General features: G+C 34.0%; 1 protein-coding gene and 1 non-coding gene across 2 annotated transcripts; both read left to right on the top strand.

Moving 5' to 3' along the window:
* The first annotated feature begins 94,337 nt into the window (after positions 1 to 94,337).
* On the top strand, positions 94,338 to 211,291 carry LOC149411738 (protein Skeletor, isoforms B/C-like). The gene is made up of 14 exons (XM_089646728.1): positions 94,338 to 94,433; positions 165,076 to 165,313; positions 172,467 to 172,578; positions 195,040 to 195,258; positions 196,478 to 196,678; positions 199,441 to 199,461; positions 201,459 to 201,554; positions 201,886 to 202,129; positions 203,003 to 203,211; positions 204,497 to 204,638; positions 204,775 to 204,898; positions 207,289 to 207,419; positions 209,555 to 209,718; positions 211,094 to 211,291. Exons 1-14 carry the CDS (start codon positions 94,370 to 94,372, stop codon positions 211,289 to 211,291), a joined length of 2,163 nt encoding a protein of 720 aa, XP_089502854.1. The 5' UTR covers positions 94,338 to 94,369.
* On the top strand, positions 102,489 to 102,561 carry TRNAR-ACG (transfer RNA arginine (anticodon ACG)). Its single transcript has one exon. It is a non-coding gene; the product is annotated as a tRNA-Arg (tRNA).
* Positions 211,292 to 219,965: the final 8,674 nt, after the last annotated feature.

Raw genomic sequence — 219,965 nt, 5'->3', positions numbered from 1 at the left:
AGAAATAAGATTTTATTCAGTAAATACAGACAAATTATCTTAATGCTAGAAAAAAATATATACTTGCAATTGAAAAGTTAATACACTATGTAGGTATGAAGTAAAGTATAAGAATAATTTTTTTTTCACAGCCCTCCTCACTAGGCTTTCCTGTTCTGAGGCGGCCTGTAGTTTTTAAAATTTTGTATTTAGTTTCAAGTTGTCTTTACATCGTCTTCATAATGTTTGTATGTTGAATTTCACTTTGTTCTCTCAGCCATGTGTTTACTTTTGTTTTAAATATATTGATTTCCGTTATTTTTTGTTGTTTAATTTGGTAGAGGATTGTATAATTTTGATTATTTCCCGAATTATTTCGATTGTTTCCCGAAGATTAAACAAGTCTAGGTGCATTGGTTATAGGTTATAAAAACCTTGTAAAATTATGTTTTAAGTAACCTTTTTACTAAGATTTTCAGAAGAAAACAACGGTACCTCAGTAAATTATCTTTATTAGTTTAAAATAATCATTTTTTAATTTTTACAAATGAGAATAAACTAAAATTATATTTCCTTTGGGATCAAATATTGAAAATTATTTCGATTCTTTAAGCCTGAACCAAAGAGAAAATTACTGAATAATAAAAAAGCTTTCAATAGAATGTCGTTTAATTTTAGAGGTAAAGGAACCTCTAGGGAAATTGTGGGGAATTTGAATATCTACTGTGGGTATTTTAGAACACTTGCATTGGTAACCCTTATTGCGCCGTGGCCGTATGAGTTGTGTGTTGTGTTTGAGTGTTGGAGCTTGGAGCGTACCGTACAGGCAGTATTGGGTGTTATATTTGTGAGTGTTGGAATGAGTAGGGTTATCACAAGTGAGGTAACTAACCGGATTTGATGGGTAGAATATTACTAACAAAATAGTCAGAATGTTGTTTGGTCATGTTATTAGTTATTTTTGTCAATTTAGAATAATTTTTATTATTTTTTTTTAGCTACCACATAAAATTACAATACATCATACATGCAAAATATTACGCTGAATTTAAGTATGGTGATCTTGTTTCATAGTACTCCTCATTAGGAAGTCTTGTGCTGAGGCGACATAAAGTTATTTATTTCGATTTTTTGTCTTCTATTTTTAGAAGAGTTTCTTCATTGTCCTAGATTTTATTTTTATTACTAAGATGATTTTATGTATTTCACTAATATAAATATAAATATAAACTACTAAATAATCTCAATGACATGAGTTATACTAATTTTGTTCAGACATATCATTACATTCATTACACTAGCAGATTTCAAAGCATTTTTTAGTAAACATGCAAGTAGGTAGGTACTCAGTACACTTGATAGTTATGGTATATTATTGTGTATAATATTTTAAACTATTTAATATAGTCCGTCGTACAATGGATGAGTCATTTTTAAAGGTAATACTATTAGTAACGTACTTTGAATATTTAAAAAATATAATATGACATATTTGAGAATAATTATTTACCTTGTAACACCAAGCGTGCTGTGTAGTTGTAACAGTGAAATTTACTTTCTTAAATGCTGTAGTGTACCTCTAGCATACGTGTACGAACACAAAGAACGCGTGTTTCGGCTTTCAGATTACCAGCGCTCAGTGCCTGAGTCCGCCGGAGAAGACTGGCACCGAGTTGTGGACACATAGAACGCCGGTAAAATCCGCGCCATTTGCGCGGTAGCCTGATAGCAGCTGTCAGTTTTAACAAAATATCAAGCTCTTCGGAAGAAGATTTTTTACTTTTGGAGAATTCTTTCTTGAAATTAAGAAACAAAACAATTGGTATTCTTCCAATTAATAGTAGTAGAAAAAGCCATGGTGAATATCATTACTTGTTTAGTGAGCTTAAGGCTGACGAAGAAAGATTTTTTAAATATACCTTATTTCACTCGTGACATTTGTGGTTATTATAAAATTTTCTCAGTTCGTACTTTTATTCGTACCATTTTCATTCATATGCTTACTGATTTCTTTCCAGCGCTTGTCGACAACATTTCTGTTGCTATGTAAACTGTTTATTTTATCCCAGATCGGCGATTTGTTAAAAACAGCAGCAATTAGTAAGTCGCTCATTTTGACAGGACTCGTTTATTTATGTTTTGACACTAGCTTCCAAAACAAGCTTCACTAACCGGCCGCACCGGCGAGTAGGAATTAAGAATTCATTCCGGTAAAGCTTCTCGGCGCGCCAGCGCGTGGACACAAATCTGAAACTGCCTTTACTATGTGCGTTCTCACACGTTTAGATACAAACATTCTTGTCGCCGCGCCTGCGCCAGTCGGCCGCTTACTCGCCGGCTAATCTGAAAGCCGAAACACGCGTTTTTGTGTTCGTACACTACGACTGTACATAGGTTCCTACAATACACGGGGTGTGGACTTTCATAGTACTTACAAGCGAGAAACTGGTGAAAATTTGTAAACGATTTTATGATATCCACGGTGTCCGGAAACTGTAGTCAGAAGTTGATTTTTTTCTATCAAATTCTTATAAATTATTACTGAAGAACAAAGTACCCAACTAATTAAAACCATTTAAAAGTAAAACAAATAAAGAAACCCGGATTTAAAGCATTATTTTGAAATCACCCTTCATTTAATCCGGTGTAATCATAAAATATTTCTGCTCTGCAGGGTTAAAACATCTGTTGTTCTAAAATTCATACCTATCTCTGACATATATGATTTAAGATTTTCACGGCCAAAAGAATTTTTGTTATTTGTTTTTGGGGTGTTATGCCGTGTTGCGCTAACTCCTTCTTTAGCCAACGTTTCGGACAACATTGCAGTGTCCATCATCAGGGCAGATGTGTTATTTGAGGTTGTGTAAAAATGTGAGCTTATGTATGAGGTTGTGATACCGTGTTGCCAGCTCCAACCCTCTGAGCTAACATTAACGTATCATTTTTTATTTTTTTTTTTATTTAAAGTGGTTTTCTTCGTTTAGCTCTGGTGTATAGGTCAATTACCGGATACCAAGAACTATTGAGCTTAGCTCCATCGTCTCTATTAATGTTTACGAGATTTTTATGAATTTCAATGGCTTCCGTAATCAGCCGTGCTCTATAAGTTTTGGGTCTCCCCAGGATTTCAGGAACAAATCCAAAGTAATGCCCGGTGTCAATCAAATGCTCGGCAATTGCCGATTTGTCAGGGTGGCCGAGTTTACAAGCTCTGAAGTGTTCTGAAATCTTTTTGGAGATAGTCCGCTCTGTCTGGCCTACATAGACCTTGTCACATCCGGAACAGCTGAGTTTATACACTCCATCTGTTTCCAGAGGAAACTTAGTCTTTGCAGACCTCAGTAAGTCCTGTATCTTTGTTGTTGTTCCGAAGACAGTTTTGATACTTTCCTTTCTCAAAAGCCTGGCAATTCTGTCTGTTACATTGTGCACATAAGGCAGGAAGGCACAGCCTTTCGACTCTTGTTCAATTCTGTCTTCGTTTGGTGCAGATTTGGCTCTTATGATTTGCCTTGTCTGACTTGCTGGGTAACCGTTACGCTCCAGTGCATCGGTCAGTTTCGTAAGTTCCGCTCCGATTTTATGTTCTTCACATATTCTGGTCGCTCGGGTCACCAATGTATGGATAAGTCCTCTCTTCTGCGCTGGGTGGTGGTGCGAATCAGCGTGTAAGTACCGATTTGTATGGGTCGGTTTCCTATATACAGTATGTCCTAGGCTACCATCGTGTTTTCGCATCACCTCCACATCTAGAAAAGGCAGGATTTTATCTTCGTTTTCCAGTTCCATTGTGAATTTTATTTTGCTATTCCAGACGCAACTTCTGTGCTGGCAAAGGAGATGAACTTTGCAGTGGCCCCCAAAAAGATACCTGTGGAATCCATCGTATGTGGCGTAGAGACTGCACTACATACAATGATGAAGTACACAAAATGTCAGAGGTGCAAGCAGAGGACATCCGGCAAGAGACTTGCCATATTTTGAAAAGGGCTGAAATACCCCGCCCCAATATCACGAAAGGAGAGTTTGCGGCCCTAAAAGAATTACGCGCCAATGAGGATATCTTGGTTCTGCCAGCCGATAAAGGAAATGCCACTGTCGTGATTAATACTGTAGACTACACAAAGAAGATGGAAGACCTCTTGTGCGATTCCGGCACCTATAAAAAGATTAAAAACAACCCCACCAACAAGATTGACATAAAGACAAGGGAACTAGTGAAAGCTTCTAGCATCAGGAAAGAGGATTGGTCTAAGCTTTTTGTAAAAGCCTCTAGAACTCCTGCCCTGTACGGTCTCCCAAAAATACATAAAAAGGAAATCCCAATGAGACCGATTGTCAGCGCTATTGGTGCTCCTACATACAAACTTTCCCAATACCTCTCGAGATTACTGCAGATGCAAACTGGAAAAACCGAATCGTGGATTAAGGATTCAACAGATCTGATTAGTAAGCTCAAGAAAGTTAAGACTGAGGAAGGAGATATTCTGGTCAGCTTTGACGTCGTGTCTCTTTTCACAAATGTGCCTCTTGAAGACTCCATGACAATGCTCAGGGAGATATATGAGGAAGACATTTGCAAACTTTTTGAACACTGCCTCAAAACGGGATACTTTGCGTTTCAGGGTGAACTGTTTGAGCAATTGGAGGGAGTTGCGATGAGCAGTCCGCTGTCGCCAGTACTAGCCAACTTTTTTATGGAGAAGTTTGAAGAAGTGGCACTCGACACAGCTTCGGCTGTCCCCAAAGTATGGTGGCGCTACGTCGACGATGTCTTCGCCATTTGGCCTCATGGAACGGAGAAACTAAACGAATTCCTAGACCATCTTAATTCTATCCACAGCAAAATAAAATTCACAATGGAACTGGAAAACGAAGATAAAATCCTGCCTTTTCTAGATGTGGAGGTGATGCGAAAACACGATGGTAGCCTAGGACATACTGTATATAGGAAACCGACCCATACAAATCGGTACTTACACGCTGATTCGCACCACCACCCAGCGCAGAAGAGAGGACTTATCCATACATTGGTGACCCGAGCGATCAGAATATGTGAAGAACATAAAATCGGAGCGGAACTTACGAAACTGACCGATGCACTGGAGCGTAACGGTTACCCAGCAAGTCAGACAAGGCAAATCATAAGAGCCAAATCTGCACCAAACGAAGACAGAATTGAACAAGAGTCGAAAGGCTGTGCCTTCCTGCCTTATGTGCACAATGTAACAGATAGAATTGCCAGGCTTTTGAGAAAGGAAAGTATCAAAACTGTCTTCGGAACAACAACAAAGATACAGGACTTACTGAGGTCTGCAAAGACTAAGTTTCCTCTGGAAACAGATGGAGTGTATAAACTCAGCTGTTCCGGATGTGACAAGGTCTATGTAGGTCAGACAGAGCGGACTATCTCCAAAAGGATTTCAGAACACTTCAGAGCTTGTAAACTCGGCCACCCTGACAAATCGGCAATTGCCGAGCATTTGATTTACACCGGGCATTACTTTGGATTTGTTCCTGAAATCCTGGGGAGACCCAAAACTTATAGAGCACGGCTGATTACGGAAGCCATTGAAATTCATAAAAATCCCGTAAACATTAATAGAGACGATGGAGCTAAGCTCAATAGTTCTTGGTATCCGGTAATTGACGGATACACCAGAGCTAAACGAAGAAAACCACTTTAAATAAAAAAAATAAAAAAAAAAAATGATACGTTAATGTTAGCTCAGAGGGTTGGAGCTGGCAACACGGTATCACAACCTCATACATAAGCTCACATTTTTACACAACCTCAAATAACACATCTGCCCTGATGATGGACACTGCAATGTTGTCCGAAACGTTGGCTAAAGAAGGAGTTAGCGCAACACGGCATAACACCCCAAAAACAAATAACAAAAATATCTCTGACATATTCGCAAAATATAGCTTTCCCTAGTATGCTGGGTTCAACGAACATATGAAGGAAAAAGACGCACAATAAGCAGATTTCACATTTCTGTTAAATCGTAAATAGATCAGTTTTGGTATATGGGTCGCCGCAGCTGGCCGTATTTATGTAATTGCTTACATTGCATTTTGTTTTAAGAAGTTTTCTCGTTAATTTAAACATAAAAGCGAATTGTGGGCGAAATTTGTGTGTTTTAAAACGCGTTATTATTGTTTTGATATTGATACTTGAAGATATATCATCGATGCCTTCGACGTGTTTGAAAACAGTTGTAAGTTTTTAATGTTTTGATTTTGAGACTTATATTCGATGCCTTCGACGAGGTAAAAATTAACTCCGACATGATTCCAATAGTGCAATAATCAATCATCAGACGGACCCAACTGTGCTTGGAAGTTAACGGTGAACATTTAAAATAATTTATGTGACGTTTTTGTGTTTTGAATTGAAGATCGGAACATCGCTACATATTGTGAGTACCTACCTATGTTAATAATAATTCCTATCCGTTGCGTCGGCGTCTCAGATCGAATGACGAAATAATTTTAACCCTGAAATAGCCGAAAAATATATTTTTTGGTTTTTTTTTTGGTGAAAATGCTCAAATCAAAAAACTTTATGTTTTATTTGGGTTCGCCGTGTGGTGTAGATTCTCCAGTTTCCCGCTTGTACTACGAGTTTCCGGACACCGTGTATATTTTTTTTGATTTGCGCTTTAGTTTTCGAGTAAATAGAGTTCGTAGCTGCAATTCTTAAGATCAAATTTTAAAAATAGGTTTCTTAGGGGTTATATCAACTGTTGCAATTCGTAGAAGAATGGACCCAGCTCCAAAAAACCTTTATTTGTCGGAAAAAAAGTTTTCTCTATGTAATAATGACCAATTTCCCGCTTGCACCAACCGTTCGCGAACACCAGGTACATTCAAAATATCATCAAAAAGATTTACTTTAATGATTTTAAACTTCACATCCGAAGGTGACAACCCTGTTGCAAGCGCAACGGAGAAACATGTATGTATCTACGCATGAAAATAGATCTATATAAACTCAATCTTAGCGTAATACAACATACTGACTCAAATAAAAATAAATTATAGTTTTATTCCTCGAAGGGCAGCGGGGATTACTCATACCCATAATCGTAATAATTAATCACAATATTATAAATTCACGACGACAATATTCACAATATTGGAAAGAGTAACCGATCTTTATTATAATAAATGCATTATAAATAAACTGTGCCTCCTGCTTAATGTTCGTAATGCACAAAATACTTGTTTTATTTAAATAAGTTGCACAATAATAAGTATTTTATTTATGATGAAAGTTCAATTATTTGTTCGTTGTACTTTTTTCTCTCTCTTTCCTATGACAAGGTTCCTATTTTTATTTAAAAAAACATATATAAATACATATTGTTTGGGGGATAGTTATTTTATAGGGACAATTGTATCACTTTGTTTTCAGACATTTTTTTTCTTAATTTTCTTGAGATTAAACAAGATTAAACGATATTAACATGTATTTGTTTTGTCATTTTCGTGATAACACTTTAACTGACGAATTTTATACGAGTTTTCTTGAGGCCAGATAAATTATATATTATGTTAAATATCATTGAAATTTATGATGGTAATTTTAGAAACTAATAAAATAACTATTTTTCCTTTCAGAAATTATTAAAATTGTACAACTTTATGCCTACATTTTATATTATAATCAAAATTTCGTTACTGGTACAACTGACCTTGGTGTCAGATTAAGAAAAATATTATTATAATAATTTTGTAGACAACTAAATTATCTGTCGTTGAGTATGAGTATTTTTTTCATAAACCTTATACATAAGACGTAGAAAATGGTTAAAGTCAAAATGGTACAACTGTCCCCGGTCTCCACTACCTTTGAAATCAATGTCGGTACTATCCAATTAGAATTTGGCTTAGGTGTTAGCGTTGTTGGCACAGTCCTTAGGGAAGAGGGTTCAATCCTCAGTCGAACCCATTTTAATAAAAAGCCTAAAAAGATATTTTAAAAGTTCACAGAGAAAGATTCAATCCTCAGTTTAAAAAAACATTTATAATAGAAAAAAATTACGCGTTGATTTTAAAAGAAACACAGATAATAAAACCAAAGAGATATTGGAAGGGTGCCGACTGTCACCGAACTACGACCAAACTGCACGAACTACCATAACGGAAATTCAATGTAAGTTATGCTATATCTTTTGTATTTAGTTAGAAGAAAATCAGTTGTCCGCAGATGCGATTTGCAAAATAGTACGGGAAACATTTTCTGGGCGTGTAGTATCATTTTAATAATGGTTCACAGCCTATCTCAGTTGTTTCTATTATCTATGATAGATACATCCCTATTTCCTCCAAACTGATTTAATTCAAAGATTCAAAGAATGAATAATGGTAAACGCAGCAAAATGAATAGAGGATGTGATATGCAAATAATGGTAGCTCTAATGGCGGCCGTTCATTGTCTTGAACTAATCAATGGCGGTATTGTGCGTCGATCAATTATTATTATTGTAATTTTTTAATAATTAGACGGATGTCTCTCATTCTTAGAATTCACAAGTCAGTTCAATTTCTCTCTTCATTTATTTCAAAGACAGCAAATCAAAAAATATCAATATTAAATCGTTTTGAGAGACATTGTTATTAAGTAGGTACAAAAAAGATTTTTGTATGAAACAGCAAGAACAGACTAACGTTCAGTTCAGGGTCTAGCACAGTGAAATCAATAATTTTACAATATCCGATTGATAGGCGTAACTACCGATGATTTTATCTGATTTCCCGAGCACGGTCGCGCTGTTGATATCATGACCGATATTGATAATATGTAAATGACATTCCCAAAAATTGACAATGTCGAATTGAAATAATAATTTTAATATACAGGGTTTTCCAATAAGAGGTGTTATTTTGATATTTAATCGTAAAAGATCAATAGTTTCGTTGCTTGTGTGGCACGTAGCGCCGTCTTGTTGAAAGTAAACGTTGTCCAGATCAATACCATCCAATTCCGGCCATAAAAAAATCATTAATCATCTCTCGATAACGCAATCCATTCACCGTAACTGTTGCTCCAGCCTCATTTTCGAAAAAGTAAGGTCCAATGACTCCGACGGACCATAAACCGCACCAAACAGTCACACGTTGAGGATAGAGAGGCTTTTCAACAATAACTCTTCGGTTTTCCGAGCCCTATATGTGACAATTTTGCTTGTTGACGAAGCCACCGAGGTGGAAATGAGCCTCATCATTCAATATGATTTGCATTTGATTCACTCAAGTGAATTTTAATAATTTCAATGCGTTGTTGAAGCATGTATCGTTCCATTTTTATTAATGGCGTAGTTTCTACTTGTCAAATGTCAAAAAATGACAGCTTCAAAAGTAACATCTACCGAAATAGTAGGCTATTTAAAATAACACCTCTTATTGGAAAACCCTGTACATTGGCAGTCCGAATGTACTTTTTGACACAAAAAACGGAGTTAATTAGTTTGCGAGGTCATTGGTCATATAACTAACAACTAACTTTTCTTTCTCAATGCTGGAACGGAATCAATTGATCGCGTCTTAGATTTTTTTTTTTTTTTTTTTTTTTAAAAAGAAAGACAAACATTCCCAGGTTACGAATATAACCCAACAATGTTTGAAAATCTCCTACTATCACCACAGAAAGCCTAAAATGTTGCTTGTGTTGTGGTGGAGGACTTAGCCAGCCGAGGAATCGAACACGCGACGCTCGGGTGAGACCCAAGCGCTATGCCCACTCAACCACTGACCGATGATGAATTAATAAATTCTACGGATCGTGTATACGATTTTTTTTCAGTTCTAAGAGCTTAGTTAGTTCATCTATAAGCCAGTTATTTTGCATAACGAACGACATTATTCAAAAAGTTGTGCATATTGACAGCTTATCCAAGACCTTGGAGGTCACGCTAAAAGCAGAGGATTTTAACTACCGATTGTAGGAATCATATTCTGACCGTGTTCGCAAATATCGCTATCTAACCATAGATGACGGTAGAAATACAGGTTTTTTTTAAATTTGGTTTCTATTTTGTTTCGAATTTATAGGTCGACTACGTATTCCCAGATCTGGTGAAAGTGCCTTAAAAATCTTAATCATACCCAGTACCTATATAGGACTGTCTGTTTTTTAGGTATCTTAGGGGAAGATTTTAATCATAACTCCATTGTTGCCGGTGGTCAAAGTTTACACTTCGTGTTTCCTTCATACTCCTTTTTACTAATCTAAATTTTTCAAGACCCAAGTTCACTCCATTCGACCTATATCAGAAATGACATACCTAACCTGGGCCCTGAGGTTTCTATCTTGTAAACGCCAAAGAGTTTATCCCTTTAAACTGGTTTGTGAAAAATAACCGATTTCACCGCTATTTGGGGCTGCAGTTTGCATGTCTTCACCTGTTTCCGCGTAGGCTAAGGCGATGCCATACGTAGTAATGCAAAATCATGTGTTTTTGGTTTGAAAATTTGGTCGCCTAGAAATGTTTCAGATGCTCTCATTAAATACTGCGAGTAGAATACATCATGACCTTTGAAATAATCGAGTATTTTTTAGATAAGTCTTTTTATAAGCCCAGAAAAAAATAATGTAAAGGCCTATGAAAACTGCTTTAAAGTTAAAAATCTTCTACTTACGAACCCATTTTCGGTTATGATTTTTATTGTATAATGTGGCAAATTAAATTATTTATAACGTGATCGGAGAAAAATTAAATATTTATGCCTGAACATCCACAAAATAAAATAAAAGGCACTTTTTGGCCATGTTTTTTTCTTGCATACATCAAAACAGGCGGATGGTGTTAAGCGGGAATTTAAACCTTATCGCCATCTACGTAAGGGTTGTTATTGATAGCGGCTCAATTTAAAATATTACACGACGTAGTGCATCGCCTTAAACCGGTTTGTGAAAAATAACTGATTTCACCGCTATTTTGGGATGCTGTTTGCATGTCTTCACCTGTTTCCGCGTTGGCTACATTGACGTGGTTCGGAGTTCGGATTGGATAATACCTTTCTGTGATTTGCCAATCTGTGCGTACTTTATCGAAACAAGTTTAAAGCTAGCAAATTATGATTTAAACGGATGATGAAAATTGATGATTCATTGCAATTTCTTGCACGTTTTTCACGGTATTGCAACTGACGGACAAAATCATAATATTGACTTATTATTACATCCAGTCATACGAGTTTTTTGCCGTTAAGACAAAACAGCATCGTCAATTGGAATTCACTAGTATTTCTGAGACGAAATGTTTTCAAAACCCCAAAAATATGAATAAATCGTAGAGCTATACAATTATACAATCAGAGGCGCTATTGCGTGCTAATATCTATGCGGATACGATGGTTTTAGTTGAGCCTTGATAACTTTGGAGGTCAATTGGAGTTAAAACAGTGAAACCTATTTTTCGCTTCATGTCTCATCTAAATATAAATACATCGATGGAGTAAATGAGAAAGCAGCATTCACAATTGATTATATTTCAACCTGTATTCAAATTACTTCATCCGTGCACTACATTGCATTTGAATTGAACAGCTTAATATAATGCCCTTTTTCCAGACCGATACCCACAAATGTAAGTTATTTATATTTAAGATTAATAAAGACAGTACCTTTCTGTAAAATTAACGGTAAGCATCAGCTTTTATTATATTATAAACCTCGCGAAAGATTAATTTTCTGGGCCAGGTAGGGCAAATTAGACCGTGGGTCCGTCCAATATACCGGGCCGAGCGCCGGACAATTTGTATAGCGCCGCTTTGGTGAGATATCACCTCAGGGGCGCTTTACAGTTGATAAATAAAGTGAAGTTAAATTAAGCAAAATGAAGTACAGGAGCAGTTGATATGAAGATAGAAGATGGAGAATCTGCAGCAAGGATCCTAGGTGGTGAAGAAACTGGACCAGCTGCTGCAGCGAAAGAGTCCACCGTGTCCACCAACAGTGTCAGCACGAGGTTCGTCATCCATCCAGGTATGTGTCTGATGCTAATAAAGCGCTGACACAATATCCTCACATAGATAACAGACCTTGTCAGCACCGCTGTGACGTTTGACTTTTGACGTTCGTAACCTTAATTCCTGTTCCATATTATCGATCCCCGTTCCTTTGGGAATGCAATGTCTTATACGCGCCTGAAAACTTTAGCCATAGTCCTCATCACGACTTCTCAAGATACCACACGACAGAACTAAACGGCAGATGTTCTAGCACAGCATAGCACGACAAGAGGAATGGTGGTATTGATTGAGATTCTGAAACAGGTAATTACTTAATAATCTTCTCAAAAGTTAAAATTAAAAATAGAGTATTTACTTAAGGCGATGCCATACGTAGTAATGCAAAATCATGTGTTTTTGGTTTGAAAATTTGGTCGTCTAGAAATGTTTCAGAAGCTTTAATTAAATACTGAGAGTAGAATACATTTTGGCCTTTGAAATAATCGAGTATTTTTTAGATAAGTCTTTTTATAAGCCCAAAAAAAAATTATGTATAAGGCCTATGAAAACTGCTTTAAAGTTCAAAATCTCCTACTTATGAACCAATTTTCGGTTACGATTTAATTGTATAATGTGGAAAATTAAGTTATTTATAAAATGATCGAAAAAAAATTAAATATTTATGCCTGAACATCGACAAAATAATATAAAAAGCACTTTTTTGCCATGTTTTTTTTTGCATAAATCAAAACAGGCGTATGGAGTTAAGCAGGATTTTAAACCTTATCGCCATCTACGTAAGGGTTGTTATTGATAGCGGCTCAATTTAAAATATTACACGACGTAGTGCATCGCCTTGTAAAATTCAGCCTGCAGAATGTTTGTGCTCGCAAAACTCGAAAAGTAGTCCACCGATATCGATGAAAATTTTAAAGTTTGTTCTTATTAGTGTCAGGAGTGTTAAGAGAGTGGTTTGAATGGTAGAATAAGTCGGGGACGCCCGAGGAATACGGAATGAGTTACGGAGTCGAAGTAGTGTAGTTTTTAAACAGTTATAATATTGTGGTATACAAAAGTGAATGGTGCAGGAAGTCGGTCCAAGTACACGATAGTACAAGTTAAATAGATGCAAAATTATTTTTTTAAATCAACGTTTTAAGGTAGTTTTTAGGTTAAAAAGTTGAATTGTTTATATGGGAAAATAAATATTCTTCTATTGAAAAATAATCATTGGAATTTAGAATTTTTTCATCTTTTTTACTTATACCATCATGTAGAATCACCTCCCAAAGTTAGTGCAATTTACCCCCGGAAACCATATAAACATTAATTTCATTCAATGAAATGGAAAATAATCTGTAACACAATCTGTAACAATAATCTGTAATTAATTTGTGAAATTAAAATATCTCTAGCGCAAAGAAAATTGCATAAGTTTAAATTGCAGCAAAGATTTGTGGGCAAACGTGCGCGTCGCGTTGTATGAACCAATCAATAAATTATAAGGCTGCACGTTGTTTTCATTGTTACATTACACAAAAACTATGGAAAATAAATAACTAGTTAGTGGTTGAAGAAAAACCGGGAAACAAACCAAGGCAATTGATTTTCGTAAAAACTTGAATTCTTCAACAGGTAAGTTTCTTCAAGATAATATAACATGAATAATTTCTAGATTATATTAAAACCAGCTGACGTGCTCCCGGAGTTGCTAGGGGTTATCTTTATGAGATAGACATATACTACATTGTAATTTTCTCTAGGCCTTTTTACGATATACAATTCTGTAGTAGGTCATTTTGATATTTCTCCTAAGGTTTAGCCAAAGTTAGCAATTGAAGCGCCCGAAAAAAATTTTTTTTACGGCTTGATTATAAAACATCGACTTTTCTCTTCTTTCTATTTATATAACATACATATTTTATATATGTAAACCTTCTCAAAAAAATTCTCTAAATGATAGTGAAAATTTTATGAAAATCCGTTGCGTTGTTTAGAAGAACTAAGCGCGCAAACAGACAGATACGGATACCGACTATATTTTGCACTATTTAGAGATATTAAATTATGAGTACCTCGATAACTCATGAAAATTCAACACACCTTTAAAAAGCGATATAAAAAGTCATGAAAAGTGATGAAGCAAAAACTAGTTCAATTGGTTACATACGTTTTGTTTATTTTTCATCATTTTTAATGAATTTATATGACTTTTTTAAATGTGGCTTGATTTGTTATTGTGTTAGATAAACAGTTTTTCCAATTAGTTTTGATGAATAATCTATTTATTTAGAAGTAGCTGTACCCGAAATTGCCCTGTCTCTTGTCTCACTGCTACGCATATGATCAGCAAGTTTATTTTTACTTCGCCCCAAACGAAATCAATAGTCTCAAGATCCGAATAACTGAATGTCTAGAAGCAATAACTCGTTGGATGTCTTCAAACAAGCTGAAGCTCAATCCATCTAAGACTGAGTTTCTCTGGGCAGCCACAAACAAACGTCAACATTTCATAGACGATTCACATATTTCTATTTCCGGCAGCGATATCATCCCAAAAACAACAGTCAAACTTCTCGGTGTCAATTTAGATTCTTTTCGTTTAAAAGTCAAATAAATAGGACTGTAAGCACCGGTTTTTTTCACCTAAGACAACTCAAATCTGTCCGAAGAAACCTTCCTTCAAAAGCAACAAAACTACTTATCAACTCTTACGTAGTCTCACGTCTCGATTACTGCAACGGCATTTATGCCAACCTTCCAAGATATCAAATTGATAAACTTCAATCAGTGTTTAATGCAGCAGCACGGCTTATAGCCGGGGTTTAAAAATATTCGCACATTTCAGAACACCTTCGTAACCTCCACTGGCTCAAGTGCCCTGAAAGAATCCAGTACAAAGTGTGCTGGAGGGTGTTTAAATCCATCAATAAAATGGCCCCACCCTACATCTCTGAACTATGCGTCCCGGAAAACACTGGTCTGAGGCAGTCAACTCTTAGATCAGCAACATCATCAGCTGTAGGCAGACTGATAGAACCTAAGCGCAAGCCAAATACCAAGTTTGGTGATCGCGCTTTCGGAGCATCTGGGCCGAAGGCTTGGAATAACCTCCCTCCGGAACTAAGATCCACAACAAGTCCAACAGAATTCAGGTCTAAAATAAAAACTTTCCTTCTTAAGCTGTCATACCCTTAAATTAAATATACCATTCCTGAGAGAAAGTCCAGTTATTTTCAATTTTTCAAAGTGTTAATCTCTAGTGACCTACCAGGTAAATATTATACTGTATATTATCTCTATATATAATTAGTAATAACATAGATCATTGCAGAAATGTATTATATATTTGTACAGCGCCCTTGAGGTGATTTTGCACAAAAACGGCGCTATACAAATCATCCAAATATTATTATTTATTACCCTGCCATGCGTTGCTGTGGTCAGACTTTCTGTGCAGAGAGAGAAACAATAGCGCGGGTTGCTTTTACGTCCAACAGATGGCGCTGTTTCTAAAAAAAAACATGTTTTTACCTGTCACAGGTGACATCTATATTATAGAAATATATTTATAAAAACACTCTTGTATTGGAATGCAATGTTGTGTCAAAATTTCAAAGCAATCGGTGAAGAATTTTCGGAGACTTATGATTTTTAACAAACGAGAATTTTTATTTATATATATGTTGGTTATTTTCATAGTACAATATAGAAAGAGAAAGGAAAGAAACATTACAAGATTATAACATAATAATAATAAGTATAAATTTAGTGTAAGAAATGAAGAAGAAACAAAAACAAATAAACTGTTTTGCTGAGACCTCGTTCAAATATGCACTGCTGAAATGTAGACATATTAAAAACATCAGCTAACATAACATACGAGTTATCAATGGTGTATTGGTGTGCATGTGTGTAATCTATTTATAACAGAATCGCAGCCTGAAACCGTATGCGAATAATTAAAATTTAGCCATAACTAAATAAAACAACATTTATTTTTATTTTAAGTCTAAGGATATCGAAATAAAATTTGAAAAAAGTTTTTGCAAACTGGCAAGTTTGGTATTGTTAACAAACTTTACAAGGGAGGCTTATAAAGAAATAAAAAAATCTTCGTCAATGGTTTACCCCCTAGAGGGGTAATTCCATCACTTTAAGGCATTGATGTCGTATTTAGTCTATGCTTTAAGGCGATGCTATACGTAGTAATGCAAAATCATGTGTTTTTGGTTTGAAAATTTGGTTGCCTAGAAATGTTTCAGATGCTTTAATTAAATACTGCGAGTAGAATACATCTTGGCCTTTGAAACAATCGAGTGGTTTTTAGATAAGTCTTTTTATAAGCCCAGAATAAAATAATGTAAAGGCCTATGAAAAATGCTTTAAAGTTAAAAATCTCCTACTTACAAACCCATTTTCGGTTATGATTTTATTGTATAATGTGGCAAATTAAGTTAATTATAAAATGATCGAAAAAAATTAAATATTTATACCTGAACATTCACAAAATAAAATAAAAGGCACTTTTTGGCCATGTTTTTTTCTTGCATAAATCAAAACAGGCGGATGGTGTTAAGCGGGAATTTAAACCTTATCGCCATCTACGTAAGAGTTGTTATTGATAGCGGATCAATTTAAAATATTACACGACGTAGTGCATCGCCTTAATTTGGCCGAACTCTGCAAATCTTCATTTCCACTGCCAATAAGAAAAACCAGTACATTTTCAGAAATGCGTCGATTTTGTGCATTTTGGTACTATTTATCTGTACTTATTCTGTGGCATTGGAAAGATTGCAAACTGAACTAAGACTATCTGTAATGGCCTCCGTAGTCGAGGGGTAAGGCTCTCGACTAGCAACCCGGAGGTAGCGGGTTTGCAAAATAAATTTGATTTGTGTTATTTCACATCTTAAATTGATATAAAGTCTATTTGTGGCACGATCCAGAGTGAAAGACACTCACAAGATCGCCATGACGTAAGACCACCATTCTAAATTGAAAAATTGCTTGAAATGGCTTTAGCCATGGTTGGTGACCAGATCTGAATAGTCTGGTTTTTGTTCTATATTTTAAAAGAAAGGCAAACATTGCCAGGCTAATATAACCTAACGAAATTTGAATTCCTCATACTTCTATAAATTAATGCGGAAAATGTTAATTGTGCAATGATGGAAGACTGAACGTACTGAACTTAATAAGGATAAGACATAATATCAAAACATAAAAAATTGTGCTAGTTCGAGCTACGTGGCACAGATGACTCTAGTGTTAATAGTTCTTGAAATGGCTTTAACCGTGTTTGGTGACCAGATCTGAATAGCCAGGTACTTCCCCACCTTCCTCTTCCCCATCGTATTGCCCTTCACACTATCTTCAGTCTCACAACATACCCAGTTGGGGATGCCATAGTCTCACTGGCTTCTGACGGTTGGGAGCAGTTGAGACTGTTGTGCGGTATTCAAATAAAAAAGGTAGAATTAACATGTTTTAATAGGATTGTTATGAAGCCAACTGAGCCACGTAAAATGGGTTTGAATGTGAATGTAAGTGACGTCAGGCGATATTAACAATGGACCATTGTCATGTATTAAATATTCACAGAATTAAAGAGATGTTATTTCCGCTAGTCATGATACGAAGTTAAATAGAAAGGTGCGTCCCAATTATAAAAAAAATACATAACGTATATTTTGAAAGACCACCATGCATAATCGAAGCTCTGGCGTTGCTTGAAATCACTTTTTCTGTGTTTAATGACCCGTTATGAAAAGCATACTTCCTCGTCTATGCGTCCTTCTGTTCCCAACTCCGTTCAGTCTCACAAAATGCCCCAATAAGTAATGCAATAGTCCCACTGCAACCGGTTGGGACTCTTGTGTTGTGTTCACAAAAACACAGTTTTATTTCTCACATTAATTCCACATATTAGTCATTTTTGCGATGCTGTATGGAAAGTCTGTTAAGGCGATGCCATACGTAGTAATGCAAAATCATTTGTTTTTGGTTTGAAAATTTGGTCGCCTAGAAATGTTTCAGATGCTTTAATTAAATACTGCGAGTAGAATAAATCTTGGCCTTTGAAATGATCGAGTATTTTTTAGATAAGTCTTTTTATAAGCCCAGAAAAAAATAATGTATAAGGTCTATGAAAACTGCTTTAAAGTTCAAAATCTCCTACTTACGAACCCATTTTCGGTTATGATTTTATTGTATAATGTGGCAAATTAAGTTATTTATAAAATGATCGAAAAAAATTAATATTTATGCCTGAACATCCACAAAATAAAATAAAAGGCACTTTTTGGCCATGTTTTTTTTTTGCATAAATCAAAACAGGCGGATGGTGTTAAGCGGGAATTTAAACCTTATCGCCATTTACGTAAGGGTTGTTTTTGATAGCGGCTCAATTTAAAATATTACATGACGTAGTGCATCGCCTTAAGGAGAGAACTAAGTTTACGCGGTCTTGAAGAGACCCATGTTGTAGGAGGGAGTAAACACAAATCATCCGGCAAATCGTTCCACAGCCGAGCTGTTTAACTCAAGAACGAGTCGTAGAAACTAACCGTTCCATGTGAAAAATGCATTCCTTGGAAAAAATTTGGTTTCATGAAAACTCGACACATTGACAATTCAACACCTTTAAAAAGTGATGAATTCATCATTTATTATATTCTATTCATGACTTTATATCACTTGTTAAAGGTGTGTGGAATTTTTACTGTGTTGAGTTGTCCGGTTACCCAAATTTTGCTAGTTCCTCAGAGCGCGTTCATATGCGTTTTATCTGTTAGGTAAATAAAAAATGTATTTGTATAGTCTAATCAGAATCTAAGTTTTCTATTCAATTCAATTCGAAATTCGATTCACTCTTGATAAAATAATGATTTTATTTCCGTTACGTAAGTCAACGATATAACTCCTTACCAGTGGCAGTTGTCTCTAAAATTCGTTTGTGCGAATAATGAAATACCATAAAAAATGACACTTGTATTATAATTACAAGCCATTAAACTATTATCGTATCTCTAGTATGAAGTCTAATTGAATATAACTCAGTAGTTTGGTCTCCATCTTACAAAATTCACATTAACAACATTGAGCGAATACAAAAAAAAATTCTACGTTTTATAAATTTTAAATTAAATATCCCTGTCGAAGACTTAAAATAAAATTTCTTATTAAATACTCTAAAAATACATACATTAGAAGTTAGACGTAAAATAAACGATTTAACGTTCTTATTCAAAATAATTAACTCTAAATTCGACTGTTGTGAACTCCTCCAACTTATAAACATACATACACCCACAGTAACAACACGACAAAATACAATATTCTACAGCAGCACACATAAGCGTAACTACATTGCCCACTCTCCGATACAACGACTTCACACCATGGGAAATCATTACTTGGGTGATGTTGACATATTCAATATCAACTTGGCAAGTTTTGTGGATCATTTAAAACATTTATTTCAACAATACTCCTAAACACATCATGTAAACCTACAAATAGCTGTAATTTTCTGTTTTCGTTTCTTGTGTTTGTATGACTTGTTGCATAGCTTTTATCAAATGTAATTTTATTCTTATTTTTTATGTTTCAAAGTATCTGTCAAATTAAAATTATACTACCAACCATGTAAAAGCCCTCTGGGCGTTAAATAAATAAATAATGTTACCACACTTGCCCCTGTATACCCAATTTCTAACAATTTATAACAACTCTTAAGTTTTTAAGTTCCAAAAAAATATATGTTATTTTGGAAGATAATATCTATACATTTGTTATGCCGAAACGTTAATTATATGAAGTTCCCTCGATAGAAAAAAATCACTAAGTATGCTCCGAAAATTATTACAAATACGTATTGTTCTGTTATTTGATATGTTATAGGCATGAAAAAATTCACAGTGTATCTTTAAATAAAACTAAAGCATGTTGCATTGCATTGTCGAGGGATTTTTGCTCTATTTTAAAGGAGTCGTGCTTAGCCAAATATTTTCACCATTTTGGATTAATTATTATCGTTTTTTTAATATTAGCGCGCCCCCTGTAACAAATGAATGTTTACTGCGGGGCTTTAAATCATCTTTTAATAAGATACAATATTATATTCATTTGCTACAAATGTCGAGATTCGTCTAATTAGATGTATATTGTTAGTGGAATGATATTTTAATGGAATTCCTTTAGACTACCAAGGGAAAAATAAGTCGAAACTCATGGTATTTGTAAGATAGAATACGAAAACACTGTACCTATAAATGTTGTAAATGATGATTGCTTGGAGCAAGTGAATGAGTTTGTGTATTTAGGAAGTATGTTTACGAGAGATGGGAAGGCTGACAGAGATATTGAAACAAGGGTAAATGCAGGTAATTCCGTTAATGGAGGACTGAACGCAGTTGGCACTGACAAAAAAAGTTCAAAGAAGCGAAGTTAGCAGTCCAGAATGGAGTGGTGGTACCTATCCTGATTTATGGCAGGGAGGTATTGAACTGGCAGAGGAAGGACGAAAGCAGATTAAATGCTGTAGAAGCGAGATCCTTGAGGCGTATGTGTCTATTAAAACCACGAATGTTCATATGAGAAATGTGGACATCTGCAAAGAAAGATACAACTTTCGATTTTACACGAAAAAGAAGCACTCCAAGAAGTAACTCCATTAATGGGGGACTGAACGCAGTTGGCGCTAACAAAAAATTGTCCAAAGAAGCGAAGTTAGCAGTCCACAATGGAGTGCTGGTACCTACCCTGATGTATGGAAGTGATGCATGGAACTTGCAAAGAAAGGATGAAAGTAGATTGAATGCTGTTGAAATGAGATCCCTGAGGCGTATGTGTGGTAAAACCATGTTTGATCGTGTGAGGAATGTGGAGATCCGCAAAGAGTGCAACGCTGATGTAAGCGTAATGAGTGAGATAAGGAAAGGGAAGCTTAGATGGTTTGGGCATGTAGAGCGAATGAATGAAGAGAGGAGTGTAAGGAGAATATAGGACGCGTATGTGAATGGTAGAAGAAGTGGGGGACGCCCGAGGAAGACAAGGCACGATCTAGTTAACCAGATACTTGAGTCGGGCCATGCCAAGAGTAGGAATAACAGAATAGTATGTAGGTAAGTGAATGTGCCAAGACCGATTTGTTTAGCGGTCCTTTCTCTCTGCCTACCCTTAACCTAACCTACCCTAAGCTTGACCCATCCTAAATTATTATAAGCATTAATTACTCGGCTGAAATATCCAAACAAATTGTACTCGGGAGATATTTTCAATTTGTATAGATATTTCAGATGAGGAATTATTGCTTATAATAATTTGTTATCCTTTGTGCTACGCATGAAAACTTTGTCTTATTAACATTAGTTTATCATTAAAAAAACAAAAAAATTGACATGTCAAAATATTTCACCAACAAATGTAGATTTATTTTTTTATTTTATTGATTTATTGTGAAAAACAGTATAATCCATTTACATTTCACAAATAACAGTTTATAAATTACAGTTTATAATAAGTAAGTACATACATTTATTTGCATGGGTAAGTACATCAATACTATCTGATTAACCAGATTTGTTAAATAGTATGCTTATTTCCGTCTCAAATTCTCTTTGGTTCAAATTGAAAATGTCAATCACCGAAGAAATGTGATTTAACAAAGTAGTTATTCTCCCCAAAGGCATTATCATTGGTAGGTTGGTCCTGCCCCTTGGAAAAATAAATAATCTGTGCTGTCTAGCTCTGATGAAATTATCAGGGACATAAAAAGAAATTCGTTCCAGAATATCTGGATTGCAAATGTGCCCATTTAGCAGCTTGTGCGCCACTAACACCATTGCAATATTTCTCCTAACGTCTAGACGTTCTATCCCCAGCATTCCGGCAAGAAAATCAGAGGGATACAATAAAGGGTAATATCCGAACTCTCGCATGTAGAGGTATCGCATAAACTTTTTTTGCACCTTTTCTACATCATTTGAGTAAAGGGCATCTTCGGGTCCTCATATTATCGATCCACTCTCAAGAATGCTGCGAACCAGAGTAAAATAAAGCATTTTTATGACTGCCGTATTCGTAAAAGATTTCGAATTACATATAACAAAACCCAGCATTCGCATTGCAGAGTTGCACACCGAATCGATATGAGTTCGAAAAGTCAGACGCGTGTCAAAAGTGATTCCTAAATCCTTCGTTATCGAAATATGTTTTAGAGAGGTACCAGACATTTTATAGTTAAAATATAAAGTACGCTTTGCCCTTGTAATGCACATAATTGTACACTTACTACTGTTAAAATGAAGTTTATTTTGATGACTCCACTCTACTATACCGTCGATATCGATTTGTAGACGAATGGAGTCTTCATTTGTCGTTATACAGGTGTATAGTTTAATGTCATCCGCAAATAATAAAAATTTTACAAATCTTATAAACATCCCTATGTCATTAATAAACAATAAAAATAATAGTGGTCCTAAATTAGACCCTTGAGGGACCCCAGAATTTGTGGCGTAGAGTTTCGATGTGAACTGCCCGTAAACAACGTATTGTTTTCTGTTAGACAAATAATTATGAAAGAACAAAAGCAGCATGTATGAGAAGCCGAAGTTTTCAAGTTTATTCAGTAATATGAGGTGATTCACTTTGTCAAAAGCTTTCCCAAAATCATTATATGAGACATCTACTTGTTCGTTATTGTCCAATATATTTGAGACGTAATCCGTAAATACCATTAAGTTGGTCGTTGTAGACCTGCCCTCTCTAAACCCATGCTGCTGGTTTATGAGAAATGGTTCTACTTTATAGTATATACGTTTTTGTATTACGAGTTCAAATAATTTGGCCGGTGCCGAAAGCATTGCCACAGGTCTGTAATTAGATACACATGATTTATCGCCGTTTTTGTGTAAGGGCGTGACTTTTGAGATTTTCCAGCGGTCGGGGAACTTACCGGAGTTAAGTGAAATATTAAAGATATGTAAAAGCGGTACCATTAACGGATCTGCATATCCCTTCAGGACAATAATTGTGTTAATAAAATCTGGTCCAACAGATTTTTTTGGTTTTAGTTTTTTAATTGCAGCTAGGTAATCATTTTTATTTACACTTAAAATTTCAACATTTTGAGCTAGTGAACCCGCCTGGGGTGTATGAGTCAAATTCTGCACTATGTTCGCTATAGACTGACTTAAAGTAATTCGCAAATGCTTCCGGAATATCGGGCCCAGTATGAGTACTTCCATTCCATGACACTGAGTTTAGAAACCCACCGTCTTTCCTCTTTTCGGATACAAATTTCCAGAAGGATTTCGGATCACTCTTGACGTTTTTTTCGATATTATTTATGTAATCCTTATACGCAATATTTATACTACATTTAATATGTCTCGACACCATCTAGTGGAAAATTCAGCACATACAAAGCCTTTCCTACAAAAAAATTGGTTGTTTACAGGTGAAAAAATGTAATAAGTAGTAATTGTCGATTGAAGTAGGTACTTGAATTGTTTGGCGGATTGGGAATAAGCCAGAGCACCTGACCGGACATCAGAAGGTGCGGGTTCAATTGCTGGTTAGTTATTTAGTTATTGAATATACCGACAAGGATTTACAGATGACATTATTTTTTTCTCCCTTTTTTAAAATATCCGGTTAAACTACCAATGCGATAGTCCACGAACCGCCATTGATTTGACTGCCAGTATTATATCAACGATAGAAATCTTATCGTAAGCCGATAATCATAATTTCATTACAATAGATAAGAAGTCATACTAAGTCCATATTTGATAGTATTATTTTTAGAAAATCGCTACATTTTCTACAAACCTCTCAATGAGTCAAAAGAAATTGAATTAATTCGTCAATTTTATCCGATGATTCCGAAAATTGTAATCACGTACCTAAAAATGAAATTACTTATGTATATACGTATTCATATACACATATGTATATATGTGTGTATTTCCTAGTATTTACGAGGTATGTACCTGTAGATATTACCAGGAAATACACTTGTATATGTAGTACCTACGTAGATTCAAATATAATTTTCCGAATCATCGGAAAAAATGATGAATTAATTAAATTTCTTTCGATTCATTGCCAAGTTTGTAGAAAATGTAGCGATTTTCTCAGAATCGATCAGAATGAGCATTAAATTAGAAATTCTATTATGATAAGTCACATAAACAGAAAAAAATATATGACAGGTAAATGACAACGACAAAAACGTCAGAATTTTTTAATGTTAATTCCACAAATCAGTCCCAATTATTGTGGAACGTTGTAAGGCTTAATGTAGTGGGGATGAGAAGTAGATGGGAAGACGAAGTACCTGGTTATTCAGATCTGGTCACAAAACACGGTTAAAGCCATTTCAGGCAACTTTTGGATTCTGAATACCGGAAGCATATCTAGCACCAAAATATGAAAGATATTAGTAAACTTATTTATTTATTTATTAACGCTTTGGAGGCTTTTAAATGTATACATTGCTGTAGGTAAGTTATCCAGGAGTACAATAATAAGTGTATAGTACATGAATAGATTGCTATAGGTAAGTTGTCTAGGAGTACAATAATAATGTTTAGTACATGTATAGATTGCTATCGGTAAGTTGTTCAGGAGTACAATAATAAGTGTATAGTACATGAATACATTGCTGTAGGTAAGTTGTCCAGGAGTACAATAATAAGTGTATAGTACATGAATACATTGCTGTAGGTAAGTTGTCCAGGAGTACAATAATAAGTGTATAGTACATGAATACATTGCTGTAGGTAAGTTGTCCAGGAGTACAATAATAAGTGTATAGTACATGAATAGATCGCTATAGGTAAGTTGTCTAGGAGTACAATAATAAGTGTATAGTACATGAATACATTGCTGTAGGTAAGTTGTCCAGGAGTACAATAATAAGTGTATAGTACATGAATACATTGCTGTAGGTAAGTTGTCCAGGAGTACAATAATAAGTGTATAGTACATGAATACATTGCTGTAGGTAAGTTGTCCAGGAGTACAATAATAAGTGTATAGTACATGAATACATTGCTGTAGGTAAGTTGTCCAGGAGTACAATAATAAGTGTATAGTACATGAATACATTGCTGTAGGTAAGTTGTCCAGGAGTACAATAATAAGTGTATAGTACATGAATACATTGCTGTAGGTAAGTTGTCCAGGAGTACAATAATAAGTGTATAGTACATGAATACATTGCTGTAGGTAAGTTGTCCAGGAGTACAATAATAAGTGTATAGTACATGAATACATTGCTGTAGGTAAGTTGTCCAGGAGTACAATAATAAGTGTATAGTACATGAATACATTGCTGTAGGTAAGTTGTCCAGGAGTACAATAATAAGTGTATAGTACATGAATACATTGCTGTAGGTAAGTTGTCCAGGAGTACAATAATAAGTGTATAGTACATGAATACATTGCTGTAGGTAAGTTGTCCAGGAGTACAATAATAAGTGTATAGTACATGAATACATTGCTGTAGGTAAGTTGTCCAGGAGTACAATAATAAGTGTATAGTACATGAATAGATCGCTATAGGTAAGTTGTCTAGGAGTACAATAATAAGTGTATAGTACATGAATACATTGCTGTAGGTAAGTTGTCCAGGAGTACAATAATAAGTGTATAGTACATGAATACATTGCTGTAGGTAAGTTGTCCAGGAGTACAATAATAAGTGTATAGTACATGAATAGATTGCTATAGGTAAGATGTCTAGGAGTACAATAATAAGTGTATAGTACATGAATAGATTGCTATAGGTAAGTTGTCTAGGAGTACAATAATAAGTGTATAGTACATGAATACATTGCTGTAGGTAAGTTGTCCAGGAGTACAATAATAAGTGTATAGTACATGAATAGATTGCTATAGGTAAGTTGTCTAGGAGTACAATAATAAGTGTATAGTACATGAATACATTGCTGTAGGTAAGTTGTCCAGGAGTACAATAATAAGTGTATAGTACATGAATAGATTGCTATAGGTAAGTTTTCTAGGAGTACAATAATAAGTGTATAGTACATGAATAGATTGCTATAGGCAAGTTGTCTAGGAGTACAATAATAAGTGTATAGTACATGAATACATTGCTGTAGGTAAGTTGTCCAGGAGTACAATAATAAGTGTATAGTACATGAATAGATTGCTATAGGTAAGATGTCTAGGAGTACAATAATAAGTGTATAGTACATGTATAGATTGCTATAGGTTAGTTGTCAAGGAGTACAATAATAAGTGTATAGTACATGAATAGATTGCTATAGTTAAGTTGTCTAGGAGTGCAATAATAATGTTTAGTACATGTATAGATTGCTATCGGTAAGTTGTTCAGGAGTACAATAATAAGTGTATAGTACATGAATACATTGCTGTAGGTAAGTTGTCCAGGAGTACAATAATAAGTGTATAGTACATGAATACATTGCTGTAGGTAAGTTGTCCAGGAGTACAATAATAAGTGTATAGTACATGAATACATTGCTGTAGGTAAGTTGTCCAGGAGTACAATAATAAGTGTATAGTACATGAATACATTGCTGTAGGTAAGTTGTCCAGGAGTACAATAATAAGTGTATAGTACATGAATAGATTGCTATAGGTAAGTTGTCTAGGAGTACAATAATAAGTGTATAGTACATGAATACATTGCTGTAGGTAAGTTGTCCAGGAGTACAATAATAAGTGTATAGTACATGAATAGATTGCTATAGGTAAGTTGTCTAGGAGTACAATAATAAGTGTATAGTACATGAATAGATTGCTATAGGCAAGTTGTCTAGGAGTACAATAATAAGTGTATAGTACATGAATACATTGCTGTAGGTAAGTTGTCCAGGAGTACAATAATAAGTGTATAGTACATGAATAGATTGCTATAGGTAAGATGTCTAGGAGTACAATAATAAGTATATAGTACATGTATAGATTGCTATAGGTAAGTTGTCAAGGAGTACAATAATAAGTGTATAGTACATTAATAGATTGCTATAGTTAAGTTGTCTAGGAGTGCAATAATAATGTTTAGTACATGTATAGATTGCTATAGGTAAGTTGTTCAGGAGTACAATAATAAGTGTATAGTATATTTATAAATTGCTTTAGGTAAGTTTTCCGGGAGTACAATAATAATTGTATAGTATAGAACATCATACACTGAGGATGAACTATATAAGCAGGTACAATACAAGTTGTGATAGAGAGTTCTGTTGTACAAATGATTTCAATAATTGTATATGTATATTAACAGGAGCACAAAATTAGTACTTAAGGTACTATGAAAGTAGTTACAGAGGACCGTGTAGTAACTTGATAGTTGACATTTATAAAAATAAACATGAACAGTGTGTCGTAAAGCATGATAGTATTTAGCAAACCTTTATTACGCCAGATTGGGTGTGTTACAGAACATAGCTAAATTAATACAGAGATAAAAGGTGCACATGAAGAAGAATGAAAGATATTTATTTATTAATTAACGCCCTTTTTCGGGGCTTTTACAAGAGAATATTAAGAAATATACATGATTTATTGTACATAACTGAATTGCTTCATTAACAACATTTTATATTTGTTTAAAGATAAATTGAAGATGTCCACTGACTTGGTATAATTGTTTCCCTCCATTAGTATTCTGGGCAAAGAGGAATACATATGGTAGTTAGTCCCAGAATTTCTGCACTGAAATAAATCCTGACTTCTAGTATTACATTGTGGAATCCGGAAGCTTATTAATTCTAGTAATACCAGACTATCAACTAAATCATTTAGAATTTTATATAGAAATACCAAGTCAGTGAAAATTCTTCTGTCTGACAATTTGAGCATATTCATATAATTTTACAGGGTGTTGTAGTTCAACATAATTGCTGGAATATCCATTTTAAAATTTATAAAACGTTAGAATTTGTTTTGTATTCTTTCAACATCTTGTACATGTATATTATAATGTGGGTTCCAGACAGGAGAATTGTACTCAAGTTGACTTATTACATAGGTAAAATATAACAATTTAATACACTTTATATTGTTAAAATTTGTGGTTAGTAATAAAATGATATATCGAAAATTTTACGATGTAAAGTTGTTCAACTTATGTAATATTATTGGCATTTATCTCTTTGCAGACATTGGTCATTCTGGTCACGTAGTCGATTGCTTCCGTTTGATAAATTGTTATCGGAAATGTATGCAAAATCATTTTCTGATCATACCTTTATCAAAATAAATGGCACTGGGTTTATTTGTGACGAACTCTGAAGCATTTCGATAAGAGATTTTTTTCGTATTCTAGAGTGTTCAATTTCAAAGGAATTTTATTTTGTGTAATCTGATGACAAGTATATATCATGCTGTATGCTAGCAATACATGTATGAGAGTATTGATTCATGACAACACGACAATTAAAAACGGAATTCAATAATATTATCAATACCTGCAACGGCAATAACATACATACGAAAACGCGTATTATAATGATAATAACATGAACCACGATGAAATTAAATTTTATTGAATATTAGCACAGATCCGTGAAAAATCACGGGATATTATAATTGTTGGATTTGTAAAGCTGAAAGCCAAAAAATTAAACTAAAAAAAGTTTTTTTTTTAAATTACACGGCTGAGAATGGACTGCTTGGAATTCAACTATCCTGATCATTAGGATTAATTACTGTAAGAACGGCATCATAAATTCAATATATCTATCTACTGAAAATAATTTATGATGTATGTATGCTACGTAGGTACATCACATCCGAAATTATTTTGTTTATGTAATTAAAAATAATAGAATTATAGACAGCCCTGATTTATTGGGCCTGGAGCTTCAACCTACCAACTAGATTTACTCGATTGAAAATTCGATAGTTGCAATGACAATATCAGGATTTAGTCATTTAGATAGTAGCTTGTACCTAGATTGCATGCAGTTAGCAATACTCTCGCAGAAATAGTAGATGTGTTCAACTGCATGGAATATAGTTACAATAAGGATATAATAACTTTCCTCAATAATTATAATAATTAAGGTTAGCATAATACTGTTCTTCTGAATTGGTTTTATATATATGATTACAATTATTACTGTTCCACTGAATTATTTTATGATATAACTTGTTTGTAAAAGCCAGTATGGGTGGGCGTATATTATTAATACTAACTAACTAACCAGTTTCCCCGCAGGGGTAGGCAGAGAGGATGGACCGCCAAACAACTCGGTCTTGGCACACACTTCTTGCTTCATTCACATTCATACATCGTCTCATACATACTCTTCTATTATTCTAACTGTTGACATGGCCCGACTCGAGTATCTGATTCACTTGTTCGTGTCATGTCTTCCTTGGGTGTCCCCAACTTTTGTTACCATTCGCATTCGCGTCATATACTCTCCTTTCTTCGCTCGGTTTTGCATAAACCTAACCTAACCTAACCTGTTAGATTATTATTGAAAGAAACTTGGTGGGATTGAAGCAGACGAAAAAATATACGATTTTGGGATTTTGAAATCTATTTATTACAATTAACTAGCCTACTAACTGTCACACCGTTTTCCGCAGGGGTAGGCAGAGAAGACAGACCGCCAGATAACTCAGTCTGGACACACTCCTTGCCTCATTCACATTCATACATACTCTCCTACTATTCTGACATTGTCCGACTAAAGTGTGTGATACACTTAATCGTGCCATGTCTTTATCAAGCGTCCCCGACTTTTTCTACTATTCACATTTGCGTCATATATTCTCCTTTCACTCCTTTCTTCGCTTATTCGCTCTAAGTGCCCAAACCAGCTAAGCGTCCCTTTACATCAGCCTTGCACTCTTTGCGGATCTCCACATTTCTCACACGATCATACATGGTTTTACCACACACACGCCTCAGGGATCTCATTTCTACATCATTTAGTCTACTTACATCCTTTCTTGGAAATGGGGAAATTGTTGAAACCATGGTTTTGAAGGGATGGTCCTTTGTATTGAGGCAAAGAAGTGCAAATGTGCCAATATTCTGACAAAACATTGCGGGATCTATCTCTGAGAATTGAAAAATATTGCAGGTATGTGGTTTGCGAGGGTAACAATAGGGTTGGATGTTCCTTGTTTTGCCAAGGAATCCGCAAATAATTACCCAAAATGCCAACATGTCCACGAATAGGAATCTCAGTTACGGCAATTTTGTGGTTTGGCATTATGCTTTGACATTGTGGTTTGACATTATAAATTAAATAAATCAAAGCTAATTATACAGGATTTTCCAATAAGAGGTGTTATTTTGAATAGCCCGCTCTTTCGGTAGATGTTACTTTTGAAGCTGTCATTTTTTGACATTTGACAAGTAGAAACTACGCCATTAATAAAAATGGAACGATACACGCTTCAACAACGCATTGAAATTATTAAAATTCACTTGAGTGAATCAAATGCAAATCACCTTGAGTGATGAGGCCAATTTCCACCTCGGTGGCTTTATCAACAAGCAAAATTGTCGCATCTGGGGGTCGGAAAATCCAAGAGTTATTGTTGAAAAGCCTCTCTATCCTTAACGTGTGACTGTTTGGTGCAGTTTATGGTCTGGCGGAGTCATTGGACCTTACTTTTTCGAAAATGAGGCTGGATCAACAGTTACGGTGAATGGATTGCGCTATCGAGAGATGATTAATGATTTTTTATGTACCACATTAGATGGTATTGATCTGAACAACGTTTACATTCAACAAGATGGCGCTACGTGCCACACAAGCAACGAAACTATTGATGTTTTACGATTGAATATAAAATAACACCTCTTATTGGAAAACCCTGTATAAGTAATTCAGAATTGGAAAAGGAATGAGTTCCCTTTGACGTCAATGCGTGTAAAGAAAAACCTGTGGGTAACAAATAATGTTCAATTAAAATTGCGGTTTTTATAAATAATTATTTTTATTTTTGGAATAACTTAGTGAGTAAAACCTCAAATTGTAATATTTAATCATTGAAGATAATATTAGCGATTCTCAAACGATAATTTGAAACAGAAAAATCATAAAATGATATAGTCGCGTCTAGGAAATGAATTCAGAACCTTAGCCTTGCCGCGGTGCTGCTCTACCACTGAGCTAATCCGACCCTATTTCCTTCGGTCATATTTAACTGTATCCATAGACTAAATACATCAATGACTGTATCATATTCCGAGTAAGAATTTTTAAAATGTATCCTTTTTTGAATAGGAATTTTAAAAATGTATCTTACAATAAGAATTTTTAAAACGTATCTTACTTTGAGTAAGAGTTTTCAAAATATATCTTACTTTGAAACGGAATTTTTAAAATGTATCTTATTTTAAATTAGTTTTTTTTTTTAAATGTATCTCACTTTGAATCGGAATTATTAAAATGTATCGTACTTTAAATAGGAATTTTTTAAATGTATCTTACTTTGAATCGGAATTATTAAAATGTATCGTACTTTAAATAGGAATTTTTTAAATGTATCTTACTTTGAATCGGAATTATTAAAATGTATCGTACTTTAAATAGGAATTTTTTAAATGTATCTTACTTTGAATCGGAATTATTAAAATGTATCTTACTTTAAATAAGAATTTTTAAAATGTATTTTACTTTGAATAAGAATTTCAGATTTTTTCGTTTGAGAATCTCTAATATTGTCTTCAATGATTAAATATTACAATTTGAGGTTTTACTCATTAGGTTAATAAAAAAATAAAAATATTCATGCTAGACTTAATTATTTCTAGATAAAGTAGAGAAAGACAGCAATTCATGACTTCGAAACTTAAGTACCTCCAGAATGAATGACTAACATTCAGAATAGAACGTTGCTTGTGTTGGCTTTAGATGTATTTGGTGACCAGATTTGAATAGCAAAATGCTTTCCAACCTTCCACTTTCCCATATAGTATCGGAGGTTGGCTATCATCGGGGTAATCTTCCCCTGCAGGCTGTAGAACGTAACAAAACAGCGGAACTTCACTCATACCAGTCACGATTCAAAGTCATAAATTGCTGTCTTACTATGTCTAGAAATAATTCAGGGAATCTCGGAATGTGAAGAAAGCCCCTCTGCAAATGGAGAATTTTATCGATCTTGAAATTTTGGCAGAGTGAGTCACTCGCTTTATAGTGGGGAGACAAACGTTGGATTTTGAGCGAGCTTTTAAAACTTTCTATATGTAAGATATCTGCACTCTTTATTGATATACGGTGTACTCAAAGTAAAAAGTATACGAACTCGACAATGAAGGACCTTGGAATGATGTTTGATAGTAGGCTGACATTTCATGCTCATATTGAGACGGCATGTAGCACTTCACTGAGAATTCTGGGCTTTGTTCTACGCACTGCAAGGAATTTTAGAGATAACCGGGTGCTTATAGTTTTATTTAATTCCTTAGCAAAGAGTAGACTTGAAAGTGGGTCGGTGATTTGAAGTCCACACCAGGTAAAGTATTCTCTCATGTTGGAGAGAGTTCAGAAGAAATTCTTGAGATTTCTACATGAGGGAGTATGGCTACTACCCGTGGCTCTATTCTACTGATTGTCAGGAGGGATGTGCGCATTGCTACACACTTCTTTAGACTGATTCGTGGATGGTTTGAAACTCGGTCATCATGGAGAGCATTCATTTCTATGTTCCCGATGGTTATCTACGTCACCGACAACATAGACTATTCTATCTCCCAGCCTACAGAAATAACTTGCCAATGGTCATGCCTGTGGGGAGAGCAATCTTGCTGTTGAAAAGAATCAATTCGGATCAATGAAGCTGCCTTTGAAAGGCAGGCTCTATTATTACTGGTATAGTTGATATACACTCTGTTTATATTAATGTAAGAATTCTTATGACCTAGTGTATTTTTAAAACGCATTAAAATGATCAATTTTGTAATGTTTTTAAAATGAATAAACTGAATTGAATTGAATTGAACGTTTTTCAACAATCGTATGTAGCCATTGAGACTATAGCAACCCCTATTATGGTATGTTGTGAGGCTGAAGAAAGTGAGGTTTGTCTAGGGCTTGGTGACGTTTGCCTTTTACCTTAGTAGACTGATTGATGGACAGACTGGTTGATGGAGACATTTTGACCACTCCAGCCGAACTCTCTCTCGATCAGAGAGATGGATTCATACGTCCGTCACTCCAGACCCCCAGAATCCTTCCTTTCCATAAAATACCCTCCACACAGCATCAACAAGATGACATAGGCCTTGAGGGATTTTTTTTCTGAAGGGCCTGATGAGCTATGTAAAAAATCACTTTGCAAAAAATTTAAATACCTACTTATGACAATTTCCAAAGGTTGCCGATCCGCTAGACCCGTATGGATGCATTTTTAATGTAAACGCTTGGCAACATTATTACATTAGGCGGTCAATGTGCGTTGCCAAGCAATTCCTTTACAGAACGAGGGACTTACATTTGCGAAAATGAGATTTTCAAAGGTCGCAAACGGATTTTCTCCACGCTCATTCCGGCTGCTGACCCGACAGTTGATCCCTCGACAGTTGAACTCCCGGGGACAATTGATCCCTTGGAGCAGTTGATCCCCTAAACGATTATTTCTTCTGTACGTCTTCATTGGTAAAGTAAGTAGGTAGAGAGGGTATACGGCCATACAACAAAGGCCATACTTATACTCGTATCGTATAGTGGAAATCCGTTATACAAATATCATTACAAACAATTATTCCATAAGAAAAGTCGATATATGTACCTTTATATGCAGGTGTCTTGAGTGGAATATCGACTATCAGAAATATATCAACTTTTGTTATACGGCCATATATCTTCTCTGCATACTTACTTTACCGTTACGGACATACAGAAGAAATAATCCTTTAGGGGATCAACTGTCATGAGATCAGGTAAGTTTTTAGATTCTCACGGCCAAAAGCATTTTTGTTGTTTGTTTTTGGGGTGTTATGCCGTGTTGCGCTAACTCCTTCTTTAGCCGACGTTTCGGACAGCGTTGCAGTGTCCATCATCAGGGCAGATCCGGTAGATCCGAAGATGTGGACACATGACACATTTTCGGATCTACCGGATCTGCCCTGATGATGGACACTGCAACGCTGTCCGAAACGTCGGCTAAAGAAGGAGTTAGCGCAACACGGCATAACACCCCAAAAACAAACAACAAAAATGTCATGAGATCAATTTTCCGGGGGATCAACTGTCTGGGGGGTCAACTGTCGGGGGGACGGGGGCAACTTTCGGGGGAACAACCGTGGAATCATCACAAACAAAATCATCACAAACAAAATCATCACGTCAAATAAAATCTGATAGTATTAATACCCTTGTAATTCATTATTTTCTCATCGCAGTCAACAAATTTGCTTCTCCTTTTGCAAGTAGGCAAAAGTATTTATTATTTTATCAATTTATTTATCAGCAGCAAATCTGACTGCTTGGCTTAGCTCGATTCTCAAACCTCTTTTACGAAATCTAATTTTGAAATAATTGTTTTTCTTTACATTTCAAACAAACCACGAAATATTTAAAATTTCCATGGATCACGACGGAAAATACGTTGCTAGCTGAAAACAGTGGTCTGTATTAACTTCATAAAGTCAGACTTTCAGATTTTTCTTTGATTTATTATGAAAAATCCGTTAAAAATATACTGCTACTTCAATTGAATTGAACTCAATTGGAATACCAAAAGGAAATTATATTTTATCACAGCTATTTCTAGTTATTCAAAAAAAATTACAGTAGAACTTTAGTTTCGGTAAACCTTTGGTTTGCAAGGCCTTAAGGAAAATCTTTATAATATTATGCTGGAATGCTGTAAACTTCTTTCAATGCCTTGTTTTTTTTTTAAAATGTAAATTGCACATCATGGCAACTAAAAAGCGCACTCAGAGGAAAACATTTTAATATAAATAGATATTACTGACATCTGTGATAATATTTGTAAACTAAAATTTGTTACTAAAGCCAATAAAACAGGTTTCTTCTCGCAGCTGATTTTAGTGTAACAATTATTTACATAGATGTCACTAGTCGCAAATTTTCGTGTAAAATTTATTATTTTATCAAATAATAATCTTACAAAATAAAATTAACTTAAATAACATTCTTGATTATAAATTGACTAATAACTATAATAAAATTAATAATTTTTAAAATAAAAAGCAATATAATTTACTCTCGTATGAATCGCATTGGATTCCAGCTTGAAAAATTGAATAAATCTTTTCTTTGCACAGATATTTATTTGAATAACTAGCTGTACCCTGCCACGCTTGCTATGGTTCAGTCTGTCTGTTGAGGGGTTCATTTATGCTGTCTGTGCAGTTAGAAAAACAAAAGCGTGTGTTACTTTTGCGTCCAAGAGAGACGCTGTTTTTTTTTTTAAAAAAGATGTTTGTCCAACAGAATACTTCTTTCAAAAAGCATGTTTTTGCCTGTCACAGGTGACATCTATATCATATAGGTACCTATATAAAAATACACGCGTATTCGAATGCAACTTTGTGTCAAAAATTCAAAGCGATCGGTGAAGAATTTTCGGAGATTTAAGATTTTGAACAAACGAACATTAACATTTTTATTTTTATAGATAGATAATACATTATTTTCAATGGTTATGAATGTATGAACATTGGACAATGTTGTAACTGACATTTTTTTTTCAAAAATGACCTTTGAATGCTAAATCTTTCCTGTTTCCCATTTCTATAATCTAAACAACTTTCAGAGCCATCTCGTGTTGTATTTCCGTAAATACTTGAATGATGAAGTTCTAAGATAAATTTTTAAACGTTTTTTACAAGGTTTTAACAATGCTTTGAACCTTTTGCAAGTGCTATTTTGTTTGTATCCGACAGTTAGTTAGTTCTTCAATTTAGCTGGATAGGGTTTCAACTTCGCCTTATCATAGACGGTTTCTCATAATCTATTTAACATTTTCTAATTTTGAGGTTCAATTTTGTATGAATTATTTAAACGGTATAATATTTTAAACGAATATATTTAATGAGAACTTGGCCCAATCTATCATGGAATGGCATCAGGGAAGTGAAGATAGAAACTTATACGATAATTTTTATGCCCTAGCTCGTTGCATAAGGGTCTATATACTCGTTTAGGTGTGTTGTAAAATGGTAAGTATAAATCCTATTCAAATATTTTCCTTTCAAATATGTTGAACTAAAATACTTTAAACAGGATTCAACCCCAAAATCAGAATCAGTTAAAAAATCATGAGAAAACGTGTTTGCAAACTTTGTCATGTCGTATCTCAGAACAAGGTAAATTGAAGTTAGAACCCTGTCCAACTGAGGTGACGGTAAAGAATAGTGCGTAAGGCCTCTAAATCTTACAACTCAGAAATGTTTTGCCAAAACAAAATACAATAACAAACAATCTATCTATCTATATATTGTGTATAAACGCTTAAAAAAATGGTAATACGTGTCATTAACAAGCGACCGACAAGATACCCCTCCACTCGACTCCTTATAGAGTATAACATACGACAACAAGGAGCTGAACAATAAAGGAGCTGAATATTTTGACGGTGAAGCAAACTGTGTATTTGAATGTACTTATTTTTATACATAAAATTAACATAGGGATGATGTCTAAGGAACTGAAAAGAAAAATAAATTACAATAACGAGATACACGGACACGGGACGAGAAATTCTAAGCAAATTAGATTGCCAACAAGAAAAAAAACAAGCACCCAAAAATCTCTGATGTACCAGGCCGTTCAACTCTATAACAAAATCCCGAAGGAAATTGCTGTGATAGAAAATATTAATAAGTTCAAAAATGAATTAAGAAAATATGTCTATCTCAATTATTAATGTTTCTTTTTTTGTGACTTTATTGAAATATTTAAAGAAAGATTATGTTTGCCAAACAATGTACATGTTTATATGTTTATAAAACTATTAGCACACACGAAGATGTGAGCTAACTTAAGATTAATAAATAAAATAAAATAAATATCACATAAAATTTTCGCTAATACATTTCCTATTCAAATATAAAAATAAAACTCTCTTACAACACAACTACACCACCAGAACAATAACCAACGGTCACTAAAAAGTACCTTCACTACATACCACGTCAGCTCAAAGACAATTTTTCTTCCTAGCTCCTAAAATCTTTAACCTTATCCCTGAAAACCTAAAAACCGTGAGTCAACCCCATTCCTTTAAAAAACAAATTACGAAATGGATCCTTACACACGGAATACATTACAACTACAATACCCATTCATTCTACACTCTATCAATTTAATCACCTTTCAGACAAAACATAATAAATCCTTATTCCCTAACTTAGCGGTATAGTATGTACATAATTAATTAGTGTGATCTATTTACTAATAATTTCTCAAATTTTTCATCTTCTTATAATTCTCTAACTTCTCCATCCTCTTCTCGCAACCCAAACTAGCTATACATCATTTTTCTTATTTCTCTATTTTATATTATAGTAATGTATAGATTTTATGTCCGCAAATTGTAAAATGCACCCGCCATAACACAGGGTCATCCCTAGCATGGAGGGTGAAATATCACAAAAAACCACATGTACACATGTAATCATGTATCAATAAAATAAATAAATATAAATGTTCGTTTGTTCAAAATCATAAATCTCCGAAAATTCTTCACCGATTGCTTTGATATTTTGACACAACTTTGCATTCGAATACGCGTGTGTTTTTATATACCTATATTATAAAGATGTTACCTGTGCTAGATAAAAAAAATGAGTCACAGCAACAACACATATAAATCACGTTACTTACAAATCATCGATCAATGTATTTCTCGTACAAAATTCAGTTTATCCTAATCTGAAGCCGAACTAATCAGTATTGTCCGTCACAAAATAGTCAAGGTTGTTTGATTCTCTATTAGTTTTACCCACAGACATAGGAATTAATAGACGAGAAGATAATGGCGAGGGGTAAAATCAACTGTTGAAGAACGAAGGGGGTGAAGCTGACTGTGATTCGTCAATAAATCAATCTGACAGTAAATAGGCATCTCGCACTATAATATCACCATTTACTTCTTAAAAGTAAAATCTGCTTTTGAATGAATAGACATTTTTACATGGGAGCGCAAATTACTCGCCACGTTATGAACTAATTTGCGAAGTCCAAATTCGGCAAAGTAAATTTCTTCTGTTTGCAGAGTCGTAGTTAGTTTCAGAGTATTTAGTTAAGACACTTTTACAAATGTTTCATAATTTACTTACCCCAGTAAACAACGATGAGCACACTTGAGAATCGCTACATTGCGATGTGATAGTATATGTTTCTAAAACTGATCCATATAATACGGTGTGAATAAGCTTAAAATAGAGTAAAATAATGCTTACTTATGGAATGTAATACGACAATTGGGTTTATTCTCTTTTTCACATCTATTTTTACAAGTTTTCATATCACAAGTCAACATTTTGCCGTGTTATTTCGTAAAATGAACCGATGATGCCTCGACCATAGTTCGCACAAGAATGATGACGTCACGTTTTCAAATTTCACTTGAGGCCATACGCGAGCCCAGCCGGCTCCAATGGAACCGGTATGGGGAGTGGGGATAATACGCTTTTAATCACTTAGGGCAGGTCTAGTAATATTCATATGTCTATGGTTTTACCGCTCTACGATAAAAAACAATGGCTGAATCTGCTAAAAGGATTAAAACAAAGTAGGACGCAAGACGCAAGACGCCATTATTGAGGAAATAAGCTACCTTCACAGCCCATTAGTTTTGTTAGCAATCGATTATGTCGTGATTGCCAGATTTCCGATAAATAATTAAAATACAATACTGTACTAATTGAGAAAGGAAGCAATAAGCTACACATCTCGGTAATTAAACAGTGGTCAATTCTTTTTCCTTCTTTTAATATTTCTGTTTTCTCACTCATATCGGAGGTTATGTTAGGTTATGTTATCATCTGTATAATCTTCATTCTGCGGGGAACAACTTATATTCATTAACGAACTGTGATAATTCAATATCCGACCACAATATTCTACTCCTTGATGTACTAAAAACACATCTATAAAGTCGTCCCAAAAATATACACATATTGATTTTGATAATCTAAAGAATGATATCATCTAAAATCTCTTTCATCTTAATATGAATGACGACTAGGTATTAAACTATGACAATCTTGTGAACTACCTCACAAATAAAATTAATTATAAAAGCTTCACTAAAATTAACACAAAAAACATAAATAACCCAGACTGGATAACCAAAGACCTTATAAAATTAACCAACAAATGAAACAAATTACACCTGAATCTAAAAAAAACAACCAAACAACACGTTATTGAAAACAGAATTCCTAGTAGTAAGAAATAATATTACTAAGAAAAAAACGAAACTTTAAACAAACACACTTCAGTGATCTTTTTAAAAAATGCGAGAATAACAGTAAAAAACTTGGAAGTTAATTAACAACATCATACAAAACAAATCGAATACTTTGAATACTTTTTGTAATAAATTAATCATTAACAACGAAATAATCACAAACAACGTAGAGATATGCGACCATTTTAACAATTTCTTTTGTAACATTGGCTCCTCCTTAGCTGATATTATACATAACAAAATCACACATAATCTAGCCAATGAAATAACATTAGTGTATGATAGTATGGAATCATTATATCTTCAATCTACCACGGAATTAGAAATACATAAAATAATAAAATCCTTAAAACTAAATGCAAGTGCTGGTTATGATACACTCAAAGGTAAGACAGTTCTAAGTCTCTCCACAGAATTGGTTCATATTTTATCAAAGTTAATTAATCAGTGTCTTAAAGAGGGAACTTTTCCAGATAGTTGTAAAATTGGTAAGGTAATACCATAGACATATGAATATTAGTAGACCTGCCCTAAGTGATTAAAAGCGTATTATCCCCACTCCCCATACCGGTTCCATTGAGCCGGCTGGGCTCGCATATGGCCTCAAGTGAAATTTGAAAACGTGACGTCATCATTCTTGTGCGAACTATGGTCGAGGCATCATCGGTTCATTTTACGAAATAAAACGGCAAAATGTTGACTTGTGATATGAAAACTTGTAAAAATAGATGTGAAAAAGAGAATAAACCCAATTGTCGTATTACATTCCATAAGTAAGCATTATTTTACTTTATTTTAAGCTTATTCACACCGTATTATATGGATCAGTTTTAGAAACATATACTATCACATCTCAATGTAGCGATTCTCAAGTGTGCTCATCGTTGTTTACTGGGGTAAGTAAATTATGAGACATTTGTAAAAGTGTCTTAACTAAATACTCTGAAACTAACTACGACTCTGAAAATAGAAGCTGCCTTACTTTGCCGAATTTGGACTTCGCAAATTAGTTCATAACGTGGCGAGTAATTTGCGCTCCCATGTAGAAATGTCTATTCATTCAAAAGCAGATTTTACTTTTAAGAACTAAATGGTGATATTATAATGCGAGATGCCTATTTACTGTCAGATTGATTTATTGACGAATCACAGTCAGCCTTACTCCCTTCGTTCTTCAACAGTTGATTTTACCCCTCGCCATTAGCTTCTCGTCTATTAATTCCTATGTCTGTGGGTAATACCAATTCACAAAGGTGGGTCCAAAATGAATACCTCAAATTACAGACCCATTTCTATCTTACCGAACTTATCTAAAATCTTTGAACGTGTAATCTACGAAAGATTAAACAACTTTCTATCAAAAAAATCGTTCTTATATAAAAAAAACAATATGGCTTTAGGGAAAAATCAAACACACTTGCGGCAATAAATGACTTAATCAGTAAACTTAGAAGCAGCATTGATGGTGGAAATAATATTTTATCTATACTAATTGGCCTTCAAAAAGCCTTCGATACAGTAAGCCATGACATACTTCTCAAGAAACTCGAGAAAATTGGTGTAGTTGGTCCTGCTCTTAATCTATTCAAATCATATCTTAGCAACAGAAAGCAATTCGTTAGCATCAATAATCAAAATAACAGAGTTCCGCAGGGATGCATAATAGGACCACTACCGTTCCAAATTTATATAAATGATATCTCCCAATTAGATTTAAACGGTGAAATTTTTTTATATGCAGATGATACTGCAATTTTCTACTGGGGTAAAGATTTAAACATCTTACTATAAAACACACGAGACTTAAAAAAGAAAAATCTCCATTGTTTCTATTATCTATGATTCTTATAGTTTGTAATCGCACAAACTCATTCAGTCTTGGAGCAGAAGGTGCAGAAGGGGGTAGCGGAGGGGCATTGCAGAGAAAGGGGGAGGTATGGGAAAGGGTTGCGTGCGCCGGGTGTAGGGGAAGGCGGTGGGGGGTGGGGGGGTTGCTTCCCTAATAGGGATTACACGCCGGGACTATGACAACTATTATGTTAATAGACGCGGTAGTTAGGGTGGATTTTAGTGGGGTGACTATCATTTGGGATGAAAAATAAATTACATTTAGGGTTTTCCAATAAGAGGTGTTATTTTGAATAGCCCGCTATTTCGGTAGATGTTACTTTTGGAGCTGTCATTTTTTGACATTTGACAAGTAGAAGCTACGCCATTAAGTAAATCAAATGCAAATCATCTTGAGTGATGAGGCCCATTTCCACCTCGGTGGCTTCGTCAACAAGCAAAATTGTCGCATCTGGGGCTCGGAAAACCCAAGAGTTATTATTGAAAAGCCTCCCTTTCCTCAACGTGTGACTGTTTGGTGCGGTTTATGGTCCGGCGGAGTCATTGGACCTTACTTTTTCGAAAATGAGGCTGGAGCAACAGTTACGGTGAATGGATTGCGCTATCGGGAGATGATTGATGATTTTTTATGGTCGGAATTGGATGGTATTGATCTGGACAACGTTTACTTTCAACAAGACGGCGCTACGTGCCACACAAGCAATGAAACCATTGATCTTTCACGATTGAATATCAAAATAACACCTCTTATTGGAAAACCCTGTATTTATCACTAGCTGACGTGGACCTGGCGTTGCTCCAATTTTCTCTACTTTTAATAAATATAATATCTAAAAATTCTCTAAATAATAGTTAAAACCAAACTCCGCTGCATAGTTTAAAAGAACTAAGCGCACACTAAGCAACAGACAGAAGAGGTTAGTGACTTTGTTTCATACTATTTAATTTAATAAATTGATAATAAAGATACCAATGTATTGTCACAATTACAAATTTACTAAAAGTTTTTATGGAAACGGCCTGCTATCCCGTTTTTAATTCGTTATGTTACGTATCGTTATTGTACGATATCTTCTTACGAGTAGAATACTGGGCCCTTTATCTCCAGTATTCTATGAGGAAAGGATCTGGTATAAACACTGAATACACGTAAGTACCTACTTAGCACACGGAAGCTGGTTTATTTGGAATATAATACTATAACAATGCAAGTAAGATGTTGCCCAAAGGCCGTCTAGCGAATGAATCGTACTCTCTTGCTTGGCGAACACGACAATATAACAGGTGACGGTAGGTCGCGTTCGGTTAAGTTCGGTAAAACCCGAACTTACCCGAACCTTTTAATAACCAAATACTACAATTATGATCTGGGATATTCCGGGATGTTCCCGAACATTCTAGAATGTTTCGGGATGTTCTGGAATGTTGTGGAATGCTCTCAAATACTCACGATTTTTCTAGAGGGCGAAACTTCCAGCCCTTATATCTTCAAAAGCACGCCCTTCAGGTAAAAACGGGAACTTTCTTCATGGATGGGGGATAGAGGACTGACACAACATATAACTCTCTTGATCGAACCTGGACTCGTTTCTGAGTTTTAGCGGCACGCACATTGTACACATACTTTTAAAATAAATATTGATTATACTGACTGTCTCCGTGGTCGAGGGGTCAGGCTCTTGACTACGAATCCAGCGTGGAAAATACTCTCAGTATCGTCCTGTTGTAAGACCACAATTCAAGAAATGGCACTAGCCGTGTTTGTTGACCAGATCTGAATAGGTACCCTTTTTATTTCCTATTTCCCATCTCCTCCTCCCCTACTACCTTCAGCCTCACAACATACCCCAATTCTGGATGCCATAGTCTCACTGGCTCCACTCCACACAATTTTCAATAAAAATACTTTTATTATATAAACGTATGGTTAGAAAAAAATACCTTTATATTTTTTAGATGGCATAAAATTGATTATGCAGTGATGTATTATATTTAGATAAGACGTGAAGCGAAAAAAGAGGTTCCACTTTTTTACTTCCAACTCCTTCTTGAGACCTCCAACATTCTAACTAGAACTACCAAATCGGGACTACTTGCACCGCTTATCGCGTTTTAATAATGGGATACGTTTCGAAGAGATGTATATGTTGGCATACCGGGTTTACACAAAAAATTGGTAATTTTGATTCTAAATGACCTCCCCTGTCACCCCACTTCGTTTGATCGATAGCTTACGGGACACCCTATACAACCTAGTACCTATATTCATGGTAAGTTTCAAATATACCTGTAATAAATTGTTTCTGAATAAATAAACATTTACCGATACACTCCACCACTCAGTTTGGAACCTTATTGAACTCTCTCATTGTGCAAAACATTCTAGAGCATCCGAGAACCTTCATGAACTTTCTGGAATCTTCCAGACTCACCGATACAGTCTTCGGGTCCATGTTGAAATAAGCTGAAGCATTCGCGGCCTTCCCATAACAAAGCACATTTTAGTCACCCACTCCCACCTACGCTCAGCCACCCCCACCAAACTCTCTTACTTTCGATGTGACACCAAAGGTTATCTACTACCATAACCACCGGTGGGTGGCAGTGGCTGGTCGGAAAGAAAATTAGGCGGGTAAGGAAACAATGGTTTCTTTTATTATATATATATATATATTAGATTTGGGCACACATCAAGCAGATGCCTACAAAAGGTAACAAATAAAATGTCGTGTATGCACTGTGCAGGAGACCACTCCTACAAGGACTGTGAAAATAAGGAAACTTCTCCAAAATGTAAAAATTGTGCCACAACAAATGAAAGATTCAATCTAAAAATACCAACAAATCACCTAGCAAATAATAAAGCTTGCCCATATTATCAAAGAATGCTTAAAATAGCTTTGGAAAAAATAGAATTCTGACTATATCATAAAACTAATTTACTAGTTAGATTGTATTATAAAAACTATAATATACCTTCAGTACTTTATATAAAATTCTGTATATTAATTCCCAATAACTTACATATCAATTTATTTCCAATTACGAAAAACTCTCATTGTATACTACAAATTATAATGTCGTTTAAATTCTTCAAAACTTTAAATGTGTTTAAAGAAAACATTTCACAACCGTTTAAAAACTATATACAATACGATTACCAATATCATAATATTTTTAAAATATATTCCTTCGCTTCACTGAACAAAAATGCATCAAACGCTTATATATTATTTAATCCTTTTGCTAAAACTAGAAATGGATGACTACATTATTCAACATCTGGAAAAAAAATTTTACGTAAAAAATGTAATTTGTGACAACTCTAATGACTGTAACACAATACTTCAAACGACTCCAGATTCATTTACCGTAATGCATCTAAACATACGATCTATAAAGAAAAATTTTGATCATTTTCTAGTAAACCTAAATTTATTAAACAAATATCCTGACATAATCATACTGACTGAAGCACATTTAAACACCAACTCAATAATCCCAACTCTCCCCAATTACAACTACTTTCAGAGCTCACATTATATTAACAAAAATAGTGGTATTGTTATATACACGAAGACGATATTTAAAGACGTACTCTTTACTGAAACGAATATGACTAATGCAAACTGTATTATTATAAGACTGAGCATTAATAATAAACTACCTATACAAATAATATCAATATACAGGACACACTCTGCTGTTATATCCAGTTTTATTGGAGAATTGAATAATATTATTTTAAATAATAAATGTACAAATAATTTTCTAATTGGCGATATTAATATTAACATTGCTGAAAATAATCACACTATTGAAAAGGACAATTATATTAACATGATGACCGCTTTAAATTTTAAACCCTGTATTAATAAATAAACTAGAGAATTTAATAATCAAATACCATCATGTATTGATCACATATGGTGTAATTCCAACTACATTGATAATCTTCAAACAATAATATGGAGAAACAACATAACGGACCATCATACATGTATTCTTAACCTTAACATAGAAAAACAAAACATTAATAATAGTAATAAATCTAACATGCCTAAAATATCGATAAACCAACAAATACTTCATGAAAAACTGTCTCACGAAACATGGGAATCTATACTCTGCACAGAAGATGTAAATAATAGTGCTTTAAAATTTCATGACACCTTACAAAAGCATATAAAAGATTCAAGCTGTGAAATACACAAAAAAATATATAAAAAAAAATTCAAAAAAATTAAACCATGGATTACCCATGGTCTAGTGGTTTCCATTAGAGAAAAAGAAAAATTATTTAAACTTACAAAAAAATTCCCACTAAATAATTCGATTATTTTACACTTTAAAAAATACAGAAATAAACTAACGGCACTAATTAAAATGACCAAAGAAGAATTCTACAAACAAAAGATGTTAAATTCAGGTAACAGTGGTAAAAAAATTTGGAAAACAATAAATGAAATAATTGATAAAAAAAGAAAGAAAAGTGACATTTTAAAGCTGCACATTAACAATAATATGATGCAAGTTTCTGATAACCCAAAACTATGTGCGAATGCTTTCAATAATTTTTTTTCAAATGTCGGAAAAAATCTCGCAAACGAAATAACTAACAACATAGATAATACCACCACATCAGGAATTCCAGTAGCTTCATTAAATAAAACGGTAAAAACATTCGAAACGATAACCGAACAAGAAACTGTTGTTATAATACAAAACCTAAAAACTGAGTCCGCACCAGGTTTTGATGGGATAACCGTTGAAATTCTGAAAAAAAATCTTAACTTTTTGAAAAAACCTATTACACATATCATAAATAATAGTCTTAAAAAAGGAATCTTTCCATCTATTTACAAAAAAACTATTATTTCACCGATTTTTAAATCAGGTGATACTAAAGAAATTAATAACTACCGACCTATATCAGTATTATCAAATATCTCAAAAATTTTTGAAAAGGTAGCAAAAAAGCAACTGCTAAAATTTATTGAAACTAATAATATATTGAGTGACCAACAATTTGGATTTCGCGAAAAAATAAGCACACAGGACGCAATCATAGATTTAACAACAAAAATACATCAAGCACTAGACAAAGGCAAAAAATCTCTTGCAATATTCATAGACCTAAAGAAAGCCTTCGACAGCATAAGTCACAAAAAATTACTCTACAAGCTTAACAAAATAGGAATTATAGATAATGCCAAAATGTGGATAGAAAGTTTCCTGAACTCTAGAAGTCAATATGTAAAAATAAATAACACTCTCAGTGAACCGAACACAAGTGACTTTGGAATACCACAAGGCACCATATTGGGCCCTCTTCTATTCATATTATATGTTAATAATATCTTTAAATTACCATTAACAGGAAAACTCATTTCATATGCAGATGATACTGCAATTATATTTCAAGCGAATTCATTGAATGAACTTGAAATAATTGCTAACAATGATATCAATACGTTAAAAGAATGGTTTGATAAAAACTTATTAACATTAAATATTGAAAAAACATATTATATAATTTTTAGTATAAACAAAATAAACCCTTTTATTACATTAAATATTAAAATACATTCAAAAAAATGCATATCAAAAAAATCTACTTGCCAAAATAATGACTGTTTATCCATAGGAAATAAAAATGAAATTAAATATTTAGGTGTAATAATAGATAGTCAACTTAAGTGGAAAACTCACATAAACAATATCATAAATAGATTAAGAAAACTCATTTACATATTTATTAGTCTAAGAAATATACTTAACTTAAAAATTCTTAAAAATATTTACTACGCTCTAGCCCATTCAATAATACAGTATGGTATCGTTGCGTGGGGGGGAGCTTACAAATCATCACTTTTACCGCTGGAAATCACTCAAAGGCTGTTAATAAAAATTTTAATAAAAAAACCATCAGACTACCCAACCTTACAACTTTTCCAAGATTTTCAAGTCCCATCACTAAAAAATACATATACGAAAAATACGCTACTTCAAATCCACAAAGATCTGTATAAGAAGTCACACCATGCCATGGTTCGTGTCGAGAGCAATAGGCAAAATACAATGGGTCGCTTATGGACTCCATTAATGCATACCAGTTTTGCACAACACTATTACACGTACACTGGAGTGGTATGGTTTAATAAATTAACGACTGAGATGAGATTAGAACCGGACTTTAATAAATTTAAAAATAAAATTAACTTCACTACAATAAATAATTTAACGAATTAGAATGACGATGATATCTCACTATATTATTTTATAAATTATTGTATAAAAAAACTAAAATCTCTTCACTTTACATGTTTTTATGATTCTTTTTTTCTTCTATTTACATATGTATGTTAAGTTTTTATTATTTTCCCTTTACACACGAGTTTTAGACTCTTGTAAAGGTAAACATGTTAATTTTTATTGAAATATCTTCTTACTATGTAAATTTAAACATTATACTGTATTTTATAAAATAAATAAAAATATTAAAAAAAAAAATAAAAAAAAATTAGATTAGATCTGGCCACGCAGGTTGTGGGCAAATGCATCCGCCGCCAAGACCGAGACAAACCTCACCCCATGAACCCGGGAACCCCTGCTAAGTCACAAAACGCGGCGTGCCAGGGTTACCTATGGCAGGGGTGTTGGGTATCCAATAAATGTTTCTCGGGGCGGCGGTACTCGTACCCGTCTTCCAAATTGTGAATGATTGGGGTGTTTGCTGGAATTGGGTGATATGAGATGATCAATCACTTACAACTGTATCGAAGGAGCACACAACACAATCACAATACCTATAGTGAGTTCCACCGCGGTACCTCGAGGTAATTAATACAATACAACAAAACGAATGAGTGCTTAAACGAAACCACACACTTTCAAGATGTCATTTTTTTTCTTTTTTACTTTTCAATGAGATTATGTACACGAAAAAAGCCAACAGCTTGCTTCCAAGTTAGTACCAATTCATCTTATTGCCTTTTCTGTTTTCAAAACAAACGCACTCGAATTTGCACTATGTTCTTGCCATCGCCATCGTTCCAAATTTAAAACACTTTTAAAGCAAGGAGATCGTTAGGTATAGGTATATACTAAATAAAAGACATCTTGGTAGGAACTAAGTATATTTTCATTTCAAAACCAAACGCACGCATTAAAATAATAGTCACCCTAAAATCCTAAAACACCCTTTTTTTGAATTTAGAACGTGGGGCGGCCTTTTTGTATGAGTTTTATCAAGCCATAGACTGTATTATGTCGTCTCGTATCTACTTTAATTATTGCTAATGGCACAGGGCTAATGTGTATCGGCTCTCATTACCGACTGAGCCGAGGATTAGCACACAATGGGGAAATCACACAGTCAAATCTGCCTTACCGACTCGGCTATTAGAAGGAAGTTTTGCGGAATATGGATTGAATGGATTTTTGCTTCTTGTTTTGTGGAAGTTGCAAAGAAATAAATGTAGTTATAAGAAAATAGTATTTTATTATTTACTAATCTTCTTCTTCTAATATATAAAGTTGATTGTCTGTTTGTGGCGGGCGAGAGGCGTGGATTTAATTTGTATACAAATTTATATTTTTATTCTGTGGTTGATGACATTTTAAATCGATTCTCTTTTTTTTTAAAATTTTTTAAATATTACCTTTTTCAACTACCATACTAGGCTAATGCCCGTGTTATGGTAGGATTTAATACCGATTTTACTCGAGCACGGTGGCACTGCTGATAGCCAAACCGATATTGATAATTAAAACCGATATTTCTCATCCCTGAATGTAAACATCATAAAAGCATTCTTGTTGACATTAACATATCTCTGGAAACTCCTATGGTGGACAACAAACGAACAATCAATCTTTTTAGGAAAGCTAACTATGAAACAATAAATAACGTCCTTAGTAGTATTGATTGGGATGCAGAATTTTTAAACCTATCAACCAATACTGCTATTGACCGCTTTTATACAATTTTATATGAAATCATTCGATTAAACGTCCCGTCAAAGGAAGTTCATATTAATAATTCTTATCCCTATTGGTTTAGTCCAGCCCTAATAAAACTGACTAAGGAAAAATATAAAGTGTTTAAAATGTGGAAAAGGTGGTCCAATCCTTTAGACTACCATGAATTCTGTATCCTTAGATCAAGGCAAAAGAAATTGTCTAGAGAATGTCTTAAACAATTTATAACAAACGCTGAACTTAATATATCTCGTGACCCTAAAAACTTTTGGTCTTATGTTAAAGGACAAAGAAATAATTCTGGTTTGCCTCATGTTATGAAACTGGGCGAAGTGACTGCTGAAAATCCTTTCGCAATATGTAACCTGTTCTCACAGCATTTCGTCTCCACCTTTAATTACAACACTATTTCCGATGTACACTCTACCAACTATCATTTTGACAATCAAGTTAATATCTCCTCGGTATCAGTTTCAAAACAAAAAATAGAAAAAATAATCGATACTATTTCTAGCTCACTGGGTGCGGGTAGTGATAAAATTCCGGCTTTCTTTATCAAAATGTGTAGCAAGGTAATCTCGAAGCCCCTATTATTGCTCTTTCAATCCTCATTGAAAGAAGGTATCTTTCCTGATCGTTGGAAGAGTGCTCTCATCACACCTGTTTTTAAGTCTGGGGCTAAAAATGATGTCCAGAACTATCGACCGATATCTAAATTACCAATCTTTAGTAAAATGTTTGAAAAAATTGTTCATGAACAACTATATAACTGCATCGAGTCTGTAATACTCGTGAACCAACATGGCTTTATGAAAAAAAGATCGGTTGTATCTAATCTTGCCATTTTCATTGAAAATATTACTAAATCAATGGATGATCAAATCCAAGTTGACGTAATCTATACAGACTTCTCAAAAGCGTTTGATAAAATTGACCAAAGTCTTCTTTTGTCCAAATTACTAGCTTTGGGAATTCATGGGGATTTATATAGATGGTTAGTCTCCTATCTTAATGGGCGCACTCAGGGAGTAACAATAAATGGCTTCATCTCTGAGATTGTAAATATACCCTCAGGTGTGCCCCAAGGATCTCACCTGGGACCGTTACTGTTTACAATTTTCATCAACGACATTATAAAATGCTTTAATTGTGCAAATGTTCTACTTTTCGCTGATGATATGAAAATATTCCTGCCTATTAATTCTATAATTGACTGCTTTAAACTACAAGAAGATCTGTATAGGCTTAATGATTATTGTATCCGCAATCGTCTCAACATGAACACTTCTAAATGTTATGTAATTACCTTCACTAGAAATAAAATTAAGTTTGACCATAGTTATCATATAGCTGGCCAACTACTCAAAAAAGTTACACAAATTCGTGATCTAGGTGTTATACTTGACAGTAAACTTACATTTGAGGCTCATATTGATATGATTGTTAAGAAAGCCCTTAGAATGCTAGGATTCTTATTCCGTATTGGAAAAGAATTTAATAATATCATAACACTTAAAATATTGTATTTTTCTTATGTTCGCAGTCATCTTGAATTCGCTTCTCCCATATGGAATCCTCAATATAATATTTACATAAATCGCATTGAAGCCATCCAAAGAAAATTTGTCCATCATTTAAATTTCAAACTTTTTTTTTTTTTTTATATTTACTCCACACAGGAGGCCCTGAAGAAAATAATTTCCCTCAGGGCCTATGTCATCTTTGGGGATGCTGTGTGGAGGGTCTTTTTGTGGAGAGGAAGGAGTGAACATGGGTCTTGAAGAGTCCCATGTTGTAGGAGGGAGGAAACACAGAGGCCGGCAGTTCGTTCCACAGCCGAGCTGTTGAACTTAAGAACGAATCATAGAAGCGACCCGTTCTCATGTGACAAGTGTCAACTGTGTACAAATGTTGGGCGCGCGTTTGGCGTGTATCCCGACTACGCACCGGTGCCGAAGGGATCAATGACGCTAGTTCCTCAGAGCATCTTCCATTGTAATACCGATAGAACAAGGACAGCATACCTACCTGACGCCTGTGCTCTAAAGATTGCAGTCCGTTTGTTAAGATTGGGGAATCTATCAAACGGACCGCCCGTTTCTGCACAGAGTCAAGGGTTTTTTTCAGGTATTTTGGGGCTCCAGACCAGAGATGGCTGCCAAATTCGACAGTAGGGCGCACTTGCGATTTGTACAGGGTGAGCAGTTGTGTACTATTAAAGTATCTGCGGGCCCTGTACAGTACGCCCAGCTTCTGAGAGGCCAACTTTACTCTAGCTTCGATGGAGCCCCCGTACCTGAGCTGGTCACTTATAGTTACACCAAGCATATCAATGGAAGGCCTATTCGGAAGATTGCTTCCGTTGAAGGAGACTAGATTATCATTTGGATCCCTTTTAGACGTAATCAGACAGGATTGGGTCTTTGAAACATTAAATTCGACGAGATTATTTTTACCCCAGGAGGAAATACTCTCGAGATAACCGTCCATTCTCTGCTTCAAAGCCCTCCGAGCCGTTGGAGTTTGTGTGCCCTTTGGGGGCTTGTCAAACAAAAAGCTATCATGAACTGTACTGTCATCCGCGTAACAATGAATCGGTGCACATGTCAAAAGGTCATTGATGTGCAACAAAAACAAAGTCGGAGACAGAACCGATCCCTGTGGGACGCCAGCATTTATGGAGTGCGAGGAAGAGGTGAAACCGTCAGCAACCGCCTGAATCGACCTATCTCTTAAAAAGTCAGCAATCCACGTACACAGGGATGCGGGAAGTCCGTAAGAATGCAATTTGTTGACAAGTCCTCGGTGCCAGACCCGGTCAAAGGCCTTGGATATGTCTAGTGCGACCGTTTGGGTCTCACCGTGACGTTCCAGGCACCGCCCCCAAACATGCGTCACATACGCGAGAAGATCACCGCACGAGCGGTTCCGCCGGAATCCGTATTGACGGTCGTTGATAATTTTGTTCTTCTCGAGGTATGTGAGCAGTTTGTCGTTGATCACACGTTCCATCACTTTGGACAGAACTGATGTGATCGCTATGGGGCGGTAGTTGGCCGGGTTGGAGCGGTCACCTTTCTTGGGAATAGGGTGAATTACCGCTTTAAACTAAATTCAAACCTTGACGTAAACAGCTCGATGGACCTTTATGGACCTAAGCCATTAAAAACTAGAAGAGACTCCGCAGATATAATATATCTCCATAAAATTATCAATGGCTTTATTGATTGTTCTCCCCTTCTGTCTGAAATTAATTTTAGAGTTCCGAGCGTTAGAACTAGAGAAAAATCACTTTTTCATCTCCATAAATGTTCTACTAATATAAGACAAAATGCGTTTATATTCAGAGCCTGTAGTATATTTAATAAGAATTTTAATGATATGGACATATTCTCAAGTAATTTAGGAACCTTTAAAAGATATGTAATAACTAACATTAAATAATTTTAAATATTCTACTTGAAGTTATCATGTTATTGCTTTGAATCCTTTCCAGTTACTTACCTTCCAATTTATACTCATGTGTTCAATTTAGTTGTAGGTATACATTTATTATATTGTTATTATTGCTATTGTGTAGTGTTATTGATTGCTGCTGTGTTGAAATTTTACAATACATTTTGTTTTGAATTTTAGTTGGTTATTAGTATATCAGTTAAATTTAAATTTTTGAAATTTAGCTGGTTATTAGTATATTATTTGTGTTCCTAGATCTGTTATTATTTTTTATTTATTATTTACAATTTTATATTTTTTGTAAATTTCTCAGGCCACGGGTACAGAACCCTTAGTTTCTTGTTTTAATATTTTTTATTATATTATAATTTTAAGTGAAAATCTGTTATTGGATTTTATCTTTATTATTTAGTTTATTCTTATATATGTAAATAATCTGTTGATTTTCCCAAATAAATAAAATAAAATAAAAATAAAAATAAGATAATGCAATGATGCAATGACATGAATGTGTTTGATGTTCGGCAGCTATATGCAAAAACTATCCTAACTCATCTATACTCAAATATACATAATTACTACGAAAAAAGTTCAAATACACGATGTAGGTACTCGTAGCAATAACAAAAACTTACTACAAATACCGATAACACATACTACATTTGGTCAACGAAACTTTAAATACTTTGCGACAAGACTCTACAACATTATTCCAGACAGCATAAAACAATGTGATTCACAAAAAAATTTCAAAGATAATGTAAAAATTTGGAACAAAAATAAGAATAGGGCCTTTACCGGTGCATTCACCCAAATTGGCAGTTATTGAAGTCACCACATTATAGAGCGAATACATCTTAATACAAGTATAGGTATGTTCAAAGTATTAGGAACTAACTTGAAAAATTCTGCCTCAACACAGGCTAGCCTAGTGAGGCGGTATTTGAGAAACCTCAACTGTACTTTTATTTTCTTTTTACCTTCACAATATTATGTTTGTATTTTTCTGTTAATTTTATAACCTTAAATATAAAAGTTACAAATCAATGTACACCATAATATGCATGTATAGTTGTAATGTGTAAACTTTCCTAAATAAATATATTATTATTAATAAATAAGAAATCGATATACGCTGGCAACACTGTCTATGAATTGACGAATTGACATTCCTAATCGTCAAACGGCTACGTAAAGGTAAAAAAAGATTAATAAATTGACAGTGTTGAATTGAAATATTAACGTTAATACACATTAGCAGTCCGCATGTACTTTTTGACACTAAAAAGCGAGTTAATTAATTTCTCAGGTCTTTAATCTAAGTCACAACTCATAACTCATAACTCACAGTCACAACTCATAACTCATAAAGTTTGTGCTCAGAAAATTTTCATTTCTGAGCACAAACTGCCTCCTGTTTTATATTATGTTTTAGTTTTAATATTCGTGTTTTGTCCTGTCCTGCTGTTATTGTTATTCTAAGTTTTGTCATCACTTTGTATAAACAGTGTATTTAATGTTATAATCACAGACATAAGAATATATAGACTAGAAATTAAAGGTGAGGGGTAAAATCAACTGTTGAAGAACGAAGGGGGTAAAGCTGACTGTGATTCGTCAATAAATCAATCTGACAGTATATATGCATCTCGCATTTCAATATCACCATTTAGTGCTTAAAAGTAAAATCTGCTTTTGAATGAATAGACATTTTTACATGGGAGCGCAAATTACTCGCCACGTTATGAACAAATTTGCGAAGTCCAAATTCGGCAAAAAAAAATTCTATTTTCAGAGTCGAATATTTTGTTTACGTATTTAGTTAAGACACTTTTATAAGTGTTCATAATTTACTTCCCAGTAACAACGATGCGCACACTTGAGAATCGCTACATTCGACCAGATGTATCTCGATGTAATAGTATATGTTTCTACAACTGATTCATATTATAGGATGTGAATAAGCTTAAAATGATGCTTACATATGGAATTTAATAAGACAATTGGGTTTATTCTCTTTTTCACATCTATTTTTACAAGTTTTCATATCACAAGCCACTATTTTGCCGTGTTATTTCATAAAACGCCTCGACCATAGCTCGACGCTAGTTCGAACAAGAATGATGACGTCACGTTTTCTAAATTCACTTGAGGCCATACGCGAGCACAGCCGGCTCCAATGGAACCGGTATGGGGAGTGGGGATAATACGCTTTTAATCACTTAGGGCAGGTCTACTAATATTCATATGTCTATGATTATAATATTAGATCTGTATTTGGGTAAGGCACACTGTAGGAATAATTTTAAGAACATAACCACTAATACTGAATTACCGTTTTTTTAAGTTTGTTATTCGAGTAGTTAAGCGCACTTGAAGTGAAATGACACTAAACTGCGCTATATAAATGCCATGTTATTATTATTACTATAACATAACTAAGAACTTTTGGTTCATTAAGTTGGAGTGGAATCAACTGATTGCGTCTTAAACGAATAAATGAAGTCTATGGATCGTGTATCCGATTTCTTTCATTTCTAAGTGCTTCCTTAGTTCATCTCCATTCATTAACAAGCCAGTTATTTTGCAAAACGAACGATATTGTTAAAAATGTGTATATTGACAGCTTATCCGACACCTCGGAGCGGTTTTTGTCTACCGACTGACGAAATCATATTCTGACCGTGCTCGCAAATATCTCTAACTGACCGTAGATGACGGATTTCTTCAATATCGTATTGACATAGGGTTTTATCGATCTACCGTGCTATACAGGGTGTATCGGCACGTACCCGACAAACTTTAACCAGCTATTGCTTAGCATATTTGGAGTAAAAAATCTTATGTGCACTTTGCTGTCCGGTAACGTTTTTTTTAATAAAAAAATTATTATTCATATTTTCACCACATGTCACCACTGTTTCATCCTTTGTCAAAGTTTGAAAACCCATCTGGCAATATTTTATTCGAATTCCGTTGAATAATGCACGTGTGTACCTATATTGGCGCGCTTTTACAATCACAACGAAATGGCACGGCACCATTCGTCTCATTTTTAACTATTATTATTTAGTGTGTGCGAAAGAGCGAAGACGCTTTTTGACATACTTACTTATAACAGCTGTTGAACACGAAACGCAATGCCAATGACAGTGATGTAGTGTGGAAATTTTATTTTTTTTTGTTTTTAATTGAAAAAAAAAATGCTACCGGACAGCAAAGTGCCCATAACATTTTTTACTCAAAATGTGCTAAGGAATAGCTGGTTAAAGTTTGTCGGGTTAGTGCCGATACACCCTGTATACACTGCACTCCTCTGTGGACTGCCAACTTCGCTTTATTGGACAATATTTTGAGCGCTAACCTCGTTCATAGTTTTCTGCATTTACCCACTGATGTATTATATAATTTACTCTTCAATATTCACATAGATATCTATCCATCTCTCATAAACACACTTAATAATAATAATAATATTTGTATTGCGCCGTTTTTGTGAAAAAATCACCTCAATGGCCGCTGTACAAGTATATAATACGCCTCTACAATGATCTATCTTATTATTAACCATATACAGGATTTTCCAATAAGAGGTGTTATTTTGATATTTAATCGTAAAAGATCAATGATTTCATTGCTTGTGTGGCACGTAGCGCCGTCTTGTTGTAAGTAAACGTTGTCCAGATCAATACCATCCAATGTCGGCCATAAAAAATCATCAATAATCTCTCGATAGCGCAATCCATTCACCTTAACTGTTGCTCCAGCCTCATTTTCAAAAAGTAAGGTGACTCCGCCGGACCATAAACCGCACCACACAGTCACACGTTGAGGATAAAGAGGCTTTTCAACAATAACTCTTGGGTTTTTCGAGCCCCAAATGCGACAATTTTGCTTGTTGACGAAGCCACCGAGGTGGAAATGGGCCTCATCACTCAAGATGATTTGCATTTGATTCAATCAAGTGAATTTTAATAATTTCAATGCGTTGTTGAAGCGTGTATCGTTCCATTTTTATTAATGGCGTAGTTTCTACTTGTCAAATGTCAAAAAATGACAGCTTCAAAAGTAACATCTACCGAAATAGCGGGTTATTTAAAAAAAACACATCTTATTGGAAAACCCTATACCATACTCGTACAAACTATTATCAACTTATAGCTAACAGATTGCATCCACCGCCACCGGTTCGTCAACCACTAATACAATACTATAATATGTACAATGCATTTGATGAATGAACGTGATGCTGCATTAGATTAGAATGTACATGTATTATTATTTAATTATATTCTGTACAGGCAGATAATATACAATATACAGAAATTTACATACAGTTCGCACGCAGAGGACATAGTTGGAACATAGGAGCACCAATATTAATTAGAGTATTTATTTTTTAAAAATCGGGAGTTATTTGCAATTTGTATGGATATTTCAAGCAACTAATTATTGCTTATAATAATTTGTTATCCTTTGTGCTATACATAAAAAAACCTTATCTTATAAACATTAGTTTATCAAAAAAAAATTCACAAGTCAAAATATTTCACTAATAAATGTAGTAGATATAATATGTCTCGACGCCATCTAGTGGGAAATTTAGCACTAACAAAGCCTTTCCTACAAAAATAAAGTTGGTTGTTTACAGGTGAAAAAATATAATAAGCAGTAATTGTTGATTGAAGTGCTAGTACATATTGAATTGGAAATAAGTCGTCGTAGCTAAGTGGTCCAGAGCATCTGACCGGACATCAGAAGGTGCGGGTTCAATTCCCGTCGGCGGCATTTATTTTTACTCGGGAGATATTTTTAATTTGTATGGATATTTCAAATGACTAATTCACTAAGTTTGGTGATTTAGCAGGGGTTCCCAGGTTAATCAATGGGTTCACCAGCTGCGTGGCGTGCCAGATCGGGAGAGGCTGGTTTGGGGTGACCCATTGACCTCTCAAACTGGTCTCTCGACCCATCGCATTGCGCCGCAAGGGAGGGATATATTCGTACGACCGTCAGTCCTGGACACACGGATCCCTAGATTCTTACTCACCTCTCATACCTTTTTTCTTCCCAGAACTTCTTCTCCTTCTTTTCCTTAAAAAGACCCCAATACACCATCCCCAAAGATGACATAGGCTCTGAGGGAAATTATTTTCCTCATGGCCTCCTGGGTTAATGTAAAAAAAACCATCTAGCACAATTGTACTGGATTCTTTCAGTGAAGGTTACGAAGGTGTTCTGAAATGAGCGAATATTTCGAGATCACGGCAGTTTATCATATTTTGATCTCATTGCAGTAATAACCGTAAACAAACTCATCCACCTGCTCCAAGTATTCATCATTAAATGAAACTTTATTACATACAGTATTAAATTCTTACGAATTGAATACAATGGCAAGCCTCCCACCTTCAAGTATATTTCGCACTTCTCAGAAACATATTGAAATCTTACAATCATTTCTCCCTTCCGTTCACTATTCGTTGCCTTCTGTTCAATACAAAGTATATTATGCAAATTGAATGCTGAACACGAGCGGGTAACTATAGAATATTATGTTATGAAGATTCCACAGTTCGTAGCGGGTCTATTTCGGTTCTAGCAAGTTCTGCAGAAGGTTTCTACAGAATTTTCCATTCCCGCCTACGGATTCTGCGGGAAGACAAACTACGTTCTATATCAGGTTGTATATTCGTGTTTTGCATACAACCTATTTGTTGGCAATAACAACGGGCGGAGAACAGTTGGTTTTCGTAACAATAAATTTTATAATAATAATTTTTTTTATAATTTTATTTTAAACACTACCGTGGGCCCGATAAGAAATCAATTGTATGAATTCTTCACAAATAGTTTCAATTTTTGAAAAAGACAAATTTGAAATAATTTTCTGTTCACATATTATATATTATATACGGTAGGGTAAATTATATGGTGTTTACATCTCCCAAAAATAATGACAACATTACTTTTACTCACATTCTTGTGAGCGGCAAATAATTCATTCTCTCTCCAGTGGTCTAGCCGCCGGTTTAGCCCTAAATCTTCTCTAACCTATTCGATCTGTTTTGTTCATAAAATTATTGTTTCGTGAGTTTTGTTAAAATAAAAACTAAATTGAAAATATTCGAATTCTCATTTTGGATTCTACGGATTAGAGAAACACAGAATCATTCAGCTAACAACCCATTTAAATTGGCGATAATCATAATCCTCAAAATTTGGTGACTACCGATGTTTAAAAAATCAATGGTGACAATTGTTAGGTATTTGAAAATTACACTTCATTGAATCAGACTTACGAGGACGTACAGATAACTGAAATTAGTATCATTTATAGAATTTTTGGCTATTATGAAATGTATTACACTGCACCATGCAATACATTTTGACCATTTTTTTAATTGCGTCTTTAACCAAAACTACATTATATCTATTAATCTAATAGTATGTTTGTGTGTCGCTTTAAAAACTTTTTTATAGTCAGTTCTGACTTCGGACACAATTCCAAATGCTAAGCAAGAGCCAGTATAACTATGGCATCCCCAATTTGGGGTATCCTTTGAGGCAGAAGGCAGTGGGAGAGGAACGGAGATAGGGAAGAAGATGATGTGAAACTGATAAATATAACTTTCCTCGTTAGTCTGGAAAGAATCCGAGAACAATTAAATCATTATTGTAGAGTATTTAATCTCAGGTAAATAAATTTCATAGCCTCATTTTAATAGATATTTTGTATGTGTTATTTTCCCATGATCTCAAAATGATAAAAGTGGGACCGTAAACTAAATTATTTTGAAAATTGATGTTTAACTCTCCGATGAGCGATGAGGTCTGGCCAGACCTTTTCGATTTTAAAAGTTGAGTGACTTTTTTTTGAGTTTCTCAAAGTAATTGCGGCGAATGGAACAGAAACAGATCGATTTCGTATATTTTGTAGTGGAAATCTTTTTTTTAAACCGTTTTCGTTTAGAAACACAACAAAGTCTCTGCAGACCTAAAAAAATAGTTTGCAAGTATTTGGTGTGTGTTTTCGTGATTGGATACTTATTAGAACGTGTTTAAGAGGTAGTTATTTTGAAAATTGAATTCAATCTAGTTTGGAAGTTCCAAGTGGAAGACTGACAAGAGAAATTCGTTGGTAGTCGTGCTGGACCGACAGTTGGTAATTTTAAATATGGACGAACGGGCAACGAATCAAAATGTTCGCACATACTCGCATATTAAACAAGCAATGGCTGTTTTAAATGTTCTGGTGAGGATTCAAATATTCACACTTATCTCTCACATTTCGTGATTCTACATGATGATAGAAGAAAAGATAAATAATTTTTTTCGAAATTGCTCTTTTACCTTATAAAAATATTTTTCCGTAGAAGAATATTATTTTCTCGATACAAACAATTCGACTTTTGTACCTGAAAACCTTAAAACGTTGACATTTCGAAAAAGTTGTCAATGCTTTTTTACTTGTACTATCATGTAGAATCACCCTCCGAAATTTGTGAAATTTACCACCGGACACCTGTATATAAGGTCTATACAGACCTTGTTACACCACTTAACGCCTCCTAGATATCGCTCATCAGATGGTTAAAATCAAAAGCGTAAAAAAGGTTGCCGAATTCAGGCTGTATGTGTTTTACTGATTTTACTCCGAACATAATAAAATTCGTGGGAAAACTTCAAAAGCGGTAAGGAATATCTAAATAAAACTGATATCTACGAGAAATAACATTATTCGATTCGAATACACTATTGTATAATATTATCCTTTCTTAACACTAACCACGACAGATATTATATTATATATAGGTACCTGTATCTAATTTTGTAGGCATTATTGACTGAGCTTAGAGATTAGAGTCCATTTTTTTTACCTGAGCTCCACACGGGAGGCCGTGAGGATAATATCTTCTCTCAGGGCCTATGTCATCTTTGAAAATGCTGTGTTGAGGGGTTTTTTTTAATGGAAAGGAAGGAGCGGAGGATCTGAGAAGGAAAAAGATAGGGATGGGTAAGAACTGAGGGTCAGTGTGTCCAGGAGTGACGGAAGTAAGAATCCAGCCCTCCCACTACGGTGTAAGGCGATGTTCCGATAAAGTCAGTTCAGGATAAACCTCACCCTATGAACCCGGGCATCCCTGCTAAGTCACCAAATGTAACGAACCTATTGGGGTGATCTATAGTAGAGTTGTTGACTATCCAAAAAAATAGTTCACAAGGCGGAGGTACCCATACACGCCTACCAAAAGGATATTGATTTTGATTGTATCCTAGAGGGAAGATTCTACAGAATTATTTATAATTTTGAAAAGATATTTGTAATTTGAAATATTCTAAGCGTTTATCATAATCGGTTAGCAGTATGTAAAATCTTGTGCTACAAGTTACTGCTCGAGTTAGTTTCTTGTTGTAAGGACAAGTGTTTAAAAATAAGTGATTAAAGTAAATCTGTTACAAAGAACAGATTCACTACCAAGCCACTGTCAATATAAAGGGGGTTGGCAGGATTTGCACAGGGTGGAAGGGGACGATGGGCGGGGTAGTCCCGGCAGGGGGAAAAGGGGGAAGGAGGCTTCAGAGGGCTTTGGAGTTTATCACGTCAAAGTGAATCCCAACACTCCCCCACGGTATTACATACCAGTGTGTGATCCCGAATATTATCACTTCTTTAGAAGACCTTAAACTGTTTTCTCCTAACAGGTATATGGAAAAAATCTGCTTATTTTAAAAAATTACATGTGAAGATTTTTTTTAAAGATTTGACTGCCCTGAAGCTAAAAATTTGCTGTCGTAACGTTAGATTTATTTATTCACTTACTTACGTGAGAATAATCCAGTTATAAAACTCAGTTAATATACACAAATAGGTACAACAATTACAAAAATTTACTCAGACGTAGGATATATTAATTTTTACATATCTAAATAATGATTAAAATATAAAACAAATAAAAATTCAAAATTTATATGACAGACAAATAGTACAGAAAAGTAAGAGACGATAGAGTCACAAATAAAGAAGCAAATAATATATAATATGAACAATGTAACCTATTTTTAGCAATAGAAGAACATTTTTTCTGAATCCATATAAATTATCGATGAAAATGTCTACTTCAGCACACTCTATTTTATTATGTATTCGAAACATTTGTGTCAGAGGGCTAAACTAGGCTATATTATTTTTTAATGTATTCAGGTGAAACAAGCTATGGCGTTCTTAACAATGGAAATTAGGAACATTTAAATCAATATTGCTAAAAAATAATGCAGTATCAAGATGGCCGTGAATTATTTTGTGTAAATATTAAATATGACAAAGACACTACCAATACCATGCTATAAAAGCATTCAACAGTGTAAAACTTGAAATTAAAATTGAGGAAAATAAAAATAAATTCACACACAAAATTACAAAATGGATTAAAGAACAAAAAAAGACAATATTACCAAAATGTCATAGCATAAACACACAAAACCAATATAAACACACATCACTCACAAACACACAAGATTATATTTTAAATGTAATATTTTCTCTTTAAATGTATTATGTAGATTATATTTTCATATTATAAAATGAAGGCCTCAGCACGGGCAAGCCACCCAGTGAGGCCAACATTACTGGAAAACTTTAAAATGTAAAAAAATATTGTACCAAATAAAAAAGTATATATTAGATCAGTCAGTTGCGTTCTAATTTTAAGTGTATAAAGGCGTACGACGAAAGATATAAGAAGGTTATAATGTAGACCACATTTGAAAGATAATAGTTTTAGCATTTTTTTAAACCGATTCTACAATGTTTTCATATTTACAGTAATGTGAATTCCAAATAATGCTTCTATATTCTAGTTTACTTCTAATTAAAGCACCTAAAGGGTTTTTTTTAATTTATTTTTTACTAACATTGTCGTTATTATACATAGTTATTATAGTTATTATTATAGTTATTATACATCGTTACATTACATAGTCATTGGGTTAACATTGATTGGGGGTCTTTGAAAGGCTTAAATATTCTGTGAATAAATCTCATAATTCATAAAATGTGAATTATATTAGATGGATTATGTATGTTTTTAAATTAAATTATATTTTATTGTTTTTTATTACAAGTAAATTACTCAACATTACAAATGATAAAAATATGCAGACTTATATTTTTTTTCGTTATTATTCTACTACTCCATAAGTTGAGCTCAAGGAGCTCGTGTTTATGGGAGGAGTATTTAGCTTTAGAGTAAAATAATGTTGTAATGATTTTTTTAAGCAATAATCAAAAACTTATGTAATAAATACAAACATAATATTAACATAGGTACACAAATTAGAAATATAGATTTTTAAAGACAATTAAAATAATATTTTTTACAGATTATGTAAGAATAAGAAAATTATGGGTACAATATATAATTATCCAATTTTAGAGACTTAATTAACTATAAAACACGAAGTTTTTTTTCCGCATTTATGTCAGGGTTAAATCTTCCCCACAGGAAAAACTAAACTCTTCCACACACTTTTCCACAAATGATCATCTAGTCAATCCACATTATACAAGTGCATTATATAAGCATAATAAATATAAAACAATAAAAGAACAACACGTCAACTCGCCAGAGATCAAATGGAAAAATAATTCACCGTAAAAAAAACACGAAGTATTTGCTGTGAAATTATTATTATTATTATTTTATTCTCCAAAGAAAAATACATTGATGGTTATAACTTAAATTGAAGGAATGTAATTACAAAATTAATGTTATTAGAAATAATACTAATTATTATAAATGTTCATATGAACATTTGTGTGTGTGAACATATGAAAGTTTTGTAAACCGCACAAAAATATAATTTTTTTTGTAATTTTGTACGATAGAAATATAATGCTTTTAGTTTTCTGATTTTAAATTCTTTAAATAAAAGTTCTGACGCAACATGCATACCAATGCAGTTGATGGAAAAGGCCACTTTACAAAAAGCAAGCACATTAAAATAACCAGGTAATAAGAAACAATCAATATATTTATTTAATATCAACGGTATAAATATACCATAAACAATAAATCATGTACAAAAACATCAGAAACTATAAAATTAATAAAGTTTTAATGTGTCGGTAAAGTTAGTTATTGCATTTAACGACAGGTAGCGCTAGTATTCAGCAAGCAATCCTAATGGTTCTGAGTAGTTCCCGAACATAGCCGATCGTTGGACTCCATTGGGGAACCACTCTCTCCAAAATAACTTATAAAATCATTGAAGTCTCCTACAATTCATATACACGTGATATTTGAATACTAGTGGTAATTAAAAGACATTACAAAAGTAAACTTAGGTTAAATTAATATTGATTAAAAATATCGCCTTCTTGTGCCTGCTTTCTGTGCAGTTAATTAGATCCGCGACTTCTGCGTATCCATTATAAACTTCATGTAATCTAGGTACAAGCAAGTGTTTGAAATGCTCAGTCCTGGTATTGTTACATATAGACATGATTTTGGAACGAGTAGCTCTCGTAGGTACATGAAATTCAATGAGGTTAAGTAAATCCGGGCTGTCTACACTACCTGTTTTGTAATAATCTGATATATTGCATAACACCCTATATTGCGGTGAATGCACTCCCGGTACTGTAATTATATATTAATCAGTCATAACCATAAAATGCAATGGCCGCGTGGCATCATTAAAACTGCCGCCTCATGTTCGATTTCCCGCATTTCCTGGAAAATATGCGACATTACGTATATTATGTCATGCGGCATACATCATACATACATGCTGGCTTAATTGCCCACGTCGCGTCGTTGGTAGGTACTTTTAAAAGGAACGGCTGCGCGGGCTTTTTCATACAAAACTAACCATTCAGGCTGGACCCCACATTATAATAAATATACATGTACAAGTTGTTGAAAGAATACAAAACAAATTTTTACGTTTTATAAATTTTAAAATGGGTATTCTTCACAGACATAGGAATTAATAGACGAGAAGATAATGGCGAGGGGTAAAATCAACTGTTGAAGAACGAAGGGAGTAAGGCTGACTGTGATTCGTCAATAAATCAATCTGACAGTAAATAGGCATCTCGCATTATAATATCACCATTTAGTTCTTAAAAGTAAAATCTGCTTTTGAATGAATAGACATTTCTACATGGGAGCGCAAATTACTCGCCACGTTATGAACTAATTTGCGAAGTCCAAATTCGGCAAAGTAAGGCAGCTTCTATTTTCAGAGTCGTAGTTAGTTTCAGAGTATTTAGTTAAGACACTTTTACAAATGTCTCATAATTTACTTACCCCAGTAAACAACGATGAGCACACTTGAGAATCGCTACATTGTGATGTGATAGTATATGTTTCTAAAACTGATCCATATAATACGGTGTGAATAAGCTTAAAATAAAGTAAAATAATGCTTACTTATGGAATGTAATACGACAATTGGGTTTATTCTCTTTTTCACATCTATTTTTACAAGTTTTCATATCACAAGTCAACATTTTGCCGTGTAATTTCGTAAAATGAACCGATGATGCCTCGACCATAGTTCGCACAAGAATGATGACGTCACGTTTTCAAATTTCACTTGAGGCCATATGCGAGCCCAGCCGGCTCAATGGAACCGGTATGGGGAGTGGGGATAATACGCTTTTAATCACTTAGGGCAGGTCTACTAATATTCATATGTCTATGGTATCCTTGTAATTATGTTGAACTCTTAGAGTAATAGTATATTATTACTCTAAGGTTGAACTACAACACTCTGTTAAATTACATGAATATGCTCAAATTGTCAGACAGAAGAATTTTCACTGACTTGGCGTTTCTATATAAAATTTTAAATGATTTAGTTGATAGTCCGGTATTGCTAGAATTGATAAGCTTTCGGATTCCACAACGTAAAACTAGAAGTCAGGATTTATTTCAGTTCAGAAATTTTGGGATTAACTACCATATGTATTCCTCTTTGCCCAGAATACTAATAGGATGGAAACAATTATACCAAGTCAGTGGAGATCTTCAATTTATCTTTAAACAAATATAAAATGTTGTTAATGAAGCCATTCAGTTATGTACAATAAATAATGTATATTTCTTAATATTCTCATGTAAAAGCCCCGAAAAAGGGCGATAATAAATAAATACATAATTTGTTGCTTCTGGAAACAATTCATATGGTCTCATAGATCGTTATATCTCCCTTACTGTCATGGTGAGAAATACGATCTAAATGGTGTTAGAAAGAGAAAACACCACGCTTTATTAATTATAGAAGTAAACCATAGAATAATAAATAACAAAAGGAAATTTTTTTATGAATATTTTTATATGTAACAACACAAAAATTAGATAAAATTTATATTTAATATTTTTTTAGCTATCATTAATTTTAAAGCAAGATAAGCCATTTTTAATTTATTTGATTTTGTTCTCAAAGTTTTAATATATATATGAAAAGTTATATGTAAAAAATATATATAATAATAAAATTTGAAAGCGCATTTTATCACCTTTCTAAAACAGTTTTCAGTTTTTGGATACGTTCGCAAATATTCCATTCAATTGGATTTTATTGCAAAGCGGAAATACTCCGATCTTCTGTTAAAATATGGCAGAGGCCTGAGAAGTTAAATTTCGATTTGAGGCCGAAATACTTAAGTAAACGGAATTATTATAATTTTAATCAAAATATAAAACAAAATATGTTATACTTTAATTTTGCAAATATTTTGTGAGTAAAATGGTAATTATTAAAAAAATTGTCTTGCCCAACCTATCATGTAAATATAATGATTTATTCAGCAACAAATATTATATATGTTACAAATTTGTGTTCCAACAGGAGGTAAATTGGTAGTTTGTAATTTATGTTTAAGCCCATCAAAATTAGTTTTCAATCTATTTATATAAAAATGTAAATGTTCGTTTGTTCAAAATCTTAAATCTTTGAAATTTCTTCACCGATAGCTTTGAAATTTCTTCACCGATAGCTTTGAAATTTCTTCACCGATAGCTTTGAAATTTCTTCACCGATGGCTTTGAAATTTCTTCACCGATAGCTTTGAAATTTCTTCACCGATAGCTTTGAAATTTCTTCACCGATAGCTTTGAAATTTTGACACAACGTTGCATTCGAATACGCGTGTGTTTTTATATACCTTTATTATGTAGATGTCACCTGTGAGAGGTAAAAACATGCGTTTTTTAAACAGTGCAATCTGTTGGACTTAAAAACAACACGCAATATTGTTTCTCTATCTGCACAGACCAACTATTATCTTTGTCACAGACGGGCTGAGCCATGGCAACGTGTCGCGGGGTACATTTAGTTATTCATATTTTTATTTTATATTTCATAATATTTAAACTGTTTATTTATTAATGTCTATTCTTGAATACACATTTTACAAATGATTACAGTGGTTTATATTGTAGTATAGAGAAAGAAGTACGGAAAACAGGTATAAAAAATAAAGAACACAGGTTGATATAGGTAAAACTGTGTGTGGATGATATTGTATGTTACGTGAACACCTCACTAGGAGAACCTGTGCTGAGGTGTTAACGTGTGACAGGTATTTATGTGTTGTAGTAAAAAGTTAATTTTTTTTCACAGACATATATTGAAACATGAAAACATACATTTATATGTATGTATTTTTGGATAATTCTTGAAGAACGTGTATAATATTTAATTTTACTTATTATATTTTGGTTATGTTTGGTTTGGAATTATAATTTTTTGAATAAAGTGAATATCTTGATTTTTTATCTAGGCTACAATATGTTTTTTGAGAAAGTTTGTAGATGTATTTGTAGTCATTAATTGTTTCAAAGCAATAGGCGTACTGTTAAAAAGTTTGGTTGCGTAGTATTGAAAGTGTCTTTGTCCGTGTGTGGTGTGTAATGTAGTTATGTTATTGTAGTTATGGCAATTTAATAATTATTATTAACTTACAAAGAATTATCTCTAAAATCATGAAAAAATGATAATTAATAGCCTATATTTATAAATAAAGTGTATTTATACCGTATATTTGTTATACATTTTGATAAAAAAAATATTATTCAGTATGGTTTGGTATTTTGGCATCTAATGTTTTGTATGAAAAAGGCCGCGCAGACGTTCCTACTAACCGCCAGTGTTGACAACATTAAAAATATGTCTTTCATGAGCCATTCGTTAGGTCAGTTAGCAATTTTATTTTGAATTGAACGTTTGATGCATGTTATAGGAACAGACATAAAAATATAGCAAAAATCCCACAAAGGCAAAGTCTGTGCGTGGGTATTATGGCATTCGAATTTCCTTGTATCCCTGTTTGCGTAATATAGGAATAGGTAGTTATGTATGCGCAAAGGAAATCTCAATATTAAATCCTGCAATCGTCCTACCTACCCAATGGACACCCCATCCAAAATGTCAACACGACCGGTATAATTGTTACAAGATGTCAATAAATGTGACAGTATGCTCGCTCGTTTGCAGTGTTGCCAACTCAACTACTTTAAAATATGCTAGAGTGATGGGAAAAATATGCCAGAAATATGCTAAATTCCTTTAAAAAATGCCAAAAAAAGCCAACATTAATTTAACTTAGTATTTGTTGAGAAATAGAGTGATGGAAAAAATATGCCAGAAAAATGCTAAATTACTTTAAAAAATGCCAAAAAAAAGCTAACATAAATTTAACTTAGAAATAAAATCAGTGAAATAAAATATCAATATCTTCATCTTCTTCTTCATTAACAGCAGCTGATGTGGAAGGCTGAGAGACGGAGTCGTAACTTTCTTTGGTCCCAATGCATAGCAGGAACAGTGTAAGAATAACAGAACTTTCCTGCTCTCTTTAGGCCAAATCTCACGTACAAAATGGCATTCAGAGTTCTCACCGCCAAACGATTTCGGAGTTTTGTTTTGACCAGACTCATTTGGCTAAATATTTAGCTGTTAAAATAGACATTGCAAACTGACATAAATCACCGAAGGGGTTATTATTAGCTGCATCTTTATATTGCATGACTTCATTCCAAAACTCTACAGTGGAAGTCAAGGATTCCCATTTAATGTGAACTATGTTTCTCCATTGAGACACCAGTTTTTCAATCGATATCATTTTTGTTAGTTAAAAATTGGTTTTTATTATTTTCATGTTTCTGTAAAAATAAGCCAAATAAATATGCTATAAGCTAAAAGCATAATAGTTATGCTAAACATGGAGTATTTATGCCAAAGTTAGCATATAATATGCTAACTTGGCAACACTGCTCGTTTGGAGTTCTGCAGAGCCATGCAGAGCTCAGTGTAAATTGAGGGATTGATGTATAATATAACCACAAACAATTTCAATTAGGGGGGCGGGTTTGGGTACCGCTGCTCCGGGAACCATTTATTGGATAACCAATATCAATGGAAAGTGTTTCGCTACGTTTGGCGATTTAGCAGGGGTGCTCGGGTTCATCAGGTGAGGTGGGTTCAAGATGCGCCTTCCCACCGGCTGTGTGGCATGTCAGATTTGGCTGGTTTGGGGTGACCCTTTGACTTCTTCAACTGGTCTCTCGACCCATTGTCTTGCGCCGCAAAGGAAAGGATATATTCATACTTCCGTTACTCCTGGACATACTGATCCCTAGATTCTTACCCACCCTTCATACCTGTTTCCTTCCCATAACTCCTCTCTTTCTATTCCTTAACCTCTGGAAAACAATTCGTTCGTTCAACAGTTCACCAGTGACAAAAATACTGCTAGCATTGGAATGTCATCCTAGCTGGAATTTTTTGATATGCCATTTAAACCTGTATTTTTTTTAAATTTTTTTTTTTATATTAACTCCACACAGGAGGCCCTGAAGAAAATAATTTCCCTCAGGGCCTATGTCATCTTTGGGGATGCTGTGTGGAGGGTCTTTTTGTGGAGAGGAAGGAGTGGACATGGGTCCTGAAGAGTCCCATGTTGTAGGAGGGAGGAAACACAGAGGCCGGCAGTTCGTTCCACAGCCGAGCTGTTGAATTTAAGAACGAATCGTAGAAGCGACCCGTTCTCATGTGACAAGTATCAACTGTGTACAAATGTTGGCCGCGCGTTTGGCGTGTATCCCGACTACGCACCGGTGCCAAAGGGATCAATGACGCTAGTTCCTCAGAGCATCTTCCATTGTAATACCGATAGAACAAGGACAGCATACCTACCTGACGCCTGTGCTCTAAAAATTGCAGTCCGTTTGTTAAGATTGGGGAATCTATCAAACGGACCGCCCGTTTTTGAATAGAGTCAAGGGTTTTTTTCAGGTATTTTCAGGGCTCCGGACCAGAGATGGCTGCCAAATTCGACAGTAGGGCGCACTTGCGATTTGTACAGGGTCAGCAGTTGTGTATTATTAAAGTATCTGCGGGCCCTGTACAGTACGCCTAGCTTCTGAGAGGCCAACTTTACTCTGGATTCGATGGAGCCCCCGTACCTGAGCTGGTCACTTATAGTTATACCAAGCATATCAATGGAAGGCCTGTTCGGAAGATTGCTTCCATATGCTGTATGCCATGATAAAGTGCATAACAGAATCGCTTGCACTTGAAACACTTTAGAGTTAATTTTAGATTTCCCTCAAAAAGAGTGGTGTTTCAAAGGTTAAAAAAGACGCCTCACACAGCATACCCAAAGATGACATAGGCCCTGAAGGAAATTATTTTCTTCAAGGCCTCCTCTGTGGAGTTGAGAATTTATAATGTAGTATTCATATTTTGAGTGAAGCATCAAAAATCTGGCAGATTTTGTGTAACGGGTGAGTTCCTTTTTCCTGTACTCCAATCTGGGCTTATCTTACGTTCCAGATGTTCAGGTTTAAACATTGGGGAATACTGTCCATAAAGTTTAGCTGGTGCATAAAAATCGATTGTCCCAATAACACAATTGCAATTAGCATAGTTTTGGGACTGATCTAGTGATGGGCAGTATCGAAATATTAATGATTAATCGATTTCATCGGTCGGAGTTCAGCGGGAGGATTAGCTGCGGACAGAACAGGACAGAGGCAGCGTTTTTAGTCTCGGGGAGTGGGGTTGGCAGCACATAGACAATATATAGTACTTTGGTATGGCAACATTTTGATAGGTTCATAACTTCATTTGTAATAGTGGGTAAAACCAATGTTTTCATTCTGGCAATGATTTACAACAAATATATACATAACATTAAAATACATGTCAACCTTAGATTATTAATACAGCTCCTTCGAGGTGCGTTTTCGCAAAAACGGGGCAACAAAAGTGATAAATTTATTATTATTAAAAAACTTTCCAACTTATTGTATATCAGAATGACATTTTTATGCACACTAAATGTACTGGCGTTGTAACTTGTAACCAAACAATGAATGAATTGTTACCATACTCGTAGCTCTTTCGGTTGGTAGATATCTTAAACACCTAATATCTAATACATAACATTCCAACATTCGACAATTATCAATGAATTATTGCGTAATCCCAAATGCATATCAAATCATATTAGTTGGTAGTACGTAACACATTGTACCCACGGGAATGTCTCGTTTGTCAAGCAATCCGAGATATTTTTGACGTATCTCGGATTTGGAATTCGATGAATTCCGACCAATGACGTGACTGCACTTATATCGCTTCTGACCAATGACGTGACGGCTGTGGTTACAGAGTAAATAATCGATGATTCATCGATTGTGCCCATCGCTAGACTGTTCCTTCGTGTGTCTTGTATAGGACTTATTCCAGGAGCCATCTATTATAGTGGAGTCAACAACAACTAACACAAACAATATGGAATATAAGATTATTATTGTTGTTACAAGTCAAAATAAACGAAATTATATAAATGGATTATTTTGTTTCCGTTCTTCAATCCATTCCATCCATTCGCTTTAAACTAACACCTTTTAGACAGGAAATTCTCAAAACAAGGTTGTCACTCGCACTTTCTTCATTTGCGGCCGGAGTTGTGGAAGACTGATGTTTCCTGGGGTATCTACCGGACCCCAAGGCTGTCAATAAACTGGATTTATATATAATCAATAAAGTTGGATTGCTTATTATGGTATTATCATTTCAATGATCTAATAAATTTAAACTTGTTGTAAAATGTATTCTACATTTAACATGTATATTGCTATTAGGTAAACGTAACGTACATTATAATCTAGTCGTTAATTTAATTATTTTATGGAAGTACACGTTTTGCAAGATTTGTTTTAAAATACTAAGATAAATATGAAAAAATATTAAGAGCCCTTGAGGTGGTTTTTCACAAAAACGGCGCGATGCAAATTATCCAATTATTTTTATTATAAGTTATTTTATTTAAGTACAATATTGTATCGACGATTCAATACAATATTGTATTTGTATGCCTTTCTTGATAAAATTGAGTTTTATGCGGACAAAACTATTTATTCATATTCCTTTATTATTTCTATTTTATTTTAATAAATAGTTTATTAAAATAAAATACAGGGTTGGCTTGCGGGTGAAGTTACCAGGGTGAGTGCAGTGGGCGGCGAATTTTAGGGAACAATTTCTTGTAACGTCGAAAACGGATTTTTACTTTTTTTACATTAACCATACACAGGAGGCCATGATGAAAAAGCTTTTCCTCAGGGCCTATGTCATCTTTTGGGATGCTGTGTGGAGGGTATTTTTCGAGGAAAGGAAGGATGAAGGAAGGATATGTTTCAGCGAGCGGTTTATATGATAAGATCGCGTTGGAGCGGTTTATAGACGAGCGGTGAGGGTTATTGAGCGACTGAAATGTACTATTTTAAAAACACATGATTTTGCATTACTACGTATGGAATCGCCTTAAAATGAGAATTTAAATAGAGGTTTTCAAAGACAAGCGTAGGTAAAAAATCTTCTAAGCAAGCAAAACTAATCTGGAGTAATTGTAAATTTAAATGCTCCACTCTGACGTCATAGACACCTCCCGGCATTTGTTTGCGGATGAGATTGACAACTATGTGACGTTATTCAATACTAAATTTAAAAAAAATAAGTATACTATTAGACTAGAACTCGTCATTTTTGAGCATAATAGGCACTTACTTGGTGTTTACACGGATTGTTCCTTCGTGACAAGGTATGAATGTTTTAGTGTGTGTTTTCCTTTGTTCAACAATTCGAGCATTCAAACAGACAAAGTCAATAGAACGCCATTGTTTGAGAAATTTAAGTTCTTACATAGGTTTTACCGCAGATTACAGATTAAAGAACTTCAGAGGAGAAAGTTAACACCCCCGCTAAAAGTAATTCAGTTCTTTCCAATACTTTTCGACAGACTTTTATTTCAACAGCATATTTTGTTGTTGAATATTTGAAAAACAAAATGGTAGCTGATCCTACTTTTTCATGAAGAAATGGACATTTTTAAGCTCTAGAGCTCATTACGCGAAATTTTTATATAATTTTGATGAGATGCTTGAGAGGCCATCAATAAAATACCTAAAGAAACGTTTAATTAGGTACCTACCTGAGAGATTTGAATTCAAGGTTTTAATCGTTTTTAAATGACGATTTATTATTTCTATACACATATAATACAACTTACGTATTAAGAATCAGTGTTTGTTTTCTATATTTACATATTGTTTTTAAAGAGATAATATTTTTCAAGAAAATACAAATTTATATTATAGCATTTCTTGAAATTTTATAAGTTTAACTATGAAGTTAAAATGAAATTTCATGGAAAGCAAATTAATTAAAACTGTACCAAATTAACGGAACCTTTATATGCACACTCTGATTTTAGACACCAAATTCGCAATGTAATAGACAAACAGATCCGAAAAACTGCATCAAAAGTAGTATGGAAAATAAATAAAGACCACACGTAAAAAAACAACACTAAATCTATGCTTATTTCTCGTAGTAAAATGCTTTTGAATAGCTCCTTTTATAAGTTTCCACGTTACTTAAATATTTGTCTCCGGTACTAAATTACATTTTGACGTCTATGGCTTCGGATTGTTAATTTCCCTCTGTTTTGCATTGCGCGTGCGCCAATAGGCGGGCGGAGTGGGAAAACGCCCAGGATCGGAAAAACACGAACGCCGGCGGAAACAACCGAATGGAAATTCCCGAATATATCCGATTGGCGTTCGGGATTAACGAACTTTCCCGAAACCCAGGAGCGAAGAATTTGTTGGAAATTCGCTTTTTGAATTGATTTGTATTGAATTCGCGGAATTTCACATTCATTGTTCAATTACGTAGGTACTTTTTATTACTAAGCAAACACTTTTGATGTATTCATACAAACATATTTTTAATTATAGTTTAGCTTGAAAAATATTTAAAAGCATCTATTTCTGGTGAACTTATTTTTAGTTGACTGAATTAAATATTTTTTCTGAGCCATAAACAGTTTTTTTATTGAATTATCAAAGATATAAGAATTTAGGTACCTTTTTTAACCCTTGAGTTTTTGTTCGCTTTTGTGAACAACTCATATGGTGATGAGAAATATGATTTAAACGGTGTAAGAAAGAAAAAATAACACGCTTTATATTCAAATCTAGAAGTTAACCACAGTAGAATTAAAATGTGCCCTAAAGTTTCCGACCGCAATTTGAAAAAAACTTACTGGACTTTTAGAATTTTTTTAATGAAACTAAAACAAAGTGAGGTGACATTTAAGTTTTTAATACATTTTTCTAATAAAATAAGTGTGTTTTCATATATGTTTTGGTTAGCAGTAATTTTAGTTACAAAAAATGTTAAGTGAACAAATTTTTATTTTTTTATTGTTAGCATTCAAAATTTTTACATTAAAAAGATATATATGTTTACTCAAAATAATAGATTTGGAAAGCGTATTTCATCACCTTTCTAAAATAGTTTTCAATTTTCGGATACGTACAGAAATATTCCATTTATTTGAATTTTATTGTAAAGCGGAAACACTCTGACCTTTGAACAAAATATGCCCAAGGCCTGAGGAGCTAGACGTCTGATTACAGGTTACACTTAGATTGTGTGTATTGGTGCATATTGAGGTGTACACTTCCAACCTACTTTTTGTCTTGTTCATGCCTGTTTGTTGTTCTTAGCGACGAAGGGAATCTAGTGCCTTCTTACCTAGTGATCTATTGCAAACTATACACGAAGTTTTTAAAGAATGAAATGATGTTAAAATATTGAAACAATATTAGTAAAACGTAGCAGAAACATAAATAAAATAGAAACTAGAACAATACTATATTTATATAAGATAAATCACTACAACTACATTACCAGCTCTACTATAATGTGTAGGATACAACAAAGTGCTGGTATAAATTACGCTCAGTTCTATAAATGTTGTCAGTAAATACATATATCAATAGTACCCTCAAACTTGTTGCCCAGATCATGCATCCTATTGTTTAGTGAGTGTGTCTGATAGTTAGTTGTGTACGTATTGCAAAAGAATGTTACATTTTGTCTTGTGTTCCTAGTCGGTACATAGAATTTGATGGCGACGATGGCAGGGCTGTCAATTAAGATGGATGCTATATTATTATTATTAGTAATATATGGCAATAGATTAGTATTTTATTTTATCCAAAGATGGCGTTAGCTGTCGAGAATAATAAGATAATAAATAAGGTGAGAACCTTAAGTTCGGGTTCCAGATTATTTCAACCGACTGCTAATTTTTTCAGTCTTTAGTTGTACAAAATGTGTATGCTAATTTACGTAAATTTTGCCTGTCCTAAAACGGGAATTCTCCTTGTTGGACAGTCAAAACATTTTCCAAATGTATATATCCTGTACTAAATAATACATATTACATAATTAGATATAAAAGCCACCTATCTATCACAATAAAGTCAACGTGTTTTGTTTAAGCCGGAGCTTTATTGAAAAGAGAGTTTGTAAGAAAACCCTGGAGATGTAACAGAACCCATTTATAAAAAAGAACAAATAAAATTTTCACGTTTAAATTATTCAAATATATTGTTTTTATGAATATATGAAAAATATTCAGAAAATATCGTCAATGAAATGTTTTTACAAAACGTTTGTTTCTATCTGAATCCTGTCATAATCAAACTCATTACTGGAAGAAAAATAACACTCTTCCAAAAACAAAACAATACGTTTATAAATAACGCTTAATTTTCTCACTCGGTACTTCATTATGATAATCACTTGAAATTTGAAAACCATAGAAGTAAAAAAATAACAGAATGAATAAAATGCGTCATAACTAGTGATGTACAATATACATTTCGAAATGTTCATTTTCGACTAAAATCTTTTGTAAAATGAAAATCACTATTAATATTGACATAATTCGACATTTCCATTCTGCTTATGATAAAATATTCTGAAATATATAAATACGATATATAGTCGATGTTTTTCATAGACAAAATTATTGAAACCATCCATTTTTTTTTATTTTTTTTTTACCTTACAGCTAATGATATAGTATTATTATTAAACATATAATATATACCGTCCTGGTATTTAAAAAGTTATTATTTTATAAAGCATCCACAATATCACGTTTTCAAATTTCTTTCATTATAATATAACTACTGTTAAAAAATAACCGGTAAAAAGCATTCGATAACATATTCTTCTTATGGTTCCATATCCTATAGCAATCATCAGGGCAACCTTTATCCTGTAAGATGCAGCCCGGAACCACTTAGTGGAACTGTATTCGTACCAGTCATGAATGTTTCATGACGTGAAAACACACCGTCTTATCAAAAACCTAATACGTATATACATAAACAAACTAACATTAAATGCATTTATTTTCCTCGAAATCGAATCTATACTTACATGATTTTGTGAAACAAGCAAAACGCAATCCCACCATTTTTGACATTTTATAAAAAGAAAGGGTTTTTTTGTGTAGGTCGGCAGTGGAATGATGTTTCGTCTTTGTGTTTCCTTCCTCCTACAGTATAGATCTCTTTAAGACCAGACTCATTGCTTTACTTTAAAATACCCCCCACACAGCATATTCAAAAATAACACATCGATATTAGAATTTTTATAAATTAACATATGTTCATTCGATTTAAAAAAGGTTTCGAATTCCACTCCTATACCCATCCCTAGGCGGTCATTTTTTTTAATGAATAGAATGAAAACAAGTGAAAACCGTACAAATTAAATATAAATAGACTGAACAAAAATGAGCGAAAACCATAGAGATTAAACATAAATAGAATGGTAATAACAAGCATAATAAGGCGCGAACAGCAGAACAATCGTCTTTAGGCCGTTTAAAAAAGGAACGCAGTTTGGCGGAGGTAAAGAACACATTCGGCCGTATTATTGTACTTTCTCTTTTTAACCGTGCGACAGTTGTTTATAGAAAGAAAGGCTGTGCGGTTGGCGGAAATGTAGCGGCTGTGATGGACGATGTGGGAATTATATAGAATATTAACAGATATCAGTTTTTGCGACCAAAACTATGGCCTCGTGAATGGCATTAAATTTGTGCAGATTTTACAGTCTGGATTTTCTAGATCATGTTTTCGTTATTTCCATCATGCTGTGGAATACCTTTTATTTTTGTAAAAAAATACGAGAGGACGCCTTTTTATTCGTTCTAAATATGTAAATTTTTTCAAGATAAAATAGTGTTAGAGCACGGAAAAATCCATTCTGTACAAAATGGTTGCTTGTATGTTTACATTTGGCATCACGAAAATAGGGAATACCATTAAAAATTAATCACGAAACAATTAATTTAACAACCGTTTTATTTTATCAGGTTTTCTCCAAAAAAATTTTTGTGGATTTTCGAAATCTTTTAACGCGTATTTAATTTTAAAGATGATGTTCAAACAGTTTTCTGATTTCACTTCATTAAAAAATCTTTAAAAAACATAAATTGATCAAAATAAATATCTAATGGAGACAACTTTTTAAGTCGGGGGTTTAAGTGAACATCCAGGGTTTTATGTTGTAAGTTTGGGTTATTTAACCTTCAAACTTAACTTTGATTGAGAAAAAACTTTAACGTATCTTTTACCATCTCTCCCCACATAAATAGTTATTTCTTGTAGTAATTAAGTTGAAACCAAGTGCTATTTATATTTTTTTTCGTAATCGACATATTCACCACATCCATTTCGTTCCCACTCCGGACTCGAATACGTGGTTATAATTATTTCGTTTTTGGGTAATGTTTTAATTTGCGTAATAATAATAATGACTTTCACATCTTGTGAAAAACGCAACACACAATTCATCTTTACAACTAAGAATCTTAACTGATTCGAAGAAATTCCCTTAAACGAATTATCAGTTTTGATGTGCTGGTAATATTATTGATGGTTTTATAATTTGTGCATAAATTTTTTTCGTCTTTTTTTTAAATGAAAAATATAATATTTTCGATTCACCCGAAGCACCTCTATCAACTCCGCAAACTCGTGAGACGAACAACTTTCTCGCTCACATCGGCTAAACTCGGCAATTTCCGGCGGTCTTCGTTAGCCGGGAGCTCGGGAGGCAGCGTTCAGCGCAGCTCAGTTTTTGCCCGGCGCTCGTGGGAGGAACGTTCCCGCCAAAACGTATTTTCCACCATTTTCACGTGAGAAAATTGCCTTACTAAATTCATCATATCTCACGTTTCATTCACCATATCATGATAAATCTTTGTGGTTTCTTATACTTCATTTATTTTTCTATAAATCTGTGTTTAAAAAATGTTAAGTTATCAACCGATACATTTAAAAAAGAAACAAATTTGAAGGAGAGACGAGGGATTTTTTTTTAGTTATTAAATTCATCATTTCATATGTTTGATTCATCATATATCATGATAAACGTTTGTGAATTCATGTACTTCTTTCATGTATCTATGATTCTGTGATAAAAGGTTGTTCATTGCTGATACGTTTACCAATTGAATTTGAAAGACAGTCGAGAGAAAGAAAATTGCGTTACTAAAGTCATCAAGTCTCACGTTTCATTAACTATGATAAATCTTTGTGAATTTATATATATGATTTTTATATATAATTTATAATATTATATATGTACTTTTTTAAAACCTGTGTTAAATTACTAAAGTTACTAAATTGATTTTTAAAAAGAGCCTATAATGTTTCACAAAAGAAAATTGCGATACTAATATCATAACTTTTCACGTTTATAATATTATTAGATTAGGCCGCACCATAAAATTAATATCTATGCTCAAAATATTATTTTAAATTAAAAATATTTTGAAAATATAACTTTCTTTTCTTTTATACTAATGTAAAAAAAAATAATTTATTTGCTGAAAACATTCAATAATTTAGTCAGAAATTAATCGGTTTATATTTTTTAGTAATATATTTTTGTGGTATTATGCCTTGTTAATGCAACTTAATGTTAATTATTAATTATCACATTTGCCCTGATGATGGACACTCTAATGCTGCCCGAAATGTTGGCCAAAGGAGGTAGCGTAACACGGCATGATAACTCAAAAATAAAGCACTTTAATTAATAACTTTTGGCCGTGAAAATCTTAAATCATATCTATATTTTCTCAAAAAAAAAATGGATATTTGATTTTTTTTAAAAATATTAATATATTTTTTAAAACACATGCAAAATTTATTTCTCTATTAGTTTTAGGTAAAACATATCGAGTAAAAATATTTGATGTAACGTTCATAAATAATAATAGAAAAAAATCTTAATTTTTTCGAAAGAAAATTGCATTTTTTCAATCATTGTTCAAACGTTTTTTTATTTATCCTTTAATTTGTGATTTTTTTTTTGGTTATAATGCGTAACTTTTTGTTGGTAAATAAATTCGTAATTTTTCACGGTTACACTAAACGACAACCACCCGTTTTTAGGAATGCAAAAAAATATTGCTTTAAGGCGATGCCATACGTAGTAATGCAAAATCATGTGTTTTTGGTTTGAAAATTTGGTCACCTAGAAATGTTTCAGATGCTTTAATTAAATACTGCGAGTAGAATACATCTTGACCTTTGAAAAAATCTAGTATTTTTAAGATAAGTCTTTTTATAAGCCCAGAAAAAAATAATGTAAAGGCCTATGAAAACTGCTTTAAAGTTCAAAATCTCCTACTTACTAACCCATTTTCGGTTATAATTTTATTTTTTAATGTGGCAAATTAAGTTATTTATAAAATGATCGAAAAAAAAATTAAATATGTATGCCTGAACATCCACAAAATAAAATAAAAGGCACTTTTTTGCCATGTTTTTTCTTGCATATATCAAAACAGGCGGATGGTGTTAAGCGGGAATTTAAACCTTCGTAAGGGTTTTTTTTGATAGCGGCTCAATTTGAAATATTACACGACGTAGTGCATCGCCTTAATTGTATTACCTTGTCGTGCTTTTAATAATCGTATTTATTATATTTACTAGCTGATGTGTAGCCGGGTTACCTTTATGAGATAGACACATTCAAGGACTTTTCTCTAGACCCTTTTAAGATATACAATTCCTTGGTACATTACATTATGTATCTCATAAGGTTTAGCCAGCGTTAGTAATGTAAGCGCCCGAAAATATTTTTTTACAACTTGATTACAAAACTATAAATATAATATGCATGGATTATATATATAAACCTCCCGGAAGAAAATTTCTAAATGATGATGAAAACTCTATCAAAATCCGTTGCGTAGTTTAGAAGAACTAAGCGTACAAACAGACAGACGCGGATAACTTTACACTTGAGATTTAAATGGTTTTCATACATACCTAATCCTTGAAATAAAATCTAGAGTAAAATTTAGAAAAATTAAAAATGTCTAAAGGACATTATGAAAACTTATCATCGTAATTATAATACTTATCTAGATTTTTGGGTTACTATGCCGTGTTGTGCTTCCTCCTTGAACTTTTCGGACAGCGTTTTCTGCGTCCACCATCAGGGAAGATGTGTAGATTTTGCGTCTTAACGTTTGTAGAAGTCATACCGTGTTGCAAGTGTTGATTCTCTTAATGTGGTTTTCTGCGTTTAGTTTTGTTGTAGCCGTCTAATACCGGATACCAAGAACTACTCTTAATAGTTCTGGCATGATGATGGGCACTATAACGCTGCCAAAGAAAGAGGAAGCGCAACACGGCATAGTAACCTAAATAATAAACAAGATAATTCGTCGAAATCTTGTATATTTTAAAACATTATTTGTACCCCGCCGTTGCTGTGGCTCAGTCTGTCTGTGCAGATAGAGAAACAATAGTGTTGCTTTTACGTCCAACAAATGGCACCGTTTTTTAAGCATGTTTTTACTTGTCACAGATGACATATGTATAATTTATTAAAATCACGTGTCACTGTGGTCGTACACGCTAATCTCCGAAACAGCCCAACCGATTTCAATGAAATTTTGTAAATAATTGGTTACAGCTTGAAATATAGGATAGTTTTGGACCCGATAGGTGGCACTGTTTTCAAAATTGCGTTCATTTTAAAAATTCTATTTTTTTTAAATTTATTTTAACTTCCATAAATAGAAGGCGGTCTGTGGCAGGACAACGTCTTATATTATAAAATGCATTCCAAATGGTTGAGTTAAATTCCAACTGCTTTATAGTTTTGATATACAGGGTGTATCGGCACGTACCAGACAAACTTTAACCAGCTATTCCTTAGCATATTTGGAGTAAAAAATCTTATGTGCACTTTGCTGTCCGGTAACGTTTTTTTTTAATAAAAAATTTACTATTCATATTTTCACCACATGTCACCACTGTTTTATCCTTTGTCAAAGTTTGAAAATCCATCTGGCAATATTTTATTCGAATTCCGTTGAATAATGTAAGTGTGTACCTATATTGGCGCACTTTTACAATCACAACGAAATGGCACGGCACCATTCGTCTCATTTTTAACTATTATTATTTAGTGTGTGCGAAAGAGCGAAGACGCTTTTCGACATACTTGCTTATAACAGCTGTTGAACACGAAAAGCAATGCCAATGACAGTGACGTAGTGTGGAAATTTTTATTTTTTTTTGTTTTTAATTGAAAAAAAATGCTACCGGACAGCAAAGTGCCCATAACATTTTTTACTCCAAATGTGCTAAGGAATAGCTGGTTAAAGTTTGTCGGGTTAGTGCCGATACACCCTGTATATATAAAAATTGAGCCTGCGTATGTTTGTGCTCGCAAAACTGGAAAAGTGGTCCACCGATATAGCTGAAAATTTCTAAGTATGTTCTTGTTAGTGCCAGGAGTGTGTGAAGGAATACTAATATTAGATAGTAGAATTAAAGTTGATGTAATGTAGTTTTTTAACAGCAACATTGTGGTATAAAGTAGTGAATGATGGAAGAAGTCGGAGACGCCCGAGAAAGACATTAACAATAGCGAAACATTGCGAGGTTGTTGCATTTAGTTATTAATAAAATTTAATTAAATAAATAATAGTACAGACCGTAAATCTCAGCCACCGGATGTCTCTTAGCCTCCTGCAATAGCTTCAGGATTTCATTCGGGGTGACTCTGCAATACAACTACTTTCAATGTCTGTTCTACTGGTATTCAAATGAAAAATTCTCATAATACAAATGTTATGGTATTATCATGTACCGACTGCGAAACACTCTAATTTGTAGAATGAGGAAATTTTAACAAATAAAAGAATTATAAATGTCTATTACACCGGTATCCAAATGGAAGACGCTCAGATAATAAGTGTGATGGATTCACGATGTACACAATGCTGTAAACTGTAATATGTAGTTTGAGGAAATTTTAACAAATAAAACCACTGTAAATTTCTGTTCTACCGGTATTCAAATGGAAGATGCTCTGAATATCTAAGTAATGGTATATGATTTGAAATTTGAGATTTTCACTAACGAACGAACTTTCTGAGATTTAAGATTTTTAACAAACGAACATTTACATGAATTTTGATTTTTTTGATAGATTAGTTTTTTTTCATTCGCAAATTATCAATTTATTTAAAAATCATTAATACCTCCATATAATGTACATTTAGTTGATGAGACATTATATTATATTATTAGCTAAAAATTAATTAAATTATCCAGGGGATCATTGAACTCAATGAGAAAACTCAAACAAGGAACTCGTTTTTTTCTTTTCTTCTTAAAAAGCTCGCGGGCATAAAACAAGATTTTGTGAGTACCTACCTAACTACTGAGACGAGATTAATCTATACAAATAATACTTTCTTTCTAGTAGCCCGCTTTATTAATTTTGAGAGTAGTCAAAATAATAATTTCTATTTTATTTAAAGCTGACCCGGCATTGCTCGGGGACTTGGTTTGGAATAATGTTTTGAGATAGTTAATTCTAGAGTACCTAACAACTGAGTGCATTTTTAAGTGTAAGTTATATTATTGTATTGTAATAAGTGATAAGTATTTGTTTCTCTTGATCGTGCCATCACGGATCAAACTTACAAAACTTATATACAGGGTTTTCCAATAAGAGGTGTTATTTTGAATAGCCCGCTATTTCGGTAGATGTCACTTTTGAAGCTGTCATTTTTTAACATTTGACAAGTAGAAACTACGCCATTAATAAAAATGGAACGACACACGCTTCAACAACGCATTGAAATGATTAAAATTCACTTGAGTGAATCAAATGCAAATCATCTTGAGTGATGAGGCCCATTTCCACCTCAGTGGCTTCGTCAACAAGCAAAATTGTCGCATCTGGGGCTTTGAAAACCCAAGAGTTATTGTTGAAAAGCCTCTTTATCTTCAACGTGTGACTGTTTGGTGCGGTTTATGGTCCGCCAGAGTCATTGGACCTTACTTTTCGAAAATGAGGCTGGAGCAACAGTTACGGTGAATGGATTGCGCTATCGAGAGATGATTAATGATTTTTGATGGCAGGAATTAGATGGTATTGATCTTAACAATGTTTACTTTCAACAAGACGGCGCTACGTGCCACACAAGCAACGAAATCATTGATCTTTTACGATTAACACCTCATACAAAATAACACCTCTTATTGGAAAACCCTGTATTTCTTTAAAAATCTAAGAAATGTGGTAAATAAAAATGACATGTAAAAATCTATTACGCTTTATGTCACTCTCGTATTGAATATGGAATTATGGATGGGGATCTGATGCATCTAAGTATATACATAACCTGAACACAATTCAAAAAGTAATCATAAAGACCATACTAAAAAAAACATAAAAACGCCTTCGATTGAAATTTTCAATAGTTTTGATGTACCAAATGTACAAAAAATATATGCTAAAAATATACTATTGAAACCATTAAAAAAATAACTTTTGAATACCGCGTATTCATCAAACAAGGTCAAATCACAATGACATAAAAAATACTCCAGGTCATAAAACCACGTTCGGACAAAGAAATTACATTTATTTTACGACAAAACTAGACAACATCCTTCCCTCTGATATAAAGCGAATAGAAAGTTTAAATGATTACATATCAAGAATAAAATATTTCTGAAAGAGATTAATGAAAAAACTCTGAAAAAAACATTAAAACGACGCGACGTAGAAAACTAATAAAACAGAAATGAATAATTTTAGTTCGTCTTAGCACAGGTCACCCTAGTGAGGAGGACTAAGAAATACAATTTAGTATACATATATTAAATTATCTTTTTTGTACAATTTTAAAAAAATTCCTCGGACGTTCTCGAGTTCTTTAACCATTCACTTCCAAGTAATACATTTTCCTTACACTTCTTTCTTAGTTTATCACTTACGTCTCAATTTACCACAACAAATTATTTGATTCGTGTCTTCCTCGGGCACCCCCGACATATTCTACTATTCACTTCACGTAGTGTCGTGAAATATGCATTGTTACTATTAAAAAAATTAAACTATGTCGACTCCGTATATTATTCCAGTGCAGAGACACTGCGTTAAGTCTTTGTCGAGCATTCTTGGCTTCTTCCCCTGTTAAAACTACTTTCGCAACCCTCCTGGTAATAATAACAACAATCTTTCTCAACACTCCTGGTAATAATAAGAACAATCTTTCTCAACACTCCTGGTAATAATAAGAACAATCTTTCTCAACATTCCTGGTAATAATAATAACAATCTTTCTCAACACTCCTGGTAATAATAAGAACAATCTTTCTCAACATTCCTGGTAATAATAATAACAATCTTTCTCAACACTCCTGGTAATAATAAGAACAATCTTTCTCAACACTCCTGGTAATAATAGTAACGGTATAGGAACGCGTACGGGGCAAAGAAAGAAACATTAATTTATATAGATGTTAATAACATATTTTTTCACTTTGTTTCATTGCACGCCTCCATCTAATTGCGTTCGGGCGAGTCCATTATTCGCGTGTCGTAACGAGGTAGGTACCTACCCTACCCAATCACTGCGGGTAGGTACCTCCCTAGGTAGCTACCACCCCCCTTTAACCCCCCCCCCCCCAGGCCACCCTTAAATCGAGTCCATTAAAGTATGCAGAAGGGGGATTTTATCTAAACGGATACATTTATTTTGTTTACTTATTAAGGGTTATTTTCCTTTTAAGGGACGTTTTTCTTTTTGTCGCTTTGGGGAGGGCTGGGGAATGAGGAGTTTAAGAGGATTATATTATTAATGTCTTTGCTCGTGCTGCTGCTGTTGATTGTTTAACATAATTAAGGACTAAATTACGACTGGAGTAGCGCAGGAGTACCTGCGTAATGTTTTAATTTTGGACTCGTAGACTTTTTTATGTAAAACCGTACAAGAGAGGCAGTGAGACTATGGCATCCCTAATTGGGGTATTTTTTGATGCTAGAGGTAGTGGAGAGGGGAAGAAGATGGGGAAGAGATTGTAAGGAAGTACCTGGCTATTCGTATCTGGTCACCAAACACGGCCAAGGCCATTTCAAGCAACGTTTCAATTCTGAATGATGGTCTTACACCAGGGCGATACTGACAGTATCTACCACTCTGAAACGTGCCGCAAATATACGATATATCATTTCGAATGAGTTAATTTGTGAAATAACACATATTGATCAAATAAGATTTACTTGGGCACGCCAGGATTTTAACCCGCGACCTCCAGCTTGCTAGTCGAGAGCTTTATCCCTTGACCACGGAGGCCGTCAAAATTGGGTATGATTTGAAATTTTCAGAACCAAAAATATTATCGTCATTAATTGTTTGCCTTGTTTAGCCAAAGTTTTGGACAGCAAAACGGTGTCCGTCATCAGGGCAGACGTGTAAATTGTGTTAAAGTGTGTGTTTATGTACGTAGAAGTCATGCCGTGTTGCGCGCGTTAATCTTCTTAGGGCCGGTATTTCAGCATAATAATTAGTGAAAATAATGTGTGCTTTTTGGCGTTTAGTTTTGGTGTAGCCGTCAGTATCAAATACCAAGATATTTATGTTCGACAATGTAACTCTATCAGTAATGTTGGATAAAGAGGGAGGAAGGGAAACACAGCATAACAACCAAAAAATTAAAAACAATAATGCACGTAGAAAACTTAGTAATATGAAATATTGTCAATTTATTAAAAATCGGGTCAAATTATTCGAATTCTTTCACGAATAAATTGACAGATTTCAACACGAAAGTATTATTATTATGTCGAAACACGTGTTCATAAAAAACTACTACTTTCGCAATTCGTCATTAAATTTATCAGAAGAATGCAGCTGCATGAAAACGTGTTCCGATATATTACGAATGTACTAATTAATATTTTATTAGCATATGGCCATAACAGGTTTTTAATAAATCAGGAATACTCATTTTTCTTCACGTGGCAGATCGGGGTTCAATTCAAAAAACAGATGTTTACTCTGAATGTAATTTTTTTAATTCCTCAAGCCAGTACGACAATGAATTCCCCAATCGGAGAATGTTGTGAAGCTGAATATATCTGGGAGGGGAAGGAGATGATGGGTAAGTGAATGGTTGGGTTAGGTTAGGTTAAATTATGCATTTATTTAAAACACTGAAAATGCCATTTAAAGCAACGGTTTCGATTATTAATATACAATTTACCAGGGCGATTCTTATAGCCAGAATCTTAACGACGTAAGTGAAAGAGCCGTGCATAAAAATAAGCGACGCGCGGTCCTGGTATATTGGACAGACCCAAGGTTGAATTTGCCCTATCAAATATCTAAAATAAAGTGGGAAACGACAGAAGTGATGAAGTCATGTAAAAACAATATTCGGCATGATAATTAATGAACAGACCTACGGTCAACTTTGAATTAGCAGGTCTAGAAAATCGATCTTTCCGGGGGTTTATTTTAATTATTTCTGATGAACGTATTACTAAAATCGCAAATTTTTCTAGAAGGATCGCTCGAGAAAATTACAATTCATCGTTTAGAAGAATAAAATCTGATGCTTACCGCTAATTTTATAGTTAAAAACATTTTATATAATTTTCAAACACTTTTACATAAAATATTTTAGTTGAAAGGTTCTGTTTTTATCGATGTTAAATATAAATAACGTACATCCGTAGGAATCCCTCTAGAAACATTTGAGATTTTAGTAATACGTTCATCAGAACTAATTAAAATTTGAGCGTCGAACAAACCCCCGTTGTTAGAGTCTTGTGTCATCTTATTTTTTAATAAACGCGTTGTAATAAGTCGTTCTTTTTCCTTCTATATTCCAACTTACAAAAACGGTAAATTACTAATTGTTTATCCATTTAATTAATTAATTTGATTTGTCCCCGAAACGAATAATTAGTCAAACAACGTTATCAAAGGACTTCATTCATAAAAATTAATACTTAATTATTATTAGAGATATTAATATCTACTGTTCTACATAATTAAGTTTTTCTTAATACCATCCTTTCTTCTCATATAGAGGGATGGTAACTTATGAGATTTATTGACACGTCTAAAAAGGCTTTTACATAAAGGTGATAAACGACATCGTAAATGTACAGTGTACATATAGAAGAATATCTGTTTTCTAAGGGAAATAATAGTAATACAAATGTTTATTTCGCGATCAAAACAATTTTAAAACTATCGAAATCTGACGTTGTACGCGTGACGTCATACGTACCTCGGTTTAATCTGTTGACAGTAAGGTAAACCCCACTCACGTTAGTATAAAATCAAAAAATCCCAATGTGACGTCATTTGTACCTATCCCATTCGGGTTGGTATGAAAACAAAAAAACCCAATTTAAATATTTATCGAAGAAATCATTAATTTTTTTGAAATAATTTGTATGTCAGTGGTAACCGGTGTGCTAGTCACAAACTTGGCACAAAATTTTCTGTGTTCTAATGCATGACCGACCCCGTGTAAGTTCTGTTAGAACCAGCCGACCAATCACAGGGCATTTAACTATCTTATGGTTACAAAAAAAAATTATGATGATTTATTAATTCTACGTTTATTTAAACATAAAGTTATTTACTTTTTTTACTTATACAGGATTTTCCAATAAGAGGTGTTATTTTGATATTCAATCGTAAAAGATCAATGGTTTCGTTGCTTGTGTGGCCCGTAACGCCGTCTTGTTGAAAGTAAACGTTGTCCAGATCAATACTATCCAATTCCGGCCATAAAAAATTATTAATCATCTCTCGATAGCGCAATCCATTCACCGTAACTGTTGCTCCAGCCTCATTTTCGAAAAAGTAAGGTCCAATGACTCCGCCGGACCATAAATCGCATCGAACAGTCACACGTTGAGGATATAGAGGCTTTTCAACCATAACTTTTGGGTTTTCAGAGCCCCAGGACAATTTTGCTTGTTGACGAAGCCACCGAGGTGGAAATGGGCCTCATCACTCAAGATGATTTGCATTTGATTCACTCAAGTGAATTTTAATAATTTCAATGCGTTGTTGAAGCGTGTGTCGTTCCATTTGTATTAATGGCGTAGTTTCTACTTATCAAATGTTAAAAAATAACAGCTTCAAAAGTAACATCTACCGAAATAGCGGGCTATTCAAAATAACACCTCTTATTGGAAAACCCTGTATTTCAAAACAATTTCATTGACAAGTTTGAGGGTTGGAGTAGAAATATCTTATTTTATTTGGCGATACCTGTTGTCTTTCAAATTAGTACAACCAGATCGCACTTCAAGGTAATATCAGTGAGATAATTCATGAGTTGAGATAGACAGCGATAGAATATAAAGGTACTTCCCTCCAATGAATGAATAATTCCAAATTCCACGGACAACATCCTACGCAGTATCAAAATCATTATTATTTAATGTTTAGAGTTTAATATTTCATTAAATATCGCATTTCGTCAACTTTGAATAACATTTAGCTGAGCGTGGGAGGCTGCGAAGTTATCATTCATACGACCGAAGGGTAGTTACTAAATTTCGGGAATATTTTTTTAATGTAGGTACCAATAGAAGATAAAGACAGCAATAAATGATATCATGTCTTCAAATTTTATGCAGGGTGTTCGGATGTAAATTGCGCTAACTTTGGGAGGTGATTCTAAATGACGGTAGAAGTAAAAAAAAAAATATTTTTTTTTTTGATATTTCGTAATATTTGAAATTTTTCCATCAAGCAAGTAAACTTTTGTATCTAAAAACTACATTGCAATATATAAATGTTATTTATCTCTTTTTTATTTGTAATATTATGAAGGATCAGCTTTCGCAGTTAGTGCCCTCGGACAACCTGTGTAAAAAATACATTATTTTTATTATCAACAATAATTATTCGCCTGAAATTTCGATACAAATTGAAAAAATCTCCCGAGCAAAAATAAATGCCGCCGACGGAAATTGAACCCGCACCTTCTAATGTCCGGTCAGGTGCTCTGGACCACTGAGCTACATCAGCTTGCTAAGCCGACGTTATTATGGATATTTCAGTCGACTAATTATTGCTTATAATAATTTGTTTTCATTTGTGCTATGCATAAAAACCTTAGTTAATCATTAAAAAATAACATTATTTTTCTTTTAAAGTAGGTACCTACCTGCCCACTTACTATTTGTTTTTCTAATTTAAAAAAAAACGATAACTGAGTGGTTACAGTCGCAGATACAAAATTTTATTTAATTAATCAGTGTTATTTTACAATTAACTGTTAATAATAATATAATAGTATATTTGCGGCAAATTGCAGAGTGGTAAATATTTAAAGTATCGCTCTGGTGGAAGATCATCATTCAGAATATAAATGTTGCTTGAAATAGCTTTAGTTATACTTGGTGACGAGATATGAATATCCAGGTAATTTCCCGCTAACTCTTCTCCATTTCCTTCCCTTATCTACTACCTTAAGCCACACGACATACCCCAATTAAGAATGCCATAGTATCACTGGCTCTCCAAGAAGAAGAGCAGCTGGGACTTTTCTCACTTAAAAAATATAGATATGGAACAAAAATAACGTGTCTTTTCTGTAAAATCAATCTTGAAATACTTTTTTTAATAAAATTTAACTATTTTACGTCCATAATAGCTTCCAATATAAAACAATGTACCAACAGACTTAGCGGTATAAATATCTAATGAAGAAAGCAGAAACTGAAACCGTAAGTTGTAAGTTGGAGTTGGGTTGTGTCGTCATAAAATTTGAACTCATTTTTTTGACGTAGATTAACGTAACTGTTTTGTTGTAATGGAGATTTGAAATATACCTTTAACTGTCAAAAAATAATACTAAACGTAATTTTTTCCACATTTTTCAACTTTTCAATAAGATGAACATCGGGTAATGTTTGTTATAACTCGGACAGCGAGAAATATCTTGATGACGAATCTTTTGTACATTAGCTCCACACAAGGGGCCCATTAGCTCCACATAATTCCCTTCAGGGCCAGTGTCATCTTTGGCGAAGCTGTGTGGAGGGTCCTTTTAGGAAAGGAAGGGGAGTAAAAAAATATGAGGTGTGTTGAAAGGAGTGACGGACGTATGCATCCATCGTTCCCACTGCGCTGCAAGGCGATGTTTCGAGAGGTCAAAAGGTCTCTCTCAACCAGTCTATCCCGATCCGACCCGCCACGCAGTAGTTGGGCAAACGCATCCGCCGCCATATCCTGTATATGAGGGAATATACATACTATCCATTCCTGTATCCATCCTTGTTCTTAACAGGAATTTCAATACATTAGAAGCCCGTAGAAAAATATTTTTAGGCAAACACTTTTTTAAGTTAATCTCTGGTACAATACACAATCCGCCTATGTTGAAAGAGGTTAACTTTTATGTCCCTAACAATTATACTCGAGGGAGATCCCATGCACTCTTATATACTCCGAAAGCGAGGACTTCTGCCTATCAGAACGCGCCAATAAACAGAGTGACTCAACTGCTTAACGATTCTGCATTAGCCATCGACATTTTCAATGTCACCTACAGACAATTCAGTAACTATCTTTTAACACATGTCACAAAATAGTAAAACTGCCCTTGTTTTTTAATTTGTAATCTTCACAATGATATATTGGTGTATAACCGTTTTATGGAGAACATGAAAAAATAAATAAATAATATCCATCCCCCAGACAAATCTCACCCCAGGAACCCGGGCACCCCTACTAAGTCACCAAAAACATAGCAAACCACTTAGGGTGACCTATGGCAGAGATGTTGGTTAATAAATGATACACAGGACGGCGCGGTAGTTCCCATACCCACCTCCCAAATTAATAAAATAATCAGTCGTCTTAAACAAAAAATTCCCAAAACGTTTGAAGCGCACCTTACCGTAGGAAATTTCCAACAGAAGAATTCTTCCGATATTGTTGAGAATAAAGTGTTAGACATTTCCCGATATAGATTAACCCGATCAATTATTTTTGTCCTATAAATATTAGCGTAACGCCGACGCAAAGCGATGAATTATAATATTAATACATAGATGGATATTAAATCATTATTTTACCCCTAATAAACATCCTTATTATAGTTACCTTCCGTTATTAATATATACTCGTAATATATTACAAGTACGTAATTAATATTTTATCACATTTGAGATAAATCGAGCTAACGTAAATTGGACATTTAAAGACAGTAGACCAAGGCTGCCCAACCTTTTTAACAGATGGGCGAATTCAAAAATTCCGCGCACCCAAAGACATCATATGTTGTGATTCCCCACAACAATTTTTCGAATTCCGTGGGGGGGGGTGGCTACAAGATTCTATTTCGGACGCGAAAATTCAAAAAAACCGGTGTATTTTTGTTTAAAAAGTAAGTTCAACAGGTTAGATTTTTTCGTCGCTAATTCTCGTTCTGAGTAGCCTAAATAGCGATAAATCGCCTTCGTTTGCAACACTGGTGACCGCTCGCAAGCTGCATTGTTTGTTTTACCGCGGGCCCGCGACACTTTTTCAAATTGGCGGGTTTTTTGAAAATGGTTCACGCGGGCCACTTATAATTCGTTCGCGGGCCACAATGTGGCCCGCGGGCCTGGGGTTGGGCAGCCTTGCAGTAGACCATCAAAGTGATTTCCAACACAAAATGGTTTCTGTTTTTATTAAAACTCTGTAGAAAAATAGAAGAAGACGATAGTTTGACAGGGTGATATGTGATTACGAATGTTAAAAAAATACGATTATAAGTAATAAAGCATTACTTCTTTAAAATAGAACAATAATCTGTCAAAAAATAGCATTTGAAGAAATAAACGGAGAAAAATGAGTTTTTTATCAAGATTTTTTTTTAAAATGTGACTACCATCTTTCGTAATAAAATATTAGTCATTCAGAATGGTGACCGGGTAAATCATCACAATCATAATTCACATTTTTAAAAAGTTATATAAAGTCATGGAAAGTGATGAAATAAAAAGTTATATAAAGTCATGGAAAGTGATGAAATAAAAACTTTATTAACTGGGTTAAGTAGGTTAGGTTAGGTTAAATTTTTTTTTTTTTTCATCGTTTCTAATGACTTTATATCACTTTTTAAAAGTGTTTTGAATTGTCACTGTGTCGAGTTATCATGGAACCATTCAGAATATATCTGAACACGCGTTCACGCTGGTGCCCTTGTCCGAATAAACAATTGGACGAGATGCGAAACTATTATTATTTTAAAGAACATGTGTTCCGACTTCCTCATAATACATTCGTGCTTTACTGATAGTTTGTTATGAAATTTGTCAAATTATTCGTTAAAGACCTCCAGTCCCAATTTTAACAGGAAAGCGATTAATTTAAACAGTTTTTTAATAAATTCACAATGTTTCATATCAGCAAGTTTTCTTCGTGAACAAAACTGGTCAAAAATCCAAATTTTATAGATATCGTTGTCTCCCTTGCTGTTGTGGTGAGAATATGATCTGAACGGTGTTAGAAAGAGAAAAAATAAAATCCAAAAGTTAACCACAGAATAATTAAAAAGTATGGTATTTTCCGGCAAGGGAACAATCGTTTTCTATGTGACCATTTATGAGCTGTTCTCAAAAGCGAACAAATTTCCCTGAGAGGTTAAAAATGTTTTTTTGGATGCTTTCAATTAATGTTTTGTTTGTGAGATACTGTTTTAATTTTGGTAGCAATGCTACATAATTATATTCAACAAAGTTCCACTTACATAGGTGTGTGGAGATTGTATCAATTACCTTTGTCCTGTTCGTATTCCACTTTAAAGGTTAAAAGTACATCTAGACATGACTCTTTGTGTGGTGGCCATTTTCTTCACAATGTTCATCATATATATTAGAAGTATTGGGAGTTATGCCATGGAAGCGTGCTGACTGTCGCTATCTGACTATCAAAGCGGCAATGCAATCAAAATTATGCGTTTGGTACACGAAAAGAATGAGTCTAATGTATCAAGAATCCGTTTCCTGATATATTTTTGAAAATTTTTAATATATATCAGTTTTGCAATTTTATATAAATAATTACATTTTACATGTTGCATTAACCAGTGAAGTTTTGACATAAAATTCAAATTACATACATAATAAAAATTACGAATACTTTGAAGAGATTCTAAATAAATTAGCGATACGCATTTTTCTCTGTAGGCAGAAATAAAGGCGGGATTTCACTCTAATATTGTTCATGATCTATCTCATTTTCTTCTTATCTATGAAGCTCACTATTATAATTTGTTTAATAAAATATCTTTTTCTCTTGTTTCAGTTCCTGAGAATATGACCATCATAAAACACGGGAAAAATCAATCAATTTTAGATTATATTTTAAAACGATTAACAAAATAAATTGTCTTTAATTTCAAAAACAGAATTTTTTAGTTGGTGCTATGTAAACGTGCAAACACAATAATAATAACGAATAATCAAACTGTTTTAAAAAAGTCAATTTTGTTACAAAAATGTAAAAAAACGTTGATTATGTTATTTATTAATTTTCCTATAAAAGTCAATAATTTGAGTCTTTGTTGACCCAATAAATAAATAAAATATAAGGAGTCTGTAACGACAATAATAAAATATTTATCATTAAATATACTACAATAATAATAAAAAAAGTGATAAATTATACAAATAATTTAATAAAAATGTGCAAGTGACAATAATGTGAAACAAAAAATAAACTTTACATGTGAAATATTTGATAAAATCTATAAAAATATCAATTATTACTATTTTTAAATTAAAAGAGGGTATTGCGGTACTTATGTACGAGTATATCTAAGAACTGTTGCGTTTTTCGTGAAGTTGTTGTGCATTGAAATAATTAATAGTAATCGCCCATCTGTTGTGTGACGTTTGTCTGTGGTTTAGTTTCCCGCCGCGAGGCTCCGCCCAGCGGAGTTTCCCCCCAGACGGGAAAATGGAACGTTCCGGCGTCGCCATTTTGCTTTTTGCAATCGTTTCCCTGGGACTTGTTCAAAGTGGTGAGAAAATACATACATTTACAAAATTGATAATAATATGTTTTATTTCAGATTTAATACACAACACAACAAAGGCATAGTTAATATATCGTCGTTTTTGTGGAAATCATGAGAACGACACAAATTATTCAATAATTATTTTTATTCTGGAATGGCGTTTTTCTGTAGATCTGCGTTTTGAATTTCGCTATTTCGTTCTTTTTGAAAAATCGAAGAAATTAAAGTCTATTTTATTAGGGGATAGTTTGGATTTCAATCAAAATTCTATATATTTTAATCAATTAATAAATGGACGTATACACTGTCAAGTAGGTAAAACTACGGATAGAAAAATTATTATTATCTTCATTTTATAAACGCACATTTTTGTTGGCTATCTTTATTAATGTGCGACATCTATTAACTTTTCTGCAGGTCTAGGATGAATATTTATTTTTTGGAATAACTTAATAAGTAAAACCTCAAATTATAATATTTAATTATTGAAAACAATATTAGCGATTCTTAAACGAAGATTTGATACTGTCGCATCTAAGACTTGAACCCTGGACCCTCGCTTAGGTTCCCATTAGCTCTAGTTGGATAGAGCAGCGCCCTGGCAAGGCGAGGGTCCTAAGTTCAAGTCGTAGATGCGACCGTATCTTTTCTGATTTTAATTTATACTTCCGATTTTATGTCCGGGTTAAATCTTCCCCGCAGGAAAAACTAAGCCCTTCCACACACTTTTCCAAAAATGATCATCTAGTCAATCAACATTATGCAAGTGCATTATATAAGCAAAATAAATACAAAACAATACAAGAACAACACGTCAACTCACCAGAGATCAAATGGGAAAATAATTCACCGACTCCAGATATTTTTCATATCAGAAGGTTCGGCTCGGTAGAACTTCTAACTGGGCCTATAAATCCTACTGATCCCTGAACATAAATATTTAAAATTATTCATAATATGGTACTACATTACGGCAGTCAATCAAGTTATGTTTAATTACCAAACTTTGGTGAATTATTTTTAAAACTTGATTGTGCCTAAATGTATACTCGGACGGTGCTAATATAGAACATCCCGATATAATATGTTCTATAGTTTCCGGAAAAGCCAAACATTTTCTACACAAATCATCAATTTGATTTGTATTTTTGATTATATGCTTCCTATAATTTTTAGTATTAATGACTCTATCCTGAATGGCAAGCATAAATCCTTCTATTTCTGCGCTCAACTCTCCAATACTCAACCATTTGTTTGACGAAAATTTATCAACATACGTTTGGTTAAGATAATTGAAGTGTTTTGTATGTGTTTATAATTAAATTATAACATTATTACTTACGATACGTTAAAATTACAATAGTATGACGTATGAACGTCGATGAAAGAAAGAGCGTACGCTTCGAGATAATAGTTTGATTTCGCATTCTCTGTACCAACCCTCGCATAAAATTTTCGCTTAAATTTACGCGCATCCATTGTCCATTTCATTTCCTTTAAAAATGGGCGTTATTATTTATGTCCCGATTTGCAGTTAGCGATTGTGTTTCGATTTATGCTTCTAAAGGGTTTTTTGTTACACCGAACTAAAACATTTTTATTCAAAATCTGAGAATTATTTGAATACATAAAGATAAAAAAATACCAGATAAGAAAAATTGAATATTCGTGTTGAGTATAATTTTTTTTTTCTAAATTAGTGTAGAGCCATGAGACTTATTTTCTTGTTTAATGAACATTTGAGGATTTTCGGTGAAAAATATATACGGCGAAACTTTGTAGGTTAAAACCACTGTCGAACTAAAAATTAAGCTCGCTGTGACGTCACACCCGACATGCCATAGATTTTGTGCGTTTTGACAAAACTGTAAAAATTTCATCTTTATAAATTATTTTATTACAACCTATGAACATACTGGAAAAACTAACAGTAACCTATATGATAATTTGGTCTAATTAAATATATTTTTAGTTTCGTATAAAGTTTTAAATACAGTTTAAAAAAAACCATCCGTAAGCGATTTTTAATATTTTTGGTTGCATTTATTGTTACGTTCCTAAAATCATTATCCAAAAGAGTCTTTCGAAAACTATATTTATTTTTGGGATTCTTTCTAAAACTGAGAATCTGTTTGAAATTGAAGGCTAACTGGGAATATAAGTACAAAAGTTCTCGTATATTATACTGCGGAGTCAATGAAACAATTTTCCCATGTCAGCTAACGCGCCTCTGTAAATACTATAGATATATGTTAATATATATATATGTTAATATATGTATATATACATGTATGTACGAATATATATGTATGTTTGGGTCCAAAATTTAAATATTTTTGGGTTGCATATATTATTATTATGTCAGTAAAATCATTATCTGAAAGAGTCTTTCACCTCCTTTCGAAAATAGTGTTTCTTTTTGGGATACTGTCTAAAATCGCGAATCTATTTGAAATTGAAGGCTAACTGGGAATATAAGTACAAAGGTTCTCGTATGATATTATTAAATAAATATACTGCAGAGTCACTGTGAAACAATTTCCCCGTGTCAGCTAACGCGCCTCTGTATATACTGTATGTTGTATATATGCATACATATATACATGTATGTTTGAATATATATGTATGTATGTATGTAGAACTTATTGTGTTGGCTTTCGAGTCACGATCTTCCTAGCTTCGGCAAAACTTTCGTACGAGTAAATTTGGGCGAGGCATCTTGACTTTTGACTAGAGACTATTATAAACTAATGCTGAAGTTGGTACTTACTCGCTTTTCTGCTCGATATACTCTGCTATGTAGGTTAGTACAGGGTTACTCAAAATACTTTTACACTAAATAAATTTAAAAAATTGCAATTATAAACTTTTGTATATATGGACGGAGTACGTGGTTGTTGAATGGTTACGATCCTTGGCTACGATTATTATTATTGGTCGTGGTTTAAAATTAGTCGTAGATACTTTCAGTATTGCCTTAGTGAAATATCACCATTAAAAATCTAAAAGTTAACTGTTAGCCGTGTTTGAAGACTAGATCTGAATAGCTCACCTTCCGCTTTTCAACTCCTTTCCCTACCCACCACCTTTAGCAGCACAACATACCCCAATAATTGGGGATGCCATTGTCTCACTGATACCAGACGGTTGAGAGCAGTAAGTAAAACAAATTTGATTTAAATTCTGGAAACATGTGTGACTAAACAAATTGACACCTTTTTTAAATTTGGCATATTTGTAAACATCGGTTAAAGTGTCCTGTTTACGGCACAACGATCTTTAATATCTAACAAGAACTTTATAAAAAAGATTCAACTTAATAGACCTGCACGTTCCATACTCTCTTCTGTCCTGTTCAAAGTAGATCAATCCAAAACAAACCATAAACCAAATACTGGCTTGAACAGACTGTAATATTACAATATCATAATATCTAAAGTGGACATTTTCAATTGCGAGCTTAACAGGTATAAAAATTCTATAAAAGAGCATTTCTCCGATATTCCATGAGAATGAAACGTTTTTGTTGTTTATATTTATAATTATGTAATGAATTAAATTCGTTTTATGTCCTTCTTGTCTTCTCATGGTTACCAATAAACGACAACCGTAACTAGAGATATGTTCACCTAACCTTGTATTTAATTAATATTCCTGACTTATATTTATTTTAATATGTAGTGTAAGTGTTTATATTTGATAGTGTTACATTTATATTGTCCCTTACTAAAATACTCACTTAAGAGATTATTGATTTCCTTACAGTTATATATGTATATATATTTTTTTCTTTTTGTCTTTTCTTGAACCATAAAAATAAGTGGTTATTCTGACAACAAACAGATAGCTACGCCACTTAAGTCACCTGTAATTTGATAATTACGGTTATTTATGGGTTTGTACAGATTGGCATCAATGGAAAATAATTTATTTTATTTCATTTATATGTCATTTGAACATTTTTTCTCTCTTACATTTGTATTTTTATATTTTCTTACACTTTGTACTTGTAACGTCATACCTATGTTAATGACACATGTTGTGCCGTGTGTTTTTTTTTAAATAAATAAAATGACGACTTCAATTACACCAGAATATACTGCATAAAATAAATAAATTATTTTTCACAAGCAATTATATTGTGTTTTATAATTTTCATACAAATTTAATAATATATATATACAGTCACAAAGAGGAAATCCATAATTGGTTTATTTTTGGCTATACTACATGTTTTCGAAAATTAATCCTTTCCCCTTAATCACATTCTCCCAATGTAATCTTCCCCTAACCCTCTCCCCCCTCTCTGATGCTCTGTCTTTCTCTAATATACTTTTTCTCTCTCCTTATTTTAACCTTATGTTATAATTTAACCCCTTTACTAATAAATGTGTTTTAAATATTACACAAATGATAAACAACGATCTACGATACATTAATAATAAGTTGTGCAAATTTTAAAACATTTTTATTAGTAAGTCCCTTTATGTCTTACTTACTCTAATAATACTGATCTGGAGAAGGTTAGGATATAACCGATACAGTTAACTTAATGTATACATGTATTTGTTTATTTTACAATAAAGCGGTTAAAAACAAAATAACTTTCCGTTTACTTAATAATAAAATGTCGCATGAACTGTCTGAACACCCGGTATCATGACATAGCAAATGAAGAGTGAATACCTTTCTCCCGCTTCTGTGATAATGTACTCTGGCCGCCCGCCGAAATGAAAGCGTAAGTTTATCAATCATCTTTGTACGTGACCGACACAATTACAGCCCATCACGCGTTATATTACTCATACCTACTTACTACGTTTACTACCCGGTTTCAACAGGACTATTAATTAGATTTAACTTGGAAAACAAAAACTTTCGATTTTACACGAAAAATAAGCACTACGAAGTAATGCAAAATCTAATGTTTTAGGATTGAAAATTTAATTGCTTAGAAATATTTCTCATCCTTTAACTAAATACTGCGAGTAGAACATATCTTGGTCCTTTGAAATAATACAGCATTTTTTGATAGGTATTTTTATAAAGCCGGAAAAAATAATGTATAATGCCTATAAAAACTGCTTTAAAGTTCAAAATCTCATGAATTCAAATTTTAAATATTTATGCCTGAGATTAGCAAAAACAAATAAAACACAATTTTTGGCTCTAAGCGGGAATATAAACCTTATCGCCATCTACTTAAGGTTAAACGCAACGCTCGTTGTATTCTACGTGTTCACAGATGGCGTTAATTAATTAATTTTGTTTAAATACGCTTTTGCAAGGTATTGCTTTACAGTATTAAGACAAATTATTTGTTTGCGCCCTCATATACGCAATATGAATATGAATAAATAGTTTTGTCCATATAAAAACTCAATTCTATCGAGAAAGGCATACAAATACAATATTGGATTGAATCATCGGTAAAATGATGAAATGAAATGATTTACCGATGATTCAATCCAATATTGTATTTGTATGCCTTTCTCGATAGAATTGAGTTTTTATATGGACAAAACTATTTATTCATATTCATATTGCGTATATGAGGGCGCAAACAAATAATTTGTCTTAATACTGTAAAGCAATACCTTGCAAAAGCGTATTTAAACAAAATTAATTAATTAACGCCATCTGTGAACACGTAGAATACAACGAGCGTTGCGTTTAACCTTATGAAGTGTTATTGATAGCGGCCCGATTCCAAAAGTCATACGACGTGGTGCTTCGCCTCTACCGGCAATAATTGTAAACAACAATGAGCAAGTTGCATGAAAAATTTAATGATATTTATTTATAATATTAGATACATGTATATAGCAAAAATGAGAAGATAATAATATTGCAATAACTAAGTATATTAAAGATAAGTAAATGTGCGACATCTATTGACTTTTCTACAAGTCTTTAATGATTTTTTTAAATAATTTGATGAGTAAAACCTCAAAGTGTAATATGTTTTAAGGCGAAGCTTAATGCTAAATCACTATTTTGATTAATCTTTATAACGAATTGGTGTACATTGTGAATACCAAAAAAATATGCTTTAGATAAATTAAAGGTTTTCCTATCATTTCGCTTGAGTAGAATACAAATAAAATAATAAATTACTCAATAAAAAATAAAAATGTAAACTACTAAAAAAAAATTTTTTTCAATAGAAATGTATGAACGAAACAACTTTTAAAAAATACAGTATTATAGCTAAGATTATCTGTGACAGTTTCACTTGATTAACTTTTTTGCTTTCTTATCATTTTTTTACAAAATAAATAAAAGCCAGTTTTGTGCTTGAAATCAAACGTTTACAGACTCCGTTTGTCAAGCGATTTTAATGCCTATTACCTACGATATAAGGTATACCAAGAATACACACATTTTTGGCTTGTAGCTTCCTCTTAACAACTTATTTATTTATCGACTGGTTTCGCACAAGCGTTCAGTTTGTGGTTTGACTTAATTATTAAATAAACCAAAGAGTTTGTTTCGTTCAAATACATCATATATCTAACACTCCCTTTATCATAACATATATTTACTATACATAAATAAATAATAATATTCATGCTCCATTGTCTTTTAAGGCGATGCACTACGTCGTGTAATATTTTAAATTGAGCCGCTATCAATAACAACCCTTACGTAGAAGGCGATAAGGTATAAATTCCCGCTTAACACCATCCGCCTGTTTTGATTTATGTTATAAAAAAACATGGCCAAAAAGTGCCTTTTACTTTTTTTTTGTGGATGTTCAGGCATAAATATATTTTTTTTGAGATCATTTTATAAATAACTTAATTTTCTACATTATACAATAAAATCATAACCGAAAATGGGTTAGTAAGTAGGAGATTTTGAACTTTAAAGCAGTTTTCATAGGCCTTTACATTATTTTTTTCTGGGCCTATAAAAAGACTTATCTATAAAATACTCGATTATTTCAAAGGCCAAGATGTATTCTACTCGCAGTATTTAATTAAAGCATCTGAAACATTTCTAGGCGATCAAATTTTCAAACCAAAAACACATGATTTTGCATTGCTACGTAGTGCATCGCCTTAACATATTTGGATCAATAATAAAAAAAACATCTTAAAAAATAATAAATAACTTCCATTAATATCGCAAGATGGCGCGTCACGGTTTAGAGAAGTTTCGTGCGGTAAATGAGATTAACTTTGAGGTTATGTAACCACTTCCCCTACTTTTTAACTATTATTGTACTAATCTACACCATGGCCGACTTTAACGTGCTACAATTTATCTTTTTACTTATAATTTAAGACGAGAATGATGCCATCATGTTTGTTAATGTAGAACGCACGACTTAGCTATGAGATTTCAAAAGCGTAATTAATCCTATGAAAGGGTTATTACAGCATGCTTTAGTTGAAATGTTAAGTGTATATTTAACTACGCATTCATGCATGATGCTTTTAAATAATTATAAAGATGAATTATTTGTTTACGCTTGTACACATATAATATGAATAAGAATGAATAGTTTTGTCCGTAAAAAAATTCTCTCTTTCAAGAAAGGCATACAAATATAATATTGGATTGAATCACCGATACAATATTGTGTTTGTATTCATTTCTTGTTATAATTTAGTTTTTATACCGACAAAACTATTTATTCGTATTCATAAAGCGTGTGACGCAAATAAAAAAGAATTAATATTGTAAAGCGTAACTGGCAAAAAGAGAATTAAAAATATTAATAATAATTAACGCCATCTATGAACGCGAAGAATATAACGATTTATTTATTTATGAAATTAGTATACGGTACTCAAATCTATAAATAGTGGTTATTATATCGGATAAGTTAGCAGAGTTTTTTACCTGTTATGAAAAATTATATCTTAATTTATTTTTCTATTATTTTCCCAAATCGCATTGGTTTTTAATGTGGGACTAATCAGTGCAACCATACCATGAAATAATGTTCATAATAATTTTGTGAACATAGTACTTATCTACCTATCTGTTTAGAGATTAAAATAAACCCGTTTTATCTTTAGTATGTTATTTAGCTCAATCTTCGGCACGGGTCTTGTGGCGCAACGGATAACGCGTCTGACTACGGATCAGAAGATTCCAGGTTCGAATCCTGGCAAGATCGAAATGTATTTTTTTTGGTTTGGAGATTAGAAATATTTATTCAATAACTAGTTCGGACATTCGATGTCTATTCGGAGACCTGTGGAAAACCACGAAATTTAACTTGAGAACTTATTTTAAGTAGAGAATTTAATTCATTTTCTGGTTAAAAATATTAAATTATGGGTAGCTATTTTATCACTTATCTGTATTCTTTTGCAGTCATTTTAAATTTTGAAAATGACACTTAAATTACAAAACTTACTAAGTTGAAACAGTTTAATTTTATTTATTTTTTATTAGTAGGGAAATATATCATCTTTGAGGGATGCTGAGAGGAGGGTCTTTTTGAGGAGAGGAATGAGCATGGTTCTTGAAAAGACTTCTTGGAAAAACAGAAGCCGGTAAATTGTTCCACAGCCGAACTGTTGAACTCAAGAACGGATAAAAAAAACGACTTGTTCTCATATGTAAATGTAAACCGTGTATAAATAATTTTATTGTGTTTCCCGATTGTTCATCATGGTGCCGAAGAGATCAGTGAAACTAGTTCTCGAAGCATCTTCCATCGAAATGCTGGTATAACAAAATCTCTAATATATTATTTAAATATTTAAGATAATATTAGCGATTTAAAAAAAAATTGAAACAGCGCATCTAGGAATTGAACCCAGGACCTTCGCCTTGCCGGGGCGCTGCTCTACCACCTGAGCTAATGGAACCCTATTTCCTTTGGTCATATTTAACTGTATCATATATACATTTTTATTGACTGCTATCTTTATGTATGATCGGTAGTTTCAAATCAAACTAACTGCAATCTAGATAGTATCTTGGAAAAATATATCATCTTTTTCTTTTAATGAGCGACATCTATTGACTTTTGAAAAGTCTGTGATATTACTTTATTACGTAAGTACATATTTATTGCATATATTGCACAGCCCTGACGCTAACCACCCAATATCGGCCACCTTCTATCTGCCGCCCACTATCGGCCACCTACTATCTGCCACCTATCTGCCACCCATCTCCCATCTCCAGTATCGCCGTTCTCCTGTCTCATTAATGTCAGCCGAATAGACGGCAGATAAACACGTCATTGGCAGTCAGGGGAGAACTTGGGAATTGTATTTTATACGCCAGTTAGTTATCGGTTAATGTTATCTGGACTTTCCCACCTTGACCCTTTTATCGAATATATATTGATGGTTTTATGAAGGTTTTGATTCTTAATTTTTCTAGTCGTGTTAGGTTGTTATTATTTATTAATTTACTATTTTTATAGACCCGTGTGGCTTTCACATTGGGCACATGGAAATGTTTTCATTTTTTTACATAAGGATTATAAACAATGCTTACAAAAATAATATCTTACATTACAATGGTTACTTACAATTACTGGATGAAATAAAAATAAAATCTTACATTACAATGGTTACTTACAATTACTGGATGAAATAAAAATAAAATCTTACTTACAGTGGTTTAGAACTGGATGAAATAAAAATAATATCTTACATACATTACAGTGGTTTGTGAATGGTGACATTGAAATAGATTTTTATGCCTAGTGTGTCGATTAGGTACTCTTAAATTGACTAGACAGTTGCGCTACGAATTTAAAATTAATTTGTTGAAAAGAAAATGAGTGAACTTCGTGAAAGTAACCGCACAATAGTCCCAACTGCTCCCAACCAGACGGAGCCGGTGGGATTATGCGGGGTATATTTGTAAGGGTGAAGTTAGCGGGGTTGTGAAGAGGGTGGGTAAGAAGTACGCAAGTACCCGGCGATTCGTATCTGGTTACCAAACTCGACTAAAGCCATTTCAAGCAACGTTTAGAACCTCAATTATAATCTTTCTGCTAACTCAATAATATTAATTAATTTTGTGAAATAATCCATATAAATTCATAAAAATATTGCTTGCCCTCGACTTCTGGGCTCTGAGTCAAGAAGCTTACACCTCTACGAAGGTGGGGTTTGTACCTCTATTAATTCCACTCTAAAGATATATCGAAAAAGTATTAATCTGTTTTACGAGATTCTAGACTATGAACGACATCTTTTGAATAAAATTTGAAGCAGGGCACATAAAAAAATAATAAACTATAATATATATTAAGTAATGGTATAATAATGTGGATGCGGGTTGGTTTGAGTCTTGGCTAAGATTCCTATTTTCAATTTTATGTTATTTTTTAGTTAGTAAAGTTAGTGTCTATACTAAGGTTTATTCATCATGACTTTAAATGTATTTTTTAGATTTGAAAAAAAGGTTATAACTGTGTTTGCTCACATGACAGGAAATATAATTTGGAAAATCTACACACTTCCATTTTTTTTTCTTAAAAATCAAACATAACCACGAAATACATAATTGACAATTTTTATTTGCAAAATATATTCAAGAAGAGTTCTATGGACGGATTATATCACAGAATTTGAACAATTCATGAAAATTCTTAGTCAATTTTCAAGCTCTTTGAAAATACCTACTATTTAAGTTTTGTTACTATCCAAGTACTATGAAATAACCAGCCCATGGTGAAATAATAACAGAACTCGAATAGAACTTTTACAGAACTTGTAAATTTGATGGATTGTCAAATTCTGTGAAAGAACCCGACCTAAAACTCCCATTTAAATTCGTAAAAATCAAAATATTTTTGTAATTGTATTTTTATAATTCTGATTCGTCCGAGGTGCCCCTTGCTATCCACGTGGTTGCCTCCCTATCTCTAGTAGGAGATTTGATGAAGTCCTTATGCACGCGGCTTTGTTGGCACACCCCCACCCCCTCCCCCCCTCCCCCCTAGCAACCCTCGTAACCACCCGGTACTAACCAGCACTACGGATCCAACGGTAATATCGATATTTAAAAACCATAATTTTACGCATTCTTTTGAAGGCTACCACTGGCACCGAGCTTTGACTCGCTTAAGGCCCCGTAGTAAGCGTTCAAAGATGGTTTGAAAGGGACAGGGAGCGCGCTAATATTAAAAAAAAACGATAATAATGAAGTGAAAATGGTGAAAATATTTAATAAATCACGGCTCGTTTGAAATATAACAAAAATCTCTCAAAAAATGCTTTAGTTGCATTTAAAGATACACTGTGAATTTTCGCATACCCATAACATATTAAATAACAGAACAAAACGTCTTTTTAATCATTTTCAGACCTTACTTTGCGATTTTTTTCTATCTATTGAATTTCATATAATTAACGTTTCGGCAAAACAAACGTATAGATATTTTCTTCAAAAATAACACATATTTTTCAGAACTTAAAAACTTAAATAGCTAACGAAAAACTTGTTATAAATCAGTAGAAATTGGGTATGAGGGGGCCCAAGAAGGTAGAATATCATGTTTTAAGAAATAATTTTGTGATTACGATCCTTAGCTAAGAATGCGGAGGTCGCGGGCTCAAATCAAAATCAAAATGTAACTTCATTTGCGACACGTTCCAGTGGTAGATACTTTCATAATCGCCCTAGTGGAAGATCACCATTCAGAATCGAATGTTGCTTGAAATGGCTTTAACTGTGTTTGGTGATTAGATCCAAATGTGCAGGTACTTCCCCACCTTCCTCTTCCCCACCTCTTGCCCATCCCCACTAGATTCAGCCTCAAAATATACGTCAATCGTGGATGCAATAGTCTCACTGGTTCCAACTTACTGATTATATTGTTAATTTATTAAAACTGTGCTCAAATTATTTGTTTTCCTGTTAAAAACGTAACTGCAGTCCTTTAACGAATTGATTTCGTAACAAACTCTCAGTCGGAACACGTGTTCTTAAAAATTATAATGTTTTCGCATATCGTTCATTATATTTTTTAGGACAAGGCCATCTGCGTGAACACGTATTAATATTTTATTAGGAAACTTGCATGCAGTCACTTTTATAACTTATTTTAATAAATCATCCGTACTCATTTTTCTTCTTCAAGACTACTGAGAGCAATTGGGATTCTTAAAAAGAAAAAAAACCGGTCTGATATAAAATAGAGTTATGAAGCTTTGTTATCATAACATTAACACAATTTGCATTACCATGTGATGAGGCTATTGTTTTTCATTTTTACGTTTAATTTGGTTTTAGTATATTAGATTAAAACTATTCTCAATCTTGCAATCAAGAAATGTGCTTCCTGTGCAACGAACTCGCTAATGTCAAAAATATAAAATATTTAGGAGTATCAATAGATATTAATCTTAATTGGAAATCACATATTAATCAGACCACTTCTAAACTAAGATATCTTACCTACATATTTTATAGACTCAACGAAATTTTAAACGCTGAAAAATTGAAAATGATCTACTTCTCCCTGGTGCAATCTGCAATCACTTATGGCATAATAGGATGGGGTGGTGCACCTGATACATTTATTAAGCCCCTACAAATAATTCAATAACACATAATTAAAGTCATATATAACAAAAATAAAACATTCTCGACCGACCTATTATACAAAGAATCTAAATAATTTAACATTCGTAAATTATTTATATTACAAACTATGAAATATTTATTTTAAAACAAATATAATTTCAAAATAAATGAAAACAGAATGAGCAAAAAAACAAATAATATATTTTACACCCCCCAAACAAATACTAAATTAATGCAGACACATAGCAGTTTCATTGGTCCTCGTACATTTAACCTTCTACCACTACAAACTCAAATGATAAATAAAACGATAGAATATGTTAAAGAGGTAAAATTATGGCTGAATGACGCAGATATTGAAACGCTTTTTCTATAAATTTATTGATCCTTTCTACAACTCACCTGCTGAAACTTTATAAACTATTGTACATAATGTTTTCTCTTTACTTTTTAAAATAACTATAAAAAAAAAACTTTTTCTACTTATATATATTATACTTAGGTACTTGAAATATAGTAATGGTTTTATATTACCCACACTCAGGTAGTGCCTTAGTGGGTTTTCATTTCTTGTGTATACTATTTGGCATTATATATTATGTTATTATATAGCCAGGGGTGCTCAAACTTGAACTGCTGGCGATCTACCTCAATATTATTAGATTCGGATCGATCGACTCTGAGAGGCTGCAAGTATATGTGATGCAGGATTATCGTCTATGTAGGTAGGGTGTATCGTGGCGCAGGCATAAGTGTATATATATAGTAGGGTGTATCGATTTTTAACTTTTTTTTTGTTTTCAAATTCCAAGTTGAAATAAAGTTGCTACTAGGTACCACAACTTACCACAATTTTTTTTGGATTTTTAAAAAAATGTGTAGGTCTCCCGCACAAGGCCTAAAGTTTTAATTTTTTTCAAAAAATATCAATTTTTTTTTAAATTTAAAAAAATAAATTCATAACTTTTGTGTTTATTCCAAGTTAAAAAACAGTAATATTAGGGCATAAAAATAAGTAAGAAACGGGTTTTTTTTATAAAATATGATATTTTGGTCTCCCGCACAAGCCCTAAAGTTTGTTAATTTTGATGAAATTTTGTAATTTTGTGTACATATATGAACCATGTTTTTTTAAAGTTTAAGCCACCGGAATTAATTGTACTTTTCTTACAGAAGGCATAAAATGAGACAATATATATATATACATAATTCTTATATACATACACTAAAAATATATAGCACATATATACTATATATATATAATATGTTTTATACCTGAAAAAAGATAGTTGGACGGTGTAAATTGTATGAGAAAGGTGTTGAAAGAAACTGATGTTATTTGCTATTACTGTTGTTTATTACAAAAGTATAAAAGGTTATAACATGTCATAAAATGTAGTATAAAAACTAAGTACAAAATGTTGCTGATTACTTTCCATACGACATAAGTGGCAGTTTTCTTGTTCTACTGCAAATTTACTGACTTGTTTAAGTATTCGTCCTTTCATCTTGGCTTCAAAACCTTAAATCAAAATTATGTATAGTATTTACATAGGCCTAGTGAAAATTTTATAAATGTTATTACAGTTCCCAAATAAAATTTCAATTTAATATGGAAGACAGTATGATAAAGACGTTATTTAGAAACATTATAACTACAAAATAGTCGAAAAAAACTTACTTAAATTCTAATCCTTTGCAGAGGTTTTGTACTGGCTCTTGGTCTCGAACGTAGGTAACTCTTTACGGTCTTCCAGTCTGGCACGGATAAAACTATCTCTTTCGATTAGCCCACATACTCGCTTCAAAGCTTCTGTGACTTCCTTGACAATTCGTTCCACCGCTTGAGTGTGAGAAGGAATTCTAAATTCAACCCTTCCACTTCTGCCAGTTTCCGCAATTGACTCCAACTTTTCAAGGCTCATATCAGTAACAAAAGGGGGTTCGGTTACTGAAGTGGATTTCCAATCAATCATATCTATATAGTCTTCGGCATCAAAATTGATCTGAGGGGGTTTAAATACCCTTACCCCTTTCCTTACGGTTGAGCTTTCTGGATTCTCTTATAAGCCAAGGCTCTGATATGTTTTCGTTCATCGAACAGCATAGCTATCAAAACATGCTCTGGGTGAGCCATGAAAGCATTTATCTGTAACGTTGCATGGACGACTTTTCTTAGCTCATCTACCAAGTAATTGCTGAAAAGAATCATTTTAAAAAAATGAATGGAAGGTTGCGGGATTTGGGGATTGCACTTAATTGAGAACCATGATGGTATGTAGACCTTCATCATGAACTCTGCAAGCTTTCTTAGCTGAGGGGTCGGATCATCGGTGGCTACATACAAACGAAGGACTCGATTTGCCAGAGTAAGCCACCTGGCGTGCGAGATGTTGCCGGGGTTTCGTTTGGCCAACTCTTCTGCAATAGAATTGTCTTCCATATTAAATTGAAATTTCATTTGGGAACTGTAATAACATTTATAAAATTTTCACTAGGCCTATGTAAATACTATACATAACTTTGATTTAAGGTTTTGAAGCCAAGATGAAAGGACGAATACTTAAACAAGTCAGTAAATTTGCAGTAGAACAAGAAAACTGCCACTTATGTCGTATGGAAAGTAATCAGCAACATTTTGTACTTAGTTTTTATACTACATTTTATGACATGTTATAACCTTTTATACTTTTGTAATAAACAACAGTAATAGCAAATAACATCAGTTTCTTTCAACACCTTTCTCATACAATTTACACCGTCCAACTATCTTTTTTCAGGTATAAAACATATTATATATATATAGTATATATGTGCTATATATTTTTAGTGTATGTATATAAGAATTATGTATATATATATTGTCTCATTTTATGCCTTCTGTAAGAAAAGTACAATTAATTCCGGTGGCTTAAACTTAAAAAAAACATGGTTCATATATGTACACAAAATTACAAAATTTCATCAAAATTAACAAACTTTAGGGCTTGTGCGGGAGACCAAAATATCATATTTTATAAAAAAAAACCGTTTCTTACTTATTTTTATGCCCTAATATTACTGTTTTTTAACTTGGAATAAACACAAAAGTTATGAATTTATTTTTTTAAATTTAAAAAAAAATTGATATTTTTTGAAAAAAATTAAAACTTTAGGCCTTGTGCGGGAGACCTACACATTTTTTTAAAAATCCAAAAAAAATTGTGGTAAGTTGTGGTACCTAGTAGCAACTTTATTTCAACTTGGAATTTGAAAACAAAAAAAAAGTTAAAAATCGATACACCCTAATATATAGGGACGTTGCATAATTGCATGGCCACGAATCCACATAAAATTTGGAGGAACGACAGAAATTAGTTCGCCATATGCATTTTTTTAGTCAATTTAGGTGGAGGTCTGCACTAAAAAGTCAATGAAAAAACTTATATTTATTAAAAATTGCAAGTTTATTGGTTCTTACAAAAAACAAACGAGTTCTAGTTTCTAAACTTAACTAAATAATGACTTTGGATGTTGAAGCGTGGCACTGCATGTCCTCAGCATACTTTTCATACGATGGTACGTAATTACCGAGTGCTAATCACAAGCACGATGACATATGTTCGTCAGTTAGTCGATTGCGATATTTTGACTTCTACAAGCTACAAATAAATAATAAAAAAGAAGGCATGAAAAATGGGAAATTTTTCTCGAGATCGACTAAAAAAGCACTCGCGATCGACCGGTCGATCGCGATCGACCGTTTGAGCGCCCCTGTTATATACTATCTATTAATATGTTTAATATGTGTAAAGAAATATTTAAAAAAATAAAATAATAATAATAAAAAAAATCGACGCCGACGCCGACACCAACGTTTCGGCGTAACTCTCCTCATCCTCAGAGCAGAGTCAGGGGTGTTCCATCCCTTTGAGGATTAGGGGAGCCCCCTACCCCGTAGGCCTTCATCTTAAATTTATCAATTATCATCAATGGCCAAATGACTTTTCATCCCTCTCTGTTGTAATCTGCGAGAGTGGTGGCCCGTGGAATTTAATATTAAAGGTTGATTGCCTTAGTGGTTTAGTGGAATGAGTAGTGGCTTTGTAAATTATAGTGTATTGATCATTCATTTTATGTACACACTCATATGCGAGCACAATATAATATAAATTTGTTTGTTCGTTCGTTTCCTTATTTTGGTTGGTTTGACTTTCTTACTTGCAAATTTTGTACTGAAGAATCTTTGAAAAATAAAAGAATTTTCATTGAGATAGTGACATTTCTTTGAAATATTTGTATGATTAGATATGATTTGAAATTTTCACTGCCAAAAGTGTTATAGTGATTTATTATAGACAACGTCGCGAACAGCATTACTAACAAGCAGTTCAGTATATCGTTGTATATTTATTTTTTCTTATTCCCTGAATCTTTCTTTTTAGGTTTTTTTTACTTTTTTAAGTCATTTAACATGAATTTTACAAGAATTTCTAACAAGAATTTCACAAGAAAGTCTCACAAAAAAAAATACAAGAATTTTAAACGGATTTCTCATGAGAAATTTAGAAGAAATTTATCAAAAAATTCTTACAACTTATTTACAAAATTTTATTATTAAAGAAAACTGTTTTTCCTGTCGTGAACTTAATTTACGTATTCACTGCATTCATTTTACAATGTTCGCTTATGTAAAATGCTTTATGATTTCCTCAATTATATTAACTTAAAATTTTATAAATCAACTCAAAACTATAGTTAAAAAAAAGTTTTTTTAACTGTTCACATTTTTACCCCCTTTTCACATTCATAAGTTAATGTTGTAATTTTTAAATTCTTAAATAAATACTTTAATTTAATTATTGAAGATAATATTTGCGATTCTCGAACGAAAATTTGAAACAGAAAACGATACGATGGCACCTAGGAATTGAACCCAGGACGTTCACCTTCATTCATATTTAAGTGTAGCATGCTTAGAATAATCAACATAATAAGTATCAACATTATCTTCATTTTCTTAAGGCATATATTTATTGGCTGCTATCTTATGGAAGGAAATATAGTCGGATCAGCTCAGTTGGTAGAGCAGTGCCCCGGCAAGGTGAAGTTCCTGGGTTTATGTCCTAGATGCGACCGTTTATTTACGTATTATATTTACAATTTGAGATTTTACCATTAAGTTTTACAGAAATATACAAAAAAATTATCACAAGGTTTATTTTTATTTTTCCGATTTTATGTCCGGGTTAATTCTTCACAACAAAAACTAAACCCTTCCACAAATGATCATCTAGTCTCTAGTCAATCCACATTATGCAAATGCATTAAATAAGCATAATAAATACAAAACAATACAAGAACAGTCAACTCACCAGAGATCAAATGGGAAAATAATTCACCTCAGATATTTTCATATCAGAGGGTTCGGCTCGGTAGAACTCCTAACTGAACCTATAAATCCTACTGATCCCTCAATATAAATATTTAAAAAATCCTTCATGTTTTTAAAATGACTTATATTTTCATTTTTATATATAAATTCTTTGACAGATCTAATACGTCTACATTTTTAATGAGAGAGTTATTATTATTATTTAACACGTTTAATGATTGTGGTACAATCATACCCTTATGGTGGTACAATTGAACACGTTGGTGTGGTTAATTGTAACTTGTAACAAAGGGAGTTGCTAAAATTTTTATATTATATAACCCAATATAACGTAAGAAAAAAAAAGTGGGTGTGTCAAGCCTACGCAAGACAGAAGTGAAACTTCTAGTTTCAGCTGATGCTTGGCGTGGCGCAGTTCGCTGGTGTCTGAGAGAGAGGAAAGAAGAGAAGAGAGAGAACGTTCGTGAGCGGCTCCCCCACCTCAACAAGGTTTCACTTCAAAAATGCCACAGCCGAGAATCGAACCTCGCTTAACTGATTGAAAGCCAACCACGCTGAGCACCAACTGTAAGCAAAGCCGCATAAATTGATTATATTATGTAGGTTCTGAAAATATGAGAGCTTGTTATGTTTTATAATGTTACCTACATCACACCCAAAATATAATATATTTTTAAAAATAATGTACAATGTACAGAAATAGAATCCCACACAAGATCGCGTAGTGCGCTCTAGCGAACGGATAGTTTATCAGAGGGAGATAGTTTTAATTTTTTTTTCTGTAAATTATTACATATTATCAAAATAAATAAATTAATTAAATAAATGTAATACAATTATCATAATATACGGATTAGATAATAATTTTAATCCAACACAATAACGCAAAGCGCGCTCTAGCGGAGTAATGTTTTATCACAGTGAGATAAGTGTTTTTATTATTTTGCAATATTATTTTCTTTTAAAAAATGTTCTGACCTACTAAAAAATAAGATATTGAATGAAAAAGGCGTTAAAAACAAAAAAATAATGTGCGATGGCCGAGAATCGAACTCGGATCAACTGCTTGGAAGGCAACTATGCTGACCATTACACCACCAACGCCAGTTGTCGGGATGAGCTAAGAAGCATTTATATGTTACTTCAAAACTTTGACTAGATCAAATGAACTTTAATCGGTGGTGGGGGTACCCGCATTTTCGTTTCGGTCATGAGTCGGTTTTACTCCGGTCCTCGAAATTGCATGACGCGCGTAAAGAAGTTTCACTTCAAAAATCATAAAATAAATCGCTGCATTGCAAATCACTCAAACACATGAATATTTTTGTTTGGTTATTATAACCTACTAGAGGGTGTCAACCAAATCTTTTTTTAAATGGTTCAATTGACCACAGTCTCCCCTACCATTCATCTGTTCGGTTGTACCTACCTTTGAAATTTTGGTCGTAAATTAAAATAATTAGCTGATTGATGGAATAAGATGTCACCAGTCAGTAGCCACCACATTATATAGAGTAATAATAATCACTAGTTAGGACACGAAATATCACAATCAAGGACTTCTCAAACTTTAATAACGATAATATAATCATTAAATTACAAATATTATTATAAAAAAATGATAAACAACCATTTACCATATATTAATGGTTGCGTATCAGCTGTGTAAGTTTTGAAAAACGTTTGTTAGTAAGCCCTGTTTAGAGTTTTAATATCTGTTAACCCTTCAGGCCTCGGAAGGACATTACTAGCCACAAACATCATATTCCATTATATCCTCTGAAGGACAGATCTGACCGGGGCGTCAATACATTATAAAAGTATTTTTATATTTTTTTCTATAATGCGTAAATATGTGATATATTCGTCATTGGAAAGATATACAATTATTCTTTACAGTTTGTATCAAATATTTATACATTATTTTTATTATATGTAATCTCTTTTTGAAGTGAAACTTCTTTACGCGCGTCATGCAATTTCGAGGACCGGAGTAAAACCGACTCATGACCGAAACGAAAATGCGGGTACCCCCACCACCGATTAAAGTTCATTTGATCTAGTCAAAGTTTTGAAGTAACATATAAATGCTTCTTAGCTCATCCCGACAACTGGCGTTGGTGGTGTAATGGTCAGCATAGTTGCCTTCCAAGCAGTTGATCCGAGTTCGATTCTCGGCCATCGCACATTATTTTTTTGTTTTTAACGCCTTTTTCATTCAATATCTTATTTTTTAGTAGGTCAGAACATTTTTTAAAAGAAAATAATATTGCAAAATAATAAAAACACTTATCTCACTGTGATAAAACATTACTCCGCTAGAGCGCGCTTTGCGTTATTGTGTTGGATTAAAATTATTATCTAATCCGTATATTATGATAATTGTATTACATTTATTTAATTAATTTATTTATTTTGATAATATGTAATAATTTACAGAAAAAAAAATTAAAACTATCTCCCTCTGATAAAATATCCGTTCGCTAGAGCGCACTACGCGATCTTGTGTGGGATTCTATTTCTGTACATTGTACATTATTTTTAAAAATATATTATATTTTGGGTGTGATGTAGGTAACATTATAAAACATAACAAGCTCTCATATTTTCAGAACCTACATAATATAATCAATTTATGCGGCTTTGCTTACAGTTGGTGCTCAGCGTGGTTGGCTTTCAATCAGTTAAGCGAGGTTCGATTCTCGGCTGTGGCATTTTTGAAGTGAAACCTTGTTGAGGTGGGGGAGCCGCTCACGAACGTTCTCTCTCTTCTCTTCTTTCCTCTCTCTCAGACACCAGCGAACTGCGCCACGCCAAGCATCAGCTGAAACTAGAAGTTTCACTTCTGTCTTGCGTAGGCTTGACACACCCACTTTTTATAGTTCAAGCAGGTCGGTTACAAGACAGTACCTACCATATTATTGTAGCAATTCTATATCAACGTCCCAATATCACACTCCTATGCGACGGATTCAACAGCTAGGAAACAAATACTACGATGTTGTTGATATATTTAGTACATCAATTTAAATATATAAGCATACTCTATTGAAGTTTTTTTCATCAAGTAGTGGAATATTTTAATAAAGGTATTTAATTTGATTTGACTAACACATAATAATTTTGTCAACTGAAACAGATAATATAATATAAACAGATAACAAATATTTTGGATTTTTTATGTTTTGTGCCTGCATGCTGTGTGATCAAGTTCAGTGATATTTTGACTTTATATTTATTTTTCTGCAATTGTTTTAAATAGTCGTTTCCTGCACTATGTACGTGTATAATTTCGTAAATATTTTTATATGTATATATGTATGTAAAATCCTTAATAGGCGTGAAATAAATAAATAAATTATTTCATGGTTAAAATTCAAGAAAATTGTCAAAGTGCATGATTACGAATTTAGGCATTGTTTTCATTGACAGTTGAAATTTAAATTTTTTTTTTAAAGAAAGACAAACATTCCCGGGTTACGAATAACCTGAAAATATTTGAAAATCTCCTACTACCATCACAGTAAGCTGAAAATGTTGCTTGTGTTGTGATGGAGGACTTAGACAGCCGAGGAATTGAACACACTACGCCTGAGTGGGACCCAAGCGCGATGTCAACTCGGCCACCGACCGGTCAATATTTATATATTTTTATTGTATGAAAGGCATAAAAAGTAAGTGACAGTTTTATTACTTATTACCTACACAAAAGGAATATGTTTTATAAATATAGAATTCTTTCAAAATTATGGACTTTCCGAGTCAAAATGTCCTGGTAAGTTTTTTTGTTAACATTTAAATGTTTGATATTTAAAAAAATATTTTTTAGAAAGAACAAAGTTTTTTCAAATGCAAATACTTCAAAGATAATTTTATCTAGTTTCTAAAATAGTATTTCTTTTAACGACAACTTCAAAAATAAGTCAAATGTAGCAAATTTTAGATACCTCGGAAGCATTCCAAAATTCCAAGAAAATTTACCATGTCGTTGGGACTTGTTTGTAAAAATATTTAAAAACCTGAAAGGTTTAAAGGTAACATCGATGCCTTACACTGAAACTTTGTTAGTATTAAACATATTACAGGTACCTACCCAAATAAAGGTGCAGAAAAGAGTTGCTGTATTTTAGTATTTGCATTCTAAAAAATGTAATATAGTTTTTAAAGTTTGGGAAACATAGTGTAGTGATTCTAATGGCGTGTTTACACGGTACCAAAAGTCCCCATTAGATGATTACCCGTCATCGCGTGCCACATTAGTCAATCCGTGACAAACTAACCAACACCAACTAACATCAACTAACACTGACTTAGTTGACACTAATGGGACACGCTTTATCGTTATGCGTTGTTATCACAGGTAGATAACTAATCAATACACGTTACTTTGCCAATCGTTTAAATCATGGTTAACTCTTTAAATCATTAGGGAGTATATATTATTATTTTTTTACATTAATTCCACAAATCAGAGGCCCTGAGGAAAATGATTTACCCCGGGGACTGTGTCATCTTTGCAGGGAGAAAAATGAGAAAGGTTTAATGATAAAATATGATTCTTTTCCTAATAACTAATAATGTTAGTATTTTATATAGTTTTCTTCGTGTGGAATGGTCTTTTTGATGAGAACACAGAGTGAAATTTTGTAGGAGGGAGGAAACACAGAGGATGACAAATCCTTCTAATGCCAAACTGATGAACTCAAGAACGAGTCGTAGAAACAATCCGATCTCAAAGTTGGGCCCACGGTTGCGTGTTTCCGACTATGCACCGGTGCCGAAGGAATCAATGATAATTATCAATTATAATTGATGTACCGGTAGAACAAGGACATTATTCCCACCTGATTGAAGCCTGTGCTCTTCTAAAGATTGCAATCCGTTTGTTAAGAAATAATAAGTTTATCATAAATTAAAAAAAACACATAATATATTTTTTAAAGTTTTAAAATACAAAGATATTATATTTTTTTAAACTTTTAAAATATATTATATATTATTTAGTTTTAAAATACATAGATGTTATATTGTTTAAAACTTCAAAAATGTATTATATAAATATAAACATATTTTATATTTTTTAAAGTTTTAAAAAACATAGACGATTTATTGTTTAATTTTTTTTTTGCGGTTTTTAAAATACTACCATCTATTTGATTTTTAATTTTGTTTAAGTGGAAACTAACCCACTTTCCGATTTCCGATCGAGCTGAAATTCGGCAGGTAGACTCGTTGTCGATGACAATGCATTATATCAACAATTGGTGGCACTCACGCACACGCATTTCGTGTGCGTGAGTGCCGATATTACAGCAGTTAATTTACGAAATAAATGTCGTCCCTACCCAATCGGTATTTGGCTCGGTTGTTAGTGCGGTAGGTTCAATCCTCAGTGAAATCTATTATGATTTTTTTTTAAGTTTTAAAACACATTTCAATAGTTTACAGCAGTTGAGAGCCAGTCTTTGGGGAAGAAGGTTCATGGGGTGAGGTTTGTCTGGGTTATTTTATAAGAGAAATTTTGAACTTTGATTGAATAAAATTTTATTTTAATGTATCTTTTACCATCTCTCCCGACTTAAGTTTCTTATATATATATATATATATATATATATATATTTTTTTTTTTAATACGTATATAAAAACACTACCCATTTGGAAGCTAGACGAAAAAAACGCATCTGTATGGCAGAGAAAGAGTGTACCTTTCAGTTCTGCGAAATATGACACGGTGAATACCCTTCAATAACAATTATTAAATACCTTTTTTATGGTTTGAAAATAAAATTGTAGATAGCGCTAGGAACTATAAACTACCTGTTAAATGCCGCATAACTCGTAACAATAAAACGAGATTAAGCAGAGCGCTGGCGGTAAAAAGGAGCAAATTGGAGACCGTATAACATTTTATGCACCCTAAAAGGCGACCCGCTCACCCCCACAAATATAAGGAGATCTGGGATAATGTATTATACAATATACTAGCCCCACCCCCCTGCCGAGAGCATATTACAACGGCGAGTGTATTATTATCGTTATTGGAGGGAAATGGCAAATTGAGATTGTACTTTTTAATGTTACCCAGTTTTTTTTTATTATCATTGGTCGCACGATGTAAAATTAGTTTTGGTAATTTATTTCAATCCTGTTAACCCTTAAATGCATGATTTATTAATTTTTCTGGAAAAAAAATATTTTGCTGATATTTACATGCATATGCAAGGTAATATAAAGAATTTTATTTTTTTGTAATTTTTTAATGATATTTGATTAAAAAAAAATTGTTGCAGGTTTACAACACCATGTATTTAATAAAAATTAATATGAACAATTTACGTATGAAAAAAAAATAAAAAACCTAAAAAAAATTCTCAAAACTAATAAGTGTACCGGAAAAATACGAGTTATTACATATAAGTATTGTATTATTGTATCTACTTACATAAGAAAATCAAAATAATAACAGCAAAACAAAACTGTAATTCTAACCTCCAACCAATTTTCGAGAATCTTCACTTTGTTAAAGAAAAAGTGACATTTGACAAAAAAATTTGAAAAAAAAGGTGATGCCACTCGATAAAATATATTACCGTGAACTTGATAATTCTAAAACGGCATGCATTAAGTATACACCAAAGAGTTAAAGGTGGTTTGAACGGTATGTTGAAGTTTTGCAACAGTATGCATTTAAGGGTTAAGGCCCCGTAGTAAGCGTTCAAAGATGGTTTGAAAGGGGGATATAAAATACGAATGTTAGAGGGAGCACGCTAATATAGAAAAAATCGAAAATAATTAATCGAAAATCGTAAAAATAATTAATAAAACACGACTCATTTGAAATAGAGCAAAAATCTCAAGACAAATGCTTTGATTGCATTTAAAGATACACTGTGAATTTTTTCATGCCTATTGTAGCAGTTCACTTTTGCCCCGCTACCGTTTTAACAAACTTCATCCAAGACAGCCTTCATCTGTGGGACTTGTGCTCTATGGGCTTTTCTAGAAGAAAGCGCAAAAGATAATTTCAAACCAATCGGACAGCCTTGCCGTGAGGTCGCGCCAACAGATGTGATACGTGCAGAGATGTGCAAAATGGGTACCCAAAACCATTTGAAATGCAAAATGGAAATGGGTCAAAACTTTTCCATTTGAAAATGCAAAATGCAAAATGGTTTTTAGAAAAGCATTTCAAATGCAAAATGCAAAATACCTATTTTCAAAATGCATTGAAAATACAAAATGGTTTCTCAGGTCAAACAATCAAAATAATATAGAATTTTTAAACAATTTTGTCATTTAATAATGGACATCAATGTAGAAAAAACATATGGTGGTAAATCCAAAAACACCACGACTACGGATTATGAAACCACAAAAAATTTGCGCGGGACTAATGTTGCCAACGTAAAAACATAGAAACTGCTATCTAACATTTAATATTACAGCGTCATGGCCCCATGTTCAGTATTTGAATCAGTATTTTTTCTAATGGTATCACTTAATTGCCAGGGCTCCTACCAGGGAGCAACTTGACATATGTAAATTATATCTCATAGCGAGGTTGAGGACCGACTGATATTTGGGGCTTATGTAAAAAGATGAGTGGAGATAGTAGGAAGAATTTTGCAAAAACGCATTTAAAATGGAAAATGCATTGAGAAAAGCATTTAAAATGCAAAATGCAAAATGGTTTTTAGAAAAGCATTTAAAATGCAAAATGGAAAATACCCATTTTGCATTTCCATTTGAAATGGATTTATTTGAAATAAAGCACATCTCTGGATACGTGCAACTGCTCCAGTCGACATGTTTCACGGGAGATGCTGATGGCGGACATATTTAAGCTAGTTATATTTAATCGCTGGTCATCATGTCAATCTCTCACTTATTTACAATTCTTTTCTAAGAGTTGTATGGCGCCCATTTCGATGATTCAGGTCAGATATATATGTTATACACAATGTCACAATTTTGACTATTAATGCTACTTTAAAATTCCTTCCGTGCGATCAATTCTTCGAATTGTCGCACACCCTTTGAGTTCATGCTAATCTTGTTATTTGAGAGTCTCTATCCCTATTTGTTATGAATAAATATAAAATTAATCATCGTACCTCTTTTATTCAATAAAAAGCAATCCTCATTGTCTTTTACTAATCATGTTACAATAGCCCTAGAGTGGTTGAATTTGTACGTGAGATTATTGCATTACACTGGCGACCAATCGAGTTTAAATTATTATTAGCCCAATTGTCGCAGTTACACTATAACATAGTAAATATCAGAACACAACTTGTTTTTAATAATTTTCGGAGCTTATTTTGTGATTTTTTTCTGTCGATGGAATTTCATATAATTAACGTTTCAGCATTAAAAATGCATAAATATTATCTTCAAAATAATATATATATATATATTTTTGGGAACTTAAAAAATTAAAGAGCAAAAAAAACTTAAACGAGAAACTTGTTATAATTCGGTAGAAATTGGGTATGCGGGGGTTTAATATCAGCTGTTCAATTTGTCTTTTAAAATGCGTTAAGCCGGTCACGGAGATAAATGAGTATTGCTGATTTATTCAAATCCTGTTAAAAATGGGACAGCACTTTCCGAATATATCGGGAGACTCGTTCGTGCACTTGCGTGCGCCCTGTTGTTATTTAATGACGAAATGCAAAAATGTAACGATATTCTGACACTTTTTGAACACTTGTTCCGATGTCGCGTTAATACATTTCTTTTTTACTAAAAGTTTAACATCAAACCTATCGATTCATTCGTTAAGGGCTTGCAGTCCTGTTTTTAACCAGATTACGAATAATTTGAAGAGATTTTTTAATAAATTAACAATATTCTATTTCATAAGTTTTCTCTGTGTTGAATAGGTTTCGAATTTTGCCGAGAAAAGTAAAAAAAAAAACATCAAAATGCTTATATTGAAAAAAGTTGTAAAAAATGTAGATTCAACAGTTTCCCGCATGAACTACGAGTTTCTGGGCACCGTGTACCTAAAAGTTATTCTAGAACAAGCCTCCAGACTTTCCATTCGTTATAACCACTATACCCTATACCAGGGTGTTCGTAAGAGTGATGGGTGTAATAAAAATCACAGCGGTTCTTTGTAACACCGATGTGCATTTCCTTGAAACGGTCGCTCCCTCTCATAAATAATATATTCAACCATCGATTCCCGATCCGTTGAATGCGCCCGAATAATGGGGAGTCCGTTCAACTCGCCGCCCGGCCGGCCCCGTGCAATAATGGTAATGGTTGAATTCACTCGGACGGAACGCGCTTTATAATCATAATATATGATGTGAACGCGCTTTATACGTTACTTTATTCTTTATTATAATTTTTTTTCTAATACTTTTGAAGACTCTATAAACGAGCAAGTTTTTAGAAAAATTTCTTGCCGGCAAGGTATTTCCGTACTGTGGGCAAGATTGCCATATATTGCTTATAATTCTTGTCGACGCATTGCCCGTGAGGCATCGGGTCTTGACGGTAAGCTCGCTCAGAAAATATTGCCAGAACATTTCTATTCCTTTCTCGCTCTGTTACTGTTACATTATATGTGTATCTCTGTTCACCACCTACCCTCTCATATACGTAGTAATGCAAAATCATGTGTTTTTGGTTTGAAAATTTGGTCGCCTAGAAATGTTTCAGGTGCTTTAAATAAATATCGCGAGTATAATACATCCTGGCCTTTGAAATAATCGAGTATTTTTTAGAGAAGTCTTTTTATAAGCCCAGAAAAAAATAATTTATAAGGCCTATGAAAACTGCTTTCAAGTTTAAAATTTCCTACTTACGAACCCATTTTCGGTTATGGTTTTATTGTATAAAGTGGCAAATTAAGTTATTTATAAAATGAATATTTATGCCTGAACATCCATAATATAAAATAAATGGCACATTTTGGCAATGTTTTTTTCTTGCCTAAATCAAAACAGCTGGATGGTGTTAAGAGGGAATTTAAGCCTTATCGCCATCTACTTAATTAGTGTTATTGATGACGGCTCGATTCAAAATATTACACGACGTATGGCATCACCTTAACTGTCATAATTAACAGTTTTAAGAAGAAGAAGAATTGAACAGTACACGGAGAAAAAACATTGGTATTTTACTTTAAGTTTATCAGGATACCTATCAATTCATTCGTTAATGGCCTACAATCCCGTTTTTAACAGGAACACGGATAATTTAGCAACATTTTTGTCAGGAAGTTATCTCCGTATAGTAACAATGTTTCGTTAAATAGCCCTCCGTGGTTAATTAGCATTCCGAAGATAGCGATATGATTAATTTGTGTTATTAAACAATGTACCTATTAATTAAAAATAATGTGTGGTATATTTGCAGCACGTTCCAGAGTGGAACATACTCTCAGTAACGCCCTGGTGGAATTAAGAGGAAGCTAAAAGCCATAAATGTGTATATTTTTGGTATACCTACCTTATATTGTAGGTATGCATTAAAATCGCTTGACAAACGGAGTCTAGAAACGTTCGATTTCAAGCACAAAACTGGTTTTTATTTATTTTGTATATAATTTTATAAGAAAGCAAAAAAGTCAATCAAATAAAACTGTCACAGATAATCTTAGCTATAATACTAAATTTTTTAAAGTTGTTAGTTGCTTTACGCGTTCATACATTTCTATTAACATAATATTTTTTTAGTAGTTTACATTTATATTTTTTATTGAGTAAGTTATTTTTTTATTGGTGTTCTACTGAAACAAAACGATAGGAAAACTTTCAATTTATCTAAAGCATATTTTTTAGAATTCATAATGTACACCAATTCGTTATAAAGATTAATCAAAATAGTTATTTAACATTGAGCTTCGCCTTAAGAATTGAAACTTTTCTTGAATAAGCTCTAGCCGTGTTTGGTGACCAGATCTGAATATCCAGATACTTTCCCACCTTTCTCTTCTCCATATTTTTCCCACCCCACTACCTTCAGTCTCACAACATCCAAGAGGGGGATGCCATAGTCTCACTGACTCCAGACGATTGGAACCAGTTGGTATTCACATTTAAAAAAATTACAAATATACTACTTGATGTTTGTTTAGATTTACAATAATTCGTCCCATTCGCATTTAAGGCCATGCACTACGTCGTGTAATATTTTAAATTGAGCCGCTATCAATAACAACCCTTACGTAGATGGCGATAAGGTTTAAATTCCCAGTTAACAGTTTTGATTTATGCAAGAAAAAAACATGGCCAAAAAGTGCCTTTTATTTTATTTTGTGGATGTTCAGGCATAAATATAATTTTTTTTTTCGATAATTTTATAAATAACTTAATTTTACACATTATACACTAAAATTATAACCGAAAATGGGTTTGTAAGTAGGAAATTTTGAACTTTAAAGCAGTTTTCATAGGCCTTTACACTATTTTTTTCTGGACTTATAAAAAGACTTATCTAAAAAATACTCGATTATTTCAAAGGCCAAGATGTATTCTACTCGCAGTATTTAATTAAAGCATTTGAAACATTTCTAGGCGACCAAATTTTCAAACCAAAAACACGTGATTTTGCATTACTACGTATGGCATCGCCTTAATAATATCAACAAACCAGTAGGTACAGTTTTACATGATGATCTCGATACACGGGGAACAGTAAAACGCCCGTTTTCGCCCCTGTCGGCAGCGCTTAAAGGATTTACCGGGATATTCTCCTTTATCTGTCGTCCCGTGGCGCATTACCTAGTTCCAGTACTGAGCCCTGGGCAAATCCCTGCTCGTCTCAAACTCTCTGATGTTGTTTAAATAACTCCCTACTGGTATTGAGTTTTCCTTCCCCTAGTTTTGGAAAGAGATGAAACCATAGTCTTGTTGCATGATGCCGATTCTGTTATGAAGTGAGTTTTATTACATTTTTTTAACATTTATTTAAATCTGAAATATTTATGACATGTGAAATAACTAAAAAGCTTTAAGCACCCGGGTCTGCAATACTCTTTACATCTCCTTTTCTATTATGGTAAGACAGATGATATAAACAGATTTAGAAAGAGAAAACACCTCTTTGTGTTTAAAAGTTTACCATAGACGATCCTGTATAATTTGAAATAATTCTATAAAATAGAAAACCGCTAAACGGTTAACTCAGTCAGGGTTTATCAATTTTTTAAATAATTATTTTTGTATAAAACGAAAAAAGTGACGTGACATTAAATAACAAAAAACTTATGTCTAACTAAATAGTTTTTTTGTTTTAATTTCGAATCGGTAATCGGTAAGCGATTCCCCCCACATAACCAAATTCTACCCATTTATAACAAGTTTCTCGTAACATTTTGTTATGTTATGTTTCATTTGTTATGCCGAAATGTTAATTATATGAAATTCCCTGGTCAGAAAAAAATAGCAAAGTAAGCTCCGAAAATTATTAAAAACACGTTTTGTTCTGTTATTTAATATGTTATTGGCATGAAAACATTTTTCAGTGTATCTTCAAATGAAATTAAAGCATTTTCGAGATATTTTTGCTCTATTTTAAACGGATCGTGTTTTATTAAATATTTTCATCATTTTCCCTTAATTTTTATCGTTTTTTTAATATTAGCGCGCTCCCTCTAACATTCGTATGTACATATCTCCCTTTGAACCATCTTTGAACGCTTACTACGGGGCCTTAATCGCACAATGTCCTTTTCTAATATTAAAATTTGAAATGATCTTTCTGCTTTCACACGGAGAAAACGTACTGATATAAAACATTGATAATTTATTAAAATCTGGTCAAATTATTCGGGTTCCTCTTAAAAACGGGAGTGCAGGCCTTTAACGAATGATTTAACAATCGTTTGATTTCCTAGCGAACTATCTATAAAACATGAAATGACATGCCATCACGTCTTTGACAGGATTTTATTAAATCAGCAAAAAAACATACTTATTTTCATATATTAAATTTAAAAAAAACACTTTGTTTATTAACCACGACTTTTTTTATTATTACATCTACCGGTTTCGCTACAGTCGAGCTTCATCAGGATGTGAAATATAACTGTTTTATTTGATTTAATGTATAATGTCTAACCACAAAGTGATTGCTTCCTACGAGAAAACAAACTTATTTTCATACATGTGTTTGAAATATACTGTCAAGCAGGTACATTTATTGTAATGTAATATTTATTACAATATTATTTTTTTACCTAGACATGATCCGAGGGGTTAAATGAAGAAAAAAAAATTCTTGTTAAAAAAAATGTTTCCATAAATGATTCATCTTGTTAGCAAAACACAATACGTATTATAATCATGTACTTTATTTTCTATTAAAAAAATAAAAACCTTTCAATCGACGCCAACTAACTTTTCAATAAATATCAAGTAATTTTTCCCATGATGCCAACCTCTTTAGAAGAGGATATCATGGGATGAATACTTGTTTTCACTTCGGCAGAAATTGAACCTTAACCTTCAGATACAAGAAAGCATTTTAATAATTAGAGAACGCGTAGGTGTATTATATTTATATACGATAGGTTCAGTACTCTTGCAGACGCATGTCGTTATTCTTCGTATCGTATTCCTGTCTACGGTTCACCCACATCCTGCGAACGCACTTGTATTTTTAAACAACCCTTACTTTCCATTGCTTAAAATACTACCCTTTACAAATAATAATAATACACTCCGTAAAAACACCCACCACACTGGTCTCATTCAGTCGGCGTACCGCAGGGGCGCTTAGTCGGTCCTCTCTTATTTCTCGACGGGATGAATACGACTTCTTCCTTCATCCACCCTCGTGCATTCCTCCCTGTCTTCACCCCTACTTGTTCCCGGATCCTTTACATTTTTTGGTAAACATCCAGTTTTTTTTTCCTTTTCAATGGTTTGTTGTAGGACGGTAACTGTGGTGTTTCTTCAGGTAAAAAAATCATCATATTAAGATAAAATCATTTGAAAACGGAAGAGAAAATAAAATATTCTTACAATTTTTTTCTGTAATTCAATATTTTTTGGATATTTAGAAAATTATAGACAAACCGTATTTTAATATTAGGTATACCGTGCAAGAGAATAGCCCGGTATAGTATGCAAAACATTGGCATTTGAGAAATGTTACGAGAGTAAGAAGAGTAAGATTTTAAACATCCTTTATATTCATTTCAATTGCAACTGAGAGTGTCTTCCTTTCTAGAACGATGTGCGAATACAGCAATCAGTATAGGAATTGTATTACTCCTTAATACCCGAAACAATTTTTTTTAAATTAGATTTTATTTTCTTAATAACATAAATATTTGTTTTTCGGTAAATTATATTTTTGTAAATTGTATCGTCTTACCATGTGCAGATAATGTGTTTATCCATTTATAAAAAAAAGTGTAATCTACCTGTAGTGTATGTGAGTTTGAAAGAGTGAGATAGGTGATGAAATAATAAGTTTTAATGAACGTCGCCATTGCTATTCTGGGATGCTTGACAAGTATGTCGTTAATTAATTCAATAGCAAAGTGAAAATACTTGATATAATCCCACACTACTTGAAATATTCAAAAACAATTGAATCCTTACAAAAAAAAAGTTTTTATCATTTAAACTTGGACTAAATGCCGTACTCCAGTCTTACGAGGAACGACTCCAATACTTTAACTTTACGACCCTGGATAAAAGAAGACAATTTGCTGACTTAATATGTCTACACAAAATTATTCATGACAAGCTTGAAACAACGCATTGTCTGAGCAATATTCCTATTAAAGATCCTAATAGACGTAATCTAAGGAGTCAGAATATATTCCATCTAGAATTATTTAAGAAGAATATTGCATACTTCAATCCATTGTCTCGAATGTGTCGTCTGTACAATTTATTGAGTGTAACTACATAGATATACGAGTATATGCAAATAGTCTTGCTTATTTTAAAAAGCAAAATAATAATGGATTGTGAATGTTTGTTTGTATATTTATTTACTCTATTTGTTTTCTGTTTTTTTTTCTTTTGTTTTTTGGATCATATATTGATCTGTATGTTTTGTTTTTGATATCACTTTTTTTTGCCTTTGTTCACGTTTTGCTGTTTATATTTTTGGTTAATACATAGTGTATAATGGTACTTAAACTGTGCATGATGTGAACATTTTTAATAGGAACCGAAATATTGTGACGTCATATGGTTGCCTAATGAAACCAATGAAAAACTCTGAAAGTCTATGGAATAAACTTTCAGAGTGTTCTTTGATGTATAGACTGTATGTATTGTCTATACAGGGTGTATCGGCACGTACCCGACAAACTTTAACCAGCTATTCCTTAGCACATTTGGAGTAAAAAATGTTATGGGCACTTTGCTGTCCGGTAACATTTTTTTTTAATAAAAAAATTATCATTCATATTTTCACCACATGTCACCACTGTTTTATCCTTTGTCAATGTTTGAAAACCCATCTGGCAATATTTTATTCGAGTTTCGTTGAATAATATACGTACGTACCTACATTGGCGCGTTTTTACAATCACAACGAAATGGCATGGCACCATTCGTCTCATTTTTAACTATTATTATTTAGTGTGTATGAAAGAGCGAAGACGCTTTTTGACACACTTGCTAATAACAGATGTTGAACACGAGAAACAATGCCAATGACAGTGACGGAGTGTGGATTTTTTTATGGTTTTTTTGTTTTTAATGAAAAAAAATGTTACCGGACAGCAAAGTGCCTATAACATTTTTTACTCCAAATGTGATAAGGAAAAGCTGGTTAAAGTTTTTCGGGTACGTGCCGATACACCCTGTATATTGGCATATCTTTGGTTTATTAGGACCAATTTGTTTCATACAAAAAGTCCAAAGATATCGATTTAGTGAGTGGTTTATTTATGGCGTAGAACATCTTATAGAACGGACGTGAGTCCAGTTAGATATTCATTATAAATACTTCACGATAATAAACATACTCATAATCTCAGACGAAGAATAGTATTATTGAAATCTCCCGACCGACAGTTCATTACAGCTACCAAAATTCACATCTTTCTCTTCGTTCAAACTAAAAAATGTAAGCATTGCACGTGATATCTCACCCCACGTTTTAAAATTCACAATGTTCAGTTCTCCATTCAGTCGTGACGATTTCTAGTGGAAAGTCGTGGTCGAGTGGTTACAGCTAGGCTCACAATGGCATGGCTGGGGGTTCTATTCCAGCTGGGGTGGCAGGGGGGCTGGAGGCTCTGTGGGTATACAATTCTCACCCCTAAAGCAGACCGGCATAATACGGTATTTCATTCATACTCTCTCGCCTGCGATAAGTACGGACGTGTTATTTGAAGGGTAAGAAATTGTGGTTTTGGCAATTGTGTCTACGTCAGTGTTTTTTTTATTTTTTATTTTTACTTTTTATGATCGAAACTGACCGAATACAAATGTTGATAACAAAAAATCTTAGTTAAGGATTACTTCAAGGAATTATAAAAAAAACTGAACAAATTTCACAACGCCAGAGCTTATTATTCTAGAAATTTTGCTGCTTCAGAAAAAATGATTTGTTTCTTTCTCTTATCTGAGTTTGGCTATCGTCAGGGATATCTTTGTCCTATGAATAACTTATAAAATTTTTAATATCTGCTGCACCTGAGTCCGCGAAAGACAGTGAGATAAAATCATCCATAATTGGAGGTTTGTGAGGCAGATGTTGATGTAGGGGAGGAGAAGGAGATGGGAAGAGAAATGTGGGGAAGTACGTGGTTATTTAGATTTGGTCACCAAACACGGCTAAAGCCATTTCAGGCAACTTTTTAATTCTGAATGGTAATCTTTCACCAAGGTGATACTGCGAGTATCTTATGCTCTGGAATGTGCAGCTAATATACTATACAGGGTGTCCGGGAGTACAGTGCACAAACTTCTGGAGGTGATTCTACATGGGACGGGGTAGTCTCTCTCCCTGCAGCAGCTGGTACAGTTCCTTCGCTACCTAGGACTCTTGCAGCAGAGTCTCCATCTTCTGTCTTCGTCGAGCGTCACAGCGGTGCTGCCAAGGTTTGTTGTCTATGTGAGGATTTTGTGTCGGCGCTCTTTATTGGCAGCAGACACATGTCAGCGCTATATTGGCGGCAGACACATGCCTGAACGGATGATGAACCTCGTGCTGGCACAGTTGGTCTAAATAACAAATGTAGATCCTAGGAAATAAATTGTACAGCGCCCTTGAGGTGATTTTTCACAAAAACGGTGCTCTACAAATTATCCAATTTTTTTTTATTATTTTTTTTTTAACTTCCGATTTAGTTGTCCGGGTTAAATCTTCCCTAAAGGAAAAACTTAACCCTTCCACTCACTTTTCCACAAATGATCATCTAGTCAATCAACATTATGTAAGTGCATTATATAAGCAAAATAAATACAAAACAATACAAGAACAACACGTCAACTCACCAGAGATCAAATGGGAAAATAATTCACCGACTCCAGATATTTTCATATCAGAGGGTTCGACTCGGTAGAACTTATTATTATTATTATTATGGTGAAAGTAAAAAAAATAATTTTTCGTAGAAATATATATTTCCATAGAAGAATATTTATTTTTCCCAACAAACGATTAAACTCATATAACTGAAAACTATTTAAAACGTTGGAATTTAAAAAAAAATATTTAGTTGAGAGAACCATTCTACTACGACGCCTGGGTTCCCACTCGTCTGTGAAATCAGCTACTTTCTGGTATAGGGTATTTAGAAAAAGCGTATACGTATCCTCATTTCAATAATTTATGTATGTGTTCTGTTTTCTTTCAATTTGTTTTCTACGTTTATGTAAGTACTGAGTAAAGTAAACGTTTATTTTTTTCTCACATTTCCTCTAAATCACCCCCAGCTTTAGGTCCTGAAAAGGGATTTCGCTTAGTTTCCTTGTGAAAGGGCCCGCAGAGTAGTTGACACGCCGGTGCCGGTGCACGGATGCTGGGCGCGGGTTCCTGTCTTTGTCTGCCAAGAACGCGGATGTCGCGGCTGGGTAAACCTCGTCAGAGAAATTTTCACTTTTTTGCAGCTTTACATTGCAAAATTTATATTTTTTTTACATTTTCATGTTGAAGGATTATGACTCCAGATAAAACATCAATGTATTATCTCCAATCCTAACAATTCGATTCAATGGCTTCAATGGCTTGGTCTTGACCGTTTATTCAATATTTGTAAGCTGCATAGCTCATGATGAAAATGAGTGATGCGAACTGAAAATAGTTGCGTTGATCTATGAGATTTGACAGAAAAACCATTTAAATTTCAAGATGGTAGAGCTCACGGTTTGAGAGGTTTTGCTGATTAAGACTTTCAATTTTTTTTTTAATATACAATAAGTGACGGCGTTTAATTTAAGACAGATCCAAATTTCGCAACGCCAACGCTCACCGTTAGAAAGATTTTGCAATTTCACACTCACTTATACATCTGCATTCTTTCTGTGATCTGATTTTAAGCTTTAAACTTAACCTCTCAGGCCACTGACATATCGACTGTTATATTTTTTAAAGACGCTGTCAGAAGGTCGGTAAATATGTGTATATTTTCACAGGTACAATAAAATCGAAATTAATGAAATATTTCTCGTATCAGAAAAGTAAAAATTGTTTTTGAAAGGTGATGAAATACTTACTATTATTTTATAAAATAAAAAAAATTGAAGGCAACAATTACTGGTAATCAATTTTTAATAAATATGTATTTTAAACATCAACTTCTCAATACTTTTGTCTCATTTTATGTAAAAAATTAAATAATTTTTATAAATTTTTCTCAAATAACGTTCGGAAATTTTGGTTTCACAAAGGTGTACTTTTTTGGTTATTCGGTGGATAACTTTTATATTTGAATATAGCTTGGTTTTTTTTTCTCTCTAACATCGTTTAGTTCATATTTCTAACTATGACAGTAAGGGAGGCACAACGATTTATCACCGACCAAAAGCGACTAAATTGACTCTACATTACCCTAGAGGGATTAAAAATTATATGTAAGAGGAAGCTACAAGCCAAGAATGTGTATATTATTGGTACACCTTATATTGTAGGTAATAGGCATTAAAGTCGCTTGGCAAACGGAGTCTAGAATCGTTCGATTTCAAGCAAAAAACTTGTTTTTATTTATTTTGTAAATAATTTTATAAGAAAGCAAAAAAGTTAATCAAATGAAACTGTCACAGATAATATTAGCTATAATACTGTATTTTTTAAACGTTGTTTCATTTCTGCGTTCATACATTTTCTATTAAAAAAAAATTTTTTAGTAGTTTACATTTATATTTTTTACTGAGTAATTTTTTATTTTATTTGTACTCTACTCAAGCGAAACGATAGGAAAACCTTCAGTGTTTCTAAAGTTTTTTTTTGGTATTCATAATGTGCACAAATTCGTTATAAAGATTAATCAAAATAGTGATTTGGCATTAAGCTTCGCCTTAATGTAAAATAAATTTAAAAAATACCACAGTAAAATGGTGAATTTTTTTTAACGTTTTTATTTTATCTTTTTGGGTCCTATTTCCAAAATATCTCAAAAGCTGCCACGTCTAAAACGTAATTAATATTTTATTTAAATTCATAGTACAAAGGACATTTGAATGGTTCCACTTACATCCCCATTAATTAACTACCCCTCCACCCTTGTCCTGTCTACCGTTTTATTGTTTTCGCCCTACACCCCTGGAGTGCTTTGTATTTCTATGGGGATGAAAGCTACTATAATAGTACTGGCGGGTAGCTACTTATTGCAATGAATATGGTAGGCAAAATGATGGCAGAACGAAGTGAAATGGAAATTGCTGGTATTGTTATTTAACCGGTTAGCAGATGAGTGGACAAATGCGTCTGTTTTCACCCAAGCATCGTGCGGGTTATAGGCAACGTTTTTCCGTTAAAATGAGAGAAGAAGGAGGAATTCAAATGAATACTTTTGATAAGTTCTATACAATTGACAAGTTCTATACTATCGACATGTTCTATACTATTGACAAGTTCTATACTATTGACAAGTTCTATACTATTGACAAGTTCTATACTATTGACAAGTATGATAAAACAGATATATAAATAATTATGAAGGCAAATTCACGTGGATTTGATAATATACCATGACAAATGCAAAAACATTCGGATTATCATGAACACGTGTTCCAACATCGTAATAATAATTTCGTAGCTTACTAAAAGTTTATTGGGAAACCTGTTAATTCATTTGTTAATGCCTGCAATTCCATTTTTAATCGGATTACCAATAATTTGAAAAGACTCTTAATAAATTAGCAAAAGTTACTCATTTTGCAATTCATTTATTGCAATTTCAAGTAATTTTTTGATTTTGAGCAATTCACTAAGGCAATATCTGCTGATGGCAATTTTTTTCATTAAAGAGCTAAAGTATTAAAGCTTATTTCTAACCTTCAACAGATAGTCATATAATACACCCCTTGCGCCCGGATGCGAATCAGAGTTAATTAATATTTTGCTGCGGGGGTGTCGGGGTGGAACCAAACAACCCCTCTGCCTTCCCTCACGGGGAGTTTCACTCCAGTTGCTTCAGTGGATATGGATGGGTACACATGACTTATTCATGGCAATCAGAGATTTTGATTCTCTGTACAGTGGTTGAAAAGTTAAACAAAACATCCACAAAAACTTGCCCTTTTCACTTAAAAAAAAAAATTTTGTAGATTTTTTAATGAAAACTGCAAACTTATCCAATTTTAAGGGTCTTCGTGGTTCAGTGGATACGATCCCGGCGTCCGCAAGTAATTTTTTAAGTTGTGTTTTTTCACAATTTAATCATTTGAAATGCGGAGAAATGTGGATATTCGCAAAGAATGAAAGGCTGATATAATGTGTGAGATTAAGAAAGGGACGCTTAGATGTTTTAGGTATGGAGAGCGAATGAACGAACAAAGGAGTATAAGGATAATTCGGGGATACCAACATAGTACGATCAAGTGAGCTAGCTACTTTAGTCGGGCCATGTCAAGAGTCTGAATAACAGAAGAGTATGTATGAATGTGAATGAGGAAAAAAGTCTGTGCCAAAACCGAGATGTTTGGTGGTCCGTCCTCTCTGATGCCCTTTCGGGGAAATGGCGTGATGATTAGTTGAAAATTATTAATAGTATATTTGCGGCACGTTTGAGAGTGGTAGATATTTTTGCTATGGATACCCTAACTTCCTCTACTCCATATACCTCCTCTCTTCCTTACAACATAACCTGATTGGGGATGCCATTGTCTCACTGGATCCAGACGTTTGGTAGTTTTATAGCAGTTCGGAATCTTGTGCGGTACCTACTCACGTAAAAAAGTGTAATTATTATTAGCCTCACAACGTAACTCAAAATAGTGGATTCCATTGGTCACTGGCTCCGGGCAGGTCAATAATGACATTAAAAAATATATCCTATATTATCCTCAGTTTGTAAGGCTGAAGAAAGTTTTTTTACGTACCCCACAAAGGAGGTCAAAGTAGACAGAACATCAAATTCGAAGGTTTAATTATTTAAATTCAAACCCGAAACAATAAACCGCTTACACTGTTGATTTTTTGGCATCCCTCAAGGCACCTGACTGGGTCCGCAGTAAAAATACTTTGAGATGACATCTAAATGGGAGGGGGTGGTGGGGGTAAACCCGATCGTTGAGATGGGGTCGTAGCCTCCAGTCTCGCCTGTCAAACTCGTCAAAGATATCGCAAGGAAGGTCGGAGGCTTAGGCCTTAAGGGTAGCGTAAAGAGGGTGAAAAGAATTTGACGTTAATTCAAAGTGATTCGATCGCCGGCCAATGGAATTAGATTTGATTCTTTGCCGGAGAATGGAAGAATACTGAGTAGGTAGGGTATTTGGAGAGGGGTTATTTTTTGGATTTTATAAAATCCATTGGTTTTTACCCATTTTTATCGCTGTGCAACTGGTTTCGCAAGTGATTAAACACCTGTACTTAATATAACATTCTATGGAGGTAGGAAAACGTCAAATATCGTCTATCAATGATTATTTTCGTGTTTTCTTTGTTACTTTGCTAACGCAATATACGCTTCAATGGTGCAAACAACATGGTCTCTTGCACTGTTCATAGCAGTTATCAACAAATTGGTATGTTTATGTGATAAATATGAAAGAAAATCTTCTTTATTATGTTTTTCGAAACGGTTCAAAATTTTGTTTGTCTTTTGTATACCCAATTAGTCGACTCCGACGTCAAACAATCCGAAAATACTTCGAAGAAGAAACGAAAAACAGATAAGGAAATAATAATTGATCGAGTTATTTGTTTCACAAACTCCATTAAAGACTCCTTGACGTTTTAAAAATGGAACTCTTCCGAAGAGGAACGGAAATTTAAAATTTCGAATATCATTTCTGGAATCTTATTCGGTTTAAAAATAAAATCTTTTTTGTTTGTTTATGAGACTACTGTGGAATCCTTAATGATGTGAGGCGGTAAAGAAGAGGAGAAGGGAAAGTTAGGAAGTATCTGCCTATTCAGATCTGGTCATTAGGAAACTGAAAAATTAGAGTTATTTTCTGTGGAATTTTTGCAAAAAAGCTGTATTATTTTTCGGCAAGAGCGGTCGTATTTTGCAAGAAAATTGATGTTGGGTGAACTTTTTGGTATTTTGCAGCATTAATATTTTTCTTTCTCAAATATATGAAAGAAACTAAAACAATATATTAGGATTAGGAGTGTTTAAGCAGGTTTAATGCAGGTCAAAGCTGAGGTAACCTGGTGGTTAATGTTTTGATACAAAAATGGTGAAACATAATGATATAAATCATAATATTACATACATATGAATTTTAAGTTTTTTATATTTATAATATTAGTATTTAATTTAATAAAACAGTTTTTCAGTTATAATCATTATTACGCGTAACAGTCTGATAATGCCTCCAGAAGGTGAAACAGCTGTCACAGTTGGAAATAATTACACGCAGAACTTGTTTATAAATAAACTTTTAAAGAAATTTATAATGTTTTTAAATTTATAAAACTTTAATTAAAAATGGACTTCTACAAATTTGTTCAACTAATTAAATTTGATAAAAAACTATGGATAAAATAAAATGTTAGTGTGTATGACCTAAAGAGCTATTGTTCTAAAAATAAAGACATGAAAAATAATGGGGTGAGTCTTAACCCCCCCCCCCACTTATACACGCCCTTGCTAGTTGATCGAGAAATTGGAAGTGAAATGAGTAGGAAATTGTACTAAGTAAGTTGTTCTGTTAAAATTCTAAGTAAGGGAATCGGCTCTTCAAAAATTAAAAAAATGTTGTCACTCACAATATTAAAAAAACGAATCAAAAATAATATCAACGAAATAGTATCGTCGGTTCCAGTGACAGAAAAGGAGCCGGTTCCTTGTAACCGAGAGAGGAATATCGAACATTTCCAGCTCTGACTATATCCCTGTTCTCAGTAAATAGTATCAACGGTTCCAGTGACAGAAAAGGAGCCGGTTCCTTGTAACCGTGAGACGAATATCGAGACATTTCTAGTTATTACTATATCTCTGTTCTCAGCAAATAATATCGACGGTTCCAGTGACAGAAAAGGAGCCGGTTCCTTGTAACCGAGAGAGGAATATCGAACATCTCTAGCTATTACTATATCTCTGTTCACAGCAAATAATATCGACGGTTCCAGTGACAGAAAAGGAGCTGGCCCTTGTAACCGAGAGAGGAATATCGAACATCTCTAGCTATTACTATATCCCTGTTCACAGCAAATAGTATCGACGGTTCCAGTGACAGAAAAGGAGCCGGTTCCTTGTAACCGTGAGACGAATATCGAGACATTTCTAGTTATTACTATATCTCTGTTCTCAGCAAATAATATCGACGGTTCCAGTGACGGAAAAGGAGCCGGTTCCTTGTAACCGAGAGAGGAATATCGAACATCTCTAGCTATTACTATATCCCTGTTCACAGCAAATAGTATAGACGGTTCCAGTGACGGAAAAGGAGCCAGTTCCTTGTAACCGAGAGAGGAATATCGAACATCTCTAGCTATTACTATATCCCTGTTCACAGCAAATAGGGTTTATAAAATACTTCCCTTAACACCATCCACCATCAAAAACGCACCGCAGTAACGATTGCGTTACAGCCGCGACTTTTAACATACCCCAACGTTTAATTTACCAAAAAGGTTCCACCCCAACCCCAGCGATTCGCCACCCCTGGGAAAGAAAACGCTTCGGTCGCGTTATTTTCGATACGGTGCGTTTGCCACCCCTTTAACCGAACGATAACTACCCCTGTACTTTAATACTCTGATATATGGGGTTAGTACAATTGCGTTTTCTGTTTATGAATGTATTTTTGACAAGTGCTTTTTTATAGGAAGTATACTAGTAGAAACAAAACCTATAACCTAGGATTTTAAGTTTATAAAAAATAATTCCCTCAAGACCTATGTTATCTTCGAGGATGCTGTGTGAAGGGTTTTAAGTTAAAGAAGGCGATGAATTCCCGAGAAAGATAAATGCATGGGGATGAGTAGGAATCCGGAGGTCAGTGTGTCCAGGAGTGACATATGAATCCATCCCTCCCGCTGCAGTACAAGGCGTTGGGTCGGGTTGGATAGGTCAAATGATCTCCCCAACCAACTGGCCTCTCCCGATCGGGCACCACGCAGTTTGGTGGAAAGACGCATCCGCCTCCAAAACCAAAACAGTGACCGGGTACCTCATCAAAATGACAGTTCAACACACCTACAAAAAATGATGTAAAGCCATGAAAAGTGATGAAACAAAAACACTTTTAATGACTCTATATCACTTTTTAAATGTGTGTTTAGTTGTCATTTTGATGAAATATCATAAACAAACCTCACCCCCATGAACCTGGAAACCCCTGCTAAGTCGCCAAACGCAGCTTACCATTGAAGTGATCTATTTTAAGAGTGCTGGTTTTCCAAAGAATGGTGCCCGGGGATTGTATTTGTATGCCTTTTTTGAAAGAATTGAGTTTTTATGCAGACAAAACTATTTATTCATATTCACATTGCGTATGCACAGGCGCAAATAAATAAACCGTCCTAATATTTTAAAGCACAACTTGCAGAAAGTGTATTTTAGTAAATTAATCAAATTAACGCCATTTCTGAATGCTTAGATTATAACGAACGTTAGGTTTAACCTTAAAAAGGTTTTTTCTTGTAAAAAATCGATGGTGACCTTACACATCAAAAATAAAAGAAAGCGAGGAAGTCACACTGATTTTTTTTTCATTCATTTGAAATTAAATTAGGTAGGGCCAGGAAGAGATGAATTGAACGTCTTCTCTGTGAGTGGTCCCTTGTAAAACGAGTCGAGAGCGATTATATATTTTTTGTTCATTTGAGTAAATGTAAAATACAAATTAGAAAAGATCCATTGATGTTTGAAATTAAAATATTAGGACATTTCTTTTCTTTGACGAATTCCTTGGAAAATCCTTTGAAGATCTACAAGTTTGATGGGTACCTACTTACGAACACAAATTCTTTCTTAATTTATGTTTATCTTTGGATTGAAATAGACGATATTTGACGGCTACCGTGCTCGAAGCTCTCGACTAAGAATCGCGGGTTCAAATCCCAGCACGCCCAAGTAAATTTTATTTAATTCATTAAAAGTAATGTATATTTATCACATTTGCGACAGGATTCAGAGTGGAAGCTAGTTACTCTCAGTATCGCCCTGGGGAGAACTCGTTATTCAGCATTGAATCGTTGCTTGAAAAGGCTTAAGCCATATTTTATGACCAGATATGAGTTAATGGAACAATTTTTCAGGGGGTATTGCGTTAGGAAAGAAAGAAAAAATCTACTGCTAGAAAAAGTTCATTATTTATTAATAGTTTTTCGATAACATAAAATAAGGACTTGTTCAAGATACCACACAGCCGAACAGGTGTTCTAGCACAACAGCACGACGAGAGGAACGGTGCTATTGAATGAAATTTCTTAAACAGTAGATAATATATTTAAATACTCTTTTGTTCTAGGTCATCAGTTCAAATTATAACCTTAATTATTTTTTGAATTCCTTTTTTAACTCGACCGTTTTGCATTTTGTCTGTCTGTAAATTTGTTTGTACATTCATTTCCAGTTCAAGATGATATTCGTTTGAATGGTTCAGTAAAGTTATTTTTTTCAAATATGAAATTTTATTCGTGTTTTTCTGAACTTATTTACGAAAAAAGGGTTTCTATGCATAGCAGAAAGGATAACATATTATTTTTAAGCAATTAGCCAGAAACACTAACTTATATAAATTGAAAAATCTTCCGAAAAAAGTAAAGTAGAGCACATAACCGGCCATCAGAAGCCTGCAGATCCAATTCCCGTCGGCGGCATGTATTATATATTTTCTTATTCGTATTTAAAAAAATATATTATCGTACCTACTGTTGTAGCGGGTGAAGGTAGTACACAATAATGATACTTTATCTTGTACTGATATTTATTGGGGAGCTGCTTGTAACAAAAGAGGGACAATCCTAGTATGCATCGCCTTTTATAGCATCTCGCAAGCATGCTATCTCGCTTGCACTTACACACATTCATACAGACATCACACCTAGCCAGCCTAAAAAAAGTTTGAAAAAAGAATTGCAATTGTTTAAGTTTACGTTTCTGTGGATAAATTGTATAATTCCATATTTGAATTTTAAAAAAATGTTCAATAAATGGCTTGGTAATTAAGTAGGAACCTAGGTATTTACTTACCTACTTGTGACCCTATGATTTCAGAGGAAATTTAGATTTCGATTTATTAAATATGAAAAAAATAGTAACATACTTTTTCGGACGCCTCGTCTGTTCCAGTAGGAACTAAAGCTGTCTTCTTAAATATTAAAGAATGTTATAATAAGAAATCTTGTAGGTACTTTAAATGGATGATTATCCTGTGATATAATAAATTACATAAACTGAAAATCATTTTACTCTCTGTATTTTGAATACTTTTAATAATGACACAACACAAAGAGCTTAACAATTCTTTTACATTAGCTTATTAGCTTCCACGAAACCTTTTGTTCTCTTAAATACTTTTCATCTGAATCGTCTTTCAAAGTTATTTCTCTTTCGTTTGTAACTTTTGTTAAAAACATTAAGTTGCTTTTCCGCTTTTAAAATGACAAAATCTCGTTATTTTCCGATGAAACGTTCTGCTTTTAAAACTGGTAGATACAATAATAACGATGGTTTTGTGGTTTGTTCGTGAGTACGTTGTTAACGATAACTAAATAAAATATCCAAGAAAGGGTTTGGCATACCAAAAACACATTCTGTTCAAACACTAGTTAAAAAATGGCTGCCAAGATGGCGGCAACACATTGGTAGGCAGAGACGATGGACTGCCTAGTATCTCGGTCTTGGCACACACTCCTCGTCTCATTCACATTCTCACATCGTCTCGTACATATTCCTCTATTATTCTGACTCTTTACATAGCCCAACTTAAGTATCTGCTTCATTTGATCGTACCATGTCTTCCTTGTCTTCACATTTGCGTCATATATTCTCCTTAAACTACTTTCTTTGTTCCTTTTCTTAATCTTCCCCATTACGCACATTAGTCTTGCATTTTTCGAAGACCTCCACATTTTTCAGGCGATCTTATATGGTTTTACCACGGATACGCGTCAGGTATCTCATTTCTACAGCATTCAGTATATTTTCATCCGTCCTCTCATAGTTCCACGTCTCACTGCCATACATCAGGGTAGGTATCAGCACTCTATTGTGGACTGCTAGCTTCGCTGCTGTGGACATTGCTTGAGCCAACCGCGTTCAGTTATCCATTAAAGGAGTTACCTGCATTTACCCTTCTATCAACAACCTACAGTCAACAAACATGGAGATGAAGAAATCAACAAACATAAACAACAACCTACAGTCAACAAACATGAAGATGAAGAAATCAACAAACATGAACAACAACCTACAGTCAACAAACATGAAGATGACTAAATCACCAAACATGAACAACAACCTACAGTCAACAAACATGAAGATGAAGAAATCAAAAACATGAACAACAACCTTCCGTCAACAAACATGAAGACGACGAAATCAACAAACATGAAAAACAACCTACAGTCAACAAACGTGAAGATGAAGAAATCAATAAACATGAACAACAACCCACAGTCCGCCTCTACACAGGAATCCTTAGTGAGAAGGTATACTATTATACTATGTAGTAGTAAAAATCAATTTAAAAAAACAACATAAAAAATAACCCCTGAAAGAAGAATTAGCGGGAAAAGATCACATTTATAAAAGATTTAATGCTTTTTGTGTGGTGCCTTCCACAACCTATGTATTTTCCTCATTCTTATCTAAAACTGCAAGCAGGGGTAGTTGACTGTTGACTTAAGTGCCATTGGCTAAACTTCATTTCCTGAGAATCCATTTCCCATCGGAAGCAGCCAGCAGCCAGGGGTAAATAACCGACTTGCAATAATACTAAAACTATCAAGATTTGTTTAGCTGCATTGCTGTTTATAACTGAGAGTTAAGTAACCACTTTGCAGCCAACTTGATAAAACGTTTTACGATTTCAGTCTTCAGGTTATTGTGGCTAAATAACTAACTATCAAGATGTTTCTCTTGCAAGGTTAAAATAAGATGATGGAACGTCTCATAACTCTGTCTTGGAGTCCACTTGCTTTAGTTGAAGCTTAGTGCCAAATCACTATTTTGATTAATCTTTATAACGAATCGGTGTACATTATGAATACCAAAAAATATGTTTTAGATAAATTGAAGGTTTTCCTATCGTTTCGCTTTAGTAGAATACAAATAAAAAAATAAATTACTCAATAAAAAATATAAATGTAAACAACAAAACAAATATTTTTTCAATAGAAATGTATAAACGCATAAAGGAAACAACTTAAAAAAATACAGTATTATAGCTAAGATTATCTGTGACAGCTTCACTTGATTAACTTTTTTGCTTTCTTATAAAATTATTTACAAAATAAATAAAAAACAGTTTTGTGCTTGAAATCGAACGTTTCTATTACCTAAAAACTAAGGTATTTCAAGAATATTCACATTTTTGACTTGTAGCTTCCTCTTAACTCACCTACTCAAATTACTATCCAACTGTTCGCAACCGTCTGAGCCAGGAGACTATGGCATCTCCAATTGGGGTATATTTTGAGGCTGAAGGTAGTTGGGAGGGGAAGAAGATGGGGAATAGGAAGGTGGGGAAGTACCTGGCTATTCAGATCTGGTTATCAAACACGGCCAAAACCATTTCTATTTCAGATTATAATTTTACAATCGGATATTCAATTAAAAAATATTGATTTAAAAACAGAAGAATGTTATTACGATCGTTTTTTTCTTGTAAACTGTGAAAATATCACTTTATACGAAACTAAAAAACAAGCAACAAAGAAAACCAAGTTGTAGGAGGGAGAAAAGACAGAGGCCGGCAAATCGTTCCACAGCCGAGCTGTTGAACTCAAGAACAAGTCGTAGAAACGACCCGTTCCCATATGACAAATGTTAACCGTGAACAAATTTTAATTCCACGATAACTCAACACAATAACAATTCAAGTGTTATAGTCATTAAAAGGATGAAAACAACTAACCTGTAAGCCTAACCTACGTAACCTACTTTTTCTTTGATCACTTTTCATGACTTTATATCGCTTTTTAAAACTCCTACTGCTACCGATGTACTGTGCACTAAAAGGCACAATAATTCCCAAGAGGTTAAGTGGTCTTACAATAGATTTTCTGCTTTGCCGACACTTGACATAACCTTTCATATCTCGTTTGATATCTTCCTCTGGGCATCCTAGACTGAAATCTACTGACTGTAGAGTAATGAATGGCGATTTGTCCTCTCAATACTAAATACTCCGAATAGGTAGGTACCTAATTACACTAATTTACTGAACGTTTGAAAAACAAAACCTAAGAAAAGTTTAAGAACCAAGCATGACACCCTTCTTCCGTTTTCACGCCCTGGTATTGCCAGCTTTGGACGGACATTAACGTAGTGCAAACCCCTCTAATAGTAACCTACCTACACAGTATACAGTTTGTTCCGCAAATCCCCGATTACAAGAAACAAAATAATAAATCCCGTTAATGGAATTATTTATCTTGCTAGCAACACTGGGCGGATTAGCGAAGGAAAGACACAACTATACTACTGCCGCTTCGGATTTTCGGATATCTATGGATTATAGCAGAGGGGAGTGTTCTTTTATTGCTTTTTTTTATTCTATGTAATGTTACTGAACGGATTAAATAATGGTTTTATGCATAAACTGAGTGTTTTTTTTTTACGTAGAAACGTTTCTACGTTTTTCAATAATACAATAATAATCTTGGATCCGAACTTAGAGATCGTTGTTTAAAAACCTATATTTCGTTGTACACATTTACAAAAATTATATTTTTAAAAGACACGGTTTTGCATAAGTTGTTTCCGCTTCAAAAAAATAGTGTCATCAAGTTACTGAGAGGCTATAATCAAAAACAATAATCAAACTGTTTTGGGAGTTTGTGCGTCGAGCGTGAAATCTGACTAAATGCACTCAAATTTGCTTTGAATTTCAAAGTCATTTTCAAAATTGGAACTGATTGTGTGAAGAATTTCTACAACCGAAAAAGTAACTAACTATCTGTGATATGAAAATTAGTCAATTGTGAAATAACAAAATGAATCAAACGCAATTTACTTGTGCGCGCCATGATTTTTACCCGCGACTTCCGGCTTCCTAGTCGAGATCCTTACCCGTCGACCATGGAGGCCGACATTATTGCTATTGTAAGTACTAGGTATTTTCTTAAATACTTACAAAAGATATTCGAAAATAGTATAGTAAGAATAATAATAATAAGAATAAGATATGCATTGATTTGTGTTTTTTTTTTAAATTTAATTTATTTAAAATTTTCTAATTTTATAGGTTCCTTTCAAGATGCATACAAATTTATCAAACCCCTACATAAATTAATCCTTATAATTTTTATTACTCTTCATACGATTTGAAACAGGGTTGGCAAATCTAATGAATCATTTGTATAATAATTGTCCCCCGTAGAGAGGAGCAAGCGGTAACAGAATATGAATATAATCGTTGCATTGTATTTAATGATAAATGCAATTTGACTTTTTACTATCCGGAATACGAGTGAACGCTAATTTTCGCCCTTGGAGAGGGTTCCCCGATTTTAAAAGCATTTTATTTTCAGGATCGGAATGGGTTTGATTAAAAACACATTTTTAAGAGAATTTTTAATATATTCTTATTTTTAAAGAAATGTATTCTTTGGCATGATTTACATATAAATCTTATAAGGAAGAAAATAATTTTAAAATGTTTGCTTGTTGGTTATGGAGCAGCAAAAACTCTCGTATGTTAAGCTCTGGCATCGTTAAATTTGAACTATTTTATTTGTTTAGCTATTTTCAGGTCTCAAAAATGAATTCCATCGTGAGATATCGAGTCCATTGACTAAAGTACATCAATGTTCGAGTCTTTAATTATCGTTTTAATTTTTGGCAAAATATAGCAAGAGGGGGGCATTACGAAATAAAATGTTTTCAAAATAACATAAAAATATATTTAAAACCAGCGAGGTATTTAGAAAAAAACATCAACCAGGAAAATTAACACATCAACCATTGTCAAATGAGGATAAAAATTATACTACTCTATAATGGTTGGTAGTTGCTCTGCTATGAGTATCGATATACCAATAAATATTTGTGCATGTTAAACGAACTCGTCCGTGTAGGAGTCAAATGCTTACACCACTACGCTAAGAAGAACACCTCTGTTAAGTTAGATTTTACTAAATTGTTTACTGCCAATCCACCCCCGTTAAAACGTGGGGTGGTTAGCTAAATGGAAGGGATGGGAGTTAAAAAGGGTGGCCATTCGCCGGAAGCTAATGGCCTCCTAACAAGACACCATAGACAACACACCGTAGACAGCATAGACAACAACACAACAGACAGATGACGTCTATGACCAGGCGATAAAAGGCACAGACTAGAATCATTATCAGATTATTATTCAAAACGGGTGTTATCGTTTTAGTAGGATGTGTATGATATATCAGTGCATCATACTGATTTAAAATGAAGCAACCTGTTCGTAACTTAATTTTTTCTTAATGATATCTTTTGATTTTTAAACGAAATCATCGACCAAAATCATCTTCTTTTTTTAAATCAAATTTTTATTGGCTGCTATCTTTATGCTATTGGTAGTTCTTACTCAAAATATCATACACTTAAATAGGACCAAAGGGGATAGGGTCGGATTAGCTCGGAGGAAGAGCAAAGCCCCTGCAAGGCTGTAGTCCTGGGTTCGATTTCTAGCGCGACCGAATCTTTTTCTGATTTTTCTGTTCCAAATTTACGTTTGAGAGTCGCTAATATTGTCTTAGTGATTAAATATTACAATTTGAGATTTTACTAATTAATTCAAAAAAAAAATAAAAATCTGATCTTGTGTGTGATTAAAATAATTTCGCTATTGATATCATGGCTTTTAAAAGCACTCATTAAGGCGATGCACTACGTCGTAAATATTTTAAATTGAGCCGCTATCAATAACAACCCTTTCGTAGATGGCGATAAGGTATAAATACCCGCTTAACACCATCCGCTTGTTTTGATTTATTCAAGAAAAAAACATGGCCAAAAAGTGCCTTTTATTTAATTTTGTGGATGTTCAGGCATAAATATTTATTATTTTTCGATCATTTTATAGACAACTTAATTTTCCACATTATGCAATAAAATCATAACCGAAAATGGGTTTGTAAGTAGGAGATTTTGAACTTTAAAGCAGTTTTCATAGGCCTTAAACATTATTTTTTTCTGGGCTTATAAAAAGACTTATCTAAAATATACTTGATTGTTTCAAAGGCAAAGATGTATTCTACTCGCAGTATTTAATTTAACCATCTGAAACATTTCTAGGCGACCAAATTTTCAAACCAAAAAGACATGATTTTGTATTACTACGTATGGCATCGCCTTAATAAGTATCCTGCAATGCAATAATTAATTTATATTTGCTTCCAGATTACCTCAAGTATAATATAACCACCATCTAGGCTCTTAGTGAAATCATTTTGCGCGATTATATGCAAGGGCGATACTCGCAGCAGAACTTATTTGATATGAAGGGTGGCTGTCAGGAGAGATGCAACTCCACCGGGACTCTGAAGTTCCCCTCCTTAAAAAACATATCTTCAGTCTCGTGTTAACATTTTATGCATTAATTCCCACCCATGAAAAAAAAATGCCTAACCAGGTACGATGAAAACGTACGTACCAAACGTAAGAAAACAAAACAGATTTGTAAAGATTGATCTCTCCATATTGCAGCCATGTTCTCTTGAAAATATATATTTTTTAAATAAACCTAAAACACATATTTTTCCAACAACTATTATTATAAATTCATTTGAAATAGAAAGAGCCTTTTTGGACCGGAGTTCTGTATGTCAAGTGACCGGATAAATGATCAAAATGATAATTCATCACATCTTTAAAAAGTTATATAAAGTCATGGAAAGGGATGAAACAAAAACTTTATCAACTGGGTTAAGTATGTTAGGTTAGGTTAAGTTTAATTTTTTTTGTTCATCGTTTCTAATGACTTTATATCACTTTTAATGGTGTGTTGAATTGTCGATGTGTTGATTTATCATGGAACCGTATGTCAATATATCAAAAGTAAAAATGACAGTGAGACTATGGCATCCCTAATTGGGGTATGTCGTGAGGCTGAAGGTAGTTGGGAGGGGATGAGGAAGGTGGGGGATTACCTGGCTATTCAGATCTGGTCACAGAACACGACTAAAGCCATTCAAGCAATCTTTCAATTCTGAATGGTCTTACACCAGGGCGTTTCAGAATCTATCTAACACTAAATAAATAATCAATAACAATACAAATTAATCAAATAAAATGTACTTGCCGGGATTAAAACCCGCGACCTCCGGCTTGCTAGTCGAGAGTCTCACCCCTCGACCACGGAGGACGTCATTCACAATTACGAGCTCAAAACTTCTTTTTATATTCAAATTTAAACCGTTTTAAATTTAAAATTCCCAAACAACGCACAACGCAATAAGGACGTCTATTAAAACGGGGTAGTCACCATTATACTAATGGACTGCCCAAACTCCCTCCCCCCTTAAATATGTACCAGGCATTAGGGGACATATATCCAGATGAAGACATTTGGGGAATTCAATACTGCAATCGTATGGAACACTTGTTGGGTACGGTACTAAACTTTCCCTTCATATTTTATTACAGGATGTTCCTAACTACATTGAACGAAATAAATATTATTTTTATTTACTAAATTTAATTTAAATACCAACCGGTTTCGCAGGAGTGCATCTATCAATCGTTGTTCGAAAATTTAAATACAATGATTAAATTAAATTAAGCAAATTTCATGACTCCAGAGAGGACCGTATATAAGTTTTAGCTGGCTTATACAAACTTGTTTTGTGTTTTATAGTTACCTTCGGTATGGTACAAAATAAACTTGAGTTGTCATGAGGGGTTATTCAGTTACCCCACGCATTTGATCAATTTAAAGCCAATTTTCCTTATATTAATGAATTTTATTGCAAATCATCCCCAAGGCATTTAATGTGTTTTCGTAAAAAAATTATCATGATGTATTTTTTAGTTTTGTTTTTTGTTTTGTTTTTTTTTTTTTTTTTAATATATCTCGCTTTCCCTTCAGTTATCTAGGCGATCGTTTTAAATTATGGAGAGAGGTAAGATGAATCAATAATTTTATAAATTACTAGCTAAAGTCCCCGGAGTTGACAGTGAATTTTTTTTTATAAATCTCGGAATAAAACTGTAGATTTGTGTAAGAATAAAATATACCACACTCCCCCCCCGCTGGGTGCACGGAGTCCCCACAGACATTATTCTTTACATTTATATTAAATTACAGGTATTATAGGTTTTTCCAAGAATACAAAAAAATCTATATAAGTTTTCTATTTTAAATTATCCCTAAAGTGGAAGATACTCTCAGTATCGCCCTAGTGTGATACCACCATTCAGAATCAGAACGTTGTTTGAAATGGCTTTAGCCATGTTTTGTGAACATATTAGAATAGTCAGGTATTTCTTCACTCTCCTCTTTATAATCTCCTTTCTATCCCCACTGTCTTCAACCTCATAACATACCCAAATTGGGAATCTCATAGTCCCACTTGCTGCATACAGTTGATAGCAGTTGAGGATCTTGTGTAAACAATATTCACATACAAAAAAAAAAAATTTAAATTTCCTAAAAGATAGTAATTTCCGGGATTTTGTTTACCCCTCTTGGCAACGGAAAGGTTAACGTCGAATCTACGAACGTCTTTCAAAATTTAAAAACAAAACTATATTTTTTATTTGAATGGTTTCGTTACATCCTGTACTCGTACATCCCCATGACAGAATGATAATGTAAATTCACGCATAGGGATGGTACAACCTACCCTATAATATGATATAAGCGGGGGTGACAGTTCCTCAAAGGGATGCATATAATCATAGCAGTGATCCGGTGTTTTTCTCTATGGCAACATTATTGGGGGACTTCCCGCCAAGGTTTCGCGCGCAATTTTGACAGATTGACAGAATATCATGCCCGTGATATAAACAGCAAATAATATTAAAATGTGTAAGGATTGTTGATTTGGTGATGTGTTCATGGCAAGCCGTTAGCAGAATTAAGATACACATTTGTTCAACATATGAAACATTGCGTAAGGCTAGGTTAGGGTAGATTCTTATTTTTAATGATAACCTTATGTTTATAAGACATGGTTTACGTGCATAGCACAAAAGAAAACAAATTATTGCAATAATTATTAACCTGAAACACCCACACAAATTGAAAAAAATATATCAAAAATGTAATAAGCAATAATTGTTGAATGAAAAATATGAGTACATATTGTATTATTTCGTAAGCTTGGAATATGCCGACGTAGCTTAATTGGTAGAGCAGCTGACCGGCAAACATAAGGCTACTGGTTCGATTCCTATCGGCAGCATTAATTTTATCTCGGAAGATTGCTAATAATAAGATAGTTTCTGATGAATAATATTGATGTTTGATTCCTGCATATATACACGTAAAAGCGCTGTTGGTTTACAACGTCAGGCATCAGAGTAAACGTAATAATAATAAAAAAATAGATATATTTGCGTAAATCAATATTGATTTTAATTTTAATTTTGATTTTAATTTTAATTTTAATTTTAATTTTAATTTTAATTTTAATTTTAATTTTAATTTTAATTTTAATTTTAATTTTAATTTTAATTTTAATTTTAATTTTAATTTTAATTTTAATTTTAATTTTAATTTTAATTTTAATTTTAATTTTAATTTTAATTTTAATTTTAATTTTAATTTTAATTTTAATTTTAATTTTAATTTTAATTTTAATTTTAATTTTAATTTTAATTTTAATTTTCATTTTAATTTTAATTAATGAAACTTTTGTACATATCGTATTAATTCGGGTTTTAAAATGGGTTATTTTTATCTTATGATTTATACTGCTCTTCTATTAGAAACATTTGCCCGTGGATGGAAGAGAATACATTATGTTTAAAATTGTAAATAATGCGTGTGTCTGTTTGTAATATTAAAATCTGATCAGTTTTCCTTCTGCTTTCAAAAACATTATTTCGTTATAGGGATACGCTCAAAAACAGCAAATCTATTTGAAATTGATAAACAATAAACTCAATAGTATACCAAAACTAAACGCAGAAACCCATTTAAAATTATACTTTAATTCCAGCTCTTAGAGGATTACCGCATCTACTTATATAAGAACACACTACACCACAATCTTCTTTTATACATCTGCCCTGATGATAGACACTGTAATGCTGACCAAAACGCTGCTAAAGAAGGAGGTAACGCAACACGGAATAATACCCCAAAAATAAAGTACCTTGATAGTTTTGGTCGTGAAAATCTCAAATAATATCTTTGACATTCCTTATCGAAAATATCCAAACGCACTCACCGGATGAGCAATATATTTATTACAAATCAGTAGTACTTAGTACAAAGCATCCCTTGCAAACCTCCCCTAACTAACTGGTTGCGTAGATTTTTCCGGGCGTCACTCCGGCCGTGAGTCATATTTCATATCACGCGCCAACGTCGGGGAACACGTCAGCGTGAAGTTATATCATCCGATATCTACCTATTAGATCTGTCTACACAACAAGGCAGTGATCGACAACATTTTTTCAATAAATTTTGTAATAGATTGTCAACTATTTAACGTCTCTTTTTGGTGATTTGATTAACGGTTATCTGTACCAGCGGTCAAATACAAGTAAATGTATTAATAATCATATAATTAGTATAAAATATATTTTTTAATTTCCACTTTATTGTGTATATTTTTAATATAAATTTATAATAAAAATTCCTTATATTGTATTATTTACTAATAAATATTATTTATAACAATACATATTGATTAATTTTCCGGAAAAGAGCGAAGTACGCATGCTTTGTCTGCCATGTAAAGATAAAGAACAGTGAACCTTCACAAAGCCGTGCTCTATAAATTAACTATTATTGTTTGCATTTATTTATTATTGATGACTGAGAGAGTACGTAAACAGTGTGCAATATAATTCTGAATGAAGAACACTTGGAGCAGGTGGATGAGTTTGTGTATTTAGCCAGTATGTTAACGAGAGATGGGAAGGCTGACAGAGATATTGCAGGAAGGGTAAATGCAGGTAACTCCATTATTAGAGGACTGAACGCAATTAGCGCTAACAAAAAAATGTCCAATGAAGCGATGCTAGCAGTCCACAATTGAGTGCTGGTACCTACACTGATGTATTGAAGTGAGGCATAGAACTGGCAGAGAAAATGAGCGACGGAGTGGAAGGATAATATCTGACGCAAATTTGAATGGTAGCAGAAGTCGGGGACGCCCGAGGAAGACACGTCACGTTCAAGCGAATCAGATATTTGAGTCGGTCCATGTCCCATGAGTAATAGAAGAGTATGTATGAGACGATGTATGAATGGGAATGAGGCAAGGAGTGTGTGCCAAGACCGAGTTGTTTGGCGGTTCGTCCTATCTACCTATCTCTGCGGAGAAACGGCGTGATGGTTAGTTGTCTAGTTAGACTGATTAAAAATATATCAAACAGACATTCATAAAAATGGTAAAAGCAGTAGTGGACATTCATAAGGAATGAGGAATTCCCTTTGAAATTAAGAATAAGATCTAGTGTGTCACAAGATTTAATTCATGGAGTCAATTTTAAACAAGTCTAAAGCATAAAATAACTTGATAACCTAAAAAAATTTAAAAAAAGAAAATTTATTTATTTAAAAAATGTCTGTGGATAAATTTTTATTATACAAAACTATAGTTTTATTTCGATATTGATGAATGTTTTGCACACTTGACCTTCAAAATAGTAGGAAGGGCACTGTCTGCATCTGATTTCTGATTTAAAGCTTATTTCGATAAATATAGTAATTCTGTGATGGACATTAATTATCTGAAGGTTGTACACTCCTGCATCATGAAATGAAGCCCACTACCCCGCAGCTATATCCGTACCATAAGGGATGGTTTCTTATTATATTTGCCGGGTTTTCCGACTGATTGATGCCCTTGTTTGCAGGCCGCCCCCTGATGTACAAAGGCCACCCACCCCAACTTAAGGGCTGCTAAATATAGAACTGCTAGGCGTAAACCTCAACCTTACACCAAAAAATACGATAAACTAGATGTTTTATGATGCGAAAAATGCTAGACTGTTCATAAACAATTGTAATTTTTTCTGAAAACAAATCATTATAATTTGTCAACGTATCTAAATTATTTTTCTTATCGAGTGGTTTCATCAGTGAAGTGTGTTCAGGATGCGTCAACCCACCAGCTGCGTGGCGTGCCAGATCAGGAGAGGCTGCTTTGGGGAGACCCTTTCACCTCTTCATCTGGTCTCTCGACCTAACGTCTTGCGCCGCAGCGGGAGGCGTATTTTCACATTTCCATCACTCCTGGACATACTGATCCCTAGATTCCTATACAATCTTCATAATGTTTACCTTTCCAGAACTTTCTCTTCTGACTTTCCTTAAAAATATAGTTCACACAGTATCTTGTGTGGGTTTTGTAAAAAAATAAAAATCTCTTTAAATTATTTTATTTTTCGTCAATAAAAACTCTCAATCAGAATTCAAACCACTTCCCGACATACGATCGCGCTGAAACTCATCAGATAGACTCGTGGTTGAAGACAATGCATTCTATCTATAGCGGCCTTAACGCACACACGCGATTTTTTCTAAAATTGGATTACAATACATTTCAAAATTTACAGCAGTTGATATGCTAAATAAATTTCGATACTATCCAATTAGGTTTTGGCTTAGGTGTTAGCGGTGTTGACTCCAGTTCCTGGGGAGGAATGTTCAAACTGTTAAAAGTTAGTTGCGTTCCACTTTTTGACGGCTGTCCAAGTTTTTTAAAACCATAGACGAAGAAATATTTTGAAAGTACAGGGTTTTCCAATAAGAGGTGTTATTTTGATATTCAATCGTAAAAGATCAATGGTTTCGTTGCTTGTGTGGCACGTACCGCCGTTTTGTTGTAAGTATCAGATCAATACCATCTAATTCTGGCCATAAAAAATCATTAATCATCTCTCAATAGCGCAATCCATTCACCGTAACTGTTGCTCCAGCCTCATTTCCGAAAAAGTAAGGTCCAATGACTCCGCCGGACCATAAACCGCACCAAACAGTCACACGTTGAAGAAAGAGAAGCTTTTCAACAATAATTCTTGGGTTTTCCGAGCCCCAGATGCGACAATTTTGCTAGTTGACGAAGCCACCGAGGTGGAAATGGGCCTCATTACTCAAGATGATTTGCATTTGATTCACTCAAGTGAATTTCAATAATTTCAATGCGTTGTTGAAGCGTGTATCATTCCATTTTTATTAATGGCGTAGTTTCTACTTGTCAAATGTCAAAAAACGACAGCTTCAAAAGTAACATCTACCGAAATAGCGGGCTATTCAAAATAACACCTCTTATTGAAAAACCCTGTATAAAATAACTTATTTTTTAAAAATCAGAAAATCGCTATAAAATAAGAAAATTGGCATTATTTGACCGAAAATTGCGAATTTCACGTTATTTTTGCGAAAATAGCTTTGAAATTGCGACTTTATTGATAATTTCATCATTTTCATTATTTAATACTCATGGCTTGGTGTTCTAACTGAATTGACAACATTTTTATCGTAAAACTTTAACAAATACATAATTTGCCAATAAAACTTTAACAAATACATAATTTGACAACAAATCTTTAACAAATACATAATTTGACACCGTAAAAATTTAACAAATACATAATTTTAAAAACGCTAATATAACAATACTCCGGTTTGACAAGTTTATTAATATTTTTCTTATTCCTATCCCTGCCCCAATCTGTTTCACCCTCCAATTTTCAAAGTTCCTCCCTTTCCTCCTCGTTTTTCTTCTCTCCTCAATAATTCCCCTATCAGCTCCTTTCTGCGCAAATCATAATGGCGATAAAGATATAACGTGAGGATTAGGGCTGCAGACAGGAAATTAAATAATAATATATTCAATATTATAAACGATTCCATTATCACCAGCATCATATGTCCGGTCCGTTTAATTTTTTGAGTGATTACCTACTACACAAGAGTCACAACTGCTTGAAATCGGTGGGACTGAAACCTCAAAGGAAATGTCGAGGAGAACATTAGGAACCCAACTATTTTGACTTCCTTCGTGGTTGAATGGTTACGACACTCGGCTACAAAGCCGGAGGTCAAGGGTTCATTTCCCGGCGTGCGTTCGGTAAAATATATTTGGTTAATTTATATCACAATTTGATCATTTATATTCTAATATGTGTAGTATATTTTCTGCGGCCATTCAAAAGTGAAGCGTTGTTTGAAATGGGTTTAAAGATGTTTGGGGACCAGGTCTGAATAGCCAGGTACTTCCTTACCTTCATATTTCCCATCTCCTTCCCCTCCCCACCATCTTCACCGTCACAACATACCCGAAATGGGGATGCCGTAGTCTCACTAGCTCCAGACGGTTGGGAGTAGTTGGGACGCTTGTGCGGTACACATAAAAAATAAGGATTTTTTTCTAATAATTGTCCCAGAATGCACCCCTGCCGGTATTGGTTTGTAGGATATACGAGGGATTACAACGGTAGTGGTAGCAGGTATAACGATCATAAATATATTTGCAGGGGTGCATTCTGTCTGTCATGCGTGATGCGTGATACGTTAAGCTTTGAAACGGTAGGTGGAGATTATAAATATATATTTTCTTTATGTTACCGTAGAAGATTCCCAACCTAACAGAGCCGGTACAACTTTGGCATCCAACTTTTGGAAAATATTTGAAACTGGAGAAAGTGAGAAAGAAGACGTGTAAGAGGAAGGTTGGGAAATATCTCTCAGAAATGTTCACTTAACATAATTAAAGCCACTTGAAGCAACGTTTTCGTTCTTATAAAAAAGTTTTACTCAAAACTTTCATTTCCGAATTATAGATATTTTTACTAACATAATCTTTAAAAAAAAATTACTTAACTTTTATTTTTTCTGCTATTTTTTTTTATTTATAACCAGAGAAAATTTTAAACGTAAATACCGCACGATAGTTCTAATACAATCCTAGTTTTTATTTCTTTATAGTTTTGGTTCTCGATTTTTGTATTTTTTTAGTTTATTCGTTTTTACTTTTTTTAAATATTTTATTAAAAATTAATCGTTTTTACTTTTTACATTATATTTTTTAGTTTTTGGGTCTTACTTTTTCTTTTTTATTTTTAACCTTTTCTTTTTGCTTTTTACTATTTACTTTCTACTTTTAACTTCAACTTTTTTTAACGGTCTCCGTCGTCGTGGGGTAAGGCTATCCACTAGGAAGCCGGAGTTCGCAATTAAATTTTATTTGATTAATTTGTGTTAATTCATAATTTACTCATTTAGAATAATATATACATAGTATATTTGCAGATCGTTGCACAGTCGAAGATACTCTAAGAAACGCCCTGTTATAAGACCACCATTCAGAATTGAAACATTGCTTGAAACGGCTTTAGCCATGTTTAATGATAAGAACTGAATAGCGAGATAGGTACTCCCCAATCTTCCTCACCCTAGCCTCTCCCATTTTCCAATCTATTCAGCTAACAAAACACCCCAATTATTGGGGATGTCATAGTTTAGGTAAGTTCCTATATTTTTTTATCAACCAATTTTCCTACGTTACCGAAATAACAGAATTCGAGCAATATAATAAAATATAAATTGAAACCGGATAAACCGAATCACATTCATCAAAATTACACCGCGGTCCACTGGGATTGGATGCGGATCAGGCGATATCATGCACGAGGCGAGGGTTCAAACCCCTGCGTTCATAAACCCATTAATATAATTGTACTTCCCACCATGGCGCTATTTGGTTATTCCCATGAATTTTATTTTCGTGCTGTTCAGAACCATTCTCTATATAAAATTCACCATTCGATTAGATTGTGTTCGATTTTTAAATAATAATATTGAATTTAAATTGGGTTAGGCACTACCTGAATTCTGTTACGTATAATCGAATGTAGAATTTTAAAATTGGTTTGATTCTGTTCGTTTTTTAAATAATAACGTTGAATTTAAATTGGGATAGGCACTACCTGAATTCTGTTATGTATAATCGAATGTGGATTCGATTATAAATAATATAAATTCTACAATTTTAACTTTGATTAAAATAATAATAATAAGTGTTTATTCCGGTATGTGGGGAGGTTAGTGCAGTCCCACACATTCCAAAATTAATTTAAAAAAAAAAAACAACAAAAAAAGAGATGAATTTTACATAAAACAGAATAAAATGATAAAAATAATATAAAGTTGAAGCCTTTATGGAGTCGTGACAATATTACATGCTAGTATTTTTCTCCAGTATTCGTCAATGCTGGAGGATGGAATGAGGTGGGCTTCCTTGGTGAGGATATTTCCAATAATTAGATTGGGTTCGTTTTTTTATGTAATAATATTGATTTTAAATTGGGGTAGGCACTACCTGAATTCAGTTCTGTATAATCGAATGTAGAATTTAATGCATATCATGTTTCTAGATAGAGTTATATTTTTAAATAATCATATTATTATATCCACATAAACAAAATCGAAGCAATTTATAACAAATTCCTAAAATAGCTTTGTTACAAGTCATTTGTGAGATTTAATAATTATGCAGAGGCAGCTTCATACTTTAAAATTGATTCACTGAGGGTACGGAGGCATTATAAAGATGCACTATTCCTGTTAACAATGATATTCAATGCCCAGAGTTGCTAAACAAGATTCCATTAAATGTACCTGCGCGTTCAACACGCTCTTGATCAAAGCAAAACGAACTCTAAGCAGAATTCTTGCCTGAACAGACTATGATATAATTACAAGCATTATCCAAGGTTGATATTTTCAGTTGCGAACTTACCAAATACAAGAGGTCCAAAAAAGAATATTTCTTTGATGGTTTGTGAATAATGTTTATATCTCTACTATGATTTGATTTATATCTACAACCTCTCTCCATGGCTATAAATGTATTGTTTTGTAAATTTTTAGTTTTATATAATCTTTTGTTTTGTATAAATTTTTTAATTCATATTCCTTTCTCACAAATTTAAATAACTTATTCCATTTTATGCTGTCTCAGTTAAAGTCACAAGGAGGAAATCCATAATTGGTTTTATATTACTATATAATACTTATGTACAAACTGATTAAGGTTAAACGCAACGCTCGTTGTATTCTACGTGTTCACAGATGGCGTTAATTAATTAATTTTGTTTAAATATGCTTTTGCAAGGTATTGCTTTACAATATTAAGACAAATCATTTGTTTGCGCCCGTATATACGCAATGTGAATATGAATCAATAGTTTTGTTTGTTTAAAGACTTAATTCTTTCGAGAAAGGCACACAAATACAATATTTTACCGATGATTCAATCCAATATTGTATTTGTATGCCTTTCTCGATAGATTTGAGTTTTTATATGGACAAAACTATTTATTCATATTCATATTGCGTATATGAGGGCGCAAACAAATAATTTGTCTTAATACTGTAAAGCAATACCTTGCAAAAGCGTATTTAAACAAAATGAATTAATTAACGCCATCTGTGAACACGTAGAATACAACGAGCGTTGCGTTTAACCTTAAATGTAAGCTGTCGATTTCCAGAAAATAAATAAATAAATATTGAGTTGAATTTGGGATAGGCACTAACTAATTTGATTTTGAAAATGCATTAGAATTTGAATGTGATTATCTATTTTTAATTTTTAAATGCTAATAATCGGGTATTTATACTGTTTTTTTTTTCTTCTCGAAAAAATTAGGATAATGAAGGTATTTTATCGAATGTTATGTTGATGAAAAAAAAATTGTACATCAATTTAAAATGTGTCATTTTCGATTTGCCGCCAAAACGACGTGTTCGTTTTTATTTGTGAATTCGGCGGCGTTGACGTCACACCGGGCAACGTTGGTGATAGCCGTCTTACCAGCCAGTGGCGGTTTCTATGTCATAATGTCGTTGACACACGGAGATAAATTAGTATTGCTAATTTATTAAGAATCTTTTCAAATTATTGGTAATCCAGTTAAAACGAGATTCCAGGGCCTAACGAATGAATTAACAGATTTCCTGATAAACTTTAAGTAATTAAGTATATATTATCACGATCTCGGAACACGTGTTCGTGAAAATCAAGTCAAATGCACGTGTTCCGATGTAAGATCCTAAATGGTGGTCTTTCATTAAGGCAATACTGAGAACAAATATTTAGAAGTCTATAAAAATATTTTACATATAAAAAAGGAAACAAAGTCAACATCAATCAAAGAGGCGGGCACGGGTACCGCCGCCCCAGTAACCATTTATTGGATAACCAACACCCCTGCCATAGATCACCCCAAGTGTTTCGCTACGTTTGGTGACTTAGCAGGGGTACCTGGGTTCATGGGGTGAGGTTTGTCTATAGGTCTTGGCGGCGGATGCGTTTTCCCACCTACTGCGTGGCGAGCCGGATCGGGAGAGACTGGTTGAGGGAGACCTTTTGACCTCTCTAGCCGGACTCATTAATCGTTTGGATGGATTCAAATGGCCGTCACCCACCTTTCATACCTTTTTCCTTCCCAGATCTTCCTTTCCTTCCTTTCCATAAAAAGACTCTCCACACAGCATCCCCAAAAATTACATAGGTTCTGAGTGAATTTGTTTTCCTCAGGGCCTCCTGTGTGGCGTTAATGTAAAAAAAAGAAGAATGAAGATTCCTTATAACCTGCGATTGTAATCGTAATCTTAGCATCCTAAATAAAATACATAAAACTTATTCTAAAAAGATCTGAAAAAACCCATTATTTTTCCACATTTCCAAAGTAGAAGTTTTAAAGAGTTTCATGCGAAACTTATCCAATTCTCTGAAAATAAACAGCATTCTGAAAGTTGCAGTCGGCAGTCGGTAAAACAGTTTTCCACTTAATCACATTGCCAGAGTCACGGCCGATAAAGCAGACATTTATAACGCCGATAAATTATAATATAGCACAGCCACCCCGGCTCTTAGTGGAATCATTTTGCGCGATTGTATGCAAGGGCGATACTCGCAGCAGGACTTATTTGATATGAAGGGTGACTTCGAGGAGACTTGGAACCAGGGATGTCACTAGGTTATCGATATAACAAATTATTATAAGCAATAATTAGTCGCCTGAAATATCCATACAAATTGAAAATATTTCCTGAGTAAATATAAATGCCGCCGACGGGAATTGAACCCGCACCTTCTGATGTCCGGTAAGGTGCTCTGGATAACTGAGCTACGTCGGCTTATAATTCAATATGTACTAGTACTTCAATCAACAATCACAGCTTATTATATTTTTTCACGTGTAAACAACCAAGTTTATTTTTGTAGGAAAGGCTTTGTTAGTGCTAAATTTCCCACTAGATGGCGTCGAGACATATTATATCTACATTTGTTGGTGAAATATTTTTGATTAACTGTCAAATATTATTACTTTTTTTATCATTAAATAGTTTATAGTTAATCATAAAAAAATAACAAAAATGTAAAGTTGTTTTTTTTGTCGATAGTTGTACGTCTGCCTTAATTTTTTACATTAACTCCTCTCCGGAGACCCGAGTAAAAAAATTCACACAGAGCCTTTGTCGTCTTTGTTCATGCTGTGTAAAGGGTATTTTTAAGGAAAGGGAGCAGAGGAAGTGTTGGCAAGTAAAAATATGAGGAATGGGAAGAAATCTTGAGGCAGTGTGTCCAAGTGTGACCAGTCTCTCCAGATCCGGCCTGCCGCGCAGTCGGTGGGAAGATGCATCTGTCGTCAAGTCCCGACAAACCCTTACTAAGTCACCAAACGTAGCGAACCACTTGGGGTGGCCTATGGCATAAGGTGTTGGTTATCCAATAAATGGTTCCTGGAGCGGCGCACAGTGGGCTGAAAATCGCCTTTCATAGACATAGAGACTCGAATTTTCAAGGGTATTTTTTTGGCTAGAAATGGATTCTGCTGATCATTACTATGCTATAAAATTTCGCATGAAGCAATTGCGTGTACAAATGAAAGAGTTATCATTTAAAAAAAAAATTATTACACTGACATTAAAAATGAGGCTATCTCTGGAATCATAAGGTTGACCATTATATCCTTACACACAGATATACTACTACCACTAGTAGGCTTTGTCTAGTTTACAATATTTTATTTACACTACATGCCTACTCATATGTAAAGCATTTAAGCATTAAAATGAATCATCAACATTAAAAAGTGTTTTTTTTCAACTTTGAGGATTTAAAAAAAAAATCGCAAGTTGCGCCACAATACGAAGTATGTCAAAAAATACAAATAAATAGTAGTATATCTGTGTGTAAGGATATAATGGCCAACCTTATGATTCCAGAGATAACCTCATTTTTAATGTCAGTGCCATACAATTTTTCTTAAAAAAATGATAACTCCTTCATTTGTACACGCAATCGTTTCATCCGAAATTTTATAGCATAGTAATGATCAGCAGAATCTATTTCTAGCTAAAAAAATACCCTTGAAAATTCAAGTCTCTATGTCTATGAAAGGCGATTTTCAGCCCACTGTGCGGCGATAGACACACCCTCCTCCCAAGTTCCAATTTTGAAAATAACTCTTAAACGAATTTATTGAACCTAAATTACAATCACTCACAAACAGACACAACCGAAATTACTATGTTTTATGATATTATTACGAGTAAGTACAATTAATTAAAAATCTAATCAAAATATTTTGTTGAAAAATGAGAGAAAGTTTTTTTTTCTAAAGGAATATACTTTGAAAGCCTTCTGCTTAGATAAATAAATCATCAGGGCATCCACTGATCTTCTAACATCCTGCAGGAGCAAGACGCTAAGCAGTACGGGTGGTTATCTTTCCGGTTTGCCTCAGTAATCACGCCGTTTGGGGGATGAAAACGGTGCACGGGTGTGAAAGAATCAACGAGATTGTCATTATTGCAGAAAGCAACACTTAATGTGATGATTCTATTGAGAATGCGATAAATTTGATTGGAGGAAGTAAAAATGGTGTTGCCAACCTAACACAATACAAGAATAGACACTTTAATAGTATGTAATTGATTACCCAATATTTTATATACTAAAAAAATAGTATATTACCTAAAAAAAACCTAAGCCGCTTATCTCACTATGGAATTCCTGTGTGTGCGGTGAGAGGCAAGGCAAGGCAAGGGTCTTGATTTCGAGTCCTAGATGTGACCGTATCCTTTTCCAATTTTTCTTTTTTCAGATTTTCGTTTAAGAATCGCTAATATTGTCTTTAATAATTAAATATGAAAAAAGTTGTTGGCAATCCTAGGCTAGAAAAAATAATTTAACATTATTTTTTAAAAGTATACAAGGAATTAGACAACTTTTTAAAAAAAGCATTTCACATATATTTTTAAACAGTCATTCTAGGTCACAACTAGGAATCGAACCCAGAATCTCTTGTTTACCGGTTACATATAAGTTTAAATTTGTTTTATATACCCTGATAGTAAATTTGAATCACACTCAAGAGTTACTACTTCTCTTCATTGGTGTAGAAATAGTAAAAAAACATTTTTTTTACAATTTTGTTCTTATGCCATTCACGATGTATTTTTCTAACAATATATTTTTTTGAATATATATTAAGTATTTCAAAGAATAAATTGTGCAAGTACTTATTCGAAAAAAATAATTATATTTTCACTGTTTACTGTGATTTTTTTAATAAAAAATGTATTACTATGTGTATTTTGGATTTGAACCTAATTAAATACATTCATAAATTGGAAGCCATGATTTCTGAGAAGTTCCAAGCATTTGGTCGAATACGAAAAATTGTGCAATTTTTATGTTGTTATAACTCATAGATTATGGAAGCAATCCTTATTCTACGTTATAACTGGTATTAAATTATTTAATTTTAAATGTTCTTTTTTTCAAAAAGGTCTGTCTTGGAACAATAATAATAATAATAACTATGGACTCAGAAAAACAAGTAAGTTCTTACTGTTCAGAAATGTATGATCGATGTTTTGTGTTTTGTAGCCTTTAAAAATTGTACCTATAATAAGATCTGTAAGCTTTTTGTTGTTGTTTTCAAGAACACCTTTAACAGTATTTGTTGTTGCATGAAATGCTTATTCATAACACTAATGTGTGTATTTTCGTAGAGTGTGTGTAATATAAGGTTTAATATTATTTTGGTTTGTTATTTTTTTTTTTTTTTTTTGTTTACTGCAAATTGCAATAAATGATTTATTTTTAGCAAATCCACCATAAGTTAACCTAGTTTACCATTTGTGCAATTAGTTGTGTTATATTGTAGAATATTAAAGTTGCTGTTATTTATTTGACGGAAAAAAATAAAACTTCCATTTTTGATTTTCTCTTCATCGTTTCGATGTAACTAAATATAGGTGTATGCACCAAATGGACTTCCTTGAATACTTAAGGCCACAATTAGATTTAGTCTAGTAACCAGATTTTATGCAAATCTTGCATTACTTAGTTATAGTATAATAACTGATAATCCATTCCTCTTGGAATTTTATGGCTTATACGTGAACGAAAACTTCAGCCGTAGTCGTCGCCATTACTTGTTGAAGATACCACACGGCAGAACAGATGTGCTAGCACGGCATAGCATAACAAGAGGAATGGTGCAATCGAATATGTTCTCTTTTCTTCGTAATGGCTTCATTTAGTATTCCTCATGTAGTATCATTTTCTTTTCCTTTCCTTATATTGTTTGTGTAGATACTATAATTATTCAATTTGGGAGGCGGGTTTGGATACCGCCGTCCGGGAACCATTTATTGGATAACCAACACTTCTGGCATAGGTCACCCAAAGTGGTTCGCTACGTTTGGTGAATTAGCAGGGGTACATGGGTTCATTGGGTGAGGTGTGTCCAGGCGCCTGCCCACCGGCTGCGTGACTGGATTGGGGAGACCTTTTGACCTATCCAACTGGTCTCTCGACCAATCCGTCATTCATGTACACAATGATCCATAGATTCCTACACAATCCTCATACCTTTCCAGAACTTCCCCTCCTTCCTTTAAAAAAAAGACCCTCCACACAGCATCCCCAAAGAAGACATAGGCCTTGAGGAAAATTATATTCATCAGGGCCTCCTGTGTTGGGATAGTGTTAAAACTATGATGTGCTTTAACCACCGATTTATAATTTGGAATATGGCTTTAATTGATACTTACCTAATATACAATAACGCTGTATTTAAAACTTTATTTTTATTTTTATAGTGAATACCTCACAAGAGTCCCAACTGCTCCCGTCTGGAGCCAGTGAGACTATGGCATCCCCAATTGGGGGATGTTGTGAGGCTGAAGGTGAGTGGGAAGGGAAAGAGGAAGGTGGGGAAGTACCTGGCTATTCAGATCTAGTCGCTAAACACGGCTAAAGCCATTTGGAGCAACGTTTCAATTCTGAATGGTGGTCTTACACCAGTGCGATACTGGTAGTATCTTCCACTCTGGAACGTGCCGCAAATATACTATATATTATTTTAATTAATTAATTGTGAAATAACACAAATTAATCAAATAAAATTTATTTGCGCACGCCGGGTTCGAACCCGCGACCTTCGGAATGGCAGTCCAATGCGTTACCACTGGACTATGCCGGCCGTCATCGAACACCTCAGCACAGGTTCTACTTTGAGGTGTTCACAAAACATTACTACTTAACCTTTTACATAAAGTTGCTGATTAATTTACAATTACAATCCAACAGCTCTGGTATTGCTTGAACTTACCTGTAAACCGTATCTTCAAATATAGAAAAAAAGAAAATTCTTAAGAAATGTTAAAAAGAATGCTAAAATTATAAACCTTTTACTGTTATGTAAAGAAAAACATGAGATGATTTCTGTGTTATTTGTGCATTCTCTCACTTTTAAAAACTACTGCATATTTGCTGGCCGTGAATGGTAACATTAAAGTTTGTGAAATGCAAACAGTCATGTCATCATTTCGCCTTGACTTCATTCACTCCGAAGTCCATATAGTTGAAGCCTTGTTCAGATATTACCCTTGCATGAAACGGCTATCAGAGATTCCATATGCAAACCACAGGGTTCATCTGTCACCTGTGGAACTACTTGTACATGCAGTTTACATACATAATAATTTAGTGGTCAAATCGAAATGTGACATGAAAACATATTTGCAATTGTGAAAGCTGTAAATGATGGACTCGGGCCACAGGACCATTATGTGTACGTGAGAAAGATTAGATTGAATCAAACGGACACAATTTGATGCCGAATACGCTATCAAATTGATTAGTTCGCATAAATTTTGCTAATGTTTGATTATGTCATTAATTAAAATGAATTCATAGCATGATAATACTGTAAATTCAATAGTACACCAGGACATGGACTCCTTGACCACTAAGTTGTTCTGGTAGAGTCCAGATTGTAAAAGCAGCAGGAGCTTTGTGGGACCCACAGACATATGAATATATAGACTAGAAATTAAAGATGAGGGGTAAAATCAACTGTTGAAGAACGAAGGGGGTAAAGCTGACTGTGATTCGTCAATAAATCAATCTGACAGTATATAGGCATCTCGCATTATAATATCACCATTTAGTTCTTAAAAGTAAAATCTGCTTTTGAATGAATAGACATTTATACATGGGAGCGCAAATTACTCGCCACGTTATGAACAAATTTGCGAAGTCCAAATTCGGGAAAATAAATTACTTCTATTTTCAGAGTCGAATATTTCGTTTACGTATTTAGTTAAGACACTTTTATAAATGTTCATAATTTACTTCCCAGCAACCAACCAGCTTTGTGTTTCGCGTCCATACGTATCTCGATGTGATAGTATATGTTTCTACAACTGATCCATATTATACGATGTGAATATGCTTAAAATAAAGTAAAATAATGCTTATGGAAAAATTTTCTCAAATGACTGGTGGAAGTGGGAATGTATATGGAATGTAATACGACAATAGGGTTTATTCTCTTTTTCACATCTATTTTTACAAGTTTTCATACCACAAGCCACCATTTTGCCGTGTTATTTCGTAAAATGCCTCGACCATAGCTCGACGCTAGTTCGAACAAGAATGATGACGTCACATTCTCAAGATTCACGGGAAGCCATACGCAAGCCCAACCGGCTCCAATGGAACCGGTATGGGGAGTGGGGAATAATACGCTTTTAATCTATTTATTGTTATTAAGTTTAATTTGTAGAACTCCATTTTATTTTTTTATTTTTTATATATACAATAATATTATTATTGGGTTAAAAAAAAAAAAAAAAAAAAAAAAAAAACGCTTTTAATCACTTAGGGCAGGTCTACTAATATTCATATGTCTATGTCACTTCTCTATTTATTGGGCAAAGTTGTACATATTTTCCCCACATATTTTAATAGGGAAAATTATTGTAATAGTGGTGATCATCCTTAAGTTCTCGCGGAAATGCATGGGATAGCACACTTGAATAAAGGATATTATTTTTAAATACCTGACAATGAATACAAAATTCATTAAAATTAATTGCATTGGTCTCAGCTTAAGCAAGCATGATCAGGACTGATGGTGTCATATAAAATAGTATAATAGCATAATAATAGATATGATAAGGATTTTATCAAAGATGTGTAATCGTCAAAAGGCGAGATGAGCAAATATGTTTATCGCGTCCGATGTAGCAATTTTTTGTGTAGTAAAAGCATGAATGTGGATATTAAATAATCCTATTTGAAGTAAATTTTTCACAATGTCTATAAACATAGATCTCTTTTTGCTAAAACCTGGTGGTTGTAAATTCCACACACATCTGTAATAAATTCATTGAAAATTTTGCTCAAATTGAGTTTTTTTATTATAATCATAAGCATCCTAAACGGTTAGACAAGGTCGCTTCAATAGCATTTCAAAATCGCTGTAACAAGAAATATTTATTGTTTTAAAATTTGTATATCTTGAAATATCTTTCCACTTATCAATATGTATGTTTTGTGCAGGTCTCGCGCAAGGCAAGCCCCGTAACAAGCAGCCCTACTATGGTCGCCTGATCGGCCCCCTCGTGGAGTTCGCCCACGGGATCCGGGGCATCGTGTACGCGGTGGACGAGAGCACCCTCTACATCAAGGGGTTCGCCTATGACGGCAGGGGGCCGGACGCTTTCTTCTGGGTGGGCAAGTCGACCAGACCCTCGCCCGATGGGTATATCATACCCTACCCTGAGGATTATGTTGGAAGGTGAGTCAAACATGCTTCATTCATCTGAGGCATCGTGTACGTGGTGGACGAGAGCACGCTCTACATCAAAGGGTTCGCCTACGACGGCAGGGGGCCGGACGCTTTCTTCTGGGTGGGCAAGTCGACCAGACCCTCGCCCGATGGGTATATCATACCCTACCCTGAGGATTATGTTTGAAGGTGAGTCAAACATGCTTCATTCATCTGAGGCATCGTGTACGTGGTGGACGAGAGCACGCTCTACATCAAGGGGTTCGCCTACGACGGCAGGGGGCCGGACGCTTTCTTCTGGGTGGGCAAGTCGACCAGACCCTCGCCCGATGGGTATATCATACCCTACCCTGAGGATTATGTTGGAAGGTGAGTCAAACATGCTTCATTCATCTGAGGCATCGTGTACGTGGTGGACGAGAGCACGCTCTACATCAAGGGGTTCGCCTACGACGGCAGGGGGCCGGACGCTTTCTTCTGGGTGGGCAAGTCGACCAGACCCTCGCCCGATGGGTATATCATACCCTACCCTGAGGATTATGTTGGAAGGTGAGTCAAACATGCTTCATTCATCTGAGGCATCGTGTACGTGGTGGACGAGAGCACACTCTACATCAAGGGGTTCGCCTACGACGGCAGGGGGCCGGACGCTTTCTTCTGGGTGGGCAAGTCGACCAGACCCTCGCCCGATGGGAATATCATACCCTACCCTGAGGATTATGTTGGAAGGTGAGTCAAACATGCTTCATTCATCCGGGGCATCATGTACGTGGTGGACGAGAGCACGCTCTACATCAAGGGGTTCGCCTACGACGGCAGGGGGCCGGACGCTTTCTTCTGGGTGGGCAAATCGACCAGACCCTCGCCCGATGGGTATATCATACCCTACCCTGAGGATTATGTTGGAAGGTGAGTCAAACATGCTTCATTCATCTGAGGCATCGTGTACGTGGTGGACGAGAGCACGCTCTACATCAAGGGGTTCGCCTACGACGGCAGGGGGCCGGACGCTTTCTTCTGGGTGGGCAAGTCGACCAGACCCTCGCCCGATGGGTATATCATACCCTACCCTGAGGATTATGTTGGAAGGTGAGTCAAACATGCTTCATTCATCTGAGGCATCGTGTACGTGGTGGACGAGAGCACACTCTACATCAAGGGGTTCGCCTACGACGGCAGGGGGCCGGACGCTTTCTTCTGGGTGGGCAAGTCGACCAGACCCTCGCCCGATGGGTATATCATACCCTACCCTGAGGATTATGTTGGAAGGTGAGTCAAACATGCTTCATTCATCCGGGGCATCATGTACGTGGTGGACGAGAGCACGCTCTACATCAAGGGGTTCGCATACGACGGCAGGGGGCCGGACGCTTTCTTCTGGGTGGGCAAGTCGACCAGACCCTCGCCCGATGGGTATATCATACCCTACCCTAAGGATTATGTTGGAAGGTGAGTCAAACATGCTTCATTCATCTGAGGCATCGTGTACGTGGTGGACGAGAGCACACTCTACATCAAGGGGTTCGCCTACGACGGCAGGGGGCCGGACGCTTTCTTCTGGGTGGGCAAGTCGACCAGACCCTCGCCCGATGGGTATATCATACCCTACCCTGAGGATTATGTTGGAAGGTGAGTCAAACATGCTTCATTCATCCGGGGCATCATGTACGTGGTGGACGAGCGCACGCTCTACATCAAGGGGTTCGCCTACGACGGCAGGGGGCCGGACGCTTTCTTCTGGGTGGGCAAGTCGACCAGACCCTCGCCCGATGGGTATATCATACCCTACCCTGAGGATTATGTTGGAAGGTGAGTCAAACATGCTTCATTCATCTGAGACATCGTGTACGTGGTGGACGAGAGCACGCTCTACATCAAGGGGTTCGCCTACGACGGCAGGGGGCCGGACGCTTTCTTCTGGGTGGGCAAGTCGACCAGACCCTCGCCCGATGGGTATATCATACCCTACCCTGAGGATTATGTTGGAAGGTGAGTCAAACATGCTTCATTCATCTGAGGAATCGTGTACGTGGTGGACGAGAGCACACTCTACATCAAGGGGTTCGCCTACGACGGCAGGGGGCCGGACGCTTTCTTCTGGGTGGGCAAGTCGACCAGACCCTCGCCCGATGGGTATATCATACCCTACCCTGAGGATTATGTTGGAAAGTGAGTCAAACATGCTTCATTCATCCGGGGCATCATGTACGTGGTAGACGACAGCACACTATACATCAAGGGGTTTGCCTACGACGGCAGGGGACCAGACGCCTTTTTCTGGGTGGGCAAGTCGACCAGACCCTCGCCCGATGGGTATATCATACCCTACCCTGAGGATTATGTTGGAAGGTGAGTCAAACATGCTTCATTCATCCGGGGCATAGTGTACGCGGTGGACGAGAGCACGCTCTACATCAAGGGGTTCGCCTACGACGGCAGGGGGCCAGGATATTGTCTATGGAACGAGATTTGTAATTTAATGTCAAACACTGACTTTAATATACATTAAGAATCCGCATGTGCTTTTTGACACTGAAGGGGGAGTTAATTAGTCAATGAAGTATTTAGCCATAACTCGTAATGTTATGAACAACTTTTTGAATTACGCTTCTGCAAGCTTGAACGGATTCAATTGATCACATATAAGACGTCTTTCAATTCTATGAGCTTCGTTAGTCTGCCTCCCGCAAACTAACGAACTGGGAGGAATTAACCTTCGTTAATTTCCCCCGTCTACTCTAATCCAAATAATACTGTTTCTGAACGTATCCCAAAACAATAAACTATTTTTGAAAGATAATAAAATACGCTTTCAAATTGTATTATTAGAAACTACCTGACGTGTACCTGGCGTTGCACGGGGTTGTGAACCATTTGAAGTAAAGTTTTGAGTTTATGAATTCTAGGATGAAAATTGACTTTTCTCTACTTTTTATAAATATAATTTATGCATGCATTAAATATATAAACCTTCGGGAAAAAAATGATAGTGAAAACCCTGTTAATATCCGTTGCGTAGTTTAAAAGAACTAAGCACACAAACAGACAGGCACCGATAGCGACTCTATTTTATACTAGGGTTTTCCTTTAAGAGGTGTTATTTTGAATAGCCCGCTATTTCGGTAAATGTTACTTTTGAAGCTGTCATTTTTTGTTATTTGACAAGTAGAAACTACGCCATTAATAAAAATGGAACGATACACGCTTCAACAACGCATTGAAATTATTAAAATTCACTTGAGTGAATCAAATGCAAATCATCTTGAGTGATGAGGCCCATTTCCACCTCGGTGGCTTCGTCAACAAGCAAAATTATCGCATCTGGGGCTCGGAAAACCCAAGAGTTATTAATTAATTCATAATTCAACGTGTGACTGATTGGTGCGGTTTATGGTCCGGCGGAGTCATTGAATGAGGCTGGAGCAACAGTTATGGTGAATGGATCGCTATCGAGAGATGATTAATGATTTTTTATAGCCGGAATTCGATGGTATTGATCTGGAAAACGTTTACTTTCAACAAGACGGGCGCTACGTGCCACATAAGCAACCATTGATCTTTTACGATTGAATATCAAAATAACACATCTTATTGGAAAACCCTGTTTTTAGAGATATATTTTTTGAATAGTCAAAAATCAAACATAATAAAACTTTATATCGACGTGTCATGTGACAGATAAAGCACTAGGTCATCCGAGTGGATGTTAGAATATTATTCGCTACGAATGCAATCACAATCACAGAAATGTAACTGCAATCCGTTCAATAATTCTCCTAGTCATGCTTCTGCCAATATCTTAGCTTTGTAAACGATGCCAACATTCTATCTTCATCCCTTGCTGCAAGGATAGAGGGTGGGGTTGGGTGGGCAGGCTGGGGGAGGTACACCCTGTCGGAGTTGAACGAATTTAAATGCACTCCCGGAAATGAACTCGCGGCTGTAGCTTTTGATGAAGTGCCGTCACCACTGTGGACAGGGGTGACTATAGGAGTTACCTAGTCAAAAGGAATAATAAATATACGATAAAGATCAGTGGATTTGGATTCGAAAAGAATTTCGTGTAAATCTGTTAAAAACTCAGATGAAATTAGAAAACAGGTACTAATTTACAAAACGTGTCTCCGTAGGTGGCAGTAGTAATTCCACATGACAGGGACAACATGTCGGTCATACTCGAATGGTTACTTTACTAGTACAGCCGATGCTAGTAGATCTTCAGGTGAGCATCTCAGTACGAGTTCCCTCTCGCAACAGAATAACTTATTTTATATAGACCGCCTTTTGTCTGTTGTCGGATATTTTATGCATTTGACATACATGGCATTCATGCACAAATCATATCTATTTAAAAATTCTAAAAATATATTCCGGGGGGGTGTAGATTGTGGTTGTATGTATTTTTGAATGACAAAGCTGAACAAAAATTTAGATCTTGACAACAGCGCCCATCGGGTCCAAAACTATCCTATGTTTCAAGCTGGAACTAACCATACACATTCACAAAATTTTGATTGAATTCGGTTGGGCGGTTTCGGAGATTAGCCTGTACGAACGCAGTTACACGTGAACACAGTTACACATGATTTTTATATATTAAGAGAAGAGAAAATTAGAAAAAAATGCAGTGTGTGGCAAGCCTACGCACGACGGAAGTGAAACTTTTAGTATTCTTCTCTCTCTCTCTTTTCATTTCATTCTCTCTTTTTTTCTGTCTATTGAAATATTTATAAGTAGCATATGATAAAAAAAAATTAAAAGTTATAAAAATATGGGATTCGAACCCAGGTCCTGCATAACGAGTGTCGAACGCTCTGCCTCTAGACCGCGAGGAGAGGTATCTCTCGCGACGAGAACCGCGTATACAACGTGTACTCCTCAATTGACTTGTCCCGCGCCAATTTTCGTTTTCAAACACGGCAAATGAATAATATCACATAACGTCTCGTTAACGATTTATATAGGGTCGAATCGAAGATGTGTGGCTGTGTTTTTTACTAAAAAAACTTGTCACGCACGTCTGCGAGGGTAATTAGTCGCGTTATCGGCCTTGATTAGTAATTTTAATGATTCAAAATAAAAATAATTAATCAAAATACCGAGCGACTCTACCGGCTCGATTTTTAAGCTATATTTCGACCAAAATATCATATGGTCAAAATATCTAAAAGTCGCAGCACGAGGTTCTTCACGACGACAATCGGGCGCTCTGCCTCTAGACCGCGAAGCTGAGTTTGGAGAGTGACTTAAATTAGGCATATAATATTAGCTAGGCTCATATAGCGAAATGATCACGGTTTTTCGTGACGGTTATGAGTCGGTTTTACTACGGTCCTCGAAATTGCATGACGCGCGTAAAGAAATTTCACTTCAAAAATACTGTTTTGGACGGTTCCATGATAACTCAACACAGTGACAATTCAACACACCTTTAAAAAGTGATATAAAGTCGTTAGAAACGACGAAAAAAAATTTAAACCTAACCTAACCTAACCTACTTAACCCAGTTAATAAAGTTTTTGTTTCATCACTTTCTATGACATTATATAACTTTTTAAAGATGTGATGAATTATCATTGTGATGATTTATCCGGTCACCGTTTTACAGGACACGAGATTTACTGATAACTGAACTACTAGTTCAAGTAAGGTGCAGGTTAGATTTTAAAATTTTACAATAAGATACACTAGCGCTTTGCTAAGAAGAAAAACTCAAAAAAACATACAATAAAAGTAAATTGTTCCCTTTCTCCCCGGGGGTGCGAGACCACCCACCGTTAGGGGAGATGGGGGGCGGTAGGTAAAACCGCCCCCAGAACGGATAATAAATGTTATTGCCGACTATGCAGGGGATTGGGGATACCGGGGAGTGTGGGACCAGTTATTACATTCCACGCAACTCTTAATAATGCTTCACTTCATCAATCATATACAGTTTGATTGATCAGGTTATAGCTATGATTGCACTGGGGAGATTGTGGTACTAGTTAAATCTAAATAGTTATGTAATGGATAATATTTTTTATTACTTATTTTAAAAAATTTTATTCTAACAACTTTTTTTTACTTTTGAAGGTTATACCAATCAATGTCACTTATCATTGAAGAAGAAGATAATACTAAGAAATCTAAATGAAACATGAAACAGAAAACATTCATTTAGACTTTTAGAAAACGTCAATAGGAATCATATACATATAACAATTGAAAATGTTTATCCATGACACTATCTAGGTTACAAACTAATTTTTGAGAACTTTGTGATTATTTAAAAAGATGGCTGCCAAATAATGTGGGAAAAAATAGTAAATTAATAATTTTTAATTCTGAATTTGAAATATGAGATCGACGAATATGACATGTAATAATTAGGTCGCAGTGGTCGAGTGAATAAAAACGTTGTCCCGGTAAGACAGATCCTGGGTTCGATTCCCAGTCGGGACCGTTATTTTTTTATTTCCTGTGTCTTGTTCTGTTTCATTCATATTTCGTTAAATTTTTTAGTATTATCTTCTTCTTCAATGATTTATTTGCATTAAAATAAATTGATTTGAGTATAATTCCCAGCTACACGAATGGGATTATGTAGGTCAATTTATCCCTTTTGGCACTAAAGAAAATTATGTCTATAGCAAAAATGTGTATATACATCTTCTGGCATAATATCCCAAAAAATAAATCACATTAATAATTTTGGCCGTGAACATCTCAAATCATATAACATTACTTAAATATTCAGAGCATCTTCCATTTGAATACCGGCAGAACAAAAATTTACAGTGGTTTTATTTGTTAATATTTCCTCAAACTAAATATTACAGTTTACCGCATTCTGTACATCGCGAATCCATCACACTTATTATCTGAGCATCTTTCGTTTGAATACCGGTGTAATAGACATTTATAATTGTTTTATTTGTTAAAATGTCCTCTTTCTACATATTACAGTTTTTTGCATTCGGTAAATGATAATACCATAAAATTTGTTTTTCTGAGCACTTTTAATTTGAATACCAGTAGAACAGACATTGAAATTTCCACATTCTACATATTACAGTTTTTCGCAGTCGGTACACGATAATACAAAACATTTGTTTTTCTGAGCACTTTTCATTTGAATACCAGTAAAACAGACATTGAAAGTAATTGTATTTGATTGCAGAGAGCCGCCCCGCCTGAACGCGCACAACGGAAGCGACATAATCCTGAAGCTGCCACTGGGCAGGAGGCTGAGAGACATCCGATGGCTGAGCGTATGGTGCCGGAGATTTACGGTCAGTACTATTATTTATTTTATTGCATTTTATTAATAACTAGTGAACCTCGTAATGCTTCGCTATTGCATTCCATCATTCGCTGCTGTATGTTACTGTTAACAAACTACATTAAATCAATTTTGATTCGACGCCGTATGTCATTACAGTAAATGTTCTCCACAGCGTTCCCACAAATAACATAGGCCCTGAAGGAAATTACTTTCATCTGGGCCTTTTGTGTGGAGCTAATATAAAAAAAGAAAAGTTATAATTGTCGGGTTTATCACACAAACTCTTTAAAAAAAAGCTCATTGGTCAACAAAACATTTAGGACTATATTTGTGGTAGATAAAAAATAACGCAGATTATGATAACAATGATTGTGGGCCTTAATCTTGAAGTTGAAGTTTAAGAATGGACAAATTAGCAAAAGCTCAAAAAAGACTACTAAGGGTAATCCTCAAAAAAACATTTAGATATCATAGCGATGCACTATTTGAAGAGTTCTGGATGTTATACAACTATACATGAGAAAATTAATTTTAAATATGCATCAACAACGCCACCTCTACCCATCTATTAACCACTCTCACGACACCCGCCACTCACGGAGAAATCCAATTGTACCACTCACAACTAAAACATCTCTCGCTCAAAGACACTTCTCATTCTTAGGTCCAAAACTATACAACTTCATGCCTGATGCTTGGAAAAAGGAAAACAAAGCTATTCTTCATAAATTGACCACTAATTGGTTTCATCAATTAGGTAGAAAGGAGGGTGAACTTTTACTACACAAAAAATGAAATCAAACACAAACCAAAAACAACAACAAAAACTCCAACAAAAAATAAACCATGTAAAAGATACCTTTATGTTCTAATCTTTATCATTATGTGTATATATGTACCTACCTAGTACTTTTTAATTAGAATGCTACCCAAGCAGCAGTTAATCTTATGTTTTATTGGATAATTTATTTTATTCTATTTCTTCTGTTTGTTATTCATATTTATAAAAAATATGTTAGTAGGCTTAGGCACCAGTTAAAAGTACAACCTTTTATTTAATTACTATTTTAATTATTATTTTACTACTCATCCTAATTTGACTGTCCTAAAACGGGAATCCTCCTAGTTGGGCAGTCAAAACATTTCTTAAATAATGTATATAAATGTATAATCTTTTGCTAAATAAAAAAAATAATAATTTAAAAAACTTTCTATCCCTGTATTATCGACAGCGATGCGCCATATATGGGTAACGTCTAAACTAATTAATGTAAGAAACACTCGTGTTACCAGTAAATTTTTAATTAAAACGTGATTCATGTAATACAAAGATAGACATTCAGAGAATATGTGCGTGTGAATGAAATAAATGATAATTTACGTCGCATCCTACATTCTACATCACGGGTGTGATTGAGATAACAAGATACCTTCTCCTACCTACGGCCGGAGAAGGGGTCAGAACAATTTACGAAGCGCCGTAATTACGAGGCTGTCATCTGTGAAAGTGATAGATCCCATACAAATAAATGATATTCGACGGCAGCTCCCCAATTGTTCTGACCCCTTCTCCTGAGTAAGATATTAGTGTGTCACCCCAACATCGCAATTAACGTAAGGAGAGCGTGGCAACGCTTTCTCAGTGCATTTCTGCATCGGGGTTTCAAAATCATTATATTGAACTTAAATCCGAGTTAGTTGGAAGCGTGTGAACGAGTGAAAAATAATAATCGGAAAAGTTAAATTGTTCTCTCTGAACATTAAGTACAGATGGCGCCACTTCCGTATGCAGCTCGCATTTGAGGATTTCCAGCGTTTCAATGTGATTTTCATGTTTTACTGGTTTTCCTAGAACCATTCATATTTATGTTCATATTAATCGCTTAATCCTTTATTCTTTCACATCAATATAAGAGAAATATGCCCTTCTGTCCCGGAACTCTATAAAATACATATATTTATGCGACTTTCTGTATAACCGTTTTAGTAGACGAGTACCCTAAAACGTTGGGTTCCCAGCCGAGCGTCAGGAGTTCACTCCTTTGTTAGAAAAGTCCTTCATCACTGCAGAATAAACATTTAACGCTTACAATGATGGTAGTACGATGATTTAAATATCCCAAATCATGTTTCAGACTTAAAACTACTTTTGAAATTCCTGCACGGAGTAAAATGAGTCTCGCTAATTTATTAATAATCTCTTGAAATTATTCGTAATCCGGTTAAAAACGGGACTGCAGGCCCTTAACGAATGAATTGATCGGTTTCCTGTGAAAACTTTTAGTAAAAGAAAATGTATTATCACGATGTCGGAACACGTGTTCATAAAAATCCTAATATTTTGAACACAATTTATTTATTAGGAATTTACTAAAAGTTTATTAGGAAACGGCCTGCAGTGCCGTTTTTGACGAGATTACCAAAAATTTGAAGAGATTTTTTATAAATTATAAATACTCATTTTTCTCCGTGTGAAATGATTTTGGCAGTAGGTTTTGTCTAGTTTTTCAAATTCGGATATAGTAGTCCCAGAGAGGTCGTTCATGACATCATTCTAGTATCTCTTGTCTTTTTCGTTTTCATATAAGACGTGTGAGAAGGAAGATTTTTATGTAAGCAATTTAGGACAAGTCTCTTTGGGACTATGGCTTGCTTCTAAAAGGGCCTATGTCAGTTTTTCAAATTTCACTAAGTAGAATTTGCTCTTTTCAGCAAGTTTTAATTTAAAAAAAGCGGTTTTCTAATAGAACATCCTTAAAAATCTTTCCGAATTTAATTTTTAAGGCGATGCCATACGTAGTAATGTAAAATCATGTGTTTTTGGTTTGAAAATTTGGTCGCCTGCGAGTAGAATACATGTTGGCCTTTTAAATAATCGAGTATTTTATAGATAAGTCTTTTTACAAGCCCAGAAAAAAATAATGTAAAGGCCTATGAAAACTGCTTTAAAGTTTAAAATCTCCTACTTAGGAACTCATTTTCGGTTATAATTTTATTGTATGTTATGATTGCCCCAAGATTACCTGTTTCATTGGAAATTGTACAACTCAACCCCCCCTAGAGTTGGAGTTCTATCCTCTGCCGGCATTCTGGTGCGGCGAGCGTATATTACCCTAATACACACTAATCTTGTAACCTTATAACTTAACACTGGAATACACAATGTTACAGTTAACACTGGCGCCAACTTGGTAGCCTTTCTGCAATATACATATAGGTATGAGTATAACATGTATAATGTGGCAAATTAAGTTATTTAAAAAATGATCGAAAAAAAATGAAATATTTATGCCTGAACATCCACAAAATAAAATAAAAGGCACTTTTTGGCCATGTTTTTTTCTTGCATAAATCAAAACAGGCGGATGGTGTTAAGCGGGAATTTAATCATTATCGCCATCTACGTAAGGGTTGTTATTGATAGCGGCTCAATTTAAAATATTACACGACGTAGTGCATCGTCTTAAGGCGAAATAGTAAAAAAATGTTTACCGAAACACTGACTGTTTAATATTCAAACAGCTTTATGAGTATCTCACATTCCAGTTCCTACCTTAACCTTCGAAGAAAGCAAGAATGAAGATTTGAAAAAAGAAGCCCAAAGCTAGTGTCATTTGTTTTATTTTCGAATACTTGTCGTCGCATATAGATGCATATTTTTAGCCCTTCGTAACAATTAATATAATAATAATAGTGTAAATTATCACCCCCAAGTGAGAATACATTAAATATTGTCGTGTTGTGATAACAAAACAGCTCGTATTGTTGAAACAACGGTGCTTATCAGAAATACATCTACGAACTAATAATAGTGCCCGCCGAACCATCCAGAAACCACCAGAACTCCCAAATTTAACGAACATCATTCACAAGGCAAAGGCCTCCTATTCCCACTCCTATTTTTCCTTGTGATAAACAAACACTATTGCTTGATCTCGTTATAATTACAGTCCATTAACATACCAATCATCGGTACGCAAAACTGACATTGGCCATTTCAGAAGCAAGCAAAAAATTGGGCATTGAATATTTAAAAATTGCTATTTAATTTCCATCTTCCGCCGATATCCTTACCATTTTTATGGAAAATATTCATTTCGGTCAGATATTGGTTGTATTTTTTAGCACGTGGTCTGACAGGATCTCATGATTGGATGGTTTAATAATAAAGCTAGTTAATTATAATAACTAGTGAGTTGATTTTATTGCATATTTGAGTGAAAAGATGACATTTTTTAGTAAATACATAAAATATACAGAAAACATACCGATAGTCTGAATTCATGACACATCAGTTCCAATTTTGAAAAATACAATTAAAATAATCTTCTGTGTTATGTAACATATGGGTATGTACTTTATCGCTCGTCTGAATTCTTCACAGAATCAGTTCGAATTTTTGGGAAAATATGATTTAACATTTTCACGGCCAAAAGTATTTTTGTTATTTGTTATTGCGGTGTATTTAGCCTAAAAAGGAGTTAGCGCCACACGGCATAACACCCCAATAACAAATGAAATTTTTTTGAGAAAATGTTTAAATTCAAAGCAAATCCGAGGTCATTGATCCAGAGTTACAATCACAGACATACAATCAAAATTAGGATGGGTTGTTTCATAGAATTTGAACAATTTATCAAATATCTGGTATTATATCATTATACGGCATGCTAGTTTTTTGGCAAAACTCAAGTAATAAAAGGGCTTGAAAAGAACTTTTAAAAGAACTTGAAATTTGAAGAATTGTTCAAATTCTTTGAAATAACCCGTCCTAAGAACGAGTTGTTTCGGATGATTTTCAAGTTATGTGAAGGTTCTATTCAAGTTCTGTTATTATTTTCGTTTTATGAAGTCCCTGGCCAGTAATGATATAATAATAGAACTTGAATAGAACCTTCACAGAACTTTAACATCAACATTGAACTTTGATTAATTGTTCAAATTCCGTGAAACAACCCATCCTTAGTATTTAATTCTAGACAAATCAGTTCCTATATTGAAAACGGCAATTAAGTTTCTATTAAAAATGTTATATTATAGATTAACTTTAAATTAAAGCAATTTTATGTTACGGAAAACCAACCGAAATATTGATGATAGCACATTACTTTGATGTTGTAATGAGACAAATTAAGTTCCCGGGTTAAAAATAACCTGATAATATTTGAAAATCTCCTACTGACATCGCAGAAAGCGGAAAATGTTGCTTGTGTCATTATGGTGCATTTAGCCAGCCGAGAATTAAACTCACGACGCCTGGGTTGGAACCAGACGCGATGCCAACTCTGCCACTGACAGATCAATTTTTAATTTTTTTCGATAACTGCAAAGAAAGGCTTGATTTTCGCCACCCCAGAAACCATTTATTGGATAACCAACACACCTGCCATAGGAAATCAAGTGGTACGCTAAGTTTGGTGACTTTGCAGGGGTTCCAAGGTTCATGGGGTGAGGTTTTTCTTGGTCTTGGCGAGGGATGCGTTTGCCCTCCTACTGCGTGGCAGGCCGGATCGGGAAAGACCACTAGACGGTTCCAGTAGGACTCTCTAGAGCCATTTCCTTGCACCGCAGTGGGAGGGATTGATTAGTACGTCCGTCTCTCCTTGACACATTGACCCCCAGTTTCATACCCACCCCATTTCCTCTCCTTCCTATCCCTAAAAAGACCCTAAACACAGCATCCCTACGCTGACGTATGCCCTAAGGGAAATTCTTTTCTTCGTAGTCTCCTGTTTGTTTGTAGCTAATGTAAAAATAAAAATAAAATATTATGTACTGATGAATGCTACGCCATTTTTATTGCTTATAAATATATGAATATGCATGAAAATAATAATAACAGTTCCTAAACAATGGCGCGGCGCTCAAATATGTCAAAATATATTTATAATGTATGTCGCTGAGTCAAAACTCATGACTGGATAATCCCAAATACGAAATGAATTTCTAAGCATGTTCGCAGTGGCGTATTCGCCAAACTGAAAGTCCGGGGTCTGTTCGCTAGAGAGAGATGGGTAGACGGGTCCCCCGGAGCAGGAGACCCCAGGATGGTTGCCCCGCCTCGACATCGATCCGATACTTGCGCAAGCGCCCTACCCTCCCGCTCTACGCCACTCTTTTACAACTTCTACCCGGTTATAGTACACATTCGGTCTCTTTCTGTGGCGTACTTCAGGGATAAGGAACAAGGTTTGGTGTTAGTTCTTGATCTGCGGTTTATTATTGAAGTCCCTGGCTTTACAGCAGACTCTTTCGAAATGAGATGAAAACAGTAATTTTTATTTATTTATTATTTATTAACGCCCTATTGGGCTTTTACATAGTAAGTTGACAGTATATGTATGTAAGTGTAACATGTACATGGATAAAAAAGCTAAATATAATTTACTCATAAGGTAATTAGAAAATAATATGGTAAAGTAAATCAAAGTATGAAGGCAAGACCTTTTTTTAAAGCTAATAAATATTACAAGTTAATAACTAGCAAATAGGTCTAAAATTAGTTGCCTTTTGAAACACACAAAGTTATTAACACCAAATATATCGATAAGTTTACAATATTTGTTTGCAAGGTGATGCATTCTTGGGATTGGTGAATACATAGAGTAGTTAGTATTGAGGTTATTGTTACATTTAAAAGTGTCTATGCTTCAATTTTGTCTGGCAGGTACATTCATACAAATTAATTCCATCAATTCAGGGCTGTCAATGAGAGATTTGATAATTTTGAATATAGATAACGTGAGGTGTGTAAAATTTCATTAATAGTTATCAAAAAGGGGATGGGGTGGTTTTTGATAGTTAGGAATGTCAATTCATAGACAGATGCGCTAGTATTGCCAGCGTATGTCGATTTCCATTATCAATATCTGTCTGGGTATCAACAGCGCGACTGTGCTCGTGAAATCAGTATAAAATCATCCCTAGTTTACGCCTATTGATTCACTATTATAAATGAATCGATTTCATTGTGCTAGAAATCCTGAAATGCTATAAGTTGTTTGTATCAAACAACTACTGCCAGAGTCTCACCACGATCTGTTATGCAAACCGAATGGCAGAACTTGAAGAAAATAATTGGCACAGTGCTGATAAACAACATAATGTCTTTTGATATCTTCATCATAAACCTCGAATGTTTCAAGCTTGGAGGAATATTCCTCCATGGTTTCAAAAGAGATGCAAATACTGTCCTATAATTCAGAAGCAGATTCAATTTGATTATTGAATTATTTATCTCTTAAACCAATTGAATTACTATATTTAGTATTCAGCCTATCTAAATCACTCCCTACATTGCTTATCGACTAGCTATTTACCTATTTATTGAACGTAATGTAGGAAGGGTACATCCGTTGCTATCTCCCGGCTCATTGTAATGTTCTACAATGTTTGCTGTGTGATTACTTGGAGAATTACAAGTACTAGCTAAGCTAGTATCTCTTCCTTGCTAATTATTTAGCTATTTAGAGCTACTTACACGTTGCGGTACATCAACCCTTCAATATTATCGGTCACGTTGTGTAATTTTTTTTCCGCCATATTCCGTTAATACATTGAAGAGTTTCTTTTGTGGTTTGTGGTATTAGTTCACTTCTGTATTATATTCTGAATGGTTTTTAAATAAGCCAATGACTAATTCCTTTGATTTTAGCTATCTGTTCCCTATCCCCTTCCCCTCCCTCTCCTGACTTGGCTCTCATTAGTGTTCATGTTTTAGGCTCAAGGAACGTATGCACGGACTTTTTCATACAAAACTTAAATTTCGATTTGAGACCATTAAACCTAACCTAACCCAATATACTGAATAATATTTTTTAATCGAAAGTTCTAGCAAATATCTACTTGAGGCCATAAAAGAATTTAATTTCGCTTGATTTTAAATGCAATTCTGGTAATACGAGTAAAATGAAAAATATAAGATCTTTTGGATAGAAATTTTAATTTAAAAATAACTTAAAGTGGTGGCATTTTTTATCATTTTATTTTTTTGTTTTTTATTTCATTATGTATGCATAGTAAATAGAACAAAAAAAATATTTTTAATAATTTACATTAACTCCCAATTAATTGCCAAAGTGGCCTCTAAAATCATTAAAAATTGATATTTTTAATAACCTATAATTTACGTTTTAAAACACAAATAATCAATGTAACACTTATCCGTACTAGATATTTGGTACCTTTCGATTAAAAAAAAATAATTGTTTTGTTTTGCTGGGTATTTTGGCCCTTAATCCGAATATAAAGTTTGCATGAAAAGGAGTAGCACCCGTTCCTCAACAGTTGACCACATTTACGTTAAGTTTTATGTTAAAATAACGCATTATTGTATTTTTGTTAATGTCCATTGTTGTATATAAAAAGGACGCAGTTTGTCATACACAAAAAAAACAATAATTGATTCGAAAATATTTAAAAAATAAAAGGTTACCTCCGAAATAGAGCGCCAAAATACCTGATAAATCTACTTCATTCTGTGCAAAAAAGGGCGGCCCGTCTTATTGACCGAATGCAATCTCTAATGCACAGACGCAATGTAGCATGCTGAGCCTGTTCTATAGGTATTTTACTGGAGCCTGCTCGAAAGAGCTAGCAGCTTTGATCCCTTGTGACGTGTGCGAAACATAAGAACGGAACTTTTAAAGAGATACCGGCATCTGTTTTTTTCATAATGTAATCCTGGCCTCTTAAAGACCCTTATTAATAATTCCCTTTCTACCGCCCCTACCTTAACCCGTTTCACAACTCTGTCCAACCGAGTGGCTATATAGTTCCTCTGTCTATATAGTACCCCAAAGTCTGCGGAACGGCTGGACACCTTCGAAAGAAAGGTTCTTGGAAGAATCTTAGGAGCGGTGGGAGAGGGAGAGGCATGGAGAATCCGCCACAATAAGGAGCTATATGACATCTACCAAGCTCCCAGACTCTCTACTCATTTACGGCTCCAAAGACTAAGATGGGCCGGACATGTGCACCGAATGCCAAGCACACGTGTACCAAAGAAGGTTCTAACAGGACACCCGGGAGGCAAACGAAAGGCGGGCAGACCTAGGCTGAGATGGGAGGACGATGTCAGGAAAGATGCCAGAGGACTACTCCATGTTGCAGATTGGAAGACGACGGCCGAGGACAGAGGGCGGTGGAGGCTCATGTTAAAGGAGGCCAAGGCTCGAAATGGGCTGTAGCGCCATTGAAGAAGAAGAATATAGTACCGACAGGGGCGCTCTCGTGTAGCAAAAAAAGAGGTCCCAACCTCGTCACCTCACATACATTCACCTATAAAAGAAACCACTTAACCTATAAAAAAAACAATTCACCTATAAAAAATCACTTCACCTTTAAAAAAACAATTCACCTATAAAACATCAATGCACCTATAAAGAACCATTTCACCTATAAATACCACTTCACCTATAAAAAAACCACTTCACCTATAAAAATGCAGATTTTAGAGGTAGTCTGTGTGACTGTTTCTGATGCTGAACCTCAACTGGGTTATTACAAGTAACACACAAGCAAAAAAACAAAAAATTATGGCAGGTATGAAACATCGGAATTGATTGAAAGAAATTAAAATGAATGTAAAAAATACTGTATATTTTTGATAATAAAACAATTATTATTAAAATAAAGACAAAGAAATGTATTAAATATTAAAAATATATAAAATCCGGTTATATTGTATTATCAGTTGTATCGTAAACGAATCATTTTACAGTAAAGAAATACCTCTGAATATTAAAAGATTGATGAATATTACTGCATTGATTCCTTACTGCATAACAACAAACTTTACATTGGAATTAAAAAAAAATAGAGATTAGCTTCAGGACAGCCAAAAATCCCACAGAATTTACTCTTCGATTAGCCTTCCCCGCACAGAGTTTTGGCGGCCGGGCGAAGAACCGGCGAGTCGCGACGCTGGCCGAATTAAGAGTCGTTCCGTGCAAGAGCGTTTTGCCACGATTGCTAGGCAAAGTTGGTTTTACCCCACACACATAAAAAAACGGTCCAGGTACCATAAATTCTTCACCCCTGCAAAAAGTGTCTTAATGTGTCCTTCCATCCCGCTCGTTTCAAGTTACTTCATTGTTCCTCTCTCACTCTCTCCTTGGAATTTGCTATATTTTTCATCTCTGTCTCTTGGCAGTTTTACGTGTACGGTTTGGGGGGAGGGAGAGGGAGGGGTAGGGAAAAGGGAACAAGAAGCGGTTTGTAAAGACGGGCTCACATGAAGCCACCTTTAAGTCAATTTTATGGAAATTCTGCGAAAATATGTTAAATATCGGAAAATGCTTACAATGTTATGAGTCTAATTTGAACATGACATGATAAGACGTTGAATAACTCTCGGTATAGGTCCAATAAAATTGACCGAAATACAATTTTGAAATAACAAAATACAGCATTTTTTATTAAACACGTCTATTTGAATTAGTGCAAATCTTGGAAATCTAAATTAGCCTATTTTCCGACATCTGATCGTGCAGATATACTTGTTGTCAATATTATTATTACTTTATTATTAGATCTGTATTATGTAAGGCGCACTGTAGGAATAATCTTAAGAACATGACCATTGAATTATTATTTTGAAGTTTGTTTAAGTAAAGCGCACTTGAAGTGAAATTTCACAAAACTACTCTATATAAATTTTATGAATTCTTTCAAATTTCAATCAATCAACGTGAGTAATATATCTATGGTCTACAACATCCACATCAGGGTTGCCAATTCATGGAGAATTCCCCAAATTATGCGGAATTTCTAGGATTTTCAAGATTTTTATTATTTGGATCCCTTTTTGTGAGAAAAATGCTGGGATTCTGGACATTTATTGATTATCCAACCATATTGAAAAATAATATTTACAATTATTGTAACAACTCACTTTATTTCGTTTTCGTTAGCAACAAATTAAAACAAGTCTATTTTTGCCTAAATGAAAGAAAAAATCATAAAATGACTAGATAATAAAAAAATCATGCTAATCTCTTCATCTCTTGTGGGTATTTTAAAACATATGCATTGGCAAATCTGGTTCTCATTTAAACTGATAAAAATGTTGTTTTAAAACACCGGTAAATTGTTTTGAAGGTGCAGTCATGGATGCATTTTTGAACTTTGATATAATACTGGGTTTTCCAATAAACGGTGTTATTTTGAATAGCCCGCTATTTCGGTAGATGTTACTTTTGAAGCTGTCATTTTTTGACATTTGACAAGTAGAAACTACGCCATTAATAAAAATGGAACGATACACGCTTCAACAACGCATTGAAATTATTAAAATTCATATGAGTTCCATTTCCACCTCGGTGGCTTCGTCAACAAGCAAAATTGTCGCATCTGGGGCTCGGAAAACCCAAGAGTTATTGTTGAAAAGCCTCCCTATTCTCAACGTGTGACTGTTTGGTGCGGTTTATGGTCCGGCGGAGTCATTGGACCTTACTTTTTCGAAAATGAGGCTGGAGCAACAGTTCCGGTGAATGGATTGCGCTATCGAGAGATGATTAATGACTTTTTATGGCCGGAATTGGATGGAATTGATCTGGACAACGTTTAATTTCAACAAAACGGCGCTTCGTGCTACACAAGCAACGAAACCATTAATCTTTTACGATTAAATATCAAAATAACACCTCTTATTGGAAAACCCTGTACAATAACATTAGTGACGAGATGCAAACATTTAATATAATGTTATTTGATGTTAAAAGCGGGTAATCATAAGAATAATAAACGTCTCGACCTCCATACAAAAAGCAGTAGGTACCGGTTGTAAAAAAAGTAGGTTTTATGATGCTGGTGTCTGGTGATATGGTCAATTCCATAGATTTGATGCGTTTTCGGGAGTCCTGAAAATGTATACTTCGAAAATTATTTTAATTATTGAAAGTAATTATATACAGGTAATTAAGTTATAAGATATAAAATTGAGCTAGAATTCCTTCACCAAACACAAAAGTTTTGTCTCTTTATGGTGAGGAAAGATTATTTTTATTTTTTCCTCCATAACATTGTATAACTATAATTGTATTAAAAAATACAAATATTAAATAAATTATTTAAAAAAAAAACTGTTTTTGGCAGTATAAATAATCGCTGTAATTAATTCTTGATCAGTGGAATATACATAGATTCCATTTTTGATAGTGGAGGGATCATCGTATTTAAAAACAATCTGTTCAATGTTTGCTGTCATAGTTAGAAACGAAAAGCACTTATCCAAAACATGCATGCTTTATATTCTAATATTAGAGTAAGGTATCTACGTAGTTAACCGCAGCAGTTAACCCTTCAAACGCGTTAAGGCTCTTTAGTAAGCGTTAAAAAAGAAGAAGATGGTTTGAAAGGGAGATATCTAAATTCAAATGTTAGAGCTTGCTAATATTAAAAGAAACGATAATAATCAAGCGAAGATTGTGAAAATATTTAATTACGATAATTTTAAAGATACACTGAGATTTTTCACACCTTTAATATGATAACAGAACAAAATGTGTTTTTTTTTTTTAATTTTCAACTAATTACCGTTTCGGCTCTACAAATGTATAGATATTAGTGATTTCCAAACGAAAATCTGAAACAGAAAAATCAGAAAACGATACGGTCACATCTAGGACTCGAACCCATAAAGATAGCGATCATACATAAAGATAGTTTGCCAATAAAAATGTGCGGTGAAAAAATGAAGACAATATTGGTAGTTCTTATTCGAAGTATGAAGTTAAAAGTGACCGAGGGGGATAGGATCCCATTAGCTCAGTTGGTAGAGCAGTGTCCCGGCAAGACAAGGGTCCTGGGTTCGAGTCCTAGATGTGACCGTATCCTTTTCTGATTTTTCTGTTTCAGATTTTCGTTTGGAAATCACTAATATTGTCTTCAATATTTAAATATTACAATTTGAGGTATTACTCAATAAAGTTATTCCGAAAAATAAAAAATATGCATTTTATTAGACAGATGTATTACAAACATTACCATAATAATAATAAGAGTTTATTCCAGAATGTATGCAGCGGCAGTGAAGTGCAGTGCAATGCAATACATTCCATATTTTAAAATAACAATTGTCAATATAACAATAACAATTGTCAATATAACAATAACAATAGAGTCACGATATAAAAACGTCATGAAGTTTCTTTTTTTTTTCACTATGAGTTCAGAACCTTTGACGTTAACTTCTGGATTTGAATATAAAGTGTGGTGATTTCTCTTTCAAACACCGTTTTGATCGGTCAGTGGCTGAGTTGGCATCGCTTTGGGTCCCACCCGGGAGTAGTGTGTTCAATTCCTCGACTGGCGAAGTCCTCCATCAGAACACAAGCAATATTTTTTGCTTACTGTGGTGGTAGTAGGAGATTTTCAAACATTGTCAGGTTATTCGTAACCCGGGAATGTTTGTCTTTCTTTTAAAAAAAGTTATAAATCTGTAGAAATTAGGAATGCGGGGACTTAATCTTCTAAAAGCGTTTAATAATGGGTAATCCTTTTTAAAATATGCGACGAATGAAACATCAAGTATTGCTCTCTGTGATATTAAAATTCTGCGAATTGCGCGTTCTTATAATTTATGATACAAAAATAAACTTTGCCATTTATACCTATTAAGCTTAGTTGAAAATTCAATATTTAATTCGAACTAGTATTAGATATTCCTAGCAAGTTTTTTGAATTGATGTTTTATTTTTATATCTTGAAGTTCGTTTTCTATTCATTTTGTAAAAGTATTTTAAAATTGTGTCATAAATAAATTTATTTCTTTATTAAATTAATCTGTAAAAAACAATTTTCATTGTTTATTAGCGATTTTGATTAGGTTACGCTAGGTTTATACGCAATTTTTTCATCATTTTTCAAAAGTGTTTTGAATTTTTATTGTCCTGAGTTGCCAATACACGAAACTTTTCGGTCAAAAATAGACAGAAAAAGTGAAAAAAAATTTAATTGATAAGTATAGTGTTTGTAAAAAAATATATATATAGTTTCGATGTTTTTCAATAGATGTCGATAAGATATATAGTTTTAAGGTGTCTCCATAGGTGTCAGTAGTAGTACTACATGATAGAGACAACTGTCGGACGTTTGAATGTAATACACGAATGGTTACGAAGATAGCCGATGTTAGCCGAATCATCCAAGTTTATTGCTAATCAGAGAAAAATAAGAGTACACCACAATAATCAAATTCATAGTCCTGTCTAAGGCCTAGGAACTTAGACTTCATAATGGAAATTTTAAATAGGTACATCAATTATCTATCACTTCTGGGAAATTCCTGGTCAGTTTTTATATCTTATTTGACGTCTTGCTTGGACTGTTTTAATTCCTCCGGTATATTAATTTTCACAATACATATGAGTTGCCAGTTAGTCAAATAGCACCCCTCCCCCTCCCCACCCGACCAGACAGTACAGACACATATGTACGAGTGTGCACACATCTTCGCCGCGGCATGCAGTGAGCCACCTACTCATCCCCTATATTGGCAGTCCTCGAATGCAAACATCCAACAGAGATGCACTCTTATCTCTTATGAGGGAATGCACCTATCGTGGAGGATGCAGGTTTGCAGATATACTAAAAGTGATGAAATTTTTCAAGAACCAAAATCATGAATATAATTAAAATAATGATTATTGATAGAAATTAAAACCTACTTCACAACAAACGTATTTTATCAGACTTCAAACTGTTATAATGGTCATGAGTGTATAGGACTGCCAGGAGGCTAATGTCTTTTCGTTTATGCTCTTAAAATCTCGCTGTGTTTCTAGAATGCTAAATGTTCCCTTAACTCAACATGGAGGGGCAAACCTAAGCACTAATGACACCTTTTGAATATCTCCATAAACTTTAAAAAATATTTATATATTTATATATATCCCAACCATCTGGAGCCAGTGAGACTACGGAATTACCAATCGGGTTATGTTGTGAGGCTGAAGGTAGTGGGGAGGGGAAGAACACGGGAAAGGGAAAGGTGGGGAGTATCTGGCTATTCAGATCTGGTCACCGTACACGACTAAAGCCATTTCAAGAACTAAACACCAGAGTCATCTGTGTCACGTAGCTCGAACTACCACAATTATTGTTTTGTGGTAATATGCGTATATACAGGGTGTATCGGCACGTACCCGACAAACTTTAACCAGCTATTCTTTAGCACACTTGGAGAAAAAAATATTATTGGCACTTTGCTGTCCGGTAACATTTTTTTTCAATTAAAAACAAAAAAATGATAAAAAAAATCCACACTCCGTCACTGTCATTGGCATTGTTTCTCGTGTTCAACAGCTGTTATTAGCAAGTGTGTCAAAAAGCGTGTTCGCTCTTTCATACACACTTAATAATAATAGCTAAAAATGAGACGAATGGTGCCATGCCATTTCGTTGTGATCGTAAAAGCGCGATAATGTAGGTACGTGCGTATATTATTCAACGAAACTCGAATAAAATATTGCCAGGTGGGTTTTCAAACTTTGACAAAGGATAAAACAGTGGTGACATGTGGTGAAAATATGAATGGTAATTTTTTTATTAAAAAAAAATGTTACCGGACAGCAAAGTGCCCATAACATTTTTTAGTCCAAATGTGCTAAGGAATAGCTGGTTAAAGTTTGTCGGGTACGTGCCAATACACCCTGTATACTTATTGTCCAAGAATGTTTGAGTTCTAGCTAGTTGTAATCTTAATAAGGGTATTACATATCTTTCCGATGAATTCTTTCGGTTCCTTCACAGGAGTCGTCAGTTCACTCCTCCATCATTGCACAAGTAACATTTTCCGCATTTAACTATAGAAGTACGAGGAATTCAAATTTTATTAGGTTATGTTAGCCAGGAAATGTTTGCCTTTCTTTTAAAATAATGAACAAAAACGTAAAAACAATACATTTTCTTAGAGAATATTCAAACCGTCGTATACGTATTGTATACGTAACTGACCGAGATTTAGGTGGGCGACTAATGGGAATATATGGCAAGCGATAAGCTGAAATATGCCAAGCCACGAAAATATAGCGTAGTCTGTCACAGGCATTACGGTGGGAAAAACATCTTTTTTTTTTGCAGGACAATAGTTAAAAAATATTCAAGAGTGTGTCTTCAAGTGAGGAATAGATTTTCGTCGCTGAGGAACATCTGTGTAGGAGTGCTACGGTTGGATAACTATGTTTGTCTTCAAGTCAGGAATAGATTTTCGTCGCTGAGGAACATCTGTGTAGGAGTGCTACGGTTGGATAACTATGTTTGTCTTCAAGTCAGGAATAGATTTTCGTCGCTGAGGAACATCTGTGTAGGAGTGCCACGGTTGGATAACTATGTTTGTCTTCAAGTCAGGAATAGATTTTCGTCGCTGAGGAACATCTGTGTAGGAGTGCTACGGTTGGATAACTATGTTTGTCTTCAAGTCAGGAATAGATTTTCGTCGCTGAGGAACATCTGTGTAGGAGTGCTCCGGTTGGATAAATATGTTTGTCTTCATGTGAAGAAAAAGTGGAAGAGAAAGGAAATTAACTGTGGTAAGGATGAAGGTGAGTAGGGGTTTAAACTGGTAACAACAAAATTACCTACTTATATGTTTGGCTAATATAAGTTGATTGATCGATCCATCTGAATTCAGTTTCAAACTAATTACTGAATAAAAAATATTATACAGGGTGAAGTGGCACATACCCGAAAGACTAACCAGTGAAATCCAGGAATATTTTAGCAGTAATCGCTGGTTAAAATCTATATTTTGTATTATTTATTGTAAATTTGAAAATGATTTTTTTTTTATTTTTTATTATTTATTGAGTTAGTTTATACATTTGAATATAAACTAATATAAACAAGATCATATTTCATTTTGTAATTTTACATATTTTTACAGTAAATATAACATTTATTTTTAAATACATTCATTCTTCCTTCATTCTTCAGACTTTCAGGCATTTCATCATACATTTTTAGTCCTTTGTACATTAGGCAGTTCTGTGATTTTGTTTTTTTCATATGTGGCAATCTAATCCTATTTACATTTCTGGTTTCGTAATTATGAACATCTCTATTAAAAACAATTTCATCCTTAAAATATTTTGGCATTTGGTTGTTCATGATTTTATGTACAAAAATTAACACATTTTATAATAGTCTCTTTTTTATAGAAATCCAATTTAGCTGTTCTCTCATTTGATCTATGCTTGCGTATTTTCCTTTTCCTAGTATACATCTCATAGCTCTATTCTGTATAACATCTAGCTTGTTCAAGTTTCCTTCATTGGCCAAATACAACATAGTAGAGCAATAATCTAAATGTGGAGCAACTATAGTTTTATAAATCAGCTCTGTAGTGTTTCCATTTAGTTTATTTCTTAATCTTCTAAGAAAATTGACTTTTTTAGATACCTTCTTTAGCACATATTCAAAATTTGCTGCGAAAGTTAGTTTTGAATCTAGTATCACACCTAGGTACTTAATTTCATTTACTTTTTCAATTTTTTCGTCATTAATTGTCAATTTTAACTCTGTGTTATGCGTTTTGTTGCCTATTTCCATATATTTTGTTTTGTTGACATTCAGTTTTAATTTGTTTAATTTCAGCCATTTCGCTATATTTTGTAGGTCTTCATTTAATTTATTGATTGCATCTATGTACTCTTTACATGAAATATAGATTAATGTATCGTCTGCAAATAATCTAATTTTGCAATGTTTTATGGTTTTAATTATATCATTAATGTAAATAATGAATAGAATTGGACCTAATACCGACCCTTGTGGAACACCGAGGTTGTTTTCTATCGGTTCTGATTCTGAGCTTTCCACTTTTGTTACCTGTTTTCTTTCATGGAGATATTCTTTGAAAAGATTTAGAGCTACTTCAGAAAGACCTATATCTTCTAATTTTTCCAAAAGTTTTTTCCTTTCTATCGTTTCGAATGCTCTTTTAAAATCTAAGAATGCTGCAATGGTGATTTTTTTATTATCTGTTTCTTTCTTCCATGTATCAATCACAATGTTTATTGCAGCTTCACAAGAGTTATTATTACGGAATCCTGATTGTTCGTCACATAATATATGATGTTTTTCCAAATACTCAACGAGTTGTTTCTTTATTACAATTTCTAGTACCTGTTCGTATTTTGGTAACATATTTATAGGTCTAAATTCTTCACATTTTCTGGTATTAACAACTTTCGGAATCGGGATCACAATAGATGTTTTCCATGTGTTTGGAAATTTTCCACTTCTTAACGATTCATTTATTATGTTCAGTAGATGAGGTCCTATCACTGGCATTGCATCCCTTAAAACTGTAAAACTTATTCCATCTGGACTCTCTTTTGATTTGGTGCTGTTTAAAATCTGTAAAAGATATGTTTCATCAATCTCTTTAAACCCAAGTTTTTCTCGGTTTAGGGTAACATTTCTCACGCGGTTGTCTTCCTTCAGTATTGGTATACTCTGATGTAATTCCGTTATGCTGTTTACAAAATATTTGTTGAAGCAGTTTTGTATGCTACCCTGTATCTGATGTGGAAATTCAATGTCATGTTTCATCCCTTTATCTTCAGTTTGCATTAATCCTTTTATGGTTTTCCACATTTTTTTAGTGTCTCCTTTTTCACAGATAATTTTATTTTTGAAGTAATCGTTCTTACAAACTTTCAGTTGTTTTGAGTATTTATTTCTTGCATTTTTGAATGCTTTCCAGTCTTGTGAGTTTCTTGAGATTTTTGCAATTTTGTACAGTCTATCTCTTTCATATTGTATTGATTGTAGTTCTATGTTATACCATTTATTTGTTCCTCTTATTTTAGTAGTTTGGATTGGTATTAACTGGTCGATTACTTCTTGAAGGTTATTTATTAATGATTTAGACTTTTCATTAAATTCCATTTGATGAAGTTCATTCATATCACCCAGAAGTTCAATTAACCTTTCACTGTTATATTTTTTATAATTTCTGTATTTTATTATTTTGCTGGTTTTCGTATAAGTTCTTTTTGTGTTATCTGTAATGTGGATAAGGTTATGGTCGGTTATTTTTGGCTTATCTAGAACTTTTACATTCAAATCTAATCTGTTGGATATGACAAGGTCAATTAACGTCCTGGATTTATCCGTTATTCGTGTCTCACTTTTAACAAGTTGTTTCATTCCCGATGCTTGGATAATTTTTTTAAGTCTTTTAGTATATGTATCATTCAAATTTTTGAAATTTATATTAAAGTCACCAGTTAGGATATTATCTTCTTCCTCTTCTAGGTTTTGGGTGCACCAGTTCTCTATAAATGATAAAAAGTCTTTTGTACTTGCATTTGGAGAATGGTAAATTACTCCGTATACTCCTTTCTTATATCCAGAAGTTATCCTGATCGCTAGTATCCAGCAGTTCTTTTCATATTGTGTGTTAGAAATAACTTCATATAATATGTCTTTTTTGATAATTATTATTGCTCCCCCTGTATGTCTACTGTAGGAATCACAGCGTATTGTTGTATATCCTTCAAAAGTAACTTCGCTATCTTCAATATCGCATGTTATGTGAGTCTCGCTTAACATTACAAGTGCAGGATCATTTCGTTCAATTAGTATCTGGATTTCTTCATTATTCGATATCAGACTCTGAATATTTAAGTATATAATTCCTTGCAGTTGGTTGCTTTTTATAAAAAAGTTACCTTTTTCTTCTCCAATTCCAATTTCCTTTTGTATACTGGACATTCGAAGCTCCACGCTGGATGATTTGAGTCTAGGTTTATCTTCAACTTGTTTTTAGTATTAATACAATTATTACACTTTTCTGTTTCTGTCTGATGATATGATGAAAACCATTAATTTTTAAACAAGAAAAAAGAATTCGAATCAAGCACCATTGTATTGGATATTATTTTATTTTTGATAGTTAGAAAGGATATTTCAAAACTAGGTACCTGTAATATTATAGCACTGGCGTACTTACCGCTGAGGTAATCCCCTCTAGTTATAAATCCCAAGCAAACTGAGATAAAGCCCGATCGATAGGTAGCATGGGAAAGATTATTAAACTTTAAAGAGTGTAAAGAGTTTATGTGGAGAAGGCGAAATTTGAATGATGAACTTATTCATAAATATGAATGATGGTCTTATTCAAAAATATGAATTATGGACTTATTCATAAATATGAATGATGGACTTATTCATAAATTTGAATGATGGACTTATTCATAAATTTGAATGATGGACTTATTCATAAATATGAATGATGGACTTATTCATAAATTTGAATGATGGACTTATTCATAAGGAGGCAGTTTTACTATTTTGTTACATACATAAAAATATAGTTTCCAAACTGAATTTAAGTGACGTTAAAATGACGATCAATATTGATGGTTAATCGCAATGTTGAGTCGCTCTGTCGCGCGTTCTGATAGGCAGAAGTCCCCGCTTTCGGTGTATGAAAAAGTGCACGGGGTCTCCTACGAGTATCCTAGTTAGGCACATACATAGTTACACCATTCACGGAATTAATTCAAAGTTAACCTCTTTTAATAACAGTGGTTTAAGGATAGTTCCCGAGGTTAGTTGTAAAAAATGTTTGCCTAGTAATGTTTTTCAGCATACTTAGTTGTTGAAAGTGAGCATTCCTGTTAAGTTGTCTTAGTAAGCGTTCAAAGATGGTTTGAAAGGGAGATATATATATATATACGAATGTTAGAAGGCGCGTGCTAATACAGGGTTTTCCAATAAGAGGTGTTATTTTGTATTCAATCGTAAAAGATCAATGGTTTCGTTGGTTGTGTGGCACGTAGCGCCGTCTTGTTGAAAGTAAACGTTGTCCAGATCAATACCATCCAATTCCGGCCATAAAAAAAACATTAATCATCTCTCGATAGCGCAATCCATTCACCGTAACTGTTGCTCCAGCCTCATTTTAGAAAAAGTAAGGTCCAATGACTCCGCCGGACCATAAACCGCAAACCGCACCAAACAGTCACACGTTGAGGATAAAGAGGCTTTTCAACAATAACTCTTGGGTTTTCCGAGCCCCAGATGCGACAATTTTGCTTGTTGACGAAGCCACCGTGGTGGAAATGGGCCTCATCACTCAAGATGATTTGCATTTGATTCACTCAAGTGAATTTTAATAATTTCAATGCGTTGTTGAAGCGTGTTTCGTTCCATTTTTATTAATGGCGTAGTTTCTAATTGTCAATTGTCAAAAAATGACAGCTTCAAAAGTAACATCTACCGAAATAGCGGGCTATTCAAAATAACACCTCTTATTGGAAAACCCTGTATTAAAAATCGATAATAATTAAGCGAAAATTGTGAAAATATTTAATAAAATGAAATAGAGCAAAAATCTCTCGAAAAATGCTCAAGCTGTATATAAATAATATAAACTGTGAATTTTTTCATGCCTTTATCATATTATAACAGAACAAACGTGTTTTTTTATAATTTTCGGAACTTTACTTGCGATTTTTTTCTATCGATGGAATTTCATATAATTAACGTTTCGGCGTAACAAATGAATAAATATTATTTTAAAAAATAACATATATTTTTTATGGAACTTAAAAACTTAAATAGTTTACCAGAAACTTGTTATAAATTGGTAGAAATTGGGAATTCGGAAACTTAAAACGCACACACAATTTGATGCCGAATACGCTGTCAAATTGATTACTTTATTTGTATTTGGTAGTTTGTATAAATTTTGATAATTTTTGATTAAGGATGGATACAGGAATGAATAATGCGTGTATTCTTTAGGTAACGCGTACACCTAAAAATATAGGTGCTAACTCATTGTAACGACCAAAAATAATCTACTTAACGCGAGAATGCCTACCGGTGCTGTTTTTTTAATGTCTATCCACTACTGAGTCAAATATCATATCCCCACCGGATATTCACTAAACCTACTAAATTAAAATAGTCAATTCTTTTTTCTTTCACTAAAAAGAATGGGTTCTACACATAAAAGCAATTAAAATATGCTGAAAATTAAAACAAAAAAATTATTTAGATTCTTTTTTGAACTTGAATTTTGGTGGGACCGCTCCGCGCTGTGATTTGAGCTTATTAGCGACTATCGAAGCGAATCAACCGTCATAATAATTTGTATTTCTAACCTAACCTAACGCACACAGGGATATTCCGTTGTGTCCCTTTAAACATTTGGGTAAATTCCTTAAATTTCTTTTTCGATCCTAGCAATCCGCACCATATTTCGAGGGAGTCCATGAGTGACCCAAAATATAATCCTATCGTCCACACGAAGCGTATTGCATCCTTACATGGAAGCAGTTTCAACCACCTATTGTACCGAACCCAACTGACTAATCAGTCCTACCTACCGACAGGTTTTCAATCTAATTGGAATAGCTGCATGGAGAATCGGTGATATTTCTCTGCTTCTCCCGCCTATGACTAGCTTCACATGAAGGATAAAACCTTGATAAGTCTTTTTTTATTCTAGGTCGACTTCGGCGAGGTGTTCATCCCTCCTGGTCTGGAGCCGCCACGCGCGCGCGTGCTTCCCGAGCTGAAGCGGCTCGCGCATGGTCTGCGATCCGGCAACGTGTCCGTGCTGGACGCGCGCACCTTCTATATCCCCAATCTGCACTACGACGGTGCCGGTCCGGATGCCTACTTCTGGGTGGGCACTGGGCCGGAGCCAAATGCCTACGGTGTCAAGGTGAGTCAATTAGTTCAGTCCACCAACCATTGTAAAACGAGAGACCAACCAACAGACCAACCAAGAGACCAACTAAGAGAGCAACCAACAGATCAACCAAGAGACCAACCAAGAGACCAACCAACAGACCAACCAAGAGACCAACCAAGAGAACAACCAACAGACCAACCAAGAGACCAACCAAGAGAAAAACCAAGAGAGCAACCCCAAGGGAATAAAAAAAGACAGTGAATAGCAAAATTCATTCACTTTCAAATCTCCCGGCCAGCCGTCTTATGTCCAGGAAACTTTTTGGATTGAAGTAGGACTCTGATTACATGATCAATTCAGTGAAAGACTTCAGAACTGAAAATCATGCACCTTGTTGTGGATCCAACTATTAAACTGTCAGGGTTACCTTACTATGGGACAAAATATTGATTCAGCATATATCTGACTCTGAATATAAGAGGAAAGTCGAACATGAACACAACACTAGGTTCACCAAGAATGAACGCATGCTTGTTCCAAAATCTAACAATAAATACGAACAGCAAACCCTAGAGTATAGCGTGCCCAAAATGTTCAACATGTTACCAAGTAATATCAAAAATTGAGAATTCCCAAAGAGATTCAGACATAAATTCCATATGAAAATATGGCTTCTAAGTAGAAATACTTTATAGTAGTCATTTCAATAGTTCTTATTCATTTAAATTTAATGTTATTTCAGATTATGTGTGTCAATAATAATAATAAGTAGTAATATTATGTAAGCAATTGAAGTTTAACGGAATAACACTGTAAAGAACAATAAATAAAAGGCTTCAATCTTCCTCGGAAGATGTGAACCTCGTGCAGTCACAGCCGTTGTGCGTACATGATGCATTTATGGGGCCTGAAAGATTGTGAATTGTGTGAATTTGGACTTAGTATTCAAACAACAGAACATATTGTAGAAATATGTTCTCTTCATCAATTTCCACTTGGCACATATATGCTGAGCCAGTTGACTCCTGATGCCATCTACTATCTGAAACACCTCAGCATCCCACTTTCACCTCCACATATAAAGAAGAAGGATTAATTCAGTTACTTCGTCCAGCTTTTGATATAGGCCTCCTTTAAATTTGTCCAGTTTTTTTTAATTTTTATTTAGTTTTACGCCCTGCTGGGCTTTTAGAGTTTTAGCGCAGTTAGTTTCTTGAGAAATATTACCATGCTATTTGTTCTTGTGTAGGTGCCCAACGAGATGGGCCTCCTGCAGAGCTTGCGTGGCTACCAGGGCGAGGATATTGAGTTGCAGCTACCGGACAACCTGACAGCGCATGACATTGACTGGCTGGCCGTGTGGTGCGTGCAGTACCGGCACAACTTCGGACACGTCAACGTGCCCAAGGACCTCGACGTGCCACCCGCGCTGGGGCAGACTAAGATCACGGTAAGCTTCAAATTATTTATGTTTTACTGTTTACTTTTATTTATTGTTGATGACTAGTGGTCATTGGTTGAAATCCTCGTGTGGGAAACTATATATATATAGACAGGGTACGAACCCGATAGACTTTTACTTGCTAAGTCTTACCAGAAGGTCTAGCACGGTCGATCGATAAAAACCAACATCTAAACGATAATAACTAAATCGAGCACGGTCAGCATTGATATAAAATATTAATATTATACTTAGTTATTTATGAAAATTTTATATCCAAAGCTTTTAAAGAATAAAAACATGTAGACTCTGTCTATACTGATTTTAGTAAAGCCTTTGATGCAGTTTCCTATAAAATTATCATTTGGAAATTAGGAAAGCTTGGTATACGTGGCAATATATTAGCCTCGTTTGAAAGCTATCTTACTGGAAGACAACAAATTGATAGAATAAAATCCTCCCTGTCGGAAAAAATTAATGCAACAAGTGGAGTTCCACAGGGTTCACACCTTGGCCCAATCTTATTTATCCTGTTTATAAATTATCTTACAAAAAATTTTCATGATGTATCTATCTTACTTTTTGCTGATGACCTCAAAATTTATATATATATTTTTAAGCTTAGAGAAACGGAATACAGAATATCACTAGTTATGGCTAAATATCTAATTGACTAATCAACCCCTTTTTATAGTGTCAAAAAATACACGCGGACTGTCAATATATTCTAAAGTGAGTGTATTTAATATTATTACGGTATTATCTTAGTAAAAAAAACTGTGTTTTCAGAATTATTACGTTTCACGTTTAGGAATGTGGATCCATAGACAATACCCGCTAGTATCATAGGGCACTTTCTTATTTTTTTCGTTGTCAATATCGGCTTGGCTACCGAGATGCCTAACGAGCGCAACCATGCTCGGAAGATTGATATAAAATCGTCATCAGTTAACCTATCGATCCGATATTGGTTTGACCATGTTAGACGCTCTAAACAGGCCCCCTAGCACAAGCACAACGATAAAGGTTATATCGATAATTTCGGTAACATGTCATCATTTCAGGCATGACTGCAGATTGCCAACGAACAGGCAATAGTTCACGTGGACGGAATATGCTTAATTTGATCGACGTGAACTGTTACGGCCGTTGTTGCCAATCCTACTGATCAACTGTTGAACCGAAATTTTGGCTCAACACTACAACACTCAACAACTACGCTCTTTCCAACGGAAAGGTGATGACTGAGCCATCGACCAATTTAACCGAAAGTACTGGATTAAGCTTGCCTCAGTAAATGACTAGTTACAAAAAATGTCGACAGAGTGAAAAATATTCGCAACGCCAAGACACAGTCAAGTTAACACTTTATTTTTAACATATTACGTACGTTTGTTTAAAAAAATATAAAATATCGGTTTATATATTACGGTATTTAAAAAAATATGCATTGATAGTATATGCAATAAATAATTTTAAATTATTTTTATTTTGATGTCATTTTACTGTCAATGAAAGTGGGCGGGGCTATTTAAAGGGTTAACGGTTAAAGATGTTTGGAAACAGGCGAATCGAACGTTACTGAACAAATCACTTGGCTGGTTGGAACCTGAGATTGATCGTTTTAAAAGTTGGGAACAACGGCCGTTTGAGTTGCAGTCGTTGCAAAAGATAATTTTTAATCGTTGTGTTTGTACTAGAGGGACAGGAAAGTGGTTTCTTGGTATGAATAAGTTACAAATTAACTATTTTATTTAAAAATAAATCGTTTCAGGTCAAGAATCCCCCAAGGACTAACCCAAACCCCGTTCCCGCCAAAAAGCCATCTAACAAAAAGAAAAAACCCAAAAGAGATTTCACAACCCTACGCGATTTTCAACAATTCATTTGGGACGCCTTTGGATTTTAATAGATTTTGTGGAGAAAACAAATCAATAATTACTAATAACAAAATGTTGACTTGTACGATACTATTATGTTTAACCAAATTTTATACAATATAATAAATAATTATTCTAAGATCTATTGATAAAAAAGTTTTTTTTTCGTAGCTAGCCAACACTTTGTGGTTGACATTTATATATGTATACTAGCTGTAACCCGCCATGCGTTGCTGTGGCTCGGTCTGTCTGTGCAGATAGAAAAACAATAGCGCTTGTTGCTTTACGGCCAATAGATGGCGCTGATTTAATTCATGTTTTTACCTATCACAGGTGACATTTATATAGTATAGGTATTAAAAACACACTTTTTCGAATGCAACGTTATGTCAAAATTTCAAAACGAACGTTTGCATTTTTTTATTTAGATAGATATTAGCGCAGACCCGTGAAAAATCACAGGATATTATGATTGCATGAAGCCGAAAGTATTTATACAAAAATATTTCACTAAGGTCATTCCTTTCAAAAGTTTTACAAGAAATTAACATTTCGAATGAACGAAACACCAAAAGTTACAAGATCTGTCAAAATTTAAAAAAAAAGAAATGCACATTTGAAATGTGGAATTATTCTTTATTTAAAAGCTTTTTTACCTACATTATCGCTTATCTGAGTCTTTCCAATAATCAGTTCTAATTTTGAACATCAAAGCAAATCGCAGTTTACAACACCGAAATTTTTTTTTTTACAATATGTGAAAATAAAATAACTGAGTTTTATTTAATTTTGCAGTTTTTCAATTATCATAATAAAATTTCTATTCGATCATTAATATTTTCGTAAAATTGTGTTTATTTTGACATGTCTTTCCTTTCATTGGGACAACAGCCTCCATGGTGGTACAACCCGGTAAGAATTATTTTCCAAAAACATCTAAAAACATAGATAGATCATTTTCTGTAGAAATGCAATACACCTAATTATTTTAGAAACACGTAAATCTCTTAGAGAATTAGATAAAGTCAAATTATTTACTTTCTGTTGCATGGGTAAAAATCCTATCTTTATTAATTAATCATTTAGGGAACCCACTGTACAAAATAACTAAGGTACGTTACAATCTACGCTTTCATAGACGAATTTATTATTTAAAACCTATAAAGTGACATAAAAATTACCATTTTGCAGCCGAAATGACGTTTCTTACCAATTTTCGTGTGTAATTCTCGGTTTAAATCTCCTGCCAATGTCACTTGGCAATCCCAAAAGCATATAAATATTATATTAAAACCTTTGATTATATAAATGACATTTATATAATCAAATATTAAAACACAAATAACTTTGTTTACATCACTTTAATATATATAACCTCTACATGTTTCATGAACAATGTTCATGTGTTCACCTCGTCAGGAGCAAGTATATACTTAATATAAATACAATATTGGATTGAATCACCGATACAATATTGTATTTGTATGTCTTTCTTGAAAGAATTGGGTTTTTATACGGACAAAACTATTTATTCGTACTCACATTCTGTATTTACGGGCACAAACAAATATTTCGTCTTGATATTTAGAGCTTCATATTCATAATATTTTTCAGAAAGTATTTAAATTAACGCAATCTATGAACAAGTAGATTATAACGTATGTTAAGTATACTATGAATTTCCATGGATTATCAATTATTATAAGACCTATTTGTACTTACACCTTGTTCAGGGTTCGGTTGTTATAGCGGGTTCAGACGTTTCAATTTTATTTGATCAACTTTTATTGGACAACAAAAAAAAAAAAATTTTAATGATGAATTAATGTTTATAAGACGAGTTTTTTATGCATAGCACAAACGATAACAAATTATTATAAGCATTAATTACTCGCCTGAAATATCAATACAAACTTAAAAAATCTATCTGTAAAAATTTATTAATTATCATTAAAAAAAAAATTATATATTTGACAAGTCAAAATATTTCACCAACAAATGTAGATATAATATATCTCGACGCCATCTAGTGGGAAATTCAGCACTAACTAAAGTCTTTCCCACAAAAATAAATTTGGTTGTTTACAGGTGAAAAAAAAAACTAAGCAGTTGAATTATTGTACATATTGAATTATTTAGCGGGTTGGGAATAAGCCCACGTAGCTCAGTGGTCCAGAGCACCTGACCAGACATCAGAAGGTGCGGGTTCAATTCCCGAATTTTTTCAATTTATATGGATATTTCAGGCGAGTAATTAATGCTTAATAATTTGTTAACAAAAAATAAGGTTCACACATGTCAATATGCTTTGGTGTCATGTTGATGAAATGAAATTGAAACGTCTGATGCCGCTATTAGTGATGACGTGATATACGTGGATATTTTCCACATGTCCTACAACGTATTTAAACGTGAAATATTATTATTCAATACTTAAAATTGTAAATCTAAATTTGAAATTTTTTTCTTTGTCCCACTTGTAAATGTACCTATTTGTTATTCACTTTTTTGTAAATGTTAATTATCGATATTGCAATTTTCTGGTTCATACTGTCTTTGCAAATAAACAATAAATAAATAAATAAACAATTGATTTTTTGTAAAGCTACGACCACAACAATAGTTTTCAACAATTTTCAATAATAAATCAAACATTGTTGGAATCGAATTGCTCTGTTTGGAAACTTTATAAGGACATTTTTCATAGAATATCTTGAATATTAACCTCCTGAGTTTTCGCGAAATTTCCCTGAAGCACAGTGTATTTGTAATATATTATATGTTCACACTTCCCTTGTTCATAGTTTGGCTTTGTTTACTTGGGAATGCATAGATAATAATACGGTAGAAGCAGTTAGCGGCAGGTAATTCTCAAAATATAACAATGTCAAAGTTATGAATTTTTTCAGACGAGTTCAACGGATAAGCCTAGCATCATGGTGTCCACTAAGACCAATTGCAGGGAGATGCTGGATCAACGGCTGCAAATCAACTGGGAGATACAGGTAACAATAACTAAACTTCCCAACCATCCTCTTGACATCTCATTTCTTCACCTCAAAGATACCCCGGTCAAAGCCGTTGCTCCAATGAATCAGCAGCGGGACTCGAAAGAAATAGCAACATCGCTAATGGTTTGATAGTTTTCTATCTACACAAGTATCACTTACATTCAATTCAAAATTTTCACACCAGTTTGTAATATTCTGCGGCGTACCACAGGGATTACATTTAGGACCAGTGATGTTATCGTTTTTGTTTTGTGTTTGACGGAGTTAGAATGCTCTTTTTAGACGATCAGTAATCGTAGCTGTAATTTCTTTGTTTTGTTCTCAGGGTGAATTTGTCGAGATTGAGCTGTCAGCGCGCATTCGTCCCGATCAATACATGTCCTTCGGCGTGAGCGGCAGTGCAGACCACGCGGCCATGATAGGCGCTGATCTCGTAGTGGCCAGCTGGGACGAGAGCTCCTCGATGGGCCGTGTGGCCGACTACTTCATCAGTCACGCGGCGCAATGCGATGGCAAGGCGGGCGTGTGCCCGGACAGTCGTATCGGGGGGACTGACGACGTGGTCATGGGTAAATACAAATCTTCTTCTTTAGTCGGTTTCTTAATGCTGAGGATCGTGAAATCTAGACTAGGCTCCTCCACCCCTCGCAGTCCTACGATACGTGGTGAGCTGAGGACTCCTGCGATACTTGACCACTCCAAAGCATCGGTGGTATTTTTCTGCTTCTTTTTTCACAATCTTTATAGTTTTGGACAAAGTCTTCACCTTCCCATTTTCTACTCCCTTGAAATTCACAACATATCCCAATTGGGGATGCCATTGTCCCATTGACTCCGGACATTGTGAGCAGTTAGAGATTCTTTACACACGTAAATTGAGTACCCTGAGGACAACTGGAAATACTTCTAGATGGTTTAACGGTTTGACGGTTTGATGGTTTGGTTTGTATCTGCACAAAATTCACACATATTATAATATCCTGCGGCGTTCCGCAGGGGTCACATTTGGGACCGGTGTTGGTATCCTTTTTTACATTAACTCTTCACAGCGGTCCTGACGAAATCACTTTACCTTAGGGCCTATGTCATATTTAGGAATGCTGTATAATCATGAAGAGACCCATATTGAAGGAGGGAGGAAACATACAGGCTGGTAAATCCACCGTTCCCAGCTGAGCCACTAAACTCTTGTACAATTTTTAGTCACGTGTTTGGTGTGCTTCCGAAATTATCACACCATTTCTAGGGTGTTCCGCAGGGGGTACATTTGGGACCAATGTTATTATCCTTGTTTTAAACGATGCTGTAAGATTTTTTGCGAAAATGATACTATTGTTTGCTGGAAATGACAACTTGAACAGGACATTGGGGTGTACAGTAATCACAAAACTGTTTCAATATTAAACACCATCAATCCAATAACCATATGTCTACGATTCCAGTTCACGCTGGACGGCACGACGGCATCACAAAGGTGATTTATCGCCGGCCACTGGGCGCCAAGGAGGGTAGCCTGGACAAGGCAATCCCGGCGAACGCCAAGGTGATGGTGATCGCCGCTCTGGGGCCACTCAACGCGCGTGGTGAAGCTAATGCGCACTCCATCACGGACAAGAGCACCAAGAGTGAGAGTATCAATTTCGGCTCTACGGTAAGCCTTAATTTATTGAAATTCAAATTTTAAAATACATTTATTGTACAACTAAATCGAAAGTACGAAGGGTATAGCTTATAGGTACATCCTATTTCTTACAGCTAACCCAATTCACAAGAAGTAGGGCATATAAATATTAGAATACTAGTTGTACCCCGCCACATGTTGCTATGGCTCAGTCTGTCTGTGCAGATAATAGCACGTGTTCCTTTTACGTCCAACAGATGGCAGTGTTTTTCAAAAAAGCATTTTTTTACCTATCACATGTGACATCTTTATTCAAATGCAAAGTTGTGTCAAAATTTCAAAGCAATTGGTGAAGAACTTTCGAAGATTTAAGATTTTGAACAAACGAACATTTACATTTGTATTAATATAGATAGATTACAGTTTTTAAATATACAAATAGAAGCAGAGGTATTTAATTAATTTAAATTGTAGTGACATTTGTTTAAAAGGAATGTTTTTAGTGATGATTTAAATTATATTATGTCATGTAGTTGTTTAATTTTACTTGGAAGTTCGTTATATGTATATCTTAATAGCTATGTAGTAGAGTCCTTTTTGAAATATTGTTTTATTTGTATGTGGTGTTAATAAGTTTTCTGTAAATTTTGTAGAGTGTTTTAGTGGGAACTTGTCTAGAGATGACCGTACTAATTAGACGTAATTCCATTATGTATACATGTACATCTGTGATCGTCAGAAGTTTCAGTTTTTTAAAAAAGGGTCTATATGAATCCATTATTGATTTTTCTTAAGCATCTCTTTTGGAAAATAAAAACAGCTTTGGCATTTATTGAATTTCCCAAAAAAACTATTCCCCATTAAATCATTGAATAAATGTATCCATAATAAGCGGAGTTTAGAATTGATATTCAAGATTTTTCTAAGTGTGCAAAACAAAAGAGAAGCTACTGATTTTTGCTAGTATTTTTGATACATGATCTTTCCAGTTTATATTTGTATTCCCAGCAGAGAACATGTTTGGGAAGGTTTGATGTTTAATTTATTAAAGTTTACATTTATGTTTATTGGTGTAACTTGTACTGGACAAAATTTCAGAATTGTTTTTAGCAATTTAAATACCTTATTGCATTTCTCATCATTCTGATTCACGGTGAGAAAAAAACACTTGACTGTGCAAGATTCCCTATCATGAATACTTGTATCCACTTAAACTATTGCAGCCTTTGTAACATAAACGTCAGGTGGAATTGTGGGTTGGTTCTCAATAAATGAAATTGCATCTAATTTTTCAAGAAATTTATTAATTTTATAGGACGACAACACGTGCCAAGGGCTGGCAAGTCTCCCCACCTCCGCAGTAAAACCCTGGCCTTCCCGCATCATCGCTGGCGAAACCACCTTCTCCGTAAGGATTGGGCCTACTGGGGGACAAAGAGGATACACCGCGCTCACTGGTGAGTTATAAAACAAACGATACTCAATGAACGCAGTTGGCGATAAGTAAAAATTGTACAAAAAAGACAATAATTAGGCCTGTTCTAATGCCTTGCTTATTGACTCAAAGCTGAATGAATTTATTTATTTTCCTAGGCATTCCATCTTGGGGCATCGCCTGGTACATCAATGACCTGCTGATTCCTGAGGTTTATGTAGAGAGGGGACAGACGTACCAGTTCATTGTGGAGGGAGGAGATGACCGCTCCAACCCTGCCAGGTAATATACCCTGCCAGTTAATATACCCTGCCAGTTAATATACCCTGCCAGTTAATATACCCTGCCAGTTAATATACCCTGCCAGGTAATATACCCTGCCAGGTAATATACCCTGCCAGTTAATATACCCTGCCAGTTAATATACCCTGCCAGTTAATATACCCTGCCAGTTGATATACCCTGCCAGGTAAAATACCTCACAGATAATATACCCTGCCAGGTAATATACCCTGCCAGGTAATATACCCTGCCAGGTAATATACCCTGCCAGGTAATATACCCTGCCAGTTAATATACCCTGCCAGGTAATATACCCTGCCAGGTAATATACTCTGCCAGGTAATATACGCTGTTACTCAAATGCACGATATTTTGTAGCGAAATTACATTACTTTTTGGAAGAGAGGTGTTATTTTGCAATGAAAGTTGCAAAGTTATCTTCCCTTTTTGGTATCTTTCAGCAAAAAATTAGCGTATACAACTTTAAAAAAAAATCTAAAAAGTAAAAAATAAGAAGAAAAGAATTTGGCGGGAAGTTAGTAGCTTTGCTCCATTTTACAGGTATTCAAGTTTATCAAAACCATAGATAAAGAAATACAGTGGTGCCTCACACAACGAACTTAATTCGTTCCAGGAGCAAGTTCGTTATGCGAAAAGTTCGTTATGTGAAACGCGTTTTCCCATAACAATACATGTTAAAAAAAATAATTCGTTCTGTAGCATAAAATATGGTAAGATGACATAAAAAAAAGATAAATTTTTTGTTATTATTTTTATTTAGATACATCTAAAAACATAATGAAAAAAACACACATTTTTTAATTTTAAGAAATAATCGAATCTTGCACATCTTCATCCATTTTCCGCCGATGGTGCAGTGAAAAACCTGTCCAAAGTCGTTTGTTTCTCTCTTTTCTTCAACATCTGCCGGAAATAACGGACAAGAGTATCGGAGTACAGGTCGTTGATCCTGTTTGCTTCAGCGGAATCCGGATAGTGGGCATTGGTAAACTCCTGAACTGCTTTCCATTTGACCAGGATGTTCTTGATGTCAGCAGTTGGAATTGGTTGATTGTTTGATTGTTGCTCCTCGTTATCAGATGACGCTTCCCTTTGAGCATTGTCCTGTTGTTGGGCCAGAAGTGTTTGGAGCTCTTCAGTTGTCAGCTCTTCTTTGTGTTCCTCAATAAGCTCCTCTACATCCTCTTCCTCTACCTCTAATTCCAACCTTTGGGCCACTGTGATGATGTCCTTCACCACTTCTGTGTCATCAACTACTGCTTCTTCCTGAATCCACGAAGGCACAAGCATCTTCCAAGCAGAAATGAGGGTCCTTTGTGACACTTCTTCCCAGGCCTTGTAACAGATAATATCTTGGGTTGTTACGTCACCTTTCACCTGCCTGTCCTTAATCCAAATCGCTAATAGCCTCTCCATTTCCTCGTGGATTGAAGATCTATGTTTTTCATTAAATAGTTTTGATACTCTTTTGGCTACTTTGGCTGATTTTATTGCATCCTTGTTTGTCAAAATGGTGAAAATGGTGGTCTTGTTGAGGCCAAACTCTTTGACGAGGTCACACTGTTTTACCCCACATTCACTCCTTCTAATTATTTCCTGTTTCATTTCAAGAGAAATCACCTTCCTGCTTTTTTTAGAACCCATCATATAAAAAAAATGTTGAGTTTATCTTAAAAGGACGACTGCCGTGATACGTGTGCGATTTAATTCGTAATGAAGAACGATTGCTGCGATACGTGCGTAAGTTAAGCGTACTACGCAGTGACTAACGAGTCTAACGACTGCCTGCGCGGGAGGATGCAATTAATCGGCAGTGATCGTAGAAGATCGGGCGACTTCGTTGTGTGAAGCGAAGTTCGTTGTATGAATCGTGAAATGAACGAAAAGGAAGTTCGTTGTGTGCAGCATTCGCTGTGCGAGGCGTTCGTTGTGTGAGGCACCACTGTATTTAGAACTTGTTATGTATTAAACGCGATTTTTTTACAGAAAGATACCTAGAAAGATTTAGAATGCATAATGTTTCCTGCTTTCTTAATACAAATATACCAGAATAATAGGAAAATTCGCGTTATTTACCCCAAAAGCCGAAAATTCATATTTTGTGTAAAAATTAAGAATTTTGCATTAAAATTTGCCTTATCGCAAACGCGAAAATTTCAGTTATAATGTTCTATCAAGTTCGTTCTATTTGTAAACAGGGGCACGTTAGTCAGTGTAACTCAGTTTTACTCCATATATCCAGATCTGATAGCATACCACTTCATCAAATTTTGGCCAAATTGATAAAGGCACAAAAATGCATCTTCAATATTGAATTAACAACAAAGTTTTAGTAAAAGTAAAAAAAAAAGTAATCGTCTCTTTTTCAGGTACCATCCATTCTACATCTGCGACAGTCCCGAGGGTGGTTTTGGACAGAAATTGGACGTAGAGCAGAGGAAACAGAGGGTGTTCGCGGGAGTGGCATATGACTCCGAGGGATACGCCTACCCCACAGCAGGTAAGCCTAAATAATTTGTAACTTAATAATTTGAGGTAAGCACTTAAGTGTATTATATACAAACACACAGATCTAATTTCTAATTTCTATCTTCTACTTTTTATTACAATTTTTCCAAAATTTTAGCTTCATCTATAGTTACTAATTTCATATGTTTACACTAGATTTCATATTTCATACAAATTAATTACACTCAATTGGTCACCATGAAACAGGCAGCCGCCTAGTATGGTGATTCATTATATCTACTTTATGTAAATTTCATAATAATGTAACATGTATTAAATAAATAAAAATAAATAAATAAACAGATCCAACATTGCTGCTACAATCCTTGGAGAGTCTTGGCCGCCTCTAGGAAAAATCTCCGTCTTACTGATCTTCTGCTGTTTCTCTACAGTTCCTTATGTTTAAGGCTGCTGTTTACCTCTATATCACTTCTGCTGTTTCTCTACAGTTCCTTATGTCTAAGTCTGCTGTTTACCTCTATATATCACTTCTGCTGTTTCTTTACAGTTCCTTATGTTTAAGGCTGCTGTTTACCTCTATATCAGTTCTGCTGTTTCTCTACAGTTCCTTATGTCTAAGTCTGCTGTTTACCTCTATATATCACTTCTGCTGTTTCTCTACAGTTCCTTATGTCTAAGTCTGCTGTTTACTTCTATACAGGGTGTCCGGAAACTCGTAGTACAAGCGGGAAACTGGTGAATCTACATCACATTTGGAGTCGATTTTGTAGTATACTTTTTATTTATTTGAGCTTTCGTTATCGAGTAAATCGAGTTTGAAGTTGATTTTTTTTTTTTTTTTTTTTAATCAAATTCTTATAAATTATTACTGAAGATCAAAGTACCCAACTAATTAAAACTATTTGAAAGTAAAACAAATGAAGAAACTCGGATTTGAAGCATTATTTTGAAATCACCCTTCATTTAACCCGGTGTAATCATAAAATATTTCTGCTCTGCAGGGTTAAAACATCTGTTATTCAACCCTAAACACCAGAAAAAATTTTAACCCTAAAATAGCCGAAAAATATTTTTTTTTGGTTTTTTTTTTTTTTTTTTGAAAATGCTCAAATCAAAAAACTTTATGTTTTTTTGGGTTCCCCATGTGGTGTAGATTCTCCAGTTTCCCGCTTGTACTACGAGTTTCCGGACACCGTGTATATCACTTCTGCTGTTTCTTTACAGTTCCTTATGTTTAAGGCAGCTGTTTACCTCTATATCACTTCTGCTGTTTCTCTACAGTTCCTTATGTCTAAGTCTGCTGTTTACCTCTATATCAGTTCTGCTGTTTCTCTACAGTTCCTTATGTCTTAGGATGCTGTTTACCTCTATATCACTTAGCCATTTACGCTTAACCTCCTACACTCTTTCGTCTTGCAAATTTATTAAATACAAACCTCCTTCTCCAAACGTCACATGTCCTGTACCTGGGTATCTAACATGGTATCGATAAAACCCTATATCAATACGATATTGATGAAATCTATCGTACGGCTTCCTAACACCATTTGCAGGGACAATTGAGGGTCTAGATAAGTTCCATATTAAATGTAGCTTAGTCCCTGTGAGAATGTGGAAGGAGTAACCATATTTAACTTATACCAGACTCTGAAAGCGGTGAGCTACCTCCAATGATGAAATCTGTCATCTATGGCGGGTTAAAGATATTTGCGAGCACGGTCAGAATATGATTCCGACGGTCGGCAGACAGAAGCCGCCGCTTTTAGTGCAGCCTCCAAGGTGTTCAGTTAACTATGTACTTTCAATATACACAACTTTTATAGTAATTTCATTTTTTATGCAAAATCTAAATGCAAAATTCCATCTCAAATATTATAATTTTTATTTTTCTATATCATAGTACTGTATTTATTTACTGGAAATATGACTCTACGACCTAATTTTTATTATAAATAACGCTCCAGAATAATTTCGTACGTCTTTGTTCATTGTATTTTTTTATAACATTAGAGGGAAAAAAACAATTCTCTGGCACTACTGAGAGTATCTTCCACTTCAGGGAAACTAGATAAGGATAGATGTAGAATTTATTATAACACATTATCTGTGTTACAACATACAAGTGATTGTTCCATTTTATATTATGTTAATGTTGTTATTTACCAGCCGGCCGCTACTGCGAGTGGACGCATAAGAACATAGACCGCTCCGCGACATCAGAGACCTTCGAAGACTACACCAAGACCCTGGAGTTGGAGTGCGAACGCGGGGAGCCAGCCGTGCTCAACTGGACGGTGGCAGAGGAGACGCCTGACCTGCTCTACTACCAGGTACCTACTTTACTAACTATTGTTTTGTACAATAATATGTTTTTTAAATTTGAATATTAAACTTTAGATGAAAATATCGACCGTTCATCAATTGAAGAATGCGGTACTTACTGCTCTGAGCATTTTACCAACTGAATTGTTATTTTGCTTTCTTCACTTTTCTTCAATCAGAGGTTAGTTATCAGGGCAATCTTCACCTGATGTAGATGTGGATTGCAGCTCGGTACAACTCCACCTCATAGATTTCTAAGCCATGAAGGGCAGCATCTTCCACTTATCTTCTCTGAGTTTATTAATTAAATTATTTTTTCACATTATTCTTCATTGTGACCTATGACATAGGGTTGGTTATCCAATAAATTTTTCACGGGGCGACGGTACCCATACCCGCCTCCCAAATTAATCTTTGATCTTCCAAATTGGTTACCCCACAGACATAGGAATTAATAGACGAGAAGATAATGGCGAGGGGTAAAATCAACTGTTGAAGAACGAAGGGAGTAAGGCTGACTGTGATTCGTCAATAAATCAATCTGACAGTAAATAGGCATCTCGCATTATAATATCACCATTTACTTCTTAAAAGTAAAATCTGCTTTTGAATGAATAGACATTTTTACATGGGAGCGCAAATTACTCGCCACGTTATGAACTAATTTGCGAAGTCCAAATTCGGCAAAGTAAATTTCTTCTGTTTGCAGAGTCGTAGTTAGTTTCAGAGTATTTAGTTAAGACACTTTTACAAATGTTTCATAATTTACTTACCCAAGTAAACAACGATGAGCACACTTGAGAATCGCTACATTGTGATGTGATAGTATATGTTTCTAAAACTGATCCATATAATACGGTGTGAATAAGCTTAAAATAAAGTAAAATAATGCTTACTTATGGAATGTAATACGACAATTGGGTTTATTCTCTTTTTCACATCTATTTTTACAAGTTTTCATATCACAAGTCAACATTTTGCCGTGTTATTTCGTAAAATGAACCGATGATGCCTCGACCATAGTTCGCACAAGAATGATGACGTCACGTTTTCAAATTTCACTTGAGGCCATACGCGAGCCCAGCCGGCTCCAATGGAACCGGTATGGGGAGTGGGGATAATACGCTTTTAATCACTTAGGGCAGGTCTACTAATATTCATATGTCTATGGGTTACCCTAACTGTTTAGGTTATATAAAGATGTGCCTTTACCTACAAATACATGAACATTTCAAGCTTTAATCTTACAAGTGATTTCTTGGTGCCCTGTAGAAGCACAAGATCAGCAAGCATTCCTTCCCGTACATATTACACAATGTCTCCCCGATCTGAACAGATCAAGAAGAAGAAAATGAAAGATGTATGATTTTTTTGCATTTTCAGTGCTACTCTCACAACAATCTGGGTTACAAAATCCACGTCGTAGATCCTGGCGTGATTCCAGAACGCAACGACCTCATCGCAGCCAGTTCTGCCACAACTATCAGCAAGTGTTGGCAACATAACTGCATCACAACTCTGTCGCTGCTTCTGTTGGCAATGGCAACCACCGTCTTCACAACGACAACGCCGTGCAGATAAGACGAACGATAACAAGTTTTTATATCTTTCTTATAAATACTTCGCCGTGTAAAGTTTCACTATCTAAATACTTTTCATCTTGAACATTGTATTTTTTGTAATTTTTGACGGGGGTCGGTGTGAGAAGGAAATTATTGTTATGTTTAGATATTTACATAAGTGACAACATGAATATATTACAATCATTATTGTAGAAGACGGTGGTAAATATTTTGATGCGCTGGACAGCCTTAATACGTACTAATTATTTTAAGAACACTTTGTATCAGTTCAATTACTAGGAGCTTCCATTTCAGTCTCCAAAGTAGCAAAATATTGCATTTAACCACACAAGCCTCTGGCATATTCTGTCAGACGGTAGGAGTATTTCCGCTTTGTGTGATGTATGTTAAAAAGTTGGGTATTCAAGCGATAGATGGCACTAGTCAGAAAGCTTACTCCAGAGTCCGACAGATGTCGCTAGTGTGTAGCAATTGCCTGTGGGGTATCCTTGTCAGACTTCAAGCTTCTAGAAACAGAGAATTACCAACCCTCGGGTAATGAGCAGTGTAGCTAAATCCAGACTATTTATTGCAACGTAAATAAACGCAATTATTGTCTAGAACCTTTTACTTTTTCAAAGAGTTCCCAACACAGAAATCTGCTAGTAAGCAGAGATATAACACTTTGCAATAAAATCAAAATAAATGTAATATTTCTGAATGTATCCGAAAACTAAAAACTGTTTTTAATAGGTGATGAAATACGTTTTTATATTTTATTATTAGAAATAAACTTTTCATTTTTGGAATATATAAAAAAGCTTATCTTACGTATTTTGTAAATAAAATTCCTGCTAATGAAAAATTCACACACACAATTTATTAGAAAAATGTTTTAAAAACTTTATTGTGACTTCACTTTTTTGTCGTTTCATATAAAAATAATTAATAAAAAATTCACGAAATTTCATAAATTTTTCTCAAATTGCGGTTGAAAACATTGGTTTCATATTCTTCTGTGGTTAACTACTACATTTTAAGATAAAGCATGGTGTTTTCTCTTTCTAACACTGTTTAGATCATAATTCTCCTCATGGACAGTGAGGGAAACAAAACGATTTCCATGAGACCTATACGAGCTGTTCCCAAAAGTGAACAAAACAGCATAAGGGTTTAATAGTTCTATCGTTCAAAATAATATACAAATAATTTAATTTTTTTGTTCACACCATTACCACTTTCTTTTAAATTAATCCCAAACTAATTTTCATATTGTGGTAATGACCATTTAAGATGGCCGCCAAATGAACCTGGTGAATTTGTCAATTTTAATTTACTTCAAATGCATCATTTTGATAAAATAAAATACTTTTTTGTTTTAAAACCACGATATTTATTAATTTAAGAACCGACCGGTTTCGCTTTACTTAAGCATCATCAGGGTACAAATTAATACTAAACAAGAAGTACATAATGTGTGTATATATATAACAAAATATAGAGGGAGACAACATGATACAAATATAAATGTGTATATGGACAGGGACTAAGCGTCAACTGAATTCCTTCCTCTAACTTATAAACTCTTTTCATAATAAGATTAAATTCACATTAGAAATAGGCATAAATTCAACCTTAAATTTTTTAGACCTTACCTTATCGATCGTTAATAACAGAATTAATTTTAACATTTTTCGTAAACCCTCCTATACTGACGTTGTCATACACAGCACCTCCAATCACCCTATTTCACATAAGCACTCCGCATTCCATTCAATGGTCCATCGTTTAGTCACAATTCCAATGTCCGATAGTAATTTTGATAGTGAACTAAAACTAATTAAAAACATAGCAGTAAATAATGGATATGAATCGAATTTTATAGATTTAATCTTAAATAAAAAGCTAAAACAAATAGCCATTAATCGCTTCCTCTTTGCTAGTCCTTGTCTTCAAATCAATGATAATAATATTAATTATCAATGGCGGCGAATTTTATTTATTAATCACTTTTCTACCTTAAGTGTAAAAAACCTTCCTTCTGAAGTCAAACCGGCCTTTTATACTAATAACAATATAGGTAAATTTCTAATTAATTCTAAAGATAAGGACGATAAATTAAGTCATTCGGGGATTTATAAATTAAATTGCAATAATTGTTCGGCTTTCTATATCGGTAAGACATCACGTAATGTTAATATTAGGATAAAGGAGCATCTTCGTTGCCTCAATAATAACGGGTTTTCCGAATTCGCAAATCATTTGATCGATAAAGATCATACATTCTGTCATAGCACCGGTGCTAACATCTTACATAAAAACGGGCATGGTAACAGACTAAACAACTTAGAGGCACTAGAAATTAAAAAAGCTGTAAAAACCAAAAGTCAGATACTTAATAATCAATTAGACATATCAAGTAGTCCAATATTAGGTCTGTTTCCAATAAACCCATAAAAAAATCCCAGTTCTCCTTACTTCCTTACCACCATGCCAGTTGATGCTTTGTTTCTCCCGATTTATTGATATAACCCATTAGTCTACATAATTATCTAGCGGTTTTTCCATTACTTGTGCACTTATGTTAATGTATTTTATGACCGTCTTTGTGTTGCTTATATTTGTATCATGTTGTCTCCCTCTATATTTTGTTATATATATACACACATTATGTACTTCTTGTTTAGTATTAATTTGTACCCTGATGATGCTTAAGTAAAGCGAAACCGGTCGGTTCTTAAATTAATAAATATCGTGGTTTTAAAACAAAAAAGTATTTTATTTTATTAAATATGTCAAACCACAAAGTGATTGCTTTCTACAATAATGCATCATTTTGCTTCTCCGGAGACTGAAAGAGATGCTCTTCATTATAATTGAACTAATATGAAGCATTTTAAAAATAATTTGTCCGTGTTAAGGATGTCTGGCATTTCTGGATGTTTGGCCTAAAATTTACTTCTTGTGATATCTTCAATGGTTCATTCTTATTCCCTTGACAACAACCCAGTCTCTGTTAAAGGTCACCAGGGATTTCTGATTGGTTATTTGGCAATATCTCTTGTTTCCACAACATGGTATTCAACATGGTATGGCCTTCTTTCCACCGATGTGGGACATTGACACAATTCGTTAATGTAAAGAAGTCGAAGAAACACGTATTTAGTTTTAGGAAATGTTTTCGAACTATTACAGTGTTTACTTTCCACTCTCAACAGCTGCACTCTCAACAGGTTGCAATAAGCCATAAGTGGTTTGGGTCTCGTCGGGATGGGGAGGGGGGAAGAGCTGAGTTACCACGCGCCGTCGTCTCGGAGGTACCGGTCTAGCACGATGAAATCGATAACTTTACAATATCGGATGGATAGGCGTAACGTAATTCCGAACATGGTCACACTATTGATATCCAGACCGATTTCGGCAACACTAGCGCGCATCTCTCTATGAATTGACTTTCCTAAATGCCACATGGCAATGTAAAGCTAAAAATACTAATAAATTGACAATATAGAAATGAAATATTTACTTTAATATACATTGGAAGTCCGCATGTACATTTTGACACTAAAAAGAGAGGTAATTAGTTCATGAGGTCATTAGTCATAGTCATAACTAATAACTTTAGTATCTGGATGCTGGAACAGAATCAAATGATCGCTTCTTAGATTAATTAATTAAGTCTATAGATTGTGTATACAAATTTCATTCAGTTCTAAGAGCTTAGTTAGTTCACCCCCATTCATTATTAAGCCAGTTATTTTGCATAACGAATGACATTATTCAAACAGTTGTGCATATTGATAGCTTGATAACATAGGATTTCATCGATCGTCCGTGCTAGATCTCCAGGTCACCCATCACCCCTCATCCCGGCCCTATCTATCTACTCACTCGCAATCAGCACGGCTGTGGAAAATGTTCGTTAGTAAACATAGTCTGGTTTAAATCAGGACATTATAGGTTTTGTCAGGACATTTTAGGATTTGTCAGTAAAGAGGTCTCGATAACGGATATCAACCCTAGACATGTTGTTCTGACAGTTTATAAAGTTGTTAAGCTTTTGATAAATACATTTTATTACATACTTACTACGTTGTATGATAAATAATGCCAATGCCAAACATGACAAATAAAAATTTAAAAGCAGGTGATACCTTCTAATAAATAGTGGAAAATCCTGGTGAGCCAAAAAGATTGCCCCATGGCCAGGGTTCCATTACATACCAATATTGGGGAAGGTTATAAGGCACAAGAAGTACAGTTGATCAAAAAACCCAATTTAAAATTTTAACAAACACCGAAAGTCGGCGGTTAAGAGGGCACGTTATTTTTTGATATGGAAATGTCAAAAAAATTATTTTATATAATTACGTATTTCATTTAAGTCGACACAAAGCACAAAATAATATACTTAACGATATAATATAATATCATACCGACCATCCGTCAAAATATTTTGTAAGTAAGTACCTATTACCTAATTGAAAAATCATTTCTAAATACTGTAAAGGAAATGTAATTTTAATTAAAACATTATATTATATTTGGTCTAAGCTGTTAGAATTCACAAGAGTTTAACGATATCAATATACAATATTTAATAAATTGTTTCGGCTAATCTTAAAATGTGTAAAATATATTTACGATGGAATTATCAAATCTTTTAGAATAATGACAATAATTTTTGCTAATCTTAATTACTTATTAAAATATTACTAATGAAACTTGAGACAATAATGATTCTGTTAATAATGGACTGTTGGATTTTAAATAATATTTTGTTTGGAGACATTATAAATATATGTATTGTATTATATTGACATATTAATTCATTAAAATATATATGTGATCTTCATATTAAATTTAATGATTTAATTTTTTTTATATACATCTATTTGAATTTGAATGAATGTAAATCTTGGAAGTGAAAATTAACCCACTTCCCGACATCCAATCGAGCTGAAACTCGACAGGTAGACTTGTTGTTGATGACAATGTATTCTATAAACTTTTGGTGGCAATCACGCACACACACGCGGTCATATGCATTTCTCTGAACTTCGATTATATTACAGCAATAAATGTTGTGTTTAATAAAATTGGTTAAATTACACCCGTCTGGAGCCAGTGAGACTATGGCATCTCCAATGTTGTGAGGCTGAAGGTAGTGGGGCGGGGGGGGGGAGATGAGGAAGGGGGAGGTCGTGAAGTACCTGGCTATTCAGATCTGGTCACCAAACACGGCCAAAGCCATTTCAAGCAATGTTTCAATTCTGAATGGTGGTCTTTCACCAGGGCAATACTGAGAATATCTTCCACTCTGTTTAATATAACCACAATTAATTATATCAATGAACTGTTTTAAATAAACAAAATTTTAAATATTTGTAAAAAATTTATTTGAAAAATAATAATTTAAGGCGATGCACTACGTCGTGTAATATTTTGAATCCAGCCGCTATCAATAACACACCTTACGTAGATGGCGATAAGGCTTAAATTCCCGCTTAACACCATCCGTCTGTTTTGATTTATGCAAGAAAAAAACATGGCCAAAAAGTGCCTTTTATTTTATTTTGAGGATGTTCAGGCACAAATATTTAAATTTAATAACTTAATTTGCCACATTATACAATAAAACCATAACCGAAAATGGGTTCGTAAGTAGGAGATTTTGAACTTTAAAGCAGTTTTCATAGGCCTTATACATTATTTTTTTCTGGGCTTATAAAAAGACTTATCTAAAAAATACTCGATTATTTCAAAGGCCAAGATGTATTCTACTCGCAGTATTTAATTAAAGCATCTGAAACATTTCTAGGCGAAAAAATTTTCAAACCAAAAACACATGATTTTGCATTACTACGTATTGCATCGCCTTAAGCTTTACCTTGAGACAATAATGACATTTTTTTTGATTCTAATAACAGAGCCATGTGTACAAAAATTATCAATTTTTTTGATTTATTTTTAAGAATACTGATTTGACAAATTATATAATGACAATAATATTGATTTGTCAAATTATATAATGACAATAATATTTATTTGACAAATTAAATAATGACAACAATATTGATTTCAGAAATTATATAATGACAATAATATTGATTTGTCAAATTATATAATGACAAAAATATTGATTGGACAAATTATATAATGATAATGATATTAATGTTACAAATTATGTAATGAAAATAATTTTGATTTGATTAATTATACTATGACAATAATATTGATTTGAAAAATTATATAATGACAATAATATTGATTTCTTTTATAAAATAATGTCAATTCTTCAAAAAGTAATGTAATAATATTTGTACAATAATTTTATATTTTCACTTTAAAATCAAATGTATTCATGATATTTCAATGATGATGATGACTTTAAAATAATTATATTGAATGATAAACTGGCATGTATTTGAACTGAAAACGTTACATAAATATAATCATTTGATACGACAATGAGAAAATAATTTTTCAATTCATACTGTTTCCGTTTTTACAATCATATATTATGCATTCATTTTAGAATGTGAAAACTTATCTTAGCTACAATATATAAAGCAAGAAAATTTTTCAAATGCTTGAGCTCTGTCGTAATGAAATTAGCACTGTTTTTCTGTCTCATATAACTAGGACGGTGTGACTTTTTTAATGTGAAACCGCACAAGAGTCTATAACTGCCTGGAGCCAGTGAGAATATGGCATCCCTAATAAGGGTATGTTGTGAAGCTGAAGGTAGTGAGGATGGGAAGGAGCTGGGGAAGAGGAAGGTGGGAGAGTACTTAGCTATTCAGATCTGGTCACCAAACACGGCCAAAGCCATTTCAAGACAACATTTCAATTCTGAATGGTGTTCTTCCACCAGGGCGATACTGAGAGTATCTTCCACTCTGGAACGTGCCACAAATATACAAATATCTTCCACTGTGACTATTTAAACCATTGAATTTAAATTTCCATCATGAGCTTTTGTGATTATAAATATGCATTTTACTGTGAAACTGTTAAAAATAGGTCAATATTGTTTGTTTCACATTTTTCGAGGATTCAGTAAGAAAAAAAAGTTAACGATGATTGAACCAAGAATATTAAAAAATTAACATTTGTTCTCAAATTCGAAGACAAGCTTTTATTTTATAAAAAGTATATCTAAAATATTCCCACAGATTCAAAGAAAGACAAAAAACATTTACTAATAACTGATGAGAGATGAAAAACATAATATACTAATAACTCATGAATGATGAAAAACATTTACTAATAACTGATGAGAGATGAAAAACATTTACTAATAAATGATGAGAGATGAAAAACATTTACTAATAACTGATGAGAAATGAAAAAATGGGAATAAATGGCCTAATAAATTGCCTAATAATTTAATATGACAATAAAATACAATTTTCACTAAGCTTATGATGTGTGAACTACAATAATTACCCAAAATGTTTGATTTTTCCAAATATTCCATAAGAAAAAATATAATTACAATTAAAAAAAAACTTTAATCATTTTGTAAAGAAATTAAATTCAAAACTCACATCAGTCATTATAAACCTTTTTAGCTGGCAATATCATTTCCAATCATCAAGAGCTATGCAGCTTTTAATTTAACAAGGTGTCAAATTAATATTGGTTTGTTTAGATAATATAAGTTTTTGTAATTAAAAGGATATATTATTGTTAATTAAAAAGTTAACTTCATTACCAAGATGAATGTGATAAAAAAAAAATCAATTAAAAGCTCGAATGAATTATAAAAGAGACAATATAAAATATAATTTCATGAAAAAATTTCAAAATTAGGTAAAATAAAAAAGTTTGCAATAATAAGTTGTAAACATAGAGGTATTTCAGAGACATGTTTTGAAACAAACTATAAATGTAGTTATAATTATTAATAGTTCATTTTTTGTAAAACGAATTTCACTAGCAGTTCATAATGTAAGATTTTCAATTATAGCATAAGAAAAAGTTTGAAAATATTAATATCTGTTGTGGATTTAGCATAAGTTTATTTTTCAAATTATATAAGTTATATGAAAATTATTTTTAATTTATTACAAGTTGCATGAAATTTCATATGAAATATATTATAAGTGGCATGAATTTTCATTAAAAATATTGTAACAAGAATTTTTTTTAAATATCGCAAGTGACATGAACTGTTACTTAAACTATGATAAATGACAATAATTTTCATAAAAAATAACTTAAGTCACATGAATTTTCATTTAAACAATGATAAATGACAATAATTTTCATTTAAAGTATTATTAGTTGAATGAATTAAAATATTATAAGTGACAATAATCTGTAAAAGTTTTTTAAGTGACATGAATTTTCATTTAAAATATTATTTGTGACATGAATTTTCATTTAAAATATTATATGTGACATGATTTTTCTTTTAAAATATTATATGTGACATGAATTTTCATTTAAAATATTATATGTGACATGATTTTTCATTTAAAATATTATATGTGACATGAATTTTCATTTAAAATATTATATGTGACATGATTTTTCATTTAAAATATTATATGTGACATGATTTTTCATTTAAAATATTATATGTGACATGATTTTTCATTTAAAATATTATATGTGACATGATTTTTCATTTAAAATAGGTACTGATTCAAACCGCACACATATCTTGTCTGTCATATTCAAGA

This window comes from Hesperophylax consimilis, chromosome 25 (genome assembly GCF_061612785.1).
Source record: "Hesperophylax consimilis isolate HC1 chromosome 25, BYU_Hcon_1.0, whole genome shotgun sequence".
NCBI classification, from domain to species: domain Eukaryota; kingdom Metazoa; phylum Arthropoda; class Insecta; order Trichoptera; family Limnephilidae; genus Hesperophylax; species Hesperophylax consimilis.
The sequence above is the reverse complement of the archived record's forward strand: the minus strand, read 5'-3'. Positions and strand labels throughout refer to the sequence as shown.

What these genes read in the sequence shown, in the direction of transcription:
- LOC149411738 (XM_089646728.1), top strand. Translation starts at nt 94,370, where the DNA reads ATGGAACGTTCCGGCGTCGCCATTTTGCTTTTTGCAATCGTTTCCCTG. An exon ending in TATGGTGCCGGAGATTTACG is followed by an intron (nt 172,579 to 195,039) that starts GTCAGTACTATT and finishes TTTTTATTCTAG; the next exon opens with GTCGACTTCGGCGAGGTGTT. An exon ending in AGGATACACCGCGCTCACTG is followed by an intron (nt 204,639 to 204,774) that starts GTGAGTTATAAA and finishes TTATTTTCCTAG; the next exon opens with GCATTCCATCTTGGGGCATC.